At 35.5% G+C, this 250,987-nt stretch overlaps 3 long non-coding RNA genes and 1 pseudogene across 3 annotated transcripts; 1 reads left to right on the top strand and 3 right to left on the bottom strand.

Moving 5' to 3' along the window:
- Positions 1-77,390: 77,390 nt before the first annotated feature.
- On the bottom strand, positions 77,391-86,413 carry LOC126940181 (uncharacterized). Its single transcript, XR_007720646.1, has 4 exons — positions 85,608-86,413; positions 83,709-83,964; positions 79,066-79,240; positions 77,391-77,859 (listed from the first exon to the last, which is right to left on the bottom strand). It is a non-coding gene; the product is annotated as an uncharacterized LOC126940181 (long non-coding RNA).
- Positions 86,414-102,552: 16,139 nt separating this feature from the next.
- Positions 102,553-188,814, bottom strand: LOC126940180 (uncharacterized). Its single transcript, XR_007720645.1, has 7 exons — positions 188,548-188,814; positions 178,109-178,221; positions 154,504-154,647; positions 151,250-151,422; positions 142,923-143,024; positions 108,658-108,754; positions 102,553-102,620 (listed from the first exon to the last, which is right to left on the bottom strand). It is a non-coding gene; the product is annotated as an uncharacterized LOC126940180 (long non-coding RNA).
- Positions 137,441-139,743, top strand: LOC126940179 (fatty acyl-CoA reductase 1-like; annotated as a pseudogene).
- Positions 188,815-193,000: 4,186 nt separating the features above from the next.
- LOC126940297 (uncharacterized) lies at positions 193,001-226,118 on the bottom strand. Its single transcript, XR_007720699.1, has 3 exons — positions 225,882-226,118; positions 222,127-222,248; positions 193,001-193,040 (listed from the first exon to the last, which is right to left on the bottom strand). It is a non-coding gene; the product is annotated as an uncharacterized LOC126940297 (long non-coding RNA).
- Between the last annotated feature and the right edge of the window lie 24,869 nt (positions 226,119-250,987).

The following is a 250,987-nucleotide window of genomic DNA, read 5'->3' on the forward strand; positions in this document are numbered from 1 at the left end:
ATGTAGTAGGTACTTAGTCCTAGTAGTTGAAAAATGACTAACTTGACATTACCTTATTTAAGTATTTTGTGATTTACATATTTTCTCCTTAAAATTGTTTTTAGTTTACTAGATTATCTTTTACACTCCGTTGTGTTCTTGTCATGTAAAGATATTAGTAGAATTGTATGATGTAGAGCAATGGAGTAAGGCAGAATATCAACCCTAATTTTATATTATAAAATGACATCAAGCATTCTTAGAAGAAATCTTTCAGAGAGATAAGAAAAAAACGACAAGAAATATAACCAGTCTGAACTACTCAGCATATTAAGGAAAATATTGTAGTATCATTTATTTCCCAATTAATTGCTTCAGCTTCTATTTACCCCATTAACAGGAAATGTAACATCTTCCTCTTGGGCTAGAGTCTTCAAAGTATCTGAAGAAGGCTAGGACTTCTTTGTTCAGAGAACTGTTGGAGTCTCTTTTTCATATCCAGTGAGGACACAAAAGAAATTTCATCAGGCTGATAATGCCATGACTGATGAAAAATAATGATAGAATCATAATTTTCAACTTTTAAAATGTAAACATTTAAAAAGCACGTATAAAAGTAGGTAATAACATAATGACCATGAGTATCCTGAATTCTGCCTTGATAATCACCCACAGCCCTTCTGTTATTCATCTCTTTCCCCCTTTTTAAAGGAGGTGGGAGTCTAGAGTATTTTAAAGGAAATCCAAGACAACAAATCATTTCACTAAAAAAAAGCCGTACTACACATCTTTAATAGATAGTGAATTTTTAATGATATCTCAATCCTGGTATCACACTTAAGAAAATTTAACTTAATATCACCATTGCCTACTCAGTTTCAATATTTTTCTGATTGACTAAAAAAGTTTCTTTGCAACTAGTTTGTTTTAATCAAGATGCAAATGAGATTTGCATATTAACATTACGGTTTATTTTGTTACATATAAAAATATTGGAGACTGATTACCTCATCACCTGAGGTCAGGAGTTCAAGACCAGCCTGATCAAAATGGCAAAACCCCACCTCTACTAAAAATACAAATGGTCTAGCAGAGTTATACAACTAACTGTCATTATGTGAGACGGCATCACAATCTATGAAATTCATGGATCATCTACTAACACACAGGGCAATAAACATGGCCCCTTTGCTCTCTTGGACATAATTCCCAGGGCTTTCAAAATTTTCCTTTTGAATTGGCCAGGCACAAATTGCCTGATTATATACTCTTGTCCCAATGCAATGTGCTATTCACTCTATATTTTTCTTTCTGCATGTTTCAGGGTATTACATTACTCTAAGAAAGACTTTGCAAGTGATTCTAAAGTATCTTGTACTGTGATAGGTTTAACAACATCAAAATGATGCCATATTTATTGACTTAAAATAACAAGCATTTATTTAGCTCATAATTAAGAGAGCTCACCTAGGCATCTTGTGTTGCAGCAGCCCTTCTGTTGGCTTTGTCTAGGGTCACTGGTATTACTCTATTCATCTGGGCACCTTTGCTCTTTGAGTTTAGCTGACCATTAGCCAGAATGATAAAAAATGAACCATATGTTTCTCTTATTATATGTACAGTTTGGTCTTCTTCACGTAGTGGCGGTTGAAGGGGTTTCAACAGCAGTAAGAGAAGCAAAGTTGCATTGTACAAACATTATTTACTTTTCACCTTGCATCATGGTCGCTATTATCCTACTGACCAAAACCGGTTATACGGTCTAGCCCAGTATCAATGTGATAAGGAACAACATGAAGGTAGGATAGGCTAAGGAAAATGGAGAACAGTTCTCCAGTAGTTTGCCATGCATCTCTACCATTCCAGTGCATTGTCGTTTATGATTTATTTTGACATATTCTTCACTAGAGGAAAGAAAAGAAAAATCCACAAATTTAATTTCCAGTTAAGCATTTCGCTGTAAAGTGAACCAATTAAATATACATTTTTTGGAAAAAAAATACAACAATTTTATAACACTACTACTTTATCTGAGCCTTAATTAAGCCTCGCTGATAAACTCCTTTATGGCAGAGCTTGATTTCCCTCAAATAAAATGAGATTATATCTGTCTAGTCCCCATCAGGATGACATTTTCAATTGCCATATCAACTCCACCAGATAACCACAAGACTCAAATCTGACAGAGCTGTCTCTCAATACACAATGGTGGAAACTGACAATGAAGCCCTGGGAGACTGATGCATTTTCAATAATGCAGGGATTATTATTTTTTTTCTTTAAAGCTGCCTTTTCCCCCCACAGGGAAGAGGTTTAAAGCATTCATTGTGAGAGAAAAGCTATTTTGCTGTTTTTTTTTTAATGGGTATTTCTTCGAACTTGAAAAGTTTTATGTCACTTTCAAGCACATTATTAAGAAAGGCAGAGCCAGATCAGATTCAAACTTTCCTCTCTCACAGACAAATCTTCTGCAATTGAAAACGCCAGGGTGACAAAAGAAGCTGAAGTGCAAGAAATAAACTGTTCTGACTGAAAGGACCTAATGGCCCCCGTCATCCTAATGCTACCTGTGTTATTTCATGGGTGTCGCGCTTAGATTAGATAGAAACACTACGATTAAGTTGAAAACTAATAGCACCACAGGAAAAATGCCCACCACATATTATTTTTCCAATAATCTTTGTTAATTGTGAGAATCTAATGTGAGCTGTCTAGTGCTGGTGTTTATGAAGGCTGTCACGCTTCTATAAGATGAGCTGAAAGACATTATGAGCTTGGTCAGGAAATTCATTATTTTATATAAATGATGTGACAGAAAAATCACTAATACTCACAGTTGTCTATAGGTCTTATCTTTTTCCTTTTAGCATTAGTTATTAATACTAGTGTCTGTCTGTCTGTTTCCTGTAGGATTGTATCAGTTTATATAGATTTATAGATTTCAGAAAGCTGGACAGCAATCAGACAAAAAAGAATTAGTAAGTTTCATTAACTCATCAGTTTTTATCTCTTTCTGAAGAGATCAGCTACCCTCCTAAAACACTGTAAAAATACAATATAATTACTAAAAAAATTAAAATATTTTTACTCTTATTTTTACTATTATATTTTATAAAATGTAGTATTAATCTCTCTTCAAAAAGTAAAGTTTAAACATAAAGCTAAAGTGTTTGGAATTTGTTTGTTTTATTCCTCAATATTAGCAGCTTTAATTTAGTAGTTACTTTTTTAAAAGATAAACGAGTTTCACAAGAATAGTTTAATGAATTTGTATATGTCCTTCACACAACTATCTTTCCTAACATCTTATGGTATCATAGAACATTTGTCAAAACTAGATTAACCACGGATCAATACTATGGATGAAAGTACAGAATTTTAGGAGGTTTCACCAGATTTTTCGTGACTGTGCTTTCTTTGTTTTGGAATCCTACATTACATTTAGTTTTCACTTCTGTGTAGAATTCTGTAACTGTGATAGTTCTTTATCATTTCTAGTTTTTTTTTTTTTAATTGCATTAACACTTTGGAAGAGAAGCAGTCAGTTATTTTACAGATGGTTGCTGTATTTGAATTTGCCTGGTATTTTCTTATGGTTATATTGAAGTTAGACATTATTGAGAAGAATGCCCCAAAAGTGATATGCTCTTTTCAATCACAGCATATCATGGGGTGCATAATATAAAAACTGGTGATACTAACACTGATCACTCACTGAAGTGATGTTTGCCAGAATTCATCACTGTAGGCTCAGTATTTTTCTCTTTGTATTGGCTAAATATTTGCAAAATAAATCTAGAGTCTATACATATGTTGTGATTTTGTTCAACTTTTTCCTGCTAATTTTAGCATCCATCAGTCTTTCTTGCAGGCAGCAATTATTACTGTAGTTTTCTAATGGTGATTTTCTATTTCCCTCATTCCCTCTGTATTTGTTAGTTAAAAATCTTTTGTTAGAAACGGATATTCCTTCACTTACTTAGTTGGCTATTCACATATATCATTATAAAATTATGAATACTTATTTTATTTTGGGGGGTTATAACACAATACTACACTTACTTATGGTGTGACCAAATTATTCCAACTTTGGCCATTAGAATTTCTTTCAGTTGGATGCCTGTGACTTTTTAAAATATGCTTCCACACTTTATTATTTTATTTATCACTTATTTCTGGCAACATCAGATTCTTTAGACTCATCTTAGAGTATGCTGGAATCAACAAGTTTTCCAAGAATCCTTGTGTTCTTTCAGTGAAAAAGATTTTAGAAACCAGTGGCTAGGCATTAGGTGTGCTTATAGATACTGGGTGTCTCTCCATCCAGCTTCTCTCAGTGGATAGGTAGCACAATGATATCCGTTTCAGACTTCTAACATACAAAATGGTAAGATAATAAGATAATATTATCTTCTACTTCTAACATACAAATTTCTTGTACTTCTAACATACAAATTAGTAAGATAATAAGATAATAAATTTATTCTTTCTTAAGACACTAATTTTGTGACAACTTGTCATAGGAGCAATAGAAAACAGGTATCGTGCTACATGGTACTACATCTTTAGAGACAACTGCTCTCCCACTCTAAATTCTTCTAAATATTGATCTATTTTCCACACTAAAACTTTGCCTTTTACAGAGTGTTGTGTGAATAAAATATATAATAAATAGCTTTTTGGCTTGCATTTTCACTTAGCAAAATGAATCTCAGCTTCGTTCATGTTGTTGCGTGAATCAAGCTTATCCCTTTTTATTGTTGAGTACTACTGCATTGTATGGAGACCACAATTTATTGATTCACCAACTGAAGTATATATTATTAATGATTTCTGGTAATTCTGAATAAAGCTGCTAGAAACATTCACCTAGAGGTTTCTGTGTCACCATAAGTTTTCATTTACCTTGAGTAGACACATGGGAGTGAGGTTTCTGGGTCATACAGTAAGTGAATTTTATTAAAAGTTTCTAACTCTTCAAAATAATGTTCAATTACTTATCATCCTCATCAATACCTCCTATTGCTAGATTTTTTTGGTATGCATTTTAAGATATAGGGAGTCGTAACTCCTTAGCTCATTTGGTTTTATGTTTGCATTTCTGAGCATATTTCAAGTGTTTTATTTCCATCTGAATTTCTGTTTTGGTAAGGTGTCCGCTCAGAATTTTTACCAATGTTTTTCATTTTTTTTTCTTATTTTGCAATTTTCAGAGTTTTTAAAAATTTTGATTTGCAAATATTTTTTCTTAGTCTGGGAGTTTTTTTTTTTTTTTAAATATCTTTACCAAGCAAACACATTTTTTTCTTTTATTTTGGATTTTATAATATTTTAGATTCAACGACTACATGTGCAGGTTGTTACATGTGTATATTGAATGATGCAGATTTGAGCTTGTAATGATCTCGTTTCTAAGTAGTAAAAACAGTACATGACAGGTAGTTTTCAAATTTTGCCTCTGTCTTCCCTCTCTCCCTCTGGAATTCTTAGTGTTTATTTTGCCCATCTTTGTGTCTGTGTGTACCAAAAATTTTTTTTAATTTTAATAATTCTAGATTTTACTTTTTTCTAAGTTGTGCTGTTTTGCTCTTTTTATTTTACACTTAAGACTTATCTATTTTTTATTTCTATATGGATGAGATACAATAAAACATTGGGTATACATGGACATACAGATGGAAACTGAAGACACTGGGGACTAACAGAGAGGAGAGGGAATGGATAGGGCAAGTGTTGAAAACCTACCTGTTGAGTACTATGCTCACTACTTGGCAAATGGGTTCAGGTATCCCTAGTTTCAATATCATACAATGTACTCTTGTAACAAACCTGCACATGTACCCTCTGAATATAAATTCAAATAAAAATTTTAAAAAATACATCCATCCCCTTGTTAAATAGGGATAAAAATTATTTAACAGTTGGAGTTAATTTGTCTACCACCATGTATTTGAATGACTTTTTTTCCTCCATTGAATTGTTTTAGTACCACTGACAAACACCACTTGTCTATATTGGTTGGATTTAGTACTATGTTCCTTACACTCCTGCTTAAATCAACAAGTCTTTAGTGCCAATGCCACACTATCTTCATTACGGTAGCTCTATAATCCTATTGAGTAGCTTGTATATTTCAGCTTTTCTTGATCATGAGGGCTTCGGTCTGCTATAATGTGGATCCTCTGAAGCAGCAGTGATATGGATTGGCTTTGTCCCCACCCAAATCGTAGCCTGAATTGTAGTTCCCATAATTCCTACTTGTCATGGGAAGGATCCAGTGGGAGGTAATTGAATCATAGGGACAGTTACCCCCATGCTGCTATTCTCATGATAGTGAGTTACTTCTCACAAGATCCGACGGTTTTATAATGGGCATTTCCCCCTTTGCTTGGCACTTCTCTTTCCTGCCCTCACATGAATAAGGACATGTTTGCTTCCCCTTCTGCCATGAGCGTAAGTTTCCTGAGGCCTCCCAAGTCATGTGGAACTGTGAGTGAATTAAATCATTTCCTTTATAAATTACCCAGACACAGGCAGTTCTTTATAGCAGCAGAGAATTGACTGATACAATAAATTGGTATCAGTTAGTGGGGAGCTGCTCTGAAGATACTCAAAAATTTGAAAGTGACTTTGGAACTGGGTAACAGGCAGAGGTTTGAACAGTTTGGAGGGCTCAGAAGAAGACAGGAAAATATGGGAAAGGTTGGAACTTTCTAGAGACTTCTTGAATGGCTTTTACCAAAATGCCAATAGGAATATAGACAATGAAGTCTGGGTTGAGGTGGTCTCAGATGGAGATGAGGAACTTGTTGGGAATTGAAATAAAGGTACCCTTGCTATGTTTTAGCAAAGAGATTAGCACCATTTAGCCCCTGCCTTAGAGATCTGTGGAACTTTATACTTGACATAGATAATTTAGGGTATATGGTGGAAGAAATTTCTAAGCAGCAAAGCATTCAAGATGTGACTTGGGTGCTGTTAAAAGCATTCAGTTTTATGTATTCACAAAGACATTCTTTGGAATTAGAACTTATGTTAAAAAGGGAAGCAGAGCAAAAAAGTTCAGAAAATTTGTAGCCTGATAATGCGACAGAAAAGAAAAAGCCATTTTCTGTGAAGAAATTCAAACTGGCTGCAGAAATTTGCATAAGGAACAAGGAGCCAAATGTTAATCATCAAGGCAATGGGGAAAATTTCTCCAAGGCATGTCAGAAGGCTTCATGGCATCCACTCTTACTATTGACCCAGAGGCCTAGGAGGAAAAATGGTTTCCTGAGTCAGGCTCAGGCCTTGCTGCTTTGTGCCATCTCAAAACTTGGTACCATGCATCCCAGCCATGGCTAAAAGGGGACAACATACATGTCAGGCCATGCCTTCAGAGGGTGCAAACCCCAAGCCTTGGCAGCTTCCACGTGGTATTGAGCCTATGGGTGCACAGAAGTCAAGAATTGAGGTTTGGCAACCTCTGCCTAGATTTTAGAAAACATATGAAAATACCTAGATGTCCTGACAGAAGTTTGCTGCAGGGGCAGAGCCCTCATGGAGAACCTCTGCTAGGGCAATGTAGAGTGGAAGGGAAATGTGGGGTTGGAGTCCAGAGTCCCTACTGTGGCACTGTCTTGTGGAGCCATGAGAAAAGGTCCATCATCCTCCAGACCCCAGAATGGTAGATCTACCAACCACTTGCATCTTACACCTGGAAAAGCCACAGACATTCAATGTCAGCCCCTGAAGGCAGCCAAGATGGGGCTGTACTCTGCAAAGTTACAGGGGTGAAGCTGCCCAAGGCTACAGGAGCCCATCTCTTGCATTGGTGTGACTTGGATGTGAGACATGGAGTCAAAGAAGATCATTTTGGAGCTTTAAGATTTGACTGCCCCGCTAGATTTTGGACCTGTATAATGCCTGTAGCCCCTAAGTTTGGGCCAGTTTATCCTATTTGGAATAGGTTTACTTACCACATGGCCATAACCCCATTGTGTCTAGGAAGTAACAAACTTGCTGTTGATTTTAAATGATCATAGGCAGAAGAGACTTGCCTTATGTGAGATAAGACTTTAGACTTGGACTTTTGGGTTAATGCTGGAATGAATTAAGACTTTGGGGGACTGCTGGGAAAGCAGAATTGTGTTTTGAAATGTGTGGACATGGGATTTGGGAGGGGCCAGGGGCAGAATGACATGGTTTCACTTTGTGTCCCCTCTCAAATCTCATCTTGTAGTTCCCATAATCCCCACATGTTGTGGGAGGGACCCAGTGGGAGATAATTGAATCATGAGGGCATTTACACCCATGCTACTATTCTTGTGAAAGTGAGTGAGTTCTCACATGATCAGATGGTTTTATAAGGGGCTTTTTCCTCTTTGCTCAGCACTTCTCCTTCCTGCCATCATGTGAAGAAGGATGTGTTTGTTTCCCCTTCCACCATGATTGTAAGTTTCCTTAGGCCTCCCCAGCCATGAACTGAGTCCATTAAACCCCTTTCCGTCATGAATTACCTAGTCTCTGGCAGTTATTTACAGCAGTGTGAGAACAAAATTACACAAACCACATGCCACAAAACTTTTTCTGTGTTTGTTTTTAGTGGCACTCAGGCATTTAGAATGTGCTTGATTCCCATCAGCTTTGTGAGTTGGGCTAGATAGAAATTAGTCCCATGGGCAGTTTCTCAAAAGCCAGAACATTGAACACATGCTCCACTCTTTTCTTTCCTTTCTGCGAGCATCTGTGGTGTGTAATTCTCCATTCTCTGTTCTATGTGTCTACTGGAGGATGCACACAACATCTAGCTCTTCATATTCTCAGTGGTCCCCAGGCACTCAGAGTGTGCAGGGTCTGATCAGTACTCTGTGTCAGATGAGACAAAGCCCAGTTCCTTGGATCCCTTCCAATTAAAATCAGAATGTTGGATGTACAGTCTAGTCTTTGGTTTCACTTCCCTGGGAGAAACTAGGAGGTCTGAATTCCTTCTTGAACATGTGGTGCTGCATTAGGGGAAGGGACTATGGTGTGAGGATGGCAAAAGTTTCTTTACTACCTTTGATGAAGCTTGTTGCACACTGGCCTGGGTGCAGGAGCCTTTTAAATAGTTATTGGGGCTGGGCACACTGGCTCACACCTGTAATCCCACCACTTTGGGAGGGTGAGGTGGGCAGATTGCCTGAAGTCAAGAGTTCGAGACCTATTTGGCCAGCATGGTGAAACTCTGTCTCTACTAAAAATACAAAACTTAGCTGGGCATCATGGTGGGTACCTGTAATCTCAGCTACTCGGGAGACTGAAGCAGGAGAATTGCTTGAACCTGGGAGGTGGAGGTTGTAGTGAGCCGAGATTGTACCACTGCACTTCAGCCTGGGTAACAGAATGAGACTTCATCTCAAAAAAAACAAAATTTTTTTTTGTTTGTTTTCTCATAAATGGAATTGGTGTCTTCATGGGAAGAAGTGTTTAGACCTTCCCGTTTGGCCATCTTGCTGATGTCCCAAACATCAATTTTGTTTTCATATACTAACAATGAGGAATTGGAATTTTAAAAAATTATCACCTAATATAGAACCAAAAATAAAATAATTAGGTATGAATTCAACATATATTACAGGATATTTGTGTTGAAAACTAAGAAACACTCTTGACAGAAAGAAAAGAAAAAATAACTAAATAAATTGAGAAATATATTGTGTTTGCAGTCTGAAAAACTAATACTGATGTGATGAAAATTTTTCTAAATTTGATTTATAGACTCAGTGCAATAGCTATGACTGTAATATAATCAGGCAAGCACTTTTATAGAGATTGATATATTGATTCTAAAATCTATTTAAAAATTCAATGGGATTAGAATGACAAAACAACTTTGAAAATTAATGAGGCTGTGTTTGGTTCCTCATGACTATAATCCCAGCAGTTTGAGAGGCCAACACAGGTGGATGACTTGAAGTCAGGAGTTCAAGAGCAGCCTTGTCAACATAGTAAAACCCCCTCTCTACTAAAAATGCAAAAATTAGTCAGGTGTGGTGGCATGCACCTGTAGTCCCAGCTACTTGGGAGGCTGAGGCACAAGAATCGCTTGAACCCAGGAGGCAAAATGTTGCATTGAGCCAAGATTGCACTACTGTACTCCAGTCTGGGTGACAGAGTGAGGCTCTATCTCAAAAAAAAAAAAAAAAAAAAAAAAAAAAAAAAAAAAAAAAACCAAAGAAAGAAAGAAAGAAAAAAGAGAAAAGTTGAAGTACACAAGTGACTCAATAAGATTATAAAGCTACACTATAAATAGATTCATTCAATAAAGCTGCAGGATATAAAATCAGCATACAAAAGTCAGTTGTGTTTGTATTTCTATATATTAACAGAAAAGCTAAAAAAAACTATTATGATAATTTCATTTACAATAGCATCAAAAGAATAAAATATTTAGAAATAAACTTATGAAGGCAAAAGACATGGACAGTAAACATTATTATACATGAATGAAAGAAATGGAAAAAGATAAAAATAAATAAAAAGATATCTCATGTTCATGAATTGGAGGATTTAATATTATTAAATGTTCATACTACCCAAAGTGATCTACACATTTAATACAATTCCCATCAAAATGCAAAGGCAATTTTTACAGAAACAGATAAGAATCTCAACATTTATATGAAACTACAACACATAGAATAGCCAAAATAATCTTGAAAAAGAACAAAGCCAGAGGATTTATGTTTCCTAGTTTGAGAACGTATTACAAAGCTACAGTAATTAAACTAGTATGTTACTGGCATTAATGACAGACACATAGATTAACAGAACAGAATAGAGAGCCCAGAAGTAAATTCACACATATATATGGTCAACTGATTTCAACAAAATTTCCAAGAATACACAATGAGGAAAGGAGAGTACCTCCAACAAATAGTATTGCGAAAACTTGATACTCACACAAAAAATAATAAAATTGAAACTTTATCTCATGCTCAAAAATCAACTCAGACTAGACTGAAGACTTAGACAACAGACTTTAAATGGTAAAACTCCTGAAAGGAAACATACATGGAAAGCTTTGTGACATTAGTCGTGTCAATGATTTATTAGATTTGACACTAAAAGCGCACGTCACAAAAGCTAAAATAGGTAAGTGAGACTGCATTATACTAAAAAGCTTCTGTATAGTAAAGGAAACAATAAACAAACTGAAAAACTCATCTATGTACTTGGAGAAAATAATTGCAAATTTTGTATCTGTTAAGAGATTAATATCCAAAATACATAAAGACTTACTACAACTCAGTAGAAAAAAAAATAGCCCCATCAAATAACTGAAAAATGAGCAAAAGAATTGATTAGACACTTTTTTTCAAAAAAGACAAATATATATGATCAAGAGATACATGAAATAAGTTCAACATCACTAATTATCATAAAATTGCAAATCAAACCGATATTACCTAACATCTATCATGGCAGTCCATATTTAAAACAAAACAAAAATAGCCAGTGTTATTAAGGTTGTGAAGATACTGGAAAACTTCTGTACTGTTAGTAAGACTGTAAAATGGTGCATCCAATATGGAAAATATTATGGAGATTTGTAGAAAAATTAACAATATAACTCCGATATGATCAAGCAATTCCATGTCTGGGTAATCAACCAAAATAATTGAAAGCAGAATCTTGAAGAGACATTTGCACTCTCATATTCTTTGCATCATTAGTCATGATACTAGAGAAGTAGAAACAATGTAAATGCCCACTGAGAGGAGAATGGATAAAAAAAATTATATGCAAACACTGGAATACTATTCAGTCATAAAAAAGTACAAAATCCTGTAATATGTTACCACACGAATGAACCTTTAAACATTGTGTTTTGTGAAACAGGCCAGTCACATTAGGACAAACACTGCATGATTCCGGTTATATGAGGTACACAAATACTGAAACTCGTAAAAGCAGCAGGTAGAATGTTAGTTTCTAGGTGCTGGGGGAAAAGTAAGTGAGAAGTTGATGTTTAATAGTGATGGTGGCGGGAGGCACACAGGTTCCCAGGCAGGAGGGGATGGGTTCCTGGTGAAGCCTGACCTTCAATTCAGGGACAGCCTGAAGCCTGGGGTCTGGGTTGCCAGTTCTGGGGGGAGTCCATGACCCAGAGTGGGAACTTCCTTGATATATTTTGGACAGTCAGATGGTGCTTTTTTCTGAGGCCAACCCATGGACCAATGCACTTCCTCCATTCTGAGCCCTTAAAAACCCCAGATTCAGACAAACCTAGACACATGTTGAGACTACTCCCCTGCAGGTAGAGCTACCCACTTCCGATCTCCTCTCCCCTGAGAGTTGTTTTGCTGCTGAATGAAACTCTTCTCCACCTTGCTCACCCTCCAGTTGTTTGGGTAACCTCAATCTTCCTAGACACCGGACAAGAGCTCGGGCCTCACCAAACAGCAGGTGCAAAAAGGGCTGTAACAGTTTCCTGGCTGGCTCACTGATCTGTGGGCAGTGATACACTCTCATTCATTGGACTGCAGGAGTGAAGAGTGGCAAACCTTCTGAGGTCCCAGACCTTAGGATTCCCTGAGCCAAAGCTGACTCACTACAGTCTTCCCACCCTCCACCAGGGTTGGGTGGCCACCCCACATGATGGAAAGCAGTGGTCAGACCAGCCCAGGAGCCACAGGACAAAGCAGGGCAGCGGGACTGAACAAGCTCTAACACGAACGGGCTGAAATACACCCCTGCCCCAATTCACCACACTGTGGGTGGCAGGAACAAGAGAGTTGTAACACACCCTGCCACCGACCCCTTGGCGCTCCACGCTTGCTGTCCCCAAGTTTTCAGGCACCACTGCTTTCCTCTCCTCCAGACAATGGTGCTCATGGCAGAAGCTGCTTGCAGTAGGCCTGTCCCAAGTGCAGCTTTGCAGGGAACCAGCACCTGTGCGGTGCCTGGAGCTGCCCGCCCCATGGCAACAGCCAGTGCACCTGGCTGTGTGCAGTGGCTGGACCCTTGGCAGTCTCACTCACACTCCCCTCACCGCTCTGCACCGAGTTTTCAGGCGCCACTCGGCTCCTGGCTCGCCCTTGGTGGTCATGGGATGGGGGCCAGTCGCCTGAGCCGAGCCCAGCCTGCCAGGCTGAGTGGGTGGAATGAGCCCAGTGGGCATCAGTAAAACTCAAGCAGGGGCGCCACCAGCCACAGAGGTTTCTGGCTGGCAAGGTGATACCCTAAAGATTCTTTGACAATAATTAGAAAGTTTTAGTAATGAAAGATTAAGAAGTTCTGGAGATTTACTATACAACAGTATGCTTACATTTAGCAATATTGTACTGTACTAGACAATTAAATATTTACTAAGAGGGTGTAGCTAACGTTATGTGATTTTTACCACTATAAAAAAAGCACAATTGATATTTGTATGTTGATTTTGTCTCCAATGACATTGCTAAACTCTTTTATTCGTTCTTATGGCATTTCAGTGGAACTTCTTTTTAGTACTTTTATATATAGAAGTGTGTCATCCAAAAATAGAGACAATTGTATTTAGTTGTATCTAGTCTGCATTCCATCTATTTGCTATGTACTGGCTAGGAGTTCAAGTATCATGGAGTGGTAACAGGGGATGTTTTTGCTTTTATTCCAATCAGGGCAATACATTCAGTCTTTGACCATTAAATATAATATGAGCCCTGTGGTTTCTTGTAGAGGCCATTTATCAGGTAAAAAAAGTTCATTTCTCTTTCTAATTTACTGAGAATTTTTATAATAAAAGAACATTAAATTTTCTTAAATAAGTTTTCTCCACTACCGCAATAGTCAACAGTATTTTTCGTATTCAGTCAATTATGGTGGAATACATTAATCTATTTCCTAATGTTGACAATCTAGCATTCCTGAGGTCAAATTCCACTTGATCTTGATTGATTATGCTTTGTATATATTGTTATGTTCAATTTGTTAATATACTTTTGGGAATTTTTAAATCTAAGTTCACCAGTAATATTTATGGTTTTCGTTGCTTGTAATGCCTTTGTCTGCTTTTGAGATTACAGTAAATACTTTGGGAAGTATTTTCATGTCTGTTTTATCAGATAAACTGTGTGGAATAGGTATTATTTTCTCATATTCACTAGTAAACTCATCTGATTCCTGAACTGAATTTTAAACAAAATTTTTAAACTAAACATTTAATTTATTTAATAGATGTAGTGCTATTCAATTTTTCAATTTTGTGAGATTATGTCTTACAAGAAATTTGTCAATGTAATCTAAGTTTTTGGATTCATAGGCACATAGTTGTTTTATTATTTCCTTATCATTCTTTTAATGTCTGTAATACTAGAGTGCTATCACTTCTTTTCTTCTTGATATTGGCAAAGAGTACCAAAGAGTACTTCCTATCTCTTGTTTTTTTTTTTTTTTTTTTTTTGTTTGTTTGTTTGTTTTTTCCAGACTGGCTGGAGATTTATCAGTTTTACTAATTCTTCAAATAACAGAATTAACTTTAGATTTTCTTTATTTTTCTCTACATCTTTTTAATTTTTTTTTCATTGATTTTTACTCTGATCTTTATTATTTCTTTTCTTCTGCTTTCTTTGGGTTTATTTTTATTTTTATGTTTCTGTTTTATTAAGGTAGAAATCCAGATTATTAACTTTAGATTTGTAATATAGACTGCAAATTTCCTTGGGGCTACTATTTTAACTGCATCATACAATTTTTGAAATACTGTCTTATGAGCTCAAAATATATTTTAATTTTCTTGAGAATTCGTTTTCTACTTTTTTTTTTTTTCTTTTTTTTTTTTTTTTGAGACAGAGTATCGCTCTGTCTCCCAGGCTGGAATGCAGTGGCACGATCTCAGCTCACCGCAACCTCCACCTCCTGGGTTCAAGGGATTCTGGTGCCTCAGCCTCCCGAGTAACTGGGATTACATGCACCTGCCACCATGCCTGGCTAATTTTTTGTACTTTTAGAAGAGATGGAGTTTTGCCATGTTGCCCACGCTAGTCTCAAACTCCTGAGCTCAGGTGATCCACCCACCTCGGCTTCCAAAAGTGCTAGAATTACAGGCATGAGCCATCAAGCCCAGTCATTTTTCACATCAATTTTGTGGGTAAACTAATTTTCAAAGTTTTGAGAACTTCCCCATATTTTTTTAAAATTTCTGCTTTAATTATATTATGGCCCCATAATACAGTTTCTGTGATTTCTAGTGCTTAAAATTAGTTCAGATTTTTATTTTGTCTCTGAATATGGTCTACTTTTTTGAATGTTTTATGTGTGCTTGAAAAGAAAATGCATTCTAATCGGGGGAAAATGTTCTCATTTTTGTATAAAAGTCCCCAATGTCACTAGTATCTACAGTCATCCTATTTAGGTGCTTTGAATAATCTGAGATTTCTTTATCAATTTTCTATAATGATATATATTCAAGAACATTTTAATAATGTTCCTTGATTAAATTTGACTAGCCAGTAAGGACAGAAATATTATCTGCATTAGTGTACTTCCAGAAAGTTGATGTAACAACTATTTCTTGGATAGGCAACAAGATGAATCCTGAATCTTAAAGAAAAATCTTCTCAAACTCAATCACTGTATTTACAAAATGAAATCTGCTTTTTTTGTATCTATATCAACCAGAGGCATCTCATACAAGCATTCTTCACATAGTTAAAGTGAAACAAAATGTAGTATATATTTTAAATTTTACCTCTATTTTTGAAAAATCAAGATTTTAATTGCTTTATCATCATCTTAATGTAAAAAGTTTATGATTTGTTTGATTATTATTTTGCTTTATGAGCTTCTTGATCCAATCTCCCTTAATTTTGTACCTGAGGCAAGTGCCTCACTCAAGTCCTGGCCTTGGGTAGTGCAAGAGAGCTGAGAAAGCAGAAGTCTTTCTATTATTATTACTTTATTATTATTATGTATAGAGTCATGGTCTTGCTGTGTTTCCCAGGCTGCTCTTGCACTCCTAGGCTCAAGTGATTCCCCTGCCTCAGCCTCCTGAAGTGCTGGGATTACAGACATGAGCCACTATACCTGGCCTTGTTTGATTTTTTAAATCATGCTTTGTGAGGTATTTTTAAAACAATTCTAGTTTTTTCCTGAAAGATTTGTAATTATTGATTTCCTTAAACATAGCCAGTAGGAATAATGGAAAAGTAATCTAGCATTAGCACAAAGCATTTTTCTGAATTATCCCTGCTAGTATTACTATTTGAAGGCTTCAAAAGGTAAAGTGGTACAGTCTTATTTTGCGTTGTTCACTGGAATAATGGAAGGAGAAAACTGCATTTAGAATTTTCATTCACAGCTTCTATCTTTTGCTAATGTGTAAGGATTGCTTAGTTAAGAAACATTAATAGCTTGTTTTTGTCAAGAGCATGCTTCAAATTTTAAACATATTGAGATAATACCAACCCATTTGCTTACCACTTTCATACTCACGGGATCAGGTTCCAGTGTTTCTTTATTCCTTTGTTTCCTTCGATCTTCAGGAAAGTCTACCTTTATTATAATTTACCTTTGATAAGGTTTTATCTTCAATGCCTAAACTTCAAAGCCCAATTCTGAATGACCTTTTACTAGAACAGAGTCAGATATTGAGAATTAGATATTCTACACAATGAATTAAATATATTAGCATATTCAGATTTGACATTTAATGTTGCAGAATATGACATTGCTTTTCCCTTAAATTCCAAAGAAACCTTGTATTTCTACCACAGAAAGTTATTGGAAAAAGCTGGTTTAATTTGATTTAAATGTTCCTTGACCTCCATATACTCTAGGGTTTTTGTTTATTTGTTTGTTTGCTTGCTCAATTCTAGCATATGTTATTTTTGTTGCTCATGATGTGTGTTGGTCTGCGTGTGCCTCTTTTCAAATATCTCTGGATAAAAAGAAACACTTCTGTAAACTGAAAGTTTTGGTTGTAAATCCTATTGTGTGAAAAGTGAGCTGTATCTTTTCAAATAAAAAGCATTTATATCCTAATAACTTCAGTGCATTTAGTTTTCAATACACTCCTCATCTCAACCTGCCCTTAACTGGATATGGATATGATTATATTAGTAGCTGTTCTTAGAGATAAACTGGAGATGTAAATGTTGATGTGGTCAAAATTAATCATCTTCCTAAGAACAAAAATGTTTCTATTAACTATGTCAAGTTTCCTTTATACTTTTTCTTTTAGGAAAAAGAAATCGGTCCCTTTTAAAAGGGATACTAAATTGGCTTATTCCTGTTTTAACCATGTAGATCCCGACATAAGTTTTGGCTTAAGCTGGTTTATTACCGCCACCACCTGCATATCTACAGTAGTCCTCCCCATATCAGCTGTTTGGTTTTCCATGGTTTCAGTTATCCAAGACCAACCATGATGCAAAAACATTAAATGAAAAATTTCAGAAATATTCATACATTTTAAATTGTGCCCCATTCTGAGTAGCATGATGAAATCTCACACCATTTGACTCAGTCTTGCCTGGGACATAAATCACACTTCTGTTTAGCAGATCCATGCTGTAGACACTGCCCACCCCTTTAGTCACTTCGTAGCCATCTTGGTTCTCAGGTTAACCTTTCTGGTACTGCAGTCCTTGTGTTTAGATAATCTTTATTTAACTTAATAATGGCCCCAAAGCACAAGAGTAGTGATGCTGGTAATATTGATATCCTAAGCAGAAGCCGTAACGTGCATTCTTTAAGTGGAAAAAATGAAAGTTATTGACTTAATGAGAAAAGAGAAAACCACCATATTCAAAGGTTGCTAATGTCTATGGTAAAGACAATCTTTTATCCATGAAATTGTAAAGATGGAAAAAGAAATTTGTGTCAGTTTTGCTCTTGCAACTTAACCTGGTAAAGTTGTGGCCCTAGTACAAAATACGTGTTTAGTTAGGATGAAAAAGACACTACATTTGTGAGTATAAGACATGATCAGAAATATTTTCTGATTGACAGCAATTGGGTTGGTTACTTTTTGTGGTTTCAGGCATCAACTCAGGATCTTGGAATGAATTTCCTGCCAATAATTACTGTCTCATAGGAATAACTAATTTTGATTTATAAAAAACACATTAAGCAATTCTCAATTGGAATTAAACAGTTTAGTGTGTGATACAAAATTCTAAAATATAAATGATTTTCATATTTTATGAATTTTTGATAAGGAATCATAATTATATGTGCATATAGCAGATTACTCCAAGTTTATGGTTAAAAAAATCATTGCCTAAAGTGCTGTAAAAAGATATTTTTAAATGCTTATCATATTCAATAGGAATAAAATATTGATATCTTATTATGAGGAAAATCATGTTTTAACATGAGGTATGAATGTATTTAACCTTAGCTATGGTTTTTTTAATTATTAAAAGTTTTAATATATGAAAAACTTAGTGAATTACTTTTCAATATTCCAAGTCATTAAAAATCTGTGGCTACATTATTAATTAATTTCGGTATCCAGGTCATTAAGTTGCTTCTCCAAGTTTTGCTAATGCTCAAGGCATAGATTTAAATGAATCAATGTATAACACACACAAAAAAATGATGTTCATTAACCATATTAAAGAAGTACTGGGATATCCTTTGCATAAAATATCTTAAAACTAATTCAGAGCCCAGTATTCCTCTCTCACCAGAAGAAAGGAAAATTCTGGCCTTGAGATTTAAAAATCACGATGGCTTTATACCTGAACACTGCAGCGTTTATGAAGAATGCAATTCCAATGACGTATTTAGAAACACAAACATAATAACACTATTGTACATGAAAAGTGATAAATATTTGTTACATTATTAAGTGCATATTAGTTAGTAATTGATATGGTTTGGCTGTATGGCCTTGCCCAAATCTCATTGGACTTGTAATTCTCATATGTCAGGAGAGGGACCTGGTGGGAGGTGACTGGATCATGGAAGACTTTCCTCTTTCTGTTCTGGTGATAGTGAGTGAGTTGTCATGAGATCTGATAGTTAAAAGTGTGTGGCACTTCCCCCTTCACTCTCTGTCTCTCCTGCCCCCATGTGAAGAAGGTGCCTGCTTTCACTGCCATGATTGCAAGTTTCCTGAGCCCTTTCACTCATGCTTCCTGTTAAGCTTGCAGAACTCTGAGTCAATTAAATCTGTCTTCTTCATAAATTACCCAGTGTCAGGTAGTTCTTTATATCAATATAAGAATGAACTAATGTATTAATTATAAGGCATTGGGAAACTCACTGAAATATACAGTAATAAACCTGTTATAAAAACTTCACCTTTATTGAGAAGTCATTGTAATTTTTGAAATTTTATGTTTTCAATAGTTTTAGTAAAGATAATTGTTTCTTTTCTCTCCTCTTAGAAAATATACGAGTATATTATGGAGGATGCACAACATAAAACTGATATTTATATTTAATTTAATGGGAAATTCTTGAGGCTGAATGACTATATAAGGGAAGATGTTGTCAACTGGGAAAGAGGCGGGGAGTTGTACGATGTATCAGATTTCTCTCACAAATGACTAGAAGGGTTGCAGAGCATAGATAAATGATACGAAAAGCAGCACTCCAGGGTATATGACACATTATGAAAGAGAAAACAGCAATTCTTTTTTTAGAATGTGAAAAAGGAGGAGAGATGCTAGCTGAAGAAGCTAGTCTGCTCTTGTTTTCACATCTTCTCTAGAATCATGGAAGGAGGTTTATCCATATTTCTTGGTCAGCAATCAATTGAGAAAGGTGCTGGCTTGTTGATCCAAGGATATATAACCATATTATGATCTAAAATCCTACATCACACGATAAACAAAATCTATTCCTGATGTAATATATAAAATAATCTTAGAAATCAATGATAAAAATAATCTAAGTTTTTGTTAAATATGCATAAAAATAGGGGGTTTTAATAAAAATAATTTTGAGTGACTAAAAAGTGTATAAAGGAGCTCAACATCATTAACTAGTAGGGTAATGAGATTCTACTAATTTATTCATTACTAATGCAAAATATAAAATTGTAAAATATCAAGTTATGACAAGGAGCAACTGAAACTCTCATACAGTACTGGAAAGAGTGAATATTATTAGAACCACTTTGGGAAACTATGTGGCATTATATATTAAAGATGAATATACAAAAATCTATGACCTAATAACCCCCTAAGTAAATAAACAATAGATTTTCCTTTTAGTCTTCATACTAACAATATCAGTGATGTAATATCCTAACTATAGTGTTTGAGTGTTCTGTATTTTTTTGTGTACCTTCTTTATCAATGAGTTATTTACATTTAAATATTTATTGTTGCTCATTAGCTATCTTTTCTTTCACACTGAAGAACTCACTGTAGTATTTCTTGTAAATCAGGTCTGGTGTTGATTAAATCCCTCAGCTTTTGTTTGTTTGGTAATATCTTTATTTCTCCTTTATGTTTGAAGGATCTAGTGGATATAATAAAGAAAACTTTATTTTTTCTTCAACACTTTGAATATGCCATCGCATTCCCTTGTAGCCAGTAAGGTTTATATTGATAAGTTTGAGGCCAGACATATAAGAGCTCCTTTATATGTAATTTTATTTTTCTTCTTCTATGATGCTTTTTTTGTCCATGACATTTGAGAGCTGGATTATTATATGCCTTGATGTAATTATATTTGGGTTGAATGTTCTGGTGTTCATTGACCTTCTTGTACCTAAATACTTGTATCTTTCTATAGGTTTGATAAGTTTCCTGTTATTTCTTGAACAAATTTGTATCCTATCCTGATCTCTTTCTCTATATCCAGTTTGAGGCCAATAACTCTTAGATTTGCTTTTTGGAAACTATTTTCTAGATCTTGTGAGCATGCTTTATTAATTTTTTTTTCTTTTTCCCCCTCTCTAACTAGGAATATTTACATAGGTGTTGCAGAGCTTACTACTATTTTCTTCCGATTGACTCTGACACATTTTTTAGTGTGACAACTGAATTTTTCAACTTCAGAATCTGCTTTTTTTCCATTATTTCAATCTGTGTTAAACTTCTCTGACAGAATTCCAATTTTTTTCTCTGTGCTATTTTAAAATTGGTTAAGCTTCCTCAAGACAACTATTTTGAATTATTTGTTGAACAGATCACATATCTTCATCACCCCACAATTAGTTACTGATGTCTTGTTTAGTCTTTTTGGTGAGGTCATGTCTTCTGGAATGTTCTTAATGGTTGTGGATGTTTTCCAGTGTCTGGCCATTAATGGATAAGGTATTTGTTCAGTCTTTGCACTCTGGGCTTATTTGTACTCATCCCTTTTGAGAGGACTTCCCTAGAATTCAAAGGGATTTGAGTTTTGATACTTAAACTTGTTATCACTGCCACCAATTTTAGTAGTGGGAACCCTAGTTGAACAACTATCAACTAGCCTAAGCCCAGGAATGATGCCACTCTTTTAGACTTCCAGATACACAGCCCTGATGGACTGGGGAATTATAAAGGGGACTTATTTGGGTTTCCAAGTAAATTTTCTTACTTCCTTCCCTCATTTTCCCTCAAGCAGAACAAGTGTCTCCCTACACTGTGCCACCTGGAGTTAGGGGAGGGGTAATTTGGGCATTACCATGGCCATCACAGCTGGCACCATGCTGGGTTGCATTTGAAGCTCACAGTCTTTCACCAGCACAGTACTTGGGCTCACCCAAGGCCTCAGTCTTCTGCTGCCTGGCTGTCACTGATGTTTATTACAGGCATAAAGCTATTTTAGTCAGTAGGTGGTAAACACCACCGTGACTGTTTCCATCTCACCAACGCAGCAGATTATCTTCTGGCCCAAGTTGGGTCTAAAAACACCATCTGGGAGCAAAAGCCTGGAATCGGAGGCTTAAGAGATCTGCCTGGTGCTTTGTTTTACTGTGACTGAGCTTGTACCCAAGTGGAAAGACAAAGTCCTCTTCCTTTGGCTTCCTCTAGGCAGAACAAGTCTTTCCTCACATCACACTGCCTGGATTTGGGGAAGGGCAATCCCCGCACTCTCATAGCACTGGTGTTGGCAGTGTAGACACTGCCAAGGTTGGTGTCAAACTAGGTTGCATCCGAAGCCCACAGCCTATGAGACTAGCACAGTGCAAAGGCTTGCCCAGGGACTACAATCTCTGTGGCCTGCCACTCAAATTTATTTGTGGCCCTAGGCCTCTTTAGTTGGTCAGTGATGAAGACAGCTGAGATTCAGGTTCCTGCAGCTGGGGTAAAGGATTCTCTTCTGGACCAGTGGTGGTTTAACTGCTCCCTCTGTGGGCACCAGCAAAATTTTTCCTGGTGTTATGACAGTGACAGAGAAGCACTTAATTTCAACGGAAATTCCCATATTCATTTTGCTCTCCCTCTCCCAAGCATAGTTTCTTTCTCTCTGCTATGCTGCCTGGAGTTGGGGCAGGAGTGGTGTAGGTATATCATGGCTCTCCCTCCTACCTTCTTCACTGCCTTTTTCTTTGTTATTATGATAAAACCAGGTATTGTGATTGCTCATCTTACTTTTTGGTTATAAGGGTGTTTTCTTGTGTAAATATTTGTTCAATTTGGGTTTCCTTCAGGGGATAATTGCTAGAATGTTGAATTCAGTCATCTTGCTTCAGCTTTTCTTCCATTTCTAGTTTTGAGTTGAAAAATGATCTGAAATTATATTTGAAAGTCTGTCAAACAAAAAATTGTTTTATAATTGGGGGAATTTCAGGATTTCCCTTTGGAAAGTAAACTAAGCTTTGCTTTGCATGTTTTGGTTAACAAGGATAAGGGCCCTCTACTCAGAATATGATTTATGGAGTTCTATGATAAAACATATTATTAAAGCCTCTATTTGAATTTGAGGTGATTTATTATACTTGATATAAAATGGGGTTAATGAATCAGAGCTGGTAGAGTCCTGAGGTCTTCAAAATTAAGGGTAATTATGACAGACTTCTAAAGTGAAAAGATATATATCTCACCTTATTTTTAATGACATTTTGTGTCCCTTCAATGTCTATATGTTGAACATTAATTTCTATTTTTGTTCTACGAGCAGTACTATTGAGCTTTAAGAATCTAACTTGAATGAATGATTGAATGTGTAGAGAAATGAACTAACACAGTTACTTTCCTACCTACTATTGCATTTGTAATTATAATACAATATGCTGTGACTATGCAAACACAGGAAATGTGCAAGATGCAAGATGTACCTTTCACAGAAGCTGGTTTCCTGAAATTTATGACCACTTATTTTGGTAGCTCTGTAACAAGCTTTTATAAATAATAGAAGAATACTGTAATCTGACAAACTCCATAATTTAAATTTTATGCTAATTGTACTAGTTTTGCTCTTCTTATTGTCTTCATACCCTTATTTAACAAAGATTGGAAGTTCTGGCTAGGGCAATTAGGCAAGAGAAAGAAATCAAGGGTATTCAGTTAGGAAAAGAAGAAGTCAAATTGTCCCTCTTTGCAGATGACATGATTGTGTATTTAGAAAACCCCATTGTCTCAGCCCCAAATCTCCTTAAGCTGATAAGCAACTTCAGCAAAGTCTCAGGATACAAAATTAATGTGCAAAAATCACAAGCATTCTTATACACCAGTAACAGACAAACACAGAGCCAAATCATGAATGAACTTCCATTCACAATTGCGTCAAAGAGAATAAAATACCTAGGAATCCAACTTACAAGGGATGTAAAGGACCTCTTCAAGGAGAACTACAAACCACTGCTCAGTGAAATAAAAGAGGACACAAACAAATGGAAGAACATACCATGCTCATGGATAGGAAGAATCAATATCGTGAAAATGGCCATACTGCCCAAGGTAATTTATAGATTCAATGCCATCCCCATCAAGCTACCAATGAGTTTCTTCACAGAATTGGAAAAAACTGCTTTAAAGTTCATATGGAACCAAAAAAGAGCCTGCATCTCCAAGACAATCCTAAGTCAAAAGAACAAAGCTGGAGGCATCACGCTACCTGACTTCAAACTATACTACAAGCCTACAGTAACCAAAACAGCATGGTACTGGTACCAAAACAGAGATATAGACCAATGGAACAGAACAGAGTCCTCAGAAATAATACCACACATCTACAGCCATCTGGTCTTTGACAAACCCAAGAGAAACAAGAAATGGGGAAAGGATTCCCTATTTAATAAATGGTGCTGGGAAAATTGGCTAGCCATAAGTAGAAAGCTGAAACTGGATCCTTTCCTTACTCCTTATACGAAAATTAATTCAAGATGGATTAGAGACTTCAATGTTAGACCTAATACCATAAAAATCCTAGAGGAAAACCTAGGTAGTACCATTCAGGACATAGGCATGGGCAAAGACTTCATGTCTAAAACACCAAAAGCAATGGCAGCAAAAGCCAAAATTGACAAATGGGATCTCATTAAACTAAAGAGCTTCTGCACAGCAAAAGAAACTACCATCAGAGTGAACAGGCAACCTACAGAATGGGAGAAAATGTTTGCAATCTACTCATCTGACAAAGGGCTAATATCCAGAACCTACAAAGAACTCAAACAAATTTACAAGAAAAAAACAAACAACCCCATCAAAAAGTGGGCAAAGGATATGAACAGACATTTCTCAAAAGAAGACATTCATACAGCCAACAGACACATGAAAAAATGCTCATCATCACTGGCCATCAGAGAAATGCAAATCAAAACCACAATGAGATACCATCTCACACCAGTTAGAATGGTGATCATTAAAAAGTCAGGAAACAACAGGTGCTGGAGAGGATGTGGAGAAATAGGAACACTTTTACACTGTTGGTGGGATTGTAAACTAGTTCAACCATTATGGAAAACAGTATGGCGATTCCTCAAGGATCTAGAACTAGATGTACCATATGACCCAGCCATCCCATTACTGGGTATGTACCCAAAGGGTTATAAATTATGCTGCTATAAAGACACATGCACACGTATGTTTATTGCGGCACTATTCACAATAACAAAGACTTGGAATCAACCCAAATGTCCATCAGTGACAGATTGGATTAAGAAAATGTGGCACATATACACCATGGAATGCTATGCAGCCATAAAAAAGGATGAGTTTGTGTCCTTTGTAGGGACATGGATGCAGCTGGAAACCATCATTCTTAGCAAACTATCACAAGAACAGAAAACCAAACACTGCATGTTCTCACTCATAGGTGGGAACTGAACAATGAGATCACTTGGACTCGGGAAGGGGAACATCACACACCGGGGCCTATCATGGGGAGGGGGAGGGGGGAGGGATTGCATTGGGAGTTATACCTGATGTAAATGACAAGTTGATGGGTGCTGACGAATTGATGGGTGCAGCACACCAACATGGCACAAGTATACATATGTAACAAACCTGCACGTTATGCACATGTACCCTAGAACTTAATGTATAATAATAATAAATTAATTAAAGAAATAAATTAAAAATAAAAAATAAATAAAAAATGATAAGAAAAAAAAAAAAAAAAAGAAGTTCCATGCCCATCTAATTTTCATTTCTTATGCATAAATTGTTGTGTTTCTCTGGAAAATTAAAATATTTTAATTTTAATCCTGGATTTTGAATTTTTAGTAGAGACGGGGTTTCACCATGTTGGTCAGGCTGGCCTCGAACTCCTGACCTCGAGTGAGCCACCTGCTTTGGCCTCCCAAAGTGCTGAGATTACTGGCGCGAGCCACCGCGCCCGGCAGGATTTTGAAATCTGTATTTAAAAAAATTAATATTCCTGCTCTTCACTTACTGAACCCTTTTAATCTGAAGATAGAAAACTTTAGGTCAGGGAAATTTTCTTTTATTATTTCTTTGATTATTGCTTTCATTCATTTTCTCTGTTTTTTCCCTTCTTCATCTCCTGTTACTAGATGTGGAATTTTTTAGACCTATCTTCCATATCATTTATCTTTAATCATTTACATCTCTTTTTTTTTTTCCAGTTGTGTAGAATTCTATTACTTGTTTTTACAAGCCAACAATTTTTATTAATCTATTTTCATTCTACTATTTTGCCTCCCACCGAAATTTTACCTTTATAATCATATTTTTAATGTCTAGAATGCACTAGTTCTCCAACGGCTTTCTTTTTTGAAATCTGATTTCTTCATTTTACTAAATCATGGCCACTTAACTCTCTCTGAGGACAATAATTTAAAAAAATTTCTTAAAGTTGTCTCCTATTTCTTGCTTTAACACTCTTTACTTAGCAGTTAAGTCTTCAGCTTAGTTATGTTGGTGCCCTTCTCTTAGCCTGTTGACTTTCTTCTTTGTTGTCTATAACTGTTTACCAGTAAAGACTTGCATTGATTAACAACAAAAAAAAAAGAATAGAAATGCAAATCCTTTCATAGTGGACTTAAATATAACTATTTTTCATAACCTATTGTTGACATAATTGGTTATGGTTTATTCAAAATTATATTTGACCTTGAAAAGAATGGCCAATGAATAAAATAAAGTCATGTGATCATATTTTTTCCTAATCAAATGTATGTAGACATTATAAATCGCATTAAATTTTGTATTAAAAAATATAGCCACCTTTTTAAAAAAGATATGATACTAATTCATGTTTTGTTTCCTTAGATTCTTTAGAGAAGTACATGTAGAACATGCTCAATAATCTCCAGTAGGATGGTCTAGCATTTCACTATTCCCATTGTTTTAGAATGCAAAGAATTTGAATTAGCCTAGTGAATATTAAAGATGCCTACAGAGAGAAGGAATTTAAGCACAGCAAGCAACCTAGGCAATGTGGATAAACCCCTGCTGACATTTCAAACCTGAGCCAGAATCGAAGAAGAATGTTGGTACCAAATCACCTAATTCACACTTCTAAAATGACACCAGATAGTAGCTTTTCTTAGCTTTTTGATGATTAGTTTTTCTTATTTTTGGGGGGAAGATTAATTAATCTAATGTTTGTCAGTTACTGATTATGTTTCCTTTATATTAAAATGATTTCGGAATATTTTACAAAACAAACATGACCAAACAATAAAAAGCTATGCAAAACTAAGTTAAAATGTTAAATAAGTCTGTCACTAGTTAAAATAAACACAAAAGAGTTATAAAATTAAAATATCTAAACACATTTAATAAATAGTATGATTTTATAACACTGATTTACCGACACTCAAGCTATAAAATAAAAAATTATTAACTCACATACCTAAAAAGACAAAAGGTAGTGTGGTCTTCAAATACGACTTCATCCAGGTTCTCAAATGATGTATCAGAATTAACTCTGCTGCTAACTCCTGATTCTCTTTTCAGAACAGCTAGAAGGCAGGCTTTCTTCATAATGTAGAGAGATGGACACCAACAGCTTCAGATTTGCATCTTATTGTATAGAAAAGCATTAGAATACTTCCTGAACACTGTTAAAAAATAATAGCCTTCTGCTTTGGAAAATAAGACATGTATTTATGAAATAGTTTAAAGTACAGGTAATGTAACGTTTCATGGCAAAATATGTGACATAGAAACTAAATGCCATTAGGATTCTTAAGAGAGAAGGTCTGCCAATGAAAATCTTTGTTTCAGCCCTTGTCCATCAGATAATTTTTCGCCAGCCTTGCCCAAGTGAAAATTCCCTTTATCTTTCTCTTTCTCCAAACTGGTTTGCCTAACAACTTGTCTGCACTTAATGCTTACTTTCATCTCCATCATTTTGCATTCATCTGCTCTATTTCATTATGTACTCTGTTCCTTTTACCAAATTAATATTTTATTGCATTTCCTGTGAAATATTCTCACTGGTTTGATCTGTTGCATGTAGTTATCTGTAATACTTTCCAAATAACACGATTATCTTGATTTGGAACTCTTATTATCCCTCCTGACTATTCAGATAATCATATACAAAATGCCATTTATATGAATCATTTTTTTTCTTTCAGAGGGGTCTCATCTATGCTTATTTTAATCTTCAACTCTGCCAAGGCCTGACTTTCAATGGGCTCATTGCATTAAATCGATGCAATAAGCAGCACACTCAATTCTAAAGGTTTAACACTATGCTCTTCCTATTATTAAATTACATTTCAAATAAAACCTAGAATATTCTCAATAGGATTCATGCACTACGGAAATTAGAAGAAAACTATTTCTAGATGAGATTTCTAAGACATTCCCTGAAATCACACTCTGTACTTAACTGTTAACTTGATGGTGATAATAATTTGATTAACAAGTGTTCCCATTCCCAAAATATTTTATTTGCTGTAATTAAAAAAAAAAACAAATAAAATTATATATATTGATTATATATGCATTTGTGTGTATATATATATTTAATATACATAGAGAGAGATAAATATATATACATATTTATTTATTTATTTTGATGTGGGGTCAAAAAGAGTTTCTCCTTTGCCTTCTGAAGACTCACTGCAGATAAATAGGAAAAAAAAAAACCCACAAAAAATGTAATGTGCATAAGCATAGGAGAATTACAGAATGACTACTCACTAACCTACTGTAGTCTAGATGCTTATATGTCCTTCTTCACAGGGGGCCAGAGGTGGATGTGTTGGAGCATATGATTTTCAGGGAAAATGAATGAGTCCAAAAAACTCTGGGTCAAAATCCCTCTGAGCTCCAGCAAAGGTGGTGGGAAAGTAAATGGCTGAACTTCACTGTGAACAAAATTTGTCTTACGCAGAGAAAGTCTCCAGGGAGGAAATCTCTGGGAGGGCCCCTCAAAAGAAAAAATTAAAGTTTGTCTAGGCATGGTGATAACTCCTCGTTTCTCCTCTTCTCCTGTGGTTAAATTTTCTGTTTATTTGATGAGACCTTTAGGAGAGGTTCTTAAGACAATTGCATCTTGGAGAAAATCTTCCCTAGTCAAATAAGGAAATTCCAGAGAGGGTAACTCTTAGTATTTTGGTGCTTCATAAAATAAAAAGAATCAAGAGAAAGTAGGGCAGGGGAGGGTCAGAGAGTGACCTTGGTTTTGAGCCTCATTTCTAATGGCTATTTAATTTTCTTTAATTCAAAGAACTTACCTGCCAAAGTGCCATATTCTTCATGTATCATTTTTTTGAAGCTGAGTATCAGCAAGTCATGCAATGATATTTTATACAAACACACACACACACACTCACACACACACACATACACACACACATTGAGAGGGAGAACAGAAACTATAAGGCAATGGATGTTAAATGAAAACCATAATCTATAATATTTCAAAAAACTATTTTACTATATTCAAATACATTTCACTATTTGCATTATTTGTTTATATTTAAAATGTTTGTTATCTAGCAAGTAATTACAAAACTCAAACTGGAAATGAATACACTATTTTGAAACATACTAAGTATTTGCATTTACATTAAAACATTTGTTTATAATGCTTTATATCATGATAAAATATGACTTTTCTGATAGGTAGAAAGTGCCTTTACTCACGTAATTACTGTATAAATTTTTTATTATTCTAAATCATTCAGTCATAGTAGTCAACCTCCTATACATAGAGCATGTTCATTTGTATTGCTGCTTTTAGGAGAATGTGAGAATCAAAAATGCTGTTTGTGAATGTATTGCACAAGTTACTTTTTTCCTGATAATCCAGTTTTAGCATTATTCATTTCAGATTCTGACTAGGTAAGAAAGCTTCCAAATGACCTTAATCTTCTACAGTTGCCTACTGTTTTATTGCCTAAATATAAACATCAAAATGTACAATGTTATTTCTGATGAGTGGAATGGGAGATTGTAGGATTATGTGTGATAGTCATGATTGATATCCAAAGTCTCAACCACAAGGCTCAACTTTTAACATTAGCATTAGCTGTGATGGACACTACCTAATTTAACAGATATCTTCCAATATCTCAGCTTTCTGCCTCAGGCTTTCCTTGATACCCTAAGAGCTTAATCAATGCAAGTATATACTTGAAGTGCAGGGAAGTTGATGCTCCTGGGAAGAGCCTGCGTTAATAGAGAATGGTGGTCAGTGAATAGACACTCCAGTCTCCAGTCTCCCAGGACAATTCTAAGTTGTGTTCCATGTCATTCTTCAGAGAGTCCCCAGCAGGATTGCCATCTTTCTGATAATTATCTGGAAACGTAATGCTAGTTTGGCTTCCTTGTTATCCCTATATCAGTTTCCCAGTCCCTTTACTCTTACTTCTTAAGACAATCCCTTGCCCACAATACCTACCTGTTCTCAAGTCTTCTCTTGCTCTGTATCAGGAGAATAAACTAATGATATCCTACCACCAGATTAAAATTGTATTCATTTTCATATCTTAATTGTCAATAAAACACATGAAATATAATGGAGTTTGTCTAGAATGTATAATTTATAATATCTCAATTGCCAGTTTATAATGTATTTATCACTAGGAAATGTGATTTTTATCTTCTGACATGTCCATGATGTATATATTCTTCTAGAAATTATGTGTGTTTGTTTTTCTTTGGTCTATTAAATAAGACGTGAAATTTTCTAGTGTCTGATTTATTTTACAGTCAGTAGAGTGTAAATTTAGAATGAAACGAATTTGATAAATATGGAACTATGTATCATCTTCATTTAGATTTTATGTCTTTTGCAGCTTTCAGAGTATTTTCTACTAAAATACTGATTCCAAAAGCCACATAAGTTTTCAATTGAATTTATTTTGTTGACAAGGAGTTTGACTCGATGATCAACAGTGTTCATCTGGAATACTGATTCCTTGCCTTGCTAGAAGGCAAAAGCCACAATGCGCATTGACAAAAGCTGTGGTTTTATTTGCTGTATTCTAATAAACACAGGTTCAGTGAGGTGTTTCTGTTGAACTTCCTTTTAGAATGGGTGAATACATCCAGAGCAACTATTCTGTGTAAACTTTTAAATTACTTTCTTACTAAAATGCAGTAAATGGATCAGGAGATTGTTACCCTCCTAAGTGGACCTAGAGACAGAAAGGTAACACAATCGTGTATTTTTAACTATTATTGTAAGCTCAATTAAATAAACTAACATTATGAGCTACTAACTTTTTTTTCTCAGGGCATTAGACTGTCTACATGCTTTTAGTGTTAATTGAAGAGAAAGTACCATTTTAAATATAGACTTTTAAAAAATTGTCTCTGTATGTTTTAAAGCACTTTTTTCATTTTATTATTTCTTCCTTACCTTAATTTTTGTCACTTTTTTTGGCTAGATGTACAAATAAAACTAATATGGAATATTATATATATAAAATAATATATATTATCACACACATATATATAAGATGCAATTATATTTTAAAAATTTAAGTAATAAAGGAAAATCTTCAAAATCTATCAAATTAGTTAATTAAATTTTATTTGACCATATGAAATATCCTCCCAAAACAAAGTGCCAGTTATATCAAAGGAAATTTGCAACACAGCTTGGGATGGGCTGCATGAAAGAGCCTTGAAACTTAGCTTTGCTCAGCTTCTCTCTTACTCCGTGTTTTTGCGTGTATCACCAAAACAGATGAAAGTCTCGCTGGGTAGTATGCCAGAGTATACTGGGAGATACATAAGAAGCGCTCAGCCAAGGGAACAGGATGAGCCCCCGTGGGTCTGGGACGATAGAGCCAATTTCAGGGGCAAAGTGGCCTTAGTCTAAGAAAAGTAAGCTACATCAACCAGGAAGCATGACTGGGTTCCAGCCATGCTGAGTAATCACAGGTCATGGTTCACACCTACTACAAACTTTGTCTAGAGCTGTCACACTAGTCAGTACCAGAAAAACAGAGGATTCAGAAGACAGACCATGTAGAACAGAACCAAATGGCACCACATAGAGCCCAGAAAAACAACTACTCTCCCTCATTATCAAGGAACCATCAGGCTCCATGGAGTAGATCTGTAAACAGCAATGTGGGTGAAACTCAGGGCATATGAGCATTTTTACCCAGAATGACTAAGTATTACTTATAGATTATAAACATAATTACATTGGATAAACTACATGGAATGAAACTGCATTCTAGTTCTTTACAACTTTTGAAGAAGAATGAATCAATTATAAATACAACAAAGTAGCTTCGGAGCTGAATGTGAATATGATTTATGCTACCACCATACACAGGTGCACTATACTTGTCCATATCTTTCAAATGGTTTTAGAGTGCATTAGGATTCTGAAGGTGGACAAGCATGGCAAATGCATTTCATCATTCAGTAAAGTCTCAAGTGTAAGGAGCTAGTGATATGAAGACAGGTGGTGCCTATTTGCTACTATACGTACACATATATGTACTTCATATATCTGTGATGATATATGAACTATATATAAGAGCATATATATTTTATGATATATATCAGCATATTTCATATATCTTCCGTATGTACACACATAAACACACTATTTGCTACTATACATGTATATGTATTTCTTATCTTTTATATGTACACATACACATATGTGTACACAGCTTGCTATTATACATATACATATATGTATTTCATATGAAAGATATAAGAAATACATATGTGTATTATAGCAAGCAGTGTGTACATATATGTGTATGTATATATTTATAGCTGTATGTGTGTGTGTGTGTGTATGTAGAGTGGTAGTAATATAGCTGTGGCCACTGTATTTTGGGGTACAAAGTAACAGGCCAAAAATTCATCATTCCCTTCTACACACATCTAAGGCCACTCATTCTACACTTAATGAGATATAAAGACTATTTGTGAACTAATGTAAATATTTATTTTCTTTATGTGTGTTTTCAAATAATTATTCCAAAATATCTTTTCTAAATCTATTATTTATCCAAATAGTTATTCCAAAATATCTTTTCTAAATCTATTATTTATCTTAACTCAGGCTTTTTTTTTTTGTAATTTGCCAACACCTTTGTAAAAATTCATTGCCACCTCACAAAAAAAATTAAATTTAATCTGACTCAAAATAAAACATAAACATTGTGCAGAAACATTCAGAAAATGCATGATGATTTAATGAATACTTTACAGAGACCTAAGGAAATGTCTGTGCTGCTTGTTTTTGAATTAAAACTAATTTGATTTGGAATTTAAACATTCTCATGCTTGCAGTTGTGGAACTATTTGAGTATATGATATGATGTCAGCAGACAGTAGTGGTATCAGTAACAATCTTAACAACAATAAGTTACTTTTTCTATTAATGTACGATTCCCCAGAGTTGAATATTTTCAATTATACATTTGTACCTGTACAAGATTCTGAATTTATGGTATGGCGTAAAATACAGAAACTTAAGTTATTATGTCATCTATCCATGTTTCTATCTATCCAAAAATAATCAAACACTGTGCAAAGTAAATTGAGATATTGAAAGAATAATAGAATATAACCCTGTTATTCAAGATGCTCATAATTTATTTAGAAAATAAACATATTTGTCCTTAGGGTAGAGTAGAAAATAATATAACAGGTTGTAGAATAAATTATTAGAGTTTCAGAATATCAAATAAAGGATACAATCCTTCAAGCAGCATCAATAGGTAATCATAGATATTTTTAAAATTCTATTTCACTCTTCCTTTGTAAATAGCTAAATGCAAAATATATATTTGCATACATACATATTCCCTGCCTCACATTACCACATACATCTCCTTTTTTGCTGAGTGATTATTTCTACCAACTTACTTAGTGCATCTTTAAGAGTCTATTCTTTAATGACGTTTCAGTGTCTGCTCTTTTAACAGAACTGTCAGGGTCTGGAAGTGGCACAAAGTGAGTAACTGACAATAGGTAAGTTAACACTGTTTCTGTTGGCAGTTTTTCTTATTACACAAAAATATTTTGTCAATACAATATGATACATCAGTAAAGTCAGTGTTTATCTGTTTAAATATATTTAACATATTGCTAAGGCTTTTGGACAAACAGTCCTCTCTATTCTACTTTTAGCAGTGATGTTTTATAAAATTATCTGATTAAACAAGTATTAGATTCAGATTAACCTCTATAATATAAACTTTTCCTATTATTAAAACTTTTTCAGAATGATTTGGGAAAAGAAATTTCACCTATATCAGGGTCAATTAAAATCATGAAATTTGGATTAGAGGAAAATAATCATATGTCTTTTCTTTACATAAAGTTAAAGATACAGCATTATCTCAATCAGCTGTGAAATTCCATCCATGTTTCTCAAAAACCTGTATGATTCTTACATGTACATTTTAATAAAGCAAAAGTTGTTAGACAAAAATGAATATAAACTACAAAAATGAATACAAAAGCATATACGTATTCAGCACTAACTAAGTCAAAAAACAGATATTGGTTTAAGAATCTCACTTTCCTCTTTAATGTTGTGGGCAAACACTTTAAAAGTTTGTATGTTTTAGGGTGAGAAATATTTTTTAATATCACACTGTGATTTATTGACATTTCAGCCTTGCTAGTATTTTCCAATTTCTTCAACTATAATTTATGTATGATAATTTTCCTCCTGAAAATAACTAGATTTACATGGCAATAAATACCTAATTCTGGACATTGTCAAATTGCTATTTTATAGTTATGATTATTTGAAGGAATCTGATAATATTTTAATAGGAGTTTGATTATATGAGAAATCTTTGCACTTGTTAAGGTGCATAAATTAAGATATTAACTGAAAAGATCACTTTTCTTCCTACCTTACACCTCAGAAGTAACAGTCTCAAATGATATTTTCTTTTACCAAAAGTGATCAGAAACAATTGGCAAGTGTTACGTTTTAATAATCTAAAAGACCATTATATATTTTTAAAAAGATTAAATTCAACTTATGTTGTATTCACTTTGAATTTATCTTCAAGTCTTCCAAAATTTATATTTACTATACAAGGGAAATCCTTTTTTATGCAAGAAACAGAAACAAAATTTAAGAAAAGGGTTGACAGAGTAAAATCAAATGTGAAAAAGACTAGGAAATAAGACTATTAGCTTTTTAAACAACAAGGCCAATGTCTGGCTTGTGTTCTTTAGGAGTTATTAGTAAAAAATAATAATAATAAATAAAGCAAACTGACAATATGACAATCTTGTTTTATTTGTAATATATAACAGAAGTAATGGAAATTCATACACTCAGACAATGTATGAATTTTACCTCAAAACATTTAAATATATCTTAGTCATGAGAGAGTAAAACGTTTCTGAAATTTTATTTTAATATTCTAAAAAGTAATGCAATGTGTGAAACAGAGATTTTAGAGTCTTCACACAACACTCTAATTCAAATGGGAAAAAAAACAAAACAGCATGAAATGAGCTCAGTCTGAGAAGTGGGTACACTTTGTTTCTATTTTCTGAAGACTTAGGCTTATAGGAGAGAAAATTAACTCGATGGGAGCAATACAAATGCAGTTATCGAGTGACAAAGCTAAGCTAGTATTATTAAAACCAACATCATCACAATAAAGAACAAGGGCGAGATATTTGAAATATATAAAATTTAAATAAGCAAGACTCAAAGGATATGGAAGTTATAATTTATATAATTATGTAAATGATGGATACAGAAAACAACAGATGCCTGTAGTTTTGTCTTGTTTTAGAACCTGTAGCAATAGAAATTATGATATATCTATTCCATTGTTTAGAATTCAGAGAGAACAGATTTCTAAGAACTCATTGGAGCTTCTGAAATATATTAACCACTAATGTTGCATTGCTTTAAAGAACTTCACACAAAATCTAATCATCTGCAAAGAGAAAAATGTAACTTATGATTATTAGAATATCAGAATTATGAAATGATTAAAAATGGTGATCAGTGTGCATGCTCGCCTATTTCATCAAAGCACAGCACGGTTTCGTAACAGACGAGAAGGTGAAGATGAATTTTATAAGAGATTTAGGTTACATTTGAAATTATTTAAAACACAAATCACAGTACCTCAAGCCACAGGAGAATCATTTCTGCATGGATTTTTGCAGGTAGTAAATTGGTCCTGTTTATAAATAGATATAAATGAAATAAATCTGACATAAGGCACAACTGAGAGAATGGATAAAGCTGGATCAATTTTACCATACAATCCCTTGAAAAATTAGGTAATTTTGAAAAAAATAAACATAAATTATTTCCCATGGAGCCAAGTTAACTGACTATATTGCTGAAAAAAAAAAAGGAAACAAAAACACAAACGTATTTTATACCTTTTTTTAAGTTTTATTTTTTAAGTTTACTTTAAGTGAAGTTTGTGACAAGAAGCAATGGAGTAATGGAAGGTCATGGGAGTGTATGGCATTTGGTGAGTGCCAGCAGAGTCATGCAATCCCTTCCTCAAATTGACTAATATATGTCTAACTAAGTACCCTTTCAGTGTTCTAAGCATTCCTTCAATCCTGTGAATGTGTCTATGATAGTAGATATCTGTGGCTTTTTCTATATCTTGGCCCAATACCACACATGTCCTTGAGGGTGCCTTATCTATACTTTAATATTAACTTTACTTTCCTTATTATTTTTCTGCAGTTGCAAGCAACAGTAACTGATACTAACTACAAAATAATGTTTATTGATAAAATAAGGTGACTAACAAAGGACTAGCTCAACGTCAGTACTCAAGAAAGACAAAAATCAGAGTAACTCTAATGATCAGTAAGTGCTGAAGCTCCCAAGTGAACAAAACTGGCCAAGTAAATATTTTTACTCTTAGTTAGTGACATTTAATTTTACATAGTAAAAAAAAGTATATTTGTTTTACAAATTTTTAAAAACTGTATATTTTCAGAATAGACTAAGCTGTATATAATTTACAAATAAATGAAGAAATATCTGGGGCATATTATTACAATTTACTTGTTGCTAAGAGTGCATGAGCTTTCACCCTTGGGTTACAGAGCACAAGGCCACTGCCCTAAGAAGAATAAACCCACTATACCACCTCTGTCCGTCACTGCACATCTATTCATATTATTAGCAAATCCTTGATTACATTCCCTTATTATGATGAGGAATTGGCATCAGATGGGGATTTCTGCTACCAGAAAAAAAGAGAAATCTGGTGTGGGAAAAAAAGCTATTAGAAGAAGATAATTTATAATAAAACAATTTCTCATTTAACAGTTATTATATAACAGTTTACTATCATATGCCAATTAGAATTTACTGAAATCGATAAATTAGTTCCAACACTAGTGGAAGAAAAATAAAGAAACTCTTTTTAACTATGGAGTTAAATATAACTTAATAAGAAAAAAATATGCAAATATGTATGACTAGCAGATAGACTAGATCCTTTTTAACTAATATTTATTGGATAAGTTTTACATACCAGACCTGCTGCTAGGCAAAGGGAACATAATGCTGAATGTGATATATATGTACAATTCATAGTTAGGATATATCCCAATTATAAATATATCCTAACTATAGGGATATCATATATAGCCATACATATGTGTGAGTTTAAGGCCCATTGAGGTAGGTAAACATTCTATGGATAATTATATAAAATGTGATAAATATTCCAAGAAATCTAAATTAGACTAAGTAAATTCGTATGCCAATTGATTAATTTATTCAGTTATCAATTGAACTAAATATAGTGATTTTTATAATACATTTAAGGGATAAGTTAATTATCAAAATTAAAAGATAAATTGTTTGAGTTAGAAACAAGATAAAACAATAAAATTAACACAAACATATCTTAAAAATTAGAAATAAACACATCTGCTGCAAACAAATGGGTTGAAAAATGCAACAACATGTATATAGTGATACTGAAGAGACAGGATAATGATCAATTTATGAAGAAAAGTTAAAATTTTAAAATATAGTTTATGAATAGTAACATAAATATTTAAATAAATATATGGAATATTTTCACAACAGATTCAAGAAAGAAAATAAGAACAAACCAATAAAGATGAAATATGCTTGAAAATATATATCCAGAAAGCTCTAAAAAGGCATTGAGGGCAGCACTTTGTGAATTTTTAATTCTGAGGTTTTTTCAGAGTTTAGGAAAATATAGAGTCTTAGATGATGTAAATCATGACAAATCCAAAGATTTCAAAGTGAAAAAAATACGAGCCATCACCTTGTAATTAATATGATTCATGAATGCAATGTAAAATAAAAGCTTTTAGTTGCACTACAATAATAATAGACCAGACAACCTCCTTTTCACTTGAAATATGAAACAAAAGAATAAAAACATGAACATCACAAGAAATCTAAATCAAATAATTTCAAAGACCATTTATAATATTTGTGAAACAATTTTAAAAATGAAAAATAACCCTAGCCAGTAACCAAGAAGATGCTTAGGGTAGCACCTAGAAACTAGAAAGTGCTCAAAAACTTTCGCAATCCCACATTGTTGTTATTACTCATAAGATAGTGCAAACCAATACAATGTAGACATCCTAGAGGAGTTACAATTTCAAAATGTTTTGAACTGTAGCATTTATATATGTGTATATGTATGCTCATGTGTGTAATAATTATATTATTACAAATGGATTATTTTATACTTTAAATATAGTCAACATCCTTCTACATATCTCATCTTTCCACATGGAACACACCAGTTTTTTTTTAATCGGTTTATATAGGTAACAGAATCCTGAGAAAACCAGTTGATAAAGCAAAATTGAAAAAATAATTATTTCAGCAATACATATTGCTTCAAGAATTTTAAGATGCATATTTTCAAGGTAATTTTGGAAACTTGTCACCATGATAACTATTGCACCAAAATGCTTGAAACTTCATTAACAGAACATAAAAATTAAAAATACATAATTATAATATATCCAAGTGATAAGACATTTGTTAATAATTGGTAACAACCTAGCACATGTATACACATATATACATATATACATACTTATATATTATTTATATATATATATAATTTCAATATGTCTTTATTTTTGATATATCAGTTATCCATGGAAACCTCTAGAGAGGAACATAGGATCAAGTTTACAAACATCCTACAGCCATTTTAATATCACTTCTGTCTTAGCATTACATATGGCACAAATTAAATTAACTCATCCTCATTCAGGTCTATGTCTTCAAGCTCTGCTCTCCAACATCCCTACCTATGGTTTTAAATTCACAAATTCTTAACCTTGTGGCACATCGGTGGTCTCTCTGGCAGGCAGATGGAATTCAGCAAATTGCATACTGGCTCTTAAAGTCTAATTTATTAAGTGTTTTGAAGTGCTTGAAAGAATTAGACATATTGAACTTGTAATTGTAATCTGAAGTGTCATGATTATTTAATGAAATTTATAAATAGTTGTAGATGGTTAGAAAAATTTAATCTGTCAAATTTACAAGTTAATTGAGCATAAACCAAAGAACAAGTGATGACTTAAGTGGTTTTAATTTTATCAAAATCTTATTTCATTTATAAATACAGTGAGAATTGCAAGTTGAATGTAAAGTTTAAGGAAATACAAGTAGAAACGTTATTTTCCTTATAATAAGCCTCATTGAATTTTTCAAAGGTGTCTATTTGCTTAATTATTTTTGAGCTCCAAGAGGAAACACTTGGAGAAGAATATGAGATGATCTTCATATCCAAGAAATAATAGTGCCACAGAGCTAGAGATGTCCACAAAACAGCAGTCTTGCTATTGTTCTGTCCTCACACTGAGGTAGTATTAATATATGGATATATGTCTCAAAGTAGACATGGACAAACTACCGAAGTTTTCATAGGAACACAGACACAGTATTCTAATTGCATAAATTCAAAAGTAAAAATTAAATTTACCTATCCATTTTATATCTTTATTTTTTATCTCACTCTCTTATTTTTCCTGCCCTGGAACATTTTTCAACACTCTCTACTAAATTTTCACTACTATGAGTAAAATGTAACTTTCACCTTTGTCTAAGAAAAATGTCCTTTCAAAAATTGCAGCCAGTACCTGACTGGCAGAACATTGAATAACTATGTTTTATTAAACACGGCCCTAGGAGAGAGTTATCTTTCATGTCATTATGCTGATCAAAGCATTTACCTAACAAACAATTTCCCTGTAATAAAGGGAGAGAATTTGGGCTCTGACAAAAATAAGAAGGTTTTTTTGTTTGTTTCCGGAAAGTTTGTGTACCTCCATGGAGTGAGGGACATGTGAATGTCAGATACTGACAGGAAAATTTTGAGGAATATTTGCTTTTGTGTTAACTAACTATAAGTCTAGAATGTTAAATTCATTCCGTGGAATACATATAAATCAATAGCTGTTATTAGATACCTAATGAGTTAAACACAGAAACTGGTGAGCAATTTGGAGAACACTGACCAGATTCACTGTATCAGAAATAGTTAACTGTGGTACAGATTTTTAGTGGTAGATTAGGCAAGTATTGAAAGTTTCATGTACGCAAATTATATAAATTTATGTGAAAGTGCTTATGACATTCTAAATGAAAATGAAGCCCTCATACCTTTATAATGCTATTTAATTCATTTGCCTATTGATATGGTTTCATTGTGTTCCTACCCAAATCTCATCTTCAATTTTAGGTCCCATAATTCCCACATGTCCTGGGAGGGACTCAGTGGGAGGTAACTGAATGATGGGGGCAGGTTTTTCTCATGCTGTTCTCATGATAGGGAATAATTCTCATGAGATCTGATGGTTTAACAAAGGGCAGTTCCCCTGCACACGCTCTCTTGCCTGCTGCCATGTAAGATGTGCCTTTGCTCCTCCTTTGTCTTCCACCATGACTGTGAGGCCTCACCAGCCATGTGGAACTGTGAGTCCATTAAACCTCTTTCCTTTATAAACTACCCAGTCTTGGACATAAGTTTATTAGTGTGTGAGAACATATTAATACAACTATATATTTCTCTATTATTCAGTATTATTTGTAACTATGTTTACAAATAGTTTATAGTTAATACATAGCTTATATATGCATATGTATGTGCATAATGCTATAGAATGTATGCATAATGCAGGAGAGTAAAATGAATAAATGACAAAAGCAAGTTGAAAGGAAAATAAGAGAAAGCAAAACACAGAAAATATAACTTGATAAAAAGCATGCAAATTCTACCAACTACAGAGAATGGAATAAAAATGATTTGGATGAAATATTTGCCTTGCACTTAATTTTTATAGTTTGTTCCAGGGCAAACTAAAATAAGAAGCAGAACTTCATAACATGGAAATGTTGTGCAACACTTGCATAAAAACAATTAGAGCAGGTCATATGAATTGATTTTACAAAGAGACAATGTTCTCCAAATATTCAGTTCATTGATGGTACAATCTGATCTGGCGATAATATTGCACATGTCAGGATAAATGAGTAAATTCTACTTTCAACTCCGTTTAAAATAACACAATGTTACGTATCTTAACATTAAAGATAAATGAACTTGACTATTGATGGTGGTGTGTTTGAGTATCTAGATGGCTGAATAATGATGTTCTCAGTGTAATTCAGGTAACGCAAGTAAAAAATATGAAATATATTTTGTAGCTTTGTGTATGCATTCTAAAACACTTGATTCACTGGCAATATATTTTAAAATGATTTTTAAAAATAATTACTGTGACGTATTTAGTTTAGCTAGCTGTATATTAGAACTCTCAATGCATATGATAATAAAATCACATCACCCATGCGTAAGCAGATGAGGTAGTGTAGAGTGGTGAGTGAAAACACAGCTGGGAGAATTGCACCTACCATTAACCAGTCCTACATTAACCAGCATGTGACTTTCTGGAACATAAATTGCTCTCATATTCTTATTTTATTTTTCTGTAAAATGAGTTTCTTTATCTCTAAAATCCTTATAAAAATCAAAAATTCATTAAATGATTAAATCATTCAGTATTTGAAAATCTATTGGAATAGTATGTAGGACATGGTAGATAATATGTTAATGTTATTGTCTTAAGTTGGTATTAAATGAATGAGTCGTAGAAGGTGAGGCTGACAATAAACCTTTTTTTAATCCCAAATTAACTTCATTATCTTTGTGAAATAGATCTAATTGCCAGTAACAGGTTAGCATTAAAGAAACACATATGAGAGTATAAAAAGCAATGCATCTTAACATATTATATCTTACATCTTTAAGGGCATTTAAAAATAATGCCCATTTTAAGAAACGTTTCTAAAAATATTATTGCTATTAATGGTTATTTGATAACAGAATAAAATGCTATTAATGGTTATTTTTGGAGGCAAAGATTAAAAGGTGTCTGGGAGTAGTTTTTTGTCTTCCAAACAAATACCTCAAAAATATTTTGATTACTTTTTATTTATGTTTTCTGTGGTGTATCTTTTCCAAAACTGCTCATAGTCAAAATTGTAATGTAGAGCTTCAGACACACGTGCACGCGCATGCGTGTGTGTGTGTGTGTAAAGAGACAGAGGGGGATGGCGGTGAGAGAGAGAGGGAAGCAGAGAGACGAGAGAGAGAGAGGTGTCAGATCCTGCACCTGATATTATAAAAACAGTGAATAAAGGGAAAAAGTTTCGATCTTCCTGTCTTTCAGTGATTAAAGCCTAATTATGCAGAAATGAGATTCTTTGCAGCAATTTTCTTTAGCCGTCTTTCCGTACACACACATTTCTATCAAATCCTCAGCAATTTCATCTAAGTCTACAGTCAGTGCTCCATTTCATGAATTTGTCTTTACTTGTTAATCTCAGAAATTTTTTGCTGGGGTGTAACTCAATACTTTTGTATTTAAGTCTAGATAATCTGAGCAAGTATTAGAATAAATACTTTACTGTCTTATATGTTCAGGTGTTGACCTCATACAAATAGCATTGAATACATAATTTGGCTTTCAATCATTGGAACACTATTGGTATGGAATTATTCTCTGAATGAACTTTGCATTTCTTTCTGTCCCTGGAAGCACATCCAGGTTTAGTTTACATAGGTAAACTAAATAATGTCTCTCTATTAAGCTGACCAATAAAATGATTAAGTGACTTGCTCAAAGTCTTACCAGCAAGCTGGAGTAAAAAAGAGAATGCAGGTATTGTGAAATGTAGTTCAATGCTGAAAGTCACTTTGGCATGATGGCTAGTTCTGTGAAAGTTAAGAGGAACAGTTATTTTCTCATTCATATTTTCAGGGGCTTTGAGTAAAAGTGAACTAGAAAAAATACATATAGTTTATAACTGTGAATTTTTTGACAAAAATTCTTTTATAGGAAACATTTCATTTATATAAATCATTTCCCATCCAATACTTGTAGTCAATCTGAAAAACTAGGATAAGGAAAAACTGATTTATTATTTGAGGAAAAAAATCATTCCAAGATTTATGAAAAATTATGTTTAAATTAATCACCAAAAGATTGTAAATATACTGTTTCCTAAAATGCATATTTTTTACTTTAAATGCATTGAATCACATCAAGAAAAGTTAGATGCTTGTCCAAAGATTTACTTAATAGCTTGTGTAAGAATTGCCAGCCATTCTATAGCCACACTCTATGAATGTGTCAGCCACATAGCTGTTAGAATCTTCAGTCATTCTGACAGCAGGCAAAACCTTTGTCAAAGAAAACCAACACAGAATAAAACCTACTTTTGGAAAATAATCATTTATATCCCTTAATTGTGCTTTATTGAATATAGGACAATAGGAAGGATGATGTATTCTAAAATATTTACTGGAAAGTATCAGAAAGTATGTTAATTTTTCCCACTTCTGATAGTAGTAACACATATTTAATGTTGGCTATTACCAACATGAATGACAGACAACACAAACTCTAGGCTTTCATTTATTTATAATGCAATGCCATTTTCAGTTTCCTCCAATGTATCTTAGTACCCTTTATTTTACGTTTGTGTATAGAGACGAATAATATTTTCTATGCTCCTATTCCAGCCATTTATGTACAAAGAAAAATTGCACAGAACTCTGTCTGATAGAAAAAATGCAAAAGCTACTTCTCGCTATTGCTTGTGGTGATTTTAAACAAAAACATTTTTTTCTTGTACTTCAACATTGTTCTTCATGAAACTAAAAGTCTACAAACGGTTTGAATAGGAAATTACAACTTTTAGATTATAAGTCTTCAGATGATATACATTTCCTTTTAAGCTATATTATGTACATTTCAAACTACCATCAATTTAAACATATGTGCTACTCTTTACCTTGTTTTAATTTATTATTTTGCCTTGTCCATTATATAAGATATGGCCTCTGATTTTTTACGTAATATTTTCTATTGAAATCAGAATCTTTACGATTTGTGTGGATCACGGTTGTAACCATTTTTCACGTATAAAATGTCTTTAATATCAATGGAAATAATCCAAAACTAAATTAAAATTTTTCTTTCTTTAAATAAATTATTATTACGCTTCTACTTTACTTCTCCATCCCCTTTTGCTAAACCATTAAAATATCTGCCCCAGTGGCCAGTGTGTGTGTGTTTTTTTCTCAAAATGTGTTTGCAGGTTTAGTTACTGGAGTGATCATGTTAAAATTAAAATAAGGTTTACACCCCTTTTAAAAATATTTCAATAATACTCTATTGCAACTTTATAAAATTTAAAATCCTCCAAATTATATGATCTTTCTGATAAAGTCTCAGGCCACACCTCTTCCTATACCTAGCTTTGCTCCAGAAATAATAAAATACTTACAGCTCCCAACAAACAACCTACAGTATCTTTGACAGCTGTGATCTCCCCTCTGTCCTCATACAGTAACTTTACATACCACTTCATCATAGGGTTTCCATGTCTTGCAGACATTACTTCCTCAGGAAATTCTATGTGTCAGTTACCTATTGCTGTATAAGGAACCATCCTCAAACTTACTAGGTTAAAACAGCAGTATTTTTAAATTGTTCTCACACGAGTGGGCTGGCAATTTGAGCTAAGGTCAGCAGAAAAGTACTTTTGCTGTCTTCTCTGTAATCACTTGTGAGACTGCACTCATCTGGTGCCTTGAAACTTGAACTTAATGTTTCACAACTGGCACTCACATGCCTGGAAGTGTCACTGGCTGCTGGCTTGAGAGCCTACAGATCTTGTATCCTCTAGTAGGCTGGATTGCACTATATTGCACTTCTTTAAATGGCCACATTAGGACTGTGTTTCAAAAGAGCACAGTTAAAACCACAAAGCTTCTTGAGACTTAAGCTTTGGGTGGGCAAAAGCTCACTTCCCTCCATGCTCTGTTGACCTAGACAAGTCACAAGCCACGTTCAGAATTCGAGGGTTGAGGAAACAGTCTCTACCATTGATGAGGAGAGCAGGCAAATCACATTGCAAAGGAGAATGCAAAGGAGCTTTGCGAACAACCCACCAACTGTTTTTTTTTTTTTACCTTCTTTTATTGTTTTAAATTTACCTTAACTTTTTACATATTTTTGCAGTAATTTTTATAGTACTATTTTTTCTCTATTTTTGAAGTTTTGATGACAAAGTTCTATGGGAAAATATATTTACGTATTATATCTCACACACACACGCACACACACTACACACACTTTTTACACCAGATAGTCTTCAGAGAGAGAACATTTATTTTAGGTACACAACATTGATACCAACCTGTGGCAGCAGTGTCTTTGTCTACTCAAAGCAATGAATATAAAAGTAGATATCTTGATAAATAAATGTATTTTTGGTAAATATATGCAGTATGACTTTGCAATGTACCATTTACTCTTTCCTGTGGTTAATGAACATATTGAATTCCTGATGAAACTTGGCTTCGGCAGATTAGGAGCAACAGTCACCCTCAATCCTGATTTAAAAACAATTTTATCTTTCTTTTCCTTTCTTTTCTTCTTTATTTTCTGCTTCCGACCTTCCTTTCTTCCCTCTCTGCCTCCATCCCCTTTCCTTTTTTCCTTCCTCCCTCCCTCTCTTCCTCTCTTCTTCCTTCCTCCCTCCCTCCCTCCCTCCTTCCCTCCCTCCTTCCCTTCCCTTCCTTCCTTCCTTCCTTCCTTCCTTCCTTCCTTCCTTCCTTCCTTCCTTCCTTCCTTCCTTCCTTCCTTCCTTCCTTCCTTCCTTCCTTCCTTCCTTCCTTTTTTTTGTCCTACTTTCCTTCTCTCTTCTTTTTTAAAAAAATTGCCTTCATTTTGCTCTATAATATGGCTTGGCAAATAAGTCCAATTCATTCAAAATTTTGTATTTATAATTAAATTGAAACAGACTTATTATTTATGTCATGAGGTCAAATTAGGTTAAGGTATAAGAAAATGCTTTATAAAATCCTTGATAAATGGAAGATACAAGCATTAACTACTTAATGGACATAATTGCAATGTAAATGTTCAATAAAATGTGATCAAAATAATACATATTAAATATTTACCTAAGTTGAAATTTGTACCTAGTTATTTTTTTAACAAACATTTAACTAGAATGTGTAAGTTTTTGAAATAAGCATAGGGGATACAAGGCTACAATGTCTCTGCTTGTAAAATATCTCCAATTTGCTAAACAACTACTTTTTTTTTTCTTTTTTATTATGCCTTTTTAAAAGTACTCTATTGCATGTCAACAATGAAAACATCTTGAGCACTCAGTGAGGCAAAGCACGTTATGACTGTGTTACGGCTGTGTTGAGTACATCTGGCAGCAAAACCATTAAATTCATATATAGCTTTTGAAACAAACTGTGATAATTAGTCTGCACATGATTGCTTATTATGTGTTATTAATGGGTTCTTTTTTTTGGTTAAGGAAATGTACATTTCTGAGTTGTTTTACTAAAAGTTCTATCTGGGATTTATCTGGGTTAGAGTGTTATATATTAAGTGAATATAGATTGATTATCACCAAATGAAAAATTGTACTTTCACTTATCAGCCTTTTTACTGAATAAATATTGTGCTGAGAAGTGGATGTGATGTAACTAGCTACAGTCATTAGATATTGCACAACAAAAAGAAATAAATGGCTCATTTTTGTCAAATACTGATGTGTGGAATGTAGAATTTTCTGATGTTGTTTTAGGTAGATATAGATTACTTTTATCTTCAAATTTTTACACTTTAGAAAATTAATTACACCTACTCAAACTCATCATGCCAGCAGAAAATCATTATTATTAGCATACTTGTTGGTTAAAAAAATATCTGTTTCTGGAGCTTACTGTAACATATTCTTGATATTTAACAATAACTTTTTGATACTAGATTTTAAGACTTCCTGTCATTACAAATACAATATGACTATTTAAATGCACCACTTCCATTTTCCTATTTTGTGGCTCAAAAATTGTATGTGCAAATACTCAAATCTTATAAAATTGACCTATGTAAGTGCTATGCACATACTGGATATTTCTTTGTTCTGGGAAGTTGTAGCATATATTTAGCACCACTCCTGCTTCCTCCCCATTAGACATCAGTAACACTAACACCAGTTGCCCCCTTATTGTGTGACATCCAGTAATATCGCAACATATTGAAATTGTCAAATATGCATTGGGGGACATCACCCCTGGTTGAGAACCACTGAGTTGGATTGTACACAGCATCTTCCCTCAATGTCATAGGTCAATGACGGTAGGTCTTTTCTCGGGAGCACTATTCAGATATTGTGTATTTGCATGAGCACTGGGAGATACTGTAGTTTCAACAGGCAGAACTGGAGAGGCCTTGCAGAACATTCCGTGCATTCAGTACAGACTACAAAAGTCTACATAAGATTACACTAGCCTGAAAGTAATAACGACTCCAAATTGTTAATAACAATCCTAAATCCATCTCAACGTGATAAAGTATCTGCCAATGAATTGATTATCTGAAACAACAAAATTCAACACTTCTTTAAGGGAATGTAATCAAATCCACATACATAGAATCTGCAGCATGCAGCATACAATAAAAATTACATGAAAAGGTAGGAAAATTAACACATAACCAAAAGCTAAAGAGTAAATAGAGATCTGTTGAAGACGCTGATGTTGGGATCATCAAACAAAGATTTAAACTAAAATTCTAAATGTGTTAAAAATATAAAGTAAAAAACAGACATAATTAATGAATAAATGTTAAATTTCAGAAAATTTAAGGAAACTATAAAAAGAAATCATCTGTACATTTGAGGACTGAATATTATAATACATAAATTAAAATTTACCAAATGGGCCCAATAGTAGATCTAACACTGCAAAAGAGAGGGGCAGAGCGAAGGGTTGAAAAAATAAATGGAGTTTCAGTAACTTGGGGGGCACTATTATATAGTCTAAGAAATGTGTATGATAGACCCAGAAGAAAATTAGGGAAAGGGGTTCATTTGTACAGAAAATATAACATAAAGAAAGAAAGATTAAAATCTCACAAATTTTATCAAAAAAATCAAGCTAAAATTAAACTCCACAAAAAATAATTCAATAACTGGTTATAACTACTCAAACAACTGAAAGACAATGATAAAATAATTATTGAATATTCAGAAATAAATGGCATAGTATATTACTGTGAACAATAATACGAGTGATTTCCGATTTCTCATGAGATAAATATAAAGGCTAGAAGAAATTAAATTATTTGTTTTCTGTAGTAAGAGTGAGTCCCTGACTGAAAGCGGAAACCTGGGAACATTCCAGGAAGATGAGAACATTCTGGGTGGATAGGAACATTCAGGGGAGATAGGAATATTCAATGATTTAATTAGAGTAGTGGATATGTCAGAACTCGTTGATGTACACATATCATATTTATACATTTTACAAAAAATAAATTTTAAATAAAAAATAATACTAATAAGTAGAATTTCTAAAAATTATATAACTTTGCTCAAAAATGATGAAAGAGTGAATTATTTAATAAAATATCCAGAGTCAGTTAAATTTAATTACTATTCTGTACCATACAAAAATCAGTTTTGTGTTGATCCATATAGGCAGAGAAAAATTTTATAGATCCAAATAAAATGTAGGAATCTATTTTCACGAATGCAATTTAGGGAATGGTTTTTCAAGGAGAAAAGATCCCAGAAATTACAAACGGAAAATTTTAATATTTTCAATTATATCACTTTTCTAAAACGTGGATTTATCAAAGAATTGTAAAATATAAGTCACATCTTCAAAATAAATGAGATTTACTACTCAAAGTAAATAGAAGTCTGCAAAACTAGCAAATTAAACTTCCACTTTCTCTCACCTGAGATTCTGAAAAAGCTTCATTGTTTGCATATGGACTACTCTAAAGTTTTATAAAGCAACCAAGGGATCTATAAAACATTAATTAAATCATGTCATTTGTTTGTAATAATTCTCTAAATGTTTTTCACAGAAGACTAGCCTCTGGAGATGTTCTGTGAAAACAGTTGTCTTTTATTCAAGCAAATTTGAAAATTTCTTCATCTTTTATTTTTCCTCTTAAAGATTTGAAATTATTGTACATTTTTATAAATTTGAGGTATCCTGTGTTAAGTTACTTATTCTTTTCTTGTAGGGTCTCTTAAGTTCTGATGGAAAAGCAATGACTTTAGGAAATAGTCTATATGTACTTCATTTTGCAACCTAGCTCATTGATGGACCATAATAAATTTGCATGTTTTTAACGAATTTGGATTCTTTGGTTATGACCCCATGACCGTTAATGTTAACATTTACTTAACTCTGCCTCATTAATATATGTTTATTCAATATCTATTTTCTAAATTTTTTCAATAATCATTATCTATAGATTTTTTTAAAAATTGTAGAAATAGAACTAATATGAAATATACTATTTTTAGACATTTATATAGGTGTATAAATTTCTATAAATATATATATTTGAGATGTATATACATATATGTATATATAAATATATTTCTTTCAATATTAGTTTAAATAAATGATGAACTTATGAATATATAGTTAATGAGGGTATCTTTTGTTTATACTTATGATAATGAAAATATCAATGATTTAAAATGTGGCACTTATTTTGAATTAAGTAAAATACCTAACACATTTCTTGAAATATTTGAATTAATATGTTTTAATTAATGTATTAATAATATTGATGATGAAGGAAAATACTATTTATAATTGACATTTACTAAAATCATATACATAGTTCCCTATTTATTTGTTTATTTTGAGACAGTCTTACTGTGCCACCCAGGCTGGAATGCAGTGGGGTGATCACAGCTCACTACAACTTCCGCCTCCCAGGTTCAAGTGATTCTCTTACCTCAGCCTCCCGAGTAGCTGGGACTACAGGTGTGTGCCACCACATCTGACTAATTTTTCTATTTTTAGTGGAGATGGGGTTTCACCATGTTGGCCAGGCTGGTCTTGAACTCCTGACTTCAAGTGATTTGCCTGCCTTGGTCCCCCAAATTGCTGGAATTACGGGGATGAACCACCGCACCTGGCCAGTTTCCTGTTTTAAATCTCAGTTCCTATGTATCTAGACTCACTTGAATACTCAAAAGACCAAATGAGTCAATGTATCATTGAAAATGGAGAATTATAAATGACAAAGGACTTTGAAATAATATTAATATAATGCTGACTGATATTAAGTATATTGTCAAACATGCACTTATTATTACTATACATGATTACTTGTAGTATCAACTTACAATAATTATATTACATAAACTAGCATATAATGAATTGCAGCAATTCATACACACAATTAACAGTTATTAAGTCTTTATTCAAATATCAGGTTCTATCCAAAGCTCTGGAACTAGAGATCTATTATTACTAATGGTTATAATCAGTAAATGTGATGACTATTAAGTAAAGTTTTAATAGAAAAAGAGAATCCATTTTGAAGGAAGAAAATTTAATGCAATAAATCGGTCATATCTTTGGCGGAATCTTAATTAAAGGAATGGAAGAGCAAAAATGAAAGTGTATTCAGAGTAGAAACTGCTGGGCCTATGATCACACTTAGGCTGGCCACACGTGCTGGCCCATTGCTATTGCCATTGCTACTTATGCCATCATTTCCAGAAATCAGAAAAAAAAAAAAGAAGTGGTTTCACTTACTATCTTACCCTTTATTCTACCACCATTACTTCTCATTGGAAGAATATAGAACATGGAATTTGGGAAATGTAGTGTGCAGTCTTCCAGCTCTAATATTAGGGTGAAATCTGTCATAGAGCAATTGTAAAGCTGAGAGGTATCTGGTACCTTCTGGCACAGTAGTAAAAATAATACTGAAAAATAATACTGACTACTCTTTCTTGGGAATTCAATATGGCTTTTAACTGATGGTTCAAAATCTCAGCTCATACTATGAATGTAACAACGTGCACTCATAGTATTTGTCTATGTGATGGCAAAATTAGTTATCTATTAATTATGGTACTTATAAAATAGACCATCTACATTAGAAGTGTTGCCTCTTTTAAATATCATAATAAATACACAAAGAAAGAATGTTCTCCTCAAATTATCTTGTATTTTACTTATAAAATATTCAATTTAGAAATTAGATAATTGTATTGAGGAAAATTTAGCTTTATGATAGTTGCTAATACGTACTCAGCTCCCATTGTGTATCAGGAATAGCAGTGCAAATATTGTAGATGTTCGTTGCATCTTTAATTCTACTACAATCCCACAGGCACACACAATTGAGTTAACAGCTGACTGAAGCCAATATAAAATTGTTAAGGGGAAGAATCAGGGTTTGGACTTCAACCCAAATTAAGAGACCATGCACATCAAACACTATATCTCACTGCCTCTGCACCTGGTCAATGCATAACTACAGAATCCAGCACAGTTTTCTTTATTCTTGTTCATTGCAATTGGATCTTAGCTATCCAATTTTTTTTTATATATATATAATGTTGTCAATACCCCAGCCACTGAGTTAAAACTGACCCAGAATATCATTTACTCTCACCCTATTTGCTTCTACTCAGTCTTCTTTATATAGTCTTTTTCTATGTATGTTCTTGTCCTAAATATCATATTATTATATTTTATTTCTTATAGCAAGACTGACCAATTTTCAAAAGAATGGAACTGAAATTCATATATATATATATATGTATATATAAAATTTATTTTTGATACAGGGTGTCACTTTGTCACCCAGACTGGACTGCACTGGCCCAATCAAGGCTCACTGTAGCCTCTAACTTTTGAGCTTAAGGGATCTTCCCATCTCAGCCTCCCAAGCATCTGGTGTACAGGCGTGCACTGCCATGCATGGCTAATTTCCTAACATTTTGTAGAGACAGGGTCTCACCATGTTGCCCAAGCTGCTCTTGGACTCCTGGACTCAAGTGATCCGCCTGCCTCAGCCTCGCAAAGTTCTGGGATTATAGGCATGAGCCACTGTGCCTGGCCCCATATATTTTTTGAGAATAAAATGTGTGCATATTAAATTTTGATTTAAAACAAATTTAAAAATAAACAGATTCAGAAAGAAAAAAGATGGAAGTTAAAATATAAAACCTTCGTAGTAACAAATACAAATTATATTTCTTTGAGGATAGATTATCTTTTTCATAAATCATTACATTTTGAAAATAAAACTTAAAAAATATTTCTTACATCTGATGCACTTCATCATTTTTCATCTTCCTTCTTCTTTGCTGTCATGATTTTTCTATTTTTGGTTTATTTTTTATTGCTAAAACGGGGAAAAACAAAAGATTTGTAAACCTAAAAGGCAAATTTCTATCAGTTTAATTTTTCTTTTGATTAAAGCCAATGGAAAAAGCTTCTGTCACAAAATGCAAAGCTTCTTTCTTAGCTAATTAGCTAGTATGCTTTTCCTTTTTTCAAAAAAAAATCTGTCACAGTAGGTATCTTCTTGAATGAACTTTAGATATTAACAACAATGAAAGCCCTTTTATTACTGGAAAAATAAAATTGGAAATAAGCCATCTGTTCAACCTTCTGTTACTGGAGCTGTCCCCTAATAAAATGTCTGTAGCGTATTTTCAGAACTGCAGCGGAAAGAGGTGACTAATAGACAAACGTGTTTGTTAATGTAATTCTTAGCAATTTAGAAATACATAAAATTAAAGTGGGAATAAATAATAATTAGATAAACTCTTAAATGACTCTCAGAGTAGCTCATATTCCTAACCTTCAAATCAATATTTTACAAAGGAAGGCTTATTTTAATATAATGTACCATCATCTATGAGACACTTAATTAACGTTAATAAAATCTTTCAATAACCCAAGGCGTGGGCGCGGTGGCTCACGCCTGTAATCCCAGCACTTTGGGAGGCCAAGGCAGGCGGATCACGAGGTCAGGAGATCAAAACCATCCTGGCTAACAGGGTGAAACCCTGTCGCTACTAAAAAAAAGAAAATACAAAAAATTAGCCGGACGTGGTGGCGGGCGCCGGTAGTCCCAGCTACTCAGGAGGCTGCGGCAGGAGAATGGTATGAAGCCGGGAGGCGGAGCTTGCAGTGAGCCGAGATCACGCCACTGCACTCCAGCCTGAGTGACAGAGCGAGACTCCGTCTCAAACAATAACAACAAAAATAATAATAATAATAACTCAAGGCATTTAAGGGTATAGCTGAGTATATAAATGTGTGGATAGAAAATTTGGTGGTGGTGGTGGTTGTTGTTTCCAATCTCTTCTAAATATTGTCCTGTCATTCTGGATACATATAAAAACGAAATAGAAATATTAAAAAAAAAATGTGAATTTAGGGCGGGGCGCAGTGGCTCATATCTGTAATCTCAGCACTTTGGAAGGCCGAGGCAGGTGGATCACTGGAGCTCAGGAGTTGGAGACAACCCTGGGCAATATGGTGAAACCTGTCTCTAATAAAAATACAAAAATCATCCAAGCGTGGTGGTGGGTGCCAGTAGTCCCAGCTACTTAGGAGGCTGAGGCACCAGAATCACTTGAACCTGGGGGCGGAGGTTGCAGTGAGCTGAGATCTGGCCACTGCTCTCCAGCCTGGGTGACAGAGCGAGACTTGGTCTCTACAACAACAAAAGTGAATTTTAATCTTTGCAGTATTGTAATATATAAATAAATGCATAGTATAAATTAAATGAAAAAAATATCTTACCGAGTTGTTTGGATGCTAAAGCAGTATAAAATACATGGGTTTTTCTCATTAACAGTAAACAACAACACAATCAGAAATTTTTTTGAGGACGGGAGGGAGAGTGGGGATGGTGTCTGGCTCTGTTGCCCAGGCTGGAGTGCAGTGACACCATATTGGCTCACAGCAACCTCTGCCTCTCAGGTTCAAGTGATTATCCTGCCTCAACCTCCTGAGTAGTTGGGATCATAGGCAAGCGCCACGACACCTGGCCATTTTTTTATATTTTTAGCAGAGATTTAGTTTTGTCATTTAGGCCAGGTTGGTCTCGAACTCCTGACCTCAAGTGATCCTCCCTCCTCGGCCTCCTAAAGTGCTGGGATTACAGGCATGAGGCACCATGCCCAGCCTGGAGAAAATATTTTTAAAGTGGTTGTTTTGTGTGGTAGTCGTATATTATGAAATGAATTCTTATTTGTCATAGAATACATATAATAGCATCTATCTGTTAAACACATTTTTAAGGCATGAGCATACCTCAGTTTCTAAAGACAAATTATCTCTTTTTTAAGGGATTACAGTGTTACAAATATTTTAATAAATTATTGTCTATTCTTAAGCAGAAGAACTATGCTATATATTTATGAGTTGGTATATAAGACTTATTCCATGATGTGTATACATGTTTTGGGTAATTACTAAAATACAATTGTGATTATCTACTCTCTGATCAAATAAAAAATTGACCTTCCTTAAGAAAAACTTACATGTTATGTCACTTTATTTCAAAATAACTACACCATAGATAGTCTATCTTTAAATCAAATGAGGTTTCAGGATGTCCAGTGTCACAAATAGAAAGTAGAGAGGATGATTAGTGAACCTAGGCCCTTCCAATTCCTGAAGATAGTCTAGCAGGTTGCCTTCTCTGCAGTGCACTCCCAGCACAGAACACATCACTTGAAAAGCCTGTCTTGTAGCATGAATTCTTATTAAATTTTATTCTGGGAACACACGGCTCATACATTGCACTCATATCTTCAAAAGATCATGATTGTTTAGAATTGCTGTTTTTGCCATTAAAAGTAATGGGTTTCAAGTGGTATGTAGAGAGATTTTTAAAAGAAAACTGAAGGAGCCATAGAACTATATATTCTTTTAAAAGAACAGTTACCTCAACCTTACTATTGATAAAGGCAATTCAAATTTTAGCACACTTCATAGGCTGTTTGTAAGAAACAACTTAGGGTCTGATATTCACATTTTGTAGAAGAGAACAAGGCTACAAAAATATTTGAAAAACAAATTTGCAAGGTTATTAAAGGAGAGAATAAGAATCCTAATGTTAGTACTTTGCGTACAAGCCTGATGTTTGTTCCAGTATACTAGAGGAAAAATGTCTGTTTGAAATGACAGGCCAGTTAATAAGAATGAAAAGTTGATAGGAAAGAAAATTAGATTCATGCTAGATTTTTATGGGTAACCTTCCAATATACAATAACATTTTTATTTTGTTTAAATTGATGTTTCACTAACATTTTTAAAATTATATTTAGCAGGAATTGGCTAAGATATCACCTGGATTTGAACTTAATTTATGTATCTATATAAAAGATGAAAAATTATCTACATTATTTTGAGTGTCAAAGATAATGTGAGCTCAATATAAAGTGCCTTACCCAAAAATCTGTAAAATAATTCTGCCTTCCATATATAGTGCTGCCTCGATAATTTTCCCCCTTCAGAATTTTGAATTTATTATCCTACTCTCTCATGACCTGAAAGGATTCTGCTGAGAAATTCACTGCTAGCCTTACCAGAACTTCCTTACACATGTTTTGCTTCTTTTCTTCCGTTGTTTTCAGTATCTTACATTTCATGAAAGATCTAAATGGTTTTATTACACTCCTAAAAAATGATAAGTACATAAGGTAAGGTAATGTATAGCTTCAATAGCTTGCTTTAGCCATTCCACAATATATACATACAAAAGAAAATAATGCTACAGACCACAAATATATACAATGTTTACTTTTCAGTTAATAAATTATTTTTTTAAAAAAGATAAAGAGACTGAGGAATTAAATTCGAGTAAATATATTTCACTACAAGAAGGCCTGACTTGAAGAAAAGTGTCTATCTCTAAAGTCTGTGTTTAACCTACCATATAAATTTTGAACATAAAAGTTATAAGTATTTACTACAATGTTGAAATGGCTCTTTTGATGACTGCTTTCAATAAATTAAAATGGAATTGTCTACTATAAGTTAGTCTTAAAAGTAGCAATGGTAACACCTTATGACAAGGAAAGACTAGATAGGAATTACTTGGAAATTTCTATGATGTCAGCCTCAAACCATATTCCTAAGAGGAATTGTTAGATTTCTCTGAATCGTATTACAAACACCTCTACGCAAATAAACTAGAAAATCTAGAAGAAATGGATAATTTCCTGGACACTTACACTCTTCCAAGACTAAACCAGGAAGAAGTTGAATCCCTGAATAGACCAATAACAGGCTCTGAAATTGAGGCAATAATTAATAGCCTACCAACCAAAAAAAGTTCAGGACCAGATGGATTCACAGCTGAATTCTACCAGAGGTACAAGGAGGAGCTGGTACCATTCCTTCTGAAACTAATCCAATCAATAGAAAAAGAGGGAATCCTCCCTAACTCATTTTATGAGGCCAACATCATCCTGATACCAAAGCCTGGCAGAGACACAACAAAAAAAGAGAATTTTAGACCAATATCCCTGATGAACATCGATGCAAAAATCCTCAATAAAATACTGGCAAACTGGATTCAGCAGCACATCAAAAAGCTTATCCACCATGATCAAGTGGGCTTCATCCCTGGGATGCAAGACTGGTTCAACATTCACAAATCAATAAACATAATCCAGCATATAAACAGAACCAAAGACAAGAACCACATGATTATCTCAATAGATGCAGAAAAGGCTTTTGACAAAATTCAACAGCCCTTCATGCTAAAAACGCTCAATAAATTCGGTATTGATGGAATGTATCTCAAAATAATAAGAGCTATTTATGACAAACCCACAGCCAATATCATACTGAATGGGCAAAAACTGGAAAAATTCCCTTTGAAAACTGGCACAAGACAGGGATGCCCTCTCTCATCACTCCTATTCAACATAGTGTTGGAAGTTCTGGCTAGGGCAATCAGGCAAGAGAAAGAAATCAAGGGTATTCAGTTAGGAAAAGAAGAAGTCAAATTGTCCCTGTTTGCAGATGACATGATTGTATATTTAGAAAACCCCATTGTCTCAGCCCAAAATCTCCTTCAGCTGATAAGCAACTTCAGCAAAGTCTCAGGATACAAAATTAATGTGCAAAAATCACAAGCATTCGTATACACCAGTATCAGACAAACAGAGAGCCAAATCATGAATGAACTTCCGTTCACAATTGCTTCAAAGAGAATAAAATATCTAGGAATCCAACTTACAAGGGATGTAAAGGACCTCTTCAAGGAGAACTACAAACCACTGCTCAGTGAAATAAAAGAGGACACAAACAAATGGAAGAACATACCATGCTCATGGATAGGAAGAATCAATATCATGAAAATGGCCATAGTGCCCAAGGTTATTTATAGATTCAATGCCATCCCCATCAAGCTACCAATGAGTTTCTTCACAGAATTGGAAAAAACTGCTTTAAAGTTCATATGGAACCAAAAAAGAGCCCGCATCTCCAAGACAATCCTAAGTCAAAAGAACAAAGCTGGAGGCATCACGCTACCTGACTTCAAACTATACTACAAGGCTACAGTAACCAAAACAGCATGGTACTGGTACCAGAACAGAGATATAGACCAATGGAACAGAACAGATCCCTCAGAAATAATACCACACATCTACAGCCATCTGATCTTTGACAAACTTGAGAGAAACAAGAAATGGGGAAAGGATTCCCTATTTAATAAATGGTGCTGGGAAAATTGGCTAGCCATAAGTAGAAAGCTGAAACTGGATCCTTTCCTTACTCCTCATACGAAAATTAATTCAAGATGGATTAGAGACTTAAATGTTAGACCTAATACCATAAAAATCCTAGAGGAAAACCTAGGTAGTACCATTCAGGACATAGGCATGGGCAAAGACTTCATGTCTAAAACACCAAAAGCAACGGCAGCAAAAGCCAAAATTGACAAATGGGATCTCATTAAACTAAAGAGCTTCTGCACAGCAAAAGAAACTACCATCAGAGTGAACAGGCAACCTACAGAATGGGAGAAAATGTTTGCAATCTACTCATCTGACAAAGGGCTAATATCCAGAACCTACAAAGAACTCAAACAAATTTACAAGAAAAAAACAAACAACCCCATCAAAAAGTGGGCAAACGATATGAACAGACATTTCTCAGAAGAAGACATTCATACAGCCAACAGACACATGAAAAAATGTTCATCATCACTGGCCATCAGAGAAATGCAAATCAAAACCACAATGAGATACCATCTCACATCAGTTAGAATGGCGATCATTCAAAAGTCAGGAAACAACAGGTGCTGGAGAGGATGTGGAGAAATAGGAACACTTTTACACTGTTGGTGGGACTGTAAACTAGTTCAACCATTGTGGAGGACAGTGTGGAGAATCCTCAAGGATCTAGAACTAAAAATACCATTTAACCCAGCCATCCCATTACTGGGTATATACCCAAAGGATTCTAAATTATGCTGCTATAAAGACACATGCACACGTATGTTCATTGCAGCACTATTCACAATAGCAAAGACTTCAAACCAACCCAAATGTCAATCAGTGACAGACTGGATTAAGAAAATGTGGCACATATACACCATGGAATACTATGCAGCCATAAAAAAGGATGAGTTTGTGTCCTTTGTAGGGACATGGATGCAGCTGGAAACCATCATTCTTAGCAAACTATCACAAGAACAGAAAACCAAACACTGCATGTTCTCACTCATAGGTGGGAACTGAACAATGAGATCACTTGGACTCGGGAAGGGGAACATCACACACCGGGGCCTATCAAGGGTGGGGGGGAGGGATTGCATTGGGAGTTATACCTGATGTAAATGACGAGTTGATGGGTGCTGACGAATTGATGGGTGCAGCACAGCAACATGGCACAAGTATACATATGTAACAAACCTGCACGTTATGCACATGTACCCTAGAACTTAAAGTATAATAATAATAAAAAATAAATAAATAAATAAAGGAAATTATCAAGTATACATAAACTCTTATTAGAAATCTTGTAGGGAATTATTATAGGAAATAATAGCCAATTCAAGCATCTGAGGCCTCCTGTGGACTGAGATGTAAGAGATATGAGACTGGGTAATGCCTTATATATCTGTAAATAAAGCATCATGAGATCAACCCTGGCAAATACAAGGCAAGTAGAGGTGATAAGGATGTAATTGATGGGAGATAGAGGAGAATATGTTTCTGGGGCCCAAACTGATGCCTACTGATGGGGTTAAGTATACTGGCAAACTATATATTGCCCAAAATGTGGAACCCAATCGTCTCCTGTAGATGTAAGACAGAAAGTTTGCAGCACTGTGGTTTTAATATTTGTGCCAGGGGCTGTATCATAACCACTCTAAGGGGAAAGATGGGCCTTCTCCAATCAAGTGAGCTGTCCTTTGACTTCTCTTGAGGATGTGTGAATGACTGAGGAAACTGGGATGAAGCCAGATAATTTTCACTGAGAAGAAAGACGCCAAGAGACTAAAGTGCTGTGACTATTTCTGAATTCAATTAAAACATTTATATTTCACATACTGGATTACTAAATGTTGAACTAGAACAAAAGACTCAATTCTAATTACTTTGCATTTTATAAAAATTCTTTATTAATGAATGAATTGAAAAGCAGATAAACCAAGCTTATTCCCAAAATACATGAAGTTAGAGGTGGAATAGAGAGAGAAAAGTTTATCCAATAACAAGTTAATATGTTTTCAACCTCTATTTATGCTTAAGATGCTGAGCCTGTGCAGCCCAAAAATACAAGGAAAATGAGACATTCTTGTTTCTCAGCTCATGGAGTTATGGGTATATGAATGAACATGTCAGTGAGGTTTAAATTATAGCCTGATACCCAGTGCATATTGATCCTGATTTATTAGAAATATTTGTTTACAAATTGTGCATAAAACAATCTGTAGATATTTAATAGTATTTTCTCAGATAAATGTTATTGTAACTAGAGGGTAATAACCTTTAGTTATTAGTCAAGAATTTGTTATTAGTCAAGAATGAAGCTTCAAATTTTATGTATTGGCAAACCATATAATAGAGACAAAATATTTAATAACCATAGATTGTCATTATTTTAATAAACTAGGAACATTAATTTACCTCTAAATAAAAGAAATAAAACAAATGTATACAGTGTAAGCACAATAAAACAAGCGGACTGAAAGTGTAATTGTTGTACGTGTAGTATGTATATGGTCTCATAAATTTAATTTACAAAAATGTATTTATCCATAATAAAATTTGAAAGTGATACAAAGATAAATTTAAAGATCTATTAAAAAGTTAACCATGGATATAGATCAACTACTATGATAAACAATAGCAGTCAAACTTTGAAAGGACAAAATATTCAAGATTAAGTAATTGGAAATAATTCTTACACACACACACACACACACACACACACACACACACATATTCCACTGGGTAAAATAATGTGCAATGATAAAGTTCATTCTTAAGGCATTACTAAGTCAGATATGGTAGTTTACTAAACATCTATGATTTCATCTGGGAAGTATGAATAAGGCATATAAATAATGTTCGTGTATTTGTGAGGGAGTCATTCACAAATTGTGAATCTAAATATAATCAAAATGTAAATAAATATGTCGTTTTAGGGAACTGAATATGTACAAGAGCTATGTCAGGTGTGTTGGTCTACATTTTGTTGCTATGACACAATATCTGAGACTGGGTAAATTTTAAAAGAAAGAGGATTATTTAGCTCAAATTATGCTGACTGGAAGGTCTAAGACCTGGCTGCCTTACCTGGTTGGCTTCTGGTGAGAGCCTCATGCTGGGTCCTAATGCGGTAGAGAAGCTCGTGAGGAAGCAGGCAGGTGCAAGGACAACTAGGAGAGGCAGCCTCACTTTATAATAACCTGCTCTCCTAGTAACTAACTCAGTCCCACCAGAGAGAAAACTCATTGCCATGAAAAAGGTATTAATCTATCTTGATGACCTAATCGCCTCTTAAAGGAACCACCTTCCAGTATTGCCATACTGGGGACCGTGAGTTTTGGTGATGCCAAATTGTATACAAACTATTGTACTAGGTAAATATAATGCATTGCATTGAGCAATAATTTTACCTTTAAAAAATGGGACGACATTGTTAATAATACGGAACTTAAGTTGCTGGAATAGAATTATGAATAAAAACAATTTTAATTTTTCTTAAACAATAGCTTATTGAACAAATCTTATGAAAATTTTACTGTATAAATGTAATTCACTGATAAACATTGTTGAAGAATTTTCTTCCTCATTTCACTTTTGTGTGCTAATCCTAAAACTTCAAATTAAATTCAAAGTGGCAAAGACTGAAGCCATATTTTCAGGTAAATATATATTTTTGTCAATTTCTAATTATTTCATTGTTTCATTTTTTCTCAAACTTTTCTCCACTGGCTTGTATTTTGATAAAATTTGGACAGAAACTCTCTTCTTCTGAATCAAGAGTTATGGTATAAACAGAGTTTGTATTTACGAAGTTATTAATCACAGAAACAGCAAACGTAGATATTTACTAATTTTATAATTTTATAAGTGTTTAAAGTAAAAATATTTTATGCTACTCTTTTTAGCATGGATGATTTAATCCAAAGACTCAATATGGTATATTATTATTGATAAACAATAAATGCCAGAGAACTATTTTATTATTGCTTTCTTTCAATAAGGTATGAATGGTGAAAAATATACTTTAGATTCTTTAATATGACTCTTTAATATCATGTAAATCAAATTCTGTTTAAAAATAATTTTTATTATTAATATAACTACTTTTTAATGAAATCTTATTTTTATAATAGATGGGGTCTCATTATGTTGCCCAGGCTGTCCTCAAACTCTTGAGCTCAAGCAATCCTCCCATTTCAGCCTCCTGAGTAACTGGGACTATAGGGACATGCTATCCTAGCCAGCTTTAACGAATATAACTCCATTTATTAGTCATCTTAAACAGAGTGATTATAAAGACTGAGAATCAGTTTATTTTGGGGGTACTAAATCATCACAATATCGTGAATATTTCTTTTGTTTTTCTTCTGATAATTTTGCATTCAATTATACTGCAATTGATTTAACTATAACATTAAAAGTTAATACAAATAAACTTTATAAAATTATTACTTAATACCAGGACAATAATAACTCAGTATTATATATTGTAAAACAATGATACTGTATAATGATACAGATGTCTTACATAATATTATTTTAATTATTTTATGTTCAATATAAGTATAATAACAAATGTATACAAATCCTATCATTGAGATTGACTCACCATTTGATTTAGAGTATATATTATCTTACTTTTTTATTATATAATAGTTCTTGATTTTTAAGATGATTTGAAGGCTTCTTAATGAATTTCAAAGAAACACATAACAAAACTAGTATGTGCAAGGCATACTTGAAAGTTGTGTTTTCTTTTTTTTTTTTTTTTTTTTTTGAGACGGAGTCTCACGCTGTTGCCCAGGCTGGAGTGCAGTGGCGCGATTTCGGCTCACTGCAAGCTCCGCCTCCCGGGTTCCCGCCATTCTCCTGCCTCAGCCTCCTGAGTAGCTGGGACTACAGGCGCCCGCCACCGCGCCCGGCTAATTTTTTGTATTTTTAGTAGAGATGGGGTTTCACTGTGGTCTCGATCTCCTGACCTTGTGATCCGCCCGCCTCGGCCTCCCAAAGTGCTGGGATTACAGGCTTGAGCCACCGCGCCCGGCCTGAAAGTTGTGTTTTCATAGTTAAAGCAATATCTGTATTGAGATTTAGGATTGACTTTCTTAACAATGTATTAATTCGTTCTCACACTGCTATAAAGAAATACCTGAGACAGGGTAATTTATAAAGAAAAGATATTTAAATTGTCTCATTGGTCCAAAGGCTGTAAGGAAGCATGGCTGGAGAGACCTCGATAAACTTTTAATCATGAAGAAAAGGGAAGCAGGAACATATTACATGCTAGAGCAGGAGGAAGAGAGGAAAGGAGGATGTGCTACACACTTTTTAAAAAACATTTTTTTTAAATTTATTTATTATTATTATACTTTAAGTTGTAGGGTACATGTGCATAACGTGCAGGTTTGTTACATATGTATACTTGTGCCATGTTGGTGTGCTGCACCCATCAACTCATCATTTACATCAGGTATAACTCCCAATGCAATCCCTCCCCCCTCCCCACTCCCCATGATAGGCCCCTGTGTGTGATGTTCCCCTTCCTGAGTCCAAGTGATCTCATTGTTCAGTTCCCACCTATGAGTGAGAACATGCGGTATTTGGTTTTCTGTTCTTGTGATAGTTTGCTAAGAATGATGGTTTCCAGCTGCATCCATGTCCCTACAAAGGACGCAAACTCATCCTTTTTGATGGCTGCATAGTATTCCATGGTGTATATGTGCCACATTTTCTTAATCCAATCTGTCACTGATGGACATTTGGGTTGATTCCAAGTCTTTGCTATTGTGAATAGTGCTGCAATAAACATACGTGTGCATGTGTCTTTATAGCAGCATAATTTATAATCCTTTGGGTATATACCCAGTAATGGGATGGCTGGGTCATATGGTACATCTAGTTCTAGATCCTTGAGGAATCGCCATACTGTTTTCCATAATGGTTGAACTAGTTTACAATCCCACCAACAGTGTAAAAGTGTTCCTATTTCTCCACATCCTCTCCATACTTTAAGTTCTAGGGTACATGTGCACAATGTGCAGGTTTGTTACATATGTATACATGTGTCATGTTGGTGTGCTGCACCCATTAACTCGTCATTTACATTAGGTATATCTCCAAATGTGATCCCTCCCCTAGTCCCCCAACCCCCAACAGGCCCTGATATGTGATGTTCCCCTCCCTGTGTCCAAGTGATCTCATTGTTCAGTTCCCACCTATGAGTGAGAACATGTGGTGTTTGGTTTTCTGTTCTTGCAATAGTTTGCTGAGAATGATGGTTTCCAGCTGCATCCATTTCCCTACAAAGGACATGAACTCATCCTTTTTTATGGCTGCAAAGTGTTCCATGGTGGATATGTGCCACATTTTCTTAATCCAGTCTGTCACTGATTGACATTTGGGTTGGTTTGAAGTCTTTGCTATTGTGAATAGTGCTGCAATGAACATACGTGTGCATGTGTCTTTATAGCAGCATAATTTAGAATCCTTTGGGTATATACCCAGTAATGGGATGGCTGGGTTAAATGGTATTTTTAGTTCTAGATCCTTGAGGATTCTCCACACTGTCCTCCACAATGGTTGAACTAGTTTACAGTCCCACCAACAGTGTAAAAGTGTTCCTATTTCTCCACATCCTCTCCAGCACCTGTTGTTTCCTGACTTTTGAATGATCGCCATTCTAACTGATGTGAGATGGTATCTCATTGTGGTTTTGATTTGCATTTCTCTGATGGCCAGTGACGATGAGCACTTTTTCATGTGTCTGTTGACTGCATAAATGTCTTCTTTTGAGAAGTGTCTGTTCAAATCCTTCACCCACTTTTTGGTGGGGTTGTTTGTTTTTTTCTTGTAAATTTGTTTGAGTTCTTTGTAGGTTCTGGATATTAGCCCTTTGTCAGATGAGTAGATTGCAAACATTTTCTCCCATTCTGTAGGTTGCCTGTTCACTCTGATGGTAGTTTCTTTTGCTGTGCAGAAGCTCTTTAGTTTAATTAGATCCCATTTGTCAATTTTGGCTTGTGTTGTCATTGCTTTTGGTGTTTTAGAAATGAAGTCCTCACCCATGTCTATGTCCTGAATGGTATTGCCTGGGTGTTCTTCCAGGGTGTTCTTCCCTGGGTGTTCTTCCAGGGTTTTTATGGTTTTAGATCTAACATTTAATTCTCTAATCCATCTTGAATTTATTTTTGTATAAGATGTAAGGAAAGGATCCAGTTTCAGCTTTCTACATATGGCTAGCCAGTTTTCCCAGCACCATTTATTAAATAGGGAATCCTTTCCCCATTTCTTGTTTCTCTTGGGTTTGTCAAAGACCAGATGGCTGTAGATGTATGGTATTATTTCTGAGGGATCTGTTCTGTTCCATTGGTCTATATCTCTGTTCTGGTACCAGTACCATGCTGTTTTGGTTACTGTAGCCTTGTAGTATAGTTTGAAGTCAGGTAGCATGATGCCTCCAGCTTTGTTCTTTTTGCTTAGGATTGCCTTGGCAATGAGGGCTCTTTTTTGGTTCCATACGAACTTTAAAGTAGTTTTTTCCAATACTGTGAAGAAAGTCTTTGGTAGCTTAATGGGGATGGCATTGAATCTATAAATTACCTTGGGCACTATGGCCATTTTCATGATATTGATTCTTCCTATCCATGAGCATGGAATGTTCTTCCATTTGTTTGTGTCCTCTTTTATTTCATTGAGCAGTGGTTTGTAGTTCTCCTTGAAGACGTCCTTCACGTCCCTTGTAAGTTGGATTCCTAGATATTTTATTCTCTTTGAAGCAATTGTGAATGAGAGTTCTCTCATGATTTGACTCTCTGTTTGTCTGCCATTGGTGTATAAGAATGCTTGTGATTTTTGCACATTGATTTTGTATCCTGAGACTTTGCTGAAGTTGCTTATCAGATTAAGGAGATTTTGGGCTGAGACAATGGGGTTTTTCTAAATATACTATTATGTCATCTGCAAACAGGGACAATTTGACTTCCTCTTTTCCTATTTGAATACCCTTTATTTCTTTCTCCTGCCTGATTACCCTGGCCAAAACTTCTAACATTATGTTGAATACAAGGGGTGAAAGAGGTCATCCCTATTTTGTGCCCGTTTTCAAAGGGAATGCTTCCACCTTTATCCATTCAGTATGATATTGGCTGTGGGTTTGTCATAAATAGCTCTTATTATTTTGAGATACATTCCATCAATACCGAATTTATTGAGAGTTTTTAGCATGAAGGGCTGTTGAATTTTGTCAAAGGTCTTTTCTACATCTATTGAGATAATCATGTGGTTTTTGTCTTTGGTTCTGTTTATATCATGGATTATGTTTATTGATTTGCATATGTTGAAACAGCCTTGCATCCCAGGGATGAAGCCCACTTGATCATGGTGGATAAGCTTTTTGATATGCTGCTGAATTTGGTTTGCCAGTATTTTATTGAGATTTTTGCATCAATGTTCATCAGGGATATTGTTCTAAAATTCTCTTTTTTTGTTGTTGTGTCTCTGCAGGCTTTTGTATCAGGATGATGCTGGCCTCATAAAATGAGTTTGGGAGGATTTCCTCTTTTTCTATTGATTGGATTAGTTTCAGAAGGAATGGTACCAGCTCCCCCTTGTACCTCTGGTAGAATTCGACTGTGAATCTCTCTGGTCCTGGACTTTTTTTGGTTGGTAGGCTATTAATTATTGCCTCAATTTCAGAGCCTGTTATTGGTCTATTCAGGGATTCAACTTCTTCCTGGTTTAGTCTTGGGAGAGTGTATGTGTCCAGGAATTTTTCCATTTCTTCTAGGTTTTCTAGTTTATTTGCATAGAGGTGTTTATAATATTCTCTGATGGTAGTTTGTATTTCTGTGGAGTTGGTGGTAATATCCCCTTCATCATTTTGTATTGCATCTATTTGATTTTTCTCTCTTTTCTTCTTCATTAGTCTTGCTAGTGGTCTATCAATTTTGTTGATCTTTTCAAAAAACCAGCTCCTGGAGTCACAGATTTTTTTGAAGGGTTTTTTGTGTCTCTATCTCCTTCAGTTCTGCTCTGATCTTAGTTATTTCTTGCCTTCTGCTACCTTTTGAATGTGTTTGCTCTTGCTTCTCTAGTTCTTTTAATTGTGATGTTAGGGTGTCAATTTTAGATCTTTCCTGCTTTCTCTTGTGGGCATTTAGTGCTATAAATTTCCCTCTACACACTGCTTTAAATGTGTCTCAGAGATTCTGGTATGTTGTATCTTTGTTCTCATTGGTTTCAAAGAACATCTTTATTTTTGCCTTCATTTTGTACCCAGTAATCAATCAGGAGCAGCTTGTTGAGTTCCCATGTAGTTGAGTGGTTTTCAGTGAGTTTCTTAATCCTGAGTTCTAGTTTGATTGCACTGTGGTCTGAGAGACAGTCTGTTATAATTTCTGTTCTTGTACATTTGCTGAGGAGTGCTTTACTTCCAACTCTGTGGTCAATTTTGGAATAAGTGTGATGTGGTGCTGAGAACAATGTATATTCTGTTGATCTGGGGTGGAGAGTTCTGTAGATGTCTATTAGGTCCACTTGGTGCAGAGCTGAGTTCAATTCCTGGATATCCTTGTTAAGTTTTTGTCTTGTTGATCTGTCTAAACTTGGCAGTGGGGTGTTAAAGTCTCCCATTATTATTGTGTGGGAGGCGAAGTCTCTTTTTAAGTCTCTAAGGACTTGCTTTATGAATCTGGGTACTCCTGTATTTGGTGCATATATATTTAGGATAGTTAGCTCTTCTTGTTGAATCGATCCCTTTACCATTATGTAATAGCTTTCTTTGGCTCTTTTGATCTTTGTTGGCTTAAAGTCTGTTTTATCAGAGCCTAGGATTGCAATCTCTGCCTTTTTTTGTTTTCCATTTGCTTGGTAGATCTTCCTCCATCCCTTTATTTTAAGCCTATGTGTGTCTCTGCACGTGAGATGGGTCTCCTGAATACAGCACACTGATGGGTCTTGACTCTTTATCCAATTTGTCAGTCTGTGTCTTTTAATTGGAGCATTTAGCCCATTTACATTTACGGTTAATGTTGTTATGTATGAATTTGATCCTGTCATTATGATATTTGCTGGCTATGTTGCTTGTTAGTTGATGCAGTTTCTTCCTAGCATTGATGGTCTTTATATTTTGACATGTTTTTGCAGTAGTTGATACCGGTTGTTCCTTTCCATGTTTAGTGCTTCCTTCAGGAGCTCTTGTAGGGCAGACCTGGTGGTGACAAAATCTCTCAGCTTTTGCTTGTCTGTAAAGGATTTTATTTCTCCTTCATTTATGAAGCTTAGTTTGGTTGGATATGAAATTCTGGGTTTAGAATTATTTTCTTTAAGAATGCTGAATATTGGCCCCCACTCTCTTCTGGCTTGTAGAGTTTCTCCTAAGAGATCCGCTGTTAGTCTGATGGGCTTCCCTTTGTGGGTAACCCAACCTTTCTCTCTGGCTGCCCTTAACATTTTTTCCTTCATTTCAACTTTGGTAAATCTGACTATTATGTGTCTTGGAGTTGCTCTTCTCTGGGAGTGTCTCTGTGGTGTTCTCTGTATTTCCTGAATTTGAATGTTGGCCTGACTTGCTAGGTTGGGAAAGTTCTGGATAATATCCTGCAGAGTGTTTTCCAACTTGGTTCCATTCTCCCCATCACTTTCAGGTACACCAATCAGATGTAGATTTGGTCTTTTCACATAGTTCCATATTTCCTGGAGGCTTTGTTCATTGCTTTTTACTCTTTTTACTCTAAACTTCTCTTCTTGCTTCATTTCATTCATTTGATCTTCAATCACTGATACCCTTTCTTCCAGTTGATCAAATCGGTTACTGAAGCTTGTGCATTTGTACCATAGTTCTCATGCCATGGTTTTCAGCTCTATCAGGTCATTTAAGGACTTCTCTACATTGGTTATTCTAGTTAGCCATTTGACTAATCTTTTTTTTCAAGGTTTTTAACTTCTTTGTGATGGGTTCGAAATTCCTCCTTTAACTCAGAGAAGTTTGATCATCTGAAGCCTTCTTCTCTCAGCTTGTCAAAGTCATTCTCCATCCAGCTTTGTTCCATTGCTGGTGAAGAGCTGCATTCCTTTGGAGTGGGAGAGGTGCTCTGATTTTTAGAATTTTCAGCTTTTCTGCTCTGTTTTTTCCCCATCTTTGTGGTTTTATCTACCTTTGGTCTTTGATATGTTGATGTACAGATAGGGTTTTGGTGTGGATGTCCTTTCTGTTTGTTAGTTTTCCTTCTAACAGTCAGGACCCTCAGCTGCAGGTCTGTTGGAGTTTGCTCATGGTCCACTCCAGACCCTGTTTTCCTGCGTAACAGCAGTGGAGGCTGCAGAAGAGTGAATATTGCTGAACAGCAAATGTTGCTGCCTGATCATTCCTCTGGAAGCTTCATCTCAAAGGGGTACCCAGCCGTGTGAGGTGTCAGTCTGCCCCTACTGGGGGGTGCCTCCCAGTTAGGCTACTTGGGGGTCAGGGACACGCTTGAGGAGGCAGTCTGTGCATTCTCAGATCTCAAACTCCATGCTGGGAGAACCACTACTCTCTTCAAAGCTGTCAGACAGGGACATTTAAGTCTGCAGAGGTTTCTGTTGCCTCTTGTTTTGCTATGCATGTCCCCAGAAGTGGAGTCTACAGAGGCAGGCAGGTCCTCCTTGAACTACAGTGGGCTCCATCCAGTTTGAGCTTCCCAGCTGCTTCATTTACCTACTCAAGCCTCAGCAATGGTGGGTGCCCCTCCCCCAGCCTTGCTGCCACCTTGCAGTTAGATCTCAGACTGCTGTGCTAGCAATGAGGGAGACCCTGTGGGTGTAGGACCCTCTGAGCCAGGCTTGGGACATAATATCCTGGTGTGCTGTTTGCTAAGACCCTTGTAAAAGTGCAGTATTAGGGTGGGAGTGTCCCAATTTTTGAGGTGCTGTGTGTCAGTTTCCCTTGGCTAGGAAAGGGAATTCCCTTACCCCTTGCGCTTCCCACATGAGGTGACACCTCATGCTGCTTCAACTCTCACTCAATGGGCTGCACCCAGTGTCTGACACACCCCAGTGAGATGAACCCAGTACTTCAGTTGGAAATACAGAAATCACTTGTCTTCTGTGTCGCTCACACTGAGAGCTGTAGCCTGGAGCTGTTCCTGTTCGGCCATCTTGGAACCGCTCCCCTACTACACACTTTTAAACAACCAAATCTCATGAGAGCTCACTCATTATCACAAGAACAGCAAAGAAGAAATCTCTCCCCATGATTCAATCAGCTCCCACTATGCCCCTCTTCCAACTTTGGGGATTACAATTTGACATGAGATTTGAGCAAGGACAAAGATCCAAACCATATCAGAGAAAGAAAAGTATTATTGGATTATTAACTATATTTTTGCCATTCATACACAATTTTTTTTTGTTTCATTTTATTAGTAAGAACAGTTGGCATATTTTTAAAAATTCATTTTCTCTATGAACAGACATTGCACTAAAGGCGTAGTAATGTAGCCATAGTAACAACAACCTTCAAACCCTAGTACAATTCTTACCTAGATTAACTCAAATGCTCACAATAAAGATCTATTAGACAGAATCATGGTCATAAAAGCTACTTAACTCATACCTACTGTCCTGAAAAGAATGTATAGATTTAAGAAAAAATTGCAAGGCATGTAAAATAATAAGGAAAACACACTTAAAAGAGACAAAGCAACAGTCAAAACTATATTCGGGTATGACAAAGATGTAGAAACTGACTAGTATTAATAATGTACCAAATTTTTTGAAATTATTTTGGAAAAGGTGAGCAATATGCAAATGGATAATTTTATCAAAGATTGCAATTATAAGAAAGAATGAAAGGGAAATGCTACACATGTTAAACAGTAAGAGGACTAAGAAATATTTGTGATATGCTCATCTGTAGACAGAACAAAATTCATAAAATATTCACTGAACTTAGATCCGTGGAAATTATTCAAACAGAAACATAACGAGAACACTTAGTGAAAAACTATCAAAAGAGACCATTCATAAGTCATGCAACATTGTCAATCCATCTAATATACCTAATTTCTTGAAGGTAATGACACAAAACCACAAGTACAAGATCAAGGAAAATCAGTCAAATGAATATACAAACTCTGGTTCATTCATGTAATGAAACACTGCTTAACAATAAATAGCATGGATCTATCAATTGCTGTAACATCAGGGTAGAATCATCTTGCAGTCTGATGTTTGAGGGCAGGAAGCATTCAGCACAGGAGAAAGAGGCCGGAAGATTCAGCAAGTCTGCTCTTCTGCCTTCTCCTGCCTGCTTTATTCTAGCTATACTGGCAACTGATTAAGGGTACCCACCCAGATTGAAGGTGGGTCTGCCTGTCCTAGTCCATTGACTCAAATGTTAATCTCCTTTGGCAACACCCTCACAGACACAATCAGGAACAATACTTTGTATCCTTCAATCCAATCAAGTTGACAATATTAACCATTACAAATCATATATGCATTGTCCTAAGTGAAAGAAGCCAGACTCAAAAGACAACATACTATGTGATTCCTTTATATGAAATGTGAGTAAAAACAAAACAATGGGTACTGAAAAGAAATCAGTTTTTGCCAGAGTTTGGGGAGGAGAGGAGATGAATTTACCATGGAGGGGTATAGTAAAGGAGTTTTATGGATAATATTACATTTCATATGAAATTATAGTTGTGAATATACAACTAATTTCATTTTTCAAAATCCATAGAAGTGTACTCTACAAAGTGTGAATTTTACTGAATGGAGCATTTAAAAAGATTTATCAGGATGTGAGAAGAAAGAGGAAATGTAGACTGTGATAAATGAATTGAACTCTATTACACATAAATCATATAACTCTACTGAAAGGGATAGGAAAAAATGAGCTGAACTGAGTAAATTTTGAAAACAGCTTTTCAACTAAATGTAAGGCCGAAGACAATAAAATGCAAAAATTCTTTCTATACACATTGTACTTCATTGGACAATTTAGTATTCCTCACAGGGATACGCATTAGCGATTCTGAATCTATACTATTTATATTCCAGCGTGGAAGAAAAAGTTAAATACATTTTAGAAAACAAAAGTCACTGCTGAAGAAAGAGAAAAAACATCAGGAAATGGGGAAATACTAGAATAAACTCTGTGGTGGTAATGGATTGAAGTCAGAAATATCAGTATGAACAAATGTCATTTTATGTGTATATGTGTATATGTATAAATATATATTTAACATTTAACATGTGTATGCATACATATTTAACGTGTGTGTCTACATACATATTTAACATTCACATACACACATGCACTAACATATATATACACACACATACAGATCAAAGGACATAAATTAATATGTATATGCATGACATAATATACATACACACATTTCCCAGCTTGATCCTTGAGAGGGACTAGAAGCAGTGACAGGTCAGTAGCAAAGAACACACCTAGAGTCCAGATGTTGGTTCTTAAAAGTCATTCCTCAGTGAAAGATTACAAGTCCCTTAAGGGATCTGATTGATTCCAACCACGTGGCAGAAAAATACAAAATAATCTTGGAGCATCTTTTGGTGCCATGTAGCAACGGAGTGCTAAAAAAAATTAATACTTAACCTGGATGTCCTCAAAATATGAATCCATGCACATATAAATAAATACTGGTTGCAAAAATACATGGAGAAGAAGTAATAACTTCCTTACAAAAGAATTTTGGTTCATAACTATAAAATAAAATGGAAAACTACAATTAGAATAACCCAGCAATAATTGCTGCATGCAAGATCCAATTATGGATGTTACATTTAGGAGGTGACTTTTTAAGCAGAAACAGCATATTTGCATAGTCTCAAAATATCTCCCCCTTACATTTAATAAATTCCAAGAGGATAAAAAAACAGTAAGTTTATATCCTAGCAGATGCCACTCTAAGCAAAAGATGGATAACAATATCAATAATGCATACAGGCATACCATGAAGAAACCGTGGATTTGGCTCCAAATCACAACAAAAAAGTGAATATCATGAAAGAGCAAATCACACATGTTTTGTGGTTTCTCAGTGCATATGTAAGTTATGCTTACACTCTATTGTAGACTATTACATGTGCATTATGTCTAAAAAGATAATGTACATACATTAATCAAAAACACTTTATTGCTTAAAAATGCTAACAATTATCTGAGTCTTCAGCGAGTCATACTCATTTTGCTGGTTGAGGATCTTGCCTCAACGTTGATGGCTACTGATCAGGGTGGTGGTTGCTGAAGGTGGCATTGGCAATTTAAAAAAATAAGACGACGATTAATTTTGCCACATCTATTGATTATTCCTTTGAGGAAAGATTACTCTATAGCATGTGATGCTGTTTGAGCATTTTCCCCATAGTAGAACTTTCAAAATTGGAGTCCATCCTCTTAAATTCTGCCCTCCCTTATTGATAAGTTTATGTAATATTCTAAGTCTTTTGCTGTCATTTCAGCAATGTTCACAGCATCTTCATCAGAAGTAGATTTCATCTCAACAAAACACTTTCTTTGCTCATTCGTAAGAAGCAACTTCTAATCCTTTCAAGTTGCATCATGATATTGCACCAATCCAGTCACATCTTCAGGTTCCACTTCTAATCTTAGTTCTCTTGAAATTTCCATCACATCTGTGATTCCTTCTGCCACTGAGCCTTGAACACCTCAGTGTCAGTCATGAAAGTTACTCAACTTCTGCAAAATCCCTGTTAATGTTGATATTTTGATCTCCTCCCATGAATTATGAATAATCTTAATGACATCTAGAATGGTGAATCCTTTTCCGAAGTTTTTCAATTTATTTTGTTCAGAAGCATCAAGAGGATCATAATCTATGGCAGCTGTACCTTATAAAACACAGTTATTAAATAAGACGTGAAAGCTGAAATTACTCCTTGATCCATGGGCTGCAGAATGGATGCTGTGCCAGCAGCCATGAGAAACAACATTAATCTCCTTGTACATCTCCCTCAGAGTTCTTGGATGACTTAGGTGTATTGTCAATGAGAAGTAATATGTTGAAAGGAATCTTTTCTTCTGAGTGTTAGGTCTGCATAGTAGGCTTAAAATATTCAGTAAACCATGCTGGAAACAAATGTGCTGTCACCTAGACTTTATTGTTTTATTTGTAGAGCACAGGCACAGTAGATTTAGCATAATTCTTAAAAGCTCTAGAATATTTAGAATGGTAAATGAGTGTTGGCTTCAATAGTCCTTAACAAGAGCTGCATTAGCCTGTCCTTCAAAGCTTTGAAGCCAAGCATTGACTTCTCCTCTCCAGCTATGAAAGGCCTAGACGGCATATTCTTCCAATAGAAGACTGTTTTGTCTACACTGAAAATCTGTTGTTTAGTGTAGCCACCTTGATCAGTTATCTTAGTTAGATCTTCTGGACAACTTGTTGCAGCTTTTCCATCAGCACTTACTGCTTCTTCCTGCAGTTTAATGTTGTGGAGATAACTTCTTTTCTGAAAACTCATGAACCAACTTCTGCTAGCTTCCAACTTTTCTTCTTCAGTTTCCTTGCCTCTCTCAGCTTTCATTAAATTGAAGATACTATCTTGCTCTTAATTATAAAGTCAAAGCCAAATTTGGGGCTTAGGCTTAATGAAATGTTGTGGTTGGTTCGATCTTTTATTCAGACTGCCGAAACTTTCCCCATATCAACAATAAAACTGTTTCTTTCTTATTATCTATGTGTTCACAGAGTATTACTTTTAATTTCCTTAAAAAACTTTTCCTCTGAACTCAAAACTTGTCTAACTGGCACAAGAAGTCTAGCTTTTGGCCTGTCTCAGGTTTCAACATTCCTTTTCTAAGTTTAATCATTTCTAGCTTTTGATTTTAAGTGAAAGATATACAACTCTTCCATTGACTTGAACATTTAGAGGCCATCGTAGACTTGTTAGCTGACCTGATTTCAATATTGTTGTGTCTCAGGGAATAGGTAGAGCCAAGGAGGTGATGAGATGTGAGGGATCTGGGGTTCAGTTGAGTAGTCAAAACAAACAGAATTTATTAATTTTATGTCTTATATGGGCACAATTTGTGGTACCCCAAAACAATTACAATAGTAACATCAAAGGTCACTGATCACACCTTATCACTGATCACAACATAACAAATATGATAATAAAGTCTGAAATATTTTGAAATTTACCAAAATGTGACACAGAACTATGAAGTAAGCCAATGCTGTAGAAAAAATTGTGCCTATAGATTTGTTGGTGCAGGGTTGCCAGAAAACTTAAAAAAAAAAAAAGAAAGAAAGAAAACACACACACACACACAATATCTGCAAAGCACAATAAAGCAAAGCACAAGAAAACAATGTGTCCCCGTACAGACATAAGGTATCGCCTGGTCTGAGGCAATGTAAAAAAGGATAGATAACTTCCATAGTATTCTTATTTATAGTGTATACCCTCAACTTAAAAAAGAGAAAACATTCAGACAAATTCAAACTGAAAGACATGCTATAAAAAACTGTCTAGTGTATTTCAAATGTGCGAAGGTCAGGAAAGATAAAATACTGGGTACTGTCAAGATTGGCAAAAACTAAGAAAATTTAAATGCGAAGTGTGATTCTGGATTGTGTACTAGCACAGAAAAGTATATAATAGAAAAAAACACTGGTGAGATTACAATAAACTCTCTAATTTATTTTATAGTATTATACCAAGAGAAATATCTGAATTTTACATTGTTATTTTATAAATATCTAGCATGGAATATGTGGACCTTTGAAGGTTTATATATTCCTATTCTTTTTTCTAAGATTAAAAATAACATCTGCAATATATTAGTAATCAGGTTTCTGATTCTGTTTTTTTTTTTTTTTTTTTAACTTAAAAGAAAGTGCTGAGTTGTGATAAGTAGAGAGCAGTCATTTATTTGGGGAAGATACTATTTAGTGATAACTCTGAACAAACCACCATTTTAAGTATGAAAAAAGATATAACATAAAATTTATTGAGAACAAAAATCTTAATGCTGATTCACTGTGCAGACAGAAATATTTCACTTATAAGGAATCAAAAATTAAGGAAGGAGAAACAACAAAGATGTAAAACTACATCCAGGAATGGTAAATCAACGTTTCAAATTCATTGCATTGTGAATTCAAAGTAACAAATTGTTTCCCTGTTCCCAGAAAATAGATTATCACCACTTGCTTACAAACACTGATGGATCTGTTTCAGTTTTGAACAAACACTTGGAGTGCAGTTCAATGTATTGTGCAATATAAAAAGTTAGAAAGCATGACTTGTCATAATGCAACAGCGATTTGCAAGAAAAATATTGAGTGTACTTATTGACATTTCATTTGGTTTAATTTTTAGAAAGTCACCTGCATAGAACTGGACAAAAATCTCATACAGTGCTAACAGGTGGGCTGTTCTTATAGGATAGTTGTTTGTTATTGCCTGTAAACAGTATACTAGATATGTAAACTGTCTAGAAATAAAGTGAATCTAAAACTTATACTAGAAGTAAAGCGGCTTCACAATTATCAGATTTTTATTTTCCTTTGTGAAAAGTCTGCAAGCAAGAAATAAATCTAATTAAAACAGAAAAATTATAGCTGACCTAGCAAATTTTTCCATCAGTTGTGGCATGACAAAAAATATTGGGCTTATCTTTTATGAAAGCATCAAAAAGTCAATGTCAGAACGCATCCTTAAAGTGACACCAGGACACCTGTCTGAATAAAGGGGAGATGACGAGAGTAACGCGACTGTGTCTGGTGTTTTCCCGCTTTACTTGTGTTACTTTTGTATGAGCACCGTGTGTCATTTAAAGAACTAACCATTACAAGTGGTCTCTTTCCCCTATTTTGTTTATAATCCATTTGGATCAATTGCAATGGTTACTGCAACAAAGTGGGGAATAAATCAATCACAATGGTTAGTTCTTTAAATGAATCATCTCAAATTTCATTCATTCAAATATCCCAATATCTAAAGAACACCTGACACTTAGGAAATAGCGAATAAATACATGTTAAATAAAGGTCAGTTTACTTTTTGGGCATATTTATTTTATATTAACCTTTCTTGAACATTAAAATATTGATTATAAATTGTCTATCTAAAATCCAGTGTTGATGCTATCAATGGCTAAAGCTTCTTGTTTCTGCTACTACTATAACTTTGTTTGTATAAATTCCTCCTTTTTGAGCTCCATTTGTGGGAATCAAGCTTTGAAGGCTAATACACTGAAGAAATAGATTTTTTAAAAATAGGAATATAGAAATATAGAAATACAGAACTGATAGTGTTCAGTAAAAATTGGAAAAATCTCTGAGTTTAAACTTGTCACCCTAACAGCTGTTCAGACAGATGTAACTAGGAAATCATTTACTATTTATGCAAACGTTTTGCATATAGCACTCACAAGAAAGAATTTCAAGAGTTTCTAATATCTGAAGTCCAAATTTGAGCACTATTAGTAGGATTCTGAGCAGACAACTGCACCTAGTATTAATAAAACCAAGAAGAGACTCTGTTTATTTTTATTTATTTATTTATTTACTTATTCTGGTTAGTGCCTTTTGTATCTTTTCATTTTAAACTTTAATTGGTAAATAAAAATTGTACATATTCATGGGGTACATAGTGATGTTTTGATATATAATATATAGTGGGTGGACGAATTGAAAAAGTAACACATCTGCCATGTTGAATTTAACAATGGGTGATTCATGCTTTGCCCTTGAATTTGTGTCTATTTCACAGATATTTTAAAATACCATCTTAGAGTCTGGGTGTGGTGGCTCACACCTGTACTTCCAGCACGTTGGGAGGCCCAGGTGGGTGGATAGCTTGAGCTCAGGAGTTCAAGGCAGCCTGGACAACATAGGGAGACCTCATCTCTACTAAAAATACAAAAATTAGCCACGCCTGGTGGTGCATACCTGTGGTCCCAGCTGCTTCGGAGATTGAGACAGGAGGGTCACTGGATCCTGAGAAGTCGGGGCTACAGTGAGCTGTGATTGTGCCACACTGTATTCCAACCTGGATGACAGAGCAAGACACTCTCTTAATTTAAAAATAAAACTAAAACTAAATATCATCTTGGAGTACTATTTTTATAGAAGAAATGGGGAGAAATTTTTATAATAAAATTAACTCAAATATATTGTGGAGTCAAGTGTAAAAGCTTATGCATTTTCTTTTTATTTAAACCATATACTCTAAAAGCTACTTTCAGCATGCTACATTGGGCTAATCAAATTCTCCAAAGTTATGAGTTCATTATTCGTTGCACTTAAGAGCCATGGCTAAAAAATAAGTGCAAAGAACAATTCTAGAATAACATTGAGATTTAGCAGTCTTTTATGTCTCATTCTAAATATTAGATTTTATTTTCAGATTTTATATTCTAACAGCACTGAGCATTTTATGGATTTTTTCTTTAAATTAAAAGTGAGATGAGCACTTGCATGTTAAAAAATAATATCCAATGCCAACGTTAGTTACTTCACAATTTCATTTATGCCTAATTCAGAACAGCAATAGCCACTTTGACTGTTGAAATGATTAAAGGCAAAATTAGGTATCTGTAGTTGATCTTCTATCCAATGACTAATTTCGAAGGTGAAACTTTTTAATTAAGTATTTTATATCCTGAATTACTTCAAAATATAAGTTTGGTAGCAAATATTAAATCCACAAAGAATGACATTCAGTTCTTGAATGCACTACGCATTTGTTTATTTCTAAACAATTGGATATGCTGTTACATCTCCTTGTCTATTTTACCCTATCAGGTCAGAGTACACCTCTCATTTTTCATTTGATACATTGTATTTTACATATTGTGGTATACATGTGAGTATTTGTTACATATTCATAGAATATGTAATGATCAAGTCAGAGTATTTTGAGGTATCCATTACCTCAAGTATTTATCATTTTTATGTGTTGGGTACCCTTCATGTCCTCTCTTCTAGTTACTTTGAAATATATAATGTATTGTTACTGACCATATTCACCCTACTCTACTTTCAAACATTAGAACTTACTTCTTCAATCTAGCTGTACATTTGGACTTATTACCTAAGCTCTCTTCTTTTCCTGTACTATACACACATCTTTCCCAGCCTCTGGTATCTATTAATATTATTCGATTCTCTACCTCCATTCGATGAGATTTCTTAACTCCCACTTACGATTTAGAACATGTAACATACTTTTCTGTGCCTGGTGTATGTCACTTACCATAGTGACCTCCAGAGGCATCCTCCAGTGCCATCCATGTTGCTGCAAATGACATAATTTCATTTGTATCACGAAATAGTATTTAATTCTGTATATATATATGACATTTTCATTATTTCTTCATTTGTTGATGGACACTTAGGTTGATTCCATATCTCTGTTATTGACAGTAGCACTGCAATAAACATGTAAGTGCAAGTAACCATTTAATATACTGATTTCTTTTCCTTCGGAAGAATATCCATTAGTGAGACTGCTGGTTAATATGCTAGTTCTATTTTTAGTTTTTTTTTTGGAAGTCTCCACACTGTTTTGCACAGTTACTGTACTAATTTACATTCCCACCAAGATTATATGAGTTCCTTTTTTCCATATCCTAACTAGCATCTGTTGTTTTTTTCTGTTTTTACTAATAGCCATTTCAATTCGTTTAAGAGGATATCTCATTGTAGTTTTGATTTGCATTTCCCTGATTAGTGATGTTGAGCATTTTTTCATATACCTGTTGGAAATTTGCATGACATCTTTTGGGAATTTTCTATTCCTGTCCTTTGTAAACTTTTTAATGGGATTATTTTTTATTTTTTTATTTTTTTTACTCTTGAGCTATTTGAGTTCCTTGCATAGTCTGAATATTAGTCCCTTGAATAGTTTGCAAATATTTTCTCTCATTCAAAATGATTTCTCTTCACTCTGTTGTTTCCTTTGCTGTGCAGAAGTTTATTAATTTAAAATTGTCCCATTTGTCTATTTTTGATTTTGTTGTGTGTGCTTTTGAGGTTTTGGTTACAAAATGTCTAGACATATGTCCTTAAGTGTTTTCCCAATGTTTTCTTAATGTAGTTTTGTAGTTATGGGTCTAATATTGAAGTCATTCATCTGTATCGAGATGACTTTTTAAATATGGTGTGAGATAGGGGTCCACTTGCATTCTTCTGCATATGGATCTCCAGTTTTCCCAGTACCATTTATTGAAGAGGGTGTCCTTTCTCCAATGTATGTTCTTGGTGCCTTTGTCAAAAATCATTTGTCTGTAACATACGAGTTTATTTCTGGATTCTTTATTCTGCTCCATTGGTGTGCATGTCTGTTTTTATACCAGCACCATGGTGTTTTGGTCACTATGCCTTGTAACATATTTTGAAGTCAGGTACTGTGATGCTTCCAACTATGTTTTGTTGTGTTTTATTTTTAAATTCAGAATTGCTTTGACTGCTTGGGCTCTTTCTTGGTTCCACATGAATTTTAGGATTATCTTTTGCTAATTCTATAAAAATAATATTGATATTTTGATAAAGATTGCATTGAATCTGCAGATTTATTTGGGCAGTATTATCATTTCAGTGTGTTCATTCTTTGGTTCTGATACAGTCTGACTCTGTCAAAATCTCATCTTGAATTGCAATCCCCATAATCCCTACATGTTGAGGGAGGGACCAGGGGACCATGGGGGTGGATTCCCCAATGTCGTTCTCATGATAGTAAAGCAGTTCTCACAGTTTTATAAGTATGTCTTCTCCCTTCACTCTCTCTTCTCTCTCCTGCTGTCATGTGAAGAAGATTCTTGCTTTCTCTTCACCTTCTGTCACGATTATAAGTTTCCTGAGGCCTCGCAGACATGCAGAATTATAAGTCAATTAAAACTCTTTTCTCTTTAAATTACCCAGTCTTGGGTATTTCTTTATAGCACTGTGAAAACAGACTAATTCAGGTTCCGCGAGCCTGGGATGATTTTCCATTTGTTTCTGTCCTCTTTAGTTTCTTTAATCAGTGTTTTGTAGTTTTCCTCATAGAGATCTATCTAGTCATATTATCCAGGAGTCTGCTTAGAGCCTTATTTTACTACAGCTGAGCTTGCATTCAAGTTGCAACACACAGTCCTCTTCACTTTTCTAGAGCTATGAGCCCTGCTGCCTGGTATTGGGGGAGGGGCAATGCCACCCCTTGGCCACCCCCGCTGGTGTTTCACTAGGTGATATGTACTCAAGTCCACTGGCTCCAAGCCCAGAATGGCACCCGGAATTGCAATCCTTGTGAACTAAATTGCCTTTCATATTTATTTATGACCCCAGAACACTTTAGCCTGGGATTTTAAATAAATTTGAAAGACAGTTTAGGCCACAGGTGGGGTTAGCTGGAACTCAATATCTGACCCCTGGGGTGGACAATTCACCTCTAAGGTTGGTCTAAATGGGTCTCCACGGGCCCAGGTTCAATTCTGCCCTATGTTGATTTCCACTGTGACAGGGCAGCATTGGATTCTAATGCAAAGTCTGACAATCGCTGTGCTCTCCTTCCCCCAAGCAAACAGATTCTTTGTGCCATATGGCCATTGCTGGGGGGTGAAGGAGGGGCAGTGTAGGCAATGCAGGACTGACTTTCCTACCTTCTTCAGTGTCTCTTTCCTTGATATGATGTTATACCATGTACTATGATCACTGACTTGATTTTTGGTTTTTATGAAGGTGCTATCTTGTGTGGATAGTGTTTCAGATTGGTCTTCTTGCAGGAGGGACGATCACTTGAGGGTCCTATTTGGGCATTTTTGTCTGCCACCTCTAAAATCAATGTTTTAAATGTTTTCTGGGTTGTAAGCCTTTTAATCCTTTTATTGTTGTGATCCACTGCTGAAGAATTATTGTTTCCCTTTGGAGGTGTCATATTTCCTTGCTGTTTTATATTTTATGTGTCCTTAGGTTGCTATCTGCAAATATGGTGTAACAGTTGCTTTTTCTGATTTTTTTGGATTGGCTTTAGTATGGGAGGACTTTTGGGGGGAATGTATCTATGGAGTTGGTTGGGTAGGGTTCTGCGCTTGTACAGCCATACAGTCTGTATATGATTTCTTTGACTATAAATCAGCATTAGTGGCATCTGTAATATCCTCAGTGACTGAAGGTGTGGTTATTAGTGGAGGCTCTGTTGAAGTTTTGCTGGGGACAGGGATAAATGGTATGGCAGTCTTCGGACCCCATGGTGGCATCTGTGGGATGAGCATGCTTGTTCTTGGGCACCAGAGCAATGTACACTGGCACTGGTATAAGTTGGTCCAGGTTGACCAATACTTGGGCTTCCAGGTGGCTTGCTTGGAAGCTAGTAGTGGCAGTTTTGGGTCAGGTGTATGGGTGGGTTCTTCGGCTCCAGGGCAGCAGGCCTGGTGTGGAAGATGATGATAGCCATGTTGTGACAACCCTCCGGGTTCTGAGCAGCGAAGGCTGGTGTTGGTGATATTTGTATTGAGCTGAGCTGACCAGTCTCCAGGCCTACATGTGGTACAGGCAGATAGGTGCCAGCTGTGCTAGCAGCAGGGTAAGGGAGGCCCAACCTCAGGATTCCAGGAGGAGTGCTCAGGTGCCAGTGGTGGTGGACAGGGATTAGGCAATTACCAGGTCCCTGGACTTCATGGTCCTGCATGAGGGTCGTGAAGCCAGGCTGGGCAGGCTTGTCCTTAGGCCCCTTGAAGGTGTGTGTAGGTATTGGATGTTGTAGGCAGCAGTGAAATTATCTGCAGGACCCTGGCAGAATGCTTGGGTGGAGTTTAGCAGTGGGTACGCTGAGGTCCTGCTACTGAAGATGGTGGGCAGGGTAAGAGGCAGGCAGGTGGGGAAGGTCTGCTTCACTTGCACTCCAGCCCCAGTGGCAGCAGCCTGCAGTGATGGCAGCCATGGACACGGAACTTTGTGTGGGCTCATCAAAATGAGTTGTGACTCTGCTGCTCAAGGAAGCAAGTTTGCTGCCAATGCCCCACTCTTCCACTCTTGTGACAGCAGCCAGCCATGGTGGTGGCTGCAGGCAGGGGATCTCAGTGGAGCCCCGGGGATGTGGAGCTGCAGGTGTGGTTAGGCCCCAGTGTGAGGTGCTGTCTGTTCACAGTTGGGCTCTCAAAATAATGCCTTTTTGGAGCTCCTTTGGACTTGGGGCATGAGTGGGACTCAATGTGAGCTTTCTCTCTGGAGAAGTGTCATCGTACAGTCTCAGGTAGCTCCCTATTTTAGAACCAGTAAAGTTTGAGAGGCTCTACCATGGCTAAGATTGCAGTAATCTATTCTCTCACTTACCTTTCCTCCACATTGGGGAGTTTCTCTAGGCTCCAGCCCATCCCAGCCAAAGAGGTTTCCAGGCTCCTCTCTCCTTCCTTGCTTAGGTGTTTCCTGTGACTTCTCTGTTGAATTTGTATGCTTGTTTTGGATAATTCTTTCAAATTGTGATTATCTACTCATAATTTGCTTCTTCTTAGTAGAGGAGGCTACTACAGTTTTCTTTAGTTAGCCATCCTGAAATCCCCTCTCATTTTTTTTTACTATACTAGCAGAGCATCGTCCTCAAAAAGTTTATTTTAAAAATTTCTATTTGTGCTCCCTTGTACCTTAAACAAAATAAATAATTTATGTTATTATTAAATTTAGCTTGTATTAATAATATGTATTACTCCAGGTTCTCTACCAAGCAGAGATCAAGAAAGCATTATGTATGTAAAAGATTTACTGGAAGAACTTTTATATATTGGGAAACCAGATGAGGCTGGAAAACCATCAAACTACAATGTAGTACTAAACCCTTTGAAAGAGAAGAATGAAAGGACAGGAAAGCATCAATTCTCAGATCACAGTGCAGTTCACTCTTAGAAGAATCTGGAAACTTACATGACTGAGCCAACTTTTATATCGCAGTCAGATGTAGTAGTTGGTTAAGAATACTCCCTCCATAGGAAAAAGTCCCCAAGCAAAAGTAGTGACAGATTTGGACCTCTGCAGTCGGAGCCATGGGTTGCTTATGACTCTATTAGTAGGAGATCTGAGATGTGCATTTTCATGACAGTCTTCCTCTTGTTTCACCCAGATCTACTTCTCCAGCAGATTTGTGTGAAGGCTTTTCTTTTGTATCTGCAGGCCTTTCTTCCTGAGAGGAAAGTCATAAGAGGAAAGTTAGTAGGATGAATTATAGGCCTAGGCTGCAAATGTACCCAGGGCTCCAATTGGTACTCATTCCCCCACTCTGTTATACATTAAAATTTTTTCTCACTGTCAGCTAGTACCTTGGCAAGTGACACTTGCTTTTCTTGTGTGGCTTCTGAATGCTTCATAATCTTATGCTTCTTGGTCTAGGATTGCTGCATATGTTTATTCACAAACATAGTACAACACAGAATTACTATGAGAAACTCAAATGAATTAACTGGACATCACAAAGATTATTTCCTCCCTAAAAGCAGCCCTATCTCTTCCTACTGATCAAGACCAATTATTCCTGACAGTATAGTGACAATTCTTTTCACCTGGTAAACTTTGGGCACAAAGAGTCTGAACTTCCCTGGCAGTCATAAATAGTAGTGCTTCTAGTCACCAAAATGCACCATCTTTGAGGAACAGGACCTTCAAGCTGATGAACCCAGATTTGCAGGGATGGGAAGCCCCAAATCCTTCATTAAGTCAATAGGAAGAATGGTAAGCGGAGCCACTCGTTTTTCTCCTCCTTGGTTTCAAAACCTTCTGCTCTTTCTAATGACAAACAACTGTTTTCTTCCTATGAAATACCACATCCTTTTTGATTATTATCTCACACCTGGGACTTGAGGAGGGTGCGTTTAGAAGCTCTTCCAACATCCTGTGATACCAGCTGCTTATAGATGGTTCTGTGTGTGACACAATGAGTGAAGCCCATAGGTTTGGGCTTTGTCCCTCACATCCTTCACTGTCAAGAGGGTTTCCTGATCAGAAGTTATGCTGTGTGTTATCAGGCATATCATAAGGCCCAGTGAAGGATTTTGGCTCAGATTCAAGGGTGGCAAAGCAGACTTGTAACCAGAATAGGTATCTATGACCTTTGTCAAAGGGAGAAACTCCACATAGTCAACTTACCACCAAGTGTCCTTTAGGTTTCTTTAAGGGACATTCATATTAAAGGTTGACAAGTTGGTCATTCAGAGGCAGGAGTAGCTAGATCAGCTATTACAATTAAGAGTCTAAGCTCTTAGATCCACATGTAGGCTCCAGCTTTGCCACTCCATTCTCTGACAATTCAGCCAGTTTTCACGTGACTGATAATAAAGCATGATGTTAACCAAATTTTATGGGAGGTCATTGTCTTGAACTGACTTCCTGCACTAGGCCTCAGTAGACCAGACCAAACCAGAATGGAGTCACTCCTGATAAGTGCCACTTAATCAAACTGAACTTTGAAATGGGCAAAATTTCAAAAAGAAAACCAAGCAAGATTCCAGTAAATCCAATTTAGCATAATGAGGAAGTTCCCTTGTTTTGACTCTGTAAGGAAAGTTACCCTGGAACAAGCAATTCACTTTCCATTCATTATTTCTTTCCTCAGTCTTTTTCTGCCTATGAAGTCATCCTTTTCTGCTCAGCTCAGAGAAGCTCTCATTCTATAGAATAGAATGCTACCCCAATTCATGAATCATGAATCTTGAACAAAAGCCAGTTACATCATTAACTAAATGTATTGTAGTTTTGTCCTTTGACACTGGCTAACACCAACTGGCAGATGACTGACCTGGGACTTTGTGCCAAGAATGATTTGAGCCTCACCTTCCAACAGAGAGGGTATCCTCCTCACCCATCAGCAAGGGGGTGGGCCAGTCACAAATCCCCATCTTACTGCTGCATTTCTCAGGCCATTCTTGGCATCACTTGTGTTAGCTTGGTGACACAAGAATCCAACATCAAGATGGCATTAGACATTCTAGAGGATCAAACAACTTATTGCTGGTAAATGCCTTAAGAGAATTTTCTCAACAGGGAAGAGAGGCTGTTGGGAAAGGTAGTTTGTGGGGTTTTCCATCCCCAGTTGATTGCATAAGAATGGGCCTTGATCCTAGAAATTCTTTATTGCAAAATATAAAAGGCCCGACAGCCTCTGAAGGGCCTATTGTCTTACATGCAAGTATCTTTTCTTATAAGCCCAGTGTGCACTCCTTTGTTCTGTTTAAGCTTGTAAGTCAATGGTCCTCAGGAGCACACCCAGTTTTTACTATTTCAGACTCCATGGAGGAGGGGTTGGGTTCTTCTGCTTCAGACTGACAGGGGTGCACGTAGACCAATTGCCCATTCTCAGCTGTCTGCCTAGGTGACCTGCCTGGGTGACACGCTAGCCATAAGGTATCACAGCACTCTATTAAGCTTATCTTGTTCTGTCTCTTCTCTCTGTAAGTAAAGTGTGTTGTTCTATCCAGTGTTTGACCATGTTGCATTTTTCTCAGTGACTCCAGTTCCAAGATGCAATAGGTAGAAGGGTCTGGATCCTCCCCTTGGGACAGATAACTGATGCGAAGTGTTCTGTTCCAGAGAGCATAAGGAAGTTGGGAGAGATGTCAAACAGCAGTTCTAACCCAACCTCTGTGAAAAAAGGAGAAAGGAAAGAAGTTTGTCAATTGCAGTGCAGTATTAAGAAAATTTGGCAAGGCCAATGGAAATTCCTACAGGAAAAATCATCTGTCTGAGGATTCTCGCAGCTCATGGGAATAGGCTATCTTGAGCATCTCCACCATGCTCAGTCATCACTTGGAACAACCATGAGAAGCATGTTCAGCACCACTATAGAGATGGATTAGACTGCAGCAGCTGGGACCATTATCCATTTGCTTTCCTCACAGTAGGATATGCAAGACCACCAGAGTGGGCTAGCTCATTTGGTACCACCACACCTAGTGATGTCAGCCAAACACAGAACATTTATGTCAGAAAGAATAAGAATCTATCAAAGCACAAAGGGCTGTTAAGGCTAAGATCTCAGGAAAAAAACAGTGAAGCAGAGTCGGGAGTCCAAACTTGCGTGCTGCTTTTGCCCTCAATGCATCTGTTAATTTTAAGCAGCATTCTTCTCTTCCATGCACCTATTAGTTTTAAAGTAGCTCTTTTCTCCTCATCGCACCTGGAAATTCTAAAGAAGCTGGGACAAGTCTGAGAATTTTAACAGAATTGACAATGAGATGGCGACAAACGGAAGAAAGGCTGATATTCACATATCACATGTGAATATTCACATATCACATGTGAATATTCACATATCACATATCCCACATGGGTGGGATATTTTGAATATCAGTACCTGTCAAGAAATGTTTGCAAAAAGAGGAAACCAATAGAACCTGGAATATGTTGGACAGCTGAATACAAAACATTTTAAAATGTAGATAAAATGGACAATCCATAAATTACCACCCACACATTTATCTTTCTAAAACTGACACAAGAGATTGTGTGTGTGTGTGTGCATGTGCGTGTGTGTGTATACATATACACATACATACATATACACACATCCACAATTTAAAACGTTTCCACAGACCACAATAGTTTTCCTCACCGGTGAAATTTCCACACTTCTTTGTAGGAAAAAAGAAAACCCTGATCAAAGTCACCCATGTTTTAAAAAGAAAAAGGAACATTTCCTAGCCCATTTTTTAGGGCTGGTGTAACCTTGAAAATTGAACCTAACAAGAATAGATTAAGTTGAAGAGTATATAGTGAATCCCTCTCCTGAGTACAAATGCCAAAATTCTGAAGAAAAACAAGTAAACGAAAACAAACTTGAGCCAGCGGTATATGAAAGATTAAATAAAATATTTGCATTTGAGTTTATACCAGGAACTCAAAAATTTTTACATTTAAGTATCAATCAATATATTGCACAATATTCACACAAAAACCTGAGGAAAAACATAACTGAAACCAAATTGAATATCAGAGATGTTCTCAAACACACAGTTAAAGAACTAACAATAACAAAAATATGTACCATAGTAATTTAAGACTCCCTGTTGAAAATAACTGAAATAATCTTGAGAAGAGACTTGAAATGGATTATAGTTTGTGGTCCAGAGATAATGAGTGTGCATGAGATATGGTTAACACTTTAGTACAAATTAACAGTTCCTCAGGTAAATGGACATAAATGGTGAACATTGATAGGTCAAAACCTCTGAGGCTGAAAAGCAGGATAGAATAAATTTTATTTCTGAAGGAAGAATTTTGAAAATACAAGCTCTTCATCAATGTACAAAATTAGACATTAGAATAGAAATAGATGCAGAAATTAAATAACTGTCTACATAATGTAAACAGATAAGATAACATGAATTGGAACATTGTTTAAAACACAGACATTGTCAACCATTGATTAGAGTTATGATCTCACAAGTGAAAGAAATGAACTTATTTGAAGAGTTGCTTAACTGATCTAGAGGATCTAACTGAAATTTGATGCAATATATACAAAAGTGCCTAGAAAATGTCATAGACAATAGTGTTGAATTGAAATTAGAATCTTTATATTAGGGATTAGACGGAGAAGGAGAAAATGGCTACATGTATCTATCGATTGGATGTTATAAAAAGCAACAAATGTGTTTTGAAATGGAGTATACTTCTCATAAAGTAAAAATAAAGAAAACAAGATCCGAAGAAATACTTTCCAAACAACATAGTAATATATAAGATTTTCTGTAAAATTCAGCTCAAAAACATAAATGCAATTTATAGTTATAATCTGGCTTAAGGGAAATGGTATTTTGAACTTTAATAGCCAGTGTACATCTGAGCCTATCCCAAAAGAAGCAGCTCTATTTCATAACAGTGTATGTCTGCAAGATTAAGAAAACTGATTACTAATATATGGCAGAGTTTTTTTTTTTTTTTTTACCTTAGAGAAAAGAATAAGAATATATAACCCTTCAAAGGCCCACAGGTTCCATGCTAGTTATTTATGAAATAACAGTATAAAATTTACTTTCTAAGAAATCTTTATAAACTCAATTAAGAAAAAAGGTAGCCCTCATATACCTGCACTAATTAAACAGTTAAATTTATTGTTTAAAATATTTCCTATAAATAAAACTTCAGGCCTGTATGACTTTAACAGTGAATTACACCAGCTATTAAGACATAATTAATACCAGCAAAACTCAGCAAAATCTCTTCCAGAAAATAAACGAGGAATAAATATTTCCAAGATTGTTTTACAAAAGTAGTATCAATCTGATATTACCTCAATAGAGTAAGATGTCATAAGCAGAAAGGCCTCAAGAGGAAAATCAAAGGAACAAATTATAGCTAAATATTAATATTCTTTGTGAACATAGACTCACAAATTGTTTTAAAAAGCTAGCAAATTGAAATGAGAAATATGTTAATAGTTACGATAATATATAAAAGTAAATTGCATTTTACCTCAGGAATAAAAGGTAAGTTTAACTGTTTTGCAAATCAAGCAGTAACATTCAACATACTAAGAAACTAAAAGAGAGAAAATGTAGAATCATGACAAAAGATACAAAACATTTGATAAAATTTAGCACCTGTGTATTCAACATTATACTGGAGGTCCTAGCAAGTGCAATACAAAAACAAATAAATAAATAAAAAATAAAAATACATACATATATGGCAAATATATCTGCAAAGTAAATTAAGTTTATATTTGCTTACAGAATCCATGAAATTTATGCAGACACTGTAAAGGAATTTATAGAAAAGATGTTGGAACTAATATGTGCATTTAGCAAGGTAATAGGATAACAAATTGATTGTATTTCTATATATGCATGATAAAAAGCTGAAATGAATTTTAAAAAATATTTTATAGTAGGATTATTAATAGGAAAGATTTACGTTTAAATTAAATAAGATATGCTTACATGCTATACAATAGAAACCACAAAACTTTGCTGAGAAAAATTTAAAAACACATAAATGGACTAATTTAAAAATTATTTTATAGTAGCATTGGAAGCATATTTTATAGTACTAAAAAAAAAAGAAAAGATCTTAGATCTGAAAACATAAAATATTACAAAGCATCTGAAAATAAATCGTATCAGGTGAACATATACTAATATCTTAGTTTGTGAAATAAAGTATTAATACACAAAAACTCTCCCCATTTCTCTCCTACAACCCTCAAACAACAAACCCAGCTGTGCAAGGAGTGTAGTTTTCTTTATTGCTCTATAGCCTAACTATATCTGTAGTTTCTATTTCTTCAGGTGCTGGAAACTGGATCTCAGTCTATTGTTTCACTTTTGATAACAGGCTTGTGTATATGTAGAGAAAGGAAAAAGGTAGGCATCTGATCTTCTTCCCAATCATTATGTTGTCAAACTGGCCTCTGCTGGGATAGCCACACAAGTCCTTGTTGTCTTGTTTTTCAACAGCGTCTTTGAATCCAGATGTTCCTCTTCTTCAGTCACTCTCAGTACAGGCTCACAGTGCTACTCTTTGAATATCTCTGGTGTTTAGAAAAGTTGGTGGGGCTGTCAGAAAACATTTCATGCTACAGTTGCATACACATCAGTCACTCTGTTGTGACTCTGTTGAATCTTGTAGAGCTTGCTGAGAATGTCTTGGGAACTTCTCCCTAGATACACCTTACATTTATTTTATATATGGGTTTTTGCAGCCTCTATGAGCTCTAAACTACAATAGATAAAGAAGGGTCATCTGCCATATAGGCTGTTTCCCATTTAGGTTTAGGGATTTCTGTTGCTGGGATTCTCAAATGTAGTCCCTGAACCAAAGAAGTTCCCAATCATTTGTAGTATATATAGTCAGCTCTCTGTATTTGTGGGTTAAGCCTCCATGGAATCAACCAATTGCAAATAAAAATTATTAAAAACATTATTAAAATTATTTTAAAAATTATCAAAAATTTTTGTATTTGTACTGAACATTTACACACTGTTGTTTTCCTTGCCATTATTTTACAAATCATATAGGATAAAAATTCTTTACATGGCATTTACACTGTATTAAGTATAAATAATCAAAAGATGATATAAAATATATGGAAGGATGTGCATAGGTTATATGCAAATACTACACCACTTTATATCACAGACTTGAGCATCTGTGGGGTTTGGTATCCACAGGGGTTTTTGTGGCCAATTGCCCCTGGATGCAGAGGGATGACTCTATAGTTTTACCCTAAAAAGCTGAAAATAGTCTATTTTTATGTTGTATTCCCTCTTTGAAGCAACCAGTACATGAGGGACAAAAGAGATTGACAAGGAGAAAGAAAGGAACAGAGAGAAAGCCAGCCATAGAGCCCATGATAAAGGCAAAGACAGACTGAGCTACAAATACAGACATGCACAGCTATCCTATAAACGATTCTAAATATGACAGGTTAATAATAACTAACTGCATTTGTCTTCTAGGGTCACCATAAAAAGTCACTACAGACTGGCTTTTATAAACAATGGAAATTAGGCTAGGCACGGTGGCTCAAGCCTGTAATTCCAGCACTTTGGGATGCTGATGTGGGTGGATCACGAGGTCAGGATATCGAGACCACGGTGAAACCCCATCTCTACTAAAAATACAAAAAATTAGCCGGGCTTGGTGGCAGGTGCCTGTAGTCCCAGTTACTTGGTAGGCTGAGGCAAGAGAATCGCTTGAACCCAGGAGGTGGAGGTTGCAGTGACCCAAGACCCTGCCATTGCACTCCAGCTTGGGCAACAAGAGCGAAACTCCATCTCAAAAAAAAAAAAAAAAAAAAAAAGAAAAGAAAAAGGCTTAGAAATTGTAACTTTTTTTACTGTGTATACTATTTTTTTCATCAGAATAACCTGATAAACAGGAAAGTTCTTATTAATAAAATGATTAATTTTATTTTTACTTAGCACTTAGGGAAGAATGGATTTATAGTAGCAAATAATAGTCACAAATACGTACAGTAATTTAGTGTTTCTAAAACTTTTCATGTGCCTAAAAAATGTCCTGGAACTTTATAATACCTTCTTATTATTTATACTATTTTGTTTTGGAAATAAAATGGAATTGCAATATTTGTGTTAAGATAGAGTGCAGATGCAGAATGGAAGCAGGAAGAACACAGGCCTGGGTATTAGTCATTTCTGGGCTTGAATCTTAGTTCTTTTCACTTTCTGTGTGCCTCAATTTCCTTCTGTTTAAAAGTGGAAGAGTAAGAATTAAAGAAAGAGAGAAACAAGAAGGATGGCTCAACAGTCAACAGGTTTATTTCAAACCTGGAAGGGACTTCTGACTTGAGTTAGGTCAGAAGCCGCACTCTCTTACACAATAAGAGTTTTTAAGGATTCAGGGTGGGAGAGTTTATCAGAGACTTCCACTGCTTCTGTTGTCTTTGTTGTGCTTATCTGGGGAGTGTCTGTTCCCGTACATCTTTCTGCAGCTGCGGGCATATCCCCCAAGTCTGCCTTTAGCTTCCCTATCTTAGTGCACCTGAAGGAACAGGAATGTGCTTATTAAGGCCCACTGTTTTACTGGGGCCCCATTGTATGAGGGTGAAGTTTGACAGTTACCCAAGAAACTTCCTCCCTGCCTTCCTCTGTGCCGGAGCCTGTCTTACCTGTGTTTTACTATCTGCTCTTTTCTGGCTGCTTGTAGTTATAAGACAAGTGATTTCTTTGAAATGCATGAGGCTAGAAAGGGAGTGTTTGTCAGAGATGTCGGTGCTCCTGCTCTGTCAGGAAGTTAAGTCACTTTTACGAGGATCCTATGCAGATTAAATATGATTACATTTGTAAATATCCTTGAGAAAGTGATGAGCACCTACTCCACAAATGCCTCCTTTTTCTCCTTTTCCTCTTCAGAGCATCCGTCTTTATTTTATTATTATTTCTTTTTGAGATGGAGTCTCGCTCTGTCACCCTGGCTGGAGTGCAGTGGTGCGATCTCAGCTCACTGCAAGCTCCACCTCCATGGTTCAAGTGATTCTCCTGCCTCAGCCTCCGGAGTAGCTGGGATAACAGGTGCGTGCCACCACGCCCGGTTAATTTTTTGTAGTGTTAGTAGAGACGGGGTTTCACCCTGTTATCCAGGATGGTCCTCGATCTCCTGACCTCATGATCCGCCTGCCTTGGCCTCCCAAAGTGCTGGAATTACAGGCTTGAGCCTCCGCACCCAGCCGCCTCCGTCTTTAGAAATCTAAATGTTTCCATTTGCCATGGCTGCTGCAACAAATTATTATTAATCAGGCACCTTAAACAGAAAATTATGTGTCACACTTCTGGCGGCTGGAAGTCAGAGTGAAATGTTGGCAAGGTTGGTGCCTTCTGAGGTTGTGAGGGGATCTGCTTAAGACCTCTCTTGTTGACTTGTAAGATGGTCATCCTTCTGTTGCGTCTTCTCATTGCCTTTCCTATGTATGTGTCTATGTTGAAATTTCCCCTTCTTACAAGGACACCAGTCAAATTGTATCAGTGCCCACTGTAATGACCACATCTTAACTTGTCTTCGTAAAGATTCTATTTCCAAATAAGGTAACTTTGTGTGGTACTAGGGGTTAGAATTTCATTGTAAGAATGTTGTGGTGACATCACCTAATCCTTAACACCATATAAACAAATGTATAACTGGAACCATCAAAATATCTGTTTAAGTGAAACCTTGTGTTGGTCTCTCATTCTGAGCAAGATTTTCACTTTATTCTTCAAATTATTGAACACAATGTTAAATCTGTTTTCAGACAAAACATTTTAGACATCACTGCTTTATTTTCACCTTTTTAAAAAGAGTCTACACAGCATTAAACTTTATACTTGAAATCAAGAAAAAAGCAAACAATTTATCATCCAAGTTTCTTATTCCAAATATTAAAATAATATGCTGAAAAATTTAAATTGTCAGATATGAATTGAATCTTAAGAAAATTATCGTTTGTTTAACATTACTTGATACTATCAGTCAAAGTGGCTGGTTTCCCCAATTTCGTTATAATTGCTGTGTACATTTGTATGAATCATGCATGTAATATCATCTAACCCTTTTGTAATTTTCCTGAAAACAGGTTAATTTATGCAGGGATGGCGCCAAAGCAAAGTCTGTAGTAAACAGATACAATTCTCACTGTGCTTTGGTATTTTTTCAGTTTTTACCATTTCGAATATGTTTATTTTTAACATTTTAATTCTATGAAATAAAAACAGCTGCTATTTGATTTACCTATGTGGAAGAACAGTTTGGCTTCTTCAAGAAGAACACAAGTGACTATGAACTCTGAGCTGAAACTCATTATGTATTTTGATTTTTGTTCCCAGTGCAAGTGGTAAATTCCTTCTGCCTTACGCACATAACAATTAGTGTCGTTATCTGCTGCTTTATCATAATACTATATGCACCAACATGTAAATTAGCAGCCCAACCCCTCCAAAAATGACTAAGTGGATGACTGAAGTACAATTTACTGATTAAAATTTTCATTTTCTATATCTCACTGATGAATGCAGCCCTTTGCTTCCCTGAGATGTCAAATCCTGCAGGATATCATGTTAAGCTGGAACATTCTAAGTACGGAGATTATGTGAATGAATATGACAACGTAATGATTGTGCCTTTTTTGCCAACACTTTGTATGGAAATTTAAGTAAAAGTTTAAAAATGCCATAAAGAAAAAAACGTGCTTGTCAATTTTAATAAAGTTAAGGGTATGAGGTATTAATATCACACTGACACAATAAAAAGTCCTAAGTCTAAGACTGCAAAACCTAAAAGTCATATAGGATATTTTTTAGTTGAACATTTAAAGATCTCTATATACATACATATTCCATATATATTTATTTGAAACATATTTGTTTTTTAAAACATATTTGTTTATGCTTATTTGAAACATACACACAAAGATTAAAGAAATCCTCCTCTAAGTGAATAAATGAATACTAATAATATTACTTGTATATAAGAAAGGATTTATCTGGTTAAAGAGAAAGAGGACAAAAAGAAATAATTGAATGGCACTATCGAGTATAGAGAATTTAAGTACACTGAACATTTACTGGTGCAAGCAATATGCAATCCTTTGTTTTGTTCCCATAATATGAGCAAAGATAAGTCTGGTTTTTAGAATCCAATTTTTGGTAATGAGTGCAGAGGTAATCTTTAGACACGACTGCCAACAGCATAATGAAGGAGTATAGCTTTAAAATAATAATAATAACACAACTAAGAGTTCTAGCTCAAGGCTACTGGGAATTTGCTGCAGCCCTTAGCAAAAGACTTTAGTCATAAACAGGCCTGTTCAATCATATTAATGAATGAGGAAAGATAGTGGCTTAACTTGTTTTATAGTTTTTTCTTTCTTTTTTTTTTAACATGCACACATACGCATAGACCCACACAGTTTTTCTCTGCTAACTCTATCTATTTCTCAAAATCTGCTGCTTTTTCCTACTATTTTCTTTTATTCTGCTGGCCTGTGTTATTCGGCCAAATATTTTTAAAAAGTCAAATTTATCTGATTGTTTTGACTTTAAAGAGAGAAACTCTGACGTAAAATGGCCTAAAAAATTAGAAAAACTCTAAAGCCCTAAAGTACTATATTTCAATATCCAACCAAATCAATAGCTTAATTATGATCTTAGGAAAACAAGGGATTTTTTATCTTTCAGCTCAGTCCTTCTTATTGTGTTTCTTCTTACCACTCTCATTATCAAAATATGGTTGTGACAGTGCCAGGCATCATACCCTCACAATGCAATGCCAAGTTGAAAGAGGGTATTTTTAAATGCTCTTTTATAAATGTCAGTGTTGTGCATTCAATATTATTGGAACGTTTTCTTATCTTAGACTCAAGAAGCTACAAATGTAAGGTGTTTAGTCTTCAGAATATGAAGTAAAACTAAGTATTCACACATTTCAAATAGCTAAACAATCCACAGAACCAGAAAAAAAGACACCAAAATATCTATTGTTACAGAAATACTTGTTTTTAACTCATTGGTAGTTTTTCACAAAGTGATTCATGTGTTTGTCTTCCATTTTTAGTATTGTTAAGAGGAGAAATGATTGTTAACTAGTTTTCAACAAAGAAAAGCTGTGTTTATACTAGGCCCATCATTAAATGTTCTTGGAAAAATACTTGATTAATGAAGCTTGAAAAATATAATTCATATTTACTTATTTATAATTCTTGGTAGCCCTGAATCCTGCTATAAATAACTTTTTAAATGTTTTCAACCCACGGAAATTGTGTGTGTGTGTGTGTGACACTCTTAACAAAATGTTGCTTCAAATTATGAAGTAATAACTTTCTCTTCTATGAAAGGATACAATTTCTACAACCCATTGAATTACCATATGAAATTGCCTTATTGCCTTAGATTATGATTAAATGTTAGATGCTTTCCAATCTCATATTTGGTGAGAGTTATTGAGAGAAATCAAGAAGACAATCATAACTGGATTCATGATATGAAAGTATATAATGAATTTATATATTCATTTTTTAATCTGGGTGATTTTACTAGAATAACTTGTCTGTGGTTTCGATTATGTAGCTAAGGACTTTTCTAATTTACCAACATAAAAATATCAATGGCTGAAAAGCAACCACTCATAACCTCTTCTGAAGATCATATATGAATACATATTTTATTTCAATTTTTTGAGGAAAACAGAAAAGTAAAATTTAGATTTTTATCTTTCCAAATCAAGTACTTTATATTTTCTCTCAAATATAAATTTTAAAAAACAAATGGAGACCCTAGAAGTGACAAATAAATTTGTGAAATTAAATATTTACTGGTTCAACTTAATAGCTGCATGAACATTTCAGAAGAAAGAATAAACAAACTTAATGGTAGAACAATATAAGTTATCCAAAACGAAGAATAGAAATAATATTACAAATAATCATAATAACTAGAGTATCAAGCTGATATTAGATGGTATCATATGATCAAAAGTACATGAAACAAGAATGACTGTGAGAATAGGACAGAAGAAAAAAAAATGAAAACTGAAAGATATCATGGCTGAAAATTACCCATACTTGTAAAATCCATAACTTTTACATAGATATTTTCAAAGACCATGAAAATAAACTCCAAGATTCAGCCACACCCAGACGCAGCATAGTCAAGCCAGTCAAAGTTAGATATATAGAGTGAATTTTGATAGCAGTAAAAGACAGATGACCTATAACATACAATGAAACATCAATGCAATTAATGACTGAAATGAGAATGATGGAGGACAGAAGAGGATTGGACATCCTTAAATTGTTCAAAGAATAAAAAGGCGGGGGGGGGACCCACAAAACAAAACTCTCAACCCGGATTTCTGTTCTCAATGATAATATCATTCATGATTGAAGGCAAAATAAAGACTTTTTAATAGAAATAAACTAAGAGACTCTGTTGCCAAGAGACTTTCTTTTCTGATACCAGAAAAGCAAGCATCAGAAATGGTAAATATATGAGTATATGCAAAATTTTACCTGTTTTTGACTCTTTTTTCTTATTCTTTTTTAAAAGCATGATTTACTGAAACTAAAATTATGACACTTTCTTGTTAACTTTATCACGTTTGTGTATTACATGTAATGATTATAAGGACAGCTTCCAGTTTTGCCAATCATTGATTGGAATTTAGACTAAATTAGAGCACAGTATAAATGGAAAACTCACCAAATAATTTTAGAAAGTTTACAATAAGTGTTCACAAAAATTATATACTATTTCATCAAGTTTAAAGTGTTCCTCCTTTAGAAAGCATGTAATTGGGCTTTGTTTATTTTATCCATTGACAATTTGTTTTTGAAATATTATGCCTATTTCACTTTAATGTAGTTATCAATATGGTTAGATTTGTAACTAACTTAGTTTTCTTTTCAAGAGCAGACAGAGAAGAGAGAGCAAAGAAATAACAACAAAGAAAAGAAACAGAGAAGAAAATTTGAAAATAAAACTAAAAATGTTTAGGATATTTTTGAAAGTAGACATTTAGTTTTCATGTTGTATTTTTGCAATGGACACTCTGGAGTTTATAACATATACACTCAGGAGGTCTTATATCCGAAGATATTTTAATTAAAATATATATTAATATTCTTATAACTGAATAAGATAAGAAATTGGGGAATCACAAAATTAGCTCTTGAAACTGTAAGATTTTCCCTCAAAATTCCACTTTATTAGCATTTGGTGTTTCAGTATAATCTCAAATTAGAAACATTTTTTATCTTTCTGGATGCAACTTTATCTGATTTTCAATTTTTATATATTTTTTAAACTTTATGGTTACAATCCAAGCCATATTCCTAGGGTGTGCCTAGTTTATTTGCCTTTTATTATAGTTGCTTGGATTATGGTTATCTAATTACAACCTAGTAATCGACATACAATGTTTCTGTTACACATGAAAACGATTCATACCACGTATATTGTGAATGTTTTGATTTGTTGTTGTTGATTTCTGAGTTTTCCCATCTGAATAATAATATTCTACATACTGGCTCCTGTTTCCTGTTCTTGTCTATAATTTTCTTTCACATCATAATTTTCCCTTTGTACTATTCCTCTCTGTTCTAAAAATACTATTCCAGTCTGCCTTCCATATCATTCACTTGATTTTTTTTCCACAGAATCAGTTCTTTTCAACCTGAAGACTAGTTTTCTCAGTTCTACTATTTCTACCAGCTTCTACCGTGTCTCAGATCACTCACAAGCTTTCTTCCTTTCAGTCATCTCTCTTTCTCAACACATTGCGTTTTTACAGAGACAAAATACTTCTGTACTGTTTTGACTATGACAGTCTCCGGTGTCGATTCTTTCAGACTCATTTACTCTTCCCTTTTATGTATTACTTGTTTTTTCTAATCAGCTTTCTTCTAACATTACTGCCAATTTTTTGAATTCATAATGTATGTCCAAGTACTTACTGTATATCACAGTTTATTTTGAACAATAGATCATGCAATATAAGGCAATTATATGAGGCCAGGGTTGCCAAAATTGATGAATATGTTCAAGATAAAAGGTTCATGGGGGAAGTGAAATGTATAGTAAGCTCTTTGTCTCATGAAATTCATAATGTTTGTTACCTGGTCACTTAAGCCAATGCAGGAGAAGCTCAATGCCTGCTGTATTATTTAAATCATATTTTCATCTCGACAGTAAATGTAAGTAGTTCCTGGTCTAATGTCTATTTTATAGCAGTTTTCACCTACTGTTCTATTCACGTGTGTCTTGTTTCCATCCTCATTTCATGAGTCTTGTTTTTACTCTTCATAGGTGGAACATATAGAAAATATTGACCTGTAACTTTTACTACTGTTTCCATTACTCTTCCTCTATAATCCCTACATCAGAGGCCACGTATAGTGCCTTTCTCTCAAAATATTTCCATATCCAAAAAATTACTGTTTATTGCTATAAATTTCCATAATGCAGAATGTTATTGTCAGTTTTTCATTAACCAATTAATGAAGTTATTATATTTTATTTAAAGCAACATTTTGATTATCAAATATCAAATATAACATTTGAAGTGAAGAGAAGGCAGTTATTTACATCACAGAATAATGAAATAGGTCAGGTTTTCTACATAAAAATAGACCAGATATTAGAGTCAGTGGACAGATGGTTGAAGAGGCATGAAGTACCTTCATACCTATTTAATATGGTCTGTCTTTTGCAAAGTAAAGCCAGGGTGTGCCAAAAGCAAATGCCTAGGTTGGTTTTATCTCAATCCCATTCCATCTGCTTTTTAATTAGTGGCAATTCCTCCCAGATTTTGGTATTAATTGCTTATGCGTTTTAGCTTCCAATGCTATTGAGATGTGTGCCTTTCTCTGTATCTGCATAGATTTCTGCAGTGACAATCAGTAGTGGATGAATTAGCTAGATTCCATTTTAAACCTGAGCACAATGTCTTTCTAGATTTTAAAAGTTGGATAATTACTTATTCAATGTAATGATATAAGTTATTATTAAAAATACATGTCAGGACAAGATGACTTCACTAATTTTCCCAACCAATAATTAAAATGCTTGCCATATGAAAGGCATGTTTCTTTTTTTTTATGATGGACCAAGAACATATTTTTTTTTGCATAATGGGGCATTATATTTATTGAGGGAAGCATTAAAAATGCAGTTATGCAAAAGATAAACTAGCTTTGATAAGTATAATAAAAGAGGGTAGTAGATGACAGCATATTATGAATGGATGTGGTTTAGTTTGAGATATCAAGGTAGTGACAAAATATCTAAAGGATAAAGAGGGGCAAAGTAATGTAGGGAAGAGAGATCGTCAATATAATTATGGATGGGTAAAGAGCTGAAGATGGAAAGGAGCATTGTGTATTTAAAATCTGGTAGAAGGACAGAGAGGTGGATTAACACTTGGCAAAGAGGGACATCTGTTAGAAATGCTTGGAGGGTCAGTATACCTTTTGTCCTTTATTTTATGCATAGCATAAGCAGATATCTATGCATAGCATAAACAGAGATGATCAGATTTGGTTGAAATGATTAAAGTGTCTAGAACTGTGCTTTCCAATGCTGTAGCCATTGTGCTGGCCAATAAAGCTGCACTGGTCCATTTTCTAGTGGTTAATAGCCATATGTGGATATTGACTACCATAGTAGATACCATAGATTTAAAGCATTTTCCTCATTGCAGAAGGTTCTACTGAATTGTGCTGGCCTACAGATTGGAGTGTGTCTGATATGGGAGCCAGAATAGATACAGTAAACTATCTGCAAGGGGACTATTGTCCCAGAAAGAGACAATAAGAACTTGGTACATGTATTAGTTTACTAGAAAAATTGTAACAAGGTACCACAAAGTGGATGGGTTAAAACAACAGAGATTAGTCTTTCCCCACTAGGGAGGGAAGAAGTCTGAGATCAAGGTGTTGACAGTCATGCTGTCTCTGAAGCCTCTAGGGCAGAATTTGTCCCATGCCCAAATGAGTCTATGTCTTTTGTCTTCTTATTAGAACACCAGTAATATTGGAGTAGGGCTCACCCTAATGACCTCATGTTAATTTGATTATATCTGTGAATATTCTATTTTCAAATAACGTCACATTTACAGGTACAGTATAATTATTTTAAATTATACTTTAAGTTATAGGGTACATGTGCACAATATGCAGGTTTGTTACATATGTATACATGTGCCACGTTGGTGTGCTCCACCCATTAACAGTTCATTTACGTTAGACATATCTCCTAATGCTATCCCTCCCCCTTACCCCCACCCTACGACAGACCCCGGAGTGTGATGTTCCCCTTCCTGTGTCCAAGTGTTCTCATGGTTCAATTCCCACCTATGAGTGAGAACATGCGATATTTGGTTTTTTGTCCTTGCGATAGTTTGTTCAGAATGATGGTTTCCAGCTTCATCCATTTCCCTACAAAGGACATGAACTCATCCTTTTTTATGGCTGCATAGTATTCCATGGTGTATATGTGCCACATTTTCTTTATCCAGTCTGTCATTGATTGACATTTGGGTTGGTTTGAAGTCTTTGCTATTGTGAATACTGCTGCAGTAAACATACGTGTGCGTGTGTCTTTATAGCAGTATGATTTATAATCCTTTGGGTATATACCCAGTAATGGGGTGGCTGAGTCAAATGGTATTTCTAGTTCTAGATCCTTGAGGAATCGCCACACTGTCTTCCACAATGGTTGAACTAGTTTACAATCCCACCAACAGTGTAAAAGTGTTCCTATTTCTCCACATCCTCTCCAGCATCTGTTGTTTCCTGATATTTTAATGATGGCCATTCTAACTGGTGTGAGATGGTATCTCATTGTGGTTTTGATTTGAATTTCTCTGATGGCCAGTGGTGATGAGCACTTTTTAATGTGTCTGTTGGCTGCATAAATGTCTTCTTTTGAGAAGTGTCTGTTCAAATCCTTCACCCATTTTTTGATGGGGTTGTTCTTTTCTTGCAAATTTGTTTGAGTTCTTTGTAGATTCTGGATATTAGCCCTTTGTCAGATGAGTAAATTGCAAAAATTTTCTCCCATTCTGTAGGTTGCCTGTTCACTCTAATGAGTTTCTTTTGCTGTGCAGAAGCTGTTTAGTTTAATTAGATCCCATTTGTCAACTTTGTCTTTTGTTGCCATTGCTTTTGGTGTTTATTTTTACAAAGACTTTTATGGCAATTGGGCATCACTATTCATTTGTTCAACTGTGATTTAACAAATATTAAGTTACTCTCATGGGCCATGGGCTGGCTTATTCAGTGCATTCTTCATGGACCCAAACATAAAAGGACTTTTTATTTTTCTTTATTTAACCAGATTCTTTTCATAGAAGAATCTTGCATCCTACTGAAATCTCCAATTTACTTAAATTTTAACTAATATGCATTGTAGTGTTTCCATATATTTAGGTTTTATTCTTGCTCATTACATTAACTATCATATTTAATTTTCAGAACAAACCTATTTTAAAATATTATAATTTCATTTGGAGATAGGCAAGCAGATGTTCAGGAAGGTGGGTGACATTCTAAGTGTTGGTAAGGAGTAAAGCAGGGGTAAGATATAATACAGGTTCATCCCACAGTCTTCCTTCTTTGTTGCATATGTAATATTTTGTCTTTTTTGGTGGGCTCTAATTCTTACTCTATCTTGGATATATTACAACTTTTGTGAATGTAACTTCCCTATCTATATTTGTGTCTAATCCCTGTTTCACACTTGAAATCAATCTACGCTTACTTTATGTTTTAAGATTTGGGGCTCTCTCCTTACCCTTATGCCTCTTTTTGTCTTTGATACTGATTTCCATGGCTACATTCAGCCATTGTCTTCTGCAACTCTAAAGGAAACAGTTGAAGGCGGGATTGTCATTCAGCTCCTACCAGATCATTTGCAACATTTATTATGATGAAAATAAAATGCCCCATCCTAAAGAATATAAAAATCTTCAAAAAAGACAACAACTGAACCCCAAATAATATAATGGAGCAGATATGATAGGATTCAATAAAATACATATATGAAATAATTTTTTAAAATTTACATCATCAAACTTTCTCAGCATTGTTACTTCACTCATTATATCACATAATTTATGACCTATGCTTCTTCATGTTATTTTCCTTTGTTTCATTGTTATCTTGTTTTTGAAACTAAGTAAGAAATAATGTGACAACCATAGCCTAACTATATGCTTAACTTAGTTCTAGATAACTATGAAACATTCCATTAAAATCTCTCTATTATCAGAATTATGTGATTATGAAATTGTATACTTTAGTTTTTGGTATCACTTTTTCAAACCAGAGAAATGTCATCTTTCAAAATTAAGCAAATATATGTAACCAAATGAGAATTTTTAACTGAGATTCATACTCTCAGCTTTCAATTACACATAGAAATGAAAATATAATTTTATTTGATATGTTTTGTTAAATTACAACTATAAAATATTATAAAATGAACAAGATGCACATGCTTAGAAAAGAAAAACTTTGAAAGCCATCGGTATAGAAATGAAAATGCCTATTTGATAGTATGTAGAAGGCAGTAACAATAATAGTAAGTTATAAAGATGTGAGACGTATCTTTCTTGAAAGTATAAGCCAAAGAGCAGCTGCAGTCAGAGTCATCAGAACGCCATGAAATTTGTAAAAGAGGGGACTTGTCATCAGTGTCTGCCATGGTCTGTTTGAACACAGCTGCAGTTGGGATTTTCAAGCTGACCCCCATCTGGTAGGATGATGATGCCTTCTGGAAGATTCTCAACAGAGCCCAAATGACCAACAGAGTAGGTCAAAACCAGAAGGACAGATGGCAAAGTAAGTTGAAAACACTTGATAATTTTCAATTATGAAAAAAAAATTCCTACTCCCAAGAATCCCTACAAATATGCTTGTATCTGAATTTAATGCTTCATAATAAAGAATTGGGTAGGGATTTTGAGAGCCATGTGTGATTTTAAAGATTGGAAAGTTTTTCATTTTTACAATATTTAAAGAGAACATAATGCTTTTCCTGGCTCTAGGATATGATATTAGAAGCCTGAAGCATTATTAAGAAAATCCCCCTAGAATCCTGTTGCTTCATTTCTGCTTGCATCTAAAATAGAGTTTTCTAGTAATTGCAGGCTAGGCACATATTTTTAACATTTTTAGTACTAGTGTTCAGTGTAAAATGTACAAAACTAAATCTGTGAAGTTCACATTCTAACACAAAATATATATTAATAAAACTTGAGTTCATTTAAACCACTAGAAGACAATGTATGCTATAAATACATAAATCATATAGATGTAACTTACACATAATATACATAAAGAAATTATATATTAAATATATATACACATACATATATAAATTTGAATTTTCTGTTACAAATTATGTAATAATTTTAAAAACATATTGCTTTGTGATTATATAGTATGAGCTTATTTTTGTTAGAAGCAACTAGAATCTACATAGAACATTTATGTAATCTCTACATGTGATTACCATAATTCAAAATATTGGAATTGTTTAATTTACAATATTGCATTTGAATCCTGTTGTGTATGTAAATTATTCTGTTTCATCTATATTAGAAAATTCTGGATTTACCAAGAAGAACATTTGTTATAAATATAAAATGTTCTTTTATATTTTTACGCATTGTAAACCCATTGATTTCATCTGTTGATGAACACTTAGGTTGCCTTCAAATCTTAGATATTGTAAACAGTGCTGCAACAAACATAGGAATGCAGAGGTATCTTTGGGATATTGATTTCCTTTCTTTTAGGTATCTAACTAAATCGGGATTTCTGGATCACATGGGAGTTCAATTTTTAGTTTTTCAAGGACCCTCAATAGTGTTCTTCGTAGTTATTGTACTAATTTTCATTCCCACCAAGACATTAGTTCCTCTTTCTCCACATTCTTGCAAGTATTCATAATTGTCTGTCTTTTGGATAAAAGCTATTTTAACTAAAGTGAGAAGATATCTCATTGTAGTTTTGATTTGCATTTCTTTGATAATTGATGCTGTTAAACCCCCTTTTCATATACCTGCTTGGCATTTATAAGTCTTCTTTGGAGAAATCTGTGTTCAGATCTTTTGACCATTTTTAAATTGACTTATCAGATTTTTTTTTCCTATTGAGTTGTTTGAGCTACTTATGTATTCTACTTATTAAACTTTTGGTCAGATATATAGTTTACAAATATTTTCTTCCATTCTGTGGGTTGTCTCTTCACTTTGTTTGATGTTTTCATTGTGATGTAGAAGCTTTGTAACTTGATTTGTCCATTTTTGCTTTGTCGCCTTTGCCCAGACCAATGTCCTGGAGAGTTTTCCTAATGTTTTGTTTTAGTAGTTCCATAGTTTTAGGTTTTGGATTTAAGTCTCAAATCCATTTTGATTTTGATTTTTTATGAAAAAAATAATAATTTAAAATTTTTTTATAAAACTCAAAATCAAAATGGATTTTTTAAATAAAAGAAAAGAAAAATAGATTAAATGATGAGAGATAGGGGTATAATTTTACTCTTCTACATATGAATAACCTCTTTGCCCAGCACTATTTATTGGAAGGACTATACTCTCCCCAGTGTATGTTATTGGCACCTTTGTTGAAAATGACTTTACTGTAGATAAATATGTTTGGTTATGGGTTCTCTCTTCTGTACTATTGGTCTATGTTTGTTTTTATGGAAGTACTATGATGTTTGGTTACTTAGCTCTGTAGCATAATTTGAAGTCAAGTAGTGCGATTTCCACAGATTTGTTCATTTTGCTCAAGATGGCTTTGGCTATTCTGGGTCTTTGGTGGTTCTATGTAAATTTTAAAATTATTTTTGCAGGGGAAGGGCACAGTGGCTCATGCCTGTAATCCCAGAACTTTGGGAGGCTGAGGCGGGTGGATCATGAGGTCAGGAGTTCAAGACCAGTCTGACCAACAGAGTGAAACCCTGCCTCTACTAAAAATACAAAAAATTAGTCGGATGTGGTGGTGTGCACCTGTTATTCCAGCTACTCAGGAGACTGAGGCAGGAGAATCGCGTGAACCCGGGAGGCAGAAGTTTCAGTTAGCCAAGATCACGCCATTGCATTCCAGCCCCAGCAACAGTGTGAGATTCCGTCTCAAAAACAACAACAACAACAACAACAACAAAAACAGAAGAGTTGTTTTTGCTGTATGGATTGCATTGAATCTGTGGATTACTTTGGGTAGTATACGCATTTTAATGATATTGATTCTTCCAACATGGAATATCTTTCCACTTTTTGTGTGTCCTCTTCAATGTCTTGCATCACTATTTTATAGTTTTTACTGTGAAATCTTTTTTACTTATTTGGTTCAAGTTAATTCCTAGGTATTTCATTTTATTTCTAGCTATCGTAAGTAGTATTATTTTCTTGATTTTTTTTTTTCCAAATTGGTTGCTGTTGGCATATAGAAATTCTACTGATTTTTGTATGCTGACTTTATGTCCTGCAACTTTACTGAATTTATTTTTCAATTCTAATAGTTTTATGGTGGAGTCTTTAGGGTTTTACAAATATAAGATCATCTGCACACAAGAATAATTTGACTTATTTCTTTCCAGTTTGGATGCCCTTTATTTCTTTCTCTTGTCTGATTGCTCTAGCTAGGAATTTCAGTACTATGTTGAGTAGGAATGGTGAACGTGGTCATTTTTGTCTTGTTCCAGATCTTAGAGGAAAAGCTTTTGGTTTTCCCAATTCAAAATGATACTAGCTGTGGGCTTGTCGTATATGGTTTTCAATGGGTTGAGGTATGCTCCTTTTGTACTCAGTTTGTTCGGTTTGTTAGTTTTGGGCATTTGTGAGACAGGGTCTCTCTGTGTCCCTCAGGCTGGAGTTCAGAGGCACGATCTCAGATCACTACAGCCTCAACCCTTCCAGACTCAAGTGATCTTCCTCACTCAGCCCCCAGAGGAGATGGGACTAGGCACATACCACCACACCAACTTAATTATTTATTTATTTATTTTTATAAAGATGGAGTTTCACCATTTAAACCAGGCTGATCTCAAACTCCTGGGCACAAATAATCCACTTGCCTCGGCCTCCCAAAATGATGTATTACAGGTATAAGCCATGGCTCTCAGCCTTACCCATTTTTTGACAGGTTTTTTTGTTTTTGCTTTTGTTTTTATTTGTTTGTTTCTCTATCATTAAGGGTGTTAAATTTTATCAAATGTTATTTCAACTTCAATTAAAATGATCATACAGATTTGTTCTTCATTCCATTAAAATAATGTATCACATTGATTGAATTGTTTCTTGAAAGTACCATTTTAGAACATTATGACACATTTGTTTTTTATATTATCAAGATAGTATTATATGTAAAGGTCTTTTGAGCATTTATTGCAGAAACAAAAGATAAAAGTTAAAAATAACATAAGGGGCTTATTATCACTTTCAAAATGAGAAAAATAACCATTATATTAAAATGTACTCTATCATGAAAATTTAAATAATGTTGTATATGAACCACAGATGTTTTCATGATGTATGAACTCTCACACAAAATAATCCAATATATCTACTTCTTAGAAAGTCGGAAATTACTGCCAAGAATTCCCTACTTTACAAATGTCCTACTCATTCTCCTTCACACAAAAATAAATAAAGCAAATTACCAGTAAGTTAAATACATCACCTAAGAACATGAGTGTTTTCTTCATTTTAATTTTTTCTAGTTTTATATTTGCAAGCCGCTGTCTCCAAAAAAGCCCAGGTGCCCAAGACTTTCAAATATGTAAGACCTTTGTTAAATGTCATAATTTTCATTTCTATTTGTCTAACTAATGAATCACCGCCTATGTGGGTAGCATTATTTCTAAACATACTATGTAATTTGCGAAAATACAAAATAAGAAAACATAGTAACAAACTTTTCTAATAATTTGGTAGGTTGTTAAAGGACATTCAATTATTTAAAATAATTTAAGAATATAGAAATAGTGTATCACTAAATATATATTAGTATATTAAAGTTCTTTTAGCTTCCAGACTGAAAACTTCATAGAAATGTAGTTAGAAAATGCAATATTAATATAAAATGTGCTAAACAATTTTGTCATGCTAGCCTACAAAACTTTCCATTATATTATCATGATTCTTATTATACATTGTGAAAATAAATACACACATATATTATACAAATTCCCCAGTTTCAAAGAGAAATTAGTAGCACAGCAAACATTTGAATCCAGCTCTTTCTAGGTTTAAATTATATGTTCTTTTTATCACACATTCTACCTAAAATGCATATTGAATGCAGTTTCAGCTTCGGGTATGTTTGCAGATAAGTAAAAAAAAGGTTAAAGTTGTTGCAATTGTGAGATAAAATATTTTACAGGATTCATGAGTAAAAAGTTACTCTAGCCAGAATTCGTGAAAACCAACTGTTCTTCAATGTTGAATATATGTGAATAACAAATTTATTATTTGTTATACAACATTTTATGAAAAAAGTTTACTATCAACAAATATTATAGAACTGCTACTAGGTGAGTATATAAGTAGAAATATTTTATCTACAAGAACTTCAAAAAAATAAACTTAAGGCAGGGATTGTATTTACCTATGAGTTACTGAACTTGGCTCTTAACTTGGTGAACCATAAAAGAAACTACTTTGATATTAAAATACAATTACTATTAATAACTCTCAGGAAACCAGCCAAGTGTACCTTCGTTTTCAGGAAGGTACGTAATAAATTAAATACATGTAAGTAATCTCAAGTTTGTAGTAATTTTATCCCAATGAAGAAAAAGAACAGTGGACTCTGCTTAAATTTAGAATGTAGAAACATGATTACTCTTGCTAAACTGTGGGTAAAAAGCAAACTGAAAAATAATACCTTCCTTGAGTTCTTACTGGTAAGTTTTATGTTTTCGTTTATTCCATTTGGCAACCCTTATGTATTGAGGTGTATTTTTCATCCATCTCTATGCTACCTGTTGAGGATACAAAAAAAAAATGTTATGATACTGTTTTTTTTTTTCTAGAAAGTAACAGAACAGAGAAGGAAAAAAAGAAAAAGTATTTAAGACTGAATAGTGAGCTGGGTGCTGTGGCTCAAGTCTATAATCCTAGCACTTTGGGAGGCCGAGGCAGGTGGATCACATCACCTGAGGTCAGGAGTTCGAGACCAGCCTGGTCAAGATGGCAAAACACCATCTCTACTTTAAAAATACAAAAATTAAGTGGGCATGGCAGCACATGCCTCTAATCCCAGCTAATTAGGAGGCTCTGGCAGAAGAATTGCTTGAACCCAGGAGGCAGAGGTTGCAGTGAATAAAAATTGTGTCACTGCACCCCAGCTTGGGCAACAGAGGGAGACTTCATCTAAAAAAATAAATAAATAAAAAAGAAAAGAAAAAATCCTGAATAGCCTATAGGTCCAAAAATAATATCCTCCATAAGAAAAACTGAAGATGATATAAGTATATTTTAAAACTCATATTTTTCAGTAGACTGAATGTTTACATGCATCCAAAATTAACATGTTGAAATCCCACCCCCCAGTATGATGGTATTTGGGGCTTTGGGAAGTAATTAGGTCATGAGGTTGCAGCCTTCATGAATGGCATTCATGTCCTTATACAAAGGACCACAAAGAGCTCTCTCACTTTCTTTGCACTATCATGAGAACACAAGGAGGTGCAGTCATTTTCCCATCCAAGTACTAACTAGACCCGACCCTGCTTAGCTTCTGAGATCAGACAAGATCAGGCACATTCAGGGTGGTATGGCCATAGATGAGAGGTCAGTATTCTGCATCCTGGCAGAGGGACTTTACCAAAATTTGACCATGCTGGCACACTGATTTCAGCTTTCAGAAATGTGAACAGTAAATTTCTGTTGCGTAAGCCTCCTACTCTATGGTACTTTTGTAAAGCAGCTCACATGACTAAGACATAACATAAACCATTTGCTACAATTCTCTTTTAGCTCCAGCTACATTGACCTCCTTGCTGTTTCTCAGGTACAACTAACAATATCCTGTCTTTGCCTTGGCTATTCTCTGGAATACTCTTCCTTCAGATATTTTCATGACGTCTGCAATTTTATTCAAATATCACCTTCTCAATGAAGTCTACCCTTTCCATACTGTTTAAAATTTCAACAAAATAGTTATATTTCTGATCCCTTTTCTCATCCTTTACTCCACTCTCTTTCTTTTACATCAATTATTTTGCTAATGTATGTAATTTACTTTGCTTATTTTCCTTTGCCTCAGTAAAATATAAATTACAAGAATAATGAGATCCTTATCTATTATTTTCATTTTTGTAACAAGTTGTTAGAACAATTATGACCGAATACATGAAGCCATACAATTTTATTCCCATTTGTCAATCCTTTCATATAAGACACAGAGAGGCAATTTTCCTTAAATATTGATTTAATGACTGGTGTTCTACATAATCTTTCTTGAATCAAACTCACCTATGTTGTGTCATCTAAAATTTGGGGTTGTAATTTTATTGAAGAGAAGCAAAAATGAAAATATTAATATAATCTATAGATAGACACAAAGAAAACATACATGCATATATGGAAAATATATCTCAATAAAGTGTCTGAAATTGTGGGCCTATTACATTGTTATCCTAAATGTTTCCTGAGGAAAAGACCTTAACCTTAGAGTATATTGCTTCCAAGACATGGTTACATATCAAGAACAGGAGAATATGACTTACACAAAGTCGAAATATTCCACTTAAAATGAAAACAGAACAATAAATAGTTCTCATATTTTTAGGATTTGGAAATTTGGAAATCATCTTGTTTATGCAGTGTTATAATAAATATGCTCATGTTCCTTTCATACCTGAGTGAGAATGTCAATTACATTCATAATAAAAACTAAGTATTATTAAATAATATTTAGCTGAACATTCATTCCAGTGTTACAAGCATGTGGTCATTGTCTTAGAAGACCTTTAGTTCTTCTCAAATTTAATTATTAACTTAAATTATTAAATTTATGTTTTGGAAGAATCCATATCATGATAAACTTTTTCTTACTAAAGCCAAACTAAATATATATATACACACACACACACACACACACACACACACACACACATATATATATATATGCAGCACTGACAGAAACCTTTAAAATGATTGTTTTAAACCTACGTTGTTCTTTGACATTCCATAATCATTGTATCACAAGGTAAACTTTATAAAAGAGGTCAATGAAATTTTTTGGCTTTTACTTTTTGGATACTTTCCAAGTTAAAGATCTTATATTTTTTATCATGTGTTCCTTGTGTGGAATAACAAAAACGTTCTCCTTAGTTTCAATACAAGAATCTGTTTTTCTCTTAAATCAATGATTTTGTCTTGGAATTGTGATAGGCTGAGTAATAGTTCCCCAAAATATCTGGCTCCTAATCCCTAGAACCGGTAAATGTGTCTTTATATACCACAGGAAATTTTGCGTATGCGATTAAATTCTTTCAGATGAGGAGACTGTCCTGTGTTATTCCAGTGGGCCCTAAATGTAATCATATGTGTCCTTATAAAAGGAAGACAGAACAAAATTTGACCACAGAAGAGAGAAAGTGAGGGTACCACAGAAACTGAGGGATAGAAAAAGAGAGAGATTTGAGAATGCTATGCTGCTGTCTTTGAAGATGAAGAAAGGTGCCATGAGCTAGGAATGTAACAACTGTAACTCTCCAAGCTGAAAAGTCAAGGAAATTGATTTTTCCTTAGAGCCCTCCAAAGAAAATGCAGTTCTGTTAACACTTTGTTTTTGGACATGTCAAATCCATTTCAAACTTCTGACTTTCCGAACCATAAGTCAATAGATTTCTGTTATTTTAAACCTTTACATTTGTGGTAATTTCTTACAGCAGCAATAGGAAATAATGGAAATGCTGAATCATTTAACTATTCATGCTAGCTTTTTTTTTTTACCTCTATAACATTGCAGGACCAAATTGCTCCCAAAATTTATGTTATTTTATTTTTCAGAAAGGGATCTTGCTCCATTGCTCAGGCTGGAGTACAGCATTATGATTATGGCTCACTGCAGCCTCAAACTCTTGGGTAGAAGTGATCCTCCTGCCTCAGCCTCTCAAGTAGCTGAAACTACAGGTGCATGCCACCGTGCCCAACTTATCACAATTTTAATCAGCACACTTAGTTGGTCTGAATAGTAAGCATTTTATCCTAGACAAAATTCTTAGTTTCATCTAAATTTTCCTCCATTATTTATCACTTCTGCGGATTTTCAATCCTATCTGATAGTATTTTGTTGTATTATGTTCGTTATTGTTAGATCAGCTAAAGACATCTAACAATTTCATTTGTTGTCTTTGATTTCCCATCTTATCATTTTAATCTCAAGCATTTGGAACTTTGTAATGTTATTTCCTAAAATATGATGGTTCATAGTAAACTTTGAAGTATCACACCATGGGGAGTTTTATCTCCAGGTGGCGTAAGGCACTACCTGGTACTAAGTTAAGGACTTAAGAAGATACCGTAAGTCTTACACACTCTACAGTACTATTAATAATTCTGAAGCCATAATGCACTAAATATACTGTTACATATTCAGGACAAAACAAGCTTTTCAGCAGATTTCAGGACCTACGTATTTTATTTTCTTGTAAAACAGTAATGAAAGAAATGATGTAAAAACAAACACCCATTGATCATGCACTTTGTGTATATTATTATTTTGTTAAAGGAAAAAATATTTTATGTCAAGGAGATCAGACATCATTCATCATTCATAGATTTAAAAACACCTCTACACTAAATTCCATCAATGTGCAGAAGATTTTAATCTCTATTTTTAATTTAATATTAAGGAATTGTAACTTAAATACTAAATGAAACTATTTTCATGCCCAATTGAACATTTCACCACATTTTCTTCTAATATCTTTATTGTTTTGACTTTCATTGTTAGATTTTTATACACTGGCAGTCCACACTTTTATGTAGGGTAGAGATAAAATAATGACAATTTTTCTGAAGAGATGCTTTATGAATGGAATCTGAATGAAAACGGAAACAGTCTAATATTAAATAGATTTTGATATTATTATGAACCATATTTTCAGTCTATATTGATCTGTTAACATTTATATTGTCTTCTCTGTGTGTACCTAGTTATTAGAATTCTCCTTTCCTATCTTTTGAAATGCCTTTGAGTACCCAAGGGTTTCTGAAAAAGTATTCAATTTTTCAAACTGCATTCTTGAGATATAACAAAGACATGCTAATTCAATTTCACTGCAAAAACTATCACTCAGGTAAATAATCATTTATCTTTTCTTAAAAATGAAGTGTTTATCTTCATTACTTCTAGTTAAAAAATGATGTGGATAATTTTACTAGGAAAATAACATGAAATTATTTTGAATGTTTCAATCTACTATTATCCATTTGGTAAATTGTCTTTTAAAAACAGTAAATGCCAATGTGCTCTCGGTCGATCCGTAATTTACTCTTTTTTTCTTACAGTGAGACATCACAATAGAGAAATTAAGTAACTAAAGTGAAGAGAAATTTAAGTTAAATTTAAAATATCACTTCATAATAGGTTAGAAAATTAAATAAATCTTTGGATGGAACTTTAGGAATACCTTTCATGTAGCAAAAATTAAAGTTTATGCTTCATTGACAAGATGAAAAGTGTATACTTCCCAAGGTGCAAGAATGTCTATGTTATTTTCATTGTAGTCTCAGTACCTGGACCATGATGGGCACATTATATGTACTTGATACACCTGTTAACTAGCCAAATAAATAAATAAATACAATGATGAATGGACAGTTGGCTAAGTGGTTCGATTAATAGACTACACTTTTAACCCTGTAATTTTATTTATTTCTACATAATTACTATGTAATTTTGAAAGAGGACAGATTGGAGCAGTCAGTGGATACTTGAGAACAGAATATAATAAAATACTAAGGATCTTAATAAAAGTAAATGGCCTTGGCTCTTTGATCAGCAAATAATATGTTATTAATATAAAAATAAATATATTGACAGTGAAAAATAGAAAACAATGGGAAATATTGTAGAAGAAAATACATTGCTTTTCTAAAAAACTTAAAAGACACACTAATGGTGGTAAGACTAGGTTTTGTTGATAGCAAAATATTTTTTATATCACTATCTATCCTGATAAACCTCAGTGATAAGCATACAAACATTTATTGTATTTATATATACTAAAATGAACACAAATATTAAAATTTAAAAAATATAGTTCAATTAACAATCACTAAAAATATAATAAAATGCTTAGCTGTATGTTTAAAAAAACCATGCAGGACTTTTGCATGAAAAATACACAACCCTGATGAAAAATGTTAGAAAATATTTAATCAATGGAGAGACATACAGGCTCACAGATTGAAAGATTTAACATAAAATAAAGATGGCAATTTCCCAAAGTTGTATATGAGTTTAATACAATCACAATCAACATCCCAGCAAGATTTACATTAGATATTGATGTGATTATTCGAAAATTTATATAGTAAGACAAAGAAAGTAGACTAAATAATTTTTCAAATTAGGGATAATGGGAAGGAGTCACAATACTCAATTTCAAGACTTACTATTCAGCTACAGACTAAGAATGTATGGTATAATTAGAGGTACAGACACATAGATCAATGAAACATAGTAGAGATCCCGTAAATAGACCCACACAAATATGCCCAATAAATCATGATAAATAAACAAAAGCAATTTAGTGGCATAAAGTTAGAGTTTTTAATGAGTGGTGGCAGAGGAATTGGACATTCACAGGATAAAATTATAAAACAAAACAAAATTTTAAAAAACTTGACCTCATTTTATATATTTTACAAAAATTAATTCGATATGATCATGAACTTATACAACAAAGTAAAACTGTGAAACATTTAGAAAAAAAGATGAAAACACTTTCAGAATTCAGAAATAGGCAAATATTGCTTAGAGTTTACATCAAAAGCATGATCCTTAAAAGGAAACATTGGTAAATTGGGCTTCATCAAAATGAAAAACTTTCACTTTGTGAAAGACTCTGTTAAGAGAAGGAACTGACAAACAACAGACTAGAAAAAATAAATATTTTCCTAATCCACATCCCAAAAAGAATTGCTGTCTAAAATATATTTTAAAATTCTCAAATCTCAACACTAAAAAGTCAATACAATTAGAAAATAGGAAAACATAATGAGACATGTCAATGAAGAAGACCTAAAGATGGCAAGTAAGCATATTAGATGTTCAATATTATTAGCCACTAGGGTAATTCAAATTAAAACCTCAGAAGACAGCCCTACACACATCAGAATGGATGAAATAAAAAATATTGACAACACCAAGCGCTAGCAAGGACACATAGAAATGACATTACTCCCACCTTGTTAATGGTGATGTTAAATAGCAAAAATGCTCTGAAAATATTTTGGCAGTTTTTTAAAAAGTTAAACATGCAACTACAGTACAAACCAGCATTATAATCCTTGGCATACATTCAAGAGAAATAAATGCATTTTTATACAAAGTCTACATATGAATACATACAACACCTTTATTATTAATAGCCCACATCTGGAAACAACCTGGAGGCTCTTCAAAGGGTCAATGGTTTAACAATATTTATTACATTCATCCCATGGAAGAGTTCTCAGCAGTAATAAGGAAAATCACTGGGACACATAACACATAACATTCCAGAGAATCATGCTAAGTAACATTTTGTCTTGCAAAATGACAAAGATATTGGCATTGATACAATAGAAATACAGAACACCATAAGAATTCCTCATGTTACCTTTTATAACCAATCTACTTTCCTCCAACCTGAACCCCTGTCTAAATTTTGTAATCTATTAATCTATTCTCCACCTCAACAACTTTGCCACTTTGAAGATATTACATAAATGAAATTCTAGAGTAAAACTGTTTATGAGTGGTGTTTGTTACTTAGCATAATTCTCTGGAATGTTATGTGTCCCAGTGATTTTCCTTATTACTGCTGAGAACTCTTCCATGGGATGAATGTAATAAATATTGTTAAAACTCAAATGACTAGTCTTGTGGGGCTCTCCAGGTACATATTAAATGCTTTGAGGATCATGTTGTTAAGTACAATGGAGATTTTTGTAAGTTTTTTTTTGTTGCAGTTGTTTTGGTCAGGAGTAGAACGCTTAGACTTAATAACAAATAATTAGTAAATAAATTATTGAAAATACTTAAAAAGTATATTTTCAGCCAGGCGTGGTGGCTCACGCCTGTAATCCCAGCACTTTGGGAGGCTGAGGTGGGCAGATCACGAGGTCAGGAGTTCAAGAGCAGCCTGGACAACAGAGTGAAACCCTGTCTGTACTAAAAATACAAAAAATTAGCCAACTGTGGTCATGGGCACCTGTAATCCTAGCAACTCGGGAGGTTGAGGCAGGAGAATTCTTGAACCTGGGAGGTGGAGGTTCCAGTGAGTCAAGATCGTTCCACTGCACTCCAGCCCAGCCTACGGAGCAAGACTCCATCTCTACATAAATAAATAAAGTATCTTTTCGGACATAAATATCAACAAAATGACAGTTACTCATTTTTAATAACAATTCCTTAGCCCTATGTCTCCAGCAAATTATTATAAAAATATAATGAAAAAGCAAGAATTGGTGACATAATCAAGTGTCACAATTTATACTTCAGGAGATATGATTACTTAAGGAAGAGAGAAAAGGTAGTTCACATTTTTGTTTTACTGATAAGATTACCAGATTATTATATGGCTAAGAAATTAAACACGAAGCAATGAGTAAGCTATAGTACAATAAAATTCTGCCCAAATGCATACTAATGTACCTTATTAAACATCCTCCAACATAAGATAGATGATTAAGAGTGATTAAAAGTAAGTTTTTGTCTTCATTTGCTGAAAATGAATCCATTAAACAGGGAAATTAGTAAGAAATTAATTTTATATACAAATTATTTTTTCTTTAAGCACATGTGAGACACAGAAGGTAAGAATATGATGAAAAAATATTTGGATATTACTTGGAATAGAAAATAATAACTAATGAAAGAGAAAAATTTTATTTCTTCACCTCAAGCTTCTGCAGAATTTAAAATATGCATTTTTGTGTTGTCCACTTTTGTGTATCTTTTCTGAGTAATAGCTATCACATGATTTCTATGAATATTAAAACACTTAAGCATCAATTATGTGTTTCAGTGTTTTATGTTTTTTTCTTTGCTTGCCATTCTAAATTGCTTTAAAATATATAATCATTATGTGTATAATATGTGACTTTATAAATATATGAAATTTTTCATGATATGCATTCCTTAATTTTCTATTTTTAATATATATTATCTTGTATTGTTTACTTTTATACTATTAACTATATTGCCCTATTACTGCAATTTATAATTTTTAATCCCTTATATCTTGAAGAGTTTAGACCACAGGTTTTCCTCAGTGCAACAATTTTCAAATTAATCCATTTGGGATTAGGCAAATTTCTAACTGCTAAATTTCTGGCTCCACTATAATCACAATATGAGTACTTTTACTGAATTAGATTAAACATTCGAAATCCCAGGATAATAGGAGTAGATTAAATGCATATGATTTTGAATCTAATGAATTTCCCCATCTACTTCTGATGGTCGCTAGTGTTCTGTGGTTTGTGACCACACAGCTCCAGTCTCTGCCTCCATCTTCACTTGTCTTGCTTTAAGTCTCATTATGTACTTATCTGATACATTATATACTCAGCTGACACTCTTTATTGGTATATTCATTTTTAATTAAATTTAAAACTGCTTGCTTTATCATGGTTGAAAATATCCAATATCCAGTAAAATGTATTCATCTCAGAAACTTTTTATAGAGATTTCGTAGAAAATATCAGTTTTAAAGGAACTGTATATTTCTTTTTAGTCATTACATAAGAGAATACCACTATATTATATGCCTCTTGTTGTTGAAATTACTAATCCTTAACAAATAAAACTGTTCATACAACTTAACAGGTAGCGTTTTCCACCTATACCTCTATTGCCCACAGATGGAAGAACAGTCTCCTATTTTTAAATATGAAAAGCTCATTCATAATAAACTAATGAAGTTTCATGTTTTGATCCTTCAAGGAGTATTTGAATCTCCTGTCATTGCTCCTCTAATTTATAACCTCTCTAATTCACAACTCCATCTTGTCCTTCTCTAATTAACAAACACATCTAGTTTCTTTCATTTTACTCATCATATCGCACAGCAATTATGTTTTGTCTTTCTCTTTTATTATAATTCCTTTGTGAGCAGAAACATTATTTGATTATATATTAGTGAATCTTATCTTTCAGATATTTAACAGCACTTCTGATATAGCTGATGGTTAAATATTTGTTAAATAAAGCATAAAAGACATTTTGCAAAACTCAATCTCCAGCATGTTGTATTTCATTCTTCTGCTAACATTTTGTATCTGTTTCCTACGGCTGCCATATTAAGGTACCACAAGGTAGGTGCCTTAAAACAACAGAAATTTGTTCTCTCGCAGTTCTGGAGATCAGAAGTCTGAAATAAAGGTGTTAGTAGGGCCATAGTACCTTCTAAGACTCTAGGGGAGAATCCCCTTTTTCCTCATCTACTTCTGGTGGTGGCTAGTGTTCTGTGGTTTGTGGTAGCCCAGCTCCAATCTCTGCCTCCATCTTCACTTGGTCTTGATTTCTCTTTAAGTCTCATTATATACTTATATATTCTTACAAGGATACAGTCACTGGATTTAGGATGAAACCCAAATCCAGGATAATTTCATCATGAGGCCTTTAACTAATTACCTCTGCAAAGACTATGTTCCAGTAAGGTTGCATTCTGAAGTTTCAGGAGAACTGAATTTTGAAGAGACACTATTCAGCCTACTACAATGTTTTACATTGATGTGAATTTAGTTGCTATGTCAAAATATTACTTGATGATTAAAAAGATAGAATTTTATTTGGTTTAATACATTCTTTGTATCATAATAAAACTAAAAATTTCAAAGGATGAAATACAAAAGATAACAGTACGATGGATCATCTATTTTCTCTCAAGTTTAAGATCTCAAATATCCTGGATCATTAAAATTACAGGGGCTGGGTGCAGTGACTCATGCCTGTAAACCCAGCAATTTGGGAGGCCAAGGCGGGTGGATCTCTTGAGGTCAGGAGTTCGAGACCAGCCTGGCCCACATGGTGAAACCCCATCTCTACTAAAAATACAAAATAACTAGGCATGCTTGTGCGCACCTATAGTCCCAGCCACTGGGGAGGTTGAGGCAGGAGAATCACTTCAACCCAGGAGGTGGAGGTTGCAGTGAACAGCAACCACTGCACTCCAGCCTGGGCAACAGATCAAGACTCTGTCTCAAAAATACACATATTTTATAAAGGTATAAAGGTTTTGTAAAATTTTTCTTTTAGATCTTGTAAGTAGACAGAAAGGGAGGTATGTACAGGATATTGGATATACCCTAGAGGTATTTTGAGTTTGTCCACAGAACACCTCAATATTGCAATAAAGCAAATCACATAAAATTTTTGGTTTCCCAGTGCATTAAAAGGGATGTATAGACCATTCTGTGATCTATTAACTGCACAATAGCATTATTGTGTTTTGTCTAAACAAAATAATGCATATATCTTGATTAAAAATAAAATCTAGAATAAAATAAAATTAAAAATAAAATCCAAAATGCTAAAAAATGTTAAAAATCATCTAAGCCTTTAGTAAGTAATAGTCTTTTTGTTGATGCTGATGGCTGCTGACTGACCAGGGTGGTGGTGGCTGAAGGTTGAGGTGGCTGTGACAATTTCTTAAATGAGATGATAATGAAGTTTGCCTCCTTAATTGGCTCTTTCTTTCACTAAAGAATTATCTGTAGCATGTGATGCTTTTACCACAGCATTTTGCTTGCAATAGAACTTTCAAAATTGGAGTAAATCCTCCCAGACTCCGCTACTGATTTATTAACTAAGTTTATGTAATTTTATAAGTTTTTTGTTGTCATTTCAACAATGTTCACAGCGTTTTTACTGGACAATTTCATCTCAAGAAACATTTTTTTTCCTCATTCGTAAAAAGCAACTCCACATTCCAGTCAAGTTTGATCATGAGATTGCAGCAATTCAGTCACACCTTCAGGATCCACTTCTAACTCTAGTTCTCTTGCTATTTCCACCCCAACTGCAGTTACTTCCTCCACTAAAGTCTTGAACTTCTCAAAGTCATCAATGAGGGTTTTAATCATCTTCTTCCAAACCCCCTTTAATTTTGATATTTTGACCTCCTCCAATGTATCACGAATGTTCTTAACGGCACCTAGAATGGTGAATCCTTTTCAGAAGGTTTTCAATTTACTTTTCGCATATCAACCAGAGGAATCACTATCTATGCCAGCTATAAGCTTAATTAAGGTATTTATTTATCTAATAAGACTTGAAAGCTAAAATTACTCCCTGATTCGTGGGATGCAGAATGCTTGTGGTGTTAGCAGGTATGAAAACAATATTAACCTCCATGTACATCTGCAACAGAGCTCTTGGGTGAACAGATTCGTTGTCAATGAGCAGTCATATTTTGGAATTAATATTCTTTTTCAGCATTAGGTCTCATCATTGGGCTCAAAATACTTAGTAAACCATGCTGAAAACAGATGTGCTTTAATTCAGGATTTGTTTCATGCTGAAAACAGATGTGCTTTAATTCAGGCTTTGTTTCATTCCATATTAGATTTGGCACAATTCTTAAGGGCCCTAGGATTTTCAGAATGGTAAATGACTATTGGCTTCAACTTCAGATCACCAGTTGCATTAGCCCCTAACAAGTGAATCAGCCTGTTCTTTGAAGCTTTGAAGTCAGGCATTGCCTTCTTTCCAGCTGTGAAAGTTCTAGATGGCACCTGTTTCCAGAAGAAGGCTGTTTTATCTACATTAAAAATCTATACTTTACTATAGCCATATTTATCAATTGTCTTATTTAAAGCTTCTGAATAACTTGCTGCAGCTTCTCCATCTGCACTTGCTGCCTCCCTTTGCACTTTAAAGTTATAGAGGCAGCTTATTTCCTTAAACTTCATGAATCAATCTCTGTCAGTTTCCAACTTTTCTTCTGCAGCTTCCCCAGCTTTCCCAGCTTTCATAGAATTGAAGAGTTACAGTCTTGCTCTTCATTAGCCTTTGGCTTAAGGAAATGTTATCCCTGGTTTGATCTATCCAGAGTAGTCAAACTTTCTTCACGTCATCAATAAGGCTATTTTGCTTTCTTGTAATGCATATGTGGAATAACACTTTTAATTTCATTTTAGAACTTATTTACATTCACAGCTTGGTTATCTGATGCAAGAATCCTAGCTTTTGGCCCATCTCATGCCTTCCTCATTAAGCTCAATCATTTCTAGCTTTTGATTTAATGTGAGAGACAGACTGATCTTCCTGTTACTTGAACACTTAGAGGCTATGATAGGGTTATCAGTTAGCCTAAGTTCAATATTGTCTCTTAGGGAATAGGGTGGCTTGAGCAGAGGGAGGGAGAAAAGGAATGGCCTATCAGTGGGACAGTCAGAATGCACACGATATTTGTTGATAAAGTTTGTCATCCTATATTGGCACACTTTGTGGTTCCTTAAAACAATCACAGTAGTAACATCAAAGATCCCTAATCAAATATCACCAACACAGATATAATAATCATGAAAATGTCTGAAATATTAAGAGACAACCAAAATGTGATAACAAGACATGGGTGAACTTACGTTATTGGAAAAATGGTGCCAATAGATTTGATAGACATAGGGTTGCTATAAAAATCTGTACAACAGACTCTTACGTGTGAAGTACAACAAAGCAAAGCACAATCAAACAAGGTATGTCTGTGTCTTCTTTGTCTGCATCAATGATACGTAATCTTCTTAGAAAACTGACTGATTTCTTTGTGTTAAGATGGCCTATCACACTCAATGAAGTTAAATATTCAGTTACATGTTGTATTAGTCAAGGTTCCCTAGAAGGACAGAACTAATAAGATACATATATATGGGAGTTTATTAGGAAGTATTAACTCACATGATCACAAGTTCCCACAGTAGGCCATCTGCAAGCTGAGGAGTAAGGAAGCCTGTCTGATTCCTAAAGCTGAAGAACTTGGAGTCTGATGTTCAAGAGCAGGAAACATTCAGCATGGGAGAAAGATGTGGACTGGGAGGCTAGGCCAGTCTAGCCATTTCATGTTTTCTTGCCTGCTTTATATCCTGGCCACATTGGCAGCCAATAAGATGGTGCCCCCCTCTCCCCAGGTTAAGGGTGGGTCTGTTTTTCCCTACCCACTGACTAAAATGTTAATCTCCTGTGGCAATACTCACAGACACACCCAGGATCCATGCTTTGCATCCTTCAATCCAATGAAGTTGACAATATTAACCATAACAAGTCCACCTGTTGTCTACCTGAACCTATAGACATCTCCTGAGATCATACATAATCTTCAAATAAAGATAATAATAAGGTCATAATTATGCCTAACATAATACAAATATCCTTCATACAACCAGAAATGCACCAATCCCAAACCCAAATGCTATTACATAAAGTTAACAATATTTAAATGCTGATATGAAGTCAATAAATCTTATGTCACATGCCAAAGAAAAAAAATAAAATGAAGATATTTTCACAGTACAACTGTATACATGCGCAAAGATGTTTTTAACAAAAGGAGGAAATACTCATGACAATTACTGTCCTCATTTCTGCACCTGATCACATAGTCACAGCTGGTATTGATGACTACTTACTTCTACTACCCATTCTATATTCCCTTTGTCTGCAGCAAGGACCTCAGCAGGTCATAGATTTTTTTCCTGTTGGAATGACCCAAACCTTCATTCCTGAAGGGTCTGGGCCATTTTAGTCCTGCCTGGATTGGGCAGGACTAAAATGAGAGGAAGTGAGGGCCTCCAGCAAGTTGTCACCTCTCACAATGTTTTGAGGGCAGGAGGCATCCAGGCCGGGGAAAGGTATAAGCTGGGAGGCTAAGCCACTGTAGCCTTTTCACGTTTTCTTTTTTTTCCTGCCTGCTTTATATTTTGGCTGTGCTGGCAGCTGATTAGATGGTGTCCACCCAGATTAAGAGTGGGTCTGCTTTTCCCAGCCCACTGATTCAAATGTTAATCTCCTTTGTCAACACCCTTACAGACACACTCATGATCAATACTTTGCATTCTTCAATCCAGTCAATTGACACTATTAATCATCACGTGCTTTGAAGAAACAAAGTGTAACATTCTAATAAGTTATTAATAATGAGTTGTTGACATTTGAAAACAGAAGAGACTGTTTACTTTGTGGACACTGAATGTACAGGTAAGAATTAGCAGCAACCTAAATGAACAATGGTGTCTAAATGGAGAATAAGGGCAAAACGAAATCAAACAAAGCAAAAGAAGAAAACAAACATGCAACAATAACAGAAACAAAACTTGTTTTCCTGACCATAATTAGCCTTTAAGAGTAATAATGCTAATAGAACGTGACTGTGCAATTTTTATATTTTTAGGACATTACAGATGCTTGGTTGATCAACTCCTTCAAATAAAAAACGTATAGAGAATCATTTAAACAGTAAACCGAATATATCTCTACTCCCTTCAAAAACTCAACTAAATTTGTCAGAACAGCACAAAAATGAGACAAAACTGTGACACACTTAGAGAAAGTAAAAAGCATATGAATAATGTTAATCAATCTAGCACAGAAATATCAAGAAGCAAACTGATTGGCAGAACACCATTATCAGAAATTGGGTTAGTATCTTGAATGTAAAAGAAAAAATAAGTTGTTTTGTTTGTTTGTTTTTCCCAAAGAGTGAAGTGAAATTTTGTTTAAGAAGCAGTTATTTCTCCTGATGTCATTCCCATTCGTCATAACTGAGTAACTGATTCTATCTTAACCAGGCAGATGATTAGAGATTAATTGTTCATAAAGAGGGACTCAGAAGGACTCTGAAAAGGTAGAATCAAAGCAGAACCCAAAAAACTTTCTAATGAAGGGGACTAAGTGAAATTCTGGAAGTGAAAGTGGAACGCTTTCATTCCTATTTGCTGACTCAACTGCTAGAAACAATCTTATAACCTTCTTATAACCTTCAATTCATGAAGTCTAAACTCCAAATAATAGGAAACAAAAAATAAAGATAAGAAAATAATTTACAAATATTTTCTAAAAATCTTCAAACTGAAAAATATGAAAAGTAGGAAGGGCATTATTAGGAACATACACAATAAATGAAAACGGTCTTGCACTAGGATACACCATCATGAAACTGATAATTTGGGACATAGACAAATTTCCCATAAATTTGCAGAGAAAGGATTAAAAAAATTGATATATGCAATACATATAAAGCATTTAAATAGTGTTTGGAAGATGGTAAATACTAAACATACATGTCTGTTTTAATTTTATTTTATTTATTTATTTTTTTGAGACGGAGTCTCACTCTGTCGCCCAGGCTGAAGTACAGTGGCACAACTTCAGCTCACTGCAAACTCTGTCTCCCAGATTCAGGCCATTCTCCTGCCTCAGCCTCCCAAGTAGCTAGGACTACAGGTGCCCACCACCACGCCCAGCTAATTTTGCTTTTGTATTTTTAGTAGAGACAATGTGTGGTTTTTAAAATAGTAGCAGTAATAGTAGTTATTGTAATGTATTTACAATGAAATATTTCTCAACGTACAGCTGAGCAGTTACTTGTTTAGAATATCTGATATTATTTGGAATTGCTTAATACATACAGGATTACTTGTGTTAAAATATATTTGCAATAATGTTTACTTTATCCATTAAGATTCTGAAATTAAAATGCACACAGTGTCATGTAGAGCAGTGTAAGATTATATTTGTAAATTTATCTTTAAATTGCAGATATGGCTTTGCTAGCTCTTTGTAGAGGTGAAATTGTTTCCTGCTAAAATCACCTGAGGATGAAATTAAACATATTTTAACTGGGCTGTACCCGTGGGAGGTCTCTGAAGAGTCTGTTTGTATAAGAAATGTATGAATTACTTTTCTTACCTCCTGAGGTGCTCCATGATGATGACCTCTATTGAAAAAATATTAAGTGCTTTATAACTCCTTAGAACAGAGAAAGTTAAGAAAAAGGTTCAATGAATAAAATGAAACAAATTTAACCTTCAGAAAGCATTCAAATGAGAAGAGTTTTTGAAATTTTTGTTCAGTTATTTAAGCCATTAACTATTAGTAAGAAAGCATGCTTTTTATAGGAGGGGTTATCTTTGTGTGTATGTGCATATGTTAATTTAATGGCTTACAAAAAGAAAACCTCTACTTGTATCACAGCTGTTGACATATGACATTCTCATTTTTAACATACATAAATATTAAATTTTGCTACTTTAGTGCTACTTAAGAAAAAAAATTACTTCCATAAATGGAATGACACAGAATTTTGCAAAGCTTAAAAAAAATAGATATTCGTAAAACGCCAAAAAAATTAAGGTAGCAATGAACATATTCATTTTGGTTTATAAGTTTATGCTATATTTTCCAAACCACAAACATTAGTACTTTTCTTATACGACTTGAAATCTACAAAAATTAACTCCAAAAGGATTAAAAACTTAAATGTAAAGCCAAAAGCTATAAAAACTCTGGAAGACCACCTAGGCGATACCATTCAGGACATAGGCATGAGAAAAGGTTTCATGATGAAAACACCAAAAGTAATTGTAACAAAAGCAAAAATTGACAAATGGGATCTAATTAAATGAAAGAACTTCTGCACAGCAAAAGAAACTATCAGCAGAGTAAACAGACAAGCTACAGAATGGAAGAAAATTTTTTCAAGCTATGCATCTGACAAAGGTCTAATATCTAGCATCTATAAGGAATTTAAACAAATATACAGGAAAAAATCAACCCCATTAAAAAAGTGGGAAAAGGACGTAAACAGACACTTCTCAAAAGAAGGCATACATACGACCAGCAATCATATGAAAAAAAGTTCAACATATCTGATCATTAGAGAAAGACAAATGAAAACCACAATGAAATACCATCTCACACCAGCCAGATGAATAGTATTAAAAAGCCCAAAAACTACAGATGCTGGCATGGTTGTGGAGAAAAACTTGAACACTTTTTCACTGCTGGTGGGAGTGTAAATCAGTTTAACGATTATGGAAGACAATGTGGCAATTTCTCAAAGATGTAAAAGCAGAAATACCATTTGACCCAGCAGTCCCATTACTGGGAATACAGTCAAGGAAACATAAATTGTTCTGTTATAAAGACATATGCATGTGTATGTTCACTGCAGCACTACTCACAACAGCAAAGGCATGGAATCAACCCAAATGCTCATCAGTGATACTCTGGATTAAAAAAATATGGTACATAAACACCATGGAATACTATACAGTCATAAAAAAAATAGGAATATGTCATTTGCAGGGACTTGGACGGAGCTGGAGGCATAATCCTTAGCAAAGTAACACAGGAACAGAAAACCAAATGCTACAGGTTCTTATTTATAACTGGGATCTAAATGATAAGAAAACATATAGGGTAACATAGAGGGTAACAACACACACTGGGACCTTTCATATGGTAGACAGTGGCAGAAGGGAGATAATTGGGAAAAATAACTAATGGACACTAGGCTTAATACCTGGGCGATGAAATAATTTGTACATCAAACCTCTTTGACACATGTTTACCTATGTAACAAACCTGCACATTTGAAAAGTTAAAAAAATTCTGTGAATGAAATATGGCATATGGAATCCTAAAATATAAATTATAGTTAGAAAAAACTAAAATACAATTATTTGCACAAGCTCCATTTATATAGAAATTATCTGAAGGCAAACACAAACTGAGGTGTCAGTGAAATATTTGTGATGATGTACAAAATAAAATAAAAACTGTAAAGAATTGTAAAATTCTAGTAGAAAAAAAAAAAAGATCAAATTTAGTAGCCTATACAATGCAGGAAGGGGCAGGAATGAGTTTTCCGTGACAGGTAGGACACTTTATCTTCCAGCCCCTAGAAACTTTCAGGAGTGGTGGTGACACATGTGAAGAATAATTAGGGTCAGGCATGGTGGCTCACTCCTGTAACCCCAGTGCTTTGAGAGGCTGAAGAGGGCAGATCACTTGAAGCCAGGAGTTTGAGGCCAGCCTGGCCAACATGGTGAAACCCCGTCTCCACTAAAAATACAAAAAATTTAGCTGGGCATGATGGTGCATTCCCACAATCCCAGTTACTCAGGTGGTTGACACAGGATAATCACTTGAACTGGGGAGGCAGAAGTTGCAGTGAGCCAAGATTGTGCCACAGCACTCCAGCCCAGGTGACAGAGTGAGACTCCATCTCAAAATAAAATAAAATAAAATAAAATAATTAAAAATTAAATAATGAGATTCTTTTACGTGGAGAGTTTCAAGATAAGGTATTTGATAACCAAACTAGAAAGTACTTGCATTAAGAGGTATTAATCTGTTTTCATGCTGTTAATAAAGGCATACCCAAGACTGGGTAATTTATAAAGCAAAGAGGTTTAATTGACTCACAGTTCCACATGGCGGGGGAGGCCTCACAATCATGGCAGAAGATGAAAAGAGAGCAAAGGGACTTCTTACATGGTGGTGGGCAAGAAAGAGAGCCTAGCGAAAGGGGAAACCCCTGTAAAAACATCAAATCTCATGAGACTTATTCACTACCATGAGAACAGTATGGGGGGAAATCACTTCCATTATTCAGTTGTCTCCTACTGTGTCCCTCCCACAAGACGTGGGAATTATTAGAGGTACAATTCAAGATGAGATTTGGGTAGGGACACAGGCAAACCATATCAGAGGTAAATAGGTAAAAAAGCAAAATAAAACGAAACAACAATACTAAAATTAGCTTTGGAGATACAGAATTAGCAGTCAGACAATTAAAAGAATGACAGAAGCTGAATCTTCGTCAACCATGTTATCCAAATTGTATTAATTAATTAATTAAGTATTAGAAATATGGACATATATTTGGTAAGACCATGTGATATATTACATAAAACTGAGAGACTAACAAAGAGCAGCCTTGTTAGAACAGCTAAGGAGGCATCAGTGGACTGTATATAAAGTATTTTTAATGTTCAATAATATTTTATACTGTCACATCTGAAGTTATGTATTAGATTGGAAATATTTAATGGAAAGGCAATCTTTGTGCAGATATTAACGATATATAAATAGGGTTTCAAAATCTGAGAGATCATGCAGAGCAGGTGATTGGGAAACTTAGTTGAGAATTTACACACCGACACACATACACATAAACACACACACACACACAGGTACACACAGTGATAAATGTAATCTGACTGTTAAGAATGTCCACTGATAATCAACTAATAGTCAGAAGGAACTTTTCATTATACAGTGTCCTGCTAAAGGCAAATAACACACATTTAGATATATTTTTATCACTAAACACCACATAATGCCCATGATGGCAGAAATGTGTGTCTTTGTGTGCGTGTGTGTATGTGTGTGTGAGTGTGACAGGATCTCACTCTGTTGCCCAGACTGGAGTACAGTGGCATGATCATAGCTTACTACAGCCTTGGCTTGCTGAGCTCAAGTGACCCTCCTTCCTCAGCCTTTTGAGTAGCCAGGCGTGGTGGCTCACACCTGTAATCCCAGCACTTTGGGAGGCCAAGGAGGACAGATCATGAGGTCAAGAGATTGAGACCAGCCTGGCCAACATGGAGAAACCCCATCTCTACTAAAAATACAAAAATTAGCTGGACGTGGTGGCACGCGCCTGTAGTCCCAGCTACTCAGGAGGTTGATGCAGGAGAATCACTTGAACCTGGGAGGTGGAGACTGCAGTGAGCCGAGATCACGCCACTGCACTCCAGCCTGGTGACTGAGCAATATTCTGTCTCAAAAAAAGAAAAAAGTAGAGAAAGGGTCTCGCTATTTTGCCCAAGTTGGTCTGAAACTCCTGACCTCAAACATTTGTCCCACCTTGGACTCCCAAGTTCTGGGATTATATGCATAAGCCACCATGCCTGGCCAGAAATGTTTATCTTTTTACACTGCTGTACCCCTAGAACCAAGAGCAGCACTAGAAATCAGATATGTATTCAAAGTACTATTTCTTGTAAGAATAAATGGCAGAGGCTATAAACATTAGCCATATTAGCAAGAAACAGTTTAGACTAACACAGGCATCTGATAATAGAAGAATAGAACCAAGTATCTGAAAGATACTTTGAGGGTGAAAAAGTGTTGGGAAATGCTTAATTTTTTTTTTTTTTTTTTTTTTTTTTGTGAGATGGAGTCTTGCTCTATAGCCCTAGCTGGAGTGCAGTGGTGTGATCTTGGTTCACTGCAAGCTCTGTGCCTCCCAGGTTCATGCCATTCTCCTGCCTCAGCCTCCCGAGTAGCTGGGACTACAGGCGCCCACCACAAGGCCTGGCTAATTTTTTGTATTTTTAGTAGAGACGAGGTTTCACTGTGTAACCCAGGATGGTCTCGATCTCCTGACCTCATGATCTGCCAGCCTCAGCCTCCCAAAGTGCTGGGATTACAGGCATGAGCCACTACACCACACCAAAATGCTTAACATTTTTATCATCTTTCTGAAATTCACTTGAGATCCATAATGCAGAGTAGCATATTGGTATTTCATGAAACACAGTTAAAAAGAATTGATCCAGAGGAACATATATGCTACAGAGGACCATATATGCTCTATTGTATTTCTCTATGGTAGGGTTCTTTCTTACAGATGAACAAAGCACAATGTAGAAATACATTTTTGAAAAATAGGTTAAAATCAATAAGAAACTTTATTCTTCTAATCTGTGGTGAATTCATTCCATTTTGAAATACATTGGATATCTCCAAGGTAATGAGATAGGAGGAAGAAAATGGTCAAGTAGGTAGTTAGGGTAGGTCCTTGGTAAAACTCCTTCAAACAAAGAGCAGCCTGAAAATCAAACTGCAGGCCCCAGGTAAGAAAGAGCCCACATCATTCAATGGAAACACCTTCTCCGTGAAACCAGATGAACAAATTCCACTCTTTTGCAGGACACCTTTCCCTCCCCTTGGTGTGCCTTAGTCTCTTTTCACCTATTTTACATATGTACCTTTTATGATTGGCCACAGGCTGAGTCTTCACATCACCTCAGCGCCTGATTGGTCCTGGGCCAAGATCCCAGACCAAGCTTTCACTGCAGCCCCTAACTGGTTCCAGGCCAAGGCTTCACATCTGCCTCCAATTGGTTCTTTACACTGTCATACCTCTTTCTGAGTGGTGCTTTCTTCAAGGCAGTCTGCAGACCACTCAGCACATTCCTCCCCTTCCAGTCCATAAATACCCCAGACTCAGCCTCATAGCTGGCAACCCTCTCTGGTCACCTCTCTTTGCTGAGAGTCTTTCTGTCACTTAATAAATCTGATTCTGCCTAACTCACTGTCTGGTGTCCATGTGCCTTAATTCTTGGTTGTTGAACAGGAACATAGGGCTTGCTGGTGATGGGGGATTAAAAGAGCCGTAACACTCCCTCCAGATTGCCAAAGAACAGGAGTGTGAAAGCTGCAACAATGTTGGTGTATTGGTCAGGAATTCATAGAAAGTGTAAGAGTGAATCTCCAACTCTTCACTTTCATTTCTGAGGCTCCTTGTCCTTAGGTTTTTTTTTTTTAACAAGATTAAATTAAAAACTAGGTCCCTGTCAGTCAGTTAAAAATGGATAGTGCAGCTGCCAGCCTTACAAGACTCAGGAGACAGGCTTTCTGGAGAGGACTCTGTCAATCCCCCATGTCTCTCAAGCATTGAGAATATTGACTTTGTTCCAATCCAGTTTACTTTCACAGAAGATCTAACAATCACGTGGGGTTGGAAGGAGGGCAACTGAAGATTTCTGGCCAAGGCTGCACCTTGGTGTTACCTGAAAGCCTCTGGACTAATTCCAGTTTCTGACAGCTCATTAGGGTGTCAACACCAGGACCTCCAGTCTTTCCTATCACATTTTCTTCCTTTCTCTCCTCCATGGCAATTATGGCTCCTGTCCTTTCTTTGTAAGCAATGCCGTAGGTATTTTTGCAAGCCCAGGAACATAGTCATGCTAGATACAGTCTGCAAGTGCCTTAGCAATCAGGAGCATAATTCAAAGAATTGGTGTTTTGGTGATTTTGTTGAGACAGGGAGATTTTAAGATTTCAGTCTAAACTTTCACCTAGTAAGGGACTTTTTATTCCTCAATAATAGATATTCATGGCACTGTATAGGGGGATATTTCTTCACCCCAAGGGGATACCCTCCTTTTCACTTGTTTGTTTGTTTTTTTTTCCTCCATGTAAGAGCTCAGCACTGCCCTGTGAATTTAAACAGTTCCTTTATGAGACAAATTAATTTTCTCCTGTAGGGGGCATACTGTTGAGATAGCCTATCAAGCCTCAAACCTTTCTTTCTAACCTTTGCCTGGAAAATATTTGAAGAAAAAATTACAACTTAACATTTTCAGTCTTGACTAAGTCACCTAGTGGAATGGCATTTATCTCCCTGGAGGAACCTATCACCCTTTATCCAAGGCCTCTAGTTCCCTAATTTATCTCCCTTCTATGTCTCTCTATTAGGAACCAGGCACCATTCCCCATCTGTAAAGAGAAATGTTCCACCTTCAACAGTGGAAAGAGAAGTTTTAGCTTCAGTGCAGTCCCCATCACAGGGAGGACAGCCATTCAACCTTTATGTTCTTTTGAGGCACCTATTCTGCATCCACCTACATTGGCATCTGAATGAAAAGGGGATTCTATGTCTAGAGGGTTAATTGGTCACATTCTCTAGGAATTCATAACTTTGCCCAGACTGTCATAGAAGTAAGGAAAAGATTAAGATACTCCCTCCATTGAAGTGTCTTTCCCAGATCCAACTGTTGCATAACCTCTCCCGAGCCCCATCTAGGGAAACTTGGGAGCCTTATGGATCAAAGGGATCTAGGAAAGCAATGAGAATCCACACGTGGAGAGCTAGGGTAATGAGCATATGAGCATGACTACACCTGCTGACTAGCTCCTCCAGATCCATGGTTGTAGGTCACACTCACATCCATGGGTAGCACCTGTGACAGTCGCGAGAACACAGAGGATACAGGGAGGGAAGAAGGAGAAGGTGGATGCCATATCTATGTTTCTCTTCACTCTTGGTCACCCTAAATGTGGGAAGGAGACTAAGGGGCACCTTTTCTTTTCTCTCTTTCTATCTGGGTAGCAAACAATCTTCAGCCTGCACTCTTGTTAAGTGTATTCTATAATATTAGAACTTCTTTAACCCTCAGACTCTGAAGAATAAGTGCCTCATATTCTTTTTCACTCAAGCATGGCCATCATACCAACTGCAGGATGAGGAGGCCTGGCCTCCTTAGGAAAGCATTAATTTCAACACCCAATAACTGAATTTTCCCTGCAGATAGGAAGGCAAATGATCCAAGGTCCCAAGCATTTTTTGCCTTGTGAGACCACTCGGATCTTTGTCAACATGGTAGGATTGATCCTGCCCTCTTAGCAATTGTATCGGGCAAGCCCACAGAGAGCAATTCCCCAAAGTCAGTCAAACTAATCCCTGGGGAACATTCAAATGAAACTCCCGGATCTCTCAGCCCTTCTTGCCCGCCTCTATCTGGGACTTCCTCTAGCTACGTCATCAGTACCCCCAGCTCTACCAGTCAGGAAAATCTCAACTTTGCTGTTACTCTGCAGGGTACAGAAAATGCCTGATGGATGTGGTGCCACTAGGGTCTAAGTTCCATTTTCATTTCAGGACATAAGAGAAATAAAGGGGGACCTAGGCAAGTTCTCTGATGACCTCAATTGTTGTATAAAGGCTTTCCAAAACCTATCCCAGGTGTTTGACCTTACATGGAGAGATGTTATGTTGATCCTAAACCAAATCCTAAATGCTGCTGAAGGACAGGCAGCCCTGCCCCACAGGAAGCACGGGGATTTGGAGACCAGCAATATGTCTCCTATTACCAGTTGAGAAGAAGAGAAGGGGAGAATGACACAAAAATCACATACCCAACAAGAAGTGAGGCAGTGCCCACGGAAAACCCTAATTGGAACCTCAGTGATCCCACAGATAAGTGGAAGAAAAGCCATTTCAAGATGAGCATACTAGATGGCTTATGGAGGACCAGAGCCAAACCTCTTAATTACTCCAAGCTTTGCATGATAAACCATAAACTAGATGCCTCAGACTTTCTAGTGAGACTGAGAGAAGCTTTAGTAAAATGTACCCCTCTGTCTCTTGATTTGGTCGAAGGACCACCAACTCTAAAGGACAAGTTCATTACCAGACAGCCCCTGATATCAGAAGGATATTGCAGAAACAGGTCATGGGACCAGATAGCACCTTAGGGAACCACCCAAAAGTGACCATCTTTGTCTTTTACATTAGGAACCAGGAGAAAAAGAGGAAGCACAAGAAATAAAACAGAGGATCTAGTGGCTGCATTGCAGGCCTATAAAATCCAGAACCCCCGAGGTGCACCTGCTAACTGCTACCAGTGTGTCAAGCCAGGACACTTTAAAAAGGACTGCTGAGGCAACAAAAGGAAGCCACCTTGACCCTGTCAAGCTTGTGGTGGGAACCACTAGAAGGCCAACTGTCCCCAGAGGCATAGGGCACTGGGTCCAGGGCCAGTCTCCCAAATGGTCTAGAAGGATGGATGGGTCTCGCGGCTCAATTCCCTGACTCCAATTCCTCAGACTGCCATCACTATTTGGGAGCTCTGGGTGATTCTGGAGGTGGAAAGGAGGAGGGTAAAATTCCTTCTGGACACCAGAGTCAGTCTCTCTGTTCTCTCCAATGCATGCTTTTCTTCCTTCCATAGCAAGACCGTAATGGGTGTCTCAGGAAAGCCTTTAAACCAATATTTCTACAGCTCCTCAGTTGTGGTTTGGGAGACATACTTTTTACCCACGCCTGTTTAATTATGCCTGAAAGTCCCACTCCATTAATAGGTAAAGATATTCTAGCCTGTATGGGAGCCACCACTCTTATGACTCCAGGACAAACTCTTTGTCTCCTTCTGGTGAAAGCCAACATTAATCCAAAGGTTTGGGCAACCTAAGGAAGAATTAGCAGAGGTATAACTGGTACACCAGTCCAGATCTACCTTAAGGATCCTACCTTCTTCCCTAACCAGAAGCAATGCTCCCTAAAACCAGAAGCTAGAAAAGGGGTAGAAGCTATCACTAATCATTTGAGAACACAAGGTCTCCTCAGACCTTGCAACAGCCCCTGAAACCCCCCAATATTAGGAGTGCAAAAGCCCAACAGGGAATGGAAACTAGTTCAAGACCTCTGCCTCATTAACGTAGCTGTGGTTCCAGTTCATCTGGTAGTGCCCAATCCCTATACCCTAACTCAAATACCCAAGGGAAATAAATGACTCAGAGTTTGGGGCCTGAAATTTGCTTTTTTTCTGTATACCATTGCACCCTGACTTCCAAAATTTGTTTTTACTTGAAGATCTTTCCAATTAGACCACCCAGTTAACCTGGACAGTACTGCCTCAGGGTTACCTAGACAGCCCCCAACTGTTCGGACAAGGCCCTGTCAAAAGAGCTCTCTGATTTCTCTCATCCTCAGGTTGAAGTTTTACAATATGTAGATGATATTCTCCTCTGTGCCCCAACCAAGGAAGCTTTTCAGGAAGGCATTAATTTTTTAGCTGACAGGGGATATGAGGTATCAAAATCTAAGGATCAGCTCTGCCAGACTTCAGCAAAATACCAAGGTCTGGTCTTATCAGAAAGGATCAGAACATCAGGCAAGGAGAGAACTATGCCCATCTCCTCTTTTCCCCTTCCTAAAACCCTCAAACTGCCAAGAGGATTCTTGGGCATTACACATTTTTGCAGATTGTGGCTACCTGGGTACAGTGAGATAGCTCGCCCTTTATATCATTTTATAAAAGAAACTCAAGCACCTAAATCTCACTCCCTGGCCTGGGAACCTGTGGTTCAAAAAGGCCTTTAACCAGCTAAAACAAGCCTTACTTAAAGTGTCAGCCCTCAGTCTTTCCATAATCTTCATGTCTTGGAGAGGAAACAGCCTTGGAAATTTGACTCAGGCCCATGGTCCAGCTCAACAGTCAGTTACCTCAGCAAGGATCTTGACTTGGTGGCTAAAGGGTGGCCAGTTTGCCTCCAAGCAGTTGTAGCAGTAGCCTTGCTGGTACCAGAAGCCACTAAGTTGACCATAGGGAATGATTTAACTGTATATATCCCATATAATGTGGCAGAACTGCTATCCTCTAAAGGGAGTCTCTGGTTAAAAGACAATCACCTCTCTAAATATTAGGCTTTGCTTCTAGAAGGAAGTTAAAAACCTGCCCTGCCTGAACTTGCCTCTAGAGGAAACTGGAGAGTTAGAACATGACTGTGAACAGGCAGTAGTGCAAACCTATGCAACCAGTGAGACCCTCAAAGAAACTTCCCTAGGAAACCCAGACTGGACTCTCTTTACAGATGAGAGCACTTATAACTCCACTTATAAAAACATATCCCCCAAGGTTAACACTCATACCATTAGACTGGGTAAGGTTAACAAAATGATGGCAAATACCTCCCTCTGCATTAGGAGCAGAGAAAAAGGACTATTCTTGGGGGACATCAAATATTGCAACACTACACTTGTAATTGCTGAGAGAGCACAGGTTTGGAGATTAAGAAGGAACATGGGTGACACCAAACATTGGGAAAGGCTATGGAAAATTTTTTAAGAATCTAACTAGACCTGGTTGGAATTCCAAGTGGGAATTGTTACCCCTGACCAGGGATGTCACCTCTTGCCAGCATTATTATCAGGTAATAAATAACTCATGGACCTCCCAAACATGCCCACATATGTAATCCTGGACCCTTGTATGATATTTGATAATGGTAGTGATCTACAAATCTGCAAGTGAACAGGGAACTTGAGGACCAATAGCCCGTATAAAGAGGGTTATCTAAGATACTGGCCAGGACATATTGTGTCTCTGATCTTTCAAAACTCCATCTGCCAAAAAAGATTATTTCCACCTAGCATGTAAAACTTCAAATGGTGCTGTGATCATAGTGAGTATGGATATCCGTATCCCAAAAATACCCTCATTTGATGTAAAGGAGACCTTACAGGGCCTGGACTAAATCTAGCTAGAACCCTCACAAACCACAACTTAGAAGCATCCCTTCAAGAAATGAGGCTTTACTTTCTCTGTGGCGCCTGGCTACACTTAATCCTCCCCAGGCACTGGAGGGGAACATGCACCATAGTGGCAGTGGTCTGTGACCGATTATTTTTAAACTCCATTGACATAGCAGTATCATCTGGTGAAATCCCCAATCTGGCCTTTTTTCTGGAAAGTGCATTTTCCAGTGCACATCAAACAAGGAGATCACTTATCTCTATGCCATCATATGGAGATTTAACAGACAGAGGGTACTAAAGAGGACAGGCCCATGACAATCCTATATTAGAAAAACCATTTATGGGGAATTCTATAGGCAGAGGCCTATTCTAATTTGCCAGTATTCCTCTTCTTGAATTTGATCAGTACTTAATCTCTCTATTATGATGTAACGAGGGTGGAAGGCAACAGTAGGAGCCATAGAAACCCAACAACAATCCATAAATTGTCTAACCTCTGTGGAAATGCAAAATAAGTGAGCTCTTGATGTCCTTACAGTCAAGGTAGGGGGTGGCTGTGCACCCTTAAATGAGACATGCTGCTTCTGGATCAACACTTCCAGTCAGGTAGAAGTAAACTTACAGCTGCTTAAGGACAAAATTAGAATTATTAGCAGATTGAGAGAAAAGGCTGTCTCTGGATCCAGTTGGCTACAATCTCTTCTTAACTATTCCAGTCTTATATTTGGACCTGCTTAGCTCCTTTGTTAAGACCTCTTTTCCTTGTTTGTCTTGTATTAATGTTTGGGCCTTTCATGCCAATGCTATAACCCAGATTATTTCTTCTCACCTAGAGGCTATCAAGCTCTAAATGGTGATGCAAATGTAACCATGTATGAATTCACTTTTCTTCTGAGGATGCTTAGACTGGGCCTGGTAGGAACCCTAGCTGCTATTCCCCACACAGTCCCCCACTCTAGCAGGAAACAGCCAGAAGGATCATTGCCTCACTTCCATAACAGCAGTTAGGATCTCCATTCCTGAAGGGACAATGCGAGAGGAGGAAGAAACTGGTCACGTAGGCAGTTAGAGTGGGTCCTTGGTAAAACTCCTTTAAACAAAGAACATCCTAAAAATCAAACTGCAGGCCCAAATAAGAAAGAGCTTGCATTCTTGAATGGAAACACCTACTTTGTAAACCCACATGAACTAATTCCACTTCTTTTGTGGACACATTTCTCTCTCCTTGGCATGTCTTAATCTCTTTTCACCTATTTTACATATTCCTACACTTGTAGAATTGGCCATGGGGCAAGTCTTCATTTACATAGAGTTAATCATCACTTCAGCCCCTGATTGTTCCCCAGCCAAGGTCCCAGGCCAAGCTTTCACCTCTGCCTCCAATTGGTTCTTTACACAATCATACCTCTTTCTGAGTGGTGCTTTCTCCAAGATGGTCTGCAGACCAGTCAGCACACTCTTTCCCTTCCAAGTCCATAAAAACCCCAGACTCAGCTTCATAGCTGGCAACCCTTTTTTGGGGCCACTCTCTTTGCTGAGAGCTTTTCTGTCACTTAGTAAATCTGACTTTGCCTTACTCACTCTCTGTTGTCCATGCACCTTATTTTTCTTGGTTGTGGGAAAAGAATCCAAAGCTCACCTCCAAGGGAAAATGACATGGGGAAGTAAAAGAGCTGTAAGACTCTCACCCACTCTTTAACAATAGGATTGAAACAACTGCAACAGTAATAGGAGAATTTATGTCAATAAATTAAAATCAAATGTGAAAATAAGAAGATATTTCTCCCTAGCATTTCACTGAAGCTCATTAAGATATTAATCAGAGCCCCACCACTGCCCCCCATAAGGGGGATGCACGGTGAGGTCTGGTTTGCAGTCATGGAGCCTAGGGGCACCACCTGGGTTGGGAGGCAGCATAGAGGTGGCGAAGGTTAACAGAATACTTAAGTGCTGCGGTGACTCAGAGTAGAGAAGTAATCTGACTGGCATGGAGTGAATCAGGGAAGGTTTCCTGAAAGAGTACCCATGCTGGATGCTCTTCTCAATCAGATCTGGATACTAAGCCTGTGAGCCAAAATTTATACAGAAAGATCAAAATGGTTTCAATGCCAGAATACTGTGAAGGCAAGAATGTCCGCCTCATAGGAGCTACTAGTTTTCTAGGGAAAGTGCTTCTGGAAAAGTTGCTGATATCTTACCCTAAGGTGAATTCAGTATATGTTTTGGTGAGGCAGAAATCTGGACAGACACCACAAGAGCGAGTGGAAGAAGTCCTCAGTGGCAATCTGTTTGACAGACTGAGAAATGAAAATCGAGATTTTAGAGTTAAAATTACAGCAATCAACAGTGAACTCACCCAACCTAAACTGGCTCTCAGTGAAGAAGATAAAGAGGTGATCACAGATTCTACCAATATTATATTCCACTGTGCAGCTACAGTAAGGTTTAATAAAAATTTAAGAGATGCTGTTCAGTTCAATGTGATTGCAATGGGAGAGTTTCATTTGCACAACAAATAAAGAATCTGGAAGTGTTCATGCATGTATCAACAGCATATGCCTACTGTAATCAAAAGCATATTGATGAAGTAGTCTATCCACCACCTGTGGATCTCAAGAAGCTGATTGACTCTTTAGAGTGGATGGATTGTGGCCTAGTAAATGATATCATGACAAAGTTGATAGGAGACAGACCTAACACATACCTATACACAAAAGCATTGGCAGAATATGTTGTACAACAAGAAGGAACAAAGCTAAACGTGGAGATTGTAAGGCCATCTATTGTTGGTGCCAGTTGGAAAGAACATTTTCCAGGATGGATTGATAACTTTAATGGACCAAGTGGTCTCTTTATTGTGGCAGGGAAAGGAATTCTTTGAACAATGCATGTCTCCAATAATGCCCTTGCAGATCTTGTTCCTTAGATGCAGTTGTGAACAAGAGTCTTGTGGCAGCCTGGTATTCTGGAGTTAATAGATCAAGAAACCTCATGGCATATAATTGTACAACAGATAGCACTAATCCTTTCCACTGGGTGAAGCTGAATACCATGTAATTTCCACTTTCAAGAGGAATCCTCTGGAGCAGGCCTCCAAACGGCCCAATGTACATCTAACTTCCAGTCACCTTTTATATCATTACTGGATTGCTGTAAGTCATAAGGCCCCAGCATTCCTCTATGATATCTACCTCACGATGACTGGAAGAAGCCCAAGGATGATGAAAACAATAACTCATCTTCACAAAGCTATGATGTTACTTGAGTATTTCACAAGTAATTCTTGGATTTGGAATACTGAAAATGTCAACATGTTAATGAATCAACTAAACCCTGAAGATAAAAGACTTTCAATATTGATGTACAGCAGTTACACTGGGCAGAATATATAGAGAACTACTGCAAGGGAACTAAGAAGTACATATTGAATAAATAAACGTCTGGCCTCCCTGCAGCCAGAAAACATCTGAACAAGTTGCAGGATATACCTTATGATTTTAATACTATCCTTGTGATCCTCACCTGGCACATTTTTATTGCAAGATCACAAAAGGCAAGAAACATGTGATACTTTGTGATTGGTCTGTGTTACAAGTTTCTGTCATAGTTTCAAGCATCCAGCACTATGAGATACTGAAGACCAAGAATTCAGCATTAGAACATCTACGCATATGGTGGTCTAAATGCACAAAAGGTAAAATGTACTTAAGTCCTTTCACCTTTTGTCAAGACATTAAACCATCTTAGATTGGAGTGTAAAGTAAATTATGGTACATTTTAGGTAACATTTTAATGTTTATGCTCATAAAACCTAGTGAACACACTGTGTTATGCCAGCTCTAATCTACAATAGCTAACCAAAACATGACTTAATATTTTGAGCCCTGGAAGAAAGGGGTGGGATGAAGGCAAGAGTCGGGAAACAGGAATACTGACCAGTATAACTGCAATTCTGGAGCATAATTAAAACACGCCTTAACATATAGTGAATTTCTAATTCTAATGTTCAGTGCAATGGAAGACATTTATTTGGACAGTAATACTAGTTAAGTTGGTAGATATTTGATTCTTCAGTGTTTGATTTTTTTCATTAGTTGAAGTGGGTTTTAATTTTGTAATTTTGTTAAAATTATAACCCACCTATTTTCATGTCATCCTGTAAGTTAAATGATATCAAACATGAAAGACATGTTCTCATTTTTCTTTTCTGATTAAATGTCTGATGCATATCATTATTCTATAAGCAATCAGCTGCTTTTAAAATCAGAATGCTATATTATTCTAATGAGCATACTGGATCTAAATAGGTTTGAGAATCCATGTAACAACATATGCTATGTGTTTTTTGATGGAAAGTGAAAACAAATTCAGTATAACTGTTACTATCAAAAAGAATAGAAATACAGTTTTCTTGCCCACATTACGATCAAACAAAAATCCTGTGAGATTGTGTTTATGTTTTGAAGCAGGAGGATTTCTTGAGACCTTGTTGGAAGTGAGAGTATTCACCATACTTGCGTTCTCCTCCCCGTATAAATTTTATTCATAGGACTTTAAAAAGGCATGTGCTATCTTTCTGATGAAAACTGAAAGTCCATTATGGAAGAATGTATTTGCAGGTAGTAATAACATTAAGAAAATGTTCTCATGTGTAAACGCGTACTAATTTTGACCTTGAAAGATGAATTCCTTCAAGAAAAATAAAATCATGCTTAAGATAATGTGTAAGAAATTAAATAAAAGACTTTATTTACATACCACATAAAGTAGCAAACTGTTGAATGAGTTTGAAGATATCTATTTTTTATGCATGTGGTTTTAGCTTTAGAAAGAAACGCATTCTAGAAACAAGTGATAGCAAGAAAATTGATGTATATTTTAAGGAAACATTAAAATTCCCTTTTAATCGTAATAGTAAACTCTACTTACCGTTTTAAGATACATTTGGTTTAGCAGCTTATTCATCATAACACTTCTAATTAAGTTGATCAAGTTGTACTGTATTAAATAATCAAAAATGTATTTGGAGTATGTTTAAAGAGAGCAGTTCACAATACAAAAAGTTACATGGAACTTTATATCTTAAATTTCTTTGTCAATTTAAATGCAATGTATAAGAAGTCTATTTTGCTACTGTGAAAAAAAATTAAATGTAAAGGAAATCACCTACTTTCATGCAGGTGTATAATCTTGTAAAGGAAAAATGCTTCCATGTTGAAGCCAGACTTTCTGTAGTAAAACTCTTAAATATTATTTTAAAAGAAATATGTGTGTGTGTGTATATATATATCTATATTCTTTGGAATGATACTAAAGTCTCTGGCCTTGGACCTACCTTATATGAAGGTATAAGATACCATGACAATGTCTGAAAATTGAATAAATAATGATGCCTTCGGTTTAAAGTGGCCAACATAATATATATTGAATACTCCATCTCTCCAAATGTATTTCCATAATGTGTTGAAAATATGCTAATATTTGTATGATTTTTATATTTCTGCGAAATAGACTTAGAATCAGGTGAATTGTCTTTGTGTCTTGCAAAAGAGTTGGGGACAACTTGGGCAGGCCTATGAAGTGCATACGGAGTGTATGTCTTCTGAAACTTTTTTTTTTTTTTTTTTTGAGACGGAGTCTCGTTCTTTCACTCAGACTGGAGTGCAGTGGCACAGTCTCGGCTCACTGCAAGCTCCGCCTCCCGGGATCACGCCATTCTCCTGCCTCAGCCTCCGTAGTAGCTGGGACTACAGGCGCCCGCCACCGCTCCCGGCTAATTTTTTGTATTTTTAGTAGAGACGGGGGATGGTCTCGATTTCCTGACCTCGTGACCCGCCCGCCACGGCCTCCCAAAGTGCTGGGATTACAGGCGTGAACCACTGCGCCCAGCCTGAAATGTTTTATTGTTCTTATAATCTAACTTAAATGTTAACTGGGAGGGTGCTGAGGCCACTGCATTAATTCTGTGTGTTTAGAATTCTGTTGTCAAAAGTAAACTAATGAAGAAATTAGTTTGTCTTTCTGGAATTTAAAGTTCTAAAATTAGTATAAAGAGTATATAGATCGTTAATCCCCACCAACTAGACTTTGAACTTAAGTCAAACTTAAACATTTGAGAAATCATTTGTGTCATTTACTAGACATGATTTTTAGTTCTGTTTGATTATGCTTTCTACACAAACTCATTATTTAACAAGATAGCCTACTAAATTAAATGTTTCTTATTTCATTTAACTCATTTGATTAAATTGCATTCTAAAACATTTGGAGTTTTTCCCCCTATTCACCCTTAATCCTGGCATACACATTTGTAAATTGTGATGATATTGGGACTATATTTAAATTTGATTTGGCAACATTAACATGTCCTAAAACTCAGTGCAAAGAAGCATGGCAGTACGTTCTTTGACTTAAGGAGTGCATAAAATAATCATTTTTGAACCTGCATAATAAAGCTTGAAAGCAGGGAAAAGAATTTCCTTTTCCCCCTTTTTTGTGCTGTCTGTAGGAATTCATTTGGAATTTCTTTTATGCTTTTTGTTTGTTTGTTTTAAATGTAAATTGATAATCTTTTATAAGAAGTAAATAGAAGTAGTATTGGGTGTCTTTGATTGCAAAGCAAAAAGTAATAAATGAATCCCTATATTTCCATTACAGTATTTATTGTACTTTTATGTTCTGAAAATTATCCATGAAACAATATGGATAAGATTACAGGAAGCAGTCCTTACTTAAACTTCTTGTCTGTTTGGGGTGTACTCGTTAAGTCTTATATCCTAATTTTGTTTAATTCTGAGTTGCTTACAGGGCATTTTAGGGGAAGCATACAGGCAGGATGAACACTTTGTGTTAAAGTGTTATTTTTATGTATTACCTGGAATGAGGAAGGTTTTCTTCTGTTTTCTAAAAACAGTAACCAAGAAACCTCCAGGGTGTCATTAGGTTCCAGCTGTTCTCCTCCACATTGAATGATATCCTGTTAATTTATAGGTACATTTGTAGTCATTCATATGTCTGTTAAGTATAAGAGATAATTCATTAGTAACAGAAATTAACTGAACCCTTTTGGAGCGGGGGAGAGTATCAGGCAGGGGTCGGGTAAGTGTAAATGGCCTTCTGAGCATGCTCTTCCAGGCTGACTGCCAGCCCTGACTTGAAACCATTAGCACTGACTTGCTCTGTTTAGAGAAAAACTTTCCAACCTTTTGCATGAGAAACAAGAAAAAGGAATATATGCCACGTAACTGGATTACAGAAATGAGTTAATTAATAGTCTGTCTGATAAAAGAGATATGAAATATTTTCTTATGGAATTAATATTTTTGGTCTTGAAGCATTTTCTTGCGGTAGAATGTTTTTGTCTTTTTTCCCGGTGGTACCCTCTTAGCATATATCTTTGTTACCCTTAAGATCCTAAACAAATCATCTTTGTCAGTTAAGCATGGTTGTGCAAAAATTGTTAAATAATTCCTTTGATTTGTCTTTATTAAATAAAAAATATGGGAAAATATATTAATCAGGAAAGCAATTATTACAATAATTAATATAATTGCTGTTATTTAAATATAGTATTTTAGAGGCCATTTTCTTTACAAAACTATCCAAACAGCATAACATGAAAAAACGGAGCATTAACATAACGTTTTTCAATAAATTTATTACACCTTTGCCCAAGAAGTTTAAAAAATAATAATAATAACTGGTAAATAGTGTAAAGTAATGATATAGAAGTTAAGAAGAAATTATTTAGGCAGATAGTGAGGGTAAGGAAATTACTCTTGGTAAGGTTTTCCTTTTAATGAAAAGCGGCCCCCAAATCATTTTATTTTCTAAGAGCAGCCAGTAAAATCAAGCTGCAGACATAGACAAGCAAGCTGAAGGTTTGCTTAGGCGAATGCCGGCAGTGGCGCCAATAGGAAAAGGCTACCTGGGAAGATGCATATTCAAAATGGTGGCTCCATCTTCCCTTTTCTTTGTCAGCCACGTGTACAGTAAGATGCCGACAACATGGTGCCAACCAACTGGAAAGTCATTTTGCATAATAAGATTATTCAAGATTAGTATGTCAGGCCTGGTCCAACCAATCTGTGGGCCTTATGTAAATCAGAATCCGCCTCCTCAAGCCTACCTATAAAATCTGGTGCACTCCGCAGTGGGCTAGATTTCCCTTTGGTGTGCCCCTCTGTCTTCTGAGGGAGAGCTGTTCTCCTTTCTCTTTCTTTTGCCTATTAAACCTCCGCTCCTAAACTCACTCCTTGTGTGTGTCCATTTCCTTTATCTTTTTAGCGCGAGATGAATAACTCCAAGTATTTACCCTCCATAAAGGGCATCCTCACTTGCAAAAATATTTCCTAATTGTATCAAGATAAGGATGTAATCATCACTTCAGTGCATGCCTCGGACTACAAAATATATTTTTAAGTGCTACATTTATTTATAGTGCAGTCTTTCTCTAACATATTAAACGTATTCAATAACCTATATTTAATTTTAAGGGAATGTGTATTACTTTAATGTGCAATTCCTATAAAAGGATAAATTAGATACAGAAGGAGCACCAATTTACACCTGTCCTTAAATCTATAACTCTTTGAAATAAAGTGTCAAATCGATTTTAGGTAGCACGAATGTATAAACTTCAAAATTGGGTTTCACATGCTGGTTTGGTAAATGTAAAATGTGTGGTAAACGCGTTTTAGATTATGAAAGACTAGAACATCATGCCATCTACACACAAGTAAATACTTGTAAGCATTTCTAAAGTGATGATAGCCAACTACACAAAACAAACATTAGTAGAAAGATAATTTTGTGCAACAATAGGCTTCATTGCAGATCTTGAGTTTGCATTTTCAGTTAAAAATATGTTTTGTTAAAGTCCTAATTATAATTTATCTGGAAGTTGTAATGAATTATGATTTAGTCGTCCAAATGTCTTTCAGTGTATGTATGCAGGGTAGTGGAAAGTATATAAATCCAGAAGTAGTATAATTAAAAAGATAATGCCTACAATCATAATATATGAATATTTACAGGAATTTTCTTCACTGAAACTGATACATGAAAAACATATGTAAACTTATTTTTATTGGCTTTCTTACATTACAAAAAACTACCCAATAAGTGTTAGTTATTACTTTTAGGGCAACATTTATTTTTAATTGCACATATTTTCATCACAATCAACAGAAAAGTGAACTGATAAAGATGAAGAATACACACAGAAAAAAATAAATACATAATTCCTTAGAGTAATTTTATTTTCTCTTATTGGAGTTCACTCAGTGACAAAAATATTTTATTCCTTTTAACTAATAGGCATCATAACAGTTATTGCAACCTATTTTCCTTTTTGTGTTGCCAGTAAATATATTTTTATTCATTTTGTTTGGGAAGCACCAAGAAAATATGTAATAATTTATCATAAAATATTTTAAATAAAGAAGTTATTTCTATAAAGAACACATGCAGAAAGTAAGCTGATAATTTTTGGTTGAATACCAAGATGAGTAAAAATGTACAATATTGTGTATATTCTGTCATTAATTTCCAATTGCTCTGTAAGTATGAAAATAATGTCTAAGTTGCCGTAATTGCTCAAGAATTATAGAACTTTCAATTACATATTTGTCATATGAAAATAAATGTACATGTGAGGAAAGATCTGAAGAATGTACCAAAATGTATGAGATGCAGAGAAATATACTGTTGTTTCCATAGTAACAGCATGTTCAGCCAGTTGGAGCACCATAGTAACTACAAGAGGAAAAAATATGGAGGACATAAAAAATATAAATTTACAAAATTAAAATATTCATTTTGGTAAAGTTGGCACCTGACTATAAAAATCCACTTTTTTCTAATTCTGCTCAGGATCAGGACTCTCCTAGGCTTTACAGAGTTTGGTTTTCTATTGTTCCACATTTTATGAAGACCATTGTCATTTTTGAAATATGCTAGGATGGTCTCTATAAAGGTGTGGTAATGATTAAATAAAATGAGACAATTTATGATAAAGTGTTCTGTAAATTGTAAAGAGCTACACAAATTCATCATTTTAATTTTTTCAAATTTTGACAATAAAACTTTGTTAGTTCCTAATTTATAATGTCTTTGCATAAAAATAAGTTATTTAGTTTATTGAATTTTGAACCAGAAGCTGATGTCTTTAAATTTTTTTCTAAATATTTAATTTTAGATTTCCTTTTAACAGTAGAAAAACTAAAAATTAATACGTAGTTTACATGAAGAATGTAATGGAGGCAGGAAAAAAGTGAGGCTATGTGAGATCAGTCTTCTTAGGATAACAAACTGAATCTCATGGTCCAATGCCATATAGATAATTTTTTAGTTTTTTTCCTGGCAGAGCTGATGTAATGAAGCAGGCTTGAGATTAGCTATTTCTTCACATGATGATTAAATTTAAAGAGAGTAACATTTTAAACATTGCTTTATGTTTTTAGTTTAGAATCAAAAAAAAAAAAAAAACAGTTGAATCTTCAGTATTTAATTATAACTTTTCTACCACAATTTGAAAAGCACTGAAAATTTTATGTGAGTCTTAGCTACACAGTTGAATGCTACTTTGATCTATAGTCATTTTTCTCTGCATGTTGATGTCAAGACATCTAGGTCAACTTTCTCAACACAACAGAAAAAAATATAATAAAATTATTTATTTATTTTTTATACGTAATTACTTATAACATGGTAGTATAGTATAGTAGTTAAGCATCTAGCGTCTAACATGCCCTGCCTGGCTTCCAATCATAGCTCAGATATTTATCATTTGTAAGATGGGGTGAATTACTTGTGCCCTCTGCCTCATTTTACCATCTGCAATTTTGAAATTATCATTTGTAATTGGAGTAATTATTCCTGGTAATTTGAAGATAGAATGAGTAAAAGTGTGCAAAATAATTAGAACAATGTCTAGCATAATAAAATACCCAATAAGTGTTAATTATTATTTTTAGCACAGCACTTATTTTTAACTGAAAACATTTTCATTATAATTAATAGAAAAATTCACTGCTGAAGATGAATAATACACACAGAAAAACAAATATGTTATTCTTTAGAATAATTTTATTTTTTCTTATTACAAGAAAGAAACGATTACTTCTCAGACTTGTCTATAACGTGTCACACGCGTAATATCTATTCCAGCCAATTGTACACTTTTAATGTTAAAGAAATTTTTGAGCACAGATCTTCATTTGATTCTCATAGTATCTTTTCATAGTTCCTTATTTTTACCTTATTTTCCTGTATTTTAACGTCTATTATTTCCTCATGAGTAAAGTATATTGCAATTCTCAGAATATTATCCAAGGTAAAGTTATCCAAGGTAAAGACTATATGTTTCCTTTTTGATACTTTGAGAGATAACTAATTTTTAAGTAGAAAGTTTGACATTTCCCAGATGCATTATCATGAAACTTTTCTACACTTGAGTTTATTGGCCTTGTGCAAATTATTAATTCATGTAATAAATAGCAGACACTGGTAACAGTTGAATAATAAAGTAAAAACAGAATGATGATAAATAGTAAATTATTTTATGCCTCATAAACCTGGGTTCTAATTTTGGCTTCTGTCAATGATTAGTCATATTAATAGGGCCAATCATCTGAAAATCTTTATCAATATAACTGTGATTAAATAAACAGAAACTTTAGAATACATGTTAAATAATGGTTTTAAAGTTGGTAATATATAAATGAAAAAACACATTAATAAATAAGTAGAATTAAAAGCAAAATTAATAGTAGATACTTATGATTTTATAGAGCTTTGAATGCCTTTTGCTAAGCAGTTGTATCAATTCCTTGAAGCTAAAAAAGTCAACAACCTATTATTAAAACCTCAAAGAGTGCATTATCATCTTGTAATGGCCAGAAATAAATTAACAATCCATATTTTTAAAATATGTATTGAGACTTCATCCTCATTTTATGCATGGATGCCATGGTGATGCGAAAGATTTTATTTTGCAAACTAACTAATCACCGAGGCCAGGGAAATGGAATTCTTTGGCTTCTAGGTCCGAGGAATCAGGCTCGCTTACTGCTTTTGCTATAATAGAAAGAAATAGCTTAAGACCCTTCTCCAACCCATTAAAAAATGGGTTTTCTATGGGAAACTGAGGTTCTGCTATCACAAATAGAGAAAGTGATGTTGGTTGATTAAGAAAATATATATCCAGTACCTATGGAAAATTTTGGATAAGGTATTAGATCAACTATTTGGTAACTAATTTAAAATAACATTTTTTAAAAAGTTACTTTTTATCTATCATACTTAGGTGCCTGAGTACATGGTGGCAGGTTAATTGCTGCTTCCATTTGCCTTGAAATTGCCCCAAACATCTTAAAATTAAAGGAAAAATGTGTGAATTACTTCTCTTCTAAATATTGCATCAAGTTTTAGCACACAGGCACTTCCCCACCTCACTGTCCTGTTGCTATTGACAATTAATTAAACAGTAATTATAACTACTACTGCTTTTGCAGCTGCTCTTAGGAAATTCTAGCTAATGTTCTGATTCATCTATCTATTGGTAGATCAATTGATTGATTAGTTTCCTAATAACAGCCCAATGAGAAAGAAACTGTCATTATTCCCAGGTGAGTGAAAGGAGACACGAAGAAGGCAGGCAATATCAGTCTGAAATTGCACAACTGGTAAGTGTTGGAGACAGGCTTCCACTCACACAGTGTGACTCACAGACACTGCAGTCTGCAACGCCAACCTCCAAGCTATTCTGCCTACTTCAGTTACAGAGGTTGGGAGTTGGGAGGTGAGAACAGTAATTTGTTATAGAATTGGTTTGCCAAGATATTTGGGGAGAAGTATACAATGATATGTTCACAAAACATTTTTATCACAATGTGCTCTATTTGTCAAAACACTACAGAGAGGAGATGAATTCAGAAAAAGAATTCACCACTTTGCAATAGACAAATAAAAGAATCCAACTTTTTTGAACTTTAAGTGTTGGAAGAGGCATCTTTCTTATTCCCAACTATTTAAAACCAAAACTGAGAAAAACTTTGATCAATAAAAGCAGATTGAAGCCCATCTTTGTGTGGAGAATCAGATTAAAAGGATGATCAATATACTTGCTATCCAAAAGCTTTAAGATGCCTCATAGTAAAAGTCCATCTAAGTGTGTGGAATGAAGTGTATTCTTTCAATTGGACAAAATTGCTCAGGGAAAAGAGGACAAAGTTATGGCTATATCACAATTCTTGACAAGTTTAAAGTACTCTCAATTAATTTTAGAGATGGCAAAATGATTAGATTAAATTGGCAGTTCGAGGAAGGAGGAGATCCAGCATTCAGACAGACAATCTGCCCAACATGCATTCTAGTGAAGTTTCAAAAGTAAAACACATACTAACGTTATGCATGCTACCATAAAAAGAATGAAGGTTGTATTACACCTAATTTCACATCAACAACATAATTTGGCAAAAGAGAATAAAATAATAGTTTCAGAATTCTAAGCAAAAGAAATTCTGGATCTAAAATTTGGTATTCCATCAAATGTCCACCAAGAAAAGAAATATTTTCAGATATACTAAGACTCAGAAATTTTACTTCTTTCAGAATGTTGCTTAATGAAAAAGTCAAAAGAGAATGCATTCTGGAAGAGAAAAGAAAGAATCAAGAAGAAGAAAATTTGCCTTCCAAAATGCATTCTACTTCAGAGTATAAAGAATACAAGCACTATGATAAAAGCTGTGCACCTCTCCTAGAAAATGACTGTTTAAACAAAAGTTCACAAGGTTCTGAGAATAATTACTCTGTAAATCAGTAAATTTTCTGAAGCCCAATTAGGAATCTGGATAGTAGTAGGAATGAGAAATAAGCAAATTATTCTTCTGTCAACATGAAAAAATAAACACAATTAATAAATCTCACTGGTCTGAGAATCTATAAAAGATAATTCAGATAAAAAATAAAGCATAGACATGATATAATTTTGAGTTATTCTTATAATTTAGAAAATGCTGTCAATCTGATAGTAATGCTTTTAATATTTAACTGCTAAGCCTACTTTTGATGATAAATCATTTTGCCTCTTTTTAAATAGGTCTAGTCCTCTAAATACATTTATATAATTAAGGCTTTGTAAATGCTGTTATCAGTTTTCAATTATTTAAACAAATCTTGAAACAAATTGTAAGTTACTATTGTATTTACAGAACAAACTTTTCTTATGTAAACCTTAGCAATAGAAAAGGGAAGGGATAGCTTAAGGAAGTTTGAAGGTAAATAAGAAATCAGTCAATTGAGGATCTTAAGTTGATCTTAGTTAACAGATCAATAAATACAAGATACATTATTTAAAATTAGTAATTAAGCAAAAGTATATAGAAAACAAAGTCAATCTGTCAACCAAAAATTCTAAAGCATGAAGGAGATGTCAAATTATCTGTATAATATAGTGATTTGATCATATTTTGTAAGAAAATGACTAAAAATAAAAAAAATTAAAGAAGAATATAGTAAGCAAGTTTGACTTTGGGATAATATATTAGTTTTCTAAGACTACCACCAAAAGTATCACAAATCAGGGTTTTCCATAATCTCCTTCTCAGGTTCAATAATTCTATAATTTTCTATAACAGTTTATAGAACTCAGGAAACACTTTACTCAACAGGTTTATTATAAAGAATATTATAAAAGATACGAATGTACAGCCAGATGAAGATGTACATGGAACAGAGTCCAGAAGGGTCCTAATACAGTCACTTCTGTCCCTGTGGAGTTGGAGTACACCACCTTCCTGGCATGTGGATGTGTTTACTAACCCAGAGGCTCTCCAAATCCGATAGGTTAGGAATTTGTATAGAGGCTTCATTCATGTGAGCATGATGGATTTACTCAATCTCTAACCCCACTTCCCTCGCTAGAGGATATGGGGGTATGAATAAATGTTTTTAGCTTCTAATTATGGCTTGGTCTTTCTCGTGACCTGCCCCCACCCTGAAGCTGTCTGGGAGCCCACCAAGAGTTGCCTCATAAAAATGAAAATGTTCCTGTCACCCAATAAATTTCAAAGAACTTAGAAGATCTGGGTAAGATGCTTCTATCACTGCCATCACTCAGGAAATTATAAGAGTTTTAGGAATACTGTATAAGCAACCAGGTGCAGAGATCAAATATGCATATCTTATTGTGTCACTTACCTGTAATTTTTCTAGCACATCTTTCTAGCCCAGTCATATCCTTGATGTTCTCTTCCCAAAATTCTTTGGTATTATTTTGCAATATAAATAATCTGGTAATTTTCCAAGTCTTCAAGTTCTGGTTCATTTTTGCCTAACAGTTCTTCCATTTATCTCTCTCCTCACTCAGGTTGCTATAAGCAACAAGGAGAAACCAATAAACACCATCAATACTTTGTTTAGAAATCTCCTTAGCTAATTATTCAAGTTTACCACTTAAAAGTTCTATTTTGCACAAAACCCTCATACACAACTCAGCCAAGTTCTTTGCCACTTCATAACCAGAATCACTGTTCAACCAGATCCCAATATCACATCTTCATTTCTGTCTGAGACCTCACCACAAGCATCTTTAACATTCATATATCTACTGATATTCCATTCATGATTATATATGCATTCTCTCTGAAAATAAAAGCTCTCAGCTCTCCTTTTTTCTGTGTACTCACCAGAACTGCCTTTAATGTCTGTATTTCTACAAAATTTCTTCCAGGCAATGTAGGTTTTTTCCCTAATATGCACCTCAGTATTCTTCCAGCCTCAGTTACCCAGTTCCAAAACCACTTCCACATCTTTTAAGTATTTGTTACAGGAGTACCTCACTCCTGGTATCAAAACATGTATTTATTTGGTAAAACTGCAATAAGAAAGTACCCCAATTCTGGAAGGTAGCAGTCTGAGATCAAGATGTTGCTAGAGTTACTTTCTATTGAGGCCTCTCTTTCAGCTTGTAGAGACTGTGTATCTCCTTGTCTTCACGTGGTTATCATGCTGTACCCATCTGCGTCCTAAATGTCTTTTCTTATAAAGTCATATTGGATATCAGAGCCTACTTTAATGACCTCGTTTTAACTTAAATGAAGTATACCGATTTAAAGATCTTATTTCCAAATACAGTCACATTCTGAGGTTCTGGCTGTTAGGATGTCAACATATAAATTTGGGGAGAACACAATGTAGCCTACAATAGAGGGCTATGCTAGAATTTGGCAGTGATTACCAGATGTCTGTTCCACATCCATTATTTTCTTAGTAACAGAGCCACAATTTTATAACAACAGGCAATATTCCTAGTTAAAGATTACAGTTTTATGGCTCTATTGTAGGTAAGTTTGGCAAAATATTTATTAGAAATGTTACCTGCAAATTCCAATTGCTATTTGGGGATAGCTGTTTCCTTGAAGATGGAAGTCAGTTAAATATATTGTGCCTAAAACATAAAAGTGTCCAATGTCTCAACAGGTAGCTGTCACACTACCCCTGGAGAACTGATAATCTGAGATAGATTTAGTACAATTATTCTGAACATAGCAACTTAAAACAAATGTTCATTTCCTGTTCGCAGGTTGGCTGGTGGACTGTATTTTCACTAATCTGAGCTGGGGGTCAGCTGGACTTCAGACTTTCAAGACTATTCCAGGTGTCTTCATTCTAGGATCTAAGCTAAAGAATCTACAACTTCCTAGTATGTGTTCTTCTGACTGGGGATGGGAGACACATATAGAGAGCTGTGGAAAATTTCCATACTTCTTTAAGACTTTTTTGAAAGTAGCATAGTAGAATTTCCACTTATATTTTATTGGCCAAAACAAGTCATATGGTTAAGTCCAAGTGATGAGGCACTGAAAAGTTAGAAACAAAGGAATGTAAAATTCTATTCCGGGGAGGGAGGAAAAGATTCGGAACAATATCCACAAGTAATCCAACATTCCCCAGTAGTCTAACACCCTGCCACATAGATAAAATAAATGTTTATTTTGTTTAAATTCCTATGATTTATTTGTTACTAGTAGCCTGGTACAATTTTAACTTATACCCAGAGCTACAGTCTTTTAAATTTCACTTGTTAATTCTTCTGTGTTAACAAGTTATTTTATGCTGTACGTTTTACATTTCCTCATTGTAATATTAATGTAAAAAAGCCTTTTTTCAATCCCAAAACAAAATTTGAACTGACTTGTAGATGCCACAAAAGGGAGGTTTAACCAGACAAGACTTTAGGAGAGTATGTTGATGGAAAGAAGTTAGCAACCATAGGACTCGGTTGTGGACATCCAGAAGATGGTGCAAAACAGTAGCTGCGTTTCCGCAGAAGCCCAATGGATGTGGACAACAATGGCATAACAGAGGTAACAGGCTGCCATGAGCTTTGTGAAAACAAATTCATGACACTAATTGACTTCTTTAATATGAGAAGAATCAAGATTTTGCACACTTAAGTTGAGGACAGATTTAAATTAGCCAACCAAATAAATGTATGTAATATAACAATACCCTTTTTGGAAGCCAGGAAAGCAGTATTTTTCACTGGTAGAGATCAAAAAAACTCTCCCTAAGTGAGTGTTGTATACTTTGTGAGTGTGTGAACATGTGAATGAGTTAAAGAGCAAGTCTTTTGGAATTTTCTTTGTAACTCTGAGTAAAACGGTAGTGTCAATATTTCCTTGGGTTAATGTAAGCAGATCTGCCATTAATACTAGGCAAAAAAGGAACTAATTCATGAACTTTCTCATATTTGATATATTATGGTAAATTATGCTGAATGAATTTTAAAAATTAATAATTTTGAAATGTAAATTTAATTTACTGAAAATATATCAGGACTGTATTATAGTTTAAAAGTCATGAAAAATTATGAGATGTTTACCTTTATTGACAAAATTAAAACTATAGAACTTTTGAATCAGCAATCTTAATTTCATACTTCAGTGATAATTCTATGTGAATAGTATTTCCAAAGAGATGAATTAATGTATGTAGCCTATTAAAGTTGCCTTGTGAGAGTGAGATAATTCTATAAATACATAAATAAGTTTATAATTAAACAAAAATAACCTTTCATAATGTATTGATACTGCATGATAATTGCTTTCTAAATTTATGATGCTTACTATATGTACTTGTATTACATTTCAAATATTAACATAATTTTCTCAACATATATTTTAAAATGTGTTTTATATAAGATACATGCTAGATAGTATAAGTCTCTATACGAAGCTGACACTGTAGAACCTTCTCCTTTTAGGGAATTTATACTACATTTTTAGACTGCCTTCTGATGTTAATTTAATCTTATTTTAAATAGAATACTTAATTAGTAAAACAAATCCAACTTCTACAGCATGTTTGGATGAAAAAACAATAATGACTACATCCAGAGAAAAAATATCCAATATAGAAAACAACAAGTTTATCTATCTTTCTCTACTTACATTCTTAGCATTCTGTTTTATAATTCCGAGTTGGATCTATTTCCGTACTCAAAAACGGAATAGTATTTGCCACTCTTCAAAGACAGGACACTTTTTCAGAAATGTGTGTCTTTTTTCATATGGTTTTCTCTTTCTGTCTTCCACCTATTAAAACATAGATAGCATTCAATACCTTGGTTAAGTATGATAGTTTATGTGAAGCTTTATATGACCATAAAAAATCATTAAATTTCTTCTTCCTTTGAAGTTTATATATTTGCACATCTCATCTAATTCCTACAATAAACCTACCCCCTTTGGTAGGCATAAACACCTTCCACTTTATTGATAAGAAAACAAAGTTATATAAATCATAGACCTTTATCAATGTCATTGAACAACAACAAAAAAATATGTGTTAAAGTTTGCTTTTATTCAAGCCAGTGTCAATTAAAATTCTAGCTCTTTCTACTATCCTAAACTACAATGTTACTTCTCTCTCTCTCTCTCTCTCTCTCTCTCTCTCTCTGGTGCTTTTATGACAAATGGATTGCCTTCCAGTTCCATGTGGTGTATCATTTTCAGTAACTTATTGATGTGTTTTCTGTGAGAAGAAAACATATTTTGTGATATCTATAGGCCCAGCACTCAGCAATTTCCTGACACACAGTAGGTGCCAAATGAATATTTATTAATCTGACCTGGAAAAAGACTCTATTTATCAAGACGTGGTCCCCTATTTAATCTACGGAAAAGTATCTTTTGCATTTTTGGAAGATTTTCTGGGAAATAAATTGCTTTTGAATGCTCACATTATTCCAGTTTGGCATGCTTGGAAAGATTATGAGAAGCCCTGTAACTAATATAATAAAAGTAGGATGACTTAAAGATTCACTGACTTGTAGAGCTTGAGAAAGCATTTGGTAACCTTAACTTAGCTCACTGATAGGAACTAACACTTTTAATAGTTCTGTCAGAATGCCTAGGTACTTCTCTGAGAGATGCTGCAAGAATTTTTATACATCAACAGTAGTAGATATAAATTATTGTTGTTTCCATCATGTCTTAAAATGTGTAACTGATACTGATCTTCAGGGATTGTTATCAGATGTATTTCATGGTCATTACCATGTATTCGGGAAATACAAAAAGAACATCTTTAAGTACAGTGGAACACCATAGTGCACGGCATATCAAGTCATTTACACTTTTTGGCAGCTTCCTGGAGTATAGCAATGTCGTTTCCTGCCATTAACAGATGGAGTCTCAATGTGAAAACCGCTACTGTAAAACCTGCAATATGTCAGGTTAAAGATTAAGTGAAATCAATGTTACAGGGTGCTATCATCTTATATATTAAAATTGTACATAATGTGCCGATTATAAGCTTCATGAATTTACTTATTTAAAAAATAAGATTTATGGCAAAAACTTCAATATAGATAAGGCACATTACGGAAACAAACTTATGTCCCCGATGTGAGTGACAGATGCTATCAAAGCTGTACAATATCATGCTTCTCTGCTTTTCAAATTAAAGATGTACAAAACAAGAGCATTTTTATGGGTTGCTGTTAAGGTTGATGAACCAAGAAGTTGACAGCTTTTAAAATGTTTTAAGTGTGTATAATTGTGTGCATTAACATCAAGAATTTCTCTTCCCGCTTTTTCCGGATAAATGGCTTCGTGTCAAACACATCGTTTCAAATTTCAAAATTTTAAAGGGCAAGTGGCTTGAAATATATGGGGCTAAGACACATATTTTTGTCCTTAAGTTTAAATTCAAATATGTTTGTAATTATGAAAATAATTTGACTGCCAAATTAGACTCAGTTCAGAGATTCTGCCCATTATTTTAATTATTCAATAAATAAACAAAGGAGAAACGGGGTCAGAGTGATTCCTTCCTTCACATATCAGACATAAGCTTTTTGGCCCTGGGCAATGTATGGGGCCTTTAACAGCGGATACAGGTTAGTTACTATATACATGGTAAAACAGCACTACTTTGTATCCTAGACTTTCTAGACTTGGTATAGCTTATGGAATATGCTACCAAAAGCCATACCTCATCAATCCCTATATCCTAGTTTTGCTTTGCCTATGCAATGCCAAACCAAGGGTATCCCGCTAAATGAATTTCCTAAAAATCCCTCTTCATCTAAAATATATTTTGCCTATTTATAGGAGATTGGTCATTAGCAGCTTTGTAGAAAAGAAATAAATTGTGTTATCTGCTTTCATTCCTTTCAGGTAGCACCTTCCATTAGTTAATCAAGAAATAAATTAAAGGCCATGTGTATTATCTTCTTCTCCAACCATCAGCAAATCAGTGATAAATTTTGTATAAATTCTGTGATCAGGTAAAAAAGAAAGCTACTACTTTGATAAGGGATCACAAATGTATGTATTCGTCAAACAGAAAAAAGGAAAGAAAACTTATAGTAAATCAGTTTTAATACCTATGTTTACTTAATTAAATTTAAAAGAAATGAAATGGTTCTAGACCACATTAAGTATTTGATAAGCTTGTCAACATGCATGATATAAACATACTTATATAGAGTGATGTCACATTCTTGTAAAATCATTATGATTTTCAGACAACAAAAAAATGCAATTTATAGAGCAATTCTGGCAATTGAGTCAGACAGTCTGAGGAAATGATTCAAGGGAAAAAATTACCAAGTACCAGACAGGCACTTAATTTGTAGAAGCAATTAAAAAGTTAATCAGACCTCATCCTCTCATTCATATTACACAGACCTTGAAAATGTGCAATTTGCATTCCTTATTGAATAATAGTAAAATGTTTGCATTTACCTTGCCAGTGTACAGAGCTGGCATCGTAGATAAGCAACCGGTGCAGTCACACAAAACCCCAGTGTAGATAGAGTTTAATGCTCTGTGGTTGCCATCTTGAAATTCACAATAATTTTATCAATGAATATGTGCTTTGTATGTGAAGTCAGATGAGACAATGAAGCATATGCCGGAAGTTGGAGTCTCGGCTCACACATGACTGTTCCACACCGCCTCCTTCCACTCCTGGGTTGGGTTCTTAGCAGCCTATTTCCTGACTTTTGGTGCTCCATGCCCTACCCAGCTCCCTCTTCCATCAGCAGCCTGTGACTCTGCCACTCTCTGCCCCAAATGGAGTGTGGGTGTGGTCTTAGGGGAAGTTGGGACAATCTTGGTGGGGAGCAAGGGAGTATCTGGCAGCACCACCACACGTTCGTCAGAAAAATAGGTGGGAGCCTCTTGTCCACACCCACACCAGGTACTAATTGTGTTGTAATAATCACACAACGCAATAATCACAGGAAGCAGTTGCCAAGTTGAGGGCTATCCTTCATAATGACAAGAAAAATAACGTTGGCTTTATCAAAACCTGAAAGCTTGCTTAAGAGACTCCAAAATTCTAAGACATAGGCCTCAGAGGTGTTATCTAGCTAGTGACATTATCTGTGGAATCCAGAGGAAGGGCTTAATAGAGATGAGATTCAGGTCAGGGCAAGGGCCATTGCTAGGGGGAAGCTTGTAGGACTAGCAAGTGAACTGGAAGAAGCAAGTCTTTTTTCCCTTTTTGGCTTTCAAGCCTCCATCTAAAGCCACCAAATAGCAAAATATAATGGGGAACCCTCTGTCAAAGGAGGAAGGTGATGTGAGCATTGGGGTGTACAAAAACTTCATCTCTAAACTATCTGTAGCCTCAGTGATCCTACCCACACTTGCATTGATTGCTGTAATGTTTCATTAACTTTTGCTAGTGGAAATGGAAGCATTAACAGGTTACCTACGAATAGATCGTCCCACACCAAAGATATAGGAACAAACTAATTTCTCCGTAATAATTAGGACAAGCTATACTAGCCCATATAGTAACCTTCTTTGCCTTTGGCCAGAGATATATGAGACTAAAATTAGTAAGTGTGTCCTTTAACTTCAGATTCAATTTACATCTTATAATTAGTGACATAAATGAGGCTTCAATAATCCACTCCAGGAATGTGGATATATGGCAAATCATTTGAATATCACAAATTTAAGCCCATTGATAAACTCTTTTTTCTGTTAAATAGTATGTACATATTTAAATCTGAATGTTGTGTTAGTTTTCTTCTTTTTTTTGTAAATGGTCTAGATATAAATTTTATCAGATGATGTCTTAACGTTAAAAACATTTTGATTTTTATATTGTATTACTATAGTAGCTACGTATGCCTTCTAACTGTGTATTTCTGTACTAGTCCATTCTTAACACTGCTATAAGAACTAACTAAGACTGGGTAATTTATGAAAAAAAGAAGTTTAACTGACTCACAGTTCCAGGCTTAACAGGAAGCATGACTGGGAGGCCTCAGGAAACTTACAATCATGGCAGAAGGGAAAATAGAAGCAATCACGTCTTGCCATGTTGGAGCAGGAGAGAGAGAGAGAAAAGGGGGAAGTGCCGCACACTTTTAAACCGTAAGATCTCGTGAGAACTCACTCACTATCATGCGAAGAGCAAAGGGGAAATCCCCCCCCATGATTCAATCACCTCTCACTAGGCCCCTCCTCCAATTCAACATGAGATTTTGGCAGGGACACAAATCCAAACCATATAAATTTCTTTCTCACTTTTAAATGTGTTGCACTTTTCTGGACCAGAAATAATGAGTATATAGGCCAAAATTAAAGGTTTTGATAACCTTCTGTAGTTCTCACTTCATAAGTGCCTTTTTTGATTAATAAAGTGAGGTACAATGCCTTTAACTGATGGTGCCTTTTGGAGTAGAGTGGGATAGCACATGTTCTTAATTTTGCAATTCATTTTACTTTCTGTAGAAGCCTTAATTTCTACTACCTGCTATTTTTCCCCTTTCTTTCTAGTTCCACTGGACATCTTCTCCTTCCAAGTTGGATCACTCCCAAATGTAAAAGATTGCTACTTCTCAGTCTAGTGTTTTTGTCCTGCATTGTTCCACATGTATGATATTTTTGAGGAAATGTTGAGAGATTTGAAATCAGGCAACTGTCATAATTCTGTAGGAACCCAAGCATTTCAGGTATTTTAAATCACACAAGACAGCATTATTTTTACTATTACTATTTAAGCTTTTATCGTCAGTCGACATTCACTAAGAGTTTTGCACGTAATTGCCTGTTTGGGGGTCATAAGTTTCTTCAAAATTTTCACATTTCTATTTGGAATGGTTTATTTTCTAACTGAAGTAACAGCATTAGTATGACTATTGCAGGTCTATGTATGATTAATTTATATTTATTTGTCCAAAAGTGTCTTGGAATTTCACTTTGAGGAATATTTTTATTAATTTTAGATTTCTGGGTTGAAAGATATTTTTTCATCATTTTTGAGATAGCAATTTCAGGCTCTCCTGAGCTCCATTGTTTCATCTGGAAAATTACCTCTTAAATTTAGCATTGTTCCTTTAAAGTAATATTTCTGTGTAGCCTACATTTAGAATTTTATCTTTTTTTTAATGTTTACATACTTCGGTATGACAAGCTTAGATGTGGTTCCCTTTTTATTATTATGACTCAGATTTGTAAAGATTGCTCTATCTCAGGATTCATATTTTTTAATAGTTTGAGAAAACTTCAAACACAAGTTTTGTATTGTTTCAATTCTTATCTTCTAGAATTTCTTCTAGAACTATGTTAGCTTGCAATATATCAGATTTCTTGCTGTTTTTCATGTGTTCTTTATGTTTCTGACATTTTGCTGTCTATCTGAATATTGTCTATTGATATCATTTTCAGTTCACAAATCTGTCAAATGACTCATCTGTTAAATTTTTTTATGGATTTTTTAAAAGAGTTATATTTTACAACACTTACGTTTAAATTTAATATTTAATGGATTGCAATTCCTGGTGAAATTCTCTTTTTATTTACTTCTTAAACATATTAATCACAGTTATTTAAATGTCACATTAATAAACTTTAATACCTACTGATATGGTTTGAATCTGTGTCCCCACCCAAATCTCATGTTCAATTGTAACCCCAATGTTGGAGGTGGGGCTTGGCGGGAGATTGTTGTATCATGGTGGTGGAAGTTTTATGAATGGTTTAGCACCATCCCTTTGATGTTGTTTTCATAATGAACTTGTCACGAGATCTGGTTATTTAAAAGTGTGTGGTACCTTCACCCTCTCTCGGTCCTGCTCTTGCCATGTAAGATGCCTGCTCCCACTTTGCCTTCAGTCATGAGTGAAAGCTCCCTGAGAAGTTGCCAGAAGCTGATGCTGTCATGCTTCCTGTAAAGCCTGCCGAACCATAAGCTAATTACATTTTTTGTCTTTCTTTTTAAATTACCCAGTCTTACGCAGTCTCAGGTGTGTCTTTATAGCAGTGTGAGAACAGACTAAAATACCTACATTATCTCTCATTATTTTTCATTTATTTTCCCTAATGATATCTATTTTTTAACAAAATATTGACAATGCATAATTTTGTAATTTCCATATCTATGGTTTTAATTAAATATTTTAATTAATATTTTGATATTTATAAAACAAATGTAATTTTAAATTATAAGCTACTGCCAGTACTTATAGATAAAACCAAAGATCTCTCAAGAATTTAGAAGTTAGGACAGAAATTTGCTTTCCTAGTAAGGTCTATAATATCAGCAAAATAATGTATTAGTATGATTGCTGGGCCACAGTGTAGTATTAAATACTAATACTTAAGTAACTCTTTTATATGAACCTCGGAGCACAAAATTCAAATTCAAAGCTCTTCAAATCCCACATTCTACACATCTACTTTGGCTCACTCATGATTGGCAAAATTTAGGTTGTAGGGAATATAGTAGCAATGAAACACAAATAGCTTTATCTAATTTTCTTAATCTCATTAACTAATAAAAAAGAACATTCCCCATAAAAATCTTAATGAATGAAAGGAACATATTTTGTAGTACATTTGGTAAACAATGATGTGATCTGTCAAATATAAATAACTCTCTGCTCAAGATTTCTTGAATCTCTTGCTATTGGTCTCACGACAAAACGCTTTTGTTTTCATTGAGTGAATTTATTGGGCTATCCTATTATCTATGTTGAGTTAAAGTCTTTGGTTACTCAATTTTAAAAAGATAAACTATCAAAAGAATTACGCACCTGTCCCCTAAAAAGTCACAACAATAGGACAGAGTTCATACATACCCAAACCCAGTTTGGACTATTTGCATCTTACATTAGTATGGTACATTTGCCATAATTATTGAACTAATATTAATATATTATGTTAACTAACATTCATATTTGATTCAGATTTCATTAGTTTTTCCTTGCTATTCTTTTTCTTATTCAGGATTATCCAGAATATCACATTACTTTTATTTATTATGCTCCTGTCAGCTGTGATAGTCTCTCAGACATTTCTTGTTTCTGATGACCTTGACAGTTTTGAGTATTGCCAGTTGAACTGCTTTAAGGAATGTCCCTCCATTGAAAATGGTCTGATGTTTTTCTCATGATTAGACTGGGGTTATGGGTCTGGGCGAGGAAAACCATACAAATAAAGTGCCATTTCATGGTATCATATAAAGGAAACATACTTTCAATGTGAATTAGCACTTCTGTTGTTAACCTTCATCAACTGGCTAAAGTAGTGCTTTTCAGATTTCTTTAGTATAAAGTTACTCTTTCTCCTCACTTTCCCTACTGGACTATTTGAAACAGTCACTATGTGTAGTTCATACTTAAGAGTACAGTGTGGGCCTGCTATAATTGCATATTTCCAACTTCTCTTTTCTGTCTCTTGTGACATTTCATTTATTTGTATGTAAAAAATCATTTAACACATTACTGTTATTAATTTAAAGTTATTTTTTAGATCACCTAGGAATAAGTTAACATAAAATAATATGTTATATTTATTTAATTCTTCTCTGACACTCTTTGTAATCCATCTCTGATGTTCTTTGATTCTTGCTTCAGAGCCAAGTTTCTAAACTGTATTATTTTATTTCTTCATAAATTCTTTAACCTATTTTGTAGGGCACATCTGCTTATGATGAATTACCTCGGCTTTCAATTGTGAAAGTCTTTATTCTTTTGAAACTTTGAAGGATAATTTTACTGGATATAGAATTTCCTGTTGATGCTTTTATTCATTATTTTATTTCTGGCAAAACTTTAAATTTGACTCCACTTTCCTTTCTTTTGCATGGTTTCTGACAAGAAGTCTGCTGTAACTCTTACTCTTCCTCTTCTATAAGTAGGGTAGTTTCCCATTCATTATCCCTAGCCTCTTTTGAGATTTTCTCTTTGTCTTTGGTTTTCTGAAGTTATGTCTTATTACTAGCTATGTTTCTTTTGGTTTTTATTTTGCTGGCTGTTCTCTAAGCTTCCTGGATCTGTGATTTTATGTCTGTTATTAATTTTGAAAAGTTTTCATTCATTGTTACTTCAAATATGTCTTCACCTCCTTTCTCTCTTTCTGCACTTTCCTCTCTGTCTTTCTCTGTCTTATTTTTTTTTCTCATCTGGTATCTATTTACAGGCAGGCTAATCCTTTTGATATCATTTCTTTGATATTGTTTATTATTATTACTATTGCTTTTCATGTGGAAATATTTCTATTTATGTATCTTCTGGCTCACTAACTCCTTCTTCAGACATGTCATGTCTACTGATGAGCTCATCAAAATATTTCTCATTTTAGCTACTGTGTTTCAGTTCCAGGACTTTTTTTTTTTTTTTTATTTTTTTGAGACAAAGTCTCACTCTATCACCCAGGCTGGAGTGCAGTGGCGTATTCTTGGCTCAATGCAACCTCCACCTCCCAGGTTCAAGCTCTCCTGCCTCAGCCTCCCCAGTAGCTGGGACTACAGGCATGTGCCACCACGTCCAGCTATTTTTTGTATTTTTAGTAGGGATGGGATTTCACCATGTTGACCAGGCTGGTCTTGAACTCCTGACTTCAGGTGATCCACCTGCCTCAGGCTCCCAAAGTGCTAGGATTACAGGCATGAGTCACTGTGCCTGGCCAAGTTCTAGGACTTTATTTATTTATTTATTTATTTATTTATTTATTAGAATTTCTATCTCTCTTCTCACACCATCCATCTGTTTTTTCTCATTACTTTTTTTCCCATTATTTCTTTTAACATAGTAACTATAGTTATTCTAAATTATCCATCTTATAATTTTAATATCTGTGCATTTTCTGAGTCTGGTTGTCAGGGTTGCTTTTCTCTTCAGATTATATTTTTTCTTGTCTTTTACAATGTTTTGCAAGTTTTTCCTAAAAGCTGGACATGATGTATTGGGTAATGGGAACTGACATAAATAGGCATTTAGCATGAAGTTTTATGTTAATCTGGGTAGGAGGTGGGTTGGGTTAAAAGTCTTTTTGTAGCTGTAGGTGCTAAAATCTACAAATTTCCCTAGTGTCCTTGTTGTTGTCTCCCTCTTGACTTTGGGTTTTCTAATCATTTTTCTCAGAAAGAGTCTGTGTCTTCGTTCTTTTTTACCTGTAATCCACTGTTATTATACTGTGTCTTATTCTAGTTGGCTGTAAGGTGTGTAAGAGGAGGATACTCTATAATCATAAGAATAAATCTCAGTATTTTCATGAGCCTTCACAAGTGTTTCTCTGGAGATACAATTTCCTGCCTTATCTCTGATGCCTCTTTCATTTCCTGGCTGCAATGTTCCCAATGTATTTCATTTAAGTTCTTCCCCATTGTGACTATGTTTTCCCCAATGTTTTTCACAAATGTCTGCAAAATGCTATTCACTTAATAGAAAATAATACAAAATAATGTAGAGATCCAGAACCACAGTATAAATGGTAATTCCTGTTAAAGAGCGGCTTCAATTTTTGATAAATGATTTTCACCATCCTTAAGAATTCCAAGCCAAGGTAGCACAATAGAAATAATGTCTCTGAAAGCCCCAGTTCTGTTCTATCAAGTAGCAGATTTGTATGAACTATTAAACATTATGGCACATTGCTATAGGGTATTTTTCTAACAATAAGTCATGTTTCAATGGATGTACCACGTTCTTAAATTATTTTTCTTACCATTGCCCAGAAACCTGCACTCAAGCAGGGCTTTCAAATGAACAACCAGAACCAATGCTGCAATTTCTTATTTCACTGGATTAAAATTATCAGGCACTTTTAAGATACCTATGTTTTTGTAATACTTACAATTTGACTAAATTTCAAATATCAAATAAAAATGTAGCAATTCTAAAGGAGGACAAAATATGACTATTTTAATCACAATTACATTATCTCCAACATTTTTCAATTATTGATACATCAATGAATTAGCCAAAAACATGTGATTTAAGAATACATTTTAAATTGCAGGGCAAAGAATCTGTAATACAGATACACAAAGGAGTGAGATCAATAATATCGCAAGGCATAAGTTCTACATGAGAAAGATATTGAGATTATATATGCCTTATTTAAATGAGGGGGATTGTTTTGGAAAAAGGTACTTGGATCTTCCAAAGTCAATTCAGGAAGACAGCATCACCCCATAACATTCTTAACCACTTCTAGTTGATACAGTGGTTATCATATCAAACAGAGTGCTGTATCATTTTCATCCCATTTTGGAAATTTCTCTTTTATATAGATTATCAGGATATCTGGGGTTTTTTATCAAGTCTGAACGTTTATCCATAACCCACTCATAAAATAACTAGGTTTTATTTCTGGACTTGGGTTTTAAGCCAAGCAACCTGCTTTTAAATTTTATTTTCTTTTCTATTCAGTCTTTCAAATAGCCTGTCTTCAGTTGTCACTTCAGGATATTTTTTAGTCTTATTTTATAAGTGGTCAGTCAATCATGGTGGTCCAATTCAGCGACCACTCTTAATGTAGGAATAAACCAGCATGAAGTGTCCAGTGTAGGTTTAAACCAGCAGCAGATGCAACATCAGTAGATTTTGATGCTGTTTTGTCAGAAGCTGATGTCACTCTTTAATCACAGAGTTTGGAAGGCTATGCGGTATTTCACTGTGAGATGGTAGGTTTTTGTCAATTCATTGCAACCACTTTGAAAATCAGACTGCTATATAGCCTTGCATGACTTTGCTGATTAGACTGTGTCAGCTCACCTGTTTTTAACTTTCCTTCTGCATTTTTCTGAAAAGCTAATAGCGTGAGTAAAAGCAAAACCAGTAGTTCCATTCTCTTTCATTCCAGCCAAGTATAAGGTCTCTGGGCTTCTCTGTTTGGCAAGTTTTCACTGTAGCCTCTCTAAAAGGCATTTGACCAAATAAGTCACACCGGTAGTGATAACACCCTCATCGACCCAGGCACAGCGGTATTTCTGGTCAAGTCCATTACAGGGACGATGAGGGGAAAAGGTATTTTTTTCTGTTGGCAAGAAGTTTAACCTCACACAAACCTTCATTTGCCCCCAGCAAGAAAGAGATTTATCCCCTGTCTAATGTCACAGGGTTTTGCCAACAGACTATAATTTGTTTGGCCCCTTCATCCAAGCATCAAGATCTTCATTTTACAGTCTAGTTAAAATTTACTAATTAAGGGTCATAATTTAGTGCAAGGACAAATGTGTCTGAAAAGGTGTTACTGACCCTTTATGTTTACAGTGCAGTCCTATAAACCTTGATTACTCTATTTAACATAGAAAAGAGACAAATTGATTCATCTGCGACCACTAGTACTTGAACTATCTAATGGGTATTAATGTCTCTTGTATCCCCTAACCAATTAGATTTTTCTTTTGGCTAATTAATTTTTATAGGGCCCATAAAATCTTCTTACTCTGGGGATCGTAGGCAAGTTTATATCAAAAGGCACTAGAACACAGGGAATAAAATCAAAGCATGTTGAGTTGAGCTTATATATCTCCAGTTATTGCTTATTCACAGTGTATTCATTTACGTAATTGGATAAAATATATATGGTTAAAATATTTCCGTACCAAGGTAAACTTTCCCTTACATTGACCATAACCTCTCCCATCTGGGGTACTCATTATTTAATCAATTTGGCTGAAGGATGCATACTTTCCCATTCTGAGCATCCTGGAATGTTCTTTCTAATAAGCTGACATCTGATGTTTTCATCTGGTGGAAGGTCAATTTGCAACTTGCTTGATGAAGTAAATGTTGTATAGGACATCAAAACAATCCCAAACATCATTATAAAATAAGTTCGTTTGACAAAAAAATAATAACAAAACTAAACAAAAACAATATATTGAAGAGAACCATAGCATAACTGGGGGTTCCCGTTAAAGAGCAATTTTTCTTCTCTCTCTAGTAAAGACATTTCAACTTCCCTAAGTATTGTAAACAGAGTTAATGTAGGGGAGTAAATACACCTAAATGTCTCAGCTGGGTTCCTTCTATCGGCTGTAGTCTCTGCACTATTAGAAATTATATCACATTGTTATGAGGATTTGTATAATAATAATTGAGGGTTAAACAGGTAAGTTGAGTTCCTATTCTATTTTTTTTTTTTTTTTTTTTTTTTTTTACCATTACACAGCTATGCATCTGCACTGCAGCTGTATGGCCTCCGAAGACTAACACAAATATTGTTTCTCAACAATTGTTATATGGTCAAAGTCTTGCTACTGTGACATCCCAGATGAGGGCTAGGTGAGGGGCAGGAAAAGGATTAAAGGATGCTCCCTAGACAGCGGCTTGAGCAGCAAATGGAGAATGTCGCCATTCCCTGATATAAGACACCTACTCTTAGTATAACTGGAGATGAAAATGACATGGCAAGTTTTGTATATGTAGATTTTGAGGTGAAATTAGCAAAGATAAATATTCAATAGGTAAGCTGGTGTTCACTATTTGAGAGACATGAGTATATGCATACTAGTTGAAATTGTAGAAATGAATGAAATTCCACAGGAAGATTAAGTAGAGTAAGAATAGAATGTTTTGTTTTTTACTTAGTTTTTATCTTTTCTTAACCAGGTCCTGTGAGACAAGTACATCTCAAGGTTTAAGACAGTCACCATTACAATGAACTAATCTCCTGTGTGACTACAGTGGTGTTAGCTATGTTGACACAAATAATTTAGAATTAATGTCATGACAACTTACATGAAATGCAAAGTAAACCCTTCAACAATGTAATTCTAAATATCACTGTCTATTTTGCTATAAATGTGTATATTTTACTTCTATATATATGTAATTAATTAATTAATTAGTTTGTTTGAAACAGAGTTTCACTCTTGTTGCCCAGGCTAGAGTGCAATGGCACCATCTCAGCTCACTGCAACCTCTGCCTCCTGGGTTTAAGTGATTCTCCTGCCTCAGCCTCCCTAGTAGCTGGGACTACAGGCACCCACCACCACGTCCAGCTATTTTTTTGTATTTTTAGTAGAGACTGGGTTTCACCATGTTGGCCAGGCTGGTCTCAAACTCCTGACCTCAGGTGATCCACCCGCCTCGGCCTCCCAAAGTGCTGGAATTACAGGCATGAGCCGCCATGTGCGGCCTCTATGTATATTTTAATCCCAACAGTGTATTTTGTGTCTCAAACATGCAAATGTCTTTTCAGTAAATTAGGACAACAAATGGTATTTTATATTTGTGCATATTTACTGTCACTGGTGTCCTTTAATATTTACCCTACATTCAAATGTCCATCACATTCCATTTCCTTCATCTTAAAAACCTCCCTAGAGCATATGTTTTAGTGAAGGTCAACTGTCTTCACATCCTCCCCAATGCGGTCTGTCTGAAAATGCCTTTATTCACTTGCATTTTCTAAGGATATTTTCATTAAGTATCTGATCCTGAGTTTGTCCTGTCATTGTTCAGCACTTCGTGCTTTTTCATTGCCCTCTCAGAAGTAAACCATCATTCATTTAGTAGCTTTCTTATGTATAATATGTCTTTTTTAGCCCTCTTCAGGCGTTTTCAAAATTTTCTTATTCTTTTATGTTCAGCATTCAATTATAATGTGTCTAGGTATGACATTATTTGTATTTAAAATGCTTACAGAATTATAGTTTTGATGTTTTCATTTCAAGTTTTGGGAACATTTTGACTTCGCTTCATTAAAGATTTTTCTCCCTTTGCCTGTCTCCGTCCCTCTCTCTTTCTTCCCCCAACTCCCTTTCTGTTCTTACTGAGTATCACTGATGCTCTGCTTCTTTATTTTTGACTATTTTCTCCCGTTCCTGCCAATCACACAATTCCTACCAATATATCTTGAGGTTTACTGACTCTTATTTCTGTTATCTCCAATCTGCTGTTATGTTTATACAGTAAATTTTAAATATCAGATAATATATGTAGGTTCCATCTGGTTCTTTTATATCTTATTAATTAGTGTTTTAATTTTGTCTAAACCAAAGTTACTGGTAGACTTTATTGACCCTTTCAGTGTGATTTTAATTTTTGTTGGAACTTGCTTATTTTTGTTATGTCTTTAGTCACTTTTTCTTATCCAAGGGTGTAAGTCCTTACTGCTAAGGCTTGACTTTTCTGAGGTTTCTGCTGAATGTGCAGTGTACACAGTGAGGTCTCTCTAGCCAGGCTGGGACAGGATCCCTGCACTTCCCAAGCCTGCATGACCTCTGACACCTCTGCTTGTCTCCCAGTCCCTCAGAAATAACTCATCAAAAAGCCCCATGAACATTCCCCCTGCCTGTGTGCAGCTAATTCCCCAGCCAAGAACCAATGGTAACCCCTGCTTACTCTCTGGGGCTTCAGCGCTGTGTAGTCATGTTCTCTCTCATATTCTGCCCACAAATTCTAGCTTCAGTAGCACCGAAGTCCTGCATTCTCAGTTCAGCAAAACTGCATACTACATTTAAACACAACACCCCAGCTCACGGACAATGTGTGTGTCTTTTTCTTCTTTTAAGGATCACAATCCTGATCTGGATGCAATCTAGTGTCTCAAAATAGCTTTGTCATTATTTTTCTAGATTTATAGTTGATCTGATAGGAGGGAAAATTTGCGTAAATTATTCCAGTGTGGTTGTACATTCACATCTCTTGTAAAATTTTTTTTTCCTAGATGGATTTCATAATTTGAATCTTTGAGTTGCAGTCTTTGATGAAAATTGGGAAATCCTTAGTTAGTATTGTAACCACATACAAGTCCCGGTGCTCACTGCCTGAGAAGCCTATTAAAAGGTAAGGTTAGTGAAGGGAAAGCAGCTTTGTTAATCAAATAGCAGTTTGGAAATGGCCTGGCTCATGCCTCTAAAACACAATTTCGAACGAATTTAAGAAGGGAAACTAAGTATGAGAAGCACACGAGAATGGTCCGGGATATGGGGTCTACATGTGTTGCTTCAATAACCAACTTGAGTTAGTGTCCATCTGAAGTACAGGCTGACACCATCTCAGCAATGACTGGGTTGTAGCGTAATGGGCTTGAAGTGATCTCCAAATGGGAGGGAATTCCTCAGCTGAGTATCCAGGCCTGGTTCATTTCAAGATTAACCCCGGAAATGTTAAGGCAGCAAATAATTAGATGACCAAATGCACTGCCAGGAAGGGAGGGGAAGGATTCTGAAGCACATCTCAAAGCTAAGACTAGAGAAGCAGAAAAATGTTTAAAAATGCATCTTGAATCTAAAATGCCTGGTTATATTATGTCATCAAATATTATTTCTGTGCCAGATTTTTATGCTCTCTCAGAATATGGTTATATTAGATTTGTCTCACTATCTACTGTTTCTTGCTCTGTCTTCTGAAGTTGTCACTGGTTTTCCTTTGTTGCATTATTTGTGTTGAATTAAGAAGAATCTTTTAGCTTGTTAATTTTCAAATTTGTATTGGAGGCTATTTTCACTACAAATCTATATCTAATTTTTTTCAAATATGTTATATATTCTTTATATTTTCCAGTTTTGAGCTACAATTGTGAATAGTCTTTTACCTTCTTGAAGTTAAACTGAAACAGAATTATATTTATATTAATGCCTGTGTCTTAGCATTCCAATATCAGAAAGCAACTTTTGTTTCCCTAGACACGGAGGCTGTCAGAGCCCTCTGCAAACTCAATCGTCTTTCAGAATAGGCAAAGAACTCCACAATAAATGTGACTCTAAATACTAAGTTCTCATTTTTTGTGTGTTTTTGTGTTCTATCATTGATTGTTGGTTCAATATATAGGTAAGATTTTTTCCAGGAATCTTTATGTAGTGCCTCATATACATTTTATTTATTAATACAGCTATTATGTTTACTATATTTTTAATATTTATTTAATGGACAAAAGATATGAACTGATGTCATGCAGGAATATATAGAAAAACAATGGCATGATAGTCCATGAAAATGTACTCAGTACAATTAGAAGTAAGAGAAATGCAAAATAAAACTGCAATGAAATACCACTGCACACCCTCTGAATTAATTTAAAAACATTGCAGAATACCAGTAAGCATGTGAAGCTATAGGAACTCTTCTGCATTACTTCTTGTTATTTAAAATTTGAGGGCCAGAAGCAGTGGCTCATGCCTGTAACCCCGGTACTTTGGGAGGCCGGGGCAGGAGAATCACAAGGTCAGGATATCGAGACCATCTTGGCTAACATGGTGAAACCCTGTCTCTACTAAGAATACAAAAAAAAAAAAAAATTAGCCAACTGTGGTGGTGCACACGTGTAGTCCCAGCTACTTGCGAGCCTCAGGCAGGAGAATCGCTTGAACCTGGGAGGCGGAGATTGCAGTGAGCCGAGATCACGCCACTGCACTCCAGCCTGGGTGACAAAGCGAGACTCTGTCTCAAAAAAATTTTTAAAAAAAGTTACATGTGTTTGATTTTTAATGATATTGAAAACATACTTTTTACATTTATTTTCTAGTTGTTTGGTGTTAATATATACATATTCAATTGATTTTTGAATGTTGAATGAAATTAACATTAATTCTAAATGTTTAGATTTTTTTATTTTGTGCATATATAATCATGTACCTGCTAATGTTAGTTTTGTTTTTTTCTCTCTGAAGTTAATACATTTATTTCTGAGATTTATACATTTTATTTATTTTAATTGCTATAGTTCCTAGAGTAAGAACACTAATATAATGTTGGTATTCTTACTATATCAACAATGGAATTGTTGAGATGGACAACTTTATCTTGCTTTTGTGCTAGTATGGAAAGACAGAGACATTATATTTTTATTTAATTTTCTTGCCATTAAGAAATAAATGATTAACAAACGTTGCATTCTGTTAAGTAATATTTTCTGTACCTATTAAGATAAACCAAGTTCTTCCTTTTATTTTAACATAATAATACATTTAAACACATTAGTACATTTGATATTAACACACTAATATGTGATACTAAGGTAAATCATAATGATTTAATTTCAAATGTTGAAACCTTATGTTTCTAAAGCAGGCTCCACTTCTCTATTATATATTATTTCTTCTGTATATTGTTACATTTGTTTTGCAAGAATCTTCTGTTTATGATATTTTACAACATTGTTTGCATCTGTGTTCATGAAAGATATTAACCTTTAATTTTTCTCTACTTTAATATCCTTGTCTGATTTTGCTATGTTTTTTTTGTTTTTTTTTTTTTTTGCTGTTTTGCAAAATGAATCAGAACATTTTCCCTCTTTTCTATTACCTGGAACACTTATTTTTGAAAACTGTTTAGAGAGTCCCTAGTGAACATATTTGGAGCTAGAATTTTCTTTGTGAAATCTAAAAACTGATATGTAACTATTTATATTTTGAATTTATTTTTGACTGGGTGTGTATTTTCCAAAAGATTTGTCCGTTTCTTGTAATTAGAAAACATGTTGTAATAAAAGTAGAAACAATCCAAATATTGCTCAGCTGGTGAATTGATAAACTGAAGTATATTCGTACAGAACAACTCAGAAATTTTAAAAGGCTAAATCATTGATATTTGCAACAACATCGGAGAATCTTAACTGCTAGAAGGCAAGGGAAAGAAGCCATCCTCCAAGCCTACATATGGTATGATTTTATTTATATGACATTCTAGAAAAGATAAAACTGTAAGGAAAGTGTTTTTGAGTGACTGAGATTGGGAGGAAGGGGCACACAAGAATTTCAGAGACTCTTGGAATTGTTCTTTGTATTGGTTTTGGTCATGATTACATGACTATATACATTTTTTTAACCTTCGAATATTATATACTGTAAAAGAGTGTATTTTTCTTTATGTACACGATATTTTTAATATAAAAAAGTACAACGAAACAAAAATTCGATGCTTTGAAGTTATGCTTAACATCTTGTCAACTGTAGTATCTGTCATGATATTTCCTTGTCTCCATCATTTCTCAGTCTCTATGATACTTTTTTTCTTATTATAATTTGGGTTAAGTAATATATGTGACACTTGAACATTATGAGGCCAATGATGATTATAAAAACTATAAAGTTGCCTAGCTTTATTTGCTTGCTTTGGAAACCTTAAGAAAAGGAAATAACAGGTTTAGGTCAGCCAACTCTCAAGCCATAACATGCTCTGAAAACCAGAGGAGTTCTTAGTAGCATTTAAGGAGGCATAAAACTCTTATAGCCTCAGGCCTGACTATGGTGAAAATCAGGCCAGGAATAAAATGTAAGGGTAGGAAAGCTAATAGGAGATTGAATGCTAAACCATGATACATATCCTAGGTCAAAAATAGTGTCATGATTGGTATGAGTTCATACCCCTATTCTGGTATGTGAAAATTTGGACAGCAGACTGAGAATTTTGAATGCACAGGTTTTCTTGAAGCTTCTGTTTAAGTAGCTACTTTATTTCTTTGTAAACAAGAGTAGGTTCCCCTTATCTGAAAACCTTGCAAAGATCACATTTGAAGAAGTTGCTTTACCAGATGACACTTGTCCTCTTCCTTTCTCCAATTTACTAAAGAGAATAATTCACATTGTTTTTAGACCAACTGTTCTGTGCTGGAGACGCATGAGGGGAAAAGAAAAGGTACACTCAATACTTTTAATGGCAAGCAGCCTTTATCCAAAGTATATGGCAATACACATATAATAAGCACATGATATAATAAGTAAATTGATATGGGAAGGAGAGAAGGGAAAAGATAATGCATATATTTACACTCACCATACTATGGAGAAAGCATCACCAGACCGAGAAGCAACAGCTTGGGCTCCAGAGCCAGACACTACACTCACCCAGCTATGAAGGATTCATCACCAGTCCGGAAAGCATCAGCCTGAGCTCGAGAGTCAGACACTGCACTCACCAGATTATAAAGGATTCACCACCAGACCGGGAAGCGACAGCCTGGGCTCCAGAGTTGGCCACTCGTCCATACACAGACAGGAGAGGTCTCATGAAGCTTCAGCACAATCTGGGACCCTAGTTCTTTTTGTAACGAGTTGTTTGGCGTGAAGCCCAGTCACATGGGCCCTTCCCAGCTGGGCTCAAGGAACACAAAAAGATCAACTTGCTTTTGTGACTGTCTGTTGTTTTTTAATAACTAACATATAGGAATAGATTGAAATAGAGATTTCTAAGAAACAGTGCTGGATGAATGCCTCAAGGGGCTCATACAACTTGTTCCAGAACTTGGTGACCATTGTTTGTGTCCATGTTTAATTGAGTTTAAATTTAATATTTAACTTCTCTTCCACATCAACTTCCGTGGAGAGAATCTGTATCAAGTAAGAAGTAACGTAAACTCCAGAGGAAGTCTAGGGCATTGCTATCATGTATTGAGATGAAATTTATGAAAATATAGTTAGTTTTCAAAAGATATTTTTTAGATGTGGCAGAATGTAAAGTTGGATGGCAAAAAAAAAAAAACATACTAAACTTACTTATACTCTCCCATCATACAGGAATTAATTTTTTAGCCAGGATATTGGAGATGTGCTAACATGTTGCCAGAATGACTTATTGAAGTTTGGATATGATAATGAGCTAGATGGACTTGACCAAAAATGCCTTGCCATAGTATTAGAAAGAGTTGAGAAGCTATGGGGGTTGATATATTAGAACCAACTTTCCTGTGAGACCAGAGTCATCAACTGACTGACATCAACAACAGACAATCGCAAAAACAAGTTACTCAGGGGTGCTCAGAAGACCTGCCTTTCAAAAGCCTATTTGTCTCAGCTTAGGGTCACCTCAAAACAGCAGCCATGGTTAGTTCATTCATGAGACTTTTGCAGCAGCACTTAAATGGCTAAAGAGGGAGGCTGGCTGACATTTAGGCTAGCCAGGTATCCTATCCACTTGGCTGTCTCGTGCCTCTTTTTTAGTGGATGGTCTCTGGTCAGATGAAAGATTGCATATTTCGAACTCAGAAACACAGTCTGCATGCATCACCATTCTCAACACTTTCTTTTCTCTTTTCATTTGTTTTTCCTCCAAGTCCTCGATCAACCAGGCAACCTATTTACTATTTACATCTGGGACTCCATCTTCACCTGTACCGTGGGTTGCTTCTCCCTGAATTCAGAGAGAACGTCTATACACTTACCACTCTCAAATTTGTTCATATCCTTTTATCATCATATTATAGGCCCAGTCCCTGACTAGGTCTACTGTGACCATCAATGTATTATATCAATCCATTGATGAGCCAGACCCAATTAGTTCCTTCTTTGGCGATTGTCCTAGGAGAGCCATTATGTGTCCACAAGCGCAAGCTGAGGAAGAGGCACCAATTCAACAGCTAGATGCTATGGGATCTAAGCCACCTACTTATATAATTTATTTTTAACTTCTGGATTTGTTTGGGCCTAATTCTGGACATGCATCTTCAACACACAATAGATTGTAGCTGTTCCCATTCAACTGAATGACTCAGTGAATCTGTGAAATTTTAGCTCATGATGCAAAACACCACTTGTTACTTAATGCAGGGTAACTAGAAACTGCTGCTTTCAAGAGTGATTGACTCTGTCATAGAGAGCATTATGTTGCCTCAGAATCCTAGAGCTCTTTCTGGAAGTCTTTTTTTTTTTTTTTTTTGAATGAGGATGCCAAGTGGCCTGAGACACCACTTAGCATCCCCATTCTCTTTAGATCTTCTGCATCATATGACCCCATTCTCTTTAGATCTTCTGCATCATATGACCCCATTCTCTTTAGATCTTCTGCATCATATGAAATTGCAGAGCAGATTTCACAGCAACCTGAACCTCCTCCAGTAACCTTTCTCCTTTGAGATCTACTCAAACACATCTGAATCCAAGGCCTGTCTCTTAATTATTGTGAGACACTGAAAAAAATTACCATGTTTCATCAAGGCTCTGATTTCTGAATCATAAACATGATGAAGAAGACTGTCCTATCTTCTAAAGTTATTGAGAAGAAAATTATAGGCACAATATTTTTAAATGACATTTTACCACTGACATAATCTATAACAGTTTAAATTAAGCTATGAAAAAAATTAAGACTTGTCTCATTGGAGTCTAATTACTAAATCCAATTGATATTTTTCAGGATATATTTATTTTAGTTCACCTTTCAATAATTTCTTCTTATCTTACCATGGATCCTTCTTTATTTTTTAAGGCTCTTTCCTTTAATGTGACCTAAAGCATCTTTGTTTTTTGGTTTTTCTTCTTCTCAGGGAAGTCATTTATAAGATAGTGGTAAGATTGTAATTTTTGGTCTCATTCTTTTTTGGTAGCCCTTCTTTCTCACACACATAAAAAGAAGATATCTCTAAGGTTTCTGTCTGTGACCTTTTTCAAGTCTCAATCTACATTCTTTAACTTTGGATGATTTAATATATGCCCAACATCTTACTTTTTACCTATACGTTGATGACCTCCGAATTTATCTCTCTATTCCAAATGTCTCCTCCCAGAAGCAAATTCACATGTCATTCAAGATCTTGCAACATTTTCTTACAAACTTCTCACAGTTTTACACGCAATTAGCAAAATTATTTCCACTATGTTTCACCTATATCAGATTATACGAAAACATGCATTATTTTTATCTTTCTAATTTAAATAACCTTTCTTGTCTGTGGTATCAAAAATTAAAACTCAGCACTTCTGAGGACTCTCCCTCTCCAGGGCCTGATAAAGTTCAGAGGAAATAAATTTTCCAGAACCCTGTGGTTCAGTCCTATAATCTTAGCTTACACTGTGCCCTGCAGGAACATATATTGTCCGAGACCTGAGGTTTGTATGCAGGTGGATGCTTTGGCTGTTTCTGTGTTATATCTGGATACAAGGAGATGTGCAGAATTTGGCAGTACCTGGTCGAGCCAGCCTTCCTGGACCACAACCTGCCACCATCCCCCTCCAAGATCCTGGATGCTCTACATCATCTTTAAAAAGGAATGTTAATAAAAACCTTAACACCCACACATTCAAAATCACAATCTCCTTCCTATTTTGGCTCTTGAGGGCTCTCCTTTCACCCTCATTGGCAGTTTCTGCCTCTTTCTGCCAATCACTTTCTTTCACAGCTTCCAGCCCTGCAAAATTCTCCGTGGTCTCCCCATGCTCCCTTAATTCTTTGGGGTGGGGGTAGTTGAATAAGAATAGAAATGTTATCTTTTTTATTTTCTTTATAACACATCTTGTTTCATCAGTATATAATGCTGCTATTAACTTAATCAGCCAAATGTGATACTTTAGGAATCATTTGATGTTTTTCCTTCTCAGTTCATCATGAATTTTTAATGTTTCTACTCTAGATGTCTCTCAAATCCTTCCTCTGCTCACTGTCTTTACTGCCATGAACTTAGCGAAAGGTCCCATTATTATGCCTTTATTCATCTCCCTGCCTCCAGCCTCAATTCCTTTTAATCAATGTTGTAAGCTCTTGATGGAGCAATATTTCTAAAATACAAATCTCATCTTGCTGCCACCTACACCACACCCACCTGCTTTAAACCATTTATTGGATTTTTTGAAAAAATTTTCTTTGCCTAGAATTTAACTAATTACCTAGTTAATGATAGTTGCTATGTACTGAAGATTCCCTCAGTGCCGAGCATGAGTACAGGCTGTATATTCTTGGTCTCTTTTGGTCTACTATATCCTTGTGATATATATTACCCCATTCTAAGAGGATGAAACTGAGAATTGGAAAGCTTGATTAATTGGCCCAAGTAATCTACCTTTACTGATGGAGATAAAACTCCTATCCGGATCTCTCTTAATCACTTATCATCCACATATAAATCTTCCCTATTGATCCACGTCTTTGCCAGTTCCTGTCACACCATGTGTGTTCTAGTCAAACCAGAGTACTATATTTTTATCCATTTGTTTGCTTCCCCAAGAGCCTGTCATAATTTTATCCCTTCAAATGTGTACTTCACTCTGTTTGTAACATTGATCATGGGTTCTTTTCTTAGCCCAGTCCAAATTGAACTTAGGGCAACAAAAGTGTCATCAATGCTAGGAAAATGACACGGACAAGCAATGTTCATGTTGGGTGCCCCTCTTATGCAACTAGAAAGTCCTATGCACACCACCATCATTTGCTCCCTGCTGTTGCCAGTTATTTTTCTTTTGAGTATTTTCACAGTAGGAAGGGATCTTCTTGAGAGTGAGACCTCTCTTTTTCACTTTTATGTAACACCAGAAAGATGACAATTGGTAATAGGCATATGGACACAAATGAAGACAACTTTACTAAGTAAATGAAGAAATGAGTAAATTAATGCATTTTGATGCTGTTCAGACTATACTGACCTCTCATTCTTTAGTTACCATGCAGACTGGTGATGACATCCTTCATGAGCCCAGTGATGTCTTTGGATCATGACGTTCTTTTTTTGATTGTCTCACTGCCTCTGTTAAGGTTCCTGTATAGGCTGCAAAAACCCAGAGCTGTCATTTGCTTCTGTTAGTTTCCTTTTTGAGTCCCAATGTTCTCAGTTCATTCACTGCAAACTTTCCCTATTTTATTGGAATCATTAATGACCTAGTATTTTAGTATTATTTTTGAACTCTACTCATGAATCAGTCATCTTTTTCGACAAGCTGAACATTTTTTTTGAAATTTTAAAATTAAGACAATATTAATTTTCTTGTCAATGTCCCTGTCTGTGGTCAGCAGAATTCTAGGATGGCCCCTAAAATTCCTGTCGCCTGATGGACACTCTGTGCATTCCCTTCTGCTTGACTACGGACAGAACCTCTAAATTTAAAGGGATAGTAACTCTTGTGATTATGTGACATTATATAAGACTCCATCCATTACAGCAGACCAGAGGGAGAGTCCCCTGCTGGCTTTGGAGAAACAAGTTTCCATGCTGTGACAGGGGCATGTGGATAGAATCTGAGAGCAGCCTTCAGGGGCTGAGACTAAACTCTGTCTGACAACTATCAAAAAAAAAAGTGAGGGGGCGGACTTTGGTTCTACAAACAAAAGGAACTGAATTCTATCAAAAAACATGCCAACTTGAAAAGTGGACTCTGAACTTCAGATGAGATAGTAGTCCCTGCCAACTTTGAATTCAACCAGAGAGATCCTGAGCAGAAGTCCCTGCTTACCTAAGCAGCACTCCTGAACCATGGAATCGGTCACGTAATAAACGTGTGTGCTAAGCTGCCATGGGAGTGGTCCTCTGCTATGCCACAATAGGAAACGAATGCACTAGTCCTCATTTCTGTCAATAACCCTGTGGATATTGCTGGTATCGCACTTTCACGTGTCTTAGTTAACAACGGGACACATTGTATTGTCATTGTATTGGTGTCTTCCTTTTTCTAATGGAGACTAGCTTCAATGCTGCCTTTATACTGTTTTTTTACAGATCTCCATCAAATCTGAGGGGTTTTGCTTAACAATGCTTTACTCTGCTCCACTAGTTAGATACAATCCTGTCTGCTTCTAACAAATTGCCACCATTTATCAGCAATTAACACCGGCCTAAAATAGAAGGGAAATAAACCCCAAGGATTAGAGAGGAAAATTTTACTTTCTGACCTTCCAATCTGTGCTTAAAAGGCAAGCATTGAATTTGTGTATTGCTAGAGTGTTATTAAATGGAATCCTTAACTTGAATAATACAAATATATATTTGCATAGTAATCTGAACATTAATCTTCACAATACAATGAGAAGTCATGAGATATATTATTATCTTCATTATATCATGTATTTGATTTCAGCAAGGTTATTTAAAGGATAGTAATAAAGCTGATTGTGGAGTTAGTTTCTTTTACTATAGAATTCCTACGCATGCTGCATGCCTGCCCTGCTCCCCAAGAAAATATAATCACTTATTTATGCTTTTTATTTCAAACATCATAGTATTCATAAACTCTTATTGAATCCTGTCTTTTTTAAAATGCTGCTTCTTTTTCCAAATATTTTTAGACAAATTTTCAAATATGTAGCATAGTTGAAATAATATTACAGTGTCCATAATGTATCTGTCAAATGTCTACCATTGACATGGTACTGCATGTTACTTATATCTATGCAACATTTTATCCATCTATTATTCCATTTTATTTATGATGTCTAAAAAGTAAAATTTAGAAGTCAGTTCAGCTTTCCATAAATAGCATGCACATTGTTACTTAGAATTCACCATTTTAATTATTTTTCTTTTGAGATTTTACTTACAATAGAAAGCACAGATCTTAAGTGTACAGTGTCTCAGGTTTGACAAAGGTATGTACTTTTTAAAGATACCCAGAACAAACTGATATATTGTTCCAGATTATAAATATTAAGATCTTTTGTGTAACACCTACAACAATATTCCTCTAGCCTTAAAGTACTTGCCAAACTCAAAACTTGCTTAAACTGTCAGTTTTCCTTCTTAACTTGAACCTGCAGAACATACTTTTCTAGCCTTGCTTACCTGGAGGCCATTTGCTTTAGAAAACTACTTTGCCTGGCACAACACATTCTTGTTTCCTTGTTCCTTTTACTCCTGATCAAACCACTTCCCTGAGACATATAAAACGTTTGCTTATGGTCAGAAGGCAGGGGAGTATTACTTTCACAGTAACCCTCATGCTAACCATAAATAAAGACCTTCTTTTTGCAGATCCACTCCATGGTGCTTTGTTTCAGGGCATTTTGACAAGTGAACATAAAGCTCTTTGCTTTAGATCACAAAATGGTACTAAATTATTACATAATTAATGGGAATGCTATTTCCAATTAACCAGTATGTAGATGGAAAATTGATCAGTAGATGTGTCTTATTTTTGTATGTATATTTCTGTTTTTGTTGTTACTGTTGTTGTGTTTGCTTTTTTTTTTCCATTTGCTAATATTATCTTTTTTATTTTATTAAAGGAGAAACACTTCTAAGCAGGAAAGAACACAGAAAGACACAGGAAGTGCATGGCAGTAATCCTAATACAATAGTAATTTGGTAAAAATTGGAATTTAGACACATGTCCTCCTCTATCAGAAGTGAAAATCATCCCCAAATAGGCATTTGAGGGTGAAAAGAAATTGCAAGTGAGTAGTAAAAAAATGTGAATGAGTGCATGTGAATCCTAGTGCTTCTAAGTGTCTGTATCAGTCAAGACTCGGTTCATAAAAGTCTATTTTTTGGCCGGGCGTGGTGGCTCACGCCTGTAATCCCAGCACTTTGGGAGGCCGAGACGGGTGGATCACGAGGTCAGGAGATCGAGACCATCCTGGCTAACACGGTGAAACCCCATCTCTACTAAAAAATACAAAAAACTAGCCGGGCGAGGTGGCGGGCGCCTGTAGTCCCAGCTACTCAGGAGGCTGAGGCAGGAAAATGGCGTGAACACCGGGAGGCAGAGCTTGCAGTGAGCCGAGATCCGGCCACTGCACTCCAGCCTGGGCGACAGAGCGAGACTCCGTCTCAAAAAAAAAAAAAAAAAGTCTATTTTTTTCTTTTTTTTTTTTTTGAGACGGAGTCTCGCTCTGTCGCCGAGGCTGGAGTGCAGTGGCGCGATCTCGGCTCACTGCAAGCTCTGCCTCCCGGGGTTCACGCCATTTTCCTGCCTCAGCCTCCTGAGTAGCTGGGACTACAGGCACATGCCACCACACCCGGCTAATTTTTTTTTTTTTTTTTTTTTTTTGTATTTCAGTAGAGACAGAGTTTCACCATAATAGCCAGGATGGTCTCGATCTCCTGACCTCCTGATCCGCCCACCTTGGCCTCCCAAAGTGCTGGTATTACAGGCGTGAGCCACTGCACTGGGCCACGTCTAGTTATTTTAACCAAGAGCTTGTTGCCTATAAAATCTGCGAAAATTTCGAAAGTCCAGATTCTAGGCTAAACCTCAAAGAAACTTTCTCAGAACATATACAACTTGCTCTAGGTTACTCTTTGTATGTTGGAAGCAAGAAATCAACAGTTGCCTAAAATTCTGTGTCAGGGCTGAGAACAAGACACTTCACAATACGGCAAGTTGGGCATTGAGAAAACTGCAGGGGCGAGAAGGTTACTCTGACCACCTCCCACCTTTCTCCCCTGATGCATGGTCTAAAGAAAATTCTTTGGCCCTCCTTACCTGGTAGTAGGTCATAAGAACCTCATTTCTGGGGCGTTCTACCGTATATCCACAGGCCAAGAAGAATCTGAACATATAAGCCTTGCTAAATTCCTCCAAGTTTGTTACCAGTAGTTCATACCCCATTTTTATTCAGTCATACTTCTACACAACTATCCAGTTTTATTGAACCTAATCATAAAAATAGAGTTTGCCATGGATCCTTGGGTCTTCACTTCTGAAGGCTCCCATGTCACATTAAACTTTGGTTAAATAAATTTGTTATGCTTTCCTCATGTTAATCTATGTTCTGTTATAGGAGTGTAAGCCATTAACCTTGACATGAGTGAGGAAAATAAATTTCCTTTTCTCCCCTATCACTATCAAAGCAATAGCTTCTTGACATCTTGGAATCCGGAGAATGTATAGTATAGCTCCAATGCAGGGATTAAAAGAATAAAGAAGTTGTCACTACAACTACTTCTGCCCTTGGTACTGCTTCTGCACACCCATAAATGTGGAAAACTCTCTCTCTCTCTTTATTTTATTTTATTTTATTTTTTGGCAAACTTGCTTTCTAAAAAAACAGAGTGAACAACAGATAACTCCCGTGAAGTCTAATTGGAGAAAACAGATTCTATTTAGAACTGAAAATGGAAGTACAAACTAGTATGGGAAATAAACCTCTTAAGACCACAAATATCTTCAACTAGAAAAAAAGCAGGAATGGGTTGACTGAGCATATTGCCATAAATATTTTAATCTATGTATGGCTAATTTTCACTTTGTCATGTTGCACGTTCTTAAATCTAATTACATAGTTGTGTGGTTTATTGTACATTTAAGAACGTATGCAGGAATATTCAGTTTTTAACTAAGAAAAAAGGTGTCCTTCACAAATATTTTTTTGAACAGGTCATGTTCACATAATTTAAAATAAATTTGAAATTAAATTGAAGCAGTGGATGGCAAGGCAATGGATATGAAATTAAAATGACTGCTCCTTTTGAAGTTAAAAAGTATATAAATTAAAATACGATTCCAATGGACTGGTGTAACAAGACCTTAACTAGTGCCTAGAAGCAAACAGTTTCCACTAATTTAATTAGAAAAAAAATTACATGAAATAATTGAACAAAAATGACCACTTATTTCCCAAAGAGTTTCAGTTATAGCCTTTGAAATCAGGTCATAAGTGGCACTCCAAGCTTCTCCTTTCTTTAAAGAGCTAGTTGATGCCAAGTGGCAAAAACTGAGAACAAAGGGGTTAACCCAATTTCAAGTTTGTCTTTGATGCACTTCCAAATCTCCTCTTGTGGGAAATGAAAGTGAATTGCTTTAAGTAGTTAGAGTGGAAATAGATCAGAACAATCAATCTCTGGCCTTGGTAAGAAGATGGTTTAGCTTATTTCTTCTTTGGAACAATATGCCTTGGTTGATTGTATCTGTTTGAAACAAAAAGACCTACAGATATCTGAAGCAAATACATCATCATTCAACAAGTACAGTCATCTCCATAGAAAACTACTAATGGGAGATTTTATGTTAATCACAATGTCAACAGGGTTTATGTTTACTGGAAAATGTTTCTGTAAATTAGTATTCCCTGTTGCATGTGCTTCTTTATTGAATACTAACAGGCTAGAAAAAGATACAAAATTGGGCTCTAAGTTATTATGCAAGTTTATAATGGGAAAATACTAAATAATGTTTCTAAATAGAAAGAAAACCTCTGTTTTCTTCTTGATAATGAGAGATACTTCATTTCTTATGAATTGCCTCCCTATTGAATAAGGTTTAAAGTGCACACAGTACCCATATGGTCCCCAGAGATCATTTATCATAACTCCTTTCAAATATAACCTCTCTTTCACCTACAAAGAAACTTAGACAACAAAGGCCACTCCTTATGTTCAGCAGAGCATATTTGGATGCAATCTACTATGGCGGAGGTTATGGAACCCTCCTGCCCTATAACTAATTCATTATCATAATGCCAAATTTTCACATACACCCACATAAAAAATAACTGGATAGACATTCAACAATTGGAGCAATAATGGTAACATCAGCATCGACTTATTTAGAAAGTTCAAGATTATTAAGAGCAGAACAACAGAATGCTTCCTGCTTCTTCCTATATACTTTCAAAAAGAATAGTAGAACAAAAAATCTGCAGCTAAAATCTACGGCTTAACTGGGGGAAAAAGTGTCCTTAGGAACTTTAAAATGTGAGAAACTGGTGAAAAACCATTGGCTGCTACAATATCCACACGGCAGCAGCATTTGTTTAGGAGAAAACAGAGCTAACTAAGGCAGCTGGACATCTGTTGGCTTGAAAATAAGATATTAATTTCTATGCATGAATATACTTAAAATGCTTAATTTAGAAGTTTTTAATTATAATTTTAAAATGTATAGCCATAGAGAATATTAGTGAACCACCTTGTTATTTTGAAAAATTGTAAATAAATATCAAAAAATTAGCACTATCCTGTTTTCTTGTATGAATTGAACTTTATGGAACCACATATTTAAAATGAGATACTTCAATTTATATAAATTGTTCAACTTAAAAAATATGATAAATTACACTGTCATTATTTTGCAACCGCACACGAAGAAATTGATCTGTAATTATTACTATTTAAAAACACTGCAGAGAGAAAAACAATATAGTAATGTTTGCTTCCTGAAAGGAATACACAACGTATAAAATAGTATTGAGCTCTATTTTCTCCCAAAATGTCATACTTTGTTTTGAGCATGACTCTATAACCTTTGTCAGAACATACAAGAAGCAGTGAGAATATTGTATGACACTATAGGAGTGCTATCTGAAATGTCAAGATAATGCGACTCTCTGTAGGATAAATGACCACCTAGAAGTAATGGCATAAATTTTAATACGTTGTGAAAAAATTTAGTCTACAGATACAAGAAGCTAAGAGTTACCTTGGCAGGATAAAAACAGAGAAAATCAAATCTATGCATACCGTAAGAATACAGTCAAACTCAATGACAAAATTTCAGCAGCAATCAGAGAGGTTAAAAACACTTTACAAACAGAGGAACATGATGATAGGAATGACGGCTGACTTCTCATCTTCGATGCTAGAAAGCAAAGCAATGCTATCTCTAAAGTTCATGAGAAAGGGATAAAGTTAGCTTTGAATACTCTATCAAATGAAATAATATTCTAGAAATAAGGATGAAATAATGACATTTTCATATAAGAAAAGCTAAGTGAATTCATTTTTACCTGTGCTACTAGAAATGCTAAATAAAGCTCTTCATGCTTAAGGGAACAATCAAGTGATAGAGACTCTATCAATAGAAAGAAATGCAAAATAATAGAAATAATAAAGATATGGACAAATATAGACTATTTTAATTTTTCCTTCGATTCATTAAAAGTACTTTAACTCTTCAAAGAAAAAAATTAGAATTTGGTGCACTGTATATTTAGATGTAAAATATGTTACAATAATAATATAAAATATGGTAAGGAGTGCAATGAGATGATACTGCAATTAAGTTCTTAGATTTTACCTGAAGTGGTACAACATTACTTTTAGTAGACTGATAGATTAATTAGACATGCTTTAGCCTCTGGAGAAACCACTAGAAAAATATACAAAAAATTTCTTCTAAAAAGCAAATTGCAGAAATAACAGAATATTCAAGCAGTTATTTTTAAAAGACATAAAAGAAAAAATAAGCAGATAGCAGAAACAAAAACAAATTGAAATAATTTTATTAAATATAAAGAACTAAATACTGCAATTTAAAGTGATTCCATGTCAGACTTGCCTATTCTATGCAGAGATAAGCTGAATGGAAGAAGATGAAAAAAGGATAAACCGTACCAAGTAGAAGCTCAAAAAAAATTGGATATATTAACATTGTCAAAAAAAGACTTTGAGGCAAGTAGTGTTACCACAGATTGAGATAACATCATATAATAAAAGAGTGATTTCTTTAGAAAAACCTGGCAATACAAAATTAGTATATATCTAATAATAGAGTAGGAAAATATATGAAGTGACAAAAATAAAAACAGAGAAGGTCACAATCATACTTAGAGGTTTTTAGCACTGCTTCCTCACTAATTAATAAAACAAGTACACAAAAAAATCAGATTTGGGGCCGGGCGTGGTGGATCACGCCTGTAATCCAAGCACTTTGGGAGGCCAAGGCGGGCAGATACTTGAGGTCAGGATTTCAAGACCACCCTGGCCAAAATGGTGAAACCTTGCCTCTACTAAAAATACAAAATTTAGCTGGGTGTGGTGGTGCATACCTGTAATACCAGCTACTCGGGAAGCTGAGGCTTCACTTGAACCCGGGAGGAAGAGGTTGCAGTGAGCTAAGATCATGCCGTTGCACTCCAGCCTGGGCAACAAAGTGAGACTCTCTATCAAAAACTAATAATAATAATAATAAGATTTATGTCTTTGGAACAACATTGTCAGCATGAACTAATTTACATTTATAAGATACTATTCCCACCAACTGCAGAATATACATTTTTTTCTAATGCACATAGAGCATTCAGTAAGCTCTACTATATTTGGGCCATAAAACCAGACTCAAATTTCAGAATAATAAAATCTTATACAATATTGTTCTCTGTCCGTAATGATATAAAATTAAACTGGGCACAGTGACTCACGCCTGTAATCCCAGAACTTTGGGAGGCCGAGATGAGTGGTCTCCTGAGGTTAGGAGTTCGAGATCAGCCTGATGAATATAGTGAAACCTCGTCTCTACTAAAAATACAAAAATTAGCTGGACGTGGTGGCAGATGCCTGTAATACCAGCTACTCAGGAGGCTGAGGCAGGAGGATCCCTTGAGCCCAGGAGGTGGAGGTTTCAGTGAGCCGAAATCATACCACTGCATTCCAGCCTGGGTGACAGAGGAGACTCCATCTCAAAAAATAATAATAATAATAAAATAAAATAAAAAATTAAATTAACAATCAATAAAAATAAACTTTAAAAGCATCAAATATTTACAAATGAAACAAGAACCTATTGAAATAACCCATTTGTCCAAGAAGAAACACAATGAAAATTTAAAAATATTTTAAAATAAATGAAAATGAAAACTGTACTTGTCGAAATTTGTGACATGCAGTTGAAGGAGTACTTGGAAGGAAATTTATAACTTACATGTTTATATCAGAAAAGGAGAACAGTTTAAAATTAAGGCGCTTATGTCCATATTAAGAAGCTAAGGAATTATATGGCCGTCTACATACCCAAAGAAAATTCATATGAAAAAAACTCTACTCTCGTTCATAATAGAATTACTCATACAAAAATAATCGAAGAAAAATGTCTCAGCCTAAGTATGGGCACCTGTAAAACCTTATAGCTAACATCGTACATAGTGATGAAGCATTTCTTCTGAGATAAGACAAAAGGCATATTTTCTCTCAGTGCTTCCATTCAACATTATATCTATGGTCCTGGTTAGCACCATAAGGCAAGAAAAATTAAATAAATAAATAAATAAATACATCTTTATATAATAACAGGAAAAGGAAGTATTTTTACACAGGAGGTAGGCTATTAATGAAATCTTAAGGAGAGTACTAAATCTATTGAATTAAAAAATGAATTTAGACAGATTACAGAATAGAAGGTTTATGAAGAAAAATAAGTTGTATTATATATAGTACTGACAGTTGGAAAATGAAATTATAAAAGGCAATTTACATTAACATAAAAAGAAAATATTAAGAAATATGCTTGTGAAATGTGCAAGACCTCTACATTTAAGAGATGAAAATATTACTGCTGAAATTAAGGACGCCAGTGAATAACACAATATAATATATTTATACGCTGGAAAATGTAATATTTCTAAGAAGTCAATTATCTAAAAAAATGTGCTATGGATTCTATGGAAATCCAACCAAAATAACAGCATATGTTTCAAGAAATTGACAAATTATTTCTAAAATTTATGTAAAAATGTAAAGTACCTCAAAGAGCCAAAGATATCTTGACAGGAAAATCATAGATATACCTGACTTTCTGGCTATTTATGAGTCCACAATAATCATGCAAGTGTGTGGTTGATATAAAAGTAAAGAAATCAGCCAGTGGAACAGAATGGAGAATTCAGAAATTAACCTCACAAATGCTATCAATTAAACACAGACTTGCTAAGGCCGTTCAACTGAGAAACGAAAATCTCAAAACATGGTGGTAGAATAAGTGGATGAGCATTGGGGAAAACACACACACACACACACACACACACACACACATCAAATAAAAAACCTTGATCCTTACTGCACAACACAAGCAAATATTAATTTGGAATCCTAATAGATCTAATAGTAAAAGTAACCTTTTAAATTTCTCAAAGAAAACATAGAATACTTTTGCAATTATTTAGTAGTCAGTGATTTCTTTGAGAAACATAAAACACTAAGCTTTTATGAAAAATACATAAATTGGATATTAACAAAATTTATTTTTCATTTTATAGCACCATTAAGAAAATAAAAATCGGGCCTCATATTGAGAGAAAATATTTCCATATCTAGTAGGTATAACACTTATGAAGGTCTTATATCCTAACTTCCAACCTGTAACATGTAACCATATATAATATATATTATATATTATATGACATACATAATACATATAATGACATAAAGAATATATAATCTCACCTGGTGAGCTGGCTCATGCTTGTAATTCCAGCACTTTGGGAGGCCAAGACGGGCAGATCACGAGGTCAGTAGTTTGACACCAGCCAGGCCAATATGATGAAATCCCGTCTCTACTAAAAATACAAAAATTAGCCAGGCATGGTGGTGCATGCTTGTAGTCCCAGCTACTGCAGAGGCTGAGGCAGAAAAATCGCTTGAACCCCAGAGACAAATGTTGCAGTGAGCCAAGATCGTGCCACTGAACTCCAGCCTGGGTGACCCAGTGAGACTCTGTGTCAAAAAAAAAAAACAAAACAGAATATATAATATTATAGATATGGTTGACATTTTGTTACTGATACATAGAATATTATATAAACTATATGTTTTATCATATCATATACTGTTATATTATATATTACCTATTATATAATTTATAATCTGTTGTATGTATATTTACATATGGTTGTAGATAACCATATGTAACTATATAGTTATATTTATATAGATAATTTGTAATTTATACAAAATTATAAATAAAGTAGCCCAGGGTGGTCTACTTTATGGTGTCCCTCAGTTGTCGTGCAAGTGGAGCACGTGCAGTCAAGACTGTATCTGCCCTACATTTATATTACATTATACTGTAGTATACTATATTTTATATTAACTGTTTAATATATTGCATTCCTTTTTACATATTTATCACATATTATGTCATATAAAATAGATATATAGAATATATGACCTATGTATCAAAAATTAAAAAGCAAAAACCCAATTTGACTTTGACCATGATGTGAAAAAATTAGAAAATGCATATACGTTGAGGATAACAATAAAAAAATTTAAAAATCTGCATTGATAGTTTTTTTATAAAGTCCAACTTACACCAACTTCAAGACCATCTAATTCCACACCCAACTACTTACACAAGAGAAACAAAGGTGTATGTCCAGAAGATCCATTTACACATTACTTATGTTTATAGAATAATTATTAATAATAGCAAAACACTGAAAGCAACTCAAATGTCCATCAACATTAGAATGGATAAAATGGGATACATTGGTATACTGCAATATTAGTCAATAATAAAAGACTGATACATGGGGCCAGGCACAATGGCTGACACCTGTAATCCCAACACTGGGAGACCGAGGTGACAGGATGCCTTGAGCCCAGGAGCATGAGACCAGCCTTGGCAACATACATAGTAAGACTCCATCATCACAAAAAATACAAAAAATTAGGCAGGCATGGTGGCTTGCACTTGTGGTCCCAGCTACTCGGGAGGCTGAGGTGAGAGGATCACTTGAGCCCTGGAGTCCGAGCCTACAGTGAGCTAGGATAGAGCCACTGTACTCCAGCAGGGGCAACAGAGTGAGACCCCACTTAAAATAAGATAAAATAAAATAAAATAGTAAGACTGATACATAGGAAGACATGGCTGAATTTTATAAACATTTTTGAAAGGAATATTTCAGTTGCAAAATAATAAGTCTGATTTCATATACATGAATTTCTAGATCAGACAAAATTAATTTTTGATAGAAAATGCGAATGATGGGGTGACAATAAAAACTGGATGGAGGCATAAGGGAAGTCTATGGGGTGATGGAAATGTTTTCTGTTTTGACTGGAGTACAGTGTACATGATGTATACATTAGTCAAAACTCAAGGAATTGTCACCTAATCTGTGCATTTCCTTGTATGTAAATTTTACCGTAATTGAAAAAGTAGATGGAAAGAGGAATAGATACAAATATTAAGAATACTTAACACCCTATTGCAATATATGGACTTTCTTTGTATTCAGATCCAAAAATATAATATGTTAAAATCACTTGTAAGACTCTTATAATATGAATACTGGCAAACCATTATGGCATTACTGTTTATTTCTTAGGGTGAACGTGGTATTTTCAGGACAGTTCTTCACATGGTCTTGGACTGAGTTAGTTTTCCCCACCTTCTTTCTTACAGTTCTCAACAATAAGTGTAGAATGTGCTAGGAATGCAATATCCTTAGACAGAGAGAAACTGCCTGGAACTTGTCTCTCTCTCTCCTAGGAAATGTAACATCTTGAGTTAGGGAGAAACTATCTGGAACAAACTGGATCTTTGTTCCTCTCACCCTTGGGAGCAGGACGGGCTTCAAAGCTTTGGCCAGTGAGTCACATGCTGCTGAGTTAGTAGCCCAGGGTGGTGTACTCAGCTGTTGTGCAAGTAGACCACGTGCAATCAAGACTTCATCTGCCCTGGGCAACTCTCCTGAACCATGGGGATCAGCTCACAATGGATCCAAGACTTCTTATTTCCCTTCCTACCCATCTAAAATTAATTAATAAGCCTGCTTTAAATAAGTTTTGCACATGAATGTGTTCCTTCTCTCATTGGTAACAGTGCAGCCCAGGCTGCAGTGGGTGGAAGGGTTTGGACTCCAATTCCTGGTGGTTCACATGATGATGATCTCTGCAATCCTCCCCACAATGGGAGTCCTCTTTTGGTGAACCTGCTTCCCAGAATTATGTTACATTTTTTAAAGCCCTTATATTTTAGAAACATATATTGACATACTATTTGGTGTCTGACATTTGGGAATACTAACTGCATTAGATGAAGATAAACTAAGATTGGCCATGTATGAATCATGGGTGTAATAAGTACATTATACCACACTCTATAGTTTTATTTATGCTTTAAAAGTTATAAAATATTTTTGAAAGCATACCTTATTGATTATGTATATATAGTGTAGCATTGTGGGTACAAATATTTAGAAGACTCAGTTATTTTCAAGGAACTTATGATTTAGATGAAATGCCAAGTGATAGTAAAACCAGCTGAAATAATTTTAACACAATTACTTTTGTATGATAAGAGATTTTTTGGGAGGACCAAAGATCCTGATTGGTTGAAAACCAGTCCCAGAGGAAAAATATTCTTGAGTTAGGGTGGGTGGGCCAAGGGGATTGAAGAGTGAGGGCAAGAATGTCACAAAAAGAGGGGTAGTCAAAAACAGAGAAAACACAAGTTGTAAACTTCATACTTGACCTTACGCTGAATTTGCCAACAGAGAATCAGTTCAGGGACAAGCTCCACCTTGCTAATCAATGCACACAGCTTGCCTATGACTGTTCAGGATCCATACTGCATACTATGATTTAATAAAAAGAGAACAGTCAAGTCTTGGAAAAAAAATTAAGAAAGGAGTAAGATTTTTTAAATAAGGATAAGGATCTGAAAATAAAATGAAATTAGACAAATTTGGATTGTAAAATGAGACAAATTGTTCCAGACGGGAAAAAAGACATGGGGGACAAAGAAAGTGGATGAGTTATTAGTAGGGTCATGACTACCCGGAAGAATATGTTTCAGCTTAGTAGATAAACCCTAGCTGTGATATAAACTCCTGTTCGAAGAAATATTTTTTCAATCATTTTATTATGATGCACAGGGTGGCTATGAATGGATTAAAGATGTCCCATGATCTTTAACAACGTTATCCATGGAACCACTCAATGCAGCCTGGTCCAGCCAGGAGCATGTTCCTCCAGGAACTTCAAATAGTATACTATTTTGTCACAACCTGAAAGAAACATTGCGAAATATTGTTCTAACTGAAGGCTTACGAACTTCCAAAGGATTACTGGGCTACTCCATTTTTGCTCCCTGAATGGAAGGATGAGAGGCACCTGTTGAAGTGTGGCCGAGATAAAATCAAGCTCAGGTATTGGGGTTCAGTGGCACTTTACCTTGGCCAGGAGGGCCAATTCAAATTTGGTTACTGGTAATTAATGTAAACACTCCTTTTTCAGCTTCTACTTTTGAATCTAATGCTTGTATTTGAGTGATTTTTCCCCAGGAAGAATATAATATATAATAGCATTATATTGATAGTAACTGTGTCTTATGTAATGATATTTCCATATTGTTTTCTCAACTAAGTATGTCAGCCTTTCTGCATATCAGCAAAGCATAGCCAAGCAAACCAAGACCAGAGTTCTGAATTCTTAGTAACTCCTTTTTGTCAGCTATTCTGTACACAAAGCCACTGTAGAAAGGACATTTTAAAAATTGTATGCATTATTACATTCCTTTGTTTAACTTTTCTCTTTTCTGTCTGTCGTATTACTTTTAAGTAAAAACAGTGGAGGTCATTGTTGGCTGACTGACTGACCCTATGGACAACCACTTTCTCCAAATTTAGCTTCCAATCATTGGTCTAAAGTTGCTCAAATAAGTCTATTCTGGCCAATAAAATATAAAAAGCTTTGTGAAGTATGGCTTCCATGAAAGTCTATTATGGGGCAAATAGGCTGTGAAATTATCGTGTCCGTCTTTTGTTCGTCTGGATTGCAATGCCCTAAGTGATGTTGAGGTAAAGCAGGCACCTTGCGACCACAGAAAAGCTCACTCCACTTGAAAAATAACAGACAAAGGAATTCTAAAGGATGCTTACGTACCTGATAACACTGGAACTCTTGTATTAGCCCAGGACTATTTCAAACTTCTGGATATGTAGAGGCAGGAAAAAAAAAAAAAAAAAGAATATCTGTTTAAGACAGTTTATCAGGTTGGTGGTTGTGAATACTCAGTTCTTCTGTCTGAACAGATTTTTAAATGCTTCTGTTACAGGTTCAATTTATAGTCTCTCTAAATTAAAAAAAAATACTCTAGTTGGTCAGTCTACTGGCTTGTTTTAGGAGGTAAGAGTGATAGTTTTCTAAATAATCAGTGGGGACATTAAGGTGAAAAGGTTTTCATTGCCTGCTTCATCTTCAACATCACTTAGTGCACTCCAGGTCAGAGAAGAACAAAGGACAAAATGTTTTCACAGCCTATTTCTCCCTTTATGGGTTCTTAGAAGCCTCATTCTGTGAAGTCAACTTATATCTCACTGGTTAGAACAGAGTTATCTGGACACCCTTAAAGCAGTGATTACTATTTTGGATGCTGTTAGTGTCAGGAAAGAGAACAGCAGGTAATCACTGGTGAGGCAAACCTTGCTCCATTTCTCCATGAGGTGCTGTGTCTATATGTGCGCGTGGGGTCAGTATTTGAAATTAAGACAAGTTTCTAATGAAAACAAGTCTGGAGCCACATTTCTTAGTTCAGCTTGGTCCCACACAGATAATTTCAAATTATTTTACAAAATCCTGCTAATAATGAATGTCAGAGTATAATAGGCTAAGAAACTGGACTTACTAAAATAGCAAATTTATTGAAATCAGAAAGCAAACTGAATATTGTGAAAGAATAATTCAGTGCCTAAAACAGTTTTTGTTAAAAGCAATATACAATTTTTTCCTACTTATCAAAATTACAGGTATGATATAGTGTTATAGAAGCAAATTTGAAAAATCCTGTGAGGTCATAATAGGTCAGACTCCCAAATATTTTTTGACATTTTTATATTTTCTAAATTCCTTTACATATGTATTATATTTAGAGAATAATTTAAAAGATAGAGAATATACATCCTTTTGGGCCTGGCGTGGTGGCTCACGCCTGTAATCCTAGCACTTTGGGAGGCCAAGGTGGGCGGATCACCTGAAGTCAGGAATTTGAGATTAGCCTGGCCAAAATGGCAAAATCCTATCTCTACTAAAAATACAAAAATTAACCAGGCATGACTGGTGCATGACTATAGTCCCAGCTACTCAGGAGGCTGAGGCAGGAGAATGTCTTGAACCCGGGAGGCAAGGGCTGCAGTGAGCCAAGATTGCACCATTGCACTCCAGCCTGGGCAACGGATCATGACTCTGTCTAAAAAAAAGAAAAGAAAAATACACCTTTTTGTCTCCCAAAGTATTCTCATGGCTCAAGAAATCTTTTGAACTTCATTATCCATACCTTACATTTCTACTCTAGTGAAAGAGTGTACCATTGTGAGTATCTTAACAAATCAGTAAGCTCACACAGCATATGTTGACAGGGCCTTAAGCAAAGAGAATTAATAACACATAGTCCTCAGAGATTGAAGGCAGGAGAACAAAGCTTCCTACCCTGGCAAAGAAGTGCTGTGTTTCAGAGAGCTTTGCAGATGAGCAGTGTAAGGCAAATTCAAAACGGGGTTAGGGCCGGAAGTGGCGGCAAGGCCAAGTTACATCAGCAACAAAATCATGTCTAGGTAAGTCTCTCAATAGATAATTACTTGAGTAAAATCTTAGCTACTCTTCAAGATTTTACTTTTTATTTATTTATTTATTTATTTATTTATTTTTTAGAGTCTCCCTCTGTCGCCCAAGCTGGAATGCAGTGGTGTGATCTCGGGTCACTGCAACCACTGCCTCATGGGTTCAAGTGATTCGCATCTGTATAGATAAAACTTCTTGAATTTATTGACACATAACATACTGAGTAAACACAAAACATACCGAGTAATTTGCATAAAGTGCAAATTAACACGGTTCACCTACTCTCAGATTCTTTCACACCTTCTTACAAACCATATTCAGCCTTTTTTTTTTTTTAATATGGAAAGTTCTACTATCAAAGTGAACTAATCTGAATAGTACAATAGTGCAGCCACAAATATATAACTAGGCTTACACCTATGTAACCCCAACACACATCTAGCACTCTAATGGTGCCCCTGTTCTTAATTATATTGTAACCTATTCCCTAGAAGTTACCACTATTCTTACAACTATTAAAATTAATTAGGATTGCTTGTTCTTCAACTCCATATAAATGTAATTATACAGTATATATTCTTTTGTATCTAGGTTCTTTTATCCAACATAGTATCAATGAGGTTATTTCATGTCCTGTGTCTGAATATTTCCCTCTTTTTTTTTTTTTTTTTTTTTTTTTTTTTTAGATGGAAGTCTTGCTCTGTTGCTCCACGCTGGAGTGCAGTGGCATGTTCTTGGCTCACTGCAACCTCCGCCTCCCGGGTTCAAGTGATTCTCCTGCCTCAGACTCACGAGTAGCTGGGATTACAGGCACATGCCACCAGGCCTAGCTAATTTTTATATTTTTAGTGAAGACATGGTTTCACCATGTTGGCCAGGCTGGTCTTGAACTCCTGACCTCAAGTGATCCACCCACCTCGGCCTCCCAAAGTGCTGGGATTACAGGCATGAGCCACCACACCTGGCCCATTTCCTTCTTGTTAAATTGATATTGTAGATGTGCTCACTCTGCCATTATTACTATTTTCATGCTATGGCATACACAGGGAGCATATATTCAGAGAATTTATAACTTACAAGTCAAAATTAAAAACTCAAGAAGAATTTTCTTCCCAGAATTCATTGACTCAGTTACTACTGTTCCAGGTAAATTTTTGAGTTAATGTACAGTTTGACTTCTTTTCAGCCCATTCTACTTAAAAGAATAAAAATTAACATTCACAATTTGGAGGTTAACAATTTGCACATTCCCTATCCATACAGAATAGGAATAAGGACAAATGGATTAACTTATTTCCAAAAGCAAGTTGCTTGCAGAAATTCACATTGCTCACACTATTTATTTATTCTTTCAAAAATACTCATTGAGATCCAACAAGAGCCAGAAATTATATTCAGCACAGGTTATGAAATGATAAAGAAAAGGTATCAACTATACCAAGAAATTTATATCAGGGCTGCTCAGTTTTCTCCTGGGCCCACAAGTATAGTAAAACCTGGCAACACAATGTGGCAAGTGCTAGGACAGAAGTATACATGTGGTACTATGAAGGGACTGAGGACAGAGAATTAAATGTTCTGGAGCTGGAAAGGAGAGGCAACGGTGGTGAGTGGTACCACTAAACCATTTTTAGTGCAAGTGATGAAAGCAACCTTGACCTTTAGTAAACCAAAATTGTCCTGAGTTTATGGCTTAATAATAATGTATTCTCAACAAGAAAAATTTCTTACAAACCCATGCTGTATACATCTATACAAACACAAAGAAGAAATATACTAAAAATGTACATGAATTAGAAGATACTGGAAGTTAAAGTAATTTTATTCAGCAGTCACAATATTAGAGTTCGTTATTATGAGTTCTGAGTAGCACCCAAGTTGTTTCAAAGTTAGATTACGGATATTGTCTTTAACTTGTGTTTGTATCTTTCTTCCCATGACAATGACATATTATTATCAATAAGACTACAAAATCTTTTGAAATAGCTGGGTTTAAACGATACCACATTAAAGCACTCACCTTGAAATATCATTTCCTATAGTTCCTCTTCCTCTTTACTTCTACTGATTCCTACGTATTAACCAGTCCCTTGTTTTATTATCTCAGTTAAGAGCAACATTAATTTAAGAGAAATTAGGTAAAAAAAAAAAAAAAAAAAAAGGCCTATTGACAATTTTTGGGTTGACTTGAAGATTGTTTTTGTTTGTTTGTTTGTTTGGTTGCTTTTTGGAGATGGAGTCTCACTCTGACTCCCAGGCTGGAGTACATGCATTGGTGGGATTTCTGCTCACTGCAACCTCCACTTCCCAGATTCAAGTGATTCTCCTGCTTCAGCCTCCCGAGTAGCTGGATTTACAGGCATGCACCATCGCGCCTGGCTAATCTTTGTATTTAAAGAAGAGACAGGGAGTCGTTGGCAAGGCCTGAGTCCTGTCCTCTTGCTCTCCTCCCCAAACAGCATGAGCTTCACCACTCGCTCCACCTTCTCCACCAATGACCATTCCCTGGGCTCTGTCCAGGCATCCAGCTAAGGTGCCCGGCCAGTCAGCAGCATGACCAGCACCTATGCAAGGCCCCAGGGGCTCTGGTTCGCGGATCTCTGTGTCCCTCTTTACCAGCTTCCTGGGTGACATGGGGTCCTGGGGCCTGGCCATGGGGATGGCGGGGGATTTGGCGGGAATGAGAGGCATCTAGAACGAGGAGACCATGCAACGCTTGAACGACTGCCTGGCCTCCTACCTGGAGAGTGAGGAGCCTGGATACTGAGAACTAGAAGCTGCAGAGCAAAATCCTGAAGAGCAAAATCCGGGAGCACCTGGAGAAGAAGAGACCCCACGTCAGAGATGGGAACCATTACTTCAAGACCACTAAGGACCTGAGAGCTCAGATCTTCACAAATACTGTGGACAATTCCTGCATCCTTCTGCAGATCAATAATGCCCATCTTGCTGCCAATGACTTTAGAGTCAAGTATGAGACAGAGCTGGCCATGCACCCGTCTGTGGAGAGTGACATCCATAGGCTCCGCAAGGTCATTGATGATGCCAATGTCACTTGGCTGCAGTTGGAGACAGAGATTGAGGCTCTCAAGCGGGAGCTGCTCTTCATGAAGAACTATGAAGAGGAAGTAAAAGGCTTACAAGCCCAGGTTGCCAGCTCTGGGTTGACCATGGACGTAGATTCCCCCAAATCTCAGGACTTCACCAAGATCATGGCAGACATTTGGCCCAGTATGATGAGCTGGCTCGGAAGAACTGAGAGGAGCTGGACAAGTACTGGTGTCAGCAGATTGAAGAGAGGACCACAGTGGTCACTGTGCAGTCCACTGAGGTTGGAGCTGCTGAGATGACACTCACAGAGCTGAGACATACAGTCTAGTCCCTGGAGATCAACCTGGACTCCATGAGAAATTTGAAGGCCAGTTTGGAGAACAGCCTGAGGGAGGTGGAGGCCTGCTGTGCCCTGCAGATTGAGCAGCTCAACGAGATCCTGCTGCACCTGGCGTCAGAGCTGGCACAGACCCAGGGAGAGGGACAGCACCAGGTCCAGGAGTACAAGGCCCTGCTGAACATCAAGGTCAAGCTGGAGGCTTGCCACCTACCACAGCCCACTGGAAGATGGCGAGAACTTCAATCGTGGTGATGCCCTGGACAGCAGCAGCTCCATGCAAACCAACCAAAAGTCCACCACCGGCCAGATAGTGGATGACAAAGTGGTGTCTGAGACTAACAACACCAAAGTTCTGAGACATTAAGCCAGCAGGGTACTCTTTGGAGAGCAAGAGGCCAATAAGAAGTTCAGAGGTAAAAATAAATAAATTAATTTAAAAAAATAAAGTAGAGACAGGGTTTCACTGTGTTGGCCAGGCTGGTCTCGAACTTCTGACCTCAAGTGATCCACTCTGCTTTGGCCTCCCAAAGTGCTGGGATTACAGGCATGAGCCATCGTGCGCCACGACTTGAAGATTTTTCTGATAGAACTGCTTTTTTACAGAATATGTTATTTCAACTATTTTCCTTAGTCAAAAAGATGAATCCCATAATAACTGAAGTTTAAAATGTATGGATATTTTTGGAACATAGAGACAACACTCAAGTTTTTTGTGATATTCATTCATAAAGAGCTCACAGATCTCTGTTAAAATTTTGAAAGTGATCAAACACAATCACTTTATTATTGTTAAAGATTATAATAAAATGCCAATCATGACAAATTAGTTTTTGATAACTACTAGGCAGCATTGTTTGAAATGATTTAGGATTAGTATTTAACTGTCTATTCAAAATGTTTTATAATATAAAAGATTCTTTATGAGCTTGTTGATTTTGATGTTTGAAAAGTGCTTACTACAGTTTCCCTATTATTAAGACAAAGTAAGAAAAGAAACTTGGTTAAACCAGAGAGAATGTTAATAATCATGACCGGGGAAGTTTTATTTGTGAAGGCTTTTATAAAATATTTACCTACAAACAAGTACAATGAAGGGACCACAGTGTTGCAACACTCAGATTCTTCAGATGCCAATCTCGGTCAGAGCTGCCCTAGGCCTTGCTCAAGAGAAAGTTACACATCAAAGGAAAGGTGATAAGGTTCTCATCACACAAAAAACCTTGCAACTCTCCTTGACTTTCTTTTCTCAAGATGGTTTTGAAGTGATTGAAATAGGTAACATTCTGTCCAAATAGTGTTATGTGAAAGGAATTTCTAAAGAAAATCTAGCTGCTGCCAACAATTTGCCCACATAATTTTCTTTTGGTCTTTGTATGTAGCATCGTTATTCAAGTAATATTTATTGATTTATGAACATTCTTAATTGGCTAGGTTCTCTATGAGTTATAATTAAGAAAATACAGTACCCCACATTAAAAAACTTTCTGAAACCAGAAGTTTTATTTTAAAGAAATACATAATTTTCAATAATTGTCAGATTATTATTGTACATTATTTGCCTTCAAGTGTTGAGTATTAAGAAAACAGACAAATGGGCCAGGTGCGGTGGCTCATGCTTGTACTCCCAGCCCTTTAGGAGGCCGAGGCTGGCGGATCACAAGGTCAAGACATCGAGACCATCCTGGCCAACCAACATGGTGAAACCCTGTCTTTACTAAAAACACAAAAACTAGCTGGGCATAGTAGTGCATGCCTGTAGTCCCAGCTACTCAGGAGACTGAGGCAGGAGAATTGCTTGAACCTGGGAGGCGCAGGTTGCAGTGAGCCGAGATCGTGCCACTGTACTCCAGCCTGGGCAATAGAGTGAGACTCCATCTCATAAAAGAAAAAAAAAAATGACAAAAAAAAAGAAAATAAAAAAATGTTTTGCCATTTCAAGTTTGTTTTTTTATATTTTCAAAATGCTGAATAATTATGTATATTACCTGGCTGACTGGCTATTTTATTCAAGCACTTAAGGAAATAACCATACATTTTTTTTATCACACACACTTTCTCCATTGGTTCGGGTGGGTTCGTATAGTTTTTCTCTTCTGTGGAAAGAGATGACTGCAGACTTGATTATGAAAGAATCATACTTGTGTGGGAAATAAGGTTTTACTGCTCTATGAAAAAAGAAATATTTTTCTTCCTAAAATCTAGCTATGTAAAAATTTCTTTTTTTCTTTTTTTTTTTTTCCTCTGTCACCCAGGCTGGAATGCAGTGGCGTTATCTCAGCTCACTGCAACCTCTGCCTCCCGTGTTCAAGTGATTCCCTTGCCTCAGTCGCCTGAGTAACTAGGATTACAGGTGTGCACCACTACACCCAACTAATATTTCTATTTTTAGTAGAGATGGGGTTTCACCAAGTTTGCCAGGTTGGTCTCAAACTCCTGACCTCAGGTGACCCAACTGCCTCGGCCTCCCAAAGTGCTGGAATTAGAGACTGAGATGCTGTGCCTGGCCCGATGTAAAGATTTCTAAGAATAGTCTTGCTCTTGTATTTGGAATGTAAGAAAACTTGATGTATGAGATTATTTCAATATTAGGAGAGACTTTAAACTTCCTGATTTATAAAAGCTTCATCTTTTTAATTTTCTGAACCTAATTATGGCACTATATTTATGGATTAAATAAGAGAAACAAAACAGCTTAAAATTCACACTCTTATAATGTCTTTTTTCCCCAAACATTTTAGTTCTATATTAGTATGTTCAATACTGTAGCATCTTCTTTTAAAATAAAAACTTCTGTTGATGTAGTGGCTATAAGTAACACTATACGCCTGGCTATTAGACTAGAACTAAGACCATATTCAGAATTATCCAGCATTGAATATCCAATATACCAGTATATGCACTGCTGGCCCCAGTGTTATCTCAGAGAGAAGTGCCTTTTTGAGAAATAGGTTTTCATGATAACAAACCCACAATATTTTAGTTTGGAGAATTACGAAAGCTGAAAATACTTTAAATCATGTTGAAGTTTAGAAACAGATAAATGAAGACTAAAATCTAATTTCTGATATCAATAGGAGTTTAAGAGATAAAAATAATTACACAACATCTTTATCAGTCTTAAGGACATGATATATCAATAAATAATGGGATCCATTCTCTCAGTCAGCCTCCAGAGGCCCCTGGAGGTTTCCTACCTAGAAAGCCAAGAAAAGTATACTTCCATCTACTCAAGCAATTTACTCAGCTGTTGCCAAAACTTTATTCTAGTCTGTGTTTGGCAGATAATAAAAGCAGTTCTTTGTGTACACAGAAATTCATTGTATTTCTTAGGCCTCATGCTGCTAGTCAATGGTTATTAGAGGCTCGCAAGCATGTTGTGTATGGGGAGCAAAGGAAGCTGAATACGACGTAAAGTCAAAGTCAGTCCTTCAGGAAAACCGTACAGTTTTATTTTTTAATCACTGCCGACAGTGCTCCCTTTCAGTGCGGTTTACGTTCACTGTATTTTCTTGTTCCATTTCCTGTTGTTAGGTAGCTCTCCTCCGTTTCTTTTTCTCTTTCTTGCATAGTTTTTCTTTCTGATCAGTATCTTAACCTCTTTTTTCCTGTATTTTAAACTCTCTGTAATGATCTTATTCCTGCTTATAGATAACAGTGTTTTCAGATAGTTTTGAATTTTCATGTTTCTAACCATGGCTTTATTTGTAAATTACTTTTAAACTTATTGAGCACAATTGTACCACATCAAACTCCAGAAGAGCTCTCCTTTAGAAGTTAACAGTCTCCTGATGTCTTGGTGACCTGTCTCTGAAAACAATGAATCACCGGAAATACTCAGTTGAGTGCATTAGGTACTAACTCCATGATGTCCTACTTCTCTTTTTACTAATATCTTTGCCCGAACACCGACTTTCCACTCCCTTTTATACCAACCAGTTATAACGCTCATAATGTTTTACACATCCCAAGTCTGAAATACATGGGCTATCATTAGCAATTCTCCTTAAGCCTTAGTCAGTTTTCTAAATGTTCCCATTACTTCTCCAAATAAGTGAGTTTCTGATAAAGACATCATCTTCTCTGCAGCTTTTTCAGGTGGACTCTTTTCTTTCCTCTCCTAACTAAATAGCTCAGGTTTCAGTGGTGAGGTATAGGACTCACACTGTTCTTCATTACCACTTTCAAATCATTCTTCTATCTTCTGCCTTTAAAACTCACAACCCACGTGACCCAGATGTCAAATGGGATGCATCTACCTCCTGATCATTCTCCTCATTTACTAAAATATCTAGTCCTTCTATTATTAATCTTGGTGATATTATCATCATTCCCATGAAAGATTAAAAAACTTTTCTTCTCAGTTCCTTAACCTCTTAGAATTTAATAACATTTCTCCAACTTAGCTCAGCCATTAACTCCCATGGCCACCCCTATTGTCAGTGCTAATATATCAATTCCAGTCCTTCAAGTTCTTGTAAATTCTCTGACTATAGTACTGAGAGGTGAAGCTGGCTGGGCTTCTGGGTCTAGTGGGGACGTGGAGAACTTTTCCGTCTAGTTAAAAGATTGTAAATGCACCAATTGGCACTCTGTGTCTAGCTAAATGTTTGTAAACACACCAATCAGCACTCTGTCAAAATGGACCAATCAGCACTCTGTAAAACAGACCAATCATCACCCTGTAAAATGGACCAATCAGCTCTTGTAAAATGAACCAATCTCCAGGGTGTGGGTGGGGCCAATAAGGGAATAAAAGCTGGTTGCGCCAGCCTGTAGTGGCGATCCACCTGGGTCTCCTTCTGCCATGCGGAGGGTCTGTAGTTTTGGTCTTAGCAATAAATCTTGCTGGTCAGTGATTGGGTCCGTGCTGTTTTTAAGAGTAGTAACACTCACCACGAGGGTCAGCGGTTTCAGGCTGGAAGTCAGTGAGACCAAGAACCCACCGGAAGGAACCAATTCCAGACACAGTACTATTGCCCTTGCAAGTCTTCTTTTTTTTTTTTTGGAGACGGAGTCTCGCTCTGTCCTCTGGGCTCAAGTGCAGTGGTGCAATCTCGACTCCTCACTGCAACTTCTCCCTTCTGGATTTAAGCAATTCTCCTGCCTCGGCGTCTCGAGTAGCTGGGACTACAGGCGCGTGCCAGCACGCCCAGCTAATTTTTTTGTATTTTTAGTAGAGATGGGGTTTCACCATATTGATCAGGCTAGTCTTGAACTGCTGACCTAGTGATCTGCCCGCCTCAGCCTCCCAAAGCACTGGGATTACAGGCATGAGTCACCATGCCCAGCCTGTTTTTCTTTTTAATTTATGTCATGTAAACTGCCTCCCTAGTAGCTCGATTGGGCCATGTGACCAAAATCTGGCCAGTGAAATTCAGTGAAGGGTGGTGGGTAACTCTGAAGAAATGAAGTTTAGTGAAAGTCGACATGAGCTCTCTGCAACCCCATCCCTTGCTTTTGCCTGCCACAGGGATGATTATGATGATGTCTGGGACCCCAACAGCTAATTTTTGTGTTGGGTTTCTGTTTTGTTCTATTTGAGCAGTCTTTCTTTGGTAAATGCCTTTCATCATTTTAATCTTTTTTTTTTTCTCTCCTGTTTCTTTTTCTGTCATTTAACTTATTGGCAGAAGAATTCTTATCCAAGGATTCAGATCCTCTAAATTTAGTTTATTTTTCATATATTTTTTGAAAATATGTTGGTACTGTGGTCGTATTTCCAGGTTTCCTCCACCTTATTCTACAGCCCTCTCATGAAATTTAATGAGTTTTTATTGAAGTAGTAATTCTGTATGTATAGGGCTAACATTTAACATTAAAAGGTTGAAAACTGAAAACATTTTTCTTTTGGAAATTAGAATTGTGCCTGAGTAAACAAATAGAAACTTGTGAATAGTTAATCACCAGCTCTGAGATGGTATTTTGCACATATATGTGATAGGTTTGAATGGATGAACATATGCAGTTTGATATTTGGGCTCATATGTCATCACAGAAAATGCCAATTAAGGGTTAAGCTCTCTGGTCAGGCGCAGTGGCTCATACCTGTAATCTCAGCACTTGGGGAGGCCAAGGCAGGTGGAGTTTGAGGTGAGGAGTTTGAGACCAGCCTGGCCAACATGGTGAAACCCTGTCTATACTAAAAATACAACATTAGCTGGGTATGGTGGCAGGCGCCTGTAATCCCAGCTGCTTGGGAAGTTGAGGCAGGAGAATCACTTGAAATTGGAAGGTGGAGGTTGCAGTGAGCGGAGATGGCACCACTGCACTCCAGCCTGGGTGAAAGAGCGAAACTCCATCTCAAAAAAAAAAAGGGTTAAGTTCTCCCATCTCTTCTCCCATAAATACATGAATATATATTTTAAAGTCATATTGCTATATGCACTATTATGTATTTCTTTAAGAAATAATTTTGAATTTTAGAGCTATCATATCAAATGATGACATAACACATTAATATTTTAACTTTGATATTAGAATTAAAAATATATATACATTGGTTTTAACATAACTTAATGCATTTTTCTAAACAAGAAAAAATAACATTGTATCATTATAGTTCACATGACAATTTTAAAAAATTCAAATTTGAGTATAATATTGTATATTTCTATATATTTTACATTTTTTATACATAATTTATCCAAAGTAGTTCACAAGAGTGTTATGTCATATTTTGTATTTGATTAAATGGAAAGCAGTAGAAGAAATAATACCTTTGCAATTGGTAAAATACTATCTCATATATAGCAATAAATGTTTTCATTACAATCCATTATATTTTGTGTATTTACATAGAAGATATTTCTCATATCTTTATCTCTCATACTTTAATATAGATAAAAATTGAGGTTAAAATCATAAAATGTACTACCAATGAAATAGCATTTTATGTTAAATTGTATTCATTTGCATTTAGTTGGATGTCTTAGATGTAGTTTTTAGTAATATGAAACTGATGAAAAAACTGACATGATATATTCACAGTCTTTGGAAGGCACAAATCTTTACCTTGTGCAAGAAAATAACTGGACCTTTGTTTTGTGGCAGTTATGAGAATATGGTAAGAGCTATGAGCATTTGTAAGAAGCAAAATATGGAACAAATATCTCATTACCACACTTGTAGATTTTATCAATCAAATGTTAAAATCTTAAGTTGATTCCAGGAAGAAAGTACTGCTAAAGAACTATTTACCTATTAGTAGTAGAGATGGACATCTTTATAAAGTCCTAGGTTTGTGCCAAAAACAGTCTTCACTGTGGTAGGAAGGAAGTTAATAGTAAAGATGTTAAAAGCCTCTGATAGAGGTGAGTCTCCACTGTTTCCTTATTTGCATGCTCTGACCAGCACTGCTGGATGCTGAAAGAGGACACCGCAGACTCCCGCCTTTTCTCCAGACTCCCGCCTTCTCTCTGTGCAGCTGTCTTATCTCCATATCTGTTTCATGAACTCTGGCCACCTTAGTAACTCTGACCAACTTTGCCGGCTCAGTTCAGGGAGTCTGCCAGGGTTGGACTAGTTACTCGCTTCCTGTTATGGCGTAGAAACTCTCAAGACTAGAAGCTGGAACAATTGTAGGATTTACTTTGTTGAGTTCCGGTCTTTCAGGGCTCACTGTCCATTGTTGCCTGATGTTTAATGTCTTGAAAACTGTTGTTTCATGTAGTTTTACATTTTTTAGTTAATTCATACAGTAGTAAACATCTTCATCTGAAGTAGAACACTTGTTTGATTATGTCTTATTTTTCTGTCTCTAATAGAATATTTTGGGAGAAAATGGGGGAAATACAATAAAAAAAGGGGAAAAAATAACTCCAGTTATATTTAATGTAGTTGCACCTTTACTCTCCCTATCATTTGATCATAGTACTATCCGGAAAAGGGCTGTAACATATCTTATTTCTTCCATCTCCCTAATCTTTTCACTTTCTTAGTGTTATATTTCATGCATTCATTGATTTATTCAACAAATACATTTTGAATCTCCATTATGTATTTGGCAAGGTGAGAAGGGCCTTTTACCAGAAGATTCCTCTGATAATTTTTACATATTTCCCTCAATGATATTGAGAAGACCGTCTCTGTGTTTAGAACTACATTTGCGATGGAAGGGGGAAATTAAAGTACAAAAACTAGAGGTGTCGCTGTCATATTTGCATTGTAGAAAGACAATTATGGCTGCAATATGAAGTATGTGTTAATAGGTCAAAGATGCTTGGGAAAGAAACCAACAGGAGAACTGTTAAGATGACCCAGTCAAGAAATATTAAAGACCTATATTTGGGCAGTAGTAACAAAAATGAATAGGAAGATACACATGTGAAAATTATTTAACAGATAAAAGTATGGCATGAAATTATAGGATACGGCATGAATATATTAGGGAGAAACAGGTTTCAAGAAGGGCTGCACTCTTTCTATCTTCTTAGTGTTTTAACTATAAGTAGGCCATCAAATATTTAATTAAAATATGAGAGTGATTTTCTAATCTCTCTTACTCTAGTCCATTTTTGTATATGGGGCAATAATCATTATAGCCATTATATGAACGTTTGAAAAGAGAATGTGGGATAATACATCAAAAAATATTGGTATAATGCCTAGCACATAATAAGTGATTCCATATTTTAAATATTGGTACAATTGATTAGGTTTCTTGTTAATTGAATAGCATTATAATTTTTTTTTTAGATATGGCTTTAAGTCACTTTCAAGCTATACTGATGACCTGAATATTTAGGCCCCTCAGTAAGGCATAGTGATTAATATAAATCAAAGTAAAGTTTTCATTTTGGTTAACACATTTCAATTTGTTTGTTTGAATCGGTTCCTCTGAATCAAATTATCTCTACATACTCTGCTCAATTTGGATTTTTAGAACTATAAAGTTGAAGCTAAAATGGACTAAGATGACCCATCAAGATACTCTGCATGTTACTTCTGTAAACTAAAGAATATATTTTTCAGAAGCTATATTTATTTTATTTATTGCAACTATAATGACATTAACAACTCCTAGAGAATCTTAGAATATGGAAGCAAGACTCATTAGCTCCAGTAAAGAATTTAAAAGGCTTTCTTTTCCTAGATACTAGTATTGTGCAATAATCATATACATAGTTACAGTATGACATAATGAGGACCTCAGTGAACACTCACTCTCGCTAAAATAATAAAAATACTAGCAAAACCACCTAAAACCTACCATAGCAGAACTCTAGTAATTAGAGTGATCCTAGAGAAACTATTGAATATAAGTGTGACAGCAGGATCTGTGGTGCTTTAACTTGAGGCTACTCCTATCACTCCTTTTTACCCCAGATCAATGGCACAGTAGCAAAAATACAGCAGTACTGCAGACAATGAGATTTAACCTCTTCTGGAGTTCCCTTCAAAGCATCACTCCTAGAGCACAGGCAATATTTTGTTTGAACTTGCAGATAACTACAAAATCTCTATTCTCAGACTGTGGCGATGTTTTGTGTTTAACTCAGAGAACTCAGCTCTGCTGCACAGTGGTGGATGAGAATAAAACATTGAGCAATAATAGCTGAATATTTCAATAACCCATTTTCAGTAATGGAGGAGGTAACTAGGCAGAAGATCAACAAGGAAATGGAACACTTGAGCAACCCCTAGACTTGACAGACATGTTTAGAATACTACAACCTACAACAGCAAAATACACATTCTTCCTAAGTGTATAAAATCATTCTCCAGGACAGACCATATGCTAGACCAAAAAATAAGCCTTCATAAATTGAAGGGATAAAAATGATACAAAACTTATGACAAGTGATAGCAATCAAGGCAAAGCAATATTGGCATGAGAATAAACATACTGATCAAAAGAATATGATTGAGTATGCAGAAATAAACTCATACTTATGGCCAACTGATATGCAATTGACCATAAATCAATTGAATATAAATTGACCAAGGATGCCAAGACAATTCAATGGAGAAAAAAGTAATATTTTCATACACAGTGATAGGACAAATGAATATCCAAATCCACAAGAACAAATCTAGACTTCTATCTCATCTTACAAAAAAATTAACTCAAAGGTGTATATAGACATAAAGTAATTGTCAAAATTATGAAAGTTACAGAAGAAATCATAGGGGTAAATCTTCATGAGCTCAGGTTAGGCAGGGATCTTTTAAATACCACACCAAAAGCACAATTGGCAATATAAATAAAAAAAGATAATTTGGATTAATCAAAATTAAAAACTTGGCCCATCAAAGGTCATAATCAAGAAAGTGAAAAGTCAAGTGGAAAAATGAGAAAATCTATTTTCCTTTTTTTTTTGAGATAGAGTCTCACTCTGTCGCCCAGGCTGGAGTGCAGTGGCCTGATCTTGGCTCACTGCAAGTTCCATCTCCTGGGTTCACGCCATTCTCCTGCCTCAGCCTCCCGAGTACCTGGGACTACAGGCGCCCGCCACCTCGCCCGGCTAATTTTTTGTGTTTTTAGTAGAGACGGGGTTTCACCGTGTTAGCCAGGATGATCTCAATCTCCTGACCTCATGATCCACCCGCCTCGGCTTCCCAAAGTGCTGGGATTTACAGGCGTGAGCCACCGCGCCCGGTCAGAAAATCTATTTTCAAATCACACGTTTGACCAAGGCCTTGTATCTACAAAACATAAAGTAATTCTATAACTCAACAGTAAAAACAACAAGTAATGAAATGGGCAAAGGATTTAAATAGAAATTGCTAAAAGGAAAAAAGAAAGAAATACAATTGGCCAATAAACATATAAAAAGATGCTGAACATCATTAGTCATTAGGAAAATGCAAATTAAAACCAAAAGGAAATACCATTTCTCATATGATGGAATGCTTAAAATAAAGGAGACAGACAATAAGAAGTGTTGATGAAGATATGGAGATATTGGAAGCCTTATACATACATCACTGGTAGGAAGTTAAAATGGCATAGCCACTTTGAAAAACTTACAGTTCTTCTAAGAAATTAAACATAAATTTACCATATGACCCAGAAATTTCATTCCTCAGTGTATACCCAAAATAAATGAAAACTTAGATACACAAAAAATCTTATTGGTGAATGTACATAGCAGCATTATTCATAGCCAATATATGGGAAAAACGAAAATGTTTAATATCTATTAATAAATATAACGTGTTATATTGTACAATGAAATATTACTTGACAATAAAAGTAATGAAATATTAATCCATGCTACAGTAAAGATGAACCTTGAAATCATCGTGTTAAGTGAAAGAAGCCTGTCACAAAGACTACATAAAGAACCATTTTATTTATGTGAAATACTAGTCTCAGTAAATCCAGAGACAGAAAATAGATAATTGGATCTCTGGAGCTGAGGCTGGAAGTAGGGTCTCGAATGAGAGAGTGCAGGGTGTGAAGCCAGGATGGAATATGGCTGCTAATGTGTATGGGGCTTTTTGGGCACCAGTTAGGTATTCCAAACGTAGATTCTGTTGATGGTTGTACACTCTTTGAAAATGCTAAAAATCATTCCACTGTGTGCTTTAAACTGGTGAATTTTATGATATGTGTAATATCTCAATAAAGCTATAAAATTATGCATTAGGCAACTATTTGAGCATGCTATTTTATTCATTTAGGAAATGGAAAATTAAAATTGATAGTTTCTCCCATGGAGAAAGCACAATAATAATAGTGAAGTAAAAGACAACTGGAAAACCGCTGCAAATTCAAGAGACTACATACAATTTCTTTGAAAATTTTCAATCTCCTTCTGTCCTTAAAACTGCCTTTCAACCTTTTGTACCCAGGACAACATTTAATGCATAATAGTAGGAGTTTCATAAATTCTTTTGATGAATGACTATATTAATTTGTTTTATGGAAAAATATTTGTTTTACATTACACTATCAATTGCAATGTTGAACTTCACATTTTGATGAAATTCCATGCATTCGTTTAATTTTCAATATGCTTATTCTTTCTTTTTAATTTGACTTTATGTTAGCTTAGACTACTTTATCTCACTGTGAGCAATTACTGTTATTGGGCCTTATTTTATTGTTGCTAATAAACATTTATTGAGCATCAAAGTCATACATCTATTATACACATAATATATTATATAATATATGCAATACATTATGTTATATATAATATGTAATATATGTATACATATATAATATATAATGTAATACGTAGTATTTGTATATTTTTATTATATATTATATATTATTTTAAAGTCAGTCTTTTTGTTGTATCAGTATATTGTTGTGATTTACAAATAATGGTCTCACGCATTTATTACTTTGGAGTATGTGGAGAATAAAATTTTTCACATAAATATATGCCTTTTTATATGCATTATTCCTTAGGAACTTTGTTTTTGGCTAAATATTTAAAAACATTTCCAAAACTTTTTCAATTGCTTAATACTTTTTGCTATGTGGAACAGAATGACGATGATGCTCAGAACATAGGGTTAAAGTGATATGCTTCCTGCTTTAAGTGATCACCTAAACTCTGGGCTTTGTTGTCTGTATAAATTCCTTTACTTTCAGTCAACTCCAAAAGATGAGAGTTCCAGGTTAAAGCTGCAGTGTTCTCTCTCTTTCCAGCCTGAATGATTCCAGGTGAGGCTTCTGATTTACTGCCCCTTCTAACCAAGCTACTTAAATCAATAAAGGTAATTTTATGAACAATTCTAAAACCTTACATAGCTGACAAGCAGTTCTGTCATTCTCTCTTCAGGTTCTGTGTGTAAGCTGTAGGACACTCAATATCTTACCAGGCAATTTCCTTGTATTTCTGGTTCTGTAACTGTGCTCTAAGTACCAAGTTTGAAGAAAATGTTATTTTATGTAAAGTAAAGGGCACTATTTTATGTTTTCAGATTAACAAAAAAAAAGTACTTCCCAGATGGGATTTAAAATATAGCAAAACATTGCAGTGATTTCTAAGGTAGAAAGTTACGGTAGTTTTGGGTGTTTTTTTCCCCCACTAATGTCTAAATACTTGTGAGAATTAATACATATTTTCAAGAAATGTTAATGAATAGAATGTAGGAATGTAAAATAATAAGAATCATATATACAAATTACACATTCAGATAAAACAGATACAGAATAATAAACAGGTTATCTTTTCAAAAACTCTGTTATTACTGATAATAAACCAATTTAAGAAAATTTCTTCTAAATATATGATAATTGATTTATAAATCTGACTACTAATTTTTCTTTAAGTTTTTTTTAGGTGATTTACTTTACCATTCAATCAAACATAATAAAGTAATCTTGGTAAATTTGGCTCAAGAAAATTCAACTAGCGGCATTTGTATTTATGAGAATTTTCAAATTTCTGTAATTAATGTGTTTTTCCTTTTTTAGGTGTAAAGTTCTTTTTGATTAATTTCTGAATTAAAATGATTTCCTCGAACAAAGTGAGTATTCCAATGAATACACATGTACATTTTTATCATCTGATATGTTTTATTTTGTGACTGAAACATTTTTTGCTTAAGCAGAAATACCTTCCCCTCTTAAATGGGGAAAAGTAAAAATTCCTAAGAATAAGGTATTTTATTTCTTACTAGTGGAATGGTTAATAATCAAAATATAGTTTTATAATCTAATTTACTGTTAATCCTATGTTCAGGAAGAAGGACCACTTTAGTTGATGCTAGAATTAGGAAGAAAACTAAAAATTAGACAAATATTTTCATTGTAATTGGGGAAGCATGTTGAACACGGACTATGTACCCTACAGGAAGCTGTAACTTTCATTTATTGGTACACAGAGACTGATTCCAGGACTTGAGAAAAAAACTGCATTAGTCCCTACAATTTTTTTGCAAATTAATAATAATATTGATATTAAAGACAGTCTCTCCATAGTTTATATTATTTTATATATCTGTTCCTATGATGTTAAATTCATTCAACTTGAAGAAATATTAATACTCTTTCTTCTGTATCTATGGCAAAACTAACTTGATTCTAAATTCATTTAGATGGGCATATATAAAAGTATTTTAAGAGATTGCTGTTTTTTGAAAAGACTTGTCTTTGTGTTCTTACCCTTCTAAATCTTCCTGAAATTTAAGTCAATGTTTTATTTTTTCTTTTTATTATTTTTTTATAATGTTGCCTTGTTATCAGTGAAGATGAATAATTGTCAAATCTTTTTCTAGAAATGGATTTCTAAGCCTGAGAAAGGCCTTGGCAGATTATCAGTCCTTTCCATTTATGGCAATGGTATTGGATAACATTGAAGGTCAATCAGGAAATCCATGAAGAGTCTAGAACCAAAGGAGCAGCCTTTGGAAGGGCCTTGAGAACATTATTGGGTCACTTGAGAGGCTTTTTCTTTTCAGTCTAAAGAATTTTTTAAATTCATTTTATGATTTCGCCTACAACTAATTCATAGAACCACTGGACAGATAAGCAAACAATAGTCAATTTAGTCAAACTTCTTAAGTTGTGACAGAAAGCTTCACCCCTTACAAGTTGGTTATCTTCTCCATTAAAGCCTAATGGGGAGTATTATTTAATATAATCTAATAACCCCTCCCATAATACTTTCCTAATATTTTAGTTCATATATTTAAAGTTTATTAAAGAAGTCAATATAAAATAAATTAGCAATAAATGACTGAATTGTGTTTGTACTTGTTACAGGTTGGCATTGGTGAGAGAGGAGACATAGTATTATTTTTGAGCAACATCTCCTTTTTCACATAAAGAAAATAAGGTGATTTAATTGTCTTATCACTAATAAAAGTATTAACTACAGTCACTTGAGTGAAATTTGTAGAATTAAAGAGAAGAAACATAAATGCATTCTTAATAAATGGGCACACTTTATACCTTGTGTCTATATTAAATTAGCAGATAATATGTGGTCAGCAACAAAAAATACCAGTTTTATGAATTGTCCTTATGCTAAAACGTATGTATTAAATCTGGCTGGGTGCAGTAGCTCACACCTGTAATCCCAGCACTTTGGGAGGTGGGTGGATCACTTGAGGTTAGGAGTTTGAGACCAGCCTGGCCAGCATGGTGAAACCCCATCTCTACTAAAAATACAAAAATTAGCCATGTGTGGTGGATTATGCCTGTAATCCCAGCTACTCAGGAGGCTGAGGCAGGAGAATCACTTGAACCTGGGAGGCAGAGGTTGCAGTGAGCCAAGATCATGGCACTGTACTCCAGTCTGGATGACAGAACAAGAGTCCATCTCAAAATAAATAAATAAATAAAATAAAATAAAAAATAACAAAACATATGTATTAAATCTGATTACTGAACACATTGTTTTGGTTAGGAATTTATTTCAGTGCTATATATAATGTAATGTTTTTCAATAAATTTTCATTTAGAATTCATCCTTTTCTTCATAATTGCTGTCATCATTTGTCACATTATACACAGGTAAGCTGATTTATACGCAGGTATTAAAACTGCAGCATTTAGACTCCAGATCTTTCCAGAAGTTAGCAAATATAAACCATAAGGGGAACATATCCACCATATAGATTTTGTTAAAATAAAACAATAAAAATCATGCCAAAGTTCATTGCATTATTTTCATTAAAATCATACTAGTTCAAATTTTGAATGCCTGCTGCTGGAAGTCTATAAAAGAAATCATAGGTTACATCAATAAATAATGACACTTTGCCACAAATGATGAATAGTTTTAACTCTCTTGTTCTTTAATTTATATGTCTTTTAGGCCTATTCTCTCTCTCTGTCTCTCTCTCTCTCTCTCTCTCACACACACACACACGCACACAGACATACACATACACAAACACACATATATATGATTTACAATATTCCTAAGTGCCCTGCTTGTAAGGTTTCTGTCCATGCCATGAGACTTATATCCTAGACGAAACCAGTCTGAACTGTGAAAATCCTCATTTCCACTGGGAATTTTATTTTTAGATTTTCACTCTCCATCCATCTGCCTTTGAGCAATTTTCTGTGCTTCAAGCATGAGCAAGCAATATTAATCCAATTTCTAGTTTCTGTGAGGCACATTATGTTAGATCATATGCACTTCAGTGCTTCTTCTTAGAAACTTTGTGTTTACTTAACTGTTTCACTATCAGCCTTTATCCAAAGAGTAGCAAAGAAATACACCAAACCAGGTTAATTTTATTTTCTATCTTAGGAAACAGCCCAATGATTCAAGAACAATGGAATCATATGATATGATGAAATACTATCTGACACAGAGCAAAATTACACCTTGATATTTGAGTGGATATCAATAAACTATAAAAGAATAGCTTATTGCTCTAATGCTCAGATACTTAAATTATGTTTGAGGGAGTAAATGAAAACTTCTTCAATTTTAATAAAATAATATAATTTTGTATGAAATCATTATAATTTGTTTACATTTACTTTTATCCCTTCCAAATTATCAATATGTCTACTCAGTGGGTGAAATTATTCTAGAACTAGGGTAATGTGAATTTGAAACCTGTAATAACTTTTAAAAGCCAAATGTAAATATTGTAGAATTTATTCTTTGTTATTTTCCAAATATATCCACTGCCCCTCCTCACCACAAAAAGACACATTATGTCTGCATGATGCAAACCTTTAAATAACTATTGATAATTTGATTAAACATTAGATTGTATTAAAAATAAATCTGAATGAATGAGCATTTTAATATTCTTTAAATTTCCTGGGTCATTCCAAAGATATTAACCAAGTTAGTTGTTTTATCTAAAAGAAGTACAATTTAAACATATCAATCTATCAACATCTTTTTAGTAGTGCCACAAATAAACAGCTGGTCCTGAAAATTTCATGTAAGCGAGAACTTAGAACATATGTTCTTCAACTTAGAGAAGATTTAATTCAATTTTACACATATTTATGTAAGGACTAAGTAATAGGTACAAGCTATGGTAGTTACTGCCCTCCACAGAAAAATCACTGCATGGTAATAAAAGGAAATAAAAAGAAAATAAAGGCTCATAAAGAAAGATGAAATAAAATATATTCAAATCTGCTTTAGGTTTAGAAACTATTTGCTTCACCTTCCCAAGCACATTATTTTGCTCTGCCACAGAAGAATAAATGTTTAATAGATCCTTGCAATGTAAAATAATTAATGCCAGAGCTGAGCTCAGATGCTGATCTTTTTCCTTAAATTTCAGGACTATTCTCAATGCATCCCTACTGTTCAATAGAAATATTAGGATATTACCTAGGAGGTAGCACTTTGATCTATTATCAGCTATTCTCACACATTTGAACCCTATGGTGAATTAAAATGACAGACAAAATTGAAATGTGTTACAAAGAAAACTTATTTTAAATGGGTGGAAGGAGAAAGGAAGAAATCAGAGGAACAAATGTAACAAAGTGTCCTTGAGCACCAAGGACAGAGTGTGGACTGGAGATGCTAAACCCAGAGCATAAACACAAACAAATTTACAAGCCTTAGGAATAAAAGATAAAAAATAAGACTACCAAAACCAGGAACACAATCTGGGTTGATTACTGTCCCAAAAGGAAACAAAAGATTTCTCAAAAGCTTCAGGCAGAGTTAGGGAAACAAAAAAGGTACAGCAAGTGAGGCATCCAGATACTAGCAATGTCAGAGACATTTCTACCCACAGATTGAAGAAAAAAAGGATAGGTAACATTTTTACAGTTCCTCAATGGGAACTCGAACTACGGGCGAAAGGGCTACCCAAGTAGTTGTGGAGAAAAGCAGCTGCAGACAAAAAGAAAGAAAGAAAGAAAGAAAAAAAAGCGTCCTCAAAGCAAAGGAGAATGGGGGATCTTCACTCTTGCCCTCCAGTCTCTTGTTGTTGCTTTCCCTGTGTTAAACCTAATCATAAACCATCCAGTATCGGCTCCCTAGGGGCAATAACGAAATGGGGTGACACCTGAGGTGATGAGAGCAAAAATGGATAGGGCGAGCAAGTAAAAAAAATAACCACGTAATTCATCTATGCTCAAATTTTCAAGGTTCACCATGAAGAAAAAGACCAGTTTTTCTATTATGGTTAAATTTTAACTTTTTTTTAAAAAAATTTATGGGTACGTAAGAGTTGTAGAGGCCGGTCACAGTGGATCATGCCTGTAATCCCAGCACTTTGGGAGGCCGAGGCGAGCAGATCACCTGAGGTCAGGAGTTTGAGACCAGCCTGGGCAACATGGTGAAACCCTGTCTCTACTAAAAAATCAAAAATTAGCCAGGCGTGGTGGCACACACCTATAGTCCCAGGTACTTGGGAGACTGAGGCAGGAGAGTCACTTGAACCCAGGAGGCGGAAGTTGCAGTGAGCCGAGATCATGCCACTGCATTCCAGACTGGGTAACAGAGTGAGACTGTCAAAAAAAAAAAAAAAAAAAAAAAAAAAAAGTTGTATATGTTTATGGAATGTATGTGATGTTTTGACAAAAGCATACAATGGGTAATGATCAAATGAGGGTACTTGGGATAGCCATCATCTCAAATGTTTACCCTGACTTTGTGTCGGGAACATTCCGCATTCCATATTCACTCCTCTAGTTATTTTGAAATACCCAATAAGGTCGGGCGAAGTGGCTCACGCCTATAATCCCAGCACTTTGGGAGGCTGAGGCTTACGGATCACAAGGTCAAGAAATTGAGACCATCCTGGCCAACATGGTGCTACCCCGTCTCTACTAAAAATACCAAAATTAGCTGGGCGTGATGGCGCACGCCCGTAGTCCCAGCTACTCGGGAGTCTGAGGCAGGAGAGTCGCTTGAACCCGGGAGGTGGAGATTGCAGAGAGCCGAGATCGTGTCCCTATACTCCACGCACTGCAGCCTAGTGACAGACTGAGACTCCATCAATAAAGAGAGAGAGAGAGAGAGAGAGAGAGAGAGAAAGGAAAGAATGAAAGAAACAATATATTGTTAACTGTTGTCACATTTAGCTACCAAAGTTGTCACATTTAGCTACCAAACACTAGATCTTATTCCTTCTAACTGTATTTTTATACCCATCAATCATCCCCCCTTTAATTTCTCCTCCTCAGTACCCTTTAGAGCCTCTAGTAATCATCATTCTACTTTTTAACTTCCATGAGATCAAATTTGTAATGCCAGTATCTGAAGGAGAACATGCAATGTTTGTCTTTCTGTGTTTGGCTTATTTCCCTTAACATAATGTAACATCCTCCAATTCCACTGAGGCTGTGGCAAATGACAGGAATTCATTCTTTTCATGGCTGAATAATATTCCACTGTGTATATATACCACATTTTCTTTATCTATTCATCCATTAATGGACACTTAGGTTGATTTCATATCTTGGCTACCATGAGTAGAGCTGCAATAAACACGGGAGTGCAAATATCTCTTTGATGCATTAATTTCATTTCTTTTGAATATATTTGCAGCAATGGCATTGCTGGATCATATGGTAGTTCTATTTTTAATTTTCTTAGGAACCTTCATACTGTTTTCCACAGTGGCTGAACAAATTTACATTCCCACCAACAGTGTATGAGCATTCCCCCTTTCTCCATATACTTGCTGCCATCCAGTTTTGTTTGTTTTTGATAAAAGCCATTTTATCTCGAGTGAGATGATATTTCATTATTTTTGACTTGCATTTCTCTGATGATTAGTGAAGTTGAGCATTTTTTCATATACCTGTTGGCCATTCATATCTTTTGAAAAATGTCTATTCAAATATGTTGCCCATTTTTAAATTAGATTCTTTTTTATTTTGTTATTGAGTTTTTGAGTTCCTTATATATTCTGGCTATTCATCTCATACCAGTTAAATAGCTTGCAAATGTTTTCTCCCATCCTGTTTCTGGGTAGTTTCCTTTGCTGTACAGAAGCTTCTTAGCTAGATGTGATCCCATTTGCCCATTTTTGCCTTGGTTGCCTATGCTTTCCAAGTCTTACTCAAAAAGTCTTTGCCCAGACCAAGGTCCTGTAGCATTTCCCCAATGATTCCCTCTAGTAGTTTTGTTTCATCAGGTCTTAGATTTAACTCTTTAATAATTTTGAATTGATTCTGTATATGAGGAGCAATGGTAGTCTAGTTTGATTCTTGTGCCTGTGAATATCCAGTTTTCCCAGCACCACTTTTGAAGATACTGGCTTTTCCCCAGTGGATGTTCTTGACACCTTTGTTGAAAATGAGTCGACTGTAAATGTGTAGATTTATTTATTTGTCCTCTATCCTGTTCCATTGGTCTATGTGTCTGTTTTAATACCACTGCCATGCTATTTTGGTTACTATAGCACAGTATAATTCGAAGTCCGGTAATGTGATTCTTCCAGTTTTGTTCTTTTTGCTCAGGATGACTTTGGCAATTCTGGGTCTTCTGTGGTTCCATGTAAATTTTAGGATTTTTTTTTTCTATATATGTGAAGAACATCATTAATACTTTGATAGGTATCACATTGAATCTCTGCTTTTGGTAACACGGACATTTTACCAATAAGATTTTTCCAATCTGTGAAATATCTTTATCTGTTAAATATCTTTTAAATATCTTTCTATGTTCTCTGTCCTCTTCAATTTTGTATGTCAATATTTTATAGTTTTCCTTGCTTCTTTCCTTGTCATTATGTTATATGTGATTTTGATAAAGGTGCTTTCTTGTGTGGATACTTGTTCAATTTGTTATTTCTGTGGGGTGGACAATCACTAGAGGGTTACATTTGGCCATCTTGCTCCACCTCCTCGTGGTAACATTTTTATAAACTCATTTAATTGAACTATAAGTGGTGTAGAAAGCTATTTCTAATTTTGCAAATTACCAGCTCCCCATGCCAGCTAATGCCTGTGCTTTGGAAGACAGAGCCACAATGTCAGTGGCATTGTTACTTTAAAACAAAATATACAGTAATTTGGGGAATTCGCATTACTTCATTTTTTTCAACTTAATAGGTATTGAATTTCATCTTTTAGTTATTTTATTTAATATATCCATCTGTAGGCCAGAATTAACTTCATAGCAAATAAATTTTATTTTATAAAACATTTGCTTATAAATAGAAATTTTAAAGAAACTACATATTATTTTTGATTTTGGTACAATTTATTTTGAAAAGTATGACCCAGTGCCCAAAACGGGAAGACTATATAAACTCAGGAGTATTACATTTTCTTGGTTTTATGGTGGTAATATGTCAAAACATTTGTGTATATTTTTTTCCTGAAGCTCACAAAGATCACTAGATACAAAAATGGCAAAACCAGTCTGGGAAAGCCAAAAACAAAAAAAGGAAATGGAGAGCTGTCTCCTGTCCAACTTCTGTTCTATTAGTCATAATTTTTCCTATAGTATTATCCATTAGGATTCTTTTAATTTGAACTAATGCTTCCTGAGTCCGCTCTTACCATGACGTTTGTCATTAATAATGCACTCATCAAAAAACTTATATCTTTCCCATGTTTTAAAATTAAATTAGTGATAGTGGAAATAGTTCTATTTGAGAGGAGCATGTATGTGAGCTCAAATCCTGTTCAGCCTTCTCTTCCATCTCTCTGTAAATAAACATGTCCATACACTCATATTCTCTTGCTTTCTCATTTTGGACTTGTGATAGCAATACCTGCTAGTGATCAGTTTCCCTTTCCTTCTGAGGTTAAAGTAGATATTACTGATGCATGGGGAGTCTTTCTTATTGAATGGAGATGCAACTGAAGAGTATTTTTAATCATTCATCTGCAGCCCGAATAAATTGATAGGTGTTTGCAAGAAAGTTGAGACCTATTGCTCTTCCCTTAGCTAGTTACTCATCATGGAATTTTGGGCTGAATCTTCAGATATAAATTGGAATTAAAATGCTTATTTTTAAAGAATTTGTTTATATTTTATAAGATGATGTATGAAAAATATCTGATATTTTAAAGGCACTTAGTAAATGTTAGCTTAGTTCCTACTTTCTCCTTCTACCATAAATATCAAGATATTGACACTATTTCATTGTGTGCACACCATGTTGCTAATTTTTGTATGTTTTATATTAATATGCTCCAATTCATCTACTTTTATATGTATTTTATTTAAATAAATTTATCAAAGTTAATATAACATTTCATGTATGACTAATTTACCATACATATGTCTATGTTTAGTTCAACAACTCAATTCTAAAAATATTTTTTGAGCACTTACTAATTATTGTTGCCTCTATGGGAGGTACAATGATGTTCAAAGAGAACTTAGGTAGAATGATTGTGCTTCAAGAGTTCGAAAATTGATGAAGAAACAGATATATACATTAAACATATTTGAAATCTTTGTTGATATTTGCATTGTTTTTAGATGTATTTTAGAAAAATTATCTTCCTTTACAGCAAATCTATTAAGGTTGCTCCCATCTAAGATTAGGTGTCACTAGTCTAGTCATATGCAAGCTAGAATAAAACCATGTAGACATTACAAGAACACTCAGGAGTGGCCTATTTTTGCAGTTTCTTCATGCAATCCAGGAGCGGTCCTGGGAACTTTAAATCTGGATCCTGTAGTTGTTACCCAAAGGTCAGATGGGGTCACAAACATTTTGTTTCTCCAACTTTCCAATTGTTATCTGTTATATCTGTCTGTCTCTGTTTCTCTCTCAAATGCATTTATTCATATGCATAGATCTTTCAAAATAGTACCAAGCCTAAATAAGAAAAACAAACACGTTTTTAACTGCCTTATAACTCACAAGTTCACATTAAGTGCAGTAGAGTTAGCATAGTCTCATTGTTATGCAGCGCCATGATAATTCCTCTCCTTCAGCTCCCCACCCTCCTTTTAAAACATGCTATTTCAGGTCTACCTGGAATAATAAATGGCTAATGCTAAACTGTATATCTTTTACAGCCTGCTACCCCTTAGCTACACTAAGACCAGGTGGAAGCCTTGAAATTACTTCTTATAAGTACTTGATTACATTTTCAGCCAAGGGTCATTCTTCTCCCCAGTCTCTCTATAGGAAAGAGACATTCATTTTCTTCTTCCAGTTATAAGAGCTTTTCAAGAAGGAACAAGTGATCTGTGATTTTGATTACTGTAGAGAAAACTAGTCAAATAAGGACTTAGAAGACACCATTGCATTTGTTAATTAGTAGGTCGTTGCTGAATTGAGCTCTCAAAGGCTGTAGTTTCAGCAAATTTGTAGGAGGAAAAATAACAAGAGTAAGTTGAGACTGGAAGAAAAAGCACTGTAGGTAATAGTACTATTTTGATCATTTTGTCAGTGAAAAAATAGAAAGATTAAGAATTGAGATTGGGGAAACACTGGTTTAAAGGGCTATATTTCAAGCTATCAAAATGAGAATGTTTACTATCCCTGACTAATAAGCCATTGCTAGAGAAAACAAACACAAAAAATACCCAAGAACCTGAATTTGTAGAAAATTATTTTCAAGAGGCAATTTGTGTAGAAGCCAACTTCTTGTCTGGGATGGTTAGATCACTAGTTTTTTTGTTTGTTTGTTTTTTTAATTGTTGGAGACGGTGTACAAAGTATTTGTATGTTGGTCTGATTTGTGGGATGATCTTGTTCATGTGTCCAAACCATCAATGAACTACTACAGCTTGTTGGAATGTTCACCATACCTTTATCACTTCACTCTTAGGCTTGGAGGAAGGACTTCTTAAGCATCTGTGAGTGTATGGGGGCAGCCATGGCTTTAGAGGTGATAAGAACATGACCGCTTCCATAGTTCTGGCAATGTTCTAAAGGCTAATACCTGAGTTTGTTAAAAGAACACTACACGTTTCATATAATGGAGACTCCCATGGTTCACCTCATCTCCACACTAGCTGCATTCCACACACTAAGGATTCCCCATGGAAAAGGCATGAAAGAAAACTGGCAACTCAAGGGAACTTTCTTTTCTTATATCAACGATGGTAACAATGAATCAGGCAGCAAACCTCCTCTCTCATCTCTTTTATGGTTTTCTTCTAAGCTTAACTCTAAAAGCCTCATTCATCAATGAGGCCAACTGAACCAATCACTCTTGCTTCTAAGCATTGCATAGTGAGAGTGAGGGCTGGTTGAGGCAACACACTGACCATCAGTGAATGTGGGCTTCAGGGTCAGCTCACCTCAGTTAGAATCTTGCTCTGTTTCTTGCTAGGAGGGTACTTTCAAATCACATAACCTACGGAATCCTAAGTCTTCTCATCTGTAACATGGAGGGAATGGTAATATCTTTACCCTAGAGTTCCTGTGAAAAGTAAATGAGATAATTTCAGTGATTTACTTAGCATAGTCAATGGCACAGAGTAAACAATCAATTAAAAACTGTCAATATTGTCTATCCTCTTATTTTTTTCTACCATCTTTATTAAAAATAAATTTATATACATTTTCCCAGTGTTCAGCAAAGCATAGCTTCTGTTTGATCACTGACTAATCATGAGTTCCTGGCTCAGATCACATGAAAAGCAAGCCCTGAAATCTCTGGGGAAATCTACAGAAAAGCAAGGCTGGCCAGGATTATTAATAACCAGATGAACAATAGAAAAACATATATATTTTGTGTGTCTATTATGTGTCTGTTTGTACTTTTGTTAGTTACTTTTCTAGAAATGGAAATTGCAAGAGTAACAATGAGAAGATATCAGCAGTATTATATGCTAACAGATGAGGTGCCTTTGTCTATGTTTGCTTTCAAAACAAGACTATATGGAAAGAAAATCATTTCCTAGTATAGTCTATAAAATATTGTTACCTGGAATTTCTTCCTAAGGAGAAGTTACATCATCAAATATAACTGAATAAAAATTTTGCTCTTTGTTCTTTTAGAAATTTAGAAAGCACATTATATTAAATACTCTCATAACTTTTTAAAATAGGAATTACTTGATTTTATCTAAAATTTACCCTAAAATGCTGAACTCTCATAGTACTAATGTTTTGTACAACTCACTCTGTAAAATTTTGGAATAGTTTGAATTCACATTTCTTATTCCATCTCTGGCTAAACACTGATAAATTTCTCTTATAAATACAGAATACCTACGCTCCTGCTGAAAATTTGCATGACTGGAGTAGAAACTGACTGCAATAGTAAAGATAGTGGCGAAAAAGACACACAGAATGAGATCTGATGAACTGTGCTTTGTACAGGTCAGTGGTTGGAACTATGGGGAAAGAGAACCTGTTGCAAAACTCTTATTTTTAAAAAATAAAATATAAATATACTCTGCATTCTGCCTCAGAAAGTCTTTCATATTCTGCAAAATATGATTATGCTGTACAATATTTCTACAGTCTTCCTCTAAGAGAAGAGGTTTAGGAGGAGCTGAAGTCATATGCTAGCCCTTACAGCTCAGACTCCATCAGCGATGTCTGATGGACCATCAGCAATGTCTCCATGCTGTGCTATTACACTGCAATTTGACACTGCATTGTTGGAAAAGAAAAACAAATTATAAGACTGTGCTTTTTAGAAAGCTGTATTTCTAGATAAAATCTCCTTTCATGTCTTTTATTCTATAGTGATTGAAACATTTACAATATCAATTTTAAGCAAAAAGCTGTTGGTCATGATTTAGCACCAATTACAATCATGAATGCCCTATATGTGTTTCTTTCATCGTTATGGTTTTTGAGATAGAAAATGCTTTGAAACCTCAAGAAATTTAGTTGAACTTTTATTTTTCCACTAGTATATCTTATTATAAAGGGCTGTTTTACTCTTCAAAACGTGAATGTAGACTGTTCTCTTTTATAAAATAAGAGGAATTGATTGTTTCTGCTCCTATATTATTTATTCTTTTGATTTATTTGTTGTTACTCAAGTGAGTTTCAAAGATAAGAAATGTAAGTTTTGTATCTTCTGAAACCTTATAGATGAGTAAAGGAAACAAACTTTTAATCAAAATAATTCCCGGAAGCTGGTGAAGTACCACAGTAAATGAATGTGCCAAGTGTCATGTATTGTGGTACCATGAAGGTTGAAGTAAGCTATTCTCCTTCGTGTGGAAAGAAGCATAGAGTGAAGTAGACTAGGTTTGACCTAAGTTCAATCTTCACAGAAAAAATTACTAAAATGGGGCTTAGCAGGTGAATAGAACTCAAGTATTATAGGATATAAAGGCAGAGAATCACAGAATCATGTGAACTGCACAGAAGTTTCACAGTTTTCACAATGTAAACACTTGGAGCTACGCTAGGAAAAATCTTGTTTATAAAATGGAAAAATTAACTATATCTATATGCAATTAAGATGCCAGGTGGATAGTTCCAAGCTGACACATAGGTTGAAATTCTGGGAGTTCAGATAGTTTATTGCATCATTAACTCATCTGGAACACATAAATATTAGCTGATCTGGGATACTGAATAAACAACTGTTTTAATGAAAACAAGATATAATTTTTATAATGCTGTGTTTGAGGTGCTTGTGTGCATGAAGATGGACTATCTACTGGAGGAATTAGACATTTATTTAATTCTTAAGAAAGAGACATGGGCTATGGTGAAAAATTTGGAAGATATTATCTAATTTTTAACAAAAAATATTGTAACTATTTTAAGGTAGGCACTTTTATAGGTTCTAGGAAAATATCTTGTGAACAAGGTGACAGATGTCTTATATCCTTGGAGTTGCCAATCCATTGAATGAAAGGAAAAAAAGGTTTCCACGTGCGTAGTAGATCACATTTTTCCAGATTATCCAATTTTAATGTTTCCTTCTATTTGACCACTAATATTTTTACCTTCTATTTTACCACTCAGTCAACTTATAGATATCTGATGGCAATGCAAAATAATTATTGCTAATAGATACACAAAATTCTGCCCATTGGAAATTCAATTGACTTCCTTCCACCCTCATGTAAAAATTCTTCATTGCCTCTATTTACAGAGTCGTTCGAATTCCTGAATTGTAAATGTGTCTATTCTTTGAATTCTCCATCTCATTGGTTAAAACATCATCTCAATAATTAGGTAAATGAAATATTTAATATATTTTTTATTTTATATGTGTACAAATCCTTCCATAGAAAATAATCCTAATGTAGAGACTATAGAAATTCAACATGCATTTACAATACAATGAATGCTTTGAAAGGAACTACAAGTCTAATTGGAAAGTCTACCACAGGTACATTAGGCCATTTCCTCCCAATGAGGCAATACAAAGACTAGGGCCAGAAGGTTTGGTAGCAATTAGACAGCTGAATAAATGGAAGTTTGAAACAGAAGAAACAAAGTTCAAGGACCTGGATGCAAATAAAGGAGTTGCTGAATTTAAAGATAGGGTTCTATTATATTTGGATAAAATAAAGAGGGAGAGCTTAAAATACAAAAAGGCAGTCAGGGCTAAAATCAGAAGCTCTTCCAAGAGTATCTACTTTCTCTCAAGGACAACTAAATGATTGTATTAGTCTGTTCTTGTACTGCTATAAAGAAATACCTGAGACTGGATCATTTATAAAGAAAAGAGGCTTAATTGACTCACAGTTCCACAGAATGTACAAGAATAATAATGCTGGCATCTGCTCGGCTCAGGCGGAAGCCTCAGGAAACTAACAATCGTGGTAGAAGGGGAAGGGGAAAGGGAAACATACACATCACATGGCCAGAATAGGAGCAAGAGAGAAGAGAGGAAGTGATACACATTTTTAAACAATGAGATATCATGAGATTTAACTCACTATCATGAGAACAGCACCAAATGCATGGTGCTAAACCATTCATGAGGAACTGCTCCCATTATCCAATCACCTCCCACCAGACCCCATCTCCAACACTGGGGATTACAATTTGACATGAGATTTGGTAGGGACACAGATCCAAATCATATCATTTCACACCTGGCTCTTCTCAAATCTCATGTTCTACTCACATTTCAAAACTAATCATGCTTTCCCAGCAGATCTCCAAAGTCTTAACTGATTCCACCATTAACTCAAAAGTCCACAGTCCAAAGTGTCCTCTGAAACAAGGCTAGTCCCTTTCTCCTATGAGCCTATAAAATAAAAAAACAAGTTGGTTACTTCCAACATACATTTAAAGTACAAACATTGGGTAAATATTCCCAGTCCAAAAAGGAGAAATCAGCCAAAACAAAGGGGCTATTGGCCCCATGCAAGTCCAAAACCCAGCAGGGCAGTCATTAAATCTTAAAGCTCAAAAATAATCTCCTTGATTTCATGTCTCACATCCAGGGCACACTGATGCAAGTGGTGGGCTCCCAAGACATTGGGCAGCTCTGTCGCTTTGCAGAGTTTACCCCGTTACTGCTCTCATGGGCTGATATTGAGTGTCTCTGGTTTTTCTATGCACATGATGCAAGATGCTACTGGATCTACCATTCCAGGGTCTGAAGGATGACAGTCCCCTTCTCACAGCTCCACTAGGCAGTGCCCCAGTGAGGACTCTGGGTGGGGGGCTCCAACTCCACATTTCCCCTGCACACTGCTCTAATAGAGGTTCTCTATGAGGGCTCCACCCCTGCAGCAGGCTTCTCTCTGGACATCCTGGCTTTTCCATACATCCTTTGAAATCAAGATGGAGGCCCCCAAACCTCAGCTCCTTCATTCTGCATACCTACAGGCTTACCGCCATGTGGAAGCCTCCAAGGCTTATGGCTTGAACCCTCTGAAGTAAAGGCCTGAGCTGTACCTGAGCCCCTTTGACCCATGGCTGGAACTGGAGTGGCTAAAATACATGAAGCAGTGTCCCTAGGCTGCACAGGAGAGTAGGGACCTGGGTCTGGCCCATGAAACCATTATTCTCTCCTAGACCTCCTGGCCTGTGATGAAAGGGGCTGCCACAAACTTCTCGGAAATGCCCTCAAGCCCTGTTTCCCATCAATCATCTTGGCCATTATCTCTTTCCTTTCTACTTATTCAAACTTTTGCATCTGGCTTGAATTCCTCCCCTTAAAATGGGCTTTTCTTTTCTACCACATGACCAGGCTGCAAATTTTTCCTAACTTTTACACTCTGTTTTTCTTAAATGTAAGTTCCAATTTCAGGTCATTTATTTGTTCATGTGTATGAGCTTAGGTTGTTAGAGGCAGCCAGGCTACCTCTTGAATGTTTTGTTGCTCAGAAATTTCTTCCACTAGGTACCCTAAATCACCACTCTGAAGTTTGAAGTTCCATGGATCCCTAGAGCAGGGGCACAATGCAGCCAGTTTCTTTGCTAAGGCATAACAAAAGTGACCTTTGCTCCAGATCACAAATAGTTTTTAATTTCCATCTGAGACCTCTTCAGCCTAGCCTTTACTGTCCATATCCCTATCAACATTTTGTTCACAACCATTTAGGCAGTCTCCAGGAAGTTCCAAACTCTCTCATTTTCCTGTCTTCTTCTGAGCCCTGCAAACCCTTCCAGCCTCTGCCTTTTACCCAGTTCCAAAGTCACTTACATGTTTCAGGTATTTTATAGCAATGCCCCACTCCTTAATACAAATGTTCTGCATTAGTCTGTTCTTGTACTGCTATAAAGAAATACCTGAGCCTAGGTATTTTGTAAAGAAAATAGGTTGGCTGGGCATGGTGGCTCATGCCTGTAATGCCAGCACTTTACAAAGCCAAGGGGGACGGATTATGAACTCAAGAGATCAAGACCATCCTGGCCAACATGGTGAAAGCCCGTCTCTTCTAAAAATACAAAAATTAGCTGGGCGTAGTGGTGCACACTTATAGTCTCAGCTACTCGGGAGGCTGAGGCAGGAGAATCACTTGAACCCGGCAGGCAGAGGTTGCAGTGAGCCAAGATCGTGCCACTGCACTCCAGCCTGGGCAAGACAGAGTGAGACTCCATCTCAAAAAAAAAAAAAAAAAAAAAAGAAAGAAAGAAAATATGTTTAATTGGCCCACAGTTCTGCAGGCTGTACAGGAAGCATGATGCTGACATCAGCTCGGCTCCTGGAGAGGCCTCAGGAAACTTACACCTATGGGGGATGGTGAATGGGAAGAACACACACACACACACACACACACACACACAAAACCTTATTTCTATAGGTAAAAGAGCTCATATACACACACACATTTCTAGATGGTGACAGAAAAATACATTTAATGGTGGCAAGGTGGAACCTGACAACTGATTAGGAATAAGTAGAGGAGAAGCGTTTTTTAACATATTTATAATAATAGCATCTTGAACACAGAGCTCAATTCATACATGTTAAATGAGTGAGTGTGGGATGAAGAATCCAAAATGACGGCTAGAATTCTGGATTAGTCAACTGGGTGACAGGCAGTGCTATTTATTAAGAAAGAGCTTGTCAAATGAGAAAGAGTCTTAAATATGTTTAAATGTTGATAATCACCAATAAAAAGAAAAGTCAAATAATAAAGAAAAATTATAAATAATATTCAGTAGGCAATCTAATATTCTCCCCTCTGAGTGAACATTTACTTGTTGCTATTATACGTATAAAGAACTATAATGACAGGATTATTAGAAGGAATTCCAATTACCAAAGTAAGTTACCTCTGGATTATTTTCAAGTTAAAGTCTCTTGACATTCCAATACTTATAAGGAGGTTTTATCCAAGCACTGATTTTGTGTATCATTGGGATGAGATCACGGCTTTGGAATTATTCTCTTTTAATTTCTAACCTCCTATCATGTGCTACTTTCATCAAATACCTAATACCCAGATAATTCGTATATATCCATTTTCACCAACAGCTACATAATTTTTGTCCCAATAACATGGTCCCCACAAATGTAATTCAAACTCCTTTACAGTTCATGAATTAATATTTCAACAAACATGGGCTTGTTTTGTTGTTTAACAAACAACAAAAAGTCAACTCACCCTTGTTTTCATTGAGATAAATTTATTACTTATATGTTGCTTTCTTCCAAAAAGATTTAGGTGATGTAAAAAATATATGCAAACAAGACAACTGCTAATATATAATGCTTATAACTAATGCTATGAAAATAATGGGGAACCCTACAGACCACCATATATGCCTGTACAGTTTCTGTAATTGAATGTTCAATTGAGCTCTCAGCTTAGGTAGAGACAAACTATAACAGTGGTTTCATATACTTTTCATTGTCGAATAAAATAAGAAGATCAGTTCCTCAGGATCATTAGTATTATTTCTTAGAAGTGAATTTTAAAAGGAATTTGTCATTTGGAACCCTATTCAATGTATACCGAACATAACAGAGAATGCAATTAAAACTACTTTTGCAGTAGAATACATAATTCTTTCCAAATTCAAATCAAATAAAATTTTCAAATAAAATGGTGAATGTTGAATTTAGCTTGGGCCCTGTGCTCATAGAAAATGGGTATGGTTAGGACATCTCCCTATTCCTAGCACCACTTTTTTTTTTTTTTTTTTTTTTTTTTAATTCCAGTAGAAAACCAACTGCAAAAGAACCACCCTTCCCTATGTTATTCATTGTCCCTTCTTTTTCACCACTCTAGGAAGACTCACAGATATCTTTTTTGTTCACCTGCCTCTATAAAATCCAAGATATCCTTCTTTTTATTTGAAATCTTTCTCATTATGATCATCCTTCCTATGCAACGCCTGAATAAAATCATCTTAATCATGCAGTGCATGCTGTCCTTCAGGTTACTTTGAGGCTACGTGGGAATTGGGAGTATAACATTCGAGCATTACTGTTTTCAGGGTCTCAATTTTAGCCACTTTTCTAACTCTTTTTTCTTATTTAAATATAGTTTAGACAGTATGTGAGATAAGTAATTCCTAATAATTTTGAAAAGTTTAATTTTTATACATTTATTTTATGAATCTCCAGGCTTCAAGCATTCCCAAAGCTTAATGCTTTTTACCTATATGTATTAATTATTCTAAGTCAGAGAGAATAACAGGTAGTTTTATGAAGATGAATGAATCATCAGGTAAAATTGAAGATAGAAAAGAAGAAAAAGAATAAAAGAATAGCTTCAAGGTTTTTATTCTCTTCAGATCTTTAGTGTTGATAGCTAATTTTTTTTTTCAGAATCTCTCATCTATGTGCTAACATTTTCTAGTAGCTATTTCCACAGAAATGAGTTCATTAAGACATTTCTATTTGCATATTCTGGTTTAATTGCTTGCACTGTCGGTCCTTTTCTGGTGATAACAGAATATAAAACAAGAAACTCCGCTCTTAAACATTTATATATTTGAGTGTTGGCACGTCCTGTTCTTAGGTACAACTTTCAATTCCCGTCTTTACTTCATTGTCTAATTTACATATTTTAAGCACTGTTCTTCCCTCCAGAAAATATCAAAGATTTCCTTCACTTTGTTTCCTTCCAATCTGAAACTAAAATGAGCTGTTCTGGAAAACACAGACAATACTCTTTTCACATGAGAGACACTCTGGGCTTTTCCGTCTGAACTGGCCTTCTGCTAAAGTGCCTCAAGCAGAACCTCTGCAGAGTTCATACTAAGCAGTCCCCACACTTCCTGCCCATCCAACCTCCAATCTGAATCCCAAATATTTGATAATCACTCACAAGTTTTTTCATGGCAACCATGTAAGAGAAGTGAATACAATTACACCATTGTACAACATAAAAGATTTTATTTACTTACCATTATAGAAATTAATTTGTGACCAATAATTAAAACTTCAGTTATAATGAGAATAAACATTTTAAGCTTCTTAGAATTACTATTACTATAAACTCATATTATTTATATATATATATGTATATATAATATGTATATATATACACACACACACATATATATATATTTTTTGAGACGGAGTCTCGCTCTGTCGTCCAGGCTGGAGTGCAGTGGCGCTATCTCACTCACTGCAAGCTCCGCCTCCCGGGTTCAGGCCATTCTCCTGCCTGAGCCTCCCGAGTAGCTGGGACTACAGGCGCCCACCACCAAGCCCAGCTAATTTTTTTGTATTTTTTTAGTAGAGATGGGTTTTCACGGTGTTAGCCAGGACGGTCTCAATCTCCTGATCTCGTGATCCACTTGCCTCGGCCTCCCAGAGGGCTGGGATTACAGGCCAGAGCCACTGCGCCCAGCCTATTATTCTCACATTTTATTGTATGAAAGCAGATTTATTTCACATAAGACATGGTGAATTTTATTTGCTGGGATCAAAGGAGACATCACTTCTGTTTCCTCTTAACACAGAGTCATTGTTTTGCTGTCACAGTGACTGTAGGTACTGTAAATGATCCACAAACAGCTTTGAAAGAAAAATAAAATATATATGTCACATGTTATATTATCTTTAAAGGTTTCCTTCCTTTCATGTTACAACTAGGTCTCAAGAGCAGCATTCTCGCATTGTTTAGTCATATTGTAAATGACAATGCAGAAAAAAAGGAGGTGTAGAAAAGGGGATACAAATTTTAGCAAAAGATTAAAAATCCAAGCATGTACAACATATCCTGTAATTATCTTGAGGAAAACTGGCATATATTTCATATAAACATTTCATTAAAATGCTAAAAAAAAAAAAGCAAAAATATTTTCTCCTTCCCAGCTGAAGTTATTTTTATTAACTACTTCATCATATGCAGATACTCATTTTAGGTCTAATGTTTACTTGTCAAGTTGCTAGTCAAGTAGGAGTATTCTTGGGTAAAATACATCGTTACAACCTTACAACTATTTAGTTAATTTTGAGTTTATCATAACCTTGATGTTCATAGTAATTTCAGAGGGAAGTATTTGAAACATCAGATAGTTGCCAGTTATAAGTATTACTTTTAGAAAACAATTTTTATTAACGTCAAAGTAGATGCTTATGCTGATAACTTACTGTTAAGTTGTTCATAGTTAATCTCACTAGAAAGTATTACATAGGATGCCAAAAATTTGAAGGAAAAAAATTATATGTAGTTAGTACAATGACCTGAACGAAAGAGGGGAAGACTATTGTGAATATAAACTGTCATTAAAGAATACATCTATTGATGGACTTATTGCTAATTTTAAAACTTAAGAATAAAAAAAGACCCCAATAAAACTACTGAAAAACAACAGTGCCTGAAAATATAAGCAGTCCCCTTATTTTACTTAGACAAACTGAAATTAGAAAAACTTATCCCCATATATACCTTGATTTAGATTTTCCAGCAAGAGCGATTAAGCTTTTTTTTTTTTTTTTTTTTTGACAGAAAATGGGTAAAAGTGAATAGGTCTTTAGGAAGTCTTGCAAAGCAATCATCATCTCTCTGTTGAGTCTGCTTGGATGTCTCATAATGGTAAATGCACATTCCCTTTGACTGGTATTCTCATTTTTTTACAGAAATAAAATAGGCAGTTAATTAATAAGCTTCTCACAATATTGTTTGTGTAAATAAAAACAAAAATACTGTGAGTACTCATCAGTAGGCACACAGTTAGATAAATTATACTATATCTATTTACAAAGTACTTTGGAGAATTTTAAATGAAGTAGAGCTACATGTAAGAAAATGAAAAAGAGTATTTTATTTTATTTATATATGTATATTTGTTTATTATAACTGAAAAATCAAATAATATGAATCCTGTATTCACTATTTATAAGAAAAATCAATTTGTAGGGGTGTGTGTATATGTAAAGAGAGAAAGAGAGAGTAGATAAAAATCTCTACTTTGAATTCAAGTGTTAAAAATGTGACTTTAATATGTTTTATGTAATTAAATGGAATATTTGTGTTGCTAATTGGTGGGAAGTTAATTTCAGTGAAACTGGGAGTTTATCAGTCAATTTGTCCTAATCCATCTCTCCCCCTGTGTTCTGTCTAAATCTGGGACTAAGGCCTGATGAAGAGTGTAATTCTTGTTCCTCAGAATCTGTCTGTGCTGGAATATGCAAGGATTTATTCATCATTACATGATCTATTGTCACTTCAGACAGTTGGAATGTATAGTATCCTTGGCTGTGAGTGCAAAACTCTTTGTAAGTAAACGACTTTTCAGTCCAGAGTTAGAAGGATGCACATGAAGCAAAGTTACCCATGTTGCACATGGCCAGGTGTCACTCCCTTACCAGCATTCAAGAACAAAATGAGAGTAAAGATACAAAATCACTCTTTGATACTGAAATGGGAAAAGTTCCCTTATCCACCTCACAGGGCACGCGATGGGAGTGGGTCCCTTCTCCAGTGCCCCACTGCTCAGACCTCTAGGAGAGCATACAAACAGGCAGGTTGTGGAGCACTGACCCCATGGCAGTGTCTAGGGGTGAATGTTTACAGCTCCTGAGGCCCCCGTGGGCGTGTGTTACAGTGTGCTCTTTCAGTTTTGGCATCCGAAGGTGGCTTGTGTTAATCAGCTCAGTTAGATCCTTTGCCTTATTGCAAGGACAGAGGGCTATCTATATCCCAGGTTCTTGCCTTAGCATACCAGAAAAATCAAATCAAATGTGGGCTTGGAGAATGAGTGCAAAGTTTATTATTGAGTGATGGTGGCTCTCAGCAAGGTGGATGGGGAGGCCAGAAGGAGAATGGAATGGGAAAGTGGTTTTCTCCTGGATTTGGGGTGCTCAGTGGCTGGACTCTCCTTAGACCACCTGGCCAGATCCCCATTCATGTTATTCCACTGCGGATGGTCTACCGGCATCTGCCGGTGCCTGTAGGCGTGCTAATGTGGTTTTAATAGGCACAGGATGGGGATGTGGCAGGCCAGGGTGTTCTTGGGAAATGCAACAAATTCATTTAATTTGCCACATTTGCTAGCAAAACACCAGAAGTTTGCTCTAGGTTCTGCTGCTTGCCACACCGAAAGCCAATGACTGAGATGAAAAGTAATGCTAAGGAAGTGCCAAGGAAGGCTTTAATCCTGTGCTGCACTCAAGGAGATGGGAGATCAGTCTCAAATCCATCTCTCTGACCAACTAAAACTAGGGGTTTATATGACAGAGAAGAAATGTAACAATGTGTAAGAAAACAGGAACTATGGAGGGGCCAGGAAGCAATCATGATGAATGAAGGATTTTGCATCTCATTGTTCTGATGCAGTGATTTGGTGAGTTTCAGTTCTTTGATACTTTCTGAGAGGCCTGGGGATCCTTTCCTGAGGAAGAAATTGAGATTTAAAAAATATAAGTTCCAAGCTTTAAGACTAGAAAGGCCAAATTTCATGTTTATTCCCAAAAAACTGTCTATGGTACTCTTGGGTCAATTTCACATTCACAGAAAAATGAAAATGTTCTCAACGAATAAAGAAACATAATTTGAAAAAGTATAATGCTGTTTAATGATACAACTTATCAAAAAACTAATCAAAACTAGGTTAGTACTTGATTTGAATACATGGGAGAAGGTATAGATATATGAGAGGCCAGAAATCATGGACCATTTAAGCATCCTGCTTACCACACACACCTAACAAATGTCAGCATTCAATGTATTCAGTGGTGAAATATTAAAAGTTTTTCTCCTAAGATAGAAGGAAACATGAATCTCCCTTCTCACAAACTCTATTGAAAATGCCACTGTAACTCCTATCTAATTCAACAATGCAAGAATGAGAAATGAAAAACATAAGCATACAAAAGACGAAATAAAATTCTCATTTTTTTGTAGACTCATGATTTTATATACAAAATATTTTAATTAATCTTTAAAAAAACAATTAGAATCAATAATTGAACTTTTGAAGTGTGCTGAATAGATCAATATACAAAATTCAAATGTAATTTAATATTCCAATAATGTATAATTAAAATGAAATTAATAAATGAAACCATTTGCAATAGCATCACAAACTTCAATACCTAGGAATAAACCTAATAAACATTGTACAAACATTCCACTCAGTCAACAATATTATTGACAACAATGAATACAATCTAAATGTTATCACTATCCATGTTCATAGACTGCAATCCCCAATGTTGTGAATGTCAATTCTCTGAAAAATGCTTTGTATATTTAATGCGTTCTCAAACAAAATCTCAGGTTTTTATATATCATTTGACTTTTTAGAACTTTACATGCTGATTTTAGAATGTATATGGAAGTCATAAGAGCCAAAGAAAACCAAGAGTCTGAGGCATCAGTAATTAATGCAATGTGATATTGGCATTAAAGAAAAAAGATATGCAAATACCCTTGAGACATATGAGAAAAGTGCTCAACCTCATTAACCACTGAGAAAATTCAGTTTAAATCCCAATGGGAAATCACACCAACAGAAATGATCAAAATTAGGAGACTAACAAATGACAAATTTTGGGCGATAGTGTTTCTATTTGTGCTCACACTGGAGGAATTTTATACTAATACAATCATTCCAGAAAATTATTTAGTAGCATATTATAAATTATCTGTATCTTCTAGAACCAGAAGTTCTTTTTCCTACTATATAGCAATCAGACACAAGTAAAAGTGTGCACCAAATGACATGTAGATGGCTGTTTATAGAAGCATTATTTACAATGATCTCAAACTGGAGATGTGGCAACTGCCCTACAATAGTAGAATACATATAACTTTGTGATGATACAATATTATATAATAATACAATTACTAAGAAAACGTGCTTCATTAAGTACAGTGATTGAATCTTTCTCCCTTTCTCTCACACATACTCACATGCACACACACATACACACAAATTACCTGAAAGAAGCTAGACAAAAAAGTCAATATTGTAAAAGGAAAACCCAACCTATGGTGCTAGAAGTTAGGCTAATGTATGCTTTTACAGATAAATGGGGCTAGAACTGAGATAGTTCTTGAGTGCTGCCACAGAGGAACTGGAATACTACATTATTCCTGTGTCCGGAATTGGTGGGTTCTTGGTCTCACTGACTTCAAGAATGAAGCTGTGAACCCTCACAGTGAGTGTTACAGTTCTTAAAGATGGTGTGTCTGGAGTTTGTTCCTTCAGACGTTCACATGTGCCTGGAGCTTCTGCCTTCTAGTGGGTGGTCTTGCTGTCAGGAGTGAAACTGGAGACCTTCATGGTGTTACAGCTCTTAAAATTAGCACGTCTGGAGTTTTTCGTTCTTCCCTGTGGGTTCGTAGTCTCGCTGGCTTCAGGAGTGAACCTGCAGACTTTCCTGGTGAGTATTACAGCTCATAAAGGCAGCATGGACCCAAAGAGTCAGCTGCAAAGAGCAAAAGAACCAAGCTTCCACAGGCTGAAAGGAGACCCCAAGCAGTTGCTGCTGGCTGGCTCTGGCAGCCTGCTTTTATTGCCTTATCTGGCCCCACCCACATCTTGCTGACTGGTCCATTTTACAGAGAGCTGATTGGTCTATTTTACAGAGAGCTGATTTGACAGCGTGCTGATTGGTGCGTTTACAATCCTTGAGCTAGATACAGAGTTAGCTAGATACAGAGCACCAATTGGCATATTTACAAACCTTGAGCTAGACAGAGTACTGATTCGTGTATTTACAAACCCTGAGCTAGACACAGAGTGCTGATTGGTGCATTTACAATCCTTGAGCTAGACACAGAGCCACAGAGTGCTAGTCCTCCAAGTCTCCACTAGGTTAGCTAGATAGAGTACAAATTGGTGTATTCACAAACCCTGAGCTAGACAGAGTGCTGATTGGTGCACATAGGATCCTCCTGCTAGATATAAAAGTTCTCCAAGTCCCCATCCAGTTCAGGAGCCCAGCTGGCTTCACCCCGTGGATCCTGTACCAGGGCTGCAGGCCAAGCTGCCCACCAGTCCCGAGCCACACCTGCACTCCTCAGCCCTTGGGCTGTCCATGGGACTGGGCTCCAGGGAGCAGGGGGCAGTGCCCGTCCAGGAGGCTCATTCCTTGATCTCTCTGTTAATTGCCTGTACATATTTACTTTGGAAAATTAAACTTCATGCCCAAGATTTCTATACTTTTTAATATATTTTATACTCAAAAACCTAAAATCTCAAACTATCATGGGCTTGACATAATTCAAACACTTTTCATACTTTTGCAGATAAAGAAAATTTCAAGTTTACTATATTTACATTATTCTGCTAGCTCACATTATTAAATCAAAAAACATATAAGCATCTGACATTTAATACCTTTCATATTTGTAGGACACCCAACCATACATCTTCTTTGGCACCCCATGTAGGAGAAACTGTATTCCAGCTGTTTCTTTGCCTGTCTGAAATTTATTCCTGAATAAGATCCAGCTGGCTTCAATACAAGTCTATTTTTACTCAGGTGATGCTTAGAAGCACTCATCAAGGTCTTAAAATAGAGGCTAGTGGTGAGACTCAACAAACTACAAGTTAGTTTTTCATATCATTCACACTGAAATGGTGTACAGTCTGGTCATCCATAACATCAAATTGATGCCAAGGGTTAAAGTGCTATATCCCAGATGCTTCCAACTACATCAGCATTTTGATCAAAGTCAAAGGTCCTATACCTGTAATACACTTTTTTGACATGTTTAAACAGGACTCTGTCATAGTCATAAATTAAGAGCAGCAAAAAGTATTCCCAGAAATGGTGGTGGCATTACCTGGAAGTAAGGGTGTCATTATCAAAGCTTCAGAGCAATTTTCCAGTCAATGTATTCACAGATAACCAACTTTTATCTCCCTACACATACATAAGCCCAGCATTTCTATCTCCATTGAGATAGAAATCCAGAGAGATTTTATTTGCAAATCTCTCTTCTTCAAATTTGTAATTATTTCACTGGTTTTAAGTTGGTAGATCTAGTTTTATGTCTAGTATCAGTTTTACCTGCATATCTGTAAACACTAAAGCCACAGAGGTAATATGAGTTGGGGTCATATTTGACTGAGCAGTATGACTTTATGCCATCAATGTCTAACCAGAATATTAGATTCCATGGCAGGGAAGAAATATTAAATAGATTATCAAATAATTACAGTTATAAGTGCTAATGCCTTTTTTATTATTTGTATAAATGTATAGGGTACAAGTGTAATTTTGTTACATGCACAGATTGCATGGAGGCGAAGTCAGGGCTTTTAAGATATCCATCACCCAAATAATGTATTAAGGCATTCTTAAAGATGGCTTTTACTTTCTCTTTGTCCTTTCCAAATGGGTGTAGGAGAGCCTGTACATTGCTGAGTTCCACTTTAAACTGCCAATCTTATATCATCCATTCATGTTGGGTGATTATGCCACCTTAGTACAGTACCCTCTCCAACCCTATACCTATGATCTACTATCCTCAACATTAGGAAAATGATTTATTCCTTTTCTAGTTGAAGATTTTCCTTGTGAGATATTTCATGTTAGATATTTCCTAATAGCCCACTCACTATTTTGTAAAGCAACCTGGTGATAAACCAAGAGCCACGAAAAGCTGGCCTACATATATATTTTTAAATGTTTTTTTAAAATTATATAATTTACTTAATATTCATAAACACATGCTTTTGAAATCTCCTAAACAGATGGAAACTTCAAACGAGAGCAGACTCAATACCACGTGGTAACTGCTATCCATAGACTGAGCAGCAGCTACTTCTCTCAGAGGGATACAGGGAGCCCCTTACCAGCATCCACCATTTGCACAATAATTGCATAGGCATTTATTCTTGTCATGTGTCATTTACTTATGTTTCCTCACTGGCCGCAATGTGCATTTGAATTGGTAGCTCCTACTGAAATCCCTAGTAGGCTACCTATTAGCTCTTGTAGTTCCCCTCATGAAGAGAAATTTAGAAATTTCTTTTGCCCATGAAACTAACTTTTTATTACAAAAAGAAATGATTTGCCAATTAGTTAATAAAATCAGTTTAATCTCCTCCTGGAGCTAAAGATGTTTCATCTCTCCCAGACTTAATTTCCATGATTTGGAACTACAGGTGTAAATGTTGTCAGGAAACATTACAAAAGAGTCCTTCAGATTCTGGTTTAAAAAACAAAAAAGATTCAGTGTGTTTGTAAGTTTCAGGGGTAAGGGAAAAATGCCAACCAATGTACCAGAGCTGCAAAGTTTCTCAACTTGTTCAGCTTAATTTTTGTTGGAAATTAGTGTCTAAATTATCGAAATATATTTTTCTCCTCTCCTTCTGTTTAGCCTAGTAAAATAGTATCATGGATAATAATGTGGCCTCTAGATTCAAGCTTAACTTCTCTGACTCTTCGTGTTAAAATATAATTATATTGTGGTTTGTTTGTTTGTTTTTGAGATGGATTCTCGCTCTGTCGCCCAGGCTGGAGTACAGTGGCACCATCTTGGCTCACTACAAGCTCTGCCTCCTGGGTTCAAGTGATTCTCCTGACTCAGCCTCCCAAGTAGCTGGTATTGCAGGCGCCTGCCACCACACCCAACTAATTTTTTGTATTTTTAGTAGAGATGGGGTTTCACTGTTTTAGCCAGGATGGTCTCGATCTCCTGACCTCGTGATCTGCCCACCTCAGCCTCCCAAAGTGTTGAGATTACAGGTGTGAGCCACCATGCCCAGCCTTTTTTTTTTTTTTTTTTTGAGATGGAGTTTTGCTCTTGTCACCCAGTCTGGAGTACAATGGCAGGATCTCAGCTCACTGTAATCTCTGCCTCCCTGCAACCTCCACCTCCCGGGTTCAAGTGATTCTCCTGCCTCAGCCCCCCAAGTAGCTGATATTCCAGGCACCCGTCACCATGTCCAGCTAATTTTTATATTTTTAGTAGAGATGGGATTTCACCATGTTGGCCAGGCTAGTCTTGAACTCCTGACCTCAAGTGATCTGCCCACCTCAGCCTCCCAAAGTGCTGGGATTACAGGTATGAGCCACCACTCCCAGCCTATGCCTTTAATAATGAATGAGATAATATGCTTATGAAGTTATATAACAACATACAGTACATGGTCAGGGCCCAATACATCTTGCCTATTTTTATCAGGGAAAAAAGCAAACACATGCACACAATCATGCATAGGGGTGTGTGTGTGTATATATTTATGCATTATACATATAGGCATAATTATATGCATATATATGTGATCATATATAATACTTATAAAACATGCAAACGGTTTCCTTTTTGGTACAGAAAAAAATTAATGAAAAAGTGCGGGCCAATATACAGTTAAATTTTAGCATTTCACACTTACTTAACATACTGAAATGTTGAATTGAATTAAATATTTAAGCAACAGTAGGACTTGACAGCTTCTAAAACTCAAAGTGGAAGAGAAAAGTATCACTGGGGAAACCGTAATGTCAAGTGCTTAATCTACCTTGACTATTAGCTGAAGTACTCATTTTTTTTTTCCCTTGAGACAGAGTCTTGCTCTTTCGCCCAGGCTGGAGTGCAGTGGCACAATCTGGGCTCACTGCAACCTCCACCTCCTGGGTTCAAGCGATTCTCCTGCCTCAGCCTCCTGAGTAACTGGGATTACAGGCACACACCACCATGCCCAGCTAATTTTTTGTATTTTTAGTAGAGATGGGGTTTCACCTTGTTGGCCAGGCTGATCTCGAACTCCTGACCTCGCAATCCGCCCACCTCAGCCTCCCAAAGTGCTGGGATTACAGGCGTGAGCCACTGTGCCCACCCTAGCTGAAGAACTCTTAAGCTGTTAGAGATGAATAACTATCAATTACTTGCCTCATTCTGTGTTGTTTAGATGACTCTATAACTCTCCCATTTAACCAAATGTATGACTCACTTCAGCATTAGATCTTAGGTTGGCATTCTTACATTTTTGAAATTACAGAATTGTATTAGAAAGTTTCCAAACAACACCAATGTTATTTCTTCTAGTGAAATTTGGAAATCTTTGTGTATGTCTAAAGCAAATGTGGCAACACATTACAATCTGAAGAATAATATATTTTTCACTTAAGTATACTTAAGTATACCATATTTATTTACAACTTTGTATACATTGTTTATTTTAAGAAATAAACTTATAAGGACAGAAACAATGTTGTCTAAAAATAAAAGATCTCATCTGTACCTTGATATTTAAAGGCAGTAAGTAGGAAAAAATAATTTTCCTAAAAAATGAAAACTGTTTTCTTACTTTAAATTTCAGTAAATGCAATGCAATAAATAAAATGACTTTAAGAAAATGTGAAATTTAGGAAAATTTTATAACTTTTTTTCTATTTGAGTATGATGAGTTGGGTCTGGATTTTCTAATCACATTCTGAGACTGTAAGCTTCTTAAGAATTAAAAAAAAATGTTTTCTGTAGTATCTGCTCAGGTACCAAATAATAACTGGCAGAAGTAATTAAGCAAAGTACTTTGAACTGAATAATCTGTTTGCTGACATACTTTCATTTCCTTTTGAATGTAAGAGAATTACATGATGATATTTTATTTCTAAAATAGAATAATGAATAGTGGAAATCAAACACTTTTCCAATGCCAAATACTATGGAATTAGTGTATCAGAGTTTGAATGAATGAATTGAAAAAATGGTGATGTTAATACATTTAAGGTAACAGTACATATACAAGTACTGTTCCTTTTCTTCCACAGCAGTAGTTCTCAACCAAGGGTGATTACACCTCCAGACACAAGACTATTTGGTAATATCTGGATACACTTTTGGTTGCTGCATTTTGATTAACACTGCTGCTGGCATCTACTAAGCACAGGCGAGGAATGCCGCAAACATGCTTCCATGTACAAGACCGTTCCCAAAACAAATGAATACTTGAACCAAAATATCCATCATGCCAGGGTTAAGAACCCTATTCGATGGTCAGTTGTGTGGACTTAGTAATTTCTGATCAAGATAGCCAAATATTAAAGACAACCTAGACAGAGTTGAAATAAAATAGAAGGTCATTTGTCACAATTCATTTGTTCCGGTCTTTTTTATATAATTGAATTTCAGGTTCTGTTTGGTAAAGATAACTTGCCCAAGGTCATTAAGTCTATCCTACTTATCTATAGATTAATTTCAAGGTAAGGACACAGATCTCTTCATTTTTTAGGCTAGAACAGCTTTTAAAAATGAGATATTTCAGAATTCAGGTCATCACATCCAGAATTGATATTCCAATACAAGAAGATAAAATATATTCTGAAATCCTTGATTTCAATGATGATAGACACTTCACTGACATTTTTTTTATCATACTCTGAAATGGAATTCAGTTTGGAAGAGAGTTGATCATATCACCTTCATAAGATTAAACATTGTCAAAAGAAGTTATTTTAAAAGTATTTTGATGAAATGAGGGCATTTTGCATGGTGCTTTTTAATTGATAGATATTATTCATATTTTATTTTTATCGTGGTACAAATTCTAGCTTGTTTTAAGATAATATTATATTTGTTAAATTTATCTATGTACAATTAGCATGATTTTAATCCTTTTGTTTTTGCCAAGCCAGTATAGATCCCAGTAATCTTTATTGTTAGCTGGCATTGTTGTCCTTTTTAAAATTTTGCATCTGAAAACTTATTCTGGTTTTGGGTAGTGAGAAAAAGTATCTGTTATAGACCACATTGCACAAAATGCTTTACAAATGATTTATTTTTTGCTTTTGCTTTTTTAGATACCTGCTACTCTTTAGGAAACTGTAATTACTATAATAAGAAGTGAGATATTTCTTAAGAGCTTTAAATCCATCTTTTCTGGCTTAATAACTACTAAGCACTTAGGGTGAGTTGCTTGTAGGGGAATAGCATCCAGTCCGCATGTTACTGCAGTGGGACTGGCAGTCAGGGTAAATCAACCAAGGGAAAGGAGAGAATGAGATAAAAGAAAAGTTGTATTATTTCAGAATTCACTCCAACCAGGAATTGTACTGAAGTCAGACTTGACCTCAAGCCATTCAAATAAGAAATACAACAAGAATAGAAACTTCAGTCGGCTGTGAAAAATTTCTGGATAACACTTACAACTTACGGAATCTTCTCAAGTGCATTGTGATTTCTTTTGTGAGGTACAAGCACAAAGCATCATGTGTCCCAGCCCCTCACAGAGGCAGAGCCACATGGACACTGCAAGGTCTGCATGTTGGCTCAACTCCATGTCAGCATACTGTCAAAATAAAGAATGATATATAAATCTGTGCATTGTGCCAACAACAGCATATAAACTACCTGGAGTTCATCCAGCTTTGCACAGAGGGCACCTTTGTACAGCAAACCCAGAATATACTTATGATGTAATGTTATTGAGGGATGCTATCAAGGGTAGAGATTTGTAAACTTTTTGACAAAGATATGTAGCAGATCTTTCCAAATTTTTATATTCTATGTACCCTTTGTGTTACAAAAACTAGATGGTTTATGTTTGTTCTACAATTTATCCATATAAATCTGCTTATTTTAAAATATAAACTCATAATGGGGTGGAAATGGATCATGAAAAATGTCAGAGATATTAAATAGCACTTGATGTAGGAGAAAATCAGGCTTATGTAAACAGAAATAGGGTATCTCAATGAGAATTGTAAGAGAATAAAGACTATGCTGAGAAGGGCAAAAAAGATTGATTCAGTCAGCCTCACGAACTTTCTGATTTTTGCAGTACAAGGAGAATGTAGCTACAATGGTGATATACTAGAAACCACCATTTGAGAAATTTCTACAGGTTACCTGGAGATATTTCATTAAAAAAAACTTTAAAACAAAGTAACTCTGGGAAGATGAGCACTCTAACAAGGACTGGATCCCGTAGCAACTGAGAATGGACAAGAACCCAAAGATTGCAAAAAGTCAGAGGGAGAAGTTAATGATGTAGCTGTTCTGCATGTCTTTTTGTAACCAAAGTTGTTACTTGTGATATTTCACACAGTGATAAAAAGTGATATAATTTCTGGATACTCCTGATAGCTACCTGCATAGGCAGTGATCTCCAGGGCAAGGGTCAGGAGGAATGGAGAGGTACACGCAAGCGCACTGAACAGGGAGTAAAGGTAAGTTCAAGGTTTAGAGTCAGAAAGATGGAATTAGTCTTTACTAATGAATTTGCTATCATTGGTACGAAAATCAGGAGAAAGCTTCCTATAAAATAAACTCCGATTCTGGAATATTTGTGCCCTATCCAGAAAGTCTAGAAGCATTTTCTTTTCAGGTATTTTAAGAAGGGAACTTAAGAGAAGGCAGATTTTCATGTATTTTGGACATGACAAAAATGCTATGTATCTAAAAATGCATGAATCATAACAAACATCAAAATTCCATGCTCTAATGATATATTCTACTTTCAAATATTTGGTCACCAATAGGAATTAGTAGAACAGCATTTCAACACTGCAAGCAGATTATAAGCAGAGCCTTCAGCTGCATTGCTTGTCTAATCTGATATAAAATACCCTACATTTCAACCTGAGTTAGAAAAACTCCATTCATTATTTTGCTATAGAATCTTTAGCTGTAGATACAGAATCATACCAGATAAAGTGTCCTTTTTGGATTTAGCTTGTAAAACTTCCCATATAGATGTTTTAAAGTTGAAATTGGTTTTGCAACACTGTGATTCATGTCAGATTGGGATGTTTATTTAATGTTTCCATTGTTTTATAGGAAAAAAAGAGAAATTCTTTAATAAAATCTGATCTTACTTACTTATTCACTCATAGGGCCTAACTGTTTCATTATTAACTGCAAGATGATGATTTTATAGCTCATATAATTTGATACCAAGTGGTTTAATTTGATGCCTCTGGCTAGATTTGTATGTCACACAATTTTACTAACTAAACGTAGTGATTCATTTTTAAAAATATCTTCAAAAATTCTCTTAGTTTGGAACATTAGGTTTGTTCCTTTGCAGCAGCTACCTCCATATTTCTATCACAATATTTTTGATAGAATTTGCCTTATCTTAATAGCAACACACTGGCTTTTGTATGCTTATTTCGTACAATAGATGTGCTGTCAATTAATATTCAAATTGCCTATATTTACACACTTTATTTTTCGTATTTTTATTTTGAAGCAAACTCAAACCTATGAGAAACTTGCAAGTACAATATAAGAAATGTAGTTTCCTTAAACATGTTTTCATCCATGAATATGTTCTTTATATTTCCTGCTATCATGTCATTCTAGTGGTGACTTGCCATGCAATCACATTGCAACCTTTTAATCAGGAGCTGAGTGCCTCTAGTTCTCGTCTGTGTATGTTCTCTCTGCAGACCCTTCAAACAATTTTTGCATCATGTTTAGAGTTTGTGATTGTTACCTGTGAGAGGGCTACTCCAGTAAACACAACTCTGTCATAAACAGAACCTGACAAGGTGAATTTTGTTTTAAGACCAATAATTATAAAAGCTAAAGAATAATTCCAATATATAAAAGTAGAGTTCTCTAAATTTTCAGCATTTTATGAGAAAATTGGAAATGGATAGCTTCACTTTTCGGTGAAAATGTTGTCAACCAGTATAATCATTAAAAGGCAGGCAAAAACATGGACTTAAAACATCAGAATTGTTTTCTTTTACAAATTCAATGAGCATGGGCAGAGAAGGGAAAAGACCAGGTAGAGAATTTTTTTTTAATCTTTTTTTTTTTTTTTGAGATGGAGTTTCACTCTTTGTTGCCCAGGCTGGAGTGCAGTGCTGCGATCTCAACTTACTGCAACCTCTGCCTCCCAGGTTCAAGCGATTCTCCTGTCTTAGCCTCCCGAGTAGCTGGGATTACAAGCGCCCGCCACCATGCCCGGCTAATTTTTGTATTTTTAGTAGAGACATGGTTTCACCATGTTGGTCAGGCTAGTATCAAACTCCTGACCTCAGTGATCCACCCGCCTAGGTCTCCCAAAATGCTGGCATTACAGGCGTGAGCCACCGTGCCCGACTGGGAGAGACATTTTACAATACACCTCATTATCTGTTTGTTTGTTTGTTTGTTTTCCCCTTTCTTTTTTTTCTGAGACTGAGTCTTCTCTCTGTCACCCAGACTGGAGTACAGTGGCATGATCTCAGTTCACTGCAACCTCTGCCTCCTAGGTTTAGATTCTCCTGCTTTACCCTCCTGAGCAGCAGGGACTATAGGCAAGCATCACTACGCCCAGCTAATTTTGTTTCATTTTGTATTTTTAGTAGAGATGGGGTTTCACCATGTTGGCCAGGCTGGTCTCAAACTCCTGGCCTCAAGTGATCCGCCTGCCTCAGCCTGCCAACATGCTGAGATTATAGATGTGAGCCACCGCACCTTGTCAAACATCATTACTTTTAAATTTTTTGTTTTACAAAGAGGAAGAAAAGAAATCTTTTAAAAATGTGTATTCCTCATGGGTGCTTCACATACATTATTTTAATTAATTTTTAGGACAGATGAAATGCCTTTAAACAATTGCTACCATTTTATTAATGTTATAGAAAGAATAATCTGAGTTTCAGAGAAGAGCAAATGACTAATTTGAGGTATCAAAGATACTCATTTGAGAAAATCAGATTTGATCCTGATTTTGCTGAGTCTAGTGACCATAATGCCTTAAGCCCTAACTTGTTAGTATCCTCTGACTTATAGACACAAAGGTAAATTACTTTTTTTGTTTTTGTTTTTGAGAGGGAGTTTCGCTCTGTCACCCAGGCTGGAGTGCAGTGGCACAATCTCGGCTCGCTACAAGCTCCACCTCCGGGTTCAAGCCATTCTCCTGCCTCAGCCTCCTGAGTAGCTGGGACTACAGGCACCCGCCACCACGCCTGGCTAATTTTTTGTATTTTTCATAGAGACAGGGTTTCACCATGTTAGCCAGGATGGTCTTGATCTCCTGACCTCATGATCCACCCACCTCGGCTTCCCAAAGTTCTGGGATTACAGGCGTGAGCCACCGCTCCCAGCTGATAAATTACTTTTTGTAGTCTGATTGGAACACGGGTGTTTGCTAATTTTTAGTGTCAAAATATGCCCCTAACTAGCTTTCAAAAGGTATTAAGTCATTTTCTTTATCAATTTAGTTTTATTCATTTGTTTCCTTAAGCTTTCTTTTCTAGATGTATATTTGGCTGAAGGCATACAGTTGTACTGAAATGTGATTTCTGTAGTGTGATATTAGCTAATGCTCAGCATTCTAAGGGCAAAAGCTCGTGGCACACAAATAAACATATTTTGCATAGTATTAGCTTTGTCACAGTCACTACAGAAGTATTAGAAATCACAGTGACCCAAAGAAAAAAATGAAAACATTTCTGATTCCATCATCCTGAGGTAACGGTCACAATTCTTCTACGGCCATCCAGAAACTGAACTCTAATTTTTTAAAATTCTTTCAAGAGGTGAGATTGCACCACAGCACTCTATTCTGGAGATAGAGAGAGACTCAAAATTAAAAAAAAAAAAAAAAAAAAAAAGTTTTGTTGATTTACTGAGAGGCTGTAAGTCCAGCAGGGGCCTCTGTCGGTAAAGCTGCAAAAGGGCTGGTGGGGCTACATAAGGAAGAACAGATAGAAACTGCAAAAGATTGATGGATGGAATAAAAAACGGATTGAGGAATTCCTGAGGGAAGCTCATGTCTTTGTAAGGAGACAGGAAGAGAAGCAGAAACAGAAAGCGAAAATCATGGTGGAAGAGGTAGTCAGAAAAAGGTTAGATCAAGATCCCCCTGGAAGGAGATAAGGGAGTGTTGGATTTTGACACAAAGAAGGGAGATGCAGGAAAAAGCTCCTAAGACCATGAGTGTGTTTGAAATAATTGTTTCTCAGTGCCGTAAAGAAATAGCACTTGAACATAAATTTAATTTATTTAGTAAGGTCATTTTTACTTCCTGCGGAAAGGGTACACTCACCAGCAGTTCTGCCACGAGAGTACACTGAATAAAAGAGACAGGGTCATTTATAACCTGATGCGTCCACCCTACTGCTGTGTCCAGTTTCCATTGGCTGGAACGGGACCTCGCATTCTGTGTTTGTCCCGAATGGCTAGAAACTTAGAACTTTTTAAAAGAGGAAAAGGGAGAGGACAACAAAGGAAGGAGGAAGTAATTTGTGGAATGCTGAAAAAGGTAAAAACACTTTTAAATAAGGAAGAGGAACAGGCTATGACCTAGTGCTTGCTTGGATCAGTGTAAGCATGCCAGGGCAAATATTTAGGCTAAATTGTGGGAGCTAGGAACATAAAGTACATTGATTTCTTTATTACGGCTAGCAGATATTTAAGAATGTTAGCACAGGTCTTTGAATAAATTTTGCTTCTAAGAGAAATTATTATTTATTCGTAATTAGATGGGGAGGAAAGTCTTTGCAGAGGAACCTCTACTTTACTTTTTATGAGTAGATGTCACCAGTGTGGAAAGCAAGGGCATTTTAAGAGAAAATGTCCTGAATGGAAAAAAAGAAGAAAAGGTGACCCCCCTCATGATCCTTAATGGAGACTAGGGGGGTTCAGGGGTTCCTTCTGAGTAGGCCCCACCAGGAACCCTTGATAAATTTGAAGGTAGGACCAGAGGGAGAAGAAGTGACATATTTGGTTAATACTGGGGAGGCTCACTCCTCCCTAATTCACCAACCAAGGGGTACAGAACTCTCTAGGAAAAATTGACAGTATAAGGGGTAAAAGGGGAGGGATTTCCAGTTCTGATATTCAAGACAACGTTACTTAGATTGGGACGAAAACAAATTGGCCATTCTTCTGTGTTCCTGAAGCAGGAACTAACCTCCTAGGTAGAGACTGAATGTGAGATTCAGTTTAAGATAAGGAATAGAGGAAGGACAAATAAAAGTAAAGGTGAGCCTCCTAACAGAGGAGGAGGAAAGAAAAAATTAATCCCCTTGTGTGGGTTGCGGAAGGCAACAGGAGAGGGTTAAAAATCACACCCTTATAGATTGAACTAAAGCAACCAGTAAAAGTAGTTTGCAGAAAACAATATCCCATTTCTATTGAAGGGAGGAAAGATTTCCAACCAGTAATAGAGGGTTTGATTAAAAATGGACTGTTAGAACCCTGCCTGTCACTATACAATCCTCCTTTGGGTTGCTTATCTGGAAGGCAGAGTTCCTCTGTCTGTTCCCAGACATCTTCTTGCAACTGCAGGCATCCCCCCAAGTCCTCTTGTAGCTTCCCTATCTTAGTGTGCCTAAAGGGAAAGGACTGTACTTATTAAGGCCTTGCTTTTACTGGGGCCCATCTTAGGAGTGTGAAGTTTGGTGATTACCCAGGAGTCTTTCCCCTAACCCTCCTTCTGTGCTTAAGCTGTTTATCTGTGATTTACAGCCTGAACTTTCAGGCTGCCCTTTGTTAGAAAAGAAATGATTTCTTTGAACTGCATGAAGTTAGAAAGGAAGCTACTTCAAGGGTGTTAAGGGAAATTATGGAAAGTTTACAAATTAGATGGGATTATCACACCCCTTGGTATCCCCCTTCCTCTGGAAAGGTAGAAAGAATAAATCAACTCTCATAAAGCATATCACCAATCTAATCTTAGAAACTAAGATACCTTGAACCAAATGTCTCCCAATAGCACTCCCTAGCATTAGGACAGCCCCAAGAAAAGATTTGGGATTGTCCTTCTATGGGTTATTATATGGACTCCCATATTTGGGCAGGGCTACAGATCCTCTTACTATGGAAACCAAGAACCAATTCTGAAGAAATTATATACCGGCCATATCCTCCACCCTGTCATCCCTCGGGTTAAAAGGACTCCTGACTCAAACTCCACCTCTTGAGTTCATGGTTCAGCACTTCCAGCCTGGCGACTTGGTGCTGATTAAGACTTGGGAAGAAGATAAGCCCCACCCAAACTGGGAAGGTCCCTCTCAAGTGTCCCTGGCCACTGAGATGGCAGTGTGAACAGTGGAACAGGGGTGGGCTCAGTATACCCCTGTCAAGGGACTGGTAAAAGAGAACCCGGAAAGGAGGGGAAAAGACCAGTGGAAAGTGCAGGGGCCATCTGAGGAACCCTTAAAGTTAACTCTGAGAAAAATCTAAAAAGAAAACATGGGCTGGCCCCATTTCTGGAAGTTAATATGGCTGGGATGGGCTACTATACAAACAGCAGAAGGTCAGATTGGAAACTGGCAGGGGACTCCTCCCTACCCAATCAGGTTGGTGATTAATGTGACCAAGATTGTAGCACACCAGAGTGTAAGATTTGATGCCGCTGAGGCAAGGTGGCTCAAGCCTGGAATCCCAGCACTTTGGGAGACCAAGGCAGGTGGATCACAAGGTCCAGAGTTCAAGGCCATCCTGACTAACATGGTGAAACCCTGTCTCTACTAAAAATACAAGAAATTAGCTGGGCGTGGTAGCAGGCACCTGTAGTCCCAGCTACTCAGGAGGTTGAGGCAGGAGAATCACTTGAACCCAGGAGGTGGAGGTTGCGGTGAGCCGCAATCACGCTACTGCACTGTAGCCTTGGTGACAGAGTGAGACTCTGTCTCAAAAAAAAAAAAAAAAAAAAAAAAGATTTGATGTCTGCCTGGTTTTACCTTCTGGGAATTTTGAAAATAAGGGATAGCTCTCGCAGGCAGATAAATATATCTGCCCTGAGTCAAATGCAGGTTACAGTAAGGGCATCACCCTACTCCAACTGCAATGATGTATGCTGGACTACCCAATTTCAGGGCTGGACAGTAAACATGGAGTGGGTAGCTCTGAGCTGGAGACCCTTGAAGAATAAACCACATCTGTCCAAGGGTTCCCTGGCAAATAACTGTCAGAATTTAGAATGCAATCCTATACTCATCACCATTGACAATCCAGCCATTCCAGACCAAGAACCAAAAGTAGCATCTCGGGTATCTGGGTTAGGGGCAGACATCACAGGAAAAGACACTCTAGGGTGATTTGTTCTCAACCTAATCAAGAACTCAGCCTCCCATTTGCCTGGGACTACTCCAACCCCAGGTCCTAGTAATCACTTTATCTACCAAATAATGACCCTAAAAGAGTAAAAATAATGGAGGTAAAGGATCTAAGGCAAGCCTTAGAAATTGGAACAGAGTACGGGGATGTGAACGCCTGGGTTGAATGCGTAAAATTTTCGGTACAAGCTCTCAGCAAGAGTAACTGCTACATGTGTGCTGTGGGACAACCTCAGGTACAGGCGGTTCCATTTCCCCTAGGATGGAATCCCAATCCTAAAGGAATGCACTGCATGTTGGCTCTATACCAGGACAAGGATGAATGATGAAATGAGACGTGTAAGAGTCTGTCATTGTTCTTTCTGCATTGCAGAGGCTGGATCCCAGAACAATCCTTTTGTTCACTA

This window comes from Macaca thibetana, chromosome 17, assembly GCF_024542745.1.
Source record: "Macaca thibetana thibetana isolate TM-01 chromosome 17, ASM2454274v1, whole genome shotgun sequence".
Classification (NCBI taxonomy): Eukaryota; Metazoa; Chordata; class Mammalia; order Primates; family Cercopithecidae; genus Macaca; species Macaca thibetana.